Raw genomic sequence first — 256,936 nt, forward strand, 5'->3', positions numbered from 1 at the left:
CAGATAGTCCTAATGAACTGTACAGCCTCTGCGATCAGCCAACTCCCTGTCGCACCTCTGCTCATCGGGCTCCCTCACTGCACTGGCTGTTGACATAAGAACTTTATTTCTGCTTTTTTTTTGTTGAGCTTTATGATTTTACGACTCGCCGGTTTGTTCCAGTAAAGAGTGATTTGTTTACTAACGATAAATTTTAAATTGAATTTTCAAGTACGTGTTAGTAGATTCTGGTGCGACAAATTCCGAAGCTCTGAGACCAGCGATCTGATACGTGTTATTAAAGTTTCGGGGTAAAGGACAATGACACTTAAAATTTGACCTCCGAGGTAATTTATACTGTACAGGTTTGATGAATTAAATTTTAACAAAAACTTACTAATCCCAATTTTTTTCAAAATTTATGGCCGTTGTCACAATTTAAAATAATGTGAAAATTGCAACACACAAAATTAATTCGCAAAATTAGAGTTTTTATCCGATTGCCATCAAATATTTAGGTATTAAATGAAACAATTAAGCTTAGTCTTTGAATCTTAATTTTATTTTATTTCGCCTTCGTATCCGAATGCCAGTATTTTGGCTTTAACCCCACCTATGAAGTTTTGCACAGCCTCAAAATCGTTTTGTTTTTGCATATTCACCTTTCTTCATTTATTCAACTGTTTTGACTAAATACTTTAGGACGTTTCAGAACATTCTGTTTCATAAAAGCCCAGTATTTTTCGATTGGTCGAAGCTACACAATATTTGGGGGGTTAACATCTTTCGGCACGAAATCGACATTTAAAGCCTGGCTAAAAGTAAATTTGGACTCATAGAATTATCTATAACTCGGGACTGCAAAATCGCATAAAACCCCATAAATGACTGGATTGCAGTATTTTCATGCAGCTTTAAGTTTCACAGTGTTACAATATTGCATTTTTCTGGTTCTAATAAAATCTCGAACTTTTTTCTTAAAAGTCCAAGAGATTTGCGATCCTGTCCAAAAACGTGTATTTTGAGTGCTTCGATAATTGCCTAGGACATTGTATTCTTGTAAATTCCAACTAAGAAAAGCTAAGTATGAAAAACCACTTTTTAAAGAAGTTTTTAAGAATATGCCCTATAGTTCAACACTCGATAAAGATAGAAGTTTTATTTTTTCAGCAAAGTTGCTTGTTTTTACACTATTTACAACTTTGCCGAAGAAACTATGTCTATATTGCCTAACACAAAAAAGTTTTTTTTTTATTTTCACTATAGTAAGCGATGACTAACTTTTGACAGATTTAGATTAAGGGGGATATTTATACGAAGAAAAGTGCTGAAGAACATAAATGATAAAATGAAAGCAAAAGACACTAGGAAAAAAGTTTCGCTTTTCGTCCCTTTACAAGGGGGCTAACTCTAGAGGGCGCCAAAAACGGCTTGAACCTCGAATCATGTACAACTACTTGTCTACTTATAATAAACTTCGAAGGAACACTGATTTAAGAAACGAGGGTGCGCCAAATCTGGCCTTTGTCAGGGTCACGACATTGTTACGCTACGGCTCTAGAACCGGGTTTAGAATCTGGTTTATAATCTGACCCAGTTTGAGTATCTGGTCTAAATTTTATCCAAAAATCTGTACCAAAATCAAATAACAATGTGGTTCAGGCCCAAAATTCGATTTTGTTCCAGAATTTGGTTCAAAGTCTGGTCCCACATCTGATAAAAAATGTAGTACAATAATATCCAAAACCTGTTCTAAAATTGATAAAAATGTGGTCCAACGTCTGGTTCAGCTCCAGAATCCGATCCAAAATACGGCCGAAATTTAATCAAAAATGTTCAAAATCTGATCCAGAATCTTGTTGAAATCTGTACCAAAATTTATCGCAAAATATAGACCAGTTTAATTGAAAAATGTGGTTCGCGATCTAGTCCCGGTCCAAAATATGGTCCAGGTCCAGAATCTGATTCAAAACCAAATCCAAAATCTGTTTGGTGGTTTAAAATGTGATCAAAAATGTGGCCCAAAATCTGGTTTATATTCTAATCCAGTTCTAGAATCTGGACTCAAGTTTTGTTTCAAAATTCGGTCTAAAATCTGATAAAAATAAATGAGACCCAGAATCAGAGCAAGGTGCACAATCTGGTACAGGAACAGAATCTGGTCCGAAATTTGATCAAAAACATGGTCCAAAGTATCTAAAATTTGGTCCAAAGCTGATAAAAATATGGTCCAAAATCTGCTTTAAAATTTGATGCAGCTTCAAGATCTGGTTCAGATCCAGAATGTGGTCCAGGTCCAGAATCTGATCAAATGTGATGTTCAATGTGCTAAAAAATGTGGCTTAGAGTGTTATTCAAAAGCTGATCCAATCCTGATAAAAATGTGGTCCTAAATCTGGTCCAGAGTCTGATGCAAATCCAGAATGTGGTCCAGACCAGGTTGAGAATCTGGGTCGAAAATCTAATCCAAAATCCGATCTAAAATCTGGTCAAAAATCTGATCAAAAATATGGCCCAGAATCTGATGGAAGTCCATCTGGTTCAGGTCCAAAATACGGCCAAAATCTAATCGAAAATGTAGTCCATAAACTTTTTTATAATCTGGTCCAAAATTCGACCCAAAATCTGTACTAAAATTTGATAAAAAAATATGGTCTAGCCCCAAAATGATTTTGGCCCAGAATGTTGTTCAAAATCTGGTTCCACATCGGATCCAAAATCTGATCAAAAATGTGATCCAAAATATTATCCAAAACCTGGTCCAAAATTGATAAAAATGTGGTCCAACGTCTGGTTCAGGTCCAGAGTCCAATCCAAAATATGGCCGAAATTTAATCAAAAATGTAGTTCAAAATCTGGTCCAGAATCTAGTTGAAATCTAGAATCTGGACCCAAGTTTGTTCCAAAATTCGGTCTAAAATCTGATAAAAAAATGAGACCCAGAATCAGAGCAAGGTGCACAATCTGGTACAGGAACAGAATCTGGTCCGAAATTTGATCAAAAACATGGTCCAAATTATCTAAAATCTGGTCCAAAGCTGATAAAAATCTGGTCCAAAATCTGCTTTAGAATTTGATGCAGCTCCAAGATTTGGTTCAGATCCAGAATGTGGTACAGGTCCAGAATCTGATCAAAAATCTGATCAAATATGAGGTTCAAAATGTGCTAAAAAATGTGGCTTAAAGTCTTATCTAAAAGCTGATCCAATCCTGTAAAAATGTGGTCCTAAATCTGGTCCAGAATCTGGGTCGAAAATCTAATCCAAAATCTGGTCAAAAATCTGATCAAAAATATGGTTTAAAATTTGGTCCAGTCCAGAATTTAGTCCACATCTGTTTAGAAAACTAAAACGAAAGTTGATAAGAAATGTGGTCCACGATGTAGTCCAGATCTGCCATCTGGTTTCACACCTGATCTCAAATCTGGTTGGTGGTTTAAAAACTGGTAAAGAACTGTGTGTGATTCAAAATCTGCTGCCATAATCTGACCCAAAAAATCTGATCAAAAATGTGGTCCAAAATCTGGTTTATAACCTGGTCCAGTTCCAGAATCGGATCCAAAATTTAATGCAAAATCTAGTCCGAAATCTGATGAAAGAAAATGTGGACCAAAATGTGGTCCAGCTTAAGAAATGGGTCCGGGCAATCTTCCCAAGCAGGGGATGTTGCCCTTGATTCATGCACCTCCGCTACTCTTCGCTTTCAGCTTGTAGGGTAAGGTGATGCAGAATGCACCGCTTAAGCAAAACATCATTTTGCAGAGCAACGGCGTGTTTGTTCCACGTTTTTCAACTTCTAGAAGACTTTGGGATCTTTTTTACAGTTACTCCTGGTGAAATTTCCTAACAAAAACCAGTATTTTTTGTTATTTTTGACGATTTTTGGCAAGAGTCAAAATCATGATGTGAGGCAGAACGCCAAAGCCCGTGGACAAAACGCACCAAGTTTGCCCAGCTAGGCGTTAAACGCAACCAAAAAATTTACCATTCAATCACGTGTTGTATAAACTCCTAAAACTAGGCTGCCGCAATGGCGGAAGCGTTCGTTATAGCGTTTGTTACATACGCTTGTTTGCTGGGATACAATGGGTTCATATCTCAACATAATTGGCAATAAAATTTAATCATCTACTTTTCTCCAACTGATGTGTGATGAAATATTGTAAGTTAAACAATGTACAATTAGGTTTAAGGCAAATTCTAAGTCCTATACAATACATAATATTGCTACATTTTTAATAAATAATCCGAAACAAAAATATTTTATAACTATTCGATCCCGCTGTGATGCATTCTACCCCTGTTTTGTATTTTGAAATTTTTTGCAATATATGTACAAAATATTACTAGTTAATGCCGTTTTTGTGATGAATCATCGAGTATGACAGTATATCAATTAGATAGACTGTATTTTGTATGATTTCTCACATGTGGAATGAGATTGCGGATAATCGCTTGATTTTATTGGATGTGGCTATGTTTGATGCTTTTACATTCTACACAATTATAAATTAGCCTGTTTTACACCAAAATAAAATGCGCATTCATAATTTTACCAAATAGTTTCCGCATTTTTAAGCAATTAATAGCCCCCCCCTCCCCCCCCTGTGCGTTCTGGACAGTCTTACCCTACTTCGTCAAATGTCATTCGCAAAGGCGCGTAAGTCCTCCGTGAGCATGGCCTATCTAATAGGGGGTTTGTACATTGTCAGGTTCCTAAGGTGGCTTATGCCGCTTAATCGCAGTCCTGCTGGAATATGCCGCTGGATTTTGTGTTGTTGTCCGCGGCTACCAGCGATCCCATACACGATTTCATCTACCACTTCTGGTTCGTCGCCGTTAACGATTACCGTCCGCGAAAAAAGCACGTTCGTCTTATTTGGTCCGCGTTAAATCAGACCAGACCAAATCGCAAAATTTAAAAGAATGAGTTGCAGCAAACGATCAAGAATTTTTAAGCTATATTTTACTCTAATTAGACTACATAAATGTTGCAAACTGCCGGTGTTATGAGATGATTTCGAACAATTGATAGCTACAAACTATACCGAGAAGCAAATTTTGAACGCGTGTTTTTCGAAATAAGGTTTTTGTCACTTGGCTCGGTCTGACTTAACAGCGACCATTTGAGCTATTATCATTCCTGTATTTGGTCTTCGACGCGTTGATTTAAAGCCCAATCCTGTTAGGATCCAACCTTCAGTCTAGCACAGATGGCGTTCGTCGTGACAAAGTTTCTGTCACCTGCTTAGCCAACAAGTTTGCTACATTTACTGAGAATCAAACCTCTCTTTTTGAAATCTGATTGTCGGAACACCTTAAGAGCGATGATGAGAATCATACAGGAGAAGTTGTTCTTCAGCACCCTCGCTGCGTCTCGAAGAGACTCAGTTGTATGGACGTTAACAGCCTCTCCCAGCCGAGATTCGAACATACAACGTACCTCAATGCCGGCTGGGAAGCCATAACTTTAACTCTGTTATTTCCAAAATCTGATCAAATATGAGGTTCAATATGTGCTAAAAAATGTGGCTTAAAGTCTTATCCAAAAGCTGATCCAATCCTGATAAAAATGTGGTCCTAAATCTGGTCCAGAATCTGGGTCGAAAATCGTCTAGCCGAGATTCGAACATGCGACGACTGGCTTGTTAGACCAGCATCGTGCCACGAAACCAACTAAGCGGCATTTGTCTTATGAAGAACACTCAATTTCAACCAAAATAGTTTTTAACTGAAAATAATTCTTCATTTCCTGGATAAGCTGCTTACGGTTAGGCTATGTCAGTTTTGTTGTTGTAAACTTAATGTCATTGTTGAGGAAGTGATGAAAGGCTCAGTCTTCAGTCCACAGCTACATATTCAATGCCAGATCATGGCCTTTTTTGCGAATTTATCAGCTTCGGGTTTGCCTGGCACATCGCCACGTCCAGTTGAAATGTAAAATTTTTGACCGCGAAGTTACATGAAATTTGTTTTCACGTAGGTTTCGACGTCCATCAAAATACATTCGTTGAATTTCGTTAAAACCTGCTCGTGCAAACGCCTAGCACGCTTCTTGGCTACCAAATGTTGCTTCGAGTCCCGATTCGGATGTTTACTGGCACTGTAAGACCTATAGCCTTCTCGAGCGAGGATATTCCGCGTGGTTTAATAGCTGGCATCGTACCTTCTAGTCACATCCCGGATGGATATGCCAGGATATAACACACCACAATATCTTCCCCCTCAGTTTTTTTTAAAGCTCTTTGCCGCCTTTCCACACCTAGGTTCTACTTATAACCTTTTGGAAAATTACACACTGTTGATTTAGGCATTTTTAGCACTTTCGTCAGCTTTGATCCAAACCACTCTGGATATTCCAGGTGCAAAATTTTTTTTACATCGTTCGAGTTCCATTCTGCACTGCTCCGAAACGTGGTGGAATATTTTAACGAAACTTGCACCAGCTGTTCTTCATAAAAAGGCAATCAAAGTTATGTCAAATGGTTCATGAGGCGTGCCGGTGATGAATAAGGAGTGTCTTAATTTACTTTTAGCCATGCTTAGGAAGATCGTAGGGCAGCTGTAAGACTTTAGAAGAGGAAGAAGCCGTTTTTGGAGACACTCTTTCAAATACATCTGTCCATTCATGATATCTGTGCTCACGAAAGGTGTATTCCGCTTTTTGAATGAACAAATTGCGTCCTAAAATAGCTCCGTTCGTTCGGTAATTAAATGAGACGGGTCCGGGTTACGGCGAAATGTAATAAACACATATTTGGCAATGCTTATTGTGAGCTTGTTTCTGTTTTACCAGCCAGTAAATGTGTCCATCATTGCTTGCAATCGGTGGCATTTGGTGATAGATTTCACAACGAGATAGATCTATAGATCGTCGGCATTTTTTATTTGTTTGATTATAGTGACTTAAACAGCTTAGGTCATTCGTGACTCCTGCGGGGTTGAGATTTAAACCCGGGTTCTCGGCATGAATGCTAACTACTACGCCAGGATTGACCCTACCAGAGTACGCAATGACAATGTCCTTAAAGTACAAGGTGAATAGCAAAGGCCCCAGGTTACTGCCTTGTGGAACATCAGAGGTACCTGAAATTAAAGAAAAGCGCATTCAGGAAGGCAGTAAACGAGATCCAGTGCTCGTCCGAGGTAATTACGCAGCGGATTCACTTGTTTCAAGTTCAGGAACTCAAATTCATCGACCATAGTAACACTAGCAGCAAGAAGTGGGTGAGAATTGTTGTACCGTACTTCATCCTCTCCATTAAACCAAGAAATTATTGGTTGGTTATAATTTACTGCAAAGGAGCATTCTTTCGTCTGAAGACCCTTTGTCACGTAATACACGAATTGAGAGGATGTTCGTCGATAAACTTGACAACCTCTTACTTCTGTCAGGTGGGATGTAAACTGCAGCAAGCAAAAACTTCATTCCTTTGATGATAGCAGAAACACAGACTTGTTCGAGATAATTTTCTTGTCTTGAATTGACCAGCGAACTAGGGAACTGTTATGCAATAACAACAATCAATACGCCATCAAAACTACTTTTGTTACTATTCTTCGAGCTACGATCACAACGAAACACGTTGAACGCGGTTTCAGTTAACATGATTAGATCATAGTTGTAATCATTAGATGCAACGAATAGGTCGTCTACTTTAGTCCTTAAACCACGCACATTCTGATAGTATGCACAAATACCATTCGCAAATTCATTGGCGTGTGCAGAAAGTTCCGAAACAAAATTTCCTGCACGTGGAGTTCTCAAGCTGAAAGCGGAAAATCATCAGCGGAAGGAACGTTCGGTTTGCAATTACACTCTCAGGCCCAACTGGGTTGGAAGACCCTGTCACCACACTAGCACACAGGGCAGGACGACTTTGAGCTTCGAATTCTTGAAAAGTTTTAGAAACAGCGGAAATTTTGTACTCTGGATGTGTGATTTACATCTAGTTGCTCAGCAAGCGGTAGTTTATTATGGAACAGAATCTTCTGAAACGTCCTAGAGCAACACATGGTTAAATATGCAAAAACATGACAATTTTGAGGTTGTGCAAAACTTTATGGGTGGGATTAAGTTCAAAGTACGGCCATTCGAACTCGACAAACACCAATTTTTAAACAAAGCTTCATCGAAACGATTTAAATCTGCTCCGGTATTTACTTTTGATACTAATCGAACTGCAACGATCTCATCCAAAAGGATGTAGTGTCAGCATATTAATTAATGACTTTCAACGTGTTCTGAGATTCTCAACTTATTATTATTTAACGAAGAAATAATCGCTGAGATCACCCAAATCGGACCATAAGTGAGCGCAGTCTTCCAGACTCAACTGAGATAGGGTACTGTGTGGCTTACAGATTAAAGGACGGAAATCCGATTGGAACTCGAATGTGATGATTGCAAAATATTTCCTCCCGGCATCAAATTGTTTATAAACCTTATTCCAACGATGCCTGCTGGGAAAAGGTCAAGTTCAAGCTGTAAGCTTGTAAATGACATAAAACAATCATTTATATATGGATTAATAAATAAATATGGCCTAGATGGTTTCAATCCTTTTGCGCCGGGGAAGTCCGTGTGCGGTTTGCTTCCCTTATTTATGCAAATTCCGTGCAGTGTTTTTTTTCTCGCACAGCAGCAATGCATTGGGCGGGCGTTTCGTGTAATCGATTTTCTAGATTTAGCTTAGCATCACTCGATGCCCGGTGGCAGAATTGTGACCGGGCGTGTTACGATTGACTAATAGACTCAATTATTTTTCCAAGGGGAAACTGAAACATATCACAACCGACATAGTCGGCACTGACCACCACTGATTCGATGCGTGCTGTCACCTGTGTGAGCTTTAGTTTTGTTTTTCAGTGCCAAACAACGCAACGTTGGTTTGCGATCTGATAAGCGGTTTCTGGTAACCTTCCACCATGGCACCGCTGCTGCTGCTGCTGCTGCTGGCAGGCGGCGGCGGCGGCGCAGCACCAGGTTGCGATCATCATAGTAGGCAAACAGCCGAAGGTAAAAAACATTGTGCCGATTCGTCACGGTAAGCCATTAAACAACCGGAGGAACTTGGAGACGGTTGCTATATTGGAAATTAGTCTTTTTTTTATTTGTTGCCCGAAGGTAATAATTATTAGATCATTTAAAGGGATGTGGTGCTCACTGGAGATACATTAATAAGTTATTAGTATTTTCTGAATTGTTCTTTTTGCTGCTGAACAATTGTATTGTACAATACTGCGGTGTACTGATTTTATGACAAGTTCAGCGAATAGGTGGTGATCGAAGACGTATATTTATACAATTACATGGCAAATCCAATTTATGATAATTTGCAAATGAATGCCTACACATTCCACCCTTATTCTCAGAGATAATAAAATACTGCCAGTGAGGCGTAGGCATGTAATCTTGAGTCACAGACCGGCGGTATAAATCTTCGAATTTTTTTTTTAAAGTTCAATTATACTTCGCTTTTATATCTTGCTAATCAACTGTTAATGTATGTTTCTAATTAATTTGATATCTACTATTCCCAGATGTATAACGTAACGTAGGCGATAAAGTGATGCCGTGTCTGCGGGTAATTCCGCGCACCCATTATGAAAAACTGTTTTTATCCAGTAAATTTTACTGAAACAGCGCTAATATCTGTACAATCATAGTATGCCATGAACATATGAACTCCTTTTAGACTATATATCATCAAATGATATAGATATATGCAATAAAGGGGAAGAGCCAACTTTTGTAAACGCAATAAGGCAAGAAGTACTTGACTTAACACTATGCAGTCCAACGATGACTGATAAAATAAAAAATTGGCACGTATCGGATGAAGAACCTTTGTCCGATCACAAGCAAATCATGTTTGATTACGAAGCTAATCAGCAACTTAAGGAAATTATAAGAGATCCCAGGAAAACAAACTGGGATCAGTATAATTTGAAACTGAAGGTTGGAGTCAAGAACTTGAAAGGCTGCTCAAGGACATGTAAAGAACTTGAGGACAACTCAAAACAACTTTCAAACCTGATCCAACAAGCTTATCACGAAAGCTGTCCTGCAAAGGAGCGCTCTACGAATAGAGATGTACCTTGGTGGAACAAAACTTTGGAGAAATTTAGAAAGAAAACTCGGAAATTATTTAACCGGGCAAAAAGAACACAACAGTGGGAGGAGTATAAACAAACTCTCACTGCCTATAATAGGGAAATACGAAGATCAAAGAGGATTCACTGGAGGCACACATGTGAAAACATTGAAAATACTCCAGCAACTGCTAGATTGCAGAAAATCCTCGCTAAAGATCATTCTAATGGGTTAGGTACTTTGAAAAAAGAGGATGGCTCTTTTACTAACTCAACTAAGGAAACATTAGAGTTAATGATGAGAACACATTTTCCCTGTTCAATCATTAATACATGCGGAGACCAAAGTGCACCGGCATTGAGAACTGTAAATCTTGAAACCAGGACAGACATTCTCGAAATAGCGAGTGAAATGACTGGGTTAGATAGAAACAGGAATGATGCTTGTACTTTGGCCAAAAAAATTTTTACAAGAAGCAAGGTTGAATGGGCGATTGACACTTTTGAACCCTTCAAATCGCCGGGTAGGGATGGAATTTTTCCTGTACTACTACAGAAGGGCAAGGCGTTTTTAACACCTATTCTAACAAACCTTTTTCAATCAAGCCTGATACTAGGTCATATACCAGCAGTATGGCGACAAGTACGGGTCACGTTCATTCCGAAGGCTAATAAGAAGGATAAGACTTCACCAAAATCCTTCAGGCCGATAAGCTTATCGTCCGTTGTGTTAAAAACAATGGAAAAAATAATTGATGAGCATATAAAATCATCATATTTACCCTAAGATTATTTGAGCGAATATCAATTCGCATATCAAGAAGGCAAATCTTCAATAACAGCAGTACAAACTGTTGTAAAAAAACTAGAAAAATCTTTTGAAGCGAAAGAAATTTCACTAGGTGCCTTCCTTGACATAGAAGGCGCATTTGATAATTCATCTCATAATTCAATGATTACGGCTATGACGAAACGTGGTTTCGATATATCCATTATCGACTGGATTAGCGAAATGTTATCAAAAAGGGAGATATCAGCAAGCCTTGGAAGCTCATCTATAAGCATTAGAGCAGTAAAAGGTTGCCCACAAGGAGGCGTAATATCACCTCTACTGTGGTCTTTAATAGTTGATGATCTTCTTCAAAAGTTGACGGTGCTAGGCTTTGAAATAATTGGCTTCGCAGATGATATAGTCATAATTGTTCGAGGAAAATTTGATTCTATTATCGCTGACCGAATGCAAATGGCTTTAAATTTGATTTCATCATGGTGTGATAGGCAGGGTCTCAGCATAAATGCCAATAAAACTACTATCATACCATTTACGAGAAGGAAAAAATTTACATTAAATAACATCAGATTGAAAGGAACACTTTTAAAACTTTCAGACACTGTTAAATATCTTGGAGTATTTCTTGACAGAAAACTCAATTGGAACACACATCTAGAGCAAGCAGTAAACAAAGCAACAAATGCCCTATGGATATGTAAAAGAACGTTTGGTAAGCAATGGGGACTGAAACCGAAGATGATCCATTGGATCTATTCGGCCATTGTCAGACCCAGGATTACCTATGCTTCGTTGGTCTGGTGGCCAAAAACGAAAGAGAAAACTACCCAAACAAAGCTGGAAAAACTTCAAAGGCTAGCCACTCTCTCAATAACAGGTGCAATGAGAAGTACACCTTCGAAGGCATTGGATGCTTTACTCTATATACTTCCATTGCATCAGTTTATACAATTAGAAGCTGAAAAAAGTGCTCTGAGGATCAAAAGATCAAAGAACCTTTTTGAAGGGGACTTAACAGGTCATCTCAGTATTCTAAAAACTATTAGTATAAATCCTCTTGTAACCAGTAATGAAGATTGGATGGAGAAAAAATACAACTTCAACCGAATATTTCGTGTATTTGAGCCTAGACGTGATTCCTGGGAAGATGGTGGTCCCGATATTCGTCCAGGCTCGACAGTTTTCTATACAGATGGTTCAAAAATGGACAATCAAGTGGGAGCAGGAGTCACTGGCCCAGGAATAGACATGTCAATTTCTATGGGCAGATGGCCAACTGTATTCCAAGCTGAAATACAAGCAATTCTAGAATGTACGACTGTGTGCTTGCGCAGGAACTATAAACATTCAAATATATGCATCATGTCCGACAGCCAAGCAGCTCTAAACGCTCTAAAGTCGGCGACATGCACATCAAAACTTGTCTGGGAATGTATTTAATCACTCCAAAAATTGTCTCGTCGTAACCAAGTCAACTTGTACTGGGTCCCAGGTCATTGTGGAATTGATGGAAATGAGAGAGCTGATGCACTAGCAAGACTCGGATCATCTCATCAATTTGTAGGACCTGAGCCCTTCTGTTGCTTATCTGCTTCTGCTTTAAAAATGGAGCTAAAAGCATGGGAATGTACGAAAGTGGAATCAAATTGGAATAACACTTTCAATGCTAGGCAGTCGAAACGTTTCATCTCTCCAAACGTTTCAATTACTCGCAAAATACTGGAGCTTTCGAAGAAAGATCTAAGCATTTATACTGGTCTTATAACAGGACATTGTCCGAGCCGCTATCATCTGAAGCTAATGGGAAAACTTCATGATGATATATGTCGCTTCTGCGGCATAGAAAAAGAAGACTCGGAACACCTGTTATGCCGATGTCCGGCAATTCTCAATAAAAGATTAAGGTTCTTCGAAAGAGGGCTGTTAGAACCCTCTGATATTTGGAGAACAACTCCCAGCGCAGTAGTGCACTTCATCCGAAGTGCATCACCGGGCTGGACAAATGCTATTAGTCAAACAATGACAATCACTTCTGCTAGTGGTGCGTCATCTTGACAACATAGCTATAATAAAACGGGGAATATATCACAATAGATCAAACAAATGGTCGCAGTGATAAAAATACCCAACATGGAAAAAAAAATGCCATGAACATTCAACACTACTGTCAAAAACTATCAGCTTTCGATTCGTAAAATAGCTTAAAATAAAAGTTTTTCAATTGTGCGCAGCTTAAAATGGCATTTTTGAGTGTTTGCTAAACAACTGTGCTAAGCGGAAGTCCCAAATTCGTTAAGTGCAATTAGTATAAATTTGAAAGATTTTACGAATGTTTCATTCGTTTGGTTGATCTTCCTCAGGTTTCGCTTGAGCGGAATTAAGAGCGAAAAAGTGAGTGGCGTCTATAATTCCGCTTAGAATCATGTCAGGAAAAAACGGGAGAAAAATATGAACTACTCTCCAGATTCCAGATGCTTTGTTGCGTGCTTTGGAGAAAGCTGGACAAGGTATTTCGATCCGAAAAGCGGCGAAAATGTTCGGAATTCTGGCAAGTACCTTGCGGGATGCAAAGCATCAAAGGTACGCCAGGATGGTAAATGGTTGAATAATGCGCTCCAGAACTACCACGAAGTTCCACAGCCTCTTATTTAGCAACTCCTATCTCTACCTCCTCGTGGTACCATCCGGGATACGCTCCTTAGTGGAAATCGGATAACTGATGCGAAGGCTGAGTGTAAACTCTCCGCCTGCAAATGACGGATCTCGGTAGAAGCATGTTCGATGAACCTGAAAATACCGAGAACCTGAGCAGAGGGTCCAAAGCCCCCAAAGGAGTATGGTTTTAATAGTTATTATCCATGGCTAAAAGTAAAAACATGAATGGATAAACCCCTAATCCAAGGTGTCATGCGACCCGTGCCGAGGGATGAATGGTGGGGGGGATTCTATAAATACTCCGCCTCAAACGGAGCCTGTGGAGTACCAGAGCGCCCTCCACAGTAATCAGCCCTTACCGCATCATGAGGGGCTCTGATGTGGCGGACTTTTCTTTCCCCTCAACTCGTGGGATTCTTATGGAAAACAAAATCAAAAATGCAACAAGTGTAGATACGGTGGAAAACCCGTTCGCTAGAGGAGGCATCCAGCGTTCTCCACCAAGGGTGGAGAAGGATGCAACTAGGAGCGCTAGTGTGGGTGGCAAAGGCAGCGGTATGCCTACCACGCCGGACACAGCGATGAACGGCCCAGCGCTTATCAGGGCGATGGAGAAAAATAGAGACGCTGTACCTAAAGTGGTAGCAGCGTCACAGCAGCTCGATGTAATAATCGAGTTTACGTCAGGTCGCGGCAATTTCTCCAAGGACCTGAAGCAGAGCTTGCTCTTGCTTCGGAGAACCTTGAATGCAGCGACCAAAACGAGGCTACGGAATGCGCTACCAGCGGCGGTAAGGCATCCGCCAAGCGCCCGAGACAGTCCCCGGGGGATAGCACCCCTGGCGGACCGAAACGCCTGATCGGTAAAAGCCCTCAGGCTAGCGGGTTGGCAGAGCTAACCGACGAACCAGCGGGAAGCTCCAAGACAGGTGGCCCGTGGACCGAGGTTAGGGCCAAGAGAAAAGGCGGAGGAGGCTCTAGCAAAAAAACTGCTCCACCTAAACCGGCAAGAAAGCGAGCGAAGAAGGGCGACGCTCTTATCCTGAAAACCGACGGGTCGAACTACTCGGAGGTTCTGAAGGCCATGAGAGGAGACGCCCTACTCAAGGATCTGGGCGCGGACGTACGGAGCATCCGCCGCTCACGCACGGGCGATATGATCCTCGAGTTAAAGAAGGACGCCACAAAGAAGAGTTCCGCATACAAGTACTTAGCGGAAGGAGTGCTCGGGTACGGAGTGCAGGTACGTGCTCTCACACCAGAAGTGACTCTCCAGCTTAAGAACCTGGACGAGATCACCGAAGTGCGTGAGGTCGTACAAGCTCTCAAAGAGCAAAGTGGAGTGGTGGTGGCAACCGAGGCGGTTCGCCTACGCAAGGGTCCGGCCGGGACCCAGGTAGCCACCATACGACATCCGTTGACTGACGGAAACAAAGCCCTGAAAGCTGCTAGGCTAAAAGTGGGGTGGTCGGTATGCCCACTGAGCGTGTCCAAGCAGTCGGAAGCTTGCTTCCGGTGTTTCGAGCACGGACATAAAGCCTGGAACTGCAAGGGGCCAGATAGGCATAGGAGCCAGTTGTGCAGGAGATGTGGCAGTGCTGGCCATAAAGCAAAGGACTGCGCGGAGCCTCCCAAGTGCCTGATCTGTACCGGTAAACGGGACGCAAAGCACGTAACGGGAGGTCCAAGGTGCCCGGCCGGTGTGCCGGCGACTAAGTCACGTTCATAGTGCAAGTGACACAACTCAACCTGAACCACTGCAGCACGGCTCAGCAGCTGTTACACCAAGCAGTTTCTGAGTCAGCAATAGACATTGCCATAGTCTCGGATCCATATCGCGTCCCTGCCGGAAACGGCAACTGGGTCTCGGATAGGTCTGCGACGGCGGCTATATGGACGACAAGCAGGTTCCCGGTTCAGGAGGTTGTGTCAACTGCAGATGAGGGATTTGCGGTTGCCAAAGTGGGTGGAGTGTTCTACTGCAGTTGTTATGCTCCGCCGAGTTGGTCTATCGAGCAGTTTACGCGGATGGTAGACCGAGTATCAGTTGTGCTGACTGGTTTAAGGCCGGTGGTTGTGGCGGGCGACTTTAACGCTTGGGCGGTAGAGTGGCGAAGTCGTCGCACGAACCATAGGGGTCGGATTCTGCTTGAAGCTCTGGCAAAGCTTAACGTAGATCTGGCCAACGTCGGCAACACAAGTACCTTCAGTAGGAACGGTGCGGAGTCTATCATCGACGTGACTTTCGGCAGTCCTGGTCTGATAGGAGACTGGAGGGTAGATAATGGCTACTCTCACAGTGACCATCAGGCGGTCCGCTAAGGTGTCGGTCAGATAACGAGGCTGCAGGCGGCGAGTAGGGCCAACACTCCAACCACCCGTGGATGGAAGACATCATACTTCGATCCCGAAGTATTTGTGGAAGCGATCCGAAGAGAGTGCGGTGATCGTGGTATGCCCGATCCGAACGCTGATCATTTGGTACTGTCGCGAGCATGTGACGCTACCATGCCTAGGAAAGGTCGACATAGGTATGACAGGTCACCGGCTTACTGGTGGACAGATGAAATTGCGGAACTCCGCGGAGCGTGCTTTCGTGCGAGGAGAATTATGCAAAGAGCTCGTTCGGATGAAGGCAGGGCTGAATGTCGAGTAGCACTTGTTGCTGCACGCGCAGCGCTTAAGAGCGGAATAAAAGCTAGTGAACGAGACTGCTTTGAAAGGTTATGTGCTAGTGCCAATACGAACCCGTGGGGTGATGCCTACAGAGTCGTAATGGCAAAGACCAAGGGTGTGATGGCGCCCGCTGAGCAATCGCCAGAGATGCTGGAGCGGATCATCGAGGGCCTCTTTCCGTGCCACGAGCCAAGGCCCTGGCCCCAGGCCGCTGAGTCGTCCCACGGCCGACGTTCCAGTATCTCAGACCATAGCGTAGGATGGTCGGCCTCCCAGCCGAACATCCAAAGTAACGTGGGCAACGGCGGTTTGGAGGTCGGGGAGGAAGTGACTGTTACGAACGAGGAACTCATTGATATCGCTAAATCCCTAAAGGTGAGCAAGGCACCGGGGCCAGACGGTATCCCGAATATGGCCATTAAAGCGGCTATTTTAGAGGCTCCCGAATTATTCGGGGCAGTAATGAATAGATGCCTGGAAGCTGGCCACTTCCCGGACAGATGGAAGCGACAGAACCTGGTCCTATTGCCGAAGCCGGGAAAACCTCCGGGTGTCCCCTCGTCATATAGGCCGATATGTCTACTCGATACTGCCGGCAAGGTGCTGGAGAGGGTTATCCTTAACAGACTCGTACAGTACACTGAGGGTACAAACGGTCTGTCAAGGAACCAATTCGGCTTCCGAAAAGGCAAATCTACGGTGGATGCCATCTTGTCTGTCACTAAGACAGCCGAGGTGGCAATCCAGCCCAAGAGGACGGGTATTCGTTATTGCGCAGTTGTCACGCTCGACGTGAGAAATGCGTTTAATAGCGCTAGCTGGGACTCCATAGCCAGCTCGCTTCGGAACGTCCAAGTGCCGGTGTCGCTGTACAGAATTCTGGAAAATTATTTCCAGAATCGTGTGCTATGCTACAACACGGAGGAGGGTCAGAAATGCGTTCCAATCACCTCAGGGGTTCCGCAAGGTTCCATACTGGGCCCGGTGTTGTGGAACGTCATGTATGACGAGGTGTTGAAGCTAAAGTTTCCGGTAGGGGTGGCGATTGTCGGCTTTGCGGACGATATCACCTTAGAAGTCTACAGTGAATCTATCAGAGAGGTTGAGTTGACGGCTGCCCACTCTATAAGCATTGTTGAAGATTGGACGCGATCCAGGAAACTGGACCTAGCGCATCATAAAACGGAGGTTATTGTGGTTAACAACCGCAAGTCGGTGCAGCAAGCAAATATCAGTGTCGGTGACTGCACTATTTCGTCAATGCGGTTCTTAAAACTCCTTGGAGTCATGGTCGATGACAAGCTCAAGTTCGGGAGCCACGTCGACCGCACAGTTTCACATGACGCAATCTGCGTCTTAGCGGGTATGATGCCTATTGGTATAATCATCAGCGAGGACGTAGAGTGCTTCAACCAACGTGGAACTAGAGGCATACGGAGTACCACAAGATCGGCCTCGATGATCACATGGCAGCGGGCATGGTCTGATTCCACAAAAGGCCGGTGGACACATAGACTTATCCCGGAACTATCCGGATGGGTCAACAGGCGTCATGGCGAAGTCAACTTCCACCTGACACAGATTCTGTCAGGGCATGGTTGTTTTAGACAGTATCTGCACAAATTTGGGCATGCGGAGTCCCCCGAGTGTCCCGAATGCGCGGACGTTGAGGAAACTGCAGAACATGCTTTTTTCATATGCCCTCGTTTCGAGGGCGTGAGAAGCAACATGATGGCAGTTAGCGGACAGGACACTACTCCGGATAACTTAGTCCAAAGGATGTGTTCTAGCTCGGACGTCTGGGGTGCGGTCAATGCGGCTGCTACCCAGATCGTACTTGAGCTACAAAACCGCTGGAAAGCCGATCAACGGCGAATAAACAGCCTAACTACCATAGTCCAGTAGTTATCTAAGAGCGTGCGTTAAGCACAATAGCCCCTCCCTGAAGTAATACCGATAAGGTGGTTCCAGGGGGGATTGAGGCTGGAGACTCGAGTAGGGTTTTAGTGGGTCTGGATCCTCACGCCCCAGTAGGGGGGTCGGATCACTATCTTCACTATCACATCACTATCTTCCATGGGCGCTCCTAGGTTAATTTCCGTTCCGCCTCCTTCTGCGACTTCGCCATTGAGGTGTTCATCGAAGAACTGCTTCCTTCTGTCGACCACCTCGCGCTCGTTTGTAATTAGATTCCCTCCCTCGTCCCTACACATGTCTGGTATCGGTATGTAGCCCTTCCGAGTTTGGTTCACCTTCTCATAAAACTTGCGCGTCATTAGCTCGGAATAGTTGCTCTAATTCTTCACGCTCTCTGTCCTCCTTTTGGCGCTTTTTTCTCCTCAGGATCGTGGTCAACTGGTTCCTAGCTCGTCGGTACTTGGCCAGGTTCTCTCTAGTGGCAATACTTAGAAAATTTTACCAAGCATTTTTTTCTCTTTCAGCGCTTGTTGGCATTCCCCATCAAACCAATCATTTTGTGTACTCCGAGGCTTAATACCTAGTGCCGCGGTAGCGGCCTCCGATGGCCGAGCGTATTCTGCCCCAACCGTCTTCCAGGTTTGGAGCACCTAACTCCTCGGAAGAAGGCAGTGCCTCATTCAGTACTCGCGCGTAGTTCTCGGCAGCTTGTGGGTTGTCTAGCTGCCTGATGTTCAGCCGAGGAGGGCGGCTTTGACGTGTCCAGTATACGGTGGACAGTTTTGAGCGCACATGTACTGCTACTAGGTAGTGGTCAGAATCAATATCCGCACCCGACGGGAGCGTACATTCGTGATGTTAGAGAAGAACCGGCCCTCTATGAGAACGTGGTCAATTTTGTTCATTGTACGTTGGTCAGGTGATCCCCAGGTGGCTTTGTGGATATCCTTGCGCGGGAAAAAGGTGCTTCGGATCACCAGGCCTCGGGAAGCTGCGAGTTTATACATCGTTGGCCGTTATCGTTTGTGTCGGTGTGCAGGCTATGGGGTTCTACCACCGGTCTATACATTTCTTCCCTACCGACCTGGGCGTTCATATCCCCGATGACGATCTTGATGTCCCGTGACGAGCAGCTGCCGTACGTTGCCTCCAGCCTGGCGTAGAACGCTTCTTTCTCATCGTCGGGTCTACCTTCGTGCGGGCAGTGCACGTTAATGATGCTATAATTGAAGAAACGGCCCTTTATCCTCAATATACACATTCTCTCGTTGATCGCCTTCCAATCAATCACGCGATCCTGCATTCCGCCCAGCACTACAAAGCCCGTCTCCAGTTCGTTGGTAGCGCCACCGCTCTGGTAAAACTGGGCCTTTCCGCCACGGATCTTCCATACCTTCTCTCCTTTGCGACAGATTTCCTGCAGAGCTACGATGCCGAGTTTGCGGGGTTCCAACTGTTCAATCAGCACCCGCTCGCAACCTGCGAAATTTAGCGATCTGCAGTTCCAAGTCCCGAGTCTCCATTCGTCGTCCTTATTCCGTCGCCTAGGTCGATGCCGAATATTCCGCTCCGAATATGCTTGAATGTTGTTAGTTTGTTTATTTTAGGTGTGTAGCCGTACTGGGGCAACACTACCGAGTCTCGTGATGGGGCTGCCATCTTTATAGTGCCGAGACTCACTATACCTCCTTCATGGTTAGTATACGACCTTAGTTTCCATCGGGGTTGGTTACCCGATCTCCGCTAAGGTTGCTCGTATTCCGGCTGGTACCACGAGGAGGTTGGGATCGGAGTTGCTGGATAAGATGCTAACGACCACTATGGGGTCTATATTCCGCATTATCCAGCCGTTTACCAAGCCACATCTATACCTATACATCTATACCTATGAAGACAATCTATACCTATAAAAAAGGATTTCTGTCTGTCTGTCCCTATGTTCCTTTTAGAATCGAAAACTACTGAACCGATCGGCGTGAAAATTTGCATATAGGGGTTTTTGGTGCCAGGGAAGGTTCTTATGATGGTTAGAGATTCCTCCCCCCACTAAGAGGGGGGGCTCCCATACAAATGAAACACAAATTTCTGCATAACTCGAGAATTAATCAAGCAAATGGAACAAAATTTTACATGTGGGTGTGTTTGGAGACAAGAATTTTTTCTATGGTGAATTGAGACCCCTTCCCACTTTAGGAGGGGGGGGGGGGTTCCTGTACAAATGAAATACAAATTTTCTCATAACTCGAGAATTAATTAATCAAATGGAACCATATTTGGCATGTGGGGGGTTTTGGAGGCAGGAATTTTTTTAATGATGGTTTGAGACCCCTCACCCCTGTGGTAGGGGGATAAGGACTATCATACAAATAAAACAGAAATTTTTGCGTAACTCAAAAACTAATCGAACTCGAGAAATTTTAGACTCTTTCATAAAACATTAATCAATAACAAGACTACCAAAAACTATCAATAGTAACATTAGATAATTCAGCGCGAGATGGCCTCAGGCCGCGAGTGTTGCCGGCGACCTCCCGTCGGAAGCGCCGGCCACTGCGGGGGGCAGCCCCCCGTAGAGATCACCTCTATCTAGGTTTATTTAATTTCCTAGATCTACTGACCTCTATTACTTTCCTTCACCTCTGCGAAATGGTACTTTCTACGAAAAGATTTTCCGTGAAATGGTACATCCCGCGTAAGGTTTTTCGCGAAATGGTATTCTGCGTTATGGTCAACCGAGAATTGGTGTTCCGCAAAATGGTATTCAGCAAAATGGTTTGTAATGATGGCGAATATTTGAATGCTATCCGCTTTATTTTATCAGGCTGAGCAATGGGGGGAGTTGTTTTCTACTTTACTGTGAGGAAAATTTGTATGATTAAACACCCATGAACTCCCCAGAAACTTGCAAAACTCAAGATTGTGACAAAGGTCATTCGAGATTCACGATTTATGTACAACACAGTTTAATTTGTGGCAATACGAAGTTTGTCGGGTCAGCTAGTATGATATAAATAAAAAAATATATTAAAAGACACATCTATGTTCGTTCACCGTATTTGAAATTACTATACGTTTGATTATTTCCCACTTAGTCTAATATTCAAGACAAATTCTTATATAGGGCTAAAATGTTGAGATGCAGCAACTTATCGGGGTTGACATGCTATACGTTTAATTGAAGTGGTTATTATATTATTATTAACGATAAGGTCCTTCCCTTCCCTTTTTCAGTGTACCAGCAATCTCCCATAGACTCGGGAAACCATAACAAAAAAATAAAATTAATTCAACTAACCTGCTGGCTGTCATAAGATCTTGCAACTCGAAGCACTAAACATTGCATTCTATAGGTTATATTACTTTTTGGGGCATAAATTACACTGAATACTGAGATTTCTGCCCAGTTAAAATTCATCACTATATTTTCACTTTTTCGCCGTCGATTTTTGATTAATTTTTTTTCAGCCGTTCCAGTCGTCACATCACTCGCGAAACTTAATTTGAGACACAGAAAACTTTTATCTACTACCCGAACAGTTATTTGGTAAGATATTATAATGATTTTGCCCAAACTGTTCACTTGAATTGATATGAAAAGCTTTGCTTCGTTTCGATTGCAATTCCGACACCGCGACCGTCGTTGTCGTACGTTACCAATGAAACGGGTGTATATGTGGAGTGATGCCATATTTACGCTAAGCCTGGAATTGACCAATAATTTTTGCTATTAAATTAAGGGTCGTAGAATGTCGATAATATACTTATAAAATTCACCGTATACAACATTTTATGTGATAGAATTACTGTCGGATCTAGTTCAACAGCAAAAATAGATAAGCGATTCTACGTTTCATAATTGTTCATAACAGATTATTACCTACTGCTAGCAATCCTATTCACCTGAAAAAGTGCTTAAACAAAACGATAGTGGCAACAAGTACTGAAATCAGTAAAAAAGCAGCTGGACTCTGACGACCTTCACCTTAAGAATTCTAACTCAAGATGAAGATCTGAGGTGATACATGAGCACTGTATAACGGAAAATTCGTTAAATTGTGGATGTTTCTTTGTATGGATTGTAAACTGTAGGGAGAGACGTCATTATTGCATAGAAGTGGCACTTACGTCAAATGATTTTTCCATTGTTGCCGCAATCTTTTCAAACAAAACATGTTTATGTTTATTTATGTGTATGTTATGTATCGTCTAGTACGGCATGTGTTGCAATGGAAAAGTAGATTTTGGTGAAATTAGTTTTTACGTAAGCTATGCATCCATGGCCTCCCAGTTGGCCTCGAGGTATGATGCTGGTCTAAGCCTGATTTTACGCGATCCAAAAAGCGACGGTAGAACTGTGGAATTTCGGGTCGGATGGAAAGAGAAACGCGAAATACGTTCAAAGTAACAAACAGGACATTGTTTGCTATAATATATTGAGGTGGGTAGGTATTACTCATAAAGTTTATGAGTATAATTTTTTATAAGATTCACAAATGCTATCAAATGTAGATTCCACAAATTATGCATTTTTTTTTAAATTCTACAATAACTTCCTGAAATTTTGTTAGTCTGACGACATCTCCAAACTTGATACCCCTGAAATATTAACTAAAAAATCTACGCTTTCAAAATAAACAATAATTAACCCCTCATCAAGGTCCCATTTTTCTTTTCCTCCGCCCAAAAATTCAATTCCGTTTTCGAGATTTCCTATGATAGCCATTGCCCGAATGCAAGTATGATGGTTGTTTGCCATTTCGGCTAATTTATTAGCGCACACAAAGCTGCAGAGAGAAACCCGATATAAATTGGGTTAGAAGGTTATGTTGAGGCTATTCTACTGCGCAGAATGTGCGGGAATCCTCCGGATGTGGGTCTTTTAAAGTCATTAATTTTATCGCTAGATCCAAGCATGCCACCGCAGGTTCTGCGTTCTGCTGCTGCGTGCTGACATTAGAAGGTGCAAAACAAAACAAAAACTAGCTCGAAATTAGTTAGGACGCTGAAGGACGACAGAATTCTTCTTCGCGGATTCCTGTGCAAAAAAAGAACGTGATTATATTTCCTCCAGAATGTCGCTGTTCTACCACCGGCTGTTTTGCCAGTCATGAACCTTCGTGGCTTCTGTCACGAACGCCACGCTGCTGCTGCTGCTGCCGTAGGGATTGTGATTACGGCAGGGGAGCAAATAGCAAAAAGTAACAGTCAATCGCGTCGCCGCGCCGCACCGTTTGTGCTAGTCGTGCAAAACCTTGAAATATTTCACTATAGACTGGCTGGCTGCGAGTTCTTCTAGACTAGGCGGTCTGTCGGTAGAATGTATTCTCCGGTTTGACTTGGCCGACCCGACCATATGTACCTACCGACGCGACGAGAGTGACTTATCAACCGCCCCGGTCCGTGTGGAGAATCAGTTGAAGGGAAAAAAAATTGGAAAGGAATTAATAACTGATAACAATTTTGTTATTAAGTTTTATTGCAACCTTCGACATGAAATGTTTTCACAGCGTTTCTTTCATTGTGAAACACTCAGCTGGTTGGGACTTGTTCGTGAGTTTATTTGTTATTGATAAAAAAAATGGCCTCGTTTTGTTTTTGTTAAACAAGTGCAGCAGTATGTTATGTTTTATCGTTTTTAAGCAATGATGATCGGGACCCCGGTGCACTTTTCCAGGCTAACTTGATTGATTCTAACAAGCGAATGCCATAAAGGGCACGTTCCGCAACGATAAGGTCTTGTCTTGTCTTATCGGGCCACGGAAACGAACGACGACGACGATTGTTGATTGAATTTTTCGACCGGATTGTTTTTGTGAACCGTATCGTATCTGGCAAATTCCAACCGCTGCAGTTCTGCGCTGTGCTGATAAGCGCGTTGTTTCGTCATTTGGCGGTCCGTTTGGTTTGGAAGAGTCTGAGTAGGCGCCAGTAGTTCGACAGGAACTTCGTTCTGTCACATTGTGTGAGGTTAGGAAAGGTATGTCGAGTATGTAATCTTTTAAATCTAACTGGATTGTGTTAATAGCTGCTTATATTGCATCTGCGTCAACATCCGCTGTAGGTATAATGTAGGTAGATAGCAGTGGTTATCAGTAAGAGGAATTGATTTCAGTTAAACATTGTATTTGTCACAGTCCTTGATTCAGGTTAATATGTACGAATTTTATGTTAGCTTAGATGACAATCAGTTCGAGGTTTTTATGAGTTGCTTCTGGATAAATACTTCTCATGAGGATTTGTCATTGAAGTTATTCGTCAGAATTAAGTCGAATTCCGAATTTGTTTTCCGATAGGCACCCTAACAAGCGAATTGTTTGCAAAGTACAAACATTTCATCCTAATCTTTACCTATAAATATGAACTACTTGGAAAAATTATCTAAGCATTGCCACTAGAGAGAACTTGGCCAAATATCGACGAGATAGGAACCAGTTGACCACGATCCTGAGAAGTAAAAAGCACCGAAAGGAGGACAGAGATCGTAAAGAATTAGAACAACTAAACTAATGGTCTGTTCCACTTACAAAAAGGGTGATCGGTTCGACTGCTGCAACTACCGCGGCTGGTAAAAACCGCCTACTTGGTACTCTCCCAGATCCTGTTTGAAATTGGTCGATACTAGCTATGCCAGATAATGCACGAACACGGTTTCCCTAATAAACTGACGTAACTGATTAGAGCTACATTGGATCGAGGGATGTGTTTCGTGTGCATCTCGGGGACACTGTCGAGTCCCTTTGAGACGCGGCTAGAGTTGAGACAAGGTGATGGATTATCCTGCATGCCGTTCAACATCACTCTTGAGAAGTTGGTCAGCTGAGCGGGTATCGAAATGAGAGGCATAATTTTCGCCAAGGGTAGCCAACTTCTAGGCTTTGCCAATGACTTTGATATCAATGCCGAGTACTTTGTGACGGCGGAGGTAAACTACGACGGACTGAAAGCAGAGTCTAGGAGGATTGGGCTAAAAATGAATGTGTACGACACTAACAATGTACAAACCCCTTGTTAAAGAGGTAGTTCTTTATGGACCTTGAGCTGTGACGCTACTCACGGAGGACATACGCGCTCTTGCCGTGTTCGAGCGGAAGGTATTGTGGACGATATTTGTCGGAGTACAAACTGAAAGCGTAGAGTGGCGGAGGCGTATGAATCACGAGCTGCAGGCACAGGGACAGGGAATGGAAAAGTCCCGTTCAAATGCTGCTGGTCTGCAGTTGCTGTTAGGCTGTATTCACTATTTGCTGCGAAAGGCAAGCTGCTGAAATTTTGGATTTAGCAGGCAACGTGTGAAAGCAGGAAAACCAGAATCATCTGCAACTGACTGCCCGTCTCTACCGGTTTGGAGTTACTATTCCCTAGAGAGGTGTTCCACCAAACAATCAAGCTGCTCTGTTGCCCAAGAAAACAGAAGAATGCTCAAATTTTTAACAGTTTTAAAAATTACTACCTGATTGTCCGATCTTACTCGGGGTCCCTTTGCCTCTCAGGCACTTGTACAGCAGTTATTATAACGAAAATTCTCATAATGCAAGAAACAAGACTATTTTACTTCATTTGAATGTGTCTACCCTTTGTCAGCTTCCCCCTTCTGTTATCCACCAGCACTTGTAAATATGTGTTCTTTTCGGTAATCCCTATAAACTGTCACAGAACCTTTTTTAAGTTTTCGACCCCTCGTTTTTGATCTTTGCAATGGCCACCCTATGCCCTCTTTCAGAAATTTTCAATTGTAGTCCAGCCACTTTTGTAACTGCCATCGTTACAAATGTAAGAGAAACACGCCCCTTTATCCATTCGATCCTTCCTCCCCACTCATTCTGTGATGTTAAAAAACCTGTGTGCCAAGTTTGATGAACCGTCCAGGTGTTTTGGAGTTATGGTAGAACATACATTCATACTCACGTTTCCTAGTAACTCCGTGTTAGTCAGTCAGTCTGAAAATCCCTATAACGGAAGAGAAACAAAGCCTTAAAAGCTTGATAGGGACCACTCCCCCTTTTGCTAGCCCCCCAGTGCTGATTCCCTTACGTCAAGGAACATGTGTGCCAAGTATGGTGCAGAACAGTCAAGGCGTCCGGGAGTTATGGCGGAAATTTTTTTTTCCTGTATGGACTCATCACTGCAGCCAGTATGGTTTGGTCTATTGTGATATCGCCCGGGTGTTTGCTGTAAGACCCGCACTGCATTTATTTTGGCTATAATCGCTATTGAGTGAGCGATACGCTTTTTGAACTTTTATGCGTGCTTGTGTGTAATTGAGTACTCTTTCTTCAATGCTTTTCTCTACTTTGCCCACCTCGTTCCACGTGACAGCGCTGTCCCTAATTATAGCCATCCCTGGCGCAGATAACCAGTGCATTTATTTAACTATAAGGGTCTTATTTTTTGCACTGTCAATAGGCCATATCGGGATAACAAAGAATTCAGCACGAAGGAAGGGTGGTAAGGGGCCTGAGTATAAACTCATGCTAAAGTCACTTTCGAACCCATGACCATTCGCTTGTCAAAACAGACTCAGTAACCATGCGGCTACAGAGCCCCCCATGGCAGAACATACAAACATACGTTCACTTTTATATATAGACTGGAAACCGTCCTTTTAAGGACTCTCTTATATGAAGATATGAAAGATTTTCTTTTCTCCGCTGATCGTAATAAAGTTCATTGGACTAGCAGTTTTTGTTAACCTTTCGTTACTCGCGCCAACATTGATTAAAAGGCACGCTAAAACCTAGCAGAATTCACTCGAGTACTGATGTCATTTGGTGAAAAACTGATGAAACTTTTTCCACCGTTTGAAAGATCTTAGGCTGCGGATCAACTTTGCTAAAAACAGTAATTTTCTTTATTGCTGGAATCCCGAGATATACTGAGATAAAGTTAACGGTTCACAGGCTTTGCACAAAATACAACAGCGCGAGAGTAACGGATGGTTAAAACAAAATATTCGGTGTCCCTAAAACGATTTTATTCGATGTAGTTTAAAAATAAGATATAAGATTTCATTGAATTCTACTATAACTTAGTCATAGCTGAAATAAACGGAGTTTTCTTTTAACTTGTCGTTGATTCGTGAATTGTACTAAGAGACGTACGAAAATAATAAGAGGCTTATGTCTGTACCGAAAACCAGGTCTCTGACAGGACGTCATAAGTGGCTTATCGGTAACTAAAAACAGGTCTCTGACAGGACGCCATGCTTTCGTAGGGTTGTATTCTCAGTCACCTCACTGGTCGACTGCTGGACTGCTCGAATACTCAACTGGTTGACTAGACTGCTCGATTTAATTGCTCGACTGGACTGCTTAACTGAACTGCTCGACTGAACTCTTCGATTCGACTGCTAGACTCAACTGTTTGATTCCACTGCTCGACTGGACTACTCGACTCAACTGCTCAACTCGACTGCCCAACTCGACTGCTCGAATGAACTACCTGACTCAACTACTCGATTGGACTATTCGTATTGGCTGCTCGACTCAACTGCTTAACCCGATTGCTCGACTAGACTACTCGATTTGATTGCTCGACTCAACTAACAGCTTCATTCAACAGCTCCACTAGACTGCTCGACTTAGCCACTGCTCGACTCAACTGTTCGACTTAACTGCTCGACTGAACCATTTGACCCGACTGCTTGACTGAACTGTACGATTCGAGTGCTCGACTGGACTACTCGACTGAACGGCTCGACTGGACTACTCGACTCAACTGCTCGACTGGACTACTCGACTCGACTGCTCGACTCAGCTGCTCATCTGAACCACTTGACTCAATTTCTCGAATAAACTGCTCGACCGGACTGTTTGACTGAACAGCTTGATTTAACTGCTCGACTAGACTGCTCGACTTGACTGTTCGACTCGACTGCTCGACACAACTGCTTGACTCGATTGCTTGATTGCTGCCCTATTCGACTGCTCGAATGAACTGCTCTACTCAACTGCTCGACTTAACCGCTTGATCCGACTGCTTGACTAAACCATTCGATTCGACTGCTCGACTAGACTGCTCGACTATACTGCTCGACTGGACTGCTCAATTTAACTGTTCGTCTTGACTAATGATAACAAACGATTAAGAATTTTCCAACCATTTTACATTTAGTTAGAAGATGATTTCGAATGCAGCAAACTTTGAATGCGTTTTCCTCGAAGTCAGATTTTTGCCACTTGGTTCTGTCTGACTTAACACCGACCATACGAATCGGTTTGCAGCAGACAATAGACGGTTTAGAGCCACTCACACCGCCCGCATATGGAATCAGCACAGTGGAGATGTTTTTATTCAGTTAAATAAAATCGAATACGACCATAAAAACTATTTGTTTCAGTTTCCGGCTATGACTCTTTTATGTACAAGATCTTAGAGCTATATTATGCAATATAAGAACTCAAAGAACTAGAACAAAGAACTAAAAGATTAAACATTTTCGCAAACACTCGCCAATGGAATGTATCCACAGTTTTCTGAATTCTGAACAGACATTTATATTTTCCGGATCGTAAGATTCGGGCTCAACTAGTAATTTTATAATTGGCAACCAACCGTAAAGTGAGGATTTGTAGTTAGACATTCCCAGCTAGCATTTTCATATGTATAAAAAAGATAAAAAGTCAGCATTACGTACAGATATCCATGCTAACAAATCGTATTTGATGCGCAAAATTGGCATATCCGTACTATTTTGGAGGCGATATACGTGATTACGAATAATTTTAAGCGTTACGACTATATAAGTATTTATATACGATAATATCCGATTAAGTGCGACTTGCTCCGTACTGCTATACGATTTTGTGCTGAAAATCGTATGTTTGTCAGTTATTATCATTATATACGATAGAAAATCAACTTGGTCCCACTTTATCTATCTTTAGTTACGATTTCGAATTTGTTAAGAGATATTTACGATAATTTTCGTACATTGATATACGAGTTGGTGCTAGTTGGGATTACTTAATTATTTTCGATTATTAGAAAAATTCGTGTGGAAAGTTAAAATCTAGTGTTTTGCAAAAGATGGTTAGAAAAATTGGTTTGATTGTAGTATCTCTGAAATCTATCGAGGATTGACACTTAGAAGTCAACAGATTGCCAATTTGACAGGTAACCTATGGGAAAACTGTCAGAATAACGCTGACGGACCATTCTGTTTTATCTTTAAGATATGAACGCTCAATCATTTTTAATTTTTTTTTTGAATGACACCCTACCATGCTTTACCTGAACCCTGACGAGAATGGATGATAATTACCGGAAGCATTCGCAGCCCGTCTTTTTCAAACGATTTCTACAGCTGACAAACACCTGCAGTGGCTGTTGCATTTTCTCTCGTTAAATGAACACATAAATGCAAATTATTGTCAAATTTAATACCAGTGCGCTTAACTGAGCACCGTAACCACAAGATACTCAATACGCGAACTTTGCTCTTTCCCTGCGACGAGACGGTTTGACGACGGACAATGCGGAGCTGCAATTGACTTTGACAGACACCGACCGACGGGGCACTACATAGATTATAATAGCCTACTATGTTCAGTTCATCTTCCTGCTTCAAGTGCTCGAGTGCAGGTGGACTCATCATCATCAACAAGCATGAACATCTTCACGCGCCGCGCAAGGCCACCTTTCGACGGTGCACAGCTTTTAACGACGCTTTCAAAGGGCTGTAAACATGTCACTCGGTAAAGTGTCATCCGGTCGGGTTGTCGATTATCGCCTGCGGCCAGCAGAACTGCGGCCGCGAGAGGTCATAAAAAGTGATGTTTACGCTGTTAACAAGCCCACCACCAGCACGAGAGGAGCGTTATGATGGTGAAATCCGACCACCGGACCACGGACGGGTCCGGGCAGGGCAGCGGCGCCGATTGCTGATAATACGTTTAGAAACCTGACTTTGAAGAAATTTCAACAGCCGGCAACAGGGCGGGGTTACACGTGATTAACCAATCGACGTGCCTATCGAGATTGAATCGAAGCTAACAAAAGGAAAGCTCTGCCTGCGGCACTTCTTTGACTCAACAGGCAATATAATAAACAGATAATCAGTTCAATTTTAATAGGTTTTTAATTCTACCGTGTATTAACTACATCGGAGTTTCGAATCTGCGGGGGGAAACGATGTATTAATTAAATGCAAATCACGCGTCTCAAGCGCAGCAAGCTGTGCACAATTGCAGGAAGACCTACTTTGCAAAAATTGCTTCCACCTGATTCGGGGGGAAGCAAAACAATCGTTGTGACTGGTTTCGTTGGTTAATTTATGGCTTCTGTCATAATCGGCTTGCAAATTTTTAAATAATGGAAAATTAAATTTTAAATAGCAGTTGTTAATGATGCCAAAATATGGGAAACTACTAAGAAGAGCGAAGCAAACGACGGTGTTGAAAAAGTTGTTGCTGCTAGTTTTAGGCGATTGCGTCGAATGACGTTCAAAAGATAAGCAACCCTGGCGACTCGGGGGACATATTTTTGGGAATCGTTATTCTATACCGGACACAAGTGAAGGTTAATCCATTACGATTGGTGATAACGTGAATGCTTTTGTCTAGTCTACTATAAAATTATTATTTCAAGTCAGTGTTTTAGTTGACGTCCGCAGGTGACAACAAAGTTTGAATAATTTCCAGCGTTTTTTCACATTAGTTCAAACAATGAAATGAAAGCGTTAAACTGTTGAATAAATTGTGCAGAGAACCTGGTCCATGATTGGTTTGTTTGTTCGAGAAACAAAAAATTTCCATTCTCGATAAACGACTGCCACCAGCATCAGAAGCAGCAGCATTTCGAGGAGAGTCAATTAAATAGTGCTATGCAGAACCAATCATAACCGAAAAAGTAAAGTGTGAAGAACGCCATATTTCACACACATCCGAGCAGAGCATGCGCTTGCTTCGATCGTTTGCGACGACGATGACGACTATGAAAGCACACAGGCGCACCTTAGTACTGGTGCTGCTGCAGCAAAGTTGATGGATTGGTTAATCTCCACTTGCCCGCCCAGTGATCGCTTTTCAGCTTCCTTCTGTCTCCCGTTTTTTCCCAATTTTGATTTCCGAAACATTATACCCACATTCGCAATCCCGAGCTTCTTAATCACTGTAAGCAGCGGAAAGATCTCAATACTGGAAAGAGTCCGGTTTGGCTTTGAAAGAAAATTGAACGAATAAAAAAAAAATATGAACATGCACATTTCGGTGGTTGATGAATGAGTAACATAAAAGCAACGGTTGATACACGAGAAGGATGAAAAGTGACTTCGGTAAGTGCCCGAATGGGGTACTCTAACCCTTTGTAGACCGAATTTGGAATTTGGAAGTTACAAGAAAAAGGTTTATTTTTGGCGAACAGAAACTCTTGGGTTAAACTTAAAATCTATTTCATTTTTGATTAAGCAACAGAAGTTGTTAGTAATTTGCCCATCCCACATCCAGTTTTATTGCTATTGATTGAATGTTCTCCAAAACAGAACAAAAAGCAAAACAAGAATAAGACGATCAATGGAGAGGAACAATCTTCAGCAAGGGTAGCCTACTCCCAGCCTCCGCAGTCGGCCTCCTCAGACGACCTCGACGTCATTATTAGAAATCTTGGGACTAGTGTTCGACATCGGAACGAAAATTGAAGTTCGGGTTCCGGTTAAAAATCGGCACGAACTTCGTTATTCTATCTTTATTCCGGTCCGATTTGGCTCTTTTCTGGTTCCGGAACCTGAACACAGCCAACTCGGACCGGATTATTAGTCTTTATAGTCGGAATAACAAAGTTCGTGCCGACTTTTAACCGGACTGGAACCCGGACTTCAATTTTCGTTCCGATGCCGAACACTACTTGGGGCGGCGAAGGCAATCTACGCCAGACTAAAATCGGCGGCTAGGTGGATTGGGTTACAAGTCAATGCATCGAAAACCAAATATATGGTAGGAAGAGGCCTCAGATAAAGCAACGTTTGCCTCCCACGGACAGTGACTATTGACGGCGATAAACTGGAAGTGGTTGATGACTTCGTATATTTGGGATCTCTGGTCACCGCCGACAATAATACGAGTAAGGAGATCCAACGACGCATTCAAGCTGGAAATCGAGGCTACTTTTCCCTTCGCAAGACGTTTCGATCAAGGAGCATACGTCGCCGCACAAAGCTGACGATGTACAAAACGCTAATCAGAGCGGAAGTCCTCTACGGACTTGAAACGGTAACTTTGTTTACGGAAGACATACGTGCCCTTTTTGCCGTTTTTGAACGAAAAGTGTTGCGGACTATTTTTGGCGGAGTACAAACGGAAACCGGAGAGTGGCGGAGACGTATGAATCACGAGTTACAGGCACTGCTTGGAGAGATTCCCATCGTACACCTGGCGAAAGTTGGGAGACTACGTTGGGCCGGCCTCGTCGCAAGGGTGCCGGACGACTTTGCAGTGAAATCCGTTCTCTCCAAGAATCCCACCGGCACCAGGAATGGAGAGGCCCACCGTGCCAGATGGCTCGACCAGGTTGAAACCGACTTGCGTGTGTCGAGACGCGCAACGAATTGGCGATGAGTAACACAAGAACGAGTACAATGGAGAGGAATTCTTGATACGGCAAGAGCCACCCCGGCTTTCGGCTGCTAAGTAAGTAAGGCTCTTGGAAAATACCCCCCAGACCTGGCCATACACGCACTGTAAGGACACCGGAAGCCACCAAACGAGTAAGAGAGCGAATTGAACGGAAACTAGATCAGTTCTCTAATAGCCGGCTGTGAAGTCTCTTCATAAGGGTCAAGTCTTACACAGGACAATTAAGCCCAAAGCTATTGTTTAGATCAGTCTGGATGTAAGATGGTCAAGAAACTGGGAACTTCACAATCAACCATGAAGAATATTTAGAAGGATAGTCTTCGATTAGTTCCATACAAAACAACGGGTGCATGGTGTGACTGAAAAGCAGAAGGACTCTTAAGTCGAAAGATGTCGGCACCTGCTCAAGCGGCACGGAGATTGTGAAATTCTGTTTTCGAATCTTTCTGATATTCCTCGGGACAAATTGACTGTTCAAAGGTTCCAGAAGTTATCAGGGTGAAGATATGGGGATGTTTCTTCAAAAATTTGAATGTGAACAGCAACATTGAACCTAGTGTTAAAATCAACACTAAATATTAAATCGATGATCGCGAACTAATTGTAAACTAATTTGTTATTATTCTGACATCGATAATGTTTTGGAGAACTATTTGCTTCCCATCGTCAAAAACCACTACAAGAATGCACCACACTGCTCCCAACAACATTCTGCATCGACTCATCATGCGAAAGCTACATTACACAGGTTTAGTGTTAGGGCAATTTTTCGGATTTTATTTCTTCCTATTAGTTTCTAGTGGCCTGCCACTTTGCCTGATTGTAAGCCTCTTGACTTCTATGCCTGAGGTTGCAGGCAAGGCAAACCAGGAAGCATCAAAGAATTGACTGTGGATACTTTCAAGCAACGTTTTGAGAAATTTAGGGATGAAATGCCTCAAGATATCATGCGTGCCAACTGTCACGCTTTATACAATATACATATACAACTTTCCTCCTATTTCTGTAGCAGCATAGAGTTACTCCTCCTGGGCTACCTGCCGCCAATCCGTTGAGCGTCTCGACACAAGCAAATAGGATTCAACCTGGTCTAACTATCTAGCACGTTGGGTCCCTCTATTCCTAATGCCGATGGAGGTATTGAAGAGAATAGGTTACACAGTCGTCAGGCATTCTTGTGACGTGACCGGCCCTCCGTACTCTCCCGACATTCGCCAAATGTACTGTGAGAATCTCTCCAAGTAGTGCCTGCAGTTCATGGTTATACTTATATTTTATGCAACGTAATAATGAAGCAATTTTGATATGATAGGTCGATAAAATCAGTGCGCCACTAAAATTTTGCAATTTTCGAAAACTGGTTGTTTTAACAAATTGAAAATATTCAGTTAGTCAATCTCAATTTCTAGCAAAATCATTTTAGTTGCTTTCTCTGACAGGAAAACCGATTGATAATGACCTACTTTCTGCAAAATACTTTGCTTTTATGAATTGTTGTTTGCGAGCTAAAACAAAATACTAGAATATGGCAATATGGCTTCGCATACAAAAATGATTTTGATGTTGAACTTTGGTATTCTTCATAATAGCAGCAAAAAAACTGTTTGGTTAGGGTATTACCATTTTAATAGCTCTATAAGACTAACAGATTTATTGCGGTTTGACAAGTAACCGCGATAAGATCAATTTTGATTGGTGCGCCATTTTGTGTTGCTACGCCACACTTATGGTAAGTTTATAGGAAGCGTTTATAGGTTTATAGGAAGCGTGGTTAATTGTTACTTGGGAATAATCCACACGTCCTTTCCACGTGAAAAATCACGTAAATTTCTCTACAGGGAGTTCCGTGACTTTCTGTTGAACATTATTGGAAAATACAATAGCATCTATCTGATTTATACGTAAATGCACGAATTCTAATGCAAACTACGTTGAATTCACGTTAATAGTACGGGAAAAGTTGGATGGAAAATATTCACGTAATTTCAACGTGAAAATTATTTTGAGTGTACGCTTTCCATTTGTACTCCGCAAAAAAAATCCGTGTTGCAGTGGTACAAAATTACAGCCTTGATTATTCTGACGAACCCCTATTCGCAACACAACTTAATAGTTAAAAATAGTTAATTTAAAAATTAAAATAACTAAATTAATTAGAAATTTTTTGGGAGAGATTCTCGAATCACTTCAAAATCAGCAATCAGCAGATTCAAGAAGCAGGCAGATGTGACTGCCAAAGTTTATGATTTATCTGAAGCAACAGGGATTCTGAACCGAACTTTTTTGTTTTTGAAAGTTTATCATTCTGATGGGATTCAACAAACCGATAATTACGCAAGAGAAATGGCGATCAACTGTGACTTTGATGCGTCGTTTATTTCGCAGGATTTAATCGTCCTGCGACAAGAAGAAACTTTTTTCATACAGGATGACGAACCGTTTCTACTTTGAAATTTAAAATAGAAGGTTTTAGATACTGCCATCAATTTTGACGTAGCACTACGTCTTTGTTTACTATACTGGGACTGGGTAGCACTTTGTGAAAACGAAAATAGAAGTGTAACGTTTGAATGGAAGATTTCAAATGTTACTAACTACTGAACTACTGAATGAAACTGAACAATTTAGATGTCGTTGGATAGATAAAATGACCAGCAATTTTATGGGGGGGTAAAGAGTGCAATTTTAAGGAGGATGTAAGAGGGAGGGGGGCTCCTATACAAATGAAACACTAATTTCCTCAAAACTCGAGAAGTGGTCAAGCAAATGGAACCAAATTTGGCATGTGGGGGTTTCAGAAGGCAAGAATTTTTTCTATGGTGAATTAGGACTTTTGCCTTCTTTAAGAAGGGGGGATCTCATACAAATGAAATACTAATTTCCTCGTAACTCGAGAACTCATCAAGCAAATGGGACCAAATTTGGCATGTGGGGTTTTTTGGAGGCATGAATTTATTTTGTGATGGTTTGAGACCCCTCACCCCGGTGGTAGGAGGATAAAGACCCTCATACAAATAAAATAGAAATTTTTGCGTATTTGCCATATTTTCTGCTAGGGTCTTTTTCTAATTCCCGTCGTAATAAGGAAAGCCATTCTAATTTTCATCATTTGCTGGATGGATTTAGTGAATACTCCAAAAGTTCTTGTACTGATTTGACTAAAACACACTTACCTTCCGATCCGTGAACTTTGAAATCACTGAAGTGACTATTAAAGCATATTATTGAAATTACGCAACTGACTTTATTGCTAAAATTCGTCGTACCGTTTTAAAATCCGTCCAACAAAATTTTTCATCGTCCGAACTAAAAATCACAACAATGTTTACGAAGCTAACGCGCATGTATTTGTGTAGGACGGCATGACAAATGTTATTCTACAAAATTTCTGCAGGTCAAGCAAGTTTTTCTGGCTATAGAATAACGACAATGCCTTGCGTGAGTTATTTTCATTTATGAATGACGGAAATTAGCACGATTAGTCGACATTGTCTTCTTCGTCGCACGAAAAAACGTAGGAAATTTGGCTGGTAGGACTTCTTTAATGATAAAAAGCATTTAAATAGATCTCAGCTCACTTTGATTGATTGCGTATGATAGACAACTAACTAAAATATTAGGGAATACCTAGTTTTGCATTGTGTGTCATAAAAATGCTGATATTTTTAATAATTTGTGTTGGATAGGACGGGAGTAGGCGATTACGACGATGTAGCAACATACCCTATGTAACAAGCGGTAAGCTGTGAGAGTAAACTAGTAAAACTTTCTCAGAGCAAGAGGCACTGAATCAACGCTGCTAACTTACGTACCTGTTGCCATTCATGTCAAAAGAGAAGGACATTTGAATGGCAAGTCATAATTGCGATGAACGTGCTTTGGCTTTAATGTTACTTGTAACCAATGGTTCTTTTAAAGGCGACAAGCGAATGAAAGTAAGATTATTGAAACATGCTCATGCTTTGCATGCATGCTCATAATCATATTTAATACAATAATCTGTAGGCTGGTCATTCATATCATTACTATTTCAACCTTTATGATGCACACAAATGATTTTTAAAAGAAATCTCTGTCTCAATTCGAAGCCACCAAGCTACGTCGCCCTTTCGTACAACCTTAGGGTTGTATACCTTGTAGTTTTATTGAAACATTTTTTAATTGTAACATTTTTAATATTTTTGTTGGTCTAGTACATCTACTAGAAATTAACTTTTGCATATTGTATGCTTCAAATTTAGATTCGAACAGTTACAAAAGCATCAAAAATGCTTTCAGTTTCCTCTGTGCTAAAGAAGCATAAAAAATACCTCTTTCGTCATAATCTTTAGAATACCTACAGGATATTTAAACATGTTTTGACGAATACCAAGCATTCGACGGATTGCGATACTTTTCCTATTTGTTTTATGACGTGGAATAAAAAGCAAAATTGATTAGATAGGACGCAAAAATTAGTTCTAAAGATGGATATACTACTCACTACTGCATAGAATGCGTTAAATAACCAATTTTACAACTGAATTCTGGGGGCGCCATTTTGGGGATTTGCGTGGAGCGACAAAACTACTCACCCTATATCCAGTTTTCCGCAAGCGGTAATGACGGCTGGTGAGTACAACTTTCTGAAGGGCACAGTTCGGTTTTGACATTCAATGCAGGAGCGGTTACTGCGGTTACTATGGAAGCCACTACGGTTGCTTGCCGGTTGTGTGGAAAAATGTAAATATTGTTTAGTTTTCGCAGACCAGCCGAAAAGGAATTTAGTTATACAAAAGTGCAGTTTAATGGCTACTGTTTGCTGAAATATTATCATATTGACCCAATGCATAGATTATTTCACAGAGAGTAATTCCCGTTGAAACGGGGCCACTACTGACACGAGGTCTTCAAATATTGGATCTTTTGCGCTTAAATGGTTTAAAATGGTTAAAAAATGAGAATTACATTTTTGATACCGCGAAATAGCGGACCCCTCGTGCGCCAAGGGGTCTAACAGGTTCAAAAAAGTTGAATTTTGAGCAAACCTTGAGATCTATATCATGTGATATTTCGTAAATTTGCCATGAAACAACTAACAAATAGCCCGGTGCTGTAAAGAACACTACATTTTTCCACTCAACCGGCAAACAACCGTAGTGGCTTCCATAGTAACCGCAGTGACCGCTCCTGCATTGAATGTCAAAACCGAACTGTGCCCTTCAGAAATTTGTACCCATCAGCCGCCATTATTGCTCGTGGAAAGCTGGATACATCGCTTCCTTGCCGACCAGGCCGTTCATATCTGCGATGACGATCTTGATGTCCCGTGGCTGTCGTGCGTTGCTTTCAGCTGCACATAGAACGCTTCATTCTGTCCGCCGGGTCCATCTGCCATCCTAGCTTTAGTGCCGAGACGACACCTTTCTTAATTCAGTTGCCTGCTCCGGATCAAACGCGGATGTGAACCGCTCCTGACCTAGAGTACAGCCGCTCACTTGGTTAAGGAATCTTCAAGCCTCAGCATTCGTACGAGTGCCTCATTCCCTGTCGACATATGACTTTAGTTTCCACCAAGGTTGGTTTTCCGACCTCCGTTGAAAATGCTCTTATTTTGGCTCCGGTATTCCGAAGAAGTAGGTATAGAAGTTACTAGATAAGAGGCTAAGGACCACTGTGGGGTTTATTTTATACCTGCAGGTACGCGACGCACCACTGTTTCGCATTATCTAGTCTTTTACCAAACGCCATAAAAGGCATGGGACGCTTGTCTAGGCTCTACCAGGAGTTTAATCTAACTGGTTTTTCTAACCGCAACACTGTAACCATACAAGCACTTACTACAAAGTACTGCAGACCAGGTTGAATGGTCAGGTTAGAGTGTTAGCCGCGATTCTCAGCCTGGATTGTCGGGTTAGGCTCCTCCCTTTTTTCGAATATAGTGTTTTATACCCAGCAAATTTCAACCAAACCAAACGGAAGTTTTCTTCGCTATTCCAGTAGAAATAATCTTTCAATCAGCTGATTTGTATCGCCAGCTTAACTGGGAGGCTTCCACTGGGTGGTATGGTGGTTAATAGGGTAGGCCATGGATGCCCCTTCAGTTTGTTTGTAAAAAAAACTGTTAATAATTTGTTGGCTGGTCTGTTGCCAATAATTCAAAGCTCGTTCAAACCCTATTCGGGACGACGAAAGCACAGTATACGATACAATACACTAATGTCAAAATTAAATACAGTGGACCCCCGTTCGTTTGAACGATTCCTCATGCAAACTAACGGGGTTAGTTTTTAATTTGAACAACTGGTAACCCTAAATATGCTGGAACTTGTGTGAACTGGCTGCCCTGCTCTTTATTATTGTTTTGGTGGTTTGATTCAATTGGCAGTTGCAAGCATTCTCCGATCAGATTTCTACCATAATCGTTGGGAAAACGCAATGTGAAACAGATTAAACACGCTAGATCAGCACAAACAAATCGTATTTATGTGCATTGTCTGCATAAGCAAATGAACTGAATTATTTTTAATTTGCACGTCGTGCAAACCAACGGGGTTCAAATTAAAGTGTTCAGATTAAAAACGGTCAAACGAACGGGGGTCCACGGTATCATTATTGGCCACTTGCATAGAGCTTAAGCATATATTTATTGTCATTGTTCAAACGTTTTGGACCGTTCAGTTCTCAGATTATTGGACTGATGAGCAACCAGCATAAAATTCTTTTAGTTTTGCTTTGCAATTTCTGTAAAACTAAGCAAATACTTTCAGACAACAATGAGCTATTATTTGCCATTAATAATGTGTAAATCGGTCATGTAACCTTGAGGTTTTGGAGAAACTTGAAAATAAATCATTCTCAATTTTTCTCAAAAACTGGACCTATATGAGCAGTGCTGTGAATTTCTACACTTGCGGCTGATGCTTTTTCGTAAATTGTACACTCAAATCTCGTCGACCACGACGTTAAAATGAATGGACGTAGAAAGAGATTCTAATGTACTGACATTTGATGAAACTGAGAACAACTAACTTAAGTATTCAGCGGCTCCAACACGCCACATTGTGTTCCAATTATGTTACACTTAATAAATTATTCAGAAACTTCAACAATTTACCGAATAAGTCATTTCAAACCTTAAAAATGTAACAAGACAATTTTTTAAATTCAACCACAAAACCATAGTGGACAACATTCTATGCTCTTACTGTTACCATCCACACAGCCATAGCGTACCCCATTTGGCGGATCGCACAAATCCATTTAAACGATTATCACCACACAATGTGCGTCGCGCTTCGTCTTCTCGCGTTTATTTTGCTTCTCTCTCGCGATTTTCCCCCGCCTTTATCTGCCGGCAGTTCAGTGGGAATAATATCCATCCTAGCCTAGCCAAAGCCGGCTCCCGCTACAACAGAGCTCGGTTCGCTTTCCACCAGCGCGCTGTTCGTCGCTGGACGCCACCACGAAACCACCACCAACAGGACCGGCTTTTTTCGCTTTGGCATTGCCGGCCATTCTTTCACTCACGTGCTTCCATTCCAAGCTCCCAACACCAACACACTGACTCGCAGGCGAAGCTCGCGGCCTACTGCTTGCTGCTGCTAGAGCGCGGGACACATGCGTCCTACTCAACACGATAGCGAGCCTCCAACCAATCACGGCGAGAGGATGACGACATCGCGAACCAATCGCGGCCCGGCTCGATGACAGCATTTCTATTTTTAGCGACGTAAATAAACGAACCGAGCAACCGCGCGTCGAAGCTTTGCGAATTTCGGCTCGCTTCGCGACGCCGACTGGTTAGTTGAATATCGCACACGGATCCGATCGCATGCTCGCGTCGCCGACGGTCGCTTTTGCTTTTGTTTGTTTATATTCCGGTTGTGCGGATCAGGACCACATCACTCCGACTTCCGATGCGGGAGGTACTACAAGGCGCGCGAATCCTACGCATCATCACATTGTTTACTGACAATCGAAAGGATACCCCAACAATCAATCGGCGGTACGCATAGAAGAAATATGTTCTACTCTGCTTCTCAGGGCGAAAACCAAACGTTAGCCGAGTTCTTCATCTTCACACACGCTAATCAGCAGAGAAAACACTTAAGTGACTATTGCTATTGTTCGGTAATTAGACTTAAACTCGTCAGGTAAAGGCTCCGCCCTTCTACACGCGCGTACTCGGCGTACTCCGAGCGTCACACCCAAGTGGATAACACAAAAACAAAAAACAAAATTAAACAACCGGCAAGGAATGGAATAGAAAAAAAGCCGGTCATATAGTGGCGAAAACGAATAAACAAAAGAATACTGTGTGTGCATGCGGTGGCAAAGACCAGTGTGCTATTTATTGTCAAACCTAACGAAGCAATCTGTCAGAATTAATTTGCGACAGTCAACGACAAGAGTTAGTGAAAACATTTTCCGTTCTGCATTTTTATTGTTTTTGTCCTTGGTTCTGTTGTGTTTGTGTTACGAGAAATAAAACAATACAAGTATTTATAGTAGATAGTTATTTTTATTCGTTCGATGGTTGAAAAAGTGTACGGGCAAACGATCCGGCGCCGGCGGGATTGATTTTATCCAAAACAAAAGCACGAAGGCGTTCATAATTCGCTGAAATTGAATTTATTCGCGAGTGGTTGTATTGTGCCTAAACGCCGTGCCTTGGCTGGCAGTAGTTAGAATCGTTTGTGATCTCTGGAGGAGTATCATCACACACGGCCGCCGACGAGACACGCACACGCGTGCAGTGCGCCGTTGACGAACCGAAAACCCGGAGCAGGCGCAGACGCAGCCCCCAGGCTGCTGAGTTGAAACAATCAGCTGGAAAGTGGTCAGCATTCGGTACCGTCATTCATACCGACCAACCGACTGTCATTGCGTACGGCAAGGCAAGCACAGCAACGGATTAGTGGCGAAGAAAACCCGACGGTAGTCTAGTGACGGAATCTTTGCAGCTTGCAGAAGTTACACGGCTGTCGGCAGCGGTCGGTGCACTAACAGGTGGTTATCGCTGCTTTATTCGAATTTTGCTTTTACTCGTTTGGGTGGGTTTTTGAAGATGTGTTAATTGAAATCAAGTGGGTTAGTGAGTCGAGTCGAGAGCTGCCGCTGCTGCTACACACGTGGAGTGGTTTTTTTTGGGTGTACTGTAAACGTTTGACGTCGTCGCTAGCCGCCGTGCCGGGAGGATGGCTATTGTTCTGTCGCGACCGTAAACAGGGAAAATAAATTATCTAATTAAAAATACGGGCCACGGAATACGGGCAGCCCGGTGTGTGGCGCGCGGCGAACATGAACCGGTTGGACAGTGACATATTGTGAGTAGCAATAATCATCGGTATATTACTGCGGCGTCTGTGAAGGTAAAAATCGACCGACGTACGAGGTTTAATTGCAGCGGAGTGTGCTGCTTTTTTGGAAAAGGCAATTTCGGGAAAAAATCTATGAAAAAGTTGAAAATGATTATTCACGTGTTCCCACGAAGCTGACTCTAAGTAAACCTAAGATAAGATTTTTACGAACTGATATCGTCGGCCCATGAACACGCGATGGTGTGGAAAATTTCTGCTTGTACGATTTCGCTGTAGATGTTAACCTTGATATGTGAAGAAACATTTCTTTAATAGGTGTAATGACGTATAAAAGATACCAAAATCTTATCGACGAAGGAAAAAAAATTGGCTCAAATCGATAAATCGTCTATAGGTTCCCTCTGATTGATGGACCGGAAGAACAGCTGATGGCAACGAAACCATTAGGAATTCTCTGTTCATTTCGCTGAAGCCTCACCCAAGTCTGTGCGGCGCTGCACACCGTGGAAGGCAGAAATTAGTTTTATCAGTTTCTTTTATCTGAAGGTTGTTTATCATCAATCACATGTTGTGGGGGTCGTCTTTAGTCAAACCAAAACGACTCTCGACTGACCGCCCGAAGTTTTCCCATTTATTAATAGTGTCTAATTTTCTATTTCCGTTTTCAAATCGATAGTAATCAATTAGCATAATTTTCGAGGTGGGGATTCGACGTTCCGATGGAATCGGACGGTTCGGTGAAACTACTATGAATGAGGATACATTAAGTTTCAATACCTATTCCTTGTTGACAAGGCTAATAATGAAAATGTGAATAAGATGCTCGTTGTATCACTCTCAACGATTCGACAAGCTACCATTGCGTTTGACTCGGGTTTCCACCGAGGAATACGCCAAATTCTTTATCTTGGGACTGTTTTGGCTGTCCACTGTGGGGAGGAAGTTATCTTCAACACTGAAAACATCATTCTTGAAACATAAAAACCATTCCCTACACAATTTATCAGTAGTAGCAATGTCGCCCTTAGCTTTTACAAGCTATCTATGCGCTTCAGCTGCCCCTTTCTTCCAATTAAAGCTAAAAATTAAAACTTCATTCAAAAGTTATTTATTTACTACCAAATTCACAACAGTAAACAATCAGGTTTACCCATAAAAGAAAACGCGGACCCATAACCTCGCTGAAACCATTGAAATCAGCTGTCTTACAAAACATTCATAACAGCCAGAGTTATCTCTTAAAAACCGACTGAACTAGATATTCAGCAAAATACAACAATTCAATGGAACGCTTTGAAACTTTGAGGAAATGCAATTTTTGTTATTTCGATTCCACAAGCAAATGCCCGCAATTTTCTTTCCAAAACTACTCTAAGATTTATTACCAACATTTTTATCTGTCTGTATCCATGTTTTCATCTCCTGATCTGCCTTGACAACCCTAGGATGTTCTAAAATGATCCAGTATTTCTCAAGCGGCAGCAAATCTGGAGTATTCGGAGGATTGAAACCTTTCAGTACGCAATTCACGTTGTTTCGTGAACGGCATAAACCTAAGTAGAGTCAGATAATTGTAGGACCCTTGCGTGACATAGTTATGCATCCCTTTTAAAATAAATTTTGCGAAGATTCGGGATTCCACCCTTTTTCTTCTTCAATTTGCCCTTCACAATCGACCAGCACTCCACTCTTTGGAAACCACAGTGATGCCATTGTCGTTGTACCACTGTTTGATCGAATTTAATAAGTAATCTGCCTGCCAGGTGTGGTCATAAATACAATTAACGTCATACTGCTCCTACCGAAAGGGAGCAAACTTTTATGAAGTTTTTTGACTTGATGCCATGGTTCCAGAGGTTACGAAAGGATCACATTTTAGTCCGCAGCTGTAGATTGCTTTCCGAATGAAAACCGTTATCAGGAACTTTGACCTCTTTTTTTACTACGGGATATTCTGCTGATCGAAAAAATTCTGGAATTTGCCCAAAAACGGCCATATGAACAGCATTCATAACGACGCAATGCGTATGTGCAAATTCTCGCAGAGCTTCTTTGAGCATTTCGTTACTTCCAGATTTGGCTTTGCGTTGCGATACCGATGTGCGATGCGTACCTGCCCTGAAACTTCGCAACCCAGCACTCTTCTTTGCTTTCTAGAATAGAATTGCGAAACTAAATTTTCACGTCTCTCGATGATAACTTTGGGTTCCGTGTGAAGAGAGCCACATCAACTCACTGCTTTTCAGCCATTTGCTGTTGATGATCAGACGTTCTTCAAGCCGTTTCTGGACATCTTACACTTACATCGTGAATTTGAGATATTTCAAATCTTGGTTGAAGTAACGTAGCATTCCTAAGGGACCTGGATGGGATTCTAAGCTCAAGTAGCGATAGCAATCCTAGACAGTCGACCTCGTTGTTTACAAGCTTGGCAACAAAAGTTACCTGTTGAATTTTCCGGCGTCTGGTCAATGTGTCAAGGTTGATAAATTTGCAGCGATCGCGATAAGAAGGAAAGTTCAGAGGGTCACACCATGGCAAATTGCACAGAGCAGCGCAAAGAAACCGTTTGTACTCTCTCTATTCGTATGTCCCATGTTATTTGATGAGGTAGCCATATAAGTGCTGCATTCTCCAAAATGGGACGAACTAAAGAGCAATATAAAGCTTTAAGGCTGTAAGGATCGTTGAAATCTTTCGCTATTTTTATTATGAAGCCTAACTGTCGGTTAGCTTCAAAGATGATAGCTGCTCGATGATTGGCAAAGGAAAGTTTCTTATCCATCAGAACTCCAAGGTCAGTAATCTCCTCGACTCTGTTGAGCTTAATGTCTTCTATGTGGTAGTCGAAAGTAATTGGCTGCGCAATGCGATGAAATGTCATGACGGAACATTTAGGGACGCTGACAATCAGTTTGTTGCGTTGACACCAATCAACAAAAGTATTTAGCAATCCTTGAAAACGATAGCAGTCGTCGATACATCTCACCATACTCTGTGGTTAAAGTTTTAAATCGTCAGCATAAACGAGTTTACAGTCACCATCGAGCAAAGATGCAAATTCTTTGAAAAATTTCGTGAACAGCAAAGGTCCCAGGTTGCTCCCCTGAGGGACTGCACTACTCAAGTTACCAAATGGTGACGTAATACATGTTCCCAATTTCACGCGTAGTGTTCTGTGGCTAAGGTAAGAGCTAGGTCAAATATATCTGAGGATCCCAGATGACGTTGCTTATGCAAAAGTATGCGATGGTCAATTCTATCAAAGGCTGGCTTGAGGTCAGTAAACAACGTCAACCTGCGCTTTAGATTCGATTTGTGTGAAATAACTGAACGTGAAATTCAGTAAATTCGTGGTAACGCATCGGTCAGGTATAAAACCATGTTGATCTGGAGAGATATAGCATTTCACGCCAGAAAGTATACTTTGCAAGACAATTATCTCGAATAATTTCGATGCTACCGAAAGACTAGTAATTTCACGATAATTACGAACATTTCTTCTGTCACCTTTCTTGAATACGGGGAACATGAGCGATTGCTTCCAGATTTTTGGAAATTTACACTGTTCGAAAGAGCTGTTAAATATCAGGCTGAGTGGCTAAACGAGTGCTGTAGCGCAACGACAATAAACGACAGCAGGGATTTCATCAGGACCAGGAGAAAAAGAATTCTTCATTTTGGTTCTTGCAGCCAAGATCGCGGGTTGAGTAATGTCGAATGTGTCCATATAAACGGTGTTAGCAGGAACATCAACAGTAGCTTGTTCAATTTCTTGGTCAAGTTTAAAGACTATTCGAAAAAAATTGAACACAAAAAATAGGTTGTATTTTGTTTAAGTCTGTTCCTCTTCAAACTTTCTGGAAATAACGTTAACATAATTTTGAAACACCTATCTCAACCCAAAAGCGTGTACTTTTACCCTAACCCCGTAAATTAAATTTTGTTACGGGTAGTGAGAGGAAGGGTCGACTTGTGTAGACACTTGTTTCAAGACGATTCAAGTTCATTTCCGATCCTTTTTGGGCTTTTACGAAGACTTGCGGATCGTTTGAAGGGTTATCCTCGCATCTAAGGCGGGCCGGACATTTCGGCCTTGATTTCATTATCCATCACAATGCAGCACGGTTTTAAGAGCCACTTCCTGTACAACTTCCTTGCGTGAGTTTTGGCCACCGTGCTTTGTTTGACATTCTGGTTCGATAGTTGATGTAGTCCAGAACGTGTCAAAACAAGCCGAAGCTTTCGCCTTTTTTGTCACATCACAAATCGAAATGTTGGGATGCGCTTGCAATGGTCCGTCCTGGCCTTCTGCGGATCTACGGTGCCGTGTTTTTACCGCTATCATTCTTTCGCTTGGTAGTCTGATGTTCATTAAATGCTTTGATCACTTTAAATACGGTTGAGTGTGCGATCTCGGGCTGATTTCTGATCCATCGACCCCAATCACTATAACTACTTCTTCGATTAATCGATCTCTAAGTTTTTGATTGATTTTTTTCAATCAATGTAATTCGTAAATATATTTTTGCTCTTTTTCCACGTAGTAGTTTGCTACGAGTATGTGGGGATAAACGGAATACCTAGCCCTGGCCAAGCCCAAGTCCTCGAGCCCTAGCTCAAGTCCAAGCTTAGGAGCCCTAGCTCAAATATAAGTTCACGAGCCCTTGCCCTAGTCCAACTCCATGAGCCATAGCCCAACTTGAAATCAACTTGAACTCTAATTGAAGTTCATTTTCACGAGCGTTAGCTCAAGTTCAAACCAGAAGCCCTAGCCCTAGCTAAGTCCAGCTCCACGAGCCCTAGTCCAAAACAAGTCCACGAACTGTAGTCCAAACCCTAGTCGATAAATCCTAGACCAAGTCCAACTCCACGAGCCTTAGTTCAAGTCAAAGTACACGAGCCCTAGCCAAGTCCAAGTCTACGAGCCATATCCCAAGTGTAAGGCAACAAGGTCTGGTTCAAATTCAAGTCCACAAATCCTAGCTCAAGTCCACAAGCCCAAGCCCAGGGCCAGATCTAACTCTACGAACCCTAGTCCAAGTCCTCGAGTCATAACCCAAGTCCAAGTTCAGGAGTCCTAGCCTTAGTTCCTTAGCCTTAGCCCCATCCCAAGTCCAAGTTCACGAGTCCTAGCCCGAGTTCAAGTCTACAAGCTCTAGCCCAAGCCTAAGTCCACGAGCTCTAACCCAAGTCCAAACGCAGGAGACCTAGCCCTTGCCAAGTCCAATTCCATGAGCCCAAGAACATAGTCTAAGCCTTAGTCGACAAGCCGTACATCAAGTCTTGCTCCACGAGCCCTAACCCAAACCAAGTTCACCAAGCCTTTTCTCAAGTCAAAGTACACGAGCCCTAGCCCTAGTCCAAGTTTTCGTACCCTAGCTCAAGTCCACAAGCCCTAGCTCAAATCTGAGTCCACGAGCCCTAGCCCTAGCCCTAGCCAAGTCCAAGTACGTGACCATAGTTCAAGCCCAATTCCACGAGCTCTAGCTCAAGAACAAGTTCACAAACTGTAACACAATCCCTATTCGACAAGTCCTTGGCCAAGTCCATGTATAAGTCCACGAGCCCCAACCCAAGTCCAAGTCCACAAGCCCTGGCTCAAATCCAAGTCCACGACCCTTAGCCCAAGTCCAAGTGTAAATTCACGAGCCATAACTCAAGTGTAAGTTCACAAGTCCGAGCCCTGGTTCAAGTCCAGAAACCCTAGCACAAGTACACGCTCAGATTCAAGTCCACGCATTCAGGTCCTAGTTGACGCGTTCAGATCCAAGTCTAAGCAACAAATTCAATTTTAAGGTTTACAGTATTTGGTCCTTAAAACCGATCATAAAAATTGTAATTTTACAAAACTATGATAAAACAACCAAAAAAAAATTTTATAAAACTAGGGAGGTTCACATTAAAAAAGTTCCTCAAGAATAAAAATGGGTTCAAGTGGAAATTAAATTGCAATATTGCGCTCTTCGCACTCAATTGGACAGTAATAAAGTGCAACCTTCAAAACTGTGACGAAAAGTGTGCTACTGATAATATCGCTAGTAATCTTATATCGATAATACCATCAAACTTTATCGTCACGGAAGAATATCGAAAATTGGAGGGTTTAAAGTGAAATCTTCTTCTTGGCTTGTTATTATTTTAACATTTTTGTTCTATTTGTTACGTAGTTTTGCTTATACTGTCATATTATCGTTATTAATTATTAACGATAAGAAAACTTTATAGATCGTTATAGATTTTGAACCGCATTTCTCATGATTACAACTCTCCCATCTGAGCTGACATTTGATTTAGCAGTGGTGCTAGTAAAAGTTGCAGGAAAAGCAAATAGTATTTAATTTTTCATTTATTTCATACTAGCTGACCCGACAAACTTCGTATTGCCACAAATTAACCTGTGTTGTACATAAATCATGAATCTCGGATGATCTTTGTCACTTCTCGAGTTTTGCAAGCCCCCCAGTGGGCGGCGCTTCCGACGGCGGGTCACCGGCAACACTCGCGACCGGCTCGTCCTGAATGATCTAGTGTTACTATAGATAGTTTTTGTGGTCTTGTTATCGATTAATGTTTTATGGAAGAGTCTCGAATTTCTCGAGTTGGATTAGTTTTTGAGTTTCGCAAAAATTTCTGTTTTATTTGTATGAGAGTCCATATCCCCCTACCATAGGGGTGAGAGGTCTCTAACTATCATAAAATAAATTCAAGACTCAGAAATCTCCTACATGCCAAATTTGGTTCCATTTGCTTGATTAGTTCTAAAGTTATGAGCAAATTTGTATTTCGTTTGAATGGGAACCCCCCCTCCTAAAAAGGTAAGAAGTCCTAATTCATTATGGGAAAAATGGTTGCCTCCAAAAACACCCACATGCCAAATATGGTTCCATTTGCTTGATTAGTTCTCGAATTATGAGGAAATTTGTATTTCGTTTGTATAGGACCCCCCTCCTAAAGTGGGGAGGGGTCCCAATTCATCATTGAAAAAAAAATTGTCTCCAAAAACACACACATGCCAAATTTGGTTCAATTCGCTTGATTAGTTCTCGAGTTATAAGGAAATTTGTATTTCATTTGTGTAGAAGCCCCCCCTCTTGAAGTGTGGAAGGATCCTAATTCACCGTAGAAAATATTTTTGCCTCCAAAAACCTCCACATGCCGAATTTGGTTCTATTTGCTTGATTAGTTCTCGAGTTATGGGGAAATTTGTATTTCATTTGTATTGGAGCCCCCCCTCCTAATGTGGGAAGAGGTCCTAATTCATCACAGAAAAAATTCTTGCCTCTAAAAACACCTACACGCCAAATTTGGTTCCATTTGCTGGATTAGTTCTCGAGTTATGAGGAAATTTGTATTTCGTTTGTATAGGACCCTCCCTCCTAAAGTGGGGAGGGGTCCCAATTCATCATTGAAAAAAAAATTGTCTCCAAAAACACACACATGCCAAATTTGGTTCAATTCGCTTGATTAGTTCTCGAGTTATGAGGAAATTTGTATTTCATTTGTACAGGAGCCCCTCCTCTTAAAGTGGGGAGGGGTCCTAATTCACCATAGAAAATTTTCTTGCTCTCGAAAACCTTCACATGCCAAATTTGGTTGCATTTGCTTGATTAATTCTCGAGTTATGAGGAAATTTGTATGGAAGTCCCCCCTCTTAAAGGGGAGAGGAGTTATAATTCCTCTTATAAAGAGGGGAGGGGTCTCAATTCACCATAGAATAAATTCTTGTCACCACAAAAAACACCCACATGCCAAATGTTGTTCTATTTGCTTGATTAGTTCTCGAGTTAGGAGGAAATTTGTATTTCATTTGTACAGGAGCCCCCCCTCTTAGAGTGGGGAGGGGTCCTAATTCACCGTAGAAAATTTTCTTGCCCTCGAAAACCTTCACATGCCAAAGTTGGTTCCATTTGCTTGATTAGTTCTCGAGTTATGAGGAAATTTGTATGGAAGCCCCCCCTCTTAAAGGGGAGAGGAGTTGCAATTCCCCTTATAAAGAGGGAGGGGTCTCAATTTACCATAGAATAAATTCTTGTCACCGAAAACACCCACATGCCAAATTTGGTTCTATTTGCTTGATTAGTTCTCGAGTTATGAGGAAATTTGTATTTCATTTGTATAGGAGCCCACCTCCTAAAGTGGGGAGAGGTTCTTATTCATCATAGAAAACATTCTTGCCTCCAAAAACACCTACATGCCAAATTTGGTTCCATTTGCTGGATTAGCTCTCGAGTTATAAGGAAATTTGTATTTCGTTTGTATAGGAGCCCCCCCCTCTTAAAGTGGGGAGGGGTCCCAATTCATCATAGAAAAAAAATTTGTCTTCAAAAACACACACATGCCAAATTTGGTTCCATTTGCTTGATTAGTTCTCGAGTTATGAGGGAATTGGTGTTTCATTTGTACAGGAGCCCCCCCTCTTAAAGTGAGGAGGGGTCCTAATTCAACATAGAAAATTTTCTTGCCCTCGAAAACCTTCACATGCCAAATTTGGTTCCATTTGCTTGATTAGTTCTCGAGTTATGAGGAAATTTGTATGGAAACCCCCCCTCTTAAAGGGGAGAGGAGTTATAATTCCTCTTATAAAGAGGGGAGGGGTCTCAAATTACCCTAGAATAAATTCTTGTCATCGAAAACACCCACATGCCAAATTTGGTTCTATTTGCTTGATTAGTTCTCGAGTTATGCAGAAATTTGTGTTTCATTTGTATGGGAGCCCCCCCTCTTAGTGGGGGGAGGGGTCTCTAACCATCACTAAAACCTTTCCTGGCCCCAAAAACCTCTACATGCAAATTTTCACGCCGATTGGTTCAGTAGTTTTTGATTCTATAAGGAACAGAGGACAGACAGACAGACAGACAGACAGACAGACAGACAGACAGACAGAAATCCTTCTTTATAGGTATAGATATGCTGCATATTTGTTCAAGTTATATGAATTATGCGTGGAATTATGTATTTAGAAACTATTTTTATATTATTCTTAGCGTCGATAACAACTGTACGTAAGCATTAGAATTCAAATAGGAATCAACCAAGATTGGTTTTTCCCACGAAATTTTGGCAACTTTTCTCACCTACAAAATGATGTGACTGAACTGTAGCAATTTATATGTCCACACATTTATTCAAAAAGATAAAATTACTTATAGTATTGCATAACACCATATTTATAAACACCCATGTGCAATTGGCCACAGTTTCAAAAGTAAACAAACCCAGAAAGCGCTATTTAGACTAACATTTCTTGCGCAAGACAAAGTAAATTTATCAAAGAGGGTGATAAGTTAAACTATACTTATTGTATTCTTGAAGACGTCAAGTTGCTCTTTAATATAATTGCCACGGCCTTATACGTGGCAATTATATTGCCACTAACGAAAAATATTTGTTTTGCGTCTATAATGACCTTAATATAATTATATAAATATAAAGAATTGTTTGAATTACTTAAAGACACTACGTTTTTTGCAGGATAACCATTCTAGTGTAATCAAAGCAAACGTCAACGAAGTGTTGATGTAACGTGTTGTTTGTGTTGTGTTGAGATTGATATACTTCTACTGAGCTTAATATTTTTGAAGTCCAGCAGTCATGTTGATAATCAATATAGGGTACGGGAGGGTATTTTCAGCAGGTTTCTAAATTTAGCCTATTTGCCTCTTCTTTCGTCAATAGAAATACTTTGCCGACATACAATTTAATTATTTTATAGATATTTTCTCAAGACTGTAAGTAATCTACTATATTTTATTCAAAGAACGTCAAAACCACTTGTTCTTCCACTAGAACTAGGCCATAGGCCAAAAAAATAGATGCCATCGCTTAATGGGCTGAAAATACCCTCCCGTGCCCTAAATTGATTTTAAAAATGAAAACAGGACTGCACAACAGCTTCATGCGTAAAGTTGAATCTACAGAATTTTTCCTATACTTTATCGTTACTATAGCTTTTAAAAAAATATACTTTAACTGCTTCAAGCTCCTAAAACATTTTCCCAGCAAAGACATCGACCTAATGACCTCTATGATTAGTTTAAAAAACGAACAACTCTAGAGGAAACCCGCCCGCCTCCAGCAAAACATAATCGAACCAAACTTATCTGATTACATACAAATCTACTATTGATGCATCATCACTGGCATCATTGTTCCCCAGCTTACTTGGATCGTCACATCTTTATTGTTTTGTGACTTCGATGATTGTTTAGATGAAATAGTTTTAAAAATATTGGACAGATTTTTGCTTAATTCTCGGTTAAGAGATCCATATTTTTTCAAATTTCTCCGTGTTCAGACGCTCATTTTGACAGATTATTGTTGAGGCTAGAATGTTCTTTCTTAAGAGTATGATTTCTCTTTCAAGAATATACGGTTTTTGGAGAGTTTTATGGCAGTATTGTTAAGATAAACCAATCGTTTTTAAGCAGTAATCAAGTACCCTTCAAAACCGATTATAAGGTGAATTATCACTTATTGATAATGCAGTTTTATGTCTTTCCGGATGAGTCTCGGCGGGTTTTCGCATAAGAATCGTGTGAAGGACTTCTGCAGAAGTTTCGTACAGAATGCCTTACTTATAGAACCGGGATTTTTGAATGAAAATCTAAAATTGGAATCCTCGGGAAATCGCTAAAAGAACCGCCTTTACTATGAAATACGAATTCTTGGGGATTTTGAAAGCAGGAATTCTGCTGGGTTATTAAGGGTTGACACGTTTCTTTTAATGCATTTAAAAAAACTTGAACATGCTCATTTTGTAGATGTGTACGCATCGTATTATGCACTGAAATTGATTATTGGCCCTTCAGTTGTCAAAATGATTCAAATAAGAGGAGCAACACATTAAAATATAGCTCATGCGCCGCAAAAATCCCATCTATTCGTACCTCGAGTCAGAGCCGTAGCATGAGATTGTGGCGCCATTGGCGAAGATTTTTAAACCACCAACCAAATTTTGAACTTCTGCGCTAAATCTGGACCACATTTTTTATCTGGTTTTGTTTCAAATTTTGTATCAAATTTTTAAACAGATTTGGACTAGATTCAGAACCAGATTTGGAAAACATATTTAATCAGATTTAGAGCTAGTGTTTGGATCAGATATTGGACTACATTCTAGAGCAAAACCAGACTTCAGACCAGGACCAAGTATTCCTGGACCTGGACCACATTTTGGTTCATATTCTTTATCAGATTTTTTGGGCCAGAGCAGATTTTGAGCCAAAGATTTTTGATCAGTTGTTAAACTACCAACCAGATTTGGGATCAGGTTTTGAACCAGATTTCGGTCCTGGGCCATAATTTGGACCTGGAATACATCGTGGACCACCTTTTTTAATAAACTTTTATTTCAGATTTTAGATCAGATTTTAAATCACATTTTCAACTGATTTGGACCAGTTGTTGGATAACATTCCACCCCATTTTTTATCACATTTTGGACCTCATGTTTGATCAAAATTTGAATCAGATTCTGGACCTGGACTACAATCTGCACCTGCATTAGATTTTGGAGCTGCATCAGATTTTAGACCAGATTTTCGGCCACATTTTCATCAGATTTGGACCAGATTTTGGAAAAAATGGTGATTGTGAACCACATTCTAGACCAAGATCAGATTTTGGGGCTGGGCCAGATTCTGGATCACATTTTTATCGGATTTTGACCAGATGTTGGATCAAGTTTTGGACCAGATTCGCAAACTGGGCCAGATTTTGGACGTCATTTTTGATCAGATTTTGGATCATATTTTGGACCCAGACGATAGACCTGGTTCCAGAACCGTAGCATGTCATTGTGACGACATTATAGAATTAGACTGTCAGACATAATTCGAACAACTCTCTATAACCAGTACGTCACTATCAGAGGTGGCATAAACCGCAGCGCAGACCAAAAGACACACATTCTTAAACAACGCAACACTCGCCATGCGGTGTGTGTTCGCCCACAAATTCCCTTCAGTGTCTCTTTTGCTAAACACGCTCTTTCGTGTTTTATGCGCACCAAGAAAAGGCAGCCGCAAACGCAGAGTGATAAATTTGCTGCGTGCTTTACCACACCAAGAGCCGCACTCTGCGCGGCTGGATTGTACACCCTGCGCTGCGTCAGTTGAAGTGGTGTGATTGAAAAAAACATTTTTACTGTTGCGGTGCCTGATCCGTACTAACTCAACATAGACCATATTAGTTGTTCAGTGCAGCGTGTATTTTCACTTTTAAAAGGGCAGAAAATTTGTAAATACAAAACAATTTTTTGCGCAATTCCGCACGGAGTGTGGCAAAGGGCAGCACCAAGTGCTGTTTGTCACTCACTGGGCGATTTTCACCGAGTGCTGTCGTTCCCACTCCGCTTTCGCTCGTACGCTGTGTGCATATTAGCTGTAGAGGTGTGTTGGCGAATCGCTCTGTGCGACAAGGCATAATATTGGAACATTGGGCGCATAGTGTGAGCGAATGACAGCCCTGGTGAGTCACTATACTTGAGATTGTCTTACTGAGGTTCAGGCCGTTTTTGGCGCCCCCTTCAGCTAGTGCTCTTGGCGGGAGCCAGCCTAGCCACGCTACAGCGCTACCCCGAGTTACTAAATTCATTCAAAGTGTGATGTGATAGATAGAATTGCTCGGAGAACGTTTTTCCACTGCCAGGGTACCTGCATCGGAGGGAAACCGAAGACTAAAAGGTGCAGCAATGCTTCCTGGGGAGGAGTTTTATACGGTAATCACAAGGGCACGGGTGACAGACATTTTCAAACATATGAAATCTTTGAAGCTAAGAAATATTACGTTTGGCAAGCTATTTGTACTTGTATTACCACAATAGTTCAAAATAATGGGGTAGAAGTACCAAACAGAAGAGGATCTGTATCTGTCTATTTTAACAATTTTCTTCCATTTCGCTTATTCTTATTTCGCCCTTTCAAGCGTTGCCCAGTTGTTGCTAGGATGGTGCACCCTCTTGGAAATAGTTAAGAATTTATTCCACGTACGCTATTTCCGAAAATACTTTCGCCAAACCGAGAGATATATCAAATTTCCTTTTCTCTATCGCAGTGGCAGTTCTTGCCGGTCTCCAATCGGTGAAAACCGGTCGCCACAATCTTCAGGTAACCGGCATCGAGCGTGAATCGAGCGCCACGAGCAACAGTTTTGTCGCAATTAATATGCAAGCAAAACGGCGTCTAATTAGTCGTACCGTCTCCGTCGTTTCGACTTGCTCGAACCAGCGTTCAACGGATCGACGGATCGATCGATCGATCGATCGATCAAGATCCCATCACCTGATAGTTGTGAATTTAAACGCCCTCACTTCCGGCGGCACTGCGACTACCAATTTCGTCTCGGGCTGTGCAAAACAGAAAACACAAGCAAAAGGCGCACACCCGCCAACGCGTCTGGCTGGATGTGAGAGATGGCGGCCAACGACTTGGTGTTGTGGTTGCTAGGCAGAATTTGACACTCTAAGCAACATCAATTCTCTTTCGAGTTAGCACAGACTTTATTGTCTGTTCCGCTGCCGTTTGACAATCCTAGTAGACAATCTAGTTAACGATTTTATCTACGCGCTTCGCAGTGGACGCTGCCAGACACACAGTGGGTCTACGCGTTAGTAGGTTAGGTAAATTAAATAGACATTTATCTTTACAAATTCTATCAGAACTATGGTTTAATTTACTCGCTCTGATAGCAGAAAGAAAAAAATAAGTTCGTCGCTTGTTTCTAGATAGAAACCGCGCAGCGCGCGGTCGTAAACTGCCCCAACAGATGACCTCGCTCGATATCGGAACATCGCTTATGCCATCGTCCTACTAAACAGCAACGAAAAACGATAGAAAAGACACCACCAGTTCGAACGGAGGATGACTTGACAGAGCCGGGGAGGCGGAATAAGTTTCTTTTTATGACAACCGCCGCATACCGGAGCAATTTTCTGACGCGTGAGCTCGTGCTCGACCGCACAGGTTAACCAGATTCAATCTTTTAATTAAACGGCAATTTGTTTCAATGTTGCTTAGAGATGTTACCGCGGAGAAATTGTAGTATGAGCTCTGTCTGAACGTCTGAGCTGAGCTGAACTGAGGTACACCTTCTGGTTTGATTTAGGAGGACGGTTGTTTGTTTATAGTAGGAGTATTTTTATAATACCCGCCCGGAGTAAGGCCACCACTTTCTGTCAATTCAGTTGGTGTGTGATTCAGAGATCAATGTTTGACCGGTGGAACACACGAAATCCTAGCAGGCGACTGATGAAAAGTCAGTCTTTTACGATCGTTTTTTTTTTTTGAAATCGTAATCCAAATATTTATTTATTGGCATTTCGTCCACAAACAATGGTGTGCGATTGGAAATCGACGACTGCGGGGGAACATAAAGTTGTGCGCGGTTTTTCACGGCACCCATAAAGCAAGTAGATAAACATAGACCTATATTCTTTACCTTCGGGTGTGTACACCCGAAGTCACTCTGGTCTGCAAACATTATTCATGTCCCGTGGGGCGAGGGCGAGATTTTTATCGAACCGGGTAGCAACAACCCCAGGAACCGTGATTTCGCATTTATTACACGCAAATCCAACCTAGACCGATTGTGAAGCACGGCGTGGATGACGAAGTTGGAGTCCAAAACTATGAGTAACTGTGTTTTACATTCTTTTAAAATAATAGTATATTTAACGGCAGTGAAAACGCCTTATAAAATAAACGAAAAAAGTAAAACTTTAGCGTAAAAAGTCATCCACTTCTAATTGTTTCAAATTCATTTACGCTGAGTGTCTGATCAAGCATGTTTCTGCTCTGCAATGAAAGGCAGCCAACAACTAATCTGTATCGCATCATCGGCTTCGGCGCTGCATAGTGGGACAAACAACGGTTCGGCATGCCCATAATCGTAGCATTATTTCAAAGTTGTGATTTGATTTAGATTCATGATTTGATTGCAATTCTGTTAAAACGAACCAGTGTTGTCTTACTGAAATGTTTTACATAACTGGCGGGGCAAAAGTACGATTCATGGACGAGGCAGAAATGCATAGGTGGTTTTATGCTGTTTTAGGCACTGTATTACAGATACTAGAAATGAAAGATCTGCAGAAGACTGTGCTTTACAAAAGTAAAACAGTGTCTTTCCGCTGGTGGAACAAAAAAAGGTAAAGTTTCGATCTGACGGAGGCTGCAATACACCAGCGGAAAATGAGAAAGGAGAAGTTTGAGAATATTTCTTTCTGAAACTTATGGCAGATTGTAACTATTACGGTTTTCTTAGCTTTTACTGTGCCAATTTCATGGATTCAAGTTTCGAACTTTTGACCCGCTAGTGATAGTGGGGTAAAAGTGCGATTCGGCACTTGATTGAACGTCGCACTTATGCCCCGCCCTACTTTATTCATAAGAGTCCATCTTGCAAAATGTGAATGCCAAATGAATGCTCCCTAGATGCATAAAATCCAATCCAAATCATAGCGCTTCTGCTCCGAAATTATTATAATATATAGTGTTAGAGAAGCAATCTGTATTCTTACGTAGATCTCGCCGATAACCCATAAAAATTCTGCAGTTGAAAAATCATGCCACGTTGAGCTTGGTCGAATCCAAACATGTTTGCATGTGGTTAGGTTTGTTTGGAACTTGTGGGCTAGATTTTGTTCATTCTAGATCGTATAATAGCGAAGCTGGTGTGCAGAATCTTACGATCTTTCTTATCCTTCCGCTCCACCTTCCCTGACAATTTCGATTTTTTTAAAAATACTTTCTAACCGTTTCAATTCATTAAACTCACGTGCGATTTCTCGAATTGATAAATCATCCTTCTAGAGGCTTCAAGTACTCCCTTTTGTTTCACTGTCAAAATACGTGTTTTCTCAGAAGTCACAAATCGCTTTCGACCTGTGCGAGCCATATTGCGCGTAAGCCTCTTAGTTCCTGGTGCTTCCGCCACTCTCCGCTTTTAGTTTGTATTCCACCAAATATCGTCCGCAATCCCTTCTGCTCGCTCTCAAACACGGCGAGAGCGCATATCTCCGGTCTAATGAAAGTTTTGTACATTGTAGGGCTTCGTACGGAGGCGTATGTTTCTTCGTAGCGTTTTGCGAAGGACAAGGTAGGCCCGATTACCAGCTTGAACGCGCTGCTAGATCTCCTCACTAGTGTTGTTGCCCCCGCGGTCACCGGTGATCCCAAATGCACTAACTCATCTACCGCTTCTAGTTTGTTGCCGTTGCCGTTTCACGTATTTGGTATTTGACGCATTCATTTTTAACCTAATCCTCCTAGATTCCACTTTTAGTCTGACAGAATGCCGGTACCTTGTTTCAATCCTCGCCACGTCTTGAGAGTTTTCCCTCGATCCAATGTAGCTCTATTCAATCGCGTCATTTCGACTGCAAAACCATGCATTCTCTGCCATAACTGTTCTCGATGGATTGTATCGTATGCTGCTTTAAAATCAATAAAGATATGATGTGTAAGCACGTTGTACTATTAACATTTCTGCAAGATCTTTCGCATGATAAAAAGGTACTCCCTGGTGGGGCCAGCCCCTATGAAGCTCACCTGATAATTACCTACGAAACATTGTGCTATCGGAGACAGCCAGTGTAATATGATCCTTTTTTGTAGATGGGACAAACAACTCCTTCCACTCATTGCTCCTTCCAAATCTTGGAAGTAGGCCAGCATAAGCTCTTTTAATAAAGTAGAGGAGTGTTTGGTGGGAAGAACGCTAGACTGGATGAAAATGCGAAACTACGATATGAGGCTAAAAATAGCGTTGCTTAGTTCAATTGGTAAGTGGGACTCTAACCCACACTCTCTCGGTTTGCGCCCAAGTGTTTTGACAATTAAACTATCACCAAACGACAAGTGGTCCTTACCGGAGACTTTATTGATCATCAGCAATTCAATTTCTCGGCTGATTTCTTGGAGATTGGCCGCTGGGACATTACAATCTTCCATGGCCATTCCTACGTTAACTTCCGTTTCTCCTCCATCTGTAACTTTTCGTCGATCGGCTGGAGAAGGGGTCTTCCTGCATTTGTATTCAGGCAAGTACTCGACGTCGTTTGAAGATGTTATACCGTCTGAAACGTCTTCAACTTCCAACGGCTGCTTCTTTTCGCCATCATCTACTGGACAAAATCAACTCATTCAAAGCACATCGAAAGAGAGTTTGTTGGTTTTTTTACCAAAACGGTCGTGAATTGCGGACCAAAATTGTAACTGTTGAGGTGCTCAACGCGGTCTTAACTAGGCTATCGTCCCTATCAAAAGTAAAGCAAAGCCTTGCGCTTAAACGTCTTTCTAAGACGTGGCCTTTCTTTATCGACACACTTCATAGCCGTCTATTTGGGTACAGGACAGTTACGAGGCGCCTAACCGAGATTCGAACATACGACGACTGGCTTGTTAGACAAGAATCGTACCTCGAAACCAGCTAAGCGGCTAAATAGGGATGCACATTTGTAGTTTTGAAGCGTCTCAGATCTGCTGTCCGAAAATATAGCATATTCCGTTGTCCATTTTCAAATCGACATTTATATTGAAATAATTTCAGAGCTTACAATCGACTGTATAAAAGATGAAGTGAAAAATTTGAACTCTTTGTGATTGACTTTAGGAATACTTTAAATACTTTCACAGCATCGAAAATGCAAGTAACGTCCGCTGCTGCTTTGACAAGCGGAGTGGTCCTGCGTTCGAATCTTAGTAGAATCAAGCCATTCGATGTCGTGATTTTAGCATGGGTTTATTCTCAGGCCCCTCCATGCTGAATTCTATATTTACCCTCTGACGCCTCTTGACAGTACAAATGTCCCTCCTCTAGTTAAGATGAGAGTGAAAATGACAGATGAAACCGCCATCCAGACACTCAAATATTCGTTTGAACCTGAATCATGTGTACTAAAGAAATGTATCAAGCTGTTATTCGTCCACTGACAATGTTGTTTGAATGTTATTTTCAGCAGAATACATTTGTGAAAAAAATCAATCATGTCTCCCGTGCCAACAAAAGAAATGTTGAATATTACCATGGCATTACGTCACTTTGTGCTTGCTCAATGGTTCTCGCAACGAGCTTGGTTTCCTTCTCAAGAGATATATTGCCACGACTCTCAAGCAATCCAAGAAGTGTACCAATGAACGTTTTGTTAAGAATACCCGAGATTATAGCCTACAAAATATTTTTGTGTCAGATGGAAAAAAAACAGAATTTCTGCCGTGTTTACGAGATAGACAAGGTCTTACTTGACTGGCCGTAGTTAAGATGTGCACAGAAGAATCGAAATCATTTTGTAATCCGTCGGGAATTCCTCAAAGAAACAACTTAGAGCCTTTGCTTTTCACATTGTTCAACGAGCAAGGAGCTCTCTATACTGCTAGGGTAACCAACCTATTTGGACCCCATCGGCAGCTGTACATAATTTGGGCACTTCCATTTGATTTAGGTGTAAGGGTTCAAATTACGTACAGCTGCTGATGGGGTCCAAAATAGGTTGGTTACCCTACCTCCTATATGTGGCTTTTTATGCTGATGATGTAAAGATACACCTGCGTATAGACTACGGCAAATTACAACACCTAGTTAACCTTTTGAAGCGTGGTTCGCGATACCGACCTCTCCGAAGGCCAAATGCATTCGGCCTCAACTATCTTCGAGGGTTGAAGCACCTAGTTCTTCGGAAGAAGGCACTGCTTTATCAAGTATTCGCACGTAGTTCTTGACAAATTGCGTGTTATCTAGATGCCTAATGTTCAACCGAGTAGGACAGCTTTGACGGGCCTGCTGTATGGTTGAAAGTTTTGAGTGCACATATACCTACTGCTACTAGGTGATGGTCAGGGTCAATAGCGTTGGTAAAGAAGCGCCGTCCAGCTATGATAAGGAGGTCAATCTGGTTCACTGAACGTTGATCAAATGATCTCCAGGTGGCTTTGTGGATATTTTTGCGTGGGAAAAAGGTGCTTCGGATCACCAGTCTTCGGGAAGCTACGAAGTTTATGGTAGGTGCATCGTTGAGTGTTATCGTTCGTGTCTCTGTGTAGGCTATGAGGCTCCACCACCGGTTTATATATTTCTTCCCTGCCAATCTATGGTATTCATATCTCCGATGATACTCTTGATCGATGGCTCGTGGCGAGCAGCTATTGTACGTAGCCTTCAGTCGCACGTAGAATGCTTCCTTCTCATCATCAGGTCTACCTTCGTGCGAGCAGTGCACATTGATTATGTTGACACATCCTCACGTTGAGCGCCTTCAAATCTATCATGTGATCCTGAATTATGCCCTGCCTTTGCCCAGTTCCTTGGTTCCTGGAGCTACCGCTCTGGTAAAACTGAGCCTTTCCGTCGCGGATCTTTCATACCTTCTCCCCTTTGCGACAGGTTTCCTGCAGAGTTACGGTACGAATTTGCAGGGTTCAAGCTGTAAAATCCAGCGATATGCAGTTCAAAGTACCGAGTTTCCATTCGTCATCTTGGTCAATACCGAATATTCCGATTTGCCAGGCTGCCGATGAAAGTCCGATGGAGTAACCATTTGAACTTGAATGCCGGGAAAACACGTGTCTTAATTCAGCCGCTTTATTCGAATTAAAAACGCTGTGATGAGTCGCTCCTAGCCTGAAGTGCAGGTCCTTAGTAAGGTTGACATGGGAAATAAAATTCATAGCTGATAAGGCTATTCCTCATCGCAATGCTATGCATTCGCATACCTACAGGGATGCGAGGCTCTAAAGTAACGCATTATCTGGTATTCCCGTGAGACGTTCTGCGTCAAAATAAGAAATTCATCAAAAGCAAACTAAAGATTTTGCCCAAATGTTTGTATGGGATTGCTCCACTATGCAGTGCTTGACGTTGCGTACGAGTGTGTGTTTGAATTTGAAGGGTTCACGCAAACTGCAAATCTAGTGTGCCATGGATCTGCTAGACAGCGGAACGGTTGTTGCGGATTTGCTCGGGCGGGCGGTATCGCCGCGTCAATTAGCACTTAGAAGAGCCAGTCTAGCTCAAATCCTCCGCTTCCTGGGGCCGGGCCGGGTGTGCATCACAGTTTCGTTTTTAGTTCGTAAGTAAAATAGCCCTAAATTATGCGTCGAGCTGAGTGGGACCGACCGGGAACGACGACGGCTTCGCCTTCGTGCGGAATTAAAATCATATTACGCTAATGGTTAGAGGGGGGATATAATAATAAAAAATAATAATAACACTGACTGACAGCACGAGTTTTGCATTCTCTCCGTTCCGTTTTGCTTGCTTACTCTCTTTCTGCAGCAATTTAAGTAGAAGCTGTGTGTTTCACGCAAAATGAGCATTAATTCGAAATGTTTACGAGATGGTTTCTGCAGATTCGGTCGCCCCGGAGGAAATGAACGGCAAGCTGCTGAGTGGCGCACCAAGTGCAAATTTCTACCAGCTAGTTTGCCATCGTCATGAGCCGGCCGGGCCGGATCGTTCGATGCTGTTCAGATGCAAATTAAATAAACTAGTTCAGCACTAGAAGTGCTAACTGCTTCACATGATAGAGTTGTCACATATTTCTTGCTTATCTGAACCGGATAGGTAAATCGCATCAAGTGAGGAACCACTCCGGAAAGTCCAAAAGTCGAATGTGATTCCCTATCGAATAGGAGAGCACCGATTGAAAAGATATTAAATGCTAGAAATCGACCTAATTCGTTTTCAATGTTCCAACATTGTCGTGTAATTTACTGTCAAAACATAAAACACTCTCCATCTTGATTTCACGACGTGCCTTAAAATACGTGTAAACAAACAGTATGCAAACAGTTTCGATCGAGTCGACGTTTTCGTTTTGATTGACTGCAACCAAAACGACGACGACGACGACGATTGTCGCCGATCAGATTTCCGAGAGTAAGACACCCCCCGGTCCATTCCCACCCACCCCTCCAGAAAGCAAGCTCAAAACAAACACATTTCGGAAAAACGGAAAGCAAAATAAAAGCAGTCAGTGGCGTAAAAGCATGCCTCTCTGCTGCTGCTGCTGGTGTCGAAAAAAAATCCCACCATCACAGCGGTATTCCTTAGTTACTTTTAGTATCCGTTCCGTCTCCGAAAAAGGCGATTGATTGGCATGTAGGCGTAAAAGGAATGATTCCACACCACACATCCCGGTAGCAGCAGCCAGCGAAATCGAAGGTTGCTTTGCTGGCTGCTCCCTTCACCGTAACCGAATCTTTTGTAAATGAAGCCAAGCATTTGACAGTTCAATTTTGCGTCCGTGCATTGTGCATCCACATCCACCGTCTCCTATACCTATTCAGTCGCATTTCTCACGCCTACTTGTCGGTGGCGTCCCTCCCGTTGGACGTCCAAAGCGGTGTGACATTTCCAATTTATCAGAAAAGACGCCGACAATATTTTCTCAACCAACGGGACCGGTGGGTGTGCTGAGTCGCATCCACCGGTGGTGGATGACAAATGGCGCCCTCATCCTCATTGTGGTCGTGTCCTGTAGTTGTGTACGCACATTAGGATGATGGCAAAATGATACTTTGAATTCCAATGCAAAATTTTACCTCCAACAAATAATATTTAGTGAAAGTGCACTCCGGTCACTCTAACGGATATTGGGCGATCACTTTCATGCATCCACGACGGTGCAACACAGAGAGGACGATTCGGTAAATTTGCATACCAAAACGTCGCGTCGTCGTGGTAAAACGGCATGTGAAGGCGTCTTAATAGCTTCCTCCACCGCACCGGTGCGGTGCGGTGGTGCTGTTGGTCCAGTGAATCGAAATCACATTAGAAAAGAACGTCCGCCAGCCAACTGCAACAACACAGTGGGTACGTAGTAGGTAGGCGACTGTGTTTTGTGTTGGCCCCAAAACGAGACAAAGGTCATTCTTGTTTGTCACTAACTCATCCGGTCAGCTGTATAAGGCAAACCGGGCGAGGGTGGAAGCTGTGGTCGGAATCGAATGAATCTCCACACTCGAGAAGACTAGTTTTATTTTTCTTGCTACCTTCTCAAGACCGTTAGGGTTGCGCAAGAGCAAATTTTTATTTACGAGATATCGGAGTTCCCTCGTTTGATGGTAAACCCACCGAAAAGTCGAACGCATGGTGTGTCCACAAGTTGGCGTAGATTGATTGCTGACTTTGCCGTAATTTGTGAATCGAGCGCAAAACAGCAAGCTGAACTTTTTTTTTCTTCCATTCAGCAAACACGCAGGGGTGCGTAGGAGGCCGTGACGATTTAGAATTCATATGGTTTTATTTTTCTGTTTTGCGTGATCGTATTTCCGTTCAACAGGCGAGCGCGCGTGCTGGTGAAAAGCAGCATGCCGTGCATCATTTGCTACATTTACGCGACGATCAAAGTGATCTAAATTGATGCCGAGGGCGATTAGCCGTGACAGATGAAGTAGCAGCAGCAGCGATGGGATCGCCACAACGTGACGATGCGGTGGGAGTGCCGCTGTTAATTCCTTTACGATCTCTCATTAACCGCCAGTTTCCCTGTTCTACTAGGAGCATCATAATTGGAAACTTTCTAAAACAAAAGTTAGTCTGGGTTGCCAAACCTCCCAGTTGGTCTCGAGGTATGATGCTGGTCTACTATGCCGCTCGTCGTATGTTAGAATCTCGGCTGGGAGAGGTTGTAAGAGTCAATAGGATCATAGCAACTGGCCACGCAATTGTCCTGTACTCTAACAGCTGGCTGCGAAGTCTGTTGTATAACAACAGAAGATCAAGTTTCGATAATGGAATGTAGCACCTAGGCTTTGCTTTGCTTTAGGTTGCCAAATTACAATGGCAGCAGATAAAAATTCGACCAACCCTCGCACGTCTAATGCTCCGAAGACACTATTTTAATTAAATAATGCCTAATATTTTCCAAATGCCCAGAAGTTTGTAACAAAAATTTAGAATTTACTATATGTATTGCACAGGATTCAATCAGAAACGTGCCAAAATTGTTCCCTTCATTTTTCAGGAAAATTATCGTATCTGGTAGGCGTCCTAGGTGACTTTGAAAATGTCGGTCCAACAACTTTAATGACAAATTTTAGCAACCTTCCAGCCTTCATAAAGACTGATCAGGGGGGGATGCGGCGTGCGCCGAGGAGGGACATATCGAAAAACGGTTTTGTTTCTCTTCCGTTATAGGGATGTTCAAACAGTAAACTGATGCATAATTGGCTGCGTGACAGAATGGGAATCTGACTGGGAGGGAGCCAACAGGGGAAGGGGGGATAAGGAACGTGAATGTAAATCATGTAATTCTTGGCAAACTTTGAAAGTTTCTGCTTCCTTAATAACTACGGAACATCAAACTTGTGCTGAGCGGTGAAGAACAGTAGTTCGCCTTGACGTAAGTCTCATCGTCCATGATAAAACAATGAGGCTTCGTCAGCATCTGGGCGTACAGTTAACGGGCCCGTGACTTTTCCACCATATTCTGCAGAAGATCTCGGCGATCGTCATGATTTGAAGACTTCTGCACTTTGTACGTATGCAGTCCCTCCCGGTCCTTGACTCTCTGAATGAAAGACTTGGACAGATTCAACTTTTTGACCACATCCCTGTTCGAAGCATTGGTATTATGCTCAAACGCTTTCACGACACGGTTGTGATCCTAATCACTAATAACACATCCATCCGGTCAGACCGCATTTCTCCTTCCGTTCGATGCTCAGAGCTTCGCAGTAACGTTTAATCATACGACTCACCGTTGACTGCACGATTCTAAGTTGTTTTCCGACGTTCCGATGAGAGAGTCAAGAATTTTCCAGGTGCTTGCGTAAAATCAATTCACGACGTTGCTTTTCGGGTGACGCCGAAAAACTGACAGCGATAAAAATGCAGTGTAAACAATACACTCTAAACTACTCCTACCCAAGGGTAATTTTCTACAGCGTTTTTTCCGTGATGCAATTTGTTTCTTACATACTTTCGTCCACTCTTTATTGAAAACCCGGTCGTTTTTTACGGCCTTCCCTTGTTTCCGGAGCTTGCCCTTCATAATTGCCCAGATTTTTTTTTATTGGGCCGAGTTTGGTGGATTTACCTGCTTCGGCACAAAAACAACATCGTTGGTTAAGTACCGCTCCAACACTGGTTTTGCGTAATGGCACGATACCAGATCCGGGTAAAACAGGTGCTTCAGGAGGCATTTTTCTCTATATATTTGGCTGTCGAACAGATCGCCGGCTACACGAAGCACCTCTTGGCAAATTTTACAACCTTCTTCTTCCGGAACTTCCAGAGGAACATCCAGGCGGGATTTGCCGACGAAAAACTCCAGGCCAGGGATCTGCTTGCCGTCCGATCCTCGATTACGATGCATTTCGGCTACACCAACCACTCGCGGTACAGTTTCCTGGCGCGGTATTTGGCCACCGTATTCTGTTTATCGGTTCGGTTAGGCGCCTTCCTTATCTTGAAGACCTGAAGTTCGGCCCGCTTCATTGTCTGCTGGACGTACCAAACGGAAGAATTGACACGATTGAATGCTCCGATTTCCAACTGTTTCGCAATCCATCTGAAAGGCTGGCCTGGATTTTCCACGACAGCGCTCAGAATTTTATGTCGAAGCACTTCTAGCTTGAAAGCCATCTCGATAACAACTTACCTACAGATTGTGATGAAATTTTGCATTTTGCACACTCTAAACTAGTTTCACCCAAAATTCGATCAACTAGATTAAAAATCAAAGTTGATATTGATTTAGAAATTAGACTTGGAACTGGACTAGAAATTAGAGTTGAAATTGAACTGAGATCAGACTTTACATAGGGCTTTTTCTCTTTCCCAATCCAGTTTTTCAACTTTTTGATCCGTTTTTTCCGCTTTTCTGTGCCATTTTCTTGGTTTTTTCTCACTTTCTATCTATTTTTCTTTTTCCTGTCCCTTGTTTTCTATTCCATTGTTCCGTTTTTCTTCGTTTCCTGTTCCGTTTTTTTTTCAATCCTGTTTTTCCTCATGCTTTTCAGTTTTTTGCCGCTATTTTATTACACATTTTCAGCCTATAAGTAATTCTCGCTGAAACGGGGCCACTACTGACACGAGGTCTTCAAATATTGGAACTTTACACTTTTGATACCTCGAAATAGTGGACCCCTCGTGCGCCAAGGGGCCTAACTGGTTCAAAAAAAGTTGAATTTTGAGCAAACCTTAGATCTATATCATGTGATATTTCATAAATTTGCCATGAAACAACTAACAAATGGCCCGGTTCTGTAAATAAGACGAACAGGGCTTTTAAATGTAGTAAAAAAAGTTTTGGAGGCCATCTTTGATTGCCGTTTTCACCATGAGCCCCCCAACCGATTTTCATTTTAAGCCACCATTGGAAAGCTGAGGAAAAATGGTACAAGAAACATTAATAAAATTAGGTGTTCCTTTCCAATGATGGTGGTCTTAAAATGCAAATCGGTTGGGAGCTCATAGTGAAAACAGCGTTTTTTTGATAAAATCCAATATGGCAACCAAGTCCAAAAATGTTTTTACTCCATTTGAAAGCCCTGTTATTCTTGTTTACAGAACCGGGCTATTTATTAGTTGTTTCATGGCAAAATTATTAAATATCACATAATGTAGATCTCAAGATTTGCACAAGATTCAATTTTTTTTTTGAACCTGTTAGGCCCCTTGGCGAACGAGGGGTCGACAATTTCGTGGTATCAAAAGCGTAATTCTTATTTTTTAACCATTTTCAACCAATTAAGCGTAAAAGTTCCAATATTTGAAGACCTCGTGTCAGCAGTGGCCCCGTTTCAGCGAGAATGACTCCTATTTTGTTCTCTTTTTCCCTCTTTTACATTTTTGGTTTTCGTTCTAACTCTTTTTATCTCCTTTCCTTCTCAATTTCCGTCTTCGTTTGTTCTGGTTTCCTTTTTTGACGACCCGTTTTTGCCTCTTCTGTACAATTTTTTTCATCTCCCGTTTTTCGACCTTTTCTTTTCCGTGACCTTTTTCTTTAGTCCGTTTTTCCTGTTTTTCTTTCCTCTTTTTCTATCCCATTTTCCCGTTTTTTTTTGCTCCATATTTCTCCATTAATAACCCGTGTGACATTTTCCCCGCCTTTCTCGTTTTCTCTAACGGTTTTCTTTTTTCTCTATCGTTATATTTCTTTTTCCTTTTGTTTCTCTTCTGTTCTGTTCCTTGTTTTTTTTTCTTTTTCTGCCCGCTGTTTCCTCTCTCTCTCTCTCGCTTCTTTTCGTCTTCATTTGCTGTTCAGTTTTTCGCCTCCCAATTTTCTCTGTTCCGCTCTGTTTCGACTTTCTTCTTCCAGTTTTCAGGCCCATTTCTCCTCTTTTTCTGTCCGTTCTTCGTCATTTTCTAGCTCGTTTCCACCTTTTTACCGGTCTTCCTCTTATTCTTATTTATTATTATTCTTCCTTTTTATCCCGTGTTTTCTTCTTTGTTGTCCCATTTTATCTCTTTTTTCGTCCCGTTTATCATCATTTCGTTTCTCGTTTTCTTCAGGATTCTCACATTTTTCTTCTTTTCTTTCTTTTTTCTGCTAATCTCTTACGTTCATCATCTTTTTCTGTTCAGTCTTGTCGTTTTTGCAACGTTTTCTCGCTCGTTTTCCTCCCATTCTGTCGTGTATTTTTTCTCTGTTTTATTTCATTTGAGTTTTTATTCTTTCCTCACTCATGTTTAGTTATCCTGTTTTTATAACCTGTTTGTCTCTTTTTTGTCACGGTTTCCTTCGTGCCCTTTTTCGTTTTTTCCTGTCTCCTGCCTCATTTTTTCGTTTTTTTTTGTTTCTTTTTCTAGAGAGCAGATGAAGACGGACAATCTCTAGATTTGATTAAAAATAAAAACAAATAAACACTAAATAATAAAGAATTGCGTATTGCAAATATACAGCAACATTGAAGCATAGGAAGTAGCAACCAATAACAATATTTCTACTAATAATCTAAAAATAAAAAAATAAGAAAACTTATCCAATTTAATTCTCCTATGTGTATTTTATTCACGACAGATTTTTAATTTTAAGTTTCGTATTCTACTAAGACGCTCCAAAACTTCAGTCTACTAATAATGGCACAGCCGTTAGAGTCAATAGGATCGTAGCACTGGTCCCACAATTGTCCTGTATTCCAGCAGCTGATGGCAAAGTCTGTCGTATAAAAAGGTTAAAGTTCGATAATAGAACCCAAGCAGCAATTTGGATTTTATATTACACTCTTATGATGGCTTTTAAAACCAAAATTGGTCATGAAAACCGCAATAGGAGCGCAATAAAACTCACGTTGCTGCTGGGGAATGTAGCACCTAGGCTTTTTTTAGTGGCTTATTAAAAGATTAGACATTAACAAACAAATAAAAACATATTTCAAAAAAGTTCATACATAATTTTCCCATTTTCCCATTATTCTTTGGAATTTTCCATCCTAAACATTACTTAAAATTGAACCTAGAATGGTTATGAAAAGTTAAAGCCTTTTGATAAAAAATCGATCTTGGAATTATACTTGAAAGACTTGAAAGTAGGACTTAAAATCGAAGTTGTAATTAGACATGACCATGAACGTGAAATTAAATTTAAAACTGAACATAAAGTAGGCATGGAAAAAATGGATATAAACTGGATTCAAATTGCAATTGGAATTGTGTTTGAAATTGAATGTGAAACTAGACTTTAAATTGGTCTTGAAATCGGAAGCGGACTTGAAACTGGAACTAGTTTTACGCAATTAATGTACTTATCATCATCTCTGCGTGGCTGTGGCTGAGTAAATTAAAGACTGCGGACTTCTGGGTTACAGAGATTATTTTTACATTAAATTTTACGGATAAGGTATGGCACATGGCCCGATGTGCCCAAGCCTGTATTAAGTATTAAATTTATTCAACCGCCATTATGAAAAAATGAAATCGTGAATTCAAACATCAAATCGCTAACTAGTTTTTCCATATTACGACTCTCATTAAAAACACTTTGCCCCGAAAGAGAATTAGATTGAACCACTTTTGCAGTCCGGCTGCAGGTTGAGGGCGCAGCAACGCGGCACCGGAAGTAGGTCGTTTCTTACGCACTCAAACCACCATCAGTCAATGGCTGGTTATAAATAACTTCCTTTCGTACTTTCCGGTGCATTGTACGTAGTAGGTACCCTTTAGTACCTGCCATGCCATACGAAGACAATGGGCTTCCCATGCACAAAGAAACCAAACCGACCGACGACGACAACAACAAAGAACCGCGATCCTTATCTCTCTCGTCGGACGCGCGCAACCGGGCGAGTTTGGTGAAAAATTGGTTCCACACCAAAAATTTGCATTTCGCACCCCTCGGTCCAATTTGGCTGCGATTGCTTGTCTGCATTCGCTTGTGCGTTTGACGGAAACAAAGGAAACAATCGAGGCTGCAATCTGCTGCTGATCTGATGGTGGTCATCGCAGCAGGCGGGCCTGATTCATTTGAGTGACAGGTCGTTTTAGGTCGTTTTCACTGCAAATTTAAATTGACACTAACACCATTTTCATCGCCTACCGAGCGAGAGCAGGTTGGTGTTCGTGGAAAAAAAGTACACTCAAAAATTTGTTAAGGGTTTTCCTCTCAAATCAAAGGGTGAATTTGGCCCACAACTTATGGGGGACAATTCCTTAAAAAGTGTTCACAGTCGATCGTATGAAAAACCCATTCAGCGTAAGTACAACCACTTGCAGCAAGCAAGCAAATGGAACGACCAACCAACGAAGGAGTACACAATAAAATAAACATTAGCACTTTTCAAAGTATGGAGACTGCGCCGGGGCCGGCCGGTCGGGGCGAACGAGCAAGAAGGGAGTCAAATGAAAGCCCCGAGTGCGTTAATAATAAAAATGTTTGTTTTATTTTTTCCTGTGTCGAACTGCGGCGACATTGCGGGCGTTGGCTGCTGGCTCATGACACTTTAGGCCTGGCCTGGCCTGGCTGGCGGTAAGCATGCACTCCGAATCCGACTCGGATGCAGATGATTCAGAATATGTGTGTGTGTCTGTGTGCGTTTTTTTTTTTAATTTTTCGCAATCTCATTGCAAAATGTCGATGCATTGCGAACGGCGGCCGGCGTGCCATCCTTCTGGGTGGACACACGCGGTCGGAAGGGTTGGTGGCGTCACTGACAGTAGTGCAGAGCCGACACTGGACGCCGGATAGCATAAAAATAAATGAAGTGCAGTAATGAATGAATACAATTGACACACATTTTTGCGGCGATAATAAAAATGTTCAACCACCACATGACACGAGAGTGTGATCGACGATGAGAGTACTTAGTGGGTTGTAGGCGGTGGGATGATGGGTGGGTGTAAAAAATCTTCTTTGCTGACAACCGGATCAGTGCGTTGCATTTTAAGGTGTTAATTTAATCACTTGTCGAAGCACTCAGAACGAAAATATTATCCAACAATATTCTAGCAAACGAGCAACCGGTACTAAACAGAAAAATGACAATCAACGCACCACTGACCTAGATTTTGCAAGAACTTTTTCAACCAAAAAATGCGGTCATATGATAAGAATGACACCAGTTAAAAAGCTTGCTTTCAACATTCAAATTAATCGCTCCTTTTCGGAACTGCCACGGACCGGCTCGAAACCGGTATTCTGTGACGAACGCTGCTTTCGATCCCGAAAATCCCTGCGCCGGCCGTTCGCGATCGTGATCGCTCGCTAGCCAGCCAATTAGCAATGTTGCCGGATGTTGTACGTCCCCATCCATCCCGTCCACATCCATTGATTGGATGGTGAGTGAGAATATACATACCTACTTCAGAGTGCAAACAGAACGTATGTATGACGAGAATCGAAGTTTTCTGCTAATTTGAGCTCTGTGAATGTTGTTTGCTCGAATTTTCGAGACACGCAACGCAGCCTTCACGGTACACAGCAAAGCCGGAGGGAACAATCTAGGTGCTGTCGGTAAATATTTGCGCTGGTCAATTTTGGTAGATGACGACTTGCAACGGCAAGCAACTGACAAATGATTCAGATATCAAGATAAAAAAAAGAAAAAATCAAGCTTCTCTAATAACCCTTTGTTTGTTAATTCAATAAAACAAACAATTTGTATTATATATTTGTTAATTTACAGTAAGTGTTCATTCGTGGACAGGTTAAATATCTAAATTGCTCAAAATTTAGGCTTGGACTTTATACCTCAATTCTTGATTAAGTTCTTCTAAAAAAGTCACGAACATTTTAGGTGAAAGGTATAGAGTAAGGAGGGGTAAAAGTGCGATGCGGATAAAAGTGCGATTCAATGATTTATCAGTGCAGATTCCGAGTAAATTGACTACATTGACATGGATGGGTGACTACATTAACAGCTTGAATCTAACGTAAACTTTGGTTGCTTACGAAGCATAGTTGCTGAGTTATGTGCAAATGTTATTTTAGGGCGGTTTTGATGTAATTTTTTTGTTATACGGCAAATATGGTATCAACAGAAGGATACTACTTGTTGAAAATTTGTAGCAGCGTTTTACATCACTCACATATCTGTTTTGAAAATACGGTAAAAAGAATTTACAAAATATATTTCGCTTTTCCGTAATTTAATCAAACGCCTTCAAGCGCCTAGCGGGGCAAAAATGTATAGCTAATTATATACAGCTTTAGGCACTATATTACAGATACTAGAAATGGAAAATCTGCAGAAAACGGTGTGCTCCTGTGTGATGTTAACCGAAGGAAAACAATTTTTTCCGCTGACGAAACAAAAAACAAACGTTTGGAAAAGTTTCGATCTAACGGAGGCTGCAAGGCACCAGCGCAAAATAGAAAGGTGCAAATTGAGAATATTCCTTACCGAAACATAACGCAGATTGAAGATAACATGGTTTTGTTAGCTATTGTTGTGCTAATTTCATAGATTCGAGCTTTGCACTTTTTCCCCGCGGTATTCGCACTTTTGCCCCGCTAGTGGGGTAAAAGTGCAAATCGGCACTGGATCAGAAGAAACAAGAATTTATTTTGCAAAACACTATTATCGCAGATGATTTATAGTTGAATGTGAAGACATTGAGTTACTGCATCACTATAAGATATATTATGTTGTTGTCCTTCTTTATATCTCACGAAAATTGATGACAACTTCAAACATCGCACTTATGCCCAGCCCTACTCTATTCCTAAGAAAATCCAAAGATGCCAAATTTTTGTGTGCACACGATTGGCACCCACTACCCCCCTGAGGGGGACCTAGCGCATGCCTTCCAAAAAACTTTTCACAATATGTAGGGGTAGTAGGGACATAACTTGATGGCTGAGTTAAGCATTTAAAATGATTGAATATTTTAAGTGTCGTCAATGCAAAACATGAATTTACAATCGATTATTAAAGGCATACTGTTTACAAGTTATAAAATAACTGAATAATCATGAAAATTGTAAGTTAAAGTCATGCTTCCATAACTACAAATCACTCAGTGTGTGTGGCAAAATGAGCACCCCACTACACTATGGGCAAAAACAAGAGAAAAAACGGACGCAATTAAGATACGACCTGCAGGCTTATAAAATATAGGTGATCTTATGTAAAATTTTCCGGAGAATCGCGTGGTGCTAACCCCTTTCGTGTTTGCCATCGGGAAGTGTCCCACTTGGATCATTTTTCCTTATTTTTTATATTTTTCACCTTTGTTGGACTGTTCAAAGCAAGGACTTTGAGAAAACAAAAGTTAAAAATCTAATAATTTTGTGTAAAAAAGTCCGCAGAATCGAATAGGGCTTATCTCATTTATTTTAGAGCACATTAATTTTTTTGGTTGAGTTCCCCTTTGGTATGGTTGGTTTGATAACGGAAGCTCAACCAAAAAAAAGTGCTCTAAACTAAATGAGATAAGCCCTATTCGATTATGTGGACTTTTTTACACAAAATTATTAGGTTTTTAACTTTTGTCTTTGACTTTCTGAAGTCAATGATCATATTCTACTTATCCAACGTTTTAATGTTTTCGTAACATTGGCCGTAGACTCGTCTCGACCCTATCGTTATAGGTGTTAATCTTGTGCCTTTCCCGACTCAACCCTAACAAATGTTTGCTATGGGCTTTTCCCAACTCAATCGTAATCAGGCTTCATTTTGCTCATCTTAGGCATACAGAGACAGAGCAATCTGCTTCTCACAACGATCAAGTTGCTTTTGTTTTCTGTTCAACCGTTTCCTCTCCCTCCGGACGATGCCTGAATACTATTTTCTCTTACGACCACTCATCTTGCGCAAAAGGAGCACAACGACAAGCAAAGCTAATATTTTCCTCGCATACTGGAGATACGAGACTATTCACCCCGTGTCACAAAGAGAACATGTGATAGGCGATTATATGGACTGGAATGATTTGCTACGTGAGAGCATGCATTCGGTAGCACTTCGGCAGAAAAAAACAAAGCGAAACCAAACTGATGCTCACTCACCGGCAGAGCAAAGCAGAAAAGCACTGCAAAAGCAAAACAAAACTCGTCGCGTCGGAGAAGGTAACATCCGACTGAGTGAGAGCAAATCGATTCGTCTTCTGTGATTTGCCAATAAAACGCAGAGAATTGAGATATTTTGCAGAATACGACAGAAGCCTGATCGTAATACGCGTTGGCCATGGCCCTCTTGCCGTCTCAACTTTAATACGAATTGGCCATGGGTTTTTCTCGGCTCAATTTTAATATACGTTGGCAATGCCCCCCTCGCAGGCTCAGCTTAAACACAAATTGGTCATGGACTTTTCCAGGCTCGATCTTAATACTCGATGGCCATGCCCCTCTTGCCGGCTCAACTCGAATACAAATTGGCCATGGGATTTTCCAGGCTCAATCTCAATAGACGTTGGCCATGGCGCTCTCGCAGGCTCAACTTTAATACAAATTGACCATGGGCTTTTCCCGGTTCAATATCAATATATGGTGGTCATGGCTTTCTCGCCGGCTCATCTTTAACACAAATTGGCCGTGAGATTTTCCCGGCTCAATCTTAATATACGTTGGCTATGGCCCCCTCGCGAAGTCAACTTTAACACAAATTGGTCATGAGCTTTTCCAGGCTCAATCTTAATACACGATGGCCATGGCGCTCTCGCCGGCCCAACTGTAACTCTAACACTAAAATATATTCCATATTATTAACCTCAGATTTTACTTCTAAAAACACACCGTAGGTTCAATTTGGCAAAAAGATCGCCAATGTAATGTCGCGCGGTCTATCACCATCTCACAGTGGGACGGCTTCAAAAAAACTATTAAGTTTTTCGCATTAGTGTCTTCGCAAAAGTCTCTTGGTTTTTAATGTATTTTTTTTGTTAGATAAAAAAAATTACATTAAGGGGGTGGGTCAATATATAGAAAAATTAACTTTTTACCTTTGTTATACTATAACAAAGGTTTAAAAATTGGTCGAAAAACACGAAATTGATCCGAGGCCCGGAGGGCCAAGTCACATATACCAATCGATAGGGTTCGACGATTTGAGCAATGTCTGTGTGTGTGTGTGTGTGTGTGTGTATGTATGTAATGATTTTTTCTATCGCCTGTTTCTCAGAGATGGCTGAACCGAATCGTTCGCTATTACTTTTGTTTGAAAGGTATTATTGTCTAGTAGATCACTATTAAGTTGCTTCGTGACACGACGTTTCGTTTAAAAGTTATAAACAAAAATGTGAAAAATACGTGACACGGGTGTCTCTAGAACTACATGACCGATTTCAACGATCTTAGTGTCAAATGAAAGCCCTTATTAAAGCTAAATTATTCAGAAATTTTTAATTGAAAACAAACAAGTAGTTTAAAAGTTATGCTTAAAAAACCTGTTTTGACAAGGTAATAATTATCGCCTGTTTCTTAGAGATGGCCAAACCGATTTATGCGCTATTAGTCTCATTTGAAAGATAATATATGCTAATAGATCACTATTGAATGGTTTTTTGATTGGACGTTTAATTTGAAAGTTATGAGCAACCGTATACACCACACCAAAATTAACAATAATTTATAATGATTTTAACCAAGATAATTTACCTAATTTCAATTATTTTAATATCAAACGAGAGGTTTTGACACTACGAATATATATGCAAAATTTCATAAGAATTGGTTGTACCGGTCAAAAGATATTAACCCTCGAACACTCGCGCCAACTTTTGCAACACAGTTACTCGCGCGCACTATAACCCCAAACCTTCCATCTCTACAGCTAAGATAGAAATATCTTATTTATTGTATATGAATTTGTAAACTCAGTTTTTATATTTTTGCTCTTTTTGTAATTGTTGTATGACTTTTTCTTGTATTACAAAATTGTACAAATGATAAAAATACACAACTTTGCTGAATATAGTATACCTCTATGTTTGCTTGTTTAGGAACTGTAGAACTTTGATTATAAAAAATACCTTAATTTTGACTACGAATTACTCGACTACCAGCAGACGGACACATTTTAAACATTTTACATTGGCTAGTTTTGCTGCATACAGACACCATTTTTCCATATGAAGAAACGAGAGAAAATTCCACTTGGGGTCAATTGCGGTACACCTCGCATGCTGATTGTTTCGTTTCTGTGATGGCGGTTTATGCTGATCTATTTTTCAAACAATTTAAATTATTAATGCATTGAATAATTATGACATTTTGCTCAGAATAAGTTTATTGAAGAATATTCGTTAGTTAAACAACGATTTGTAACTTTATAACAATATGGCGTTGAAAAACCTACACGTGTTGTACAAAATACAACAGCGTGAGTAACCGAAGGTTAATAAAAATTGATTAAAATTATTCAAGAAAACTCTATTGATGTGAATCAAATAGAATGGCATTACAGGAAATTATGCATAGTTCAAAAACCTATAAACTAGACCTTTACTAGGCAATGTATATGTTAAAGAATAAGATTTCCTCTTACAACTTACTTTTATTTGCACTTACTCAAATTAATAACAACTTACTTATCCTTACTCAGCAATTACATGAAAAAAGGATCTATCAAAATTTAAAAGTGTTCCTATTTTGTTCAAAATTTGTAAACTTATTCAATTTTCAAAAATTTTATGTAAACCAACGCATTACGCAACGTTAACCAATAGATGAATTATGTTCCGAAAACGTGTCGATTTCTATCTCAAATACCAAGTAAGACCGTATAACAAAGGTTCCTTTCACCACTAGGTGGATTAAATCGGGTTTTTATTTTAGGACCAAAATAAACAGTCTCTAAGGAAAAGTGGTAGATGACGTTATTTAAAGAGTATTTGGTGAAGGAAGAAAGTTTCTATCTCTTCAGGGAAAAAAGATATTGAGCTGCACAATAGCAAACCCCCTTAATATCAGTTTTCCGAATTTTACTTGCTTATTTTCATTTTTACGTAGTTTTGAAGTTCAGTAAAGTTTAAGATATAGTAGAAATACATCTTTTTGCTGAAGAGAGCGAAGCTCTAACCTTATGGGATTTTGAGCTGTTACAGTTTTCATATAATTTTATAGTAAATTTTAAGGTGATTTATTTCAAAAAGGCAGAAATATAGCATCATTGAACTTTTAAATCATATATTAATAAATTTATTTTTATTTTAAACGGGTTTATACCATTTGTATTGGTCTGTTATGCTATTTTATGTAATTTTTCAGGCGTAAAACGTGATATTTTAGTCGCAGTTTGCTCAAATGTTCCACCGTGACATATACATGAAATGAAAGGCACTACATCACAACACTTAAAGTCGTTGAGGTTGGCTGCGCATACTTGCGCCTTTTTGAAATAAATCACCTTAAAATTGACTATAAAATTATATGAAAATTGTAACAGCTCAAAAACCCATAAGGTTAGAGCTTCGCTCTCTTCAGCAAAAAGATGTATTTCTACTATATCTTAAACTTTACTGAACTTCAAAACTACGTAAAAATGAAAATAAGCAAGTAAAATTCGGAAAACTGATATTAAGGGGGTTTGCTATTGTGCAGCTCAATATCTTTTTTCCCTGAAGAGATAGAAACTTTCTTCCTTCACCAAATACTCTTTAAATAACGTCATCTACCACTTTTCCTTAGAGACTGTTTATTTTGGTCCTAAAATAAAAAAGTTAATTTTTCTATATATTGACCCACCCCCTTAATGTAATTTTTTTTATCTAACAAAAAAAATACATTAAAAACCCAGAAACTTTTGCGAAGACACTAATGCGGAAAACTTAATAGTTTCGCCGCAAAAGCTGATGTCCGCCTATTTTTGAAGCCGTCCCACTGTGCATCTGTCACAAACTGACTATACTCATTCCATTTACGCGGCAGGCTGTCAAACGACTCCGACACTTTCTCTCTGTGCCGATTACACGGTACTTTGGCAACTCTGGTAGTTGCGAAATGTGTCATAAATCACATATCACACATTCCAGGTCAATCCTCTAATATGCTATAAATACCAGGAATACCGCGAAAGTCTAAACTTCAATTTGCGTTTACCATTAGCTGGAAAGTTGAAATTGTATGAGAATAAGCTAGCTCGATTAATAATTTAAAAATATTAGTTTAATAATTCAATATATGACCAGAATCAGTATCAAACATGTTTGTTATATAAGTTTGAGGAATCGTAGAACAAATAGAAATAGTTGTAGCAGGCATTAGCTTGGGTTTGGGCCTGAAATTATACTTTAACTTGAACATGGTTTTGGTTTTGGACATAAACCTGAGATTGAGCCTGTTCAAGCGTCGGCTGGAACTTTCGATTTGCGATGTGGCGAAGAAAATTTTGGGAAAATGGGAAAATTTTGATATGAAGCCAAAACTATATTGGGTCGTTTAATGGCAGGTGGGACTCCAACCCAAGGTTGTTACCCGAGTGTTTTTGCAATTAAACTACCGCCGCACTTTTATATTGCCTTTCGATGCCTCAATCGCTCCTGTTTTATCCGTACAGACGAGAAATGTGCCGTTACTACGCAAAAAGTGGTCTAGTACTGTTAAATCACACGATTTAGACGGCCAATTTGCAGGTTTAAAACGAAATATTAATGGCTCAGCAAACTTATTCTTCTCCATTTTATTTTCATTGTTGTTCATTCTTTCGCGTGCCGTGTGGCAAGTAGCGTTGTCTTTTTGAAACCACGTACCGGTCGGATCCAATGCTTCACCCTTACAGGGTTTCAGGTTGGCGAAACACATTTTCCACTGAACATGAACATGATAATGACTTTGACACATGTCATGAATCATGAGGTGTCAAAAATAAAAGTTTAAAGGCCGAACCTCCTAAAAATCACCATTTACTGGAATTTGGAAGCTGAAAAGATACTGGATATGAAATTCCTCGAAAAATTTATCTACTTATCTGCCCGCAAAATAAAGTAAGAGGTAATGAGAAAATGAAAAGGTGGGATTACATTGTAACTACAACACACGCTCCTTACTAGGCAGTCGAAACGATTCATCACTTCAAACGTTTTAGTGACTCGTAATATTCTGAACCATTCCGAGAAAGATATTGGCATATATTTAGAACTTATAATAGGGTAGGGACACCCTTGTGATTCAGAGCGGTTTGAGGTCTCACTTTAGCTATTTCTGAAACGATTGCCTCATAATTTCGTCCGGAATCACCTCTAATATAATGAGTGTACTTCTGCACAGCTATAAAATCTATAACTTTTATTCCTGTTATTTAATTGCCAAGTGAAAAACCAAATTTATATGATGTTTGAATCCAATTATTAATATCATACGTCACGAAGTTTAAATAGTTCTGCCTTCTAAATTTATTAAATGATTCAAAAATATAGTTTAAACTCGGTAAATCTTTTCTAAACTATTGGAAAATTGTTCATTATTTCTGTTCGAATAAAATTATCCTGTGTCATTGATCTAACTTCTCAAGCAGCACAATCAGTCTATCACTGTTGGCAGTACGTGAGTTTCTATTCGGTAAAATGAGTCATTCGGCGAGAAAACCCGTTTACTATTCAGCTCTGCAGATGTCGACACATTACCGGACACTTCCCATTAAACACCAGTCTGCTGTGTACACCAGTGACAATCGTGGTTTTATCACTCACTAATTACGGTTTTTATCGTCTAAACTAGTAAGAATGCAATAAAGTTCAAATACTGGATTGTTCTAAATAAATGTTCGTTGAGCTGCGGTCTTGCAGTTTCACTTGCACCGCACTCGTGACTTGATTATGCAATAATGGTGACGCATGGTATTTTTTGTCCACTACCAGGCAAAGCAATCCATATTTTAAGTTTTTGCTTTGCCTCCCAGAGTCATATCTATGGACCAAATAGTTTCTTAAGAAAATGCTAGTAAATTTTCTTAGCATAATCACAGTTGGATTGCCAATGGATCTAGAGTTGGTTCGTCTTCTGTTGCTCGCCGGAAAAAGAAACAAAAAACGAAAAATGAGACAAAAGGGGAAAGAAAGAAAAGAAGGAAAAACGACATGGAAGAAAGAGGAGAAATTCGAAAGATAAAAACAACAAAAACTGGCATGAAAACAAGAAAATAAAAAAAAAAAAACGTGACAGAATGGGAGGCAAAACGGGAAGGAACAAGGAGACTCGACAGAAAAACACAAAGAACAGCTGGTAAAAAAAGAAAAAAAATAATAAAATGGAAGTAAGAGCCATAAAGAAAACGAAGAAAACGAGGAAAAATTGGACTGAAAAGAAGGCAGAATGGAACAAAAAAGGAGAAAAAACGGGATAGAAGCGAAAAACAAAAAAAGAAAATATGGGAGCAGGAACATGGAGAAACAAGAGCAGAAAAAACCGGATATGGAAGACAAGAGTAATAAACGGAAAGGAATAACAGAACGTGACAGAAGAGAAGCAGGACGTAAGAGGAAGAACGGAACAGACGAATACAAAAACAGGGATAGAAAAGGAGTCAAAAAACGGAAATAGACGAAAAACGGGGCCGAAAAAAGCCGAAACGGATCAGAAAATTACAAAAAGCGAGACAGGAAAAGTGAAAAAATTAACCTGGAAACGGTGTAAAACAGAAAAAAAGAAAAACGGAACAGAGGAAAATCAGGACACAGTAAGAGGGTAAAAAGCGGAACGGGAAAAGAACAGAAAAGCAAATGAAAGAGGAAACAGCGGAGAGCCAAAAGCGGAAAAACAAGAGTCAAAAAAAAGGAAAACGAGACAAGAAAGGCAAAACGGAACAGAAAACAGAAGGTACCAAAAGAGAAAAGGAAACAAGAAAACCGATATAGGCAACAAGAAAAGCGAGAATAAGAGGTCAAACGGGATTTAAAACAAGAAAGATGGGACAAAAAACGAGAGAAGAAAAAAAGAAAAGCGAGAAAAAGGGATTAAATAGAAAGAAAAAAACGAAAGCCGGGAGATAAAAAGAAAAACCGCCGAAAGAAGGGAAAAAGGGAGCCAAAAACAGAATAAATGAGATAGAAAGAAACAAAAAACGGTTGGTGTCCCGCAAAGACAAGACAAAAACGGAACAGATGAAGACGAACAACGATAAGGAAAGGAGATAAAATGCGATAGAATAAGACAAAACTAGAAATGAAAAAATGTAGAAAGAGAAAAGACAAAAAAATAGGAAAGAAAATAACAAAAAATTAATGAAGAACATGAGGTAAAACAGGACATAAGGAAAACGAGAGGAAAAGGTTAACCGAAGGAAAATGAAAGCAAAAACTAACCAAGTGAAAGCACAAACATTATAAAAGACGAGAAAAAAAGCGGACGAAAGCGGAAAACGGGAGTGGAAAAGCGAAAAAAAAGACAGAAAAGAGGTAAAACGTGTGAGAGAGTATAAGACGGAAAATGTCAATTCTAATTTCAACTAAAACTTCGTGTGTACTTTTTTTTTCGATGTACGATTTGAAGTAAAACTTCAAGTTCAAATTAGTCCCAATTGAAAGTTAATTTAATATCCAATATAATTTGAATTCCAATCTCAAGTCTAATTTAAAATATAGTTTCGAGTCTAATCTTATGTTCAATTCATATTCAATTTAAATCAATTTAACTCCAATTTTAAGTTCAATTTCGTGCTGCATTTCAAGTCGAATTTCAGCTTTGATTTCAAATTCAATTCCAATTTTAAATGAAGTTTCAAGTTCAATTTCAAATAAAAGCTTCAAATTCTATTTTAATTAGTCCTAGTTCAAGTCTAATCTAATGTCCTATGCCGAGTTCGATTTCAATTCCAATTTTAAATCTAATTTCTAATACAGTTCCACGTCTAATTTTTAGTCTAATTCCAACTTTGATTTTAAATCCAATTGCTCCTGAAAATCTGGTATTTTTAACCTGATTGGCCAGTATTTTCAGTAATAAATAATAATACCTAACAAATATTTTTGTTGTATAACAGCTTATTAAGCGTTTGCTACTCGGTAATTAGCTATACAACGATTGAATAAGCTACTATTGAACAAAAATGTTTGTTGGGTAGATTCCCCATCTTCGATTACTCCGTTTGCCAGGCCAAACGTTTGTTTGTTTGTTTTAATGTAATTATAATCACTTTAACAGCTTGAGTCATTCGTGGTTTCTGTGGGACTGGAATTTGAACCCGAGTCCTCGACGGACGTGAGAGATATGATTGCTAACCACTACACTGTGTTGACCTCTCGTTTTTTGTTGTCTTTTAACGTTTGTTGGTCATTTTTCGTTATTTTTAACGTCTGGTATTCTATCATCGACTTTTCGTCTCTTTTCAGTGATTTGTTTGTCATTTTTTTTATAGCTTTTTGTGGTGTTTTTGGTTTGATGTAATCGTTATTAGCGACTTTTTTGACATAGCCTGTCACTGTTTTGCTGACTTTTAACTGTTTCTCAAATACCCTCTCAAATTTACAGTCTTTTCGTTGTTTTGTATGGCTTTTTTGGCAATTGTCGCTGTTTGATAACGTTTTTGGCGTCTTTTAACCGTATTTTTGTCGTTTTTCAACTTTTCGCCTATTTGTCTTCACTTCTTCGTCAAATCTTTTCGCAGGCATTTAATTTATTAATACTGGTCTTCGAAGGTATCGTACAGACAGTTCTAATATATACTAATTCTAAGTTTAAAAGCAGTTCTTGTCACATTATAGTCAAAACAATCAGATACAACATTAAACTCACGACAACACACATCAATAGGATTATTCCTGGCAAACAAAGTACGGTGCATTGAAAGTCTAAAGAAGTCCGCTCGTCGGGTACGCCTTGGCGGGACGTTGAGTCGAAGCTGTCCTAACATCTCCGGGCTATCGACATTGTTTTGCAGGAGGTCAAAGATAAATTGCAACATACTCCTCCTATTTACCAAAGTGGGCAGACGTATTAGGGCGCAACGGTGCTCGTAGGGAGGCAAACGGACTGAGTCCTTCCAAGGCAGCATTCGAAGAGCGTACCGGATGAAATTACGCTGGATTCGTTCGATCTGGTTGATTTGAACTGCATGGTAGGGCGCCCATACAAGCACCCCGTACTCAAGAATACTGCGCACAATCGAACAGTAGAGGGACTTTAGGCAGTAGACATCCTGGAATTGCTGTGTATTCCGTTTGATAAAGCCTAGTACAGCATAAGCTTTAGCAGTAGCAACTGCGACCTGCTGCGCAAAACAAAGTTTGCTATCCAGAAGAATGCCCAAATCTTTCACGGTGTCAACCCGGGTGATACTGGCTGTTTCCATCTTATAGTCGAACGAAGTGATCTGTCTATTTCTGCAGAATGAGATGACATTACATTTCTGCACATTCACCTCCATTCCGTTCAGAATGCACCAATTTAGTAACGAATCAATGTCAGATTGTAAGGCACAGCAATCAACTCTCGAAGATATTACACGGTAGAACTTCAGGTCGTCGGCAAACATACTCTTAGGGGATACAATTGTAGAGCACAAATCGTTCACAAAAAGGATAAATAGCAATGGGCCCAGATGGCTTCCTTGGGGCAAACCTGATTGCATTTCAAATGGAGGGGAACTGGCTCCATTTACACGCACAAACGCATTCCGACCGGTAAGGTATGACGATATCCACCGTGTTAGCCACACAGGAAATCCCATTCTGTCTAGCTTCGTTACTATTAACGGGTGCGGCACCCTATCAAAAGCTTTAGCAAAATCAACATAAATCGCATCGATTTGCTGTCGCTTTTCAAGCGCTCTCGTCAGTGTTGAAACATACGCCATCAAGTTTGTGATCGTCGAACGTTTTTTCACGAATCCATGCTGCCATTCCGAGATAATATGATGAACCTTCGGGTAAAGCGAATCATGGATAAGGCTTTCAAAAACCTTTGGTAAACAACTAAGAATCGAGATACCGCGGTAGTTCGTAACGTCATGGGTACTACCTGCTTTATGGACAGGTGTAATTGCAGCAGACTTCCAAACACTCGGAAAAATTCCCTCCGTCGTAGATTGATTAAAAATAATCGTTGCAGTAATTGCAAGTGTTGCAGAGCAGTTTTTGAAAAGAAGCGGCAGGCTGTCAGGTCCGGCGCCTTTCGATCCATCAATTGATTGTAGCTTCGACGCCACATCGGTGATCGTAAAGTTGAACAGCGGCATGTTTATGTCGAATAGCGGCAAACTGCTCAAATACGCTTCAGACGAAGGTGGTAAGTTATTACTTTGCACAGTTCGAAAGAAGGATGAGAACAGACTTGCTGACTCAGACGGAGACTCGGCTACGGTGTCGAAGTAGTGTACTCGTTGTGGAATTCCGCACTGCAGCTTCCGATTCCTCACGTATGTCCAAAACGATGCGGGGTCACATCTAATGTTAGATTCCACGCGACGAATGTAGCAGCGAAAACAGTGTGCATGTAATGAGTTATATTCGCTCTCAATATCACGCAACATAGCTTTGCTCCTTTCATCTCTTCTGCGAAAAAAACGTTTTCTAGCCTTGCGGAGTCGGTTTCGCAGATGCTGTAACTGATTGTTCCACCACGGCTGCTTACTTCCACGCCGGCAGAATTGTTTCTTCCTGGGGCAAACTTCGCTAAGTATTCCGTAAATGTGGTCATAAAAACGTGCCACAGCTTCATCAGCATTGCAACCAACAAGAACATCCTCCCAGCGAGTCTCGGCAAATCGTCTGTTAACCGACTCGAAATCACATCGGTTGAAGTCAAAATTCAGCGGGTCTACAGTATTAAAAGCATTATCTTTCTCGTCAGCAAGTTCAAACCTTAACACAAAGGGACGATGGTGTTGATCGATTGCAAGTAACGGTAGCGGCGGATCCAGCAGTTCTACATGACTATTATCATTGATGAAAGCTAGATCGAGAAGTCTCCCATTAAAATTCGTTATGTCATTTATTTGATATAGCCCAATTGATAAAACGGATTCGACCAAAGCAATTTCCTGTTCGGATGAGGCATTTAGAGGGAGCATGCTGATATAATGCAGGCTCACTGTTAAGTGGCAAATAGATACAGCAAACAATTAAGTCAAAATTCATCAGTGCAATTCGAACAATAATTTGCTCCAGCTGATCACTGCCTTCAATACAAACAGCATTTCACTGCCTGTTCGTCGATTATTTGCTGTCGTTTCTTCTTTTTTTTCGTCGTCTTTTCGCTATCTTGCATTGCCTGTTTGTCATATTACCGTTGCTACTTCGGAACCATTTATCCGTCTTTTTGTAATCTCCTTATTGCCTTTTCTCCGTATTCGTCATCTCATTGTCCTTTCTCTGTTATATTTTTATCGTCTTTTCATGGTTTTTTGCATCTTTCTATCGTATTTTCATTTTATGGTGTTTTGCCGCCTTTTCTTCGTTGTCTTCAGTCATCTTTTTATCTTCATCTCTCGTCCTGTTTGTTGCCAAGACAACAAAATTGTTGTATTTTTCTTGTCTTTTCGTTCTTCTTTCGGCGTCTTTTTGATGACGTATATTCGCCATCTTTTTGTAGTCTTTATTGTATGTTTTATCGACTGTTTGACAGTTTTTAAATGTCTCTTTCCCATTTTTTGTTGCAGTTTTTTCGTCCGTTTTTTATCGTATTTTTGGCAGCTTTTCATCACAGTTTCATTGACTTCTATTCACATTTTCGTCAACATTCCGCTGTCTTTTGCCGTTGTTTTTGCGGGTTATCTATTCTGTTTATTTTAGTCATCTTTTCATGGCTTTCTGAAGGTCCAAGAGTTTTTATTTGTCGCGTAAAAAAGCATATTGAACATTATTACATAATGAACTAGTCATGAGTAGCCTTGCGGCTGCAGATTCCCTCATGAGCATTATTTAGAAAGATTTTGCTTTAGAAGGATTATTTGTTTAGAAATATTTGTATGATTTCCATTGTTTCCTTTTTTCTTTTATTAAGTATTAAGAAAAAAACGATGAAATTAGGCCTCCTTGCTCTAGAATGGGTCGATACAAAATGTGCCAAACGACTCGGCTCAACTTGTACGCAGATTGTTTACGACCCAAGTAACCAGTGAGCACTTAAAGAAGCAGAAATCTAGCTTTTTATTAGCCTATGGTGCACACCATATCGTGCAGCATAGTTTAATATGCCTATAAAAAGCTGCTAGAAAGCCGGTTTTGGCGAAATATCCGGCTACATTAGTGCTTGGAGATTTACAAATGTCATAAAACGTAACGCCTGTTGCGTAACGGTAAAACGTCAAACATAAAAAAATGCGAAAAATATATTGTACATCCTTTTTTTTATCTTCCCTCTCTGTTATGCTTATTATGGCGTACTTTGTTGACCGTTTCAAGATTGCTTTTTTGTTATATTCTTTTTCGGTTAGAATTGAACCGCCAGCCAGCCAATCTGTCGATTACGTGGCTTGGAGTGGAGGAGTAGGGCAACGCCTTTACCAGTTGATCTGTAAACGGTAGTTGCGAGTCAGCTGCCAATAGCTCTACTTAAATTACCGAAATTCTTAACTCGGATGTTTGATTTGCTTATCGAGGTGGAATGGAGGGAAAGATTTTATTTTTTACATTTCTTCCATAAGTTGCGCTTTGGGAGAATTACCTACCTTTTATTTTCTTTTTATGTGATGGCATACATGCATAGAAATATTTCTTGTAAAATCCGTCTGCATATGCCATATAGATTCGTGTTGATGTTTATTCTATCGGCGGTGCAGAATTGTGCGTAAGCTAAAAAGAGAGGGAAGAAGAGGCGAACCAGCCGCAGGCTGAAAACCTCTCTAATATAGAATTAAAAAAAGAGGGAAGCATTTTTTTCTTTTATCACACGTACGTAAGTGTGAGCAGAGTTCAAAATCTCTTTTGATGCCGGTAACGGCAATAAAGCCTGCTTAGAGCATCTAATCAGCTTTTCATAGTGCTTCAAGTAAATTTTAATTCAACATTGAGAATGCCATTTTAAAGCTGCTATGCATTGACAATGCTGAATTATATCTGGCAGCATGCAACTTGCAAATATAGAGCAGCTTTCAAGCTTAATTCAGTGCTTAGCGGTTACCTGGGGAAGGCTTCGATGAAATGGGCACTTAGCTCCTTTGAACCAATGAAATCTCCAGGCACAGATGGTATTCCACCCATTTTTCTACGAAAAATTGACGACGTTATAATGTCCGAGCTCATCAACCGTTTTCGAGACAATTTTGCTTTGGGAAACATCCCGGAGAATTGGCGGAAATTAAAGGTTCATGTCAGCATGCATAGGGCTTTCAGACCAATAAGTCTGACATCAACGCTTCTTAATTTGTTGGAGAAAATTCCAGATAATTATATTTGCAACGAGTTTCTAAAAAGCTTTCCGTTGTATGGAAATCAACATGCTTATTGCATCTCCGGAAACCCGCACTGCACTGTGTAGTGACATTAATAGAGAAATCACTCAAATATCAGGAAACGGCACTTTGTTCTTTCCACGATATTGAAGGAGCTTTCGATTACATATCCCTTGTTTCAATTTTTACGGCTCTCTTTCAAAATGAAATCACAGCATCATTGGGAGATACGTCGGTCACGATCTCGGTGTTCAAAGGATGTCCACAAGGAGTTCTCTCCCCTTTGATTTGGACGCTGGTGCCATGAGTAGTCCGTAAACTGTGTAGAGCAATCGAAGCCGGCCTCAAAAGATGATCGTTAAGACTGCCACGGTGGTTTTTAGTACAATGCCCTTCTTGTATAATACCCGGGCTTCTTCTAAAATACATTTCATCACCTAGAAAGGTAGAATTTTGAAATGATGAAAGATCACATTTTCTGATTATTTACAGTACTGCTTGGAGCAGTTCGTGAACTGCTTAATTTGGTCAAATGTGTTACATTTGTTCCCTGTCCCTTGAGTCTAAGTTAATCGAAAACAATCAATCGCCTCTTCTCACCGCACTCCGCCTTCCACCACAAAACGGTTCTCATCCGGTCAGTGCATACCACACTGCCTTCAATGACATAACTTGCTAAGAAAAATAATAGATATGAACGAAGGACGGTTCTGAAAATTATCTGCTCAAATTTGTTGTCGTTTTTTACCCTAATTGTTTACACTGACTATAATCCGCTGTGGCCAACGTGTAGACCATTCTAGCGTAAAAAGTCCATCTAAAGCAAACGAAACACTAATCTGTATCTCCTCCGGAACAAGACGTTTCGCCGAATTTTGTGCCAGCAACAGCAACAGCAGCAACATCGGTGCCACCTTGAGTTGCCGTTTACACACAATTAATTTTCGAACTCGTCCGGACCGTGGAAAATGACAAACACTCCACGACCACGATATGACTAATGGCCGGAATGGGTGATCTGCGCTTCACGTAACTGTGCGAACAGAACAGATGCTCTGACGCCAACACGAACCAACCAAAACTAAGCGCAAAGCTTTGTTTCGTTCGTCCGAGAGCCATTAGAGCAATCAAATAACAAAACGTTTTTGGCTAGCATTTCCACGTCAAGAAGTATGCCAAGGTTTGCTTAGATTGCTCTTCCCATCCTGTAGCTCCGCTACAAAGTGGCAAACTGACACCTGAGTGCTAATTTGTTCTGTCATTTGCAATAAAAAGAAAAAAGATTACATCCTCCGAGCAGGGAAACACACAGCCACAGACGCAGACGGCATGCTCGCAGGCACAACAGTCGTGGTCACTGCTAAACGCAACTGCATCGAACAGCAGAATATACTCGCTAAATGTTTACTGTGTCTAATGACTTAATTTCATTCCGCACCCCATTTTGAGGTTATGTAAATTCAATTATCGGCTTACCCATTTATGGTTAGCCTATTGTGTGTACTGTCCGTAGCCCTTCCCGAGTCCTCTCGGAGTTCGTGTGTTTGTTGCCATGGCTTCTGCCTATTGCCATAGCATGCCAAGCCAAGATCTGTAACGTTATAGCTGGGGCGGTAGCCGAAATTGTAATAATTTTCCAAAAAAAAAAAACTCATTCCACACAAACGATTTTCATTCACTACAGGCGAGTTATGTGTGGAATGTTATGAGAAAAGCAACGGGCACAGGAATGACGTTTATTACCTGCCGTTCGTTCTGCCGGAGCCGTGCAAAATTCGCCGATTCGAACACCGAAGCACGTAGCCGAGTGGGGTCGGGCCGGGCCGGGCCTGGTTTTTTTGCCCCCTTTGTGTTGGAACACGGCGCCGCCGAACGCACGACGATGGCGCGGGATGATATGATTTTATGTTGTCTATGGTGTGTACCTACATACTCCCCGAGCGACTATGCTGCTGTGTGCTTCGAGGAACATTACCGTCACGGCCGGTCCACCCGACCACCGCACCGGCAGGAACGCGTAGCGCAGCAATAAAGGTCACACGGCGGCGCCGCCGCCGCCACTGCCGAGCGAAAAGTCGGGTTTTCTTTATGATTAAATCTATAAAATGTACACTATTTTTATGGTTATTTCTATATTAAGAGAATCGCCTCGGGAACGAAAAATTTGTCACGGACAATATAGTAGTGTAGTGTTTTCTCGTTTATTTGCAATCACTGAATTGACCTGCTTGAATCGAACGTAAAACTTTTCGGTGCTGCTCCCTTCGTTCGACATCGTCTTGACACGCGGTCAATTCGGATCAATTCATACGTGGCTTCAATCAACGCAGTTTGAATTCTGACGAAACTAAGCGTGGCGGATTCATTGTATTCCAGCATCAGCATACTGTGCCGGTCGTTCCATTGAATTTATTTAATTGAATTGTTGTGGCATGGAGCGCGGTGGTGTTCGCTCGCTAGGGGCCTCAAGTGACCAACCAACGGAGCCGATATCGAGCCAGAGAGCTGTCCGGACCGGAAAAACTTGCTTTCGTGAAAGATTACTTTTCCACCGCAATTAGTGTTCAACGTGGGTAAATTTGTTTAACCGCAGCAGTACTGATAAAACCGCGAACAACGCGAAACAACCGCCCCAGGGTGCATGCTTCCGATGTGTATGTGCATATTGTACCGGTCGAGGTACACACCTCTTTCTCCGGTCGAGGCACTAATGAAAAAGGGTGTTGACAATTATCGACAACCGCTTCACGTGTAATCTTTAGCCGCAAAAAAACCTACACAACTTCTGCCATCCATCCTAGAGCGTTACGTTGAATCGCTTCTTGGAACACTTGATTATTTTATTGCAGCTCTGGGACACATCTACGAGGCAACTCCGGCTTTATCGGCTTTCAGTTTGTAAAGTCCCTTCCAACATCTGCGACGGGGAAATACTTTTGGTGAATTCCTTAGTGCGAATGTGACTCAAGCGGACTCGGCCGAGAATGCACGCCGAATCCGCAATTACTCAACTTTCTCGGTGACAATCAATCCGAAGGATCTTGTGTTACCCCTACCTTTTCCCATTAAAATAGAAGGCTGTGAAAATTTGATGTCTAAATTGCTTGACGAAACAAACGGTTGACGGACGGACCGCCCCAAACGATGTCATCGGTAAATTACGACTGTTATTTCACCGCACCGGCGGTGCGGTGGTGCTTAGCAACCGCCAACTCACGTGCAAGAAGGTGCGTACAGTGCTGCCAACGATGTAGATTGATTGTGTTTCTTGAGAAGTTGGAGAAGTTTAGAAAAGATTTGCTGAGTTTTAAACTGAATTTTTGAATTATTCAATAAATTTAACAGGAACAGCTCATCAATCTCGGTGACGTGTGCGCTTGTAATTTGAGTAACACATCATAAAAGTTTTGTTCAGTCGAATAAAAGCTATAAATTTTATAGTTGCGCAGAAGTACACTCATTATAGTGGCGGAGATTTCAGACAAAATTATGAGGCAATCGTTTCGAAAATAGCTAAAGTGAGATTTCAAACCACTCTGAATCACAAGGGTTTCCCTATTATAAGTTCTGAATATATGCCAATATTTTTCTCGGAAACGTTTGAAGTGATGGATTCAGCTACCTATAGTAGTTAACACCCCTACCTCTTAATCGCAAAGTTTTGCGAAGGGCTATGGGCTCTAACAGCCTCTCACAGCCGAGATTCGAACACGTATCTCAATGCTAACTGGGAGGCTAAAATTTGAATATTTGTCATTTGTAGCTTTTAACTAAAAATAATTCCCCATTCCCCCCCTCCCATTCCAAGGAACCTTCCAAGGAGCTTCACATTCAAAATCTTTTCATCTTCCAAACTCCTAAATGGTGATTTTTAAGAGTTTCGTCTTTTAAACTGTTATTTTTGACAACTCATGATTAGTGACACGTATCAAAGCATTACCATTTTCTGATGAAAAAACCTGCACTAACGCTTACGAAGCATTTAATTTTATTGCTACAATTCTAAATGCTTTGTGAAAAACTTGTTTCGCAAACCTACACTCGGTAGGGGCATGCACTGCATCTGGCCGATACGTGGTTTCCAAAAGACGACGCTACTCGCGACGCGGCACGTGAAAAAATGACCCAGTTGAGAAGCGAGTTTGGTGAGCAATTAATATCTTTGGACTTTGGTTTGGGACCCGTAAATTGGCCATCCACTAGAAGTTCAATTTGAAGTCGAATTTCATGTCCAATTTTAACTTTTATTTTAGTAAGTCCGAATTCATATTTAATTTCATAATTTCATATCATATTTCATATATACCTTTCATATTTAACTTCAAGTCCGATTGCAAATCCAGTTTCACGTCCCATTAAAAACCAATTGATATTCATTTACAATTTAAGTCCAATTTTAGGTAAAGTAATGGTGGAAAACTTGAAATTTTTTTTAAATTTCTTTCTTAAATGAATAAAATAAATCGTTTCATAAATAAATGACGAAATTTTCATGATAATTCAACGAATAATAAAATGAGAACGAAAAAAAGGAGGATAAACGGGATAGAAAGGAGAAAACGAAAATACGGGAGCAGGAAAATTGAAAAACAAGAACAAAAACCGAGGCAAATAGAGGAAAAATGCAAATAAAAACGGAGCATGACAGACAGGATGAACAGCAGCACAAAAGAAGAGGAATGAAGAGAGGAAAATGGGGAGAAAAGAGTGAAAACGGAAAAAGAAATGGGATAAAAAGGCAAATAAAACCAAAACAAGGCAAAAAGTAGGAATAGCAGGACATACATAATAAAAGGAATAACGGAATATACGAAAATGACAAAATAAAAACGATTTAACGTACAGAAAATAAAAAACGAGACAGAAAATGAAGAAAAAGAGGAAACACCAGGCAAAAAACAAAAAAAATAAGGGAGAAAAGGAGAAAAAACGACGAAGAGAGCGAAGACAGAACAGAAAAAGGAAAAAACGTGACAGAAAAGGTGGGTAAATGGGAAAGAAAAATAGAGAAAACGTGACAAGGCAAGCAACAAAAAAAAATCAGAAAGAAACAGGAGAACGAGAGAGAGAAACCGAAACCAACAGAAAAACCAAGAAAAACGTCAAAAACAGTTAACTAATGTTTATTTGAGCGTCTTAGTAGAATCATGTCAAAAGTGTTTAGTGTTTATCGTGTCAAAAAAAGGTCAAACGAGGCATCAAATGGGATGTGATGAGACAAAATGGGAATCGGAATGGAAATAAGTTAGAAAAATGAGTCAGAAAAAGAAGAAATGCTAAATTGGAAAAACGGACAAAGAGAAGATAAAACGGGAGGGAAAAAACGGAAAAATGGGACATAAAAAAGAAAAACTGGAGGGCAAACGGAATAAAAGGAGCCAAAAATAAGATAAACGTGACAGAAAAGAATGGCTAAAAAACTTGGTTTTTCTGAATATTTATCTAATTTAACAATTCATATTTCGTGAAGTGAAAGAGGAATGAGAAAAACGGAAAAGAACACGAACAAACGGGACAAAAACTGGATATACAACATAGAAAAGAGGAAAAATGCGAGAGAGAGCAAGAGAATGGAAGGGAAAACAGAAGCCAAAAATTGAAAAAAGTGGTAAAAAATGAGAGAAAAAGAAGGAAAACGAAGCAAAAAACAAGAAGACTGGACAGAGAGAAACCAGGAGAACGGAATAGTAGAGAAGAAAAACCACAAAAAACGAAGAAAATAGGAAAAACTGAAAAAAGGAAAAAAACTAGCATAAAAAATGAGAAAAACGGAATAGAAAAGGAGGAAAAGAAAAGGGGAATGTACGGGAACACGAAAATAGAGAAATGAAAACAGAAAGAGGGTAAATTAGACTGAAAAAGCAAAAAAAATGGAGGGAAAACGGAAGACAAAACGGGATAGAACGGGGAAAAGAAAAACAACGTGACACAAAAGTACGAAAAGCAGGAGATAATAAGACAGAAACTGATCGGACAAAAACGAAAAATAGGATAGAAAAATAGCTGGGATTTGGAAAAAAGCGACAAAAGACTACATCGGGATCGAAAACAAGAAAACGGGTAAATGGGTGAGTGAAAATAAACAAAAACTGAGCCATGAAAAGAGGAATAATGGACCTGAAAGCGGTAAAAAACGAAAGAAACAGGACAGGCATCGTAAACGAACAGAGAACGAGGAGTGAAAAGAAAAAAGAAAAAATGAGCTCGAAAAAGAGAGAAAACGAAATTATGGGAAAAAGAGAATCCAAACGAGGAAAGTGGAATAAGGAAGAAATAAAAGAGAATAAATAGAAGGAATAGAGAAAAACTGAGCAAATGAGGAAAACTGGAAAACGAGGTCAAACAGGATAAAAAGGAGAAGGATGGGACAAAAAAAGGAAAATGGGACAGAAAAAGAAGAAAAAGAAAAATGGAAAACAGTACAACTGAAGCGAAAAATCCGAAAAACTGAAGATAAAAAAGTAAAATCGGAGAGGAACGGGAAAAAAAGAAGTCAAAAAGAGAATAAACGTGACAGAAACCACGGTAAAATCGGGTATCAGAACGAGGAAAAACGGAACAGAGGAAGATGAAAAACGAAAAGAAAAGAAGATAAAAGGGAATTGCAAAACGACGTAAATTGGAAATGGGGAAAAGAGAAGAGAAAAGACGAAAAACGGGAAAGAAAGCAACATAAAAACGACTTAAAACATGATAAAAACCAGAACTGATAAGAAAAATTGGGACAGAAAACGAAAAAAAGCGGAACAATGAAACAGGAAATAAGGAAAACGAGAGAAAATAGGAAGAAAAGAGAGTGCAAAATCAAGAAAACAGTAATGAAAGGTAGAAAAACCGGAACAAAAAGTAGAAAAACGGAACTGGAAAAGAGAAAGAAACGAAACAGAAAAGAGGTAAAACGTGCGAGAGAATAAGACGAAAAATGTCAATACTGATTTCAAGTAAAACTTCGTGTCTATTTTCGTGTCCATGTTTGGTTTAAAGTCTAAATTTTGGAACTAATTCAAGCCTAATTTAATGTTCTATGTCCGATTTCGAGTCCAATATTAACTTTAGTTCCTAGCCTAGTTTCTAGTTCCAACTATGATTTGCACTCATAACTCCAGAGTTTCCGACCCAATCGGCCGGTATTTTTGTGATAAATAATTTAATAATAGCTGGATGGCGATCCAACGATTACTCCGTTTTTCCAGATCAAAATAATATTCGGGAAGGTCAGGTGCCCCTTCTTTTGTATATATCTGGGCACGCTAGTAAATATAGCTTCAATACTTACTTTACTTACTTTACTTTTCTGGCGACAATCCGCTTATCGAATCCATACCAAATTCTCTCCTCATTACTCGGTTTTGGGATGCCACTCTCCAGTCGGCCCTAGCAGCCGCTGTTCTTGCATCCTCGTCAACAGCGCTCATCCAACGGAAACGGGGTCTGCCTCGAAGTCGTCGGCCTCTGTCAGGTTCTCTGCTAAATATTGTTTTCGCTGGTTTCTCATCCGGCATCCGGCATGAGATTTCGTGATGATGGTACCGCTTCTCTGCATGCCTTCCGATGTTGAACGGCAAATTCGATAGTCCGTCACCTTGCTTCAAAACATCTAACGTCACAAACGAGTCCGACGTCTCACTCGCTATCCTAACGCTTGATTTTGAACCATCAGGGGTAGCACGTATCAGCCTAATCAGTTTTGTTGTAAAACCATGTTCAAGCCGAATCTGCAATAGCTTGTTTCGTTTAACTGAATCGTACGCCGCCTTGAAGTCTATAAACAAATGGTTAATTCCCGGAATTTATCAAGGATCAAGGTGAACATTTGGTCCGTCGTGGAGCGTCCCTCTCGAAAACAGCACTGGCATTCGCCAACAAAGGTTTCCTGCAACGGCTTCAGTCTGAGAAACAGGATGCGGGAGAGAATTTTGTATGCAGAGATGAGGAGAGTAATGCCTCGATAATTGCTGCATTCAAGTCGATGGCCCTTTTTGGCATATGAAACCTTCCAACAGGTCCGCAGGTAATTCCTCATCAGTCCATACCTTTAGTATAACCTGATGCAGAGAAAATAACGAAAAAATGGGAGATAAAGGAAAACTGGAGAGCAAAGGGAAATGGAGCCATAAATAGAATAAACGAGACAAAAAGAATGACCAAAAACTTAGTTTTCTAGAATATTTAGCTAATTCAACAATTCATATCTCATGAAGTAAAAGAGGAAAAATGAGAAAAAATGGAAAACAACACCAAAGAAAACGTAACAAGAACTGGACAAACGACAAAAAAATGCGAGAAAAAGAATAAAAATTATCATGAAAAACGATGGAAAAAACGTGAGAAAATGGACATTAAAAGAGAAATAAGTGATAAAGAAAAAAATGAGAGAGAAACAGAAGGAAAACGAGGAGACTGGACAGAGAAAAACGAGGAGAACGGAATAGAAGAGAGGAATAAAACTATAAAGAAGGAACAGAAAAGAAAACGAAGCAAAATAGGACACAAACAAAATAGTAAAATAGGAGAAGCAAAAGAAAATGAGAAAATAGTGGAGCAGGAAAATAGAGAAATGAAAACAGAGAAAGATGGTAAATTGGATAAAATTTGAAAAAAATATGAAGAGAAAAAACGAAAACGCAAGATAAACCCATTAAACGAAAAGTAAGGGCATAATACGACATAAACGGATTAGACGAAAACGAAAAATGGTATAGAAAAAGAGTTAAAAAACCGGAACCGGGACCAAAAACAGGGGAACAGGACAGAAAATTACGAAAAACGAGCCAGGAAAAGAAGAAAAACGGGTTTGAAAACGTAAAAAATGGAAGAAGCTGTAGTATATCTAGTGTAGTTTATAGTATAGCAGTAAACTGTGAGATTTAGCTATAAGTTTTATATCTGTCAGGTTGGCCAACTAGAGAAGACTTCCGCTCGATATCTTTTCCATGCGACCGTCGAACAGTGCAGACGCACTTATTGTACTCTCTATTATAAGTATTGCAGTAATGTTCCGATTTTGTCAGCTCCCGATTTTGTCTACCCCCGATTTTATCACTTTTTTATCCCGATTTTGACAGCCTATAAATTTTTGTGCTTTTAAGCATGATTCATAATACTTTTCAGCCTGCTTGAAAGTATTCTGATTTTCTGAGGAAAGTTTTTGAATAAAATGATGCCTTCCTGCGAGTAATTCAGGGTCAAAATTAGGGTATTTTTGTAGTAAAAGTTCTATAGTTCCTAAACAAGCAAAGATAGAGGTATACTATGTTCAGCAATGTTGTGTATTTTTACTATTTGTACAACTTAGTGAAACATGCAAAAGTCATACGACAACTACAAAAACATCTAAAATAGAAAAACTGATCTTAACCATTTTTCATTTATGAGAAATACGATTTATCTATCTTTGGTGAACAGATAGAAGGTTACTGTCTTCAGCAAAATTTCTTGTAATAAAATACTGTAAAACTTTGCAGAACACATCAATGTGTTATATTGAAATTGAAGAAAAATAAATTTTTTATTGCACTTTTAGGGGGATTGATCAAAATTTGAATTCCGGTGGACGATAGAACTTTTAATTTTAAGAAACTCTTCCAAACGTTCCATAAACCTAAAACCAAGTTTTACCGTTCAAAGCTAATGCGCACCAAAAAAGGTTCTGGGCCAGAGTGCTGTGCCCGGTTTATTGAGCTTTCGGTTGACCAATTGAGGGTGTAATTTTAATTTTTAGTAGAAGTCTACGATATTGCAAGGTCTTAAGTATTGAATTTCGAAAAAAAATCGAAATTTTTTTTCCCGATTTTGTCAGTTTCCCCATTTTGTCAGCCCAAAATTCAACATGGGGCTGACAAAATCGGAACATTACTGTATTAAAAATAAGTTTTGTTAAATAGTTATTTCAGAAGCAAGATAGGAATAGAAAAGAAATAGAAAAAGAGAAAGCAGCGAGAAGAAAAAAAGAAAAACGAGAGCGAAAAACGAGAACGAGGCCAAAAGAGCAACAGAATCCAAAAGGAAAAAGAGGAAAAAGGAAGAAATAGAAGAGATTAGAAGGAATAGAGAACAAACTGATCAAGCGAAAACACGGTAGAAAGAGGTGAAACAGAATATAAAAGGGAAAACAGGACTGACAATAAGAAAAATTGGGACAGAAAACGGAGAAAAACGAAAGAAAAAGAGGAAAATCCGAAGGAGAGAGAGCAAAAATCTAGAAAATAGTACAGAAAAGTTAAAAAACGGGATTGGAAAAGAGAAAACACGTAAAAAGGGGGTAAAACGTGGGAGTGAATAAGATGAAAAGTGTTAATTTTGATTTCACGTAAAACTTTGTGTCTATTTTCGTGTCCATATCCGGTTTGAAGTTATAACCTGTTAAGCTAGTTCCAATTCAAGTCTAATTTCATATTCTATGTCAACTTTACTATCTCTAAATCTAATCTCTAATTTCTAGTTAAGTTCCTAGTCTGGTTTCTAGTCCAATTTCAACTTTGATTTCAAATCCATCTGGTCCCGTAAGTCCGGAGATTTTCACTCTGCTTCTCCGCAAATTTGTATTGAAAAAACACAATATTTATAAGCCAAAAAGAAACGTCAAAAAAGAAAATCTACAAAGAAAAAAATTGAACGTGATAAGGGAACAAATAGGGAAGCAGTCCTGGCATCACTGATATAATCCGTTTTGATTTAAGCAACCCAGTGGTAAACGTTCTGAATTCAAACCATTTTCAACGGATCGTTTGCTGACTTGAATCATTTTCGATGGTTTTCGATTGGAATCAAAACAGTTTTCTACGCCAATTTTACACCAACCGAGGCAGAAATACGGGAAAATGCTACAAAGTTACCCGCAAACTCGAGCATAATTCACTCGGTCGGTGCTAGTGTGCATCTTAATAGCTTACAAGCGAAGTAAATTTTTTCGAGACCATATTATGAGTAATTCCTTTTCCAGCGAGCGCAACGGCGCTCGGCTTGGCGCGTTTAAGTAAAGATACGGACCGGCCCAGCCCGTTCGTATCTGTGGATGGGCCACAGAAGTGGAATCTCGTGTGGCAACAAATCGACGACCATCGTCGACGACGACTCTGCATACATAAAAGTTCTTTCCCGTTCCATAAATAGCAGCGGCGAAAACGCTCTATGTGCTACTGGAACGAGAAGAGAAAATAGTCAAGCACTTGCACTTGTGCCAAGTCATTGAGAATTCCGCAGCACCGCCGTGCCCTTGCTGTCAATCTTCGTTCTTCTCCACCACCACGTGGGACTCCCTTCCTGCCCCGCTCTACCAAACGCAGCGCGACGATAGAGACTTCTTTCACGTGTGTAAATACTACACATCTATGAAATGTACACAGTTTGCGAAATTTCCCTGCACCGGCATCCACTTGGGATGGCATTTTCCTCCTGGCCTGGCCACGGCCAGCCAGCTTTTGCCAGCTAACTCAATTTCCTCTATCGCGCGGTATTTATCTCAATCGAATTTCTTCTCCGGTCCTCCTCTCCTCCGTATAGTGGCGGCACTCTTCGGGACGGGGGCCTTCGGGTTCTCGGTTTAATGCTTGTCCGAGGGTTGAAGTTGTAATTTTGGTTTCCAATCCTGTCAGCCAGTGAATTATGGTTTAATTAGTTTTATAGGTCGTTTGCATATGCTAGTTGAAAGAACGCGACGCTTTTTGACGTTCAACATTAAACCATGTTCTATTGGGAACAATCATTCGTTTGATCGTTCTGAATGTTTGTTTTGCGTAAACAAATTAAAACCATAAAATCGTAAAATCTTTAAATAATTGCAGTTTGACCAAGTTTTGCTGTCGTTAAGATCAACTGATGTAATCACATCTGAAATTGAGTGGCAGCAGAAGGAGAACAACTTTGTAATTCAGTCAAAAATGTAGCAAACAACATTGTAACTTTAAGATAAATGATTCCATACATTGTGCTTCTTCCTTTTTCGTAAAACGAGACGACTGAAACCGGTTGAAAACATACCTTCAGAGCTTCAGAGACTTCTAGTTCAAGGCAACAATTTCGGCGTTTACCTTCAATTCACAGCAGCACTCTGTTGCGCTTCGTTTGGCTAACATTTCAAGATGTTCTCCGACTCCGCAGTCCGCATCCGCACTAGCCCTAGCGAGGCACAGAGGGTTGGCCAAAAACGTGCCAAAAGTGTGAATTGCAACCATATTTTTTTCCCTTGCCCAAAAGCTTACTGCGTTCGCCGTTTGTTACCTGCAATTTAGTAGCGAGCCATCGACAATTAGCAGGCGGCGTCATTTATCACCGCTCAACGTCACCACCGACTGACTCGGCCGGTACACAACTCTATAGACACTCGGCAACAAACAGACGAACCCGTCTGTTGGTGGCCGGCTCGGTAAAAGTTTGCATACATACTCAATGTTACACACATTTATAGCATTGGATTCTTTTTTTCTTCCCTCATACCTATATACTTACATTAGTGTATAGTATACATACCTCTTGGGTGCCGGAGCAGAAAACGAGCAGCAGAACTAGGTACCAAGCAGTGGCGGTGACAGAAGTGTTCAGACAACCTGGCGTCTCCGTTACGATTGAGTTCGAGATATGTACGGGTCGGCTACGGTTATAGCGGCGGCGGCCGGCGGTCGGTAGGCATTTAATACAGTCGGAGAATTTGAATTGTGTTCCTTGGTCGGGTCGGTCTTTGTTGTCCTCCTTTGTCCTGGACTGGATTTCAGCGATGCATATCAGCTGGTCATAGTTGGGTGGAACTTATTTTCTTTTCCTGGCTTTGTCCGACACGAAATACCGAAAATCAACTTTTATTTTTTGTGTGTGCTCCGCTACGTCTATTAAGCCGTCTTATGTAAGAACTTTTTCACTGTTTGATGATACTGAAAAAAAAACCACAAACCGAACATGTCTACGTGCTGACTTTTAAATAAGTTGAAGGCTAGTATAATTTTCTTCTTTCAAATGGGCTTAACGCTAGGGCTAGGGCTTATTTATTTTTTTCTCGTAATCGACCCAAACAAGATAATTAATTACCATCGTGATACGGTTCCAAGCTTATCGTTATGTTTTCTCCGACATTGTGAAGTCGGATAGAAAATTTGCTTACGAAAACTTACTCGCTAATACCGGCCGATTAAGCCGAAAAGTTTATACTTACTGGTGCAATTGGATTTATCAGTAGGCCATTGCAAATTTTTTGTCACCCCCCCCTTGGAAATCGAGGGGCAAAACCATAATTTTTATAATACACGTCAAATTATTTTTAAAAAATCAATTGTCTGTGTGGTTTACAGCCTGAAAAACTCGAAAAAGGAGTGTACGAGTTGAGTTAACGCTTCTATCTCGAAATAGAAATGGAAATTCAAACAGCGGAATTTCCGAAAATCGGGCAAATAAAATTTTCTTTCGTTTTTGTCCTTTTTTGTAGATTTTTGCATGGAAAATAATAACGTATGGGTCATTCCACGTCAAGTGATCGAGAAAAAGTACAAACTTGTAATCGACCTTCTCGGATTTTCACCAAGCTGGGCCAGATTGTTCGTTTTGTGTCAAGAAGTAAAAATCCCAAGTTTGGTGCCGATTGCCCCCCCCCCCCCCCTTTTACTAGAAAAAGCATGATTTTCGTCAAATTCGCTTATTTTCTTTTGCTTATATCTTCGTAAATATTCAATTTAGAAAAAAAACTCTCTTCTACATTTTCATGGGAAATCATCTGAGGAATCCGAAAAAACTATTAGTTTTTTGCGGCAGCGCTGCCAAATAATTTTATTTTCGATTTGAAAACTAAATTTGTAGTTTTCTCTCAATGAGTACAATATGATCTCGAAAATTTCAACACCATCGTGTTCCTCACACTTTTTTACATAAGAATTACTCAAAACCGCGAGTTGTTCCGTCCCGTTCTCGAGATATAGCGTTTTGAAACAATTCCCAATTTTTCAAGTAAAATCATAAACAAAATAAAATTTCCTAGCAAAAAGCAAATAACAAAACAAAGCAAAATTATTCTGGTATAATCTAAAGCAACATTGCGCTGTTGTGAAAGTACATAAACAGTATATAATACAACTAAAGTTTGTTTTTGAGCGTCTTAGTAGAATACGAAAATTGAGTGAACGAAAAGTCAAACAAACAATTCCTAGATTCTCATGCCTTCAACCATGAGAGATGGCTAGCAGCAGAGGTGACACAATGTCAACTGTGAAACAATACCATTCACTTGCGCAAAGCAAAATGCAAAAAAAATTATCAATTCCCAATTGATTTATCGCATTTGTATTCCAAGATAGTGTACAATCAGTACACTATAGTAATAGTCAGGCTACGATTCATACGTTTGCGGCATATACAGTACAAGAACGAGTTGTTGGGCCGCTTGTTGGGCCGAATTGTGTCATAATTTCAAACACTTTAGAGCACAACACAAATACTTTCCACGTTTTCCAGCGACACTTCATTGAATTATTGAAGAGCTGGGTTACAAATTTGATGAAGATTATCTATTTTTCCGACGGGGCAGTATCCCAGTATAAAAACAGATTCAACATCATCAACTTGCTTAATCATAAAAACCCGATTTAATCCACCCAGTGGTGAAAGGAACCTTTGTTATACGGTCTTACTTGCTATTTGAGATAGAAATCGACACGTCTTCGGAACATAATTCATCTATTGGTTATCGTTGCGTAGTGCGTTGGTTTACATAAAATTTTTGAAAATTGATTAAGTTAACAATATTTGAACAAAATAGGAACACTTTTAAACTTTGATACATCCTTTTTTCATGCAATTGCTGAGTAAGGATAAGTAAGTTGTTATTAATCTGAGTTATTAGTTTATAGGTTTTTGAACTATGCATAGTTTCCTGTAATGCCATTCTATTTAAATCACATGAATAGAGTTTTCTTGAATAATTTTCATCAATTTTTATTAACTCAAGCTGTTGTATTTTATACAACACGTGTAGGTTTTTCAACGCCATATTGTTATAAAGTTACAAATCGTTGTTTAACTAACGTATATTCTTCAACAAACTTATTGTGAGCAAAATATCATAATTATTCAATGCATTAATAATTTAAATTGTTGGGAAAATTTATGCAGCAAAACTATCAGCAAATTTAAAATGTTTAAAATGTATCCGTCTGCTGGTAGTCGAGTGATTCGGAGTCAAAATTAGGGTATTCTTTATAATCAAAGTTCTACGGTTCCTAAACAAGCAAACATACAGGTATACTATTTTCAGCAAAGTTGTGTATTTTTACTATTTGTACAAATTTGTAGTACATGAAAAAGTCATACAACAATTACAAAAAGAGGAAAAATAGAAAAACTGGTTTTACAAATTCATATACAATAAATAAGATATTTCTATCTTCTCTGCAGAGATAGAAGGGTACTATCTTTACTAAAATTTCTTGTAATAATATGCTCTATAACTTTGCAGAACACATCAATGTGTTATATTGACACTGAAGAAAAATATTTTTTATATTTCATTTTTAGGGGGATTAATCAAAATTTAAATTCCACCAGACGATAGAGCTTTCAATTTCAAGAAACTCTTCCAAAGGTTCGATGAACCAAAACCAAGTTTTCCCAGTCAAAACTCTAGTGCACACGTTTTCTTTGGTTTGGGGCTATTGTGCGCGCGAGTAACTGTGTTACAAAAGTTGGCGCGAGTGTTCGAGGGTTAATATCTTTTAACCGGTAAAACCAATTCTTATGAAATTTTGCATATATATTCGTGGTGTCAAAACCTCTCGTTTGATATTAAAATAATTGTAATTAGGTAAATTATGTAGGTTAAAATCATTATAAATTATTGTTAATTTTGGTGTGGTGTATACGGTTGCTCATAACTTTCGAATTAAACGTCCAATCAAAAAACCATTCAATAGTGATCTATTAGGATATATTATCTTTCAAATGAGACTAATAGCTTATAAATCGGTTTGGCCATCTCTAAGAAACAGGCGATAATTATTACCTTGTCAAAACAGGTTTTTTAAGCATAACTTTTAAACTACTTGTTTGTATTCAATTGAAAATTCCTGAACAATTTAGCTTTAATAAGGGCTTTCATTTGATACTAAGATCGTTGAAATCGGTCATGTATTTCCGAAGAAACCAGTGTCACGTATTTTTCACATTTTTGCTTATAACTTTTAAACGAAATGTCGTATCACGAAGCAACTCAATAGTGATCAACTAGACAATAACACCTTTCAAACAAAAGTATTAGCGAACCGTTCGGTTCAGCCATCTCTGAGAAACAGGCGATAGAAAAAATCATTACATACATACACACACACACACACACACACACACAGACATTGCTCAAATCATCGAACCCTATCGATTGGTATATGTGACTTGGCCCTCCGGGCCTCGGATCAATTTCGTGTTTTTCGACCAATTTTTAAACCTTTGTTATAGTATAACAAAGGTAAAAAGATTTTGGTGTTCCTGCTGAGTGGCACTACTTCGCTACAGCACATGGAAAAGGACCGACCGATGGATTAGGAGGAACTATCAAAAGATTAGCAACACGAGCAAGTCTGGGTCTGGGTCGTTGGGTATAACCATACAGACGCCCAAACAACTTCATGAGTGGGCGCTAAATAATTGTAACCTAAATGTAAAACTCGTATCGACTGCAGAATGTTGCGAAGAAAAATTTGAAAGATCGCTTCCTGTCAGCAGCATCTATTCCTGGTATCTGATCTATGCATGCCGCAATTCCCGTTAGTGCCAACTCTGTTATAATGAAAACGATTTTCGAATCAAATTCAGGGACTACATATAAAGTATCAAAAAAATAAGCAGAAAAGGCACAAGAAAAAATTATTTGGAGAAATAAAAATATATTAATACTGTTAATACTGATATAAAATATTGATATGGATTTATAATGGTCCAATACTAGTGAAAACTGTAAAGTTGGTATCACTGTTAGGAAAAACTATATTATATTCTTGAATGCAAGAAAAATCGAAACTACAAAACAGTTCGAAAACAGACATTTATGAAGCCTTCAAGTAGAAGGTGAAAAGCGTATCTATTGAATTAAAACTATTATTGGAATTTTATTGTGAATTTTATTTGACTTTTCTTTCACTCAACTTTCGTATTCTGCTAAGACGCTCAAAAACAAACTTTTGTTATATTATATACTGTTTATGTGCTTTCACAACAGCGCAATGTTGCTTTAGATTAAACCAGATTAATTTTGCTTTTTTTGTTGTTTGCTTATTGCTAGGAAGTTTCATTTTGTTTACAGTTTTACAGGAGAAATTGGGAATTGTTTGTTTCAAAACGCTATATCTCGAGAACGGGACGGAACACCTCGTGGTTTTGAGTGATTCTTATGTAAAAAAAGTCTGAGGAACACGGTGGTGTTGAAATTTTTGAAATCAAATTATACACATTGAGAGAAAACTACAAATTTAGTTTTCAGATCAAAAATAAAAGTATTTGGCAGCGCTGCCGCAAAATATTTTAAAAGCAACAATAGATTTGGCTTTCACGTTTAAACTTTAAGTAAAAATGCCTAAAATCCACATTTTTTATTGCTCGATTAAAAAGTTCTCTTTGTTTTTTTTTTCGCCCCCCCCCCCCCTCCTTCAGTGGCCCAACACCGGAAGGACAAAAACTTTTTTAAATATTTGTAATGGCCTAATCAAAGTTGAAATTGGACTAGCAAACAGATTCAGAACTGGACTAGAAAATGGAGTAGAAATTGGATATAAAATCTGATTTGAAATTGGACCTAAGTTGAGAGTAAATCGGACTGGAAGTTTTACTTAGAATTAGAAATAAAATCGGACCTAGAAAGTATTTGAAATTTTCAAATTGGATTCGTTATTTTACAATTGGAATGACATTAGACTTTTAAGGCCATTGCAAATTATTTTCAAAGTTTTGGGGGGGGGGGCTTGAAAAATCGGGGGGCAAAAAAAATAATTTGTATAATATACGTCAAATTATTTTTACAAAATCAATTGCCGGTGGGCTCTGCAGCCTTCAAAACTCGAAAAATGAGTACACGAGTGGAGTTAACGCTTCTAATACGGAATAAAATTGAAAATGCGAACAATGGAATTTCCGAAAATCGGCAGAATATTTTTTCTATCATTTTTGTCTTCCTTTTTGTAGGATTTCGCATGGAAAATAATAACGTGTATGTGAAAAAAAGAATTGATTTGGTTTTCACATTTAAACCTTAAGCAAACATGCTTAAAACGCAACTTTGAACCTTTTTGTTCGTTTTTCCTGTTGTTCTTTTCTTCGTTTTCTGTCCCATTTTTATTTATTTTTTATTTATTTATTTATTCATCTGGCCATACAGGCCTTCAAGAATTGGATTGGATGGGGAAAAGCGTCCTTGAGATGATCATATATCGACCGCTCTCAAGCAGGCGTAAAAACCCCATCATCTTTAAATATCAATAGTACATATTTACAGGGCTTACAATACATTTTAGATCACACACAATTTAACTTACGACTACTTTAAATAATTAATAGAAATCTTACGTACTAGGGTAATCACTTTAAATTATTTTTAAACACATCAATGGACATAGAAAACTCACAATGCACGTCGTATTTATTGAACACGTCACACATTGCCCTTATGGGCTCGTCTTTGCCGTAATCAGTGCGCTGATATTGCAGTCTTAAAAAATCCCATGACCTAAAGTTTCTGGATGGAGTGTTGCTGTCGATTTTGGAAAGGATAAGAGGAGAGTCAATTTCGCAGCTTTGCCACAAAAACTGCTCTACATATATCTCTTCTTTTAGCCAAGGTATTCATGTCAAGCAGGTGGCAGCGCTCAACGTATGGAGGTAATTCCAGAGGGTTTCCCCCGCTTGAATAACTTCGATCCTGTTAGACCAAACTGCTGTGTATGGGCTCCAAATGGCAGCTGAGGCTTCTAATACGGAACGAACAAGGGAATAGTATAATGCTCGTAAACAGTACGGATCAGTGAATTCTTTGGCGAGTCTAATAATAAACCCCAAATTTCTATTCGCCTTTGAAACGACATGATAATAGTGATTTCTGAAGGACATTTGATCATCCAGAAGAACACCTAGATCTTTGACTACCGTTAATCTACTGACTGGTTCTCCAGATATGGAAGAAATCTAGTGAATTGGGTTCTTTTTGCGTGAGAACACAATGTGGACACACTTAGGGTAAGCAAATTTCGAGCACACCAATCGCTAAAGTCGTCCAGATGTCGCTGAAGTTCGAAGCAATCAGTTGTCGAGCGTACAACTAGGTAAAGCTTTAGATCGTCAGCATAAATTAAATATCGACCTGATGGAATTATCTTACAGCCGTCGTTAAAAAATAATAAAAAAAGAAATCGGCCTAGCTTACTTCCTTGGGGTACGCCCGACAAGTTTGTGAAGCATTGTGATTCGTGATTGCCTATTTTTGCAGATAGAGTGCGGCCAATTAGGTATGATTTCAGCCATTCAATTATGTTGGAAGAGACTCCAAAGCGCCCGATTTTCGCCAATAGGATGAGGTGGTCTACGCGATCAAATGCTGCTTTTATATCTGTATACACGGCATCTACTTGAGCTCCGCTTTCCATAGCCTTAATGCAGTGCGAAGTAAACTGTGCTAAATTTGTCGTAGTTGATCTGCCTGGAAAAAATCCATGTTGGTCTGTTGAGATGTATGCTTTAGCTTCTCGGAATAGCACTCGACCAATTAAAATTTCAAACAGCTTTGAGCCCACACAAAAAGACGTAATTCCTCGATAATTTGCTATGTTTTGTTTATCGCCTTTTTTAAATATTGGAAACATAATCGATTTTTTCCAGCACGTTGGAAATATCGCCTGCGCCAGTGACGGATTAAAAAGTATTTTCAACGGAGCACATAGGGCGTTCGCACAGTTTATTAACACTATCGACGGGATTCCATCAGGCCCTGCTGATGTTGAAGACTTCAATTTCTTCAGTGCAGCAAAGATATCTTCGTCTGAGAAGCGGATGCTTCTAAGGTTTTTCCCATTTGTGTCCCAACTTTCTCCTTCTATATCCGCGTTTCCACCGTTGGTTTTCCTTGTTATTTTTCGCTATCCTTCACTTTTTCCTTTAGGTTTCTCTTGTTATCTTTTCCGTCTTTCCTTTCTTTTCGAGATTTATCCCTTTCCTCTAGTTTTCCCTTTTTTCTTACCGTTGTTTCCTTTTCCTCTGTTCCTTTTCTCTTCTTTCCCGTTCCGTTTCTTACCCTTTTGCAAAGTCCTATGTTTTATTTCCGTTTTTTGCCTTTTTTTCTTCCATTTTTTTTCGTTTCCATGTCTATTTTTCTTCTTCCTCTGTCTCATTTCTTTTGTCATTTTCTGTCCCGTTTAGACAGTCTAGATTTTCGTCTTTTTTCGATTTTCCGTTTTTGTCTGTTCCGTTTTTCCCTTCATTAGCTCCTGCCTTCCCTTCTTTTCTGTCATGCTGTTCTTGTTTTCTGATGGTCTTATATCTTCCATTTTTTCTTTGTTTTCTTCCGATTTTCCTCTTTTTCGCTTCTCGTTTCTTCGTTTTCCTACTGCCTTATTTTTTCCTTTTTTATCTCATTTTTCTCTTTTTTCCCTCTTTTCTGTTCTGTTTATCCTATTTTTCTTCATTCTTTTTATCGTTTTTCTTACTTTTCTTTCGTGTTTTGTTCTTTTCTCCTCCATTTTCCATGTTTTTCAGTCCGTTTTTATATCCTGCTTGTCACATTTTCGCCCCATGTAGTTTTCCGTTGTCTATTATCCCAGCTTTTTTGCTTCGTTTAGTCTTTTTAACCATCCCGTTCTCACTATGTCCTGGCTTTTATTTCCGGTTTGACTTTTTTCTCTTATTCCTTTACCGACTGTTTTCTCTCTGATTATTTTTTTTCTGGAGAAAATCTTTTGGTTTCTCTTCTTTTTTTTTTGTTCCGTTTTATTTTTCTTGCATTTGATTTCTATTTTTTCCCGGTTCCCCCTTTCAGTCACGATTTTTTCCGTTTCTGGCACGCCCTCCCTGTCTTATTTTCTGTACTTTTCTTTCTCTTTTTCCTTTTTTCTGCTTTCTATTTCTTCTTTCACTTTTTGTCCTGTCCCGTTTATTCCCTTTTTAGCCAGCATTTGGCTTTTCTTTTTTCGGTTCCATTTTTCGTCGTTTGCTTTCGTTTCTTCCTTTCTAACCTCTGTTTGTTTTCTGTTCCATTCACATTTTTTTAGTTTTCATCTGTTTTCATTCTTGCTCTTATCTTATGCTCCTTTTCTGTCACATTATGTTTTTCGTTTTATCTTGTTTGTATACCGTTTTCTTTTTTTCTTCATTTTTCTCTTTAATTATTCTTGTTTCTCAATTTACCTGCTCCCGAATTTCCTTCTTTTCTGTTCCTTCTTTTCTATCCCGTTTTTTCTCCTTACTTGTTCCATTTTTTCTGTCCAATTTGTACTTATTTCCTATACCATTATCTTAATTTTCTCTATTATTTTCCCTTTTGTTCGCTTTTTTCATCTTTTCTCTTCCGTTTTTATTCCGTTTTCCGTTTTATTCACTTTTTACGTCGCTATGATTCTGTTACGATTTTTCTTATTTTTCTCTCCCGCTGTTTCTTCACAATTTCCCCTCCGAAGCTAGACTCTAAATTGGCCTTGGAATCAGTGTTGGAACAGTTCTTTTCAACAACCTCACTGGCACCAGGTAGAAGAGGCTCAACATGCAAGATGGTTCAACCAGGTCGAAAGTGATTTGCGATTTCTGACCAGGGCCGGCATCGTCGAAACAATTAAATGAAGCTGACTTTCTCTTACTTTCGCTTCATCATGAAGCGACGTGCTCCATTTGTTGCACAGAACGTTTCAAGCAAGCTTCAATTGAAGTTAGTGGCAGTTGCAATGGACGACGACTGAAAGTCAGGCACGATTTGTCGATATTGAACGGGTTAATTATAGTATGCGTGGCATTATAGGAAATGTTACTCACATTCAATTCATTTGCATTCAAAATTGTTGGCCTGCTTCTGAATATTTGATACAAAAGTACAAATGAAAAGTTAAAACCGATAGTCTTGATGAAGTGAAACCCGTTTGACTGACGCTGACTGAAGCCAGTCTGAAAGCGAAGCGGTGCTGCTTCAGTTAAAACCGAAGCTTCACTGCTTCATTATTGTGTGACGCTATGCAATTGAAGGTAACGTTGTCGGGCTCTGCTTCTGAGACGACTGGGAAATTGACGAGCCTCTCCGGCTCTAGGCTGCAGACGACGACGATCACGAAATTGGGCATGCAATTAGAATTCAACTTGGATTTGAATTTGAGCATAAATTGGGCTTGAGATTAAACTTAAAATTTAATTTATAACCACATATGGAAATGGAACTATTTTTACGCAACTGCAACTATTTTTATATCAATTTCAATGCAAAAATAGTTACGGATCAAATTAAAACCTTCAAACCTCTGGATAACAGACCTTTTTATATTAAAATTGAAAAAGAAGGACTCGTTCCCCAGTATGGCACGGCCTGGTGACGCCAGTACCTTTGTGACCTCAGAGAATGAACGAATCTCTGGGATAGATTCACTAAAAATTGGCGTCTGAAAATTTTTTTCCACTAAATAGGGTGCGGGAGGGTATTTCCCTCCCGCAAGCTTGTCGTTTGGAAGCTTTCCTGCTTCATGCCGTTCTAACGTGTTTTGTTCAGTTTGTTCATTACTACTGAACTGCAGCTGTATGGTAATGAAAGGTACGAAAGTTGCTTCACAATGAAGCCAGTCCATGTGTGAATGCATCGCCTGTTTGCAGTACAAGGCAACGCAAGTGCCATAAGTTTCTTCTATTTTTTCTTGAAAAGCAGCAGCAACTGCGTGCTTGGTATATGTAACAGTCGTCCGTGCCTGTGAAGCAAGGCTATCACACGGTAAATGTATGGGAAAATTTGACCTCAAAAGTTGAGTTTCAACCTTCATGTACCTTTTTCTCGGTAACTATAATCAATGTAATCATCATAATCTGGGACTTATTTGTACCACAACAAATAAATGCCCTTGATGTGGAGAAGTAGTGGTTTCAACAAGACGGTGCAGCATGCATGAATAATTTTATGAATTGGACTCTTTTATGTTCGACCTTGTGAAGTCTCCGGTCTACGCCGATAAGCCATCGATAATTGAAGTCTTGGAAGACAACATTTGCCACGTTATCAATGATATATGGCTTCCGTTGCTATACAAAGGTATCGAAAATTAGACTTTCCCCGAGCCAGACAAGTTATCCATATATCGTAACTCATAAAACAAGGTAAAGGAACTTGACCTGCTGTTTTTATTTAACAGAGTTCGTAGCCAGCTTTTAAAGTACATGGCAATTTTGGAGCTAGTACTACAATCCTATCGGCAGTTACAGTCTTTCCTAGTCGAAATTCGAACCTACGACTACTGGCTTGTTAGACTAGTATCGTACTTCGAGGCCAGCTGAGAGGCTTGCACAGGATGCACTGAATTTTGGAATAATATTAATATTCAAATACACAATGGCAAAGAATTATCTTAATTCGTAAAATGAGATTCAAGGTAATTAATAAAATTTATCTATCTTTTTGATCAATTTAAAATTCTCTGACTAAATAAGAAAACAACACATATATTATATAGATAATAGAATAAACATAGATCAGCGAAGCGAAGATGAATCCTTTGTATCCAAACGAACTGTCAAACGCTTGAGAATTTTACAGTGTTGCTGAGATATCTTTGTAGTTTTTTTCGCAGCCATTTCTGCAAGAACATGCATTCGCTGATCTATGTTTACTCTACTATCTATGACGTCGATTTTGAGATCCAAGCTGGCGTTTGTTTGCGGGTGTTTGCGTCTGTTTCGTTTTTGACTGTTGTAAAGTTTTGAGTTGGAAATTTTCTCTCAAACCACCATATGATCTGGTATTAGCGTTGGATTGAAATCAGAGTTTGGATGCAAACCGATGCACCTCATCGGAAATTCAATTGCTATTCGAACGAACTTTCTCCCAGCGGCTGGTGTTCCCATCGTAAAACGACTCGACGTAGAATATGACTAAGCACCTGGGAACGTGGCTATTAGACGAGGATTAGTCCTCCCGCTTGCATTCACTGTTGAGATCCCGCGAGATTTACATTGATTCACGTTAGCTTTAGACACACATAGATATCACGTGAAGTGTCTGTTCGTGGGAAACGGCAATTTAGATAAGACAATTCATTATCATAATTGGCTTCTGCGCTGCGCCTATTCATGATGAAACCTTACGCGGTCAGGTACTCGAATAATTTGATTAAATGGATTCATTTAAATACGCAATAACTTAAGTCGTTTCTAAATAGGAGCAGGGGGCTTCCTTGTGGAGCTTTAAATTTGTCTAAGCAATGTAATTTTTCAATTTCAATTTGTTCGTGTAATTATAAAATGCAAATCACGAGCACAGTAACTCTCAGCATGGCACGCAATGCTCAAATGTTAATCATGTGGAACGCATGCAACATCTGTCAGAATACAGAGAAAAAAAACCAGCGGCAGACCCTCTTATGTGCGCAATGGAGGCGTGTACCTCAACAAAAAAGTATGCGTTATTTTCCATTTGTCTCGCGAGATACGAATCTCGCGTTTCGTGCTCCTGCTATATAAAGCTGCCACGGGCAGTGGCAGGGTAAGGGCGGCTGGCATCAACATTGACCCTAATACGTGCGATATAAATCAAATTCCATAAATAGTAGCAGCAGAACGTTCCCTTTCCCGATCGGCGCGTCCACTCTTCAGACGAGCGAGCGAGAGCGCGGTGCGATACGTGCGCGTTTGGGTGGATAAATTAAATTAAAGAAAAAATGCGAACCTATCGCTCAAGCCCCACTCTAATTGGCTATGTTTGATTTGAACGCATTGTAATGCTAATACATATTATTAGCGATATTTTCCCACACACAAAAACGGATTTAATTTTACGTTTACATCCAATTACCAGGGTTAGATCGTAGACGTACCTATTCGAACAAGAATCAAAGCAATCGAACCGCTTTGCAGAGAACAATGCTGCCGGACGCTGCTAACGAACAGCCCAACAAGGCGTCGCTTGAATGTGAATCCAGCAGATCAGAACATCCGGTTTGCCACCTCACCGATGAGAAGTAAACAAACCACCGATGGAGAACCATTCATTATAACTATCATCATCATCATCATCATCATCATCATCATTAAATAAACGTTATAGTTTATAACTGCGGCACTACAGGTACCGGCTTGCATGGGGGCAGCAATGCACACAAACCACACCAAGATACTAATTATCTGTGACATTGAAAAATCCAGCCTTCCGCTGGTTGCCTGTCTCACACGTCTGTTGTAATGTTGGTGACACAGTGATCCAGAGAGATGGGAATCTCTGTAGCAACGACGCAGCAGTCAGTGGCAACAGCGACGGCGGCAGCGGCTACTTGGATTTTCTACTCATACAACCCCGAGCGAATACACACGTGCACGTGACAGACATGCCAACGGGCGGCTGCGGCTCAGATCGGATCGGTTCTCGCGGAAGATTCCCGCGTCCCGCGAGTGTGATCCTATCCTGCGGTAGCCGCCGCCGACGACGACGATCGTTTCGGTCGTTTTCCACCTCGTTGGATGCCCGATCAGGTATCCACCGAACCGACCCGACCGACCGGGTGCACTGTCTCATGACATGATGCACCGCACTACCGCCGCACCGCGGCACGAAATGCAGAAGAAAAGGAAAATTTCTCGCGTGCCTGCACGACCGCTTGCGCGTGAGGATTTTTTTCGCTGCCATCCGCCGCACCGACCATCGGAGTACGTACCTAGGCTGTGAACCATTTCGCGAAATTTTTAACTTTTTGGTTAAAATTTGACAGTTCGATGGTTTGTCGAAAATAACCCTGCTCGGGAGCATGGTTAGTTTTGACCAAGGTTTTGACAGTTCGATGGTTCGCTTCAGAGCCAATGAGATATGCACAGGTGAGGAAGAGAGCTTCGACGTGTTTCACTGATTTTTCGTTGGATTTTTTTTACATTGGTATGGATGCTTATCGCATAATAAATTTGTTCAAACAATTTGGGTTGAAATGAGATGAATTTTAGCTATCAAATAAAAGCAAATGAACATCAAAAATTCATCCAATTCTAACTCGGACAGAATAAACAATATTTTCATCCTCACCTTATATGCTCTCATTGAGCAAAAATAACTATCAATCCGTCAAACATGAAATGGTTCGCATTCTGAACTGATTTTAACGATTTTAACCACTCAAGGAGAAATAACCATCGAACTGTCAAATTTTAACCAAAAAGTTAAAAATTTCGCGAAATGGTTCACAGCCCTAGTAGCTAATTGCAACGCGTTTGTCCGGTTCGGCGTGCGGTTGGGTGTTGCACATCAGGCAGACGGTATGAAAATCGGTTTCTTTTTAACTTTTCGCCGCCTCCGTCGGCAAGATCGGGAGACGAATTTGTAATGAAATTATTAGTCAGATTTTTTGACACTTTGTTGTAGGAGAACTATTTACGTTGGTTTAACTCAGATCCTCCGATCACTATCTGAATTATTCCTATCTTTTTAAAGATGTTGCACCATCTGTTGAAACCCCAGGACATTACCGGCATTCAATTGCGGTACAAAACTGGTAACCCTAAGCGGTCACCATTAACCAAAAGACGCACCAGGCAGTGACACTATCAGTCAAGGGTGTTCCGACAATGACGGACAAGAGTGACTATTCAGGCACTATTTTCAACGACCTTCATGTTATCTTGGATTTCAAAATGACCTCTAAGAGATATTTTGATTTTATGCAAGGCGAAAAACCGTTGTGCTACAGGAAAAACTCCTTTTTCAATCGACCTTAGCTCAGGAGTATTGGCCGGATTATACTCCTTGGAAATCACCGTAACCCAATTGACGATGTACCATTGTTTAGTCGAATTGAATTGAATTAGTGACAACTTGCCAAGTAGCGTCAGAAAGATTGCCTTTTCATCATGCTGTTCCAGAAAAGGTGGCAACCTCTTCTGAAGGTACCCATTTTGATCAACTTTCCTGGTTTAAATTCTTGTCCAGGAATTTCTCTGTAAACTGCCATGGGCCATATTTTGGCAGCAAATTCTCGTAGAGTTTCTCTTTCCAACACACCAGGTTTCCTACTATCAGATCCCCGAGGATTCCTATTCTTTACCGAGCTTTAGCTGTCCCGGATAATTCAACGTTGCATTCTCATACAAGAATCCTAGTTTTACTAGGATGTGTATGAATCTTCTGCTGAATTACCCCACATAATTGCTGTGCAAGGAACCCTAGACTCTGCACGAATCTTTTTTGTTCGTTGGGATTCCTTGAGGGCTTCTTCGCTTCATTCAGATTTCGGTTCGCATTACGATCCGGCTCTCGGGCACGTGCCCCGTCTTCTCTAAAAGATTTAAAGCCAAAAAAGCCGCAGGTCCGGTGAATTTTTGCGGAGTTTTTGCGGCAAACAAATGAATTATGCAAAAATAGGTCTAATTTTGATTTTAAATGCAATTTCGTGTCCAATTTCAAGTCCGGTTTTATGTAGAATTTTTAGAATCAATTGAATCGGTGTTAGGTCAGATTGGACCAAGTCGCAAAATTAAAAAAAAAGTGTTCATGACAGCAAACGATCAAGAACTTCCTAAACTACATTTTACTCTAATCAGATTACATAAATGTTACAGATAGCCAGAGATATGAAACGATTTCTACCGGTTGAAAACCTTAAACAACACAGAGTATCAAACATTGCTTTCGTTTTTCTCGAAATCAGATTTTTGTCACTTGGTTCGGTCTGACTTAACACCAGGCTTCTGCCGTGCTTACTAGCAAACCCTGCGGTTTCGAATTGACAAATCGATTTGCTCTCTCTCTCAGTCGGATGTTACCTTCTCCGACGCGACGAGATTTGTTTGGCTTTTGCAGTGCTTTGCTGCTTTGCTCTGCCGGTGAGTGAGCATCAGTTTCTGTTTTATCTTTCTTCTTCTGCCGGAGCGCTACCAAATGCATGCTCTCAAGGTCACGGAGCAAATCGTGCCAGTCCATATAATTGCCTATCGCATATTCTCGAAGAAAATATTAGCTCTACTTGTCGTTGTGCTGCTTCTGCGCAAGATGAGTGGTCGTAAGAGAAAACAGTATTAAGGCACATCGTTCGGAGGGAGAAGAAACGGTTGAACAGAAAACGAAAGCACTTGTTTGTTGTGAGAAGCAGATTGCTCTGCCTCTGTATGCATAAGATGAGCAAAATGAAGGCTGCTTTTAACACCGACCAATTTTAAGTTCATTTTGAACTGCGATTGCATGTACAATTTCAACACAAATTTAAGTTCAATTCTAAGTCCAGTTTCAAGCAAAATTTAAAATTTTATTTTAGGTCTCATTTTATGTTTAATTTCAGGTTAAATTTCAAGTGTAGGTTTGGTTTGATTCGAATTTCAAGTGAAGTGTATGTTCAATTCAATTCAAACTTCGGTTTCAAGTCGAATTCAAGTACAATTTAAGCTCAATTTTATATCTAACTAGCTGATCGTCCGATCTAACTTGGGGCCCCTTTGTCTGCAAGCCACTTGTACATCTGTTACTGCAACGAAAATCTCATAAAGCAAGTAACAAAACTCTTTTTCTTCATTTGAATGAGTCTACTCACTTCGGCAGCTCCCCTTCTGTTGTCCCCAGCCACTTATAAATCTGTCTCGGTAATGCTTATAAAGCAATACAAAGCCTTTGTTACGTTTATGAACCTTCCCCTTGTTAATGGCCACCATATTCCTCCCTTTCAGAAATACCCTCTTGTCGTCCAGCCACTTGTACAACTGCTATCGTTCCAAATGCTAGAGAAACCTTCCTTCCTTCTTGTAAGAGACCGTCTCTACCTTTTGTTACCCACTCAGCGCTGATTTTTTCATGTCAAAAAACATGTGTGACAAGTTTGATGAAGAACCGGCCAGGCCTTCCGGAGTTATGGAGGAACATACATTCATACTCACGTTCCACGTCCCCCCTGTTGGCTTCTTCCAAGTCAGCTCCCCCTTTTGTCACGTATCCAATTATGTACCCATTTGCTCTCTGAAATCCATATAGCGAAATAGTTTTTTCCCACCGAGGTCCCCCCTCTCTAATTCACTACTTGTCTCTTTCAAGTCCGGTTTGAAGTTCAACTTAATCTGATTTTCCAATTCCAACTTTTCAGTAAAATTTTTTATCAGCATCCGAAAAAAATTTGGAACTTCTTCAACTTCAAAAGGAAATGCAGCTCTGTCCCTTCCAATGTTGTGGACTCTTTGTGAGGGTTTTTCGCCGTCTTTTTGTCATCTCTCACCCTCAATAGTATTTTTGACGGCTTCTGATCGTCTTTTGTCGTCCTAATATCGTTTTTTGTTCTTACATCACTTTTATCGTCGTCCTGTTTGTTGTCAAGACAACAAAAATGTTGTTTTTTTGCTGTTCTTTCAACGTTCTTTTGTCGTCTTTCTGTCGTATATCCAGCTCGCCACGAGTGATAATGGCGGCTGATAGGTACAACTTTCTGAAGGGCACGGTTCGGTTCGGACATTCAATGCAGGGAGCAGTCACTGCGGTTACTATGGAAGCCACTACGGTTGTTTGCTGGTCCTGGTTGAGTGGAAAAATGTAAACATTGTTTAGTTTTCGCAGACTAGCGTGAAATATAACTTTTTCATGATATGATATCGTATTCCTTAGTTGCAATCGAGATATACAAACCAAATTGTTTGCTGGGCTTTCACTCAATCAATTGTGGTATGCATAGTGCTGCATGTTGCACCGTCTTGTTGAAACCGCAGCACTTCCACATTAAGGACACTCGAGTTGGGGTACGAAATTGATGACCTGAAGCGGTCACTATTGACTGTTTACATTCTGGCTAAGTGGCTAGTGTCAGCCCTCTCATTACCCGGTATTGAGCAATGAGAAGGGACTCAGGCAAAGGTTACCTTGAATTTCTTATCCGTTAAAGCACTCAAAGCTCCCGTATTTTCCCCAGGAATACTGAGAAGGGTTGATATCTTGAGCCATAAGTCTAGATATAAGGTCATAAATCTAGACTGAAATTCAAGTTCGACCAGCCTTTCGAAATTACCAACTACTAATGGGTTCATAATCTCACATCGAATGAGTAGAAGATAGGACAATTCCCAAAAAGCGATTCTTCAACGGTAGAATCCCCGCCAGCACTTCAAGACTCATCGTATGGGTTGATTGCACGCAGACAACGATATTGTATTTTTTGTAGCTTGATAATATGCGTGTTAGTGGTGGATCGGAAGCAGAAACACCCATATTCAAGTACAGATAGTATCGTGGTTTGGTACAGCCTTGTAAGGTCTCCTGGGTGAGTTCCGGCAATTGTACGAAGAAAGGTTATCCTTTGTTGGCATTTTTGAATCAGATACCTAAAGTGGCATACCCAAGTGCATTTGGAATCGAACCAGATACCGAGATATTTGTAAACTAGTACCTGAGCGATCGTTTTACCCATAAGTTGGATGTGATCCGATTTTCCCGGGGAGAATTCGATTGGACAAATTGTCCAAAGTATCTTGCAAAGGTCCTTGCAAACCGTTAGCCGTGGATCCTGTAATGGAAATATTGCTATCTTCTGCAAGTTGCTTTAACGTGCATGACTCTTCAATACAACTATCAATATCGTTAACATAAAAGTTATACAGAAGTGGACTTAGACATGAGCCTTGGGAAAGACCATTCGAGATGTTGTCAAATCATTATGTTTAAAACTCATGCGTTTTTCCGACAACAGATTGAGCAAAAAATTATTCATAACCGGTGAGAGTCCATGCACAAGTGAAGTTTCTCGGTCGAAACTTCTACGGAGACAGAATCAAAGACCCCTTCAATTGTTCCTTTGCCCCGGCGGAAGCCAAATTGGGTATTTGAAAGTAAGCCATTCTCTTCGACCCATTTGTCTAGGCAAAGGAGGATCACTTTCTCCATTAACTTCCGGATACAGGAAAGCATCGCAATCGGCCTATAAGAATTATGATCGGAGGCTGGTTTCCCGGGGGTTTCTGAATGGCGATGACGCTCACCTGCCTCCAGTCCTGCGGAACAATATTCAGCTCGAGAAACTTATTGAACAGGTTCAACAAGCGTCTTTTGGCAGGGTCAGGCAGATTCTTCAACAAGCGTGAATTTGATTCTGTCTAATCCTGGAGCAGTATTGTCTGGACAGACCTTCTTGGCCAATTTGAGGATCCATCGGTTAGAGTATTCCGTGTTTCGTTTGTAACGTTACGGTTCCACAAGCGTCGAGCGGTGCTCCCAAGAGTGCTCATCGCTCACGAACCGGCGCCAATATCCGCGTTTTTTCGCTTTCATCAAGCTCTTCATCTGTCTCTCAAGTACCTCGTACTTCCTAAGCGGATCTATCGAACCGTGTTTTCGAAAGTCCTTAGACGCCAAAGACTTTTGCGCGTCCACTTCCGAGCACTCTTTGTCCCACCAGATTCCACCGCCGGTGAAACGTTTTCCCGGGTATTGGTTTCATCTGAGCTTGAGTCAGGTTATTAATTAGGGAGCATCGGTTGTCATCATATAGCGACCCCCATTAAGTGCAATTGGAATTGAAATCTCCCAGAATTAGCATGGGTGCGGGAAGTAATTCTGCAATATCAGAACCCAAGCAACAATTTGGGTTTTATTACACTCTTATGATGACATTTAAGACCAAAATTAGTCTTGAAGACAACCATAAGAGTACAATAAAACTCACATTGCTGCTTGGGAAAGTTGCTTCTGCTCAATCCGCACCGAAGGAGGGATATATATCGAAGCGATACAAAGGTCTTTTCCTTTTATTCTAGCATGAATGGTAACGACTTCAACACTCGAGAACGAGGGGAGGTCTATTCGGAAGAACGTGTAGCACTTCTTGATCCCTATAAGTACTCCTCCACGACGTGATCCTCGATCACGTCGGATGACGTTAATATCGTGGAAGTTGAGATCGTTGAGAAATGTTTCACAGAGCGCGAATACGTCACAGTTGGAAATATTTAATAATTGTTTGAAAAGGTCGAATTTGGGGATGATACTTCTGCAGTTCCACTGTAACACAGCGATAGAGTTTACAGCATTGTTCGACGTCTTAATCATCGAACGATGCGATAGCTGAAAAGAGGGGCCATTGTGCTGTTAGTTGCTTCAAAAATGTTTTAACAGTGGGAAGAAAGGCAAGTAGAAAGCTTTTGAATGGATCCAAGATGTTTAAAGTTTCAAATAACCAGAACTTCAAAAATTCCTTTCCCGATTTGATCTTTGAATGTAAATTGGGTGCGTCAGGGTTTTTGGTGCACCAGAAAGCAGCGGTGGGTACTCCTGGTTTGATTTCAAATTTTGCAACCCTGGAGGTACCTGCTTCGGATTTTTTTCACCGCTTTTCTTAAAGTTTGATGTATTTTCTGTTCCGTTCGAGGATATCTTAAGTCCTTTGTGAGTAAGTCGAGGAGAGTTAATCGTTTTTCTCTTCCTACAGCTTTCTTGCATGGCATAAGAACATCCTTTTGGCATGCCAGAAAGCTCTAGGAAAAGATCCTTTGGAAAATATGGCAAATGGAGTATTAAATGACAGGATTTTTCAACACGAGTTCTGATAGCAAAGTAAAAGTTCGACTGATCAGGTTGAACGACAATTATATTGTGAACTAACTATAACATAGTACAAGTCAACGCTTACTATTCTATCATCCCCCCTTAAGCGTTAAACTAGGATACCCCAAGTATCTTTCTGTCTTCATTTTGCTTCGGACCAGGTAAAGATTTGGTAAGGATATCCGCCGCTTGGAGATTTGATGCAACATACTCTAGTTTAATCAATTTCCTTTCGATTTGTTCACGGACGTAATGATGTCTAATATCGATGTGTTTGCTTCGTGCCGAGTAGCCTACATCACGCTCCGCCAAACTAATTGCACTTTTGTTATCACATTTGATTACTACTGCTTGATTAGTCCCATGAAGCTCGAAAAGAAATCCTCTCTACCACATTGCTTCCTGTGTCGCTGTCGATAAAGCCATGTACTCAGCTTCGGTAGTAGAAAGTGCAACAGTGGGTTGCCTTTTCGAATTCCAACTGACTGCTCCACCATTCTGCAGGAAAACATATCCACTGACAGACCGTCGTGTGTCTGGATCATTTCCCCAGTCTGCATCGCTGTAGCCATAGAAATTGCTATCTTTGTTTTGTGAATACTTCAGCTTTTCGTGTTTTGTACCCTTCAAATACCGAAGAATTCTTTTAGCTGCAATCCAATGGGCTGGTCCAGGGTTGCTGCAGTAGCTGCTGACCAAGCTGACCGCATGACTAATATCCGGTCTTGTACATTGCGCAATAAATTGAAGTCCACCAACAAGCTCTTTGTACGGAATGTTCCTCATCTTTTCCCGTTCGTCTTCATTCGCTGGACACATTTCCTTAGTTAGACGCTGGTTCACATCCAGTGGAGTCTGCGCAACGTTACAATCGGTCAAATGAAATTTAGATAACAATTCATCGATGTATTGTTCTTGATCAATCGTGATATCCCCATTTGATCTGCTAACTCTTAGTCCGAGTACCTGCTTGGCTGGTCCCAAGTCTTTCATTTTGAAATCCACGCACAACTGCTGTTTAATCCGATTTACCAACTGCTGATCATCAGAAATAATCAAGAAATCGTCGACGTAAATTGCGACGATGACTAGCTTTCCTTCGACAACTTGGTGATAGACGCATGTATCATATTGTGATCTCTTGAATTTCATGCTCTTAAGTTTCGTATCCAATTTTTGATTCCAGACTCTGCTGGCCTGCTTAAAACCGTAAAGCGCTTTCTGCAACTTGCACACTTTCGTCGGTGCTTGGTCATCACAGAATCCTTCTGGTTGCTCCATGAAGATCTCTTCCTCACCGAGATCGCCCTGCAGGAATGCAGTTACGGCATCCATCTGATGCACAACCAGATCGAGCTTGGCCGCTAATGCCAGAAGATAACGTACGGTTGCGTAACGAATGACAGGCGAATAGGTTTCTTGAAAGTCCACACCTTTCACTTGCGAATAACCCTTAATCACAAGCCGAGCCTTGTATCGTTCAACAGAACCATCTAGATTTGTTTTCACCTTAAACACCCACTTATTCCTCAAAGCTTTCCGTCCTGCGGGTAGGTCGACTAGACGCCACGTTTTGTTATCCATCAGCGCATGGAATTCATTCTCCATGGCTTCGATCCACTCACTGCGATCGGGTCGCTCTAGCACTTCTTGAACGGTTTCTGGTACAGTCTGATTCTCTGAAAAATATGACTGCGACAGATTGTTATCGCTTAGGTGTGCTGATTCAAACTTGCCTCTGACTGAGCGCCCCCAGTCACTGTGCCCAGAAATTTGTTGCAGTTCAACCTATTCTTCATTGAAGTGTGACGGGAGCGCAGCGCTCGTAGTAACCTGATGACATCGCCGCACTGGACTGCAACTATCCTGCGAAGAGACAAGATTCTGAGGGCGGACACTGTATGTGACCTTAAAATCAGAATACTTGCCTTTGAAACGGCGCTCCCTCTCGCTGCGCCTCGTTGTAGGTTGCAAACTTTCTCGAGTTAGATGCGAAGGGAGTGCAGACGGTTGAGATGAACACGGATCCTCTTGAGTAACACATTCTTCCGGTTGAATCTCATCGTTGACCTCTACACTTTCATTGTTTCTAGGTTTATCTTCTTCAGTACTGTTTGAACACATACCATCATCCACGATGTATGGTACATTTTCGGTTTCCGAACATTGATTTAAATCCTCTTCACTTACCACTATGACATCTCGGCTGACGAAGACTTCTCCTTTTGACGAATTGAACACTCTGTAGCCTTTGGAGTTTTCCGCATATCCAACCAGAATGCACGGAATTGACTTCATGTCCCACTTCTTCCTTTTTGCCTTGGGTACGTAAGCCATTACCTTAGACCCAAACACTCGAAGATGAGATAAATTTGGTTTCTTGCCATAAAATAATTCCAAAGGTGTAGTAGAACGTCCCTTGCTCGGAATCCGGTTAATCAAATAAACTGCTGTAGATGCCGCCTCTGCCCAAAAACGCTTATCGAGTCCCGCATCGTACAGTAAACATCGTGCCTTCTCCTCAATTGTACGGTTCATCCTTTCCGATGTACCGTTCTGCTCTGGGTTATACGGTACTGTCCTCTCGTGTCGTATTCCGCTTTTCTTCAGAAAATCCTGGAATTGTTTCGAGTCGTATTCCGTCCCATTGTCTGTCCTTAGACATTTTATCCTTCTTCCCGTTTGGTTTTCAACATAAGCCTTAAACTCTTGAAAAACACTGAACGCAGCCGTCTTGGATTTGAGGAAATATGCAAACGTCATATTTGTTGCATCATCGATGAAGGTGATCCAATATCTGCTGCCACCCAATGATGACTTTTCCATAGGCCCACACAGGTCCGAATGGATTAATTCCAAGGCATCCTTTGCTCGAAATCCGCTTGACCTGAATGGAAGTTTTCGATGTTTGCCTGCTGCACAAGACTCACAGCTAGGCATAGAAAATTTATCAATTTTGACACCAGTTACCATCGTAGTCAACCGTTTGATGCTATCAATGTTGAGGTGCCCTAATCGCCGATGCCATAGCTGAATATCACTGCTTGATTTGGTAGCACACACCACGTTTCGTGAACTGAGGTCCAATTTGTACAGTCCATCCTCTACTTGTCCAACGGCGATTATATCTCCTGTGGATTCATTCACCACCTCACACGATTTGTCAGTAAACGTAATCCGGTAACCTTTCCTGCATATTTCACTGACAGACAGAAGATTGATAGCAAGCTCAGGAACACATAAAACATTGGAAATGTTTAAATCGGTAAACGCTCCTTCAACGTTGGCGACCAGTTTCACGTTTCCAACAGCTTTCACCGGGATTTCCACTGCATTGGCTACGTATATCGATTCGGATGTTGACTCTGCTTCTTCTAATACTCCTCTAGATCGACACATGTGACGTCCAGCTCCTGAGTCCAGAATCCAGTCTTCCATTCGATGAGCTGCATCATGCCATGCCAGCAAAGCCGCCTGCTTGTGCCGACCAGAATTTCCGTTCACCTTAGATTTCTGTCGACACTCCGATGCATAATGACCAAGTTTGTCGCACTTGAAGCATTTTACGTTCGATTTGTCCTTCTTCTTCGATTGGCTCTTGTTATTGCCTGTTAGTAACGCCCCAGATGAATTTCCAGAAGCACCACCACTGCGTTCTAGCGTCACGTCCTGCAATATTTTTGACTTGACTATATCTGCCGTCAAATTAACTCCTGATGCGTCCATGCCCATGATCATGGGTTCATATAGTTCTGGTAGACCCATTAACAAAATCAATGAGAGCCATTCGTCATCTAACTTGAATCCGATTTCGTCGAGTTTATGACTAGTAGACATTATTTCATCCACGTACTCCTCCACTGACGAGCAATCTTCGAGTTCCAAACGAGTCAGCTTCCGTAGCAAATTGATCTTGCGATACCTGCCGCACTCCTGGAATGCCGTCTTCAAGCTGTTCCATGCTTCCGTAGCCGTTTTCGCCGATCCACGGCACGCCACGTACCCTCACGAATCATGACCATTCGCATAGCAAATGCCCACGATACATAATTTTCACGGCCTTTCAATTTATCCATCTGTAGCAGGGACGAACCACCACCTGGAAGTCGCGTTACGCCATCCGCATGCCCGCTTCCGGATCGATTGCCGCTACTGGATTCGGATTGAATACTGCCATTTAATGTTCTTCCGCCACCATTTCCGCCGGTCCTAGCTGAATTTCCGTCTTCATTGCCGCCGGTAGAATGCCTGGTTCGATTTCTTACTTCCCGGAACATTTCTTTTCTTGAAGTGAAAAAATTTTCTTCGACTTGAAAAATTTTCTTCGACTTGTTGATCAGCCGTTACTATAGAAATTTACTTATGCTGGGCCGATAACCTGATAGCAAAGTAAAAGTGCGACTGATCAGGTTGAACGACAATTATATTGTGAACTAACTATAACATAGTACAAGTCAACGCTTACTATTCTATCAAGTTCTTTAGTGAACATTTGAATGTATTAGAGGCCAATCTAATGTGGTTCTTTTAAGACTAGTTGCATAAAAATCGATTGAAAATCAGTGGAGATAGAACCAAAAGTGTAACTGAAAGTACCTTCATTTGTGATGTCGGGGACGTAAAGGTTAAAGCACAAACTATACAGACAACACGCGAACGATTTTTCCAGGTACCAGAAGGGACGTGAGCAATTCACTCACCGTCCCTTCACGAGTATTCATTTAGTTCACTTTTCGCTGGAGCTGTTTAGTTCGTCGATCATTATAAATAGCAACGAAAAACAAATGTTTTTTGTAACCATGTGAAAAATAACAAACTGCAGGATACATCATGAGCGTAAAATATTTTTTATTATGTCGGATGTAATTGAAAAACTTTTAGCCCTTTATGACGCGTACAAGAACTAAAGGTGTCCATTACTAAATATTTTTGTTATCGGCATATAGAGAACCTTTGATTAATGTAGCTTATAATATTTGTGTGTAACAAGTGTCTCGCTAGTGCTTTCGGTTTTTACCTTTCTTTTGATTTTTGATCGCAAAGATTCCCTTCTACATAACTGCACATGGTCAGAATTGGTTTCGAAATCAAATAGCGCGGGACCCCTGCCTAGGCGCGAACAGACAGCCAAACGGCCAATGAAATCATTAATTAATTATTGTATATTTCGTATATTTCGGCATGGTTAACAAATACGCTTAATACTAAGATAGTTACAGGTATTTTAAAATTAACTATCGGTTGTCTCGGATCTCGTTCGAGCGGCATTCCGCATTGCTTTATGCAGGTTGTTGAAAAACTGGCTTCCGTAACGCCATTACAGTTAGGTCCATGAGTTAGGTCCATGAACTTCCAAATAGCCTTTACACTCATTGGCAACACCTCGTGAAATTCCCGCTGAAGCTCCACGACCTAACAAACATTTCTGTAGAGCAGCTTAGCCAGCAAAAAAAAGGATACAGCACAGCAATTATTTGATAAATATTTGGTAGACGTTACCATCTCCAGCATTCAAATCGTGGACCGAACTAGATTTTCATTCAGGTGGGGAACGTTGTCTTTGCCACCGTGGGGCTGTGGGAGTCATTTGACAAATTGGTCTCGACTTCCGCGATTCCATCATCCTCGTACATTATTTTCATACGTTACTTGGCGCACCCGCGCCATTTCTGTGGCTGTTCGTCGACCGGGAAAATCATTCTTCGGCCACCGATGCGTTTCCGTTTAATTCCTAACCAGGGCATTTTGATAGTAACCTAAAGGAAGTCTTATGATGAAAACAACTAATTTTATATTATTTACTTACTTCGTCGTTCCATACACGGTTGTTTTCATAAGCTTTGAACAAGAGAACTGTCAAGAAAATTTAATGGATTGTTGGATTGCTGAGATTGATACGCGATTATTTTGATGAGCTCCGCGTGATTTCGTGAGATATGCAAGGGACGAAATTCACTCACTTGAAATGAATCTGGTACCTTAGATTTTGAGCTTTTTGTTCTACGCGTGGTGTCTGTATAGTTTGTGGTTAAAGCCCTTTTGTCTCCTAATTTTTCCTGTAATTTCCGTCGTAATATTGTCGCCTCTCGTCGATTTTTCGTCAACTTTTCATTCCATTTTCGGCTGCTTTGTTCTACTCTCTCATCACCTTTTCGTTACATTTTTATCGTCTTTACGTTATCTTTTTGCCGTCTCGTTGTCTTTTGTTTTGTTGTTGGGAGAACAAGTGAACTCCGCCATACGTTAAATGATATTTACCAGATGGTTCCTGAAGACCCATCGATTAGATGACGAATAATTTGATGACTTAAACCATATTCAAATCAGTTAATGAACTGTCAATCATGGCCGTCGTCATATTGTCAATTGATGCTTCATGAATGGGACATTTATTTTCGTGGTCGTGGGATTTGAATGGTTATTTTGATAACGTAGAAATTATACGTCAGATTTTTAAATACGTCCCAAAACGTAATTTTTACGATTGCTTCTTATCTCAGTAAACGAGTAAAAAGGTCAGTCGTCGGTGGTGCTTTTTTCTGGGAAATTGACTGAATCAATTCGTATGTGTGTTTACTAAATAGGTGTGCATGTGTGTAACACTAATTAAACGGCGTAAAAACGATAAGCAAAAGACAAAACGCTCGTAGTTTGATCGCTCGGATCGTACCGATTCCCAGTTGATTGATTGACCGGTTGATTGATTAGTAAAAGTAACGCTGTGAGACAAACAAGTGAGACAATAATCAGGTGAGACAACAGTAGGCTATGTGATATAGGTTTTGCACGAAACGTCAGTCTTTACTCGTGGGATTGCAATCTTTCTAAAACGGCCAAAGTGTAAACAAAGTGTTCAAAGTTAGATCCTTCGGAACAGGTGCTATTAAAATGCTGACATAATCACCTATTAATTAAGTTTGTTATCAGTGCACAGATATGAATATAACTTGATAATCAGTATTGCTCTTTATCAAAATAGTGCGAAGGGGAAATACCTATTGGATGTGGCCATCAAGGACGCTACCGAAAATTCCGAAAACAACAAAAACGGTTCGTTTACACCGCAAACTTGTCGAACAAACAACAGCCAATCTTTTCGTATGCATTTCCCGTTCGTACACGTCGTTTCTAACCACATATGTTAATTTAAAACACGGAAGCCAATGAATGGCAGATAGTTCACAAACCAATTTAATTTCGGACCCGAACAAAGGATCGTGTCCAATTAACGCCCATCCCCTCATACCTGGCAATCATGACAATCTTTTCCCCCATTTGCAACGCCGCCGAGACCCAGCATTGTGCACCGAACAGACATACTCATTCACTTTAATCAGTGTGTAATAATCTCCTGTCAAAGCGGACGACCAGGTCGTAAAATAGTTTACGATGCACCATATTCTCTCAGCCTTTATAGTCATTCCCATTGAGAGTCGAGATGTTGCACATTTTAACCTGCATGCATGCGTACAACTTTGCCGAGGCAAAGACAATCGAACGACCATAAATCGCCACAAAAGGGATAAAACCGAACGAACAATAGACGTCACGTTTTAAAGCTGTCAACGTTGACAATTTGGATGCGCATCACCTGTTCACGTCACCAAAGCAGCAGTCACAGAAAAAAAAACCGTGAGAAACCAAAACAAAGTAAACTGGACAGTGCCAATTTTCGATGCCAAAGCTTTTCGATAAAAATCAATGTCTGTCCGACTCCGGCGTCACGCAACGCCAATAGGCGTTGAATATTTTGCACGAAAAGAGTGTTCGCGCACACTCATTGAAATGCGGTTTTTTATTTAATTATAAAAACGAAGAAGCGTTAACAAATGAATCGTGCAAATCGCCAAACACGACGACTAGCAAGAAACTGTGCATTCGCCATTGCTGCTACTATTCCACACACCCTTTTTTCGCCACCTTCTCGCAACACAACTAAGCAGGCGCTGGTGGTGTCCCGCGGGGTGTGCGAGCTAAAAATGAGGTTGGAAATTAATAACTGTCAAACAAAAAAAAAGCCGAAACTGTCGACACTCCGGCTGCTGCTGCTGCTTCTCCGTGTCGACTGTGTCGTCAATTTTTCATCGTCAGCATCATTCACGCACATGCTGTTGTTCGGAGTTCGGAGAACTGTCTCCCTAATCCGCACGGAATTTCCGAAATTTTATTCCGTGTCGCTTTCGAATGAAAACAACAACAGCGACAGAGAAAAAACATTCTCACGCAGACAAAGCGTAGCCACGCAGTGCGTGGAAACAGATTCTCCACCCGGGGATTGAAAGAACAACACCCCGAACGCGCAATACCCGTGGTGTTCCGCATGCGACGTGAAAAATGAGCCGTTCGTCAAACATGCCCAGCAAGCAAGCGAATGCAGCGCCACCCGCCGCGCCGGCGTCACCGGCTCTCAGCTCAGCCCCATTTCGATTCGGTTTCCCAATTTCCGTTTGCCCTGTGCGACCGACATTCGACGGATGCTTTGACAGGTTAGGCGCGTTTTTTTTTCTTGCTTGCCTACTTTGTTGCTCTCACTAATGGCAGCGTATTGATCCGCAGCCGCGCCCGGCCGCAGCGCGGCATTGGGAGGACATATGTTTGCAATAAATTCCGAGCGCCAACTACCGTAGCAGGAATCACACTTTACAAGTAAAGGGGGGAAATACGTAGCAGTTTTCACAGACGATTTCCAAGGATGGTTTAGATTTCTCAACTAGGTTATAAGCTTGTACTAGCGGGGTAGAACTGTTCTTGCGTCAAAAACATTTACATATTCACAAACACAGATAATCTCGAAACTAATGTGAAACATTTTCTGTTTTGTTTTTGCATTCCAGGTCAGTAGAAGTCCTTCAGTCTGAGCATCTTGACAGAAAATCGCAAACAACAATCGAAATTAACCTGCTAATAAACCACGTAAGTTCAAGTCAGCAGTACCATTAATCACATCGACTTTGCTGACACTAACAAAACGGATGCATCACTCTCTTTGCCGCCCTGTGTCTGTATTCCTAGCGGGGAAGAGAAAATAAAACACGCCTGCTAAAACGTCTGTCATAAATATAAATGAAAATAATCTTTCGTTAAAACTTTTGACAGTTCCCAGTCTCGTTGCCAGCAAAGCGACTGACTGGTTGAAGTTGTTGTTGTTCATTAGCCAGATCCGATTCGTTCGAGGTTATGTTTCCTTTTCCCCAATAAGTCGTCGTCGTCGTCGTCATTCCAAATTTTAGCGGGCGCGAGTGTTAATTATTATGATTGAGTTTTTCCTCCCGGGTTTTTTCTTTTTTACTCCATCACACGGGCGGTGATGGCCAAAAACTGACACTGATGACGACGGCTGTTGCAGTATGGATCATAAAAGTGGTTTATTGTATGGATTCTGGAGAACGATAAACCGTGCAACGATCAAAGAACATCACCAGAGAAGATAACCTCACTATTTTACTATTTAATGTCACACTTCATCTGCATGCTTAACGGAACGCACGATGCGTTCCCACGTGCCACCCACATGGGAAGTCGATGCTTCAGCTAATTCTCAATTCCTCCGGCATCCGATGGGTATGGTTACCAGTGGTTTCGATCTTGCTGACCCAGTGGTAAGCAAACAGCTAATTAGGTCCATCAATTCTTTTAATTTTACTTTAATTAACCTAATTATCTTTACAATGATACTTGTGATCTTATTAGAGAGCTCCGAATCTTAACCGGCATAAACCCGATTCTTTGCACTTATCCTATTAATTTTTGTCAACCGAAACTTTTACGACGGCAGTGGCCGGGTTGGTACACCTACGCTACGCTACGGTCCCATTCCTCGGCGGAAATAACCTACAACCTGCACTTTCTTTGTGCTGCTTTGATGCCCGGTTGTCTAGGGCGATTCTCCTTTGATTAGATGCCGCATCGGCAGCTTTACGCAACGATAAAAGTCGTCTTTATTGCGACAATAATTTTTAGGTTAAGGTAACCATCGTCAGTTAGCAGCAGCAGCACGGTATGCTTCACTTGGTTTACGCCTCTACCTTTGGCACACGTTCCACCGTTAGTTTGTCAGTCAGACTATTCGGTGATCGACGCGATCGCTGCATACACAAAGGCCGAACAAGATGCACAAAACCGTATGCTAATGAATAATAAGGGAATGAAAAATATTTGAAATATTTTTACCCGCTCAAGTGCGAAACATCAAAGAGGGCACTGCCGCGCAAGTGTTATGACGACAGCAACAACAACAGCAACGACATAACGACCAACAAGTGAGCGTATAGTAAGCGTAAAGCTTGGCAAGTCTGTCTTACCGCTGAAGGTTTCGGTAAACAAAATAAGTACACCGCCAGAGCTAAGTACGATCGCATCCGATATTTGCTAGCTAATGTAGCCATCACCATCATCAGTGCAGTCAGTCAGTACGGGAGAAGAACCGCAAAAAACCGATTCGCTGTCAACGTATTTACGCGGTTGAACGAAACAGACACGGTGTCTACCACCGTTCGACCAACCAACCGACCGGTGTGGCCACTTTTCAACGGATCGTGTTTTTGCTCCGGTCGATGCATCGCAATGTTTAATTTCAACAATAAGACAAAAATGGTCGTCTCGGGGCTAGTTAGCCGTCTTATCACTCAGCTGCTGCTGGGATTGAAAGCGACGCATGGCGAAGCGGGAAACTAGGCATCGTTACCCCTGAGCAAACATCAAAGCAACCCGATCGCGACACCGCGTCGCTCAATGGGAAAATAATCGACAGGAAAGCAGTAAAACTGAGTCGGATTGCCTGTTTTTTTTTTTCGTTGCCGAGCCGGGTGTAGGACTGTAATTAAACGCTCGAAAGATCCATTAGTAGAACAACAACAAGTGATTGTTTGATATTAAAATTTAATCAGTTGCTGGAAGTTTTTGCGGTTCTATTCTGAGGAAAAAATTAGTGGGATTGTGTACAATGCACGACCACATCATTGGCGTAGGACAACGTTAATCTCGGCGGTAAAATTAAAATGATAGCATTTTACGGTGGGTCAACCTACCATACGAGAAAGAAAATGAGGACAAACTGGGCAATAAAGGATCAAAAATTGGACCAAAAGAGGAAAAAAACAGGTTCGAAACCTTGTTTTTAAAGGAAAAAATAGGAAAGTAGGAAAATTGAGCAACGAGCACAGCAAAAAGGGGAAAATGAACATAAAAATGAAAACGGAAGATAGTAATCCCTTTTAAAACGAAAAATGAAATGTGAAAAAAAGGAGACAAAGCAATAGCAGGAAAAAACTGGCTATATATAGAGAAAAATGAGACAAAATAGGAATGGGAAAGCCCAGTGAACTTCGACGGACGATGCTAGTCTAATAAGCCAGTCGGCGTATGTCCGAATCCCGGCTAGGCGGTGCTGCTAAGTAGAGTCAGTAGGATTGTTGCACTAGCCCCGTAGTTGTCCTGTACTCTACCAGTCAGCTGTGAATAATCTGTTCTTTATCTGTCGATAAAGAAGGGTCAAGTGTTAAGAAAACGTTTAAGCCCAAGGAAAAAAAGGAATGAAAATAGCACAGAAAAAGAAGAAAAGAATAACAGGAAAAGCGGATTCATTCGGGAGTAAATTAATTATAGCTTGGTTCGATCCGCGGTATCGAGTTTGGGTAAAGAGCAACGTTATACAAACTTAATAAGTGTTGCTTCAATGACCCTCTCTTACCTAATTTTCCTCTTCGCGGCTTGTCTCCCCTGAGATGCTGTCAACACCTTTGTTTCATTACTTTCTTTTACCATTCCTTGCATCGATTTAAACAGTACCGTTATAAAAAAAATATTTGTATGCCTGACATAATTATAAACAACAACAACACGAGGTTGGTCTATTCATGTCCTTGTCCAAATTCATATCTAATTTAATGTCGATTGTCAAGTTCAATTTTAAGTCTAATAGCATGTCGGATTTTCAGCCCAATTTCCAGTCTAACTTCCAATTTTAAACCAAATTTAACGGTCAAATCAAAAAGGTTGAATAACTGTTTTTTTATTCATCGAATGAATTTTTGTATCTAAAAGGTGTCCCCTGTGATTCTTCGATTAAAGTATGTTTAACAATCCTGACAAGGATTGATTTACCGTGAAATGCTTACTGTGTAAGTATTACTATGACGCTATTTTGCGCGGAAAAACGACATTTCAACATGTCCAGTCGTAGCACAGGAGGCTAATTTAAGGGAAAGACAAATAGTAACAAGTTCAATGCCTACCCACACGCGAAAAAGTATGAGAAAAATAGCATTCAACACTTACGTCACACACGCAGGCGTAAAAAAAACAACCGCCGGTGCTGTGTGAGATATTTTGTTACCCACACACTCGCGCACGCTCGACCTTAAATCGTCTTCCTGCATGGCTTATTTCCGAGGCAAAAAAACTCATAGGGAATCAAATTTTGCATTACTTTTTCATCTTCACCCTTGATTCTGCTCACGGGCGGGAGCGCGAGCCTTCGCGTGTAATCGGCATCAGCAGATCGGGCTGCCATAACGAACGTCGAGCGACAACTGTAGCTGTTAGCAAAAGACATACGCGCAAAAACTCGTTGCACTGCCTGATGAAATAAAAGCGGGAGTTTTAAAGGGATGCTCATGCCGGCGTGTTTGTCGGCATGAGTACGCGTGTGGGAGAAAATTGGACCACACGAGTGCGGGCATCGCAACACTGGTTCAATGTTCATAGCATAAATGCATTATTAATAACAATGGCACGAAATGACAACTTGGTTGATATTGTAACTTGATCACGTTAACAATAAAACTCGAGGAATATTTTTACCACTTCACAACTTCAGAAATTGATATGAATTGTTTGGTGAGAAACTCTAAATGTACCTTCAGCTAGCCAGTTACTGGCTCTAAAAAGGTCCGATTGTTTAATAATTATAAGCCGCGTCACTATCCAACGCAGCCATCATTTCCTTTTTGCCATGCTCAGACCCCAACTAACAATTCTAAAGCCACTTAGTTTTACTTGAATTTTATAAAGGTTTTATTGCGGTATTAATCATTACCTCTGGGTTTATTGTGGTATTGCGCAATACCAAAAGGATACGAGTCCAAACACACTTATAGCTAGCTAGAAAACCAACTGTTAATAAAGCGAATTTATTGTGCTTGATTATATTACCACGTAAAAACTTGTTGGCTGCACCACGTCTCTTATAAACTTACCATAAGTGTGGCGTAGCAATACAAAATGGCGCACCAATCAAAATTGATCTTATCGCGGTTACTTGTCCAACCGCAATAAATCTGCTAGTTTTATAGAGCTATTAAAACGGTAACACCCTGACCAAAGTTCAACACTAAAATCATTTTTTATGCGAAGCCATATTGCCATATTGTAGTATTTTGTTTAGCTCGCAAACAAAAATTCATCACAGCAGAGTTTTGCAAAAAGAAAGTTTTTATCAATCGGTTTTCCTGTCAGAGGAAGCAACTAGAATGATTTTGCTAGAAATTGAGATTGACTAACTGAATATTTTCAATTTGTTAAAACAACCAGTTTTCGAAAATTGCAATATTTCAGTGGCGCACTGATTTTATCGGCCTATCATATCAATATGCACGGTGAAATTAAATGCGCACGTGCCGTAAACCAACGAAATTGCTTAAAATTTAATAAATATACTTTTGGATATTTTATTCTGATCGCTGGAAACCAAATCGTTTAGAATGGTCTGTCAGTAAATTTTAAACTTTTCTGCTCACGGATATATTTTCAAGTTGACAAAGCTAGCGAACTTATCTGGCGTTTGCTAGAAAAGTGAAAAGCAAAAAGCGAAAAGCTATTTTAAATTATGGCGATGGCTGTCAAACAGTGAAAGCTTAATCGGTTTTATTGCTGCTTTTAGCAGAGCGTGATACGACAACATGAGTTTATAACCTGATTCTTATAGCGATTGTGAAAACATTCTGAGGAGTGGGCCACATGGTCAAAAAGCAGTTTTTTAGCGGTCATTAGAAAGTTCTGGTGGAGCTCATAGTTTTATTAGCGGTTTTATGAAATTGGTCATGAAAACCGCTATACGAACGTAATAAAACTTGGAATTGCTGTTGCTGAGGAGCAAGTCAACGCAAATTTTTGAAATGGTACCGAAAACCAGTGGAAACCAACTCAAAAAAAAAGAAGAAAGCACGCCGTCCCGGTTGACTCGTTACAATAAACTCCAAGCCGTGCCGTGCTCCAGTTTCTGGAAGGTCACAGCAAAAAGAAAATTACGCTGAACGCGTTGGTGCAAGGTTTACCACCTGTTTACCTAGTCATAGAGCATCTGAAAGTGATAAAGCATTTAAATTCAGACAGCTGCATTAGAATCATCCTAAGTCATTGGTAGTTGGCCTTCCGTAACGACTAACAGTTGAACGAACTTCTTAATGGGTTTGCCACTGCCGAAGGTGGTATATTACCGAATATTCAAACTGTTTGCCATTTAAACAACTTTTCCGAGTGTCAACTATTCTGCCGCTACTCGTCCATTTATATAGGAAACAGCAATCGAACCTAAATATGAAGCACAGCAAAGCACGAAGATAGATTACAGTTCAGTCGAGCTGCAGAGAGCTGATCGAGTATTGTCAAAGCAAATGAGCTTCAGCACTTCAGCATTATCTGGGAATTGAGAGTTGTGGGTTCAAGTCTCACCTGGGTAGTCAATTATTTTTCAATGTTCGTTCTTCACAAAAACACACTTACTCCCTAGTAAGAATTACGCATTATTTGGGAAACTGGGACATTTCTGGTGTAGTTCATATCCGTGTTGTTTCCTACATTCATTCATTCGTTCTCTACAATAGTGAATGAAATCAACTGTGCTTAGCTTAGCTTAGCTTAGCTTAGACTGATTGCATATGTCAATGGTTGCACTCAGTGATTGACCCGAACCAGTGAAATTGCACAATGAATCAAGTGAATGAGGTTGGGAGTGACCGATCATCCTCACTGTGCAAAATTCAGTGACTCGATATATAAAGGGTCAATAACTGCGCCGGCCACGTCCTTGCAATCAGATGGGATTAGGGAAAGAGTGTTAATGTAATCTTTGCTGTTTTTGGGACCGTGTTAACCTCTGCATCCCTGCAAAGATTACAGGAAGGAGTTGCGACTTGTTAGTAAGGCAGGTTTCGTTGGATCGGGATTCACCTTGATAAGTGATGTGATCGTTATTCTTTAAATTTATTTATTTTTTAAAACGATTAGAATTATTACATATTTAAGTATTTTTAAGTCGACAGTCCAGATAAGCCTGTTCAAGATATTTTAGTTTTGCGAACAGATTTATACAAGAGAATTTTTTTTAGCTTTGCTTGGAAATAGTTTAAACAACAGGCAGAGAATTGTTGGATCGAGGTACCGAGTAAAATGTGTTATCATTATTGGTAGCAAAATAAATTCCAAACCGCTGGTCGTAGGGAGTTTTGCTATAGGTATCCGCGATATTGATTTGTTTCTGTAAATAGCAGTTTTCTGAGGAAATCGCGCATATGAGTTATGGTGTATACATTAATCGTTGGATCTGCGTGTTTTAATAGTATATAGTCAATATGTATGAAAAAGATTGACTATCTGGCATCTTAAACTTCAACCAGCACAAAAGGAAAAGAATGTTGGTTATCAATTACTTTGCTAATCAGTTCACTCCAAATACTCTACGAATAAATGAGTATACTCAATGACTTGACCACGTATCACTTGATCTACTTGAAAATTGAGCATCACTATTTCCAGCCCAACCGCTGCTTATATCGAAGACTGTGAATGAAATCAACTGTGAATCACTAATTCAATTTGAACTGCGGACCACGGCAAATGAAACTACAATAAACGTAAACATTGCTCCGAAGGGTTAATAAGTTCTTGCAACCAGGTTTTGGTTGATTTTAAAATGCAGGTAGTTTAAAAACCTAAAATTTGACACCTAAAATATCAGTCAAGAGCAAGAAAATTGACTGACAGGTTGGACGAGCAATCATTCAGCACTGCAATTCAGGAATGAATTGTATTGAAAGGGGGAAGTAAGAGAAAGATAAACACTGTCAGCAGCTCAGTAGTTACATCCATGGGCTGACAGATAAAAGAATACAGTTGGATTTCGAATTTGGCATGGTTCGTTTTTGGCATGCCTCGATTTTGACAACAAAAGTATCCGTTTTTGGCAACAAAAGATATTTCTTTTCCAAAAATATGCTTAAATATCAATCAGTTTCCGCATACATGCTTTAAATGACGAAAAAATGATGCCCTGAGTGTGTTTATGAAAAAAAGTTATGTGGTTTCGAACAATAATATTTTTATTGCCGTAGGACTACGTCTTACCGCAGGGTGTCAATAACTTATTTGCACCGGACGGATAGCTCTTGTCGGACTTTTTAAAAATAAAATGGTTGCAATCGGTGATTAATGATATTTAGTCAACTTCTAAAGCATTTACATTAAATTTTTTCATATCGAAAAAGGGTCTCGATTTTGGCACGGTTTCGATTTTGGCAACATAGGCAACACGCATTTGTTGCCAAAATCGAAATCCAACTGTACTACCAAGGTTGAAATAAAAGAATATGCCAAGGTAAGTGGAACCTCCAGCAGAGGTCCGCACAAAAGCCTACCGTTCCCTACCATCTATGTCCCTTAAGCTGGAAGTACAAATTTCGGTAACTTAGATGCGAATTTTCCATGAAAAATCGAAAGAAAAATAAAATGTACTGTTAGCTTAAGCACAATTTTCAGTCTATGTTATAATGATTTGAAGAATTATGGTGCATTAACGTAACGATATACAAAAAAAAATCATCAAATCTGCTTTTCATTCCTCAAAAGCCAAGATGATGTCCAAAATACATGTTTATTTTTTCTTCAAAATATGTTTTGGAAAACACACCCTTTTAAACTTTAAATGATTTTTAAGGGTTAGTAACGAACACAAGCGTGAAGTTAACTAATGTGGATAGAATAAGACAAAAAGTTTTGTGCGCGATTCTTCTTGATCCACGTTGAAAAGTAACAGCAAGCGGCAAGTTTTGGTTTCGAAAAATGATCAACAATTGCAAAATAATTCGCCTTAAAAAGTTATATAAACTTGAGACCTGTAGTTGTCCTAGTCGTTTTGGATAATTAGACCAGGAGTTCATATGTTAAATACCGAGTAATAATTGGTAATAGAAGAAATAGAAGCGGAAAAGGAGATAAACTTAAAGGAAAGAAAGATAGCAACGAGTTCAATGCAGCGTACAAGTTCAGTTATCCTTTTGACTCTGAAAGGGGCCTATTGTTTAATAATTATAAGCAGTATCTTGCTCACAAATTGTTGTAATGATTCTGATCCTCTTGTTGTCACGTGCGGAACAACCTGCCAGTTCCAACAAACTTAAATATTCTATCACGGATGCTAAATAGACGAGTGAAGCTGAACAAACGCGTTCAGCGTAATTTCCCTTTCGCAGTAAATGATGAATACGGCCTACCCGGAACTTCAGACTTTGTCATTCTCGCTAGATAGCAGGCCTGTAACTGATGAAAATGTTCGGCTACGAAAGTAATCAATTGGCAAATTGGACCTTGAAAAAATGGGACGGACTAAAATTGAACCTAAAATGTGTTGGAATAAAACGTGGGCTACTTCTTCCCAGTACAATCACTTGCTGCGGAGCAAATCAATGCAAAACTTTGAAATGACATCAAAAACCAGTGGAAACAAACTGAAAAAAGAGAAAGAAGAAGAAAGCACGCCATCCCGGTTAGCCTGTTACAATAAACTACGAGTCGAGCTGTTCTTCAGTTTCCGGCAGGTGGTCGCTGCGAAAGGGAAATTACGCTGAACGCGTTGGTGCAAGGTGCACCCGTTTACGTGGCGATAGAGTAAATTGTAGAAAGTGATAGGGGAATGTCCTCTATGGCCGGACAGCCTCTATGTCAGGACACTACGTTTTCTCAAAAACAAAGCCTGATAAAAATATTCGGATAGAAGTGAATAGTGAATAGTAAATTGCAAAAGTCACCGCTAATGGACCAATGCAAGATGTTGCAGCTAGCCAATTACTAAGCAATCATACGGACCAGCTCAGTTGTTGGTCGGAACACTTTGAACAACTTTTACGTCTCAGTCTCAGCCTCAGTTATCGCAGACAAACAAACTCAATACGAGGTGATGCCTACAATTCATCGTATCAACCACGTCAACCCTAAGGCGTCGCCGTTAGTTACTTAATTAAAGCAATAATTGAATCTATGAAGCCCAGTATAGCACGAAGATAGATTAAATTTTTTAGTCGAGCTGCACTGTATTGTCAACGCAAATGTACATCGACTCTTCAGCATTATTTTGGACACTGGGACATTTCCAGTGAAGCAGAGGCAGGGAATCTTCTTAGAAGTACCTTCCCTACCATATGGGACCAGAATCAAGAAGACCGTACGCCTACGAAAAGTGGTGCGTATCGGCGAAGATAAAGCGCAAACTGCAAATCTTCGTAAATCACTGCCACCGTTACATCCATCATTCGGGTTTAGTGACTTTACACTTTGATGTCCAATTCAGTACTCCATTCCAACTCCAACAGAACAGAAAATCGGGAGCATAGATGAAAATAGGAGGAGAGGAGCAAACAAAATGGATTGAGTTATCTTGTGACAGCCGGAATGTCGGAAGTATAACATGCCCACGCATCACGTTGATTTCAAAGCAGCATACGATACAATCGACTGAGACCAGCTACGGCAGATAACAGCAGAAGCACGGCTCTCCGGACAAACTGCCGCGACTGCTCAGAGCTACATTGGATCGTCATGTGGTGTGGTTCGCGGTTCGCGAGTCCCCTCGAGAGGCGGTGAGTGTTGAGACAAGACGACGACTTCCCCACGAATAGTCCTACGATTTAGATGAAAGTCGAATTCAGCTGACACTTAGCTGAAAACTCGTTGTAGTCCGACGATGGGCCCGTTTGCTGCATATTTTGTCCGACGAAACGATACCAGAAGGAACATTCTGCTACGAAGAGGTCGTGGTTGAACTCGTAGACTAATATGGTTGAGAAGCCATGGACAATCGGCCCTTGCCATCAGGATATCAGCTGCAAGGATTGCTCGGGACCGATTTCTACTTTTTTGATCTCGAGATAGATCTTAAGATCATTAGCAACGTAAAGTCAGGGTCGTCGCGGCGAAGCCGCTAAGTCCCATCATGTCGAGTTTGGCAATCGCAATTTCATGATTTAACTTATCAAAAGCAGTAGAGAGGTACCGGAAACATAAGCACCGTTTTCCATAGCGTAGGATAAATGTCGGTAGACAGAGACAAATTGCAAAGATGATGAAGAGGAACAAGTAAACCTTTTTCAACCGTATTACAACTCCACTAGAGGTTGACGTTCCCTGTCATCTCGTCCCTTGAATATTTCTGTAATTCTGCCACGAATCCGCTCGTTCCTCACCGCTCCGCCAACTACCAATATCAAGTCACCTATCTTCATGTCCCGTGAATTCTCGGACCACAGGTCCTGGTAATCCCTAGCAAAAAGAGGTTAGGCGTAAGGGTTTAGTGATCTGCCGATTTCAGACAAATATATGTAAGCGCACGACGGTTATAATCTCTGCATCGGCTTCTATCATAATCATTTCTAGGGTTTCATCGTCTGGTTTACGCGGTGCGTCAAGAATTGATCCAATAGCCAGCTTTACAGATTTGACTAGCCTCTCCCACTCCCCACCCATGTGTGGAGTGGTGAGTGGAACAAATTTCCAGCTGGTATGAGAAGCGGTGAAGATTAATGCGAGTGAAGCGGCGATGGTACCAGTCTGTAATTAAGAAAGTAGTCAAACGTTATCTGGGCAGGACTACCGGGTATTTAGCTTCGAGCGGTTTTACGCATCAAAAGAACTTCACGTATGCCGATAAACGGTCATACCATGCATATGACACCTGGTTTCTTTACAGTTGGATACCTAGCGTCGGGATCTGCTTGAGTTTTCTTGAGCTTCTGGGAAGCATTCTTTTTGAGCCAGCCGCCAAAGACTTTCCTCTGCGTGCCATAGTTGGTGGTGGTGAGTATTTCCAGCTCGAGCTAAAGCACACAGAGAAAATACTCTGGAAATTGGCTACTCCTGCGCTTTGCAGTTGATTTTGATATCATAGCCAGGAGCTACGCGATGGCAGAAGCAATCTACGCCGGACTGAAAGTGGAGTCTACGGGAATTGGGTGAGAAATAAATACGCCGAAGACCAAATACATGAAAGGAACAAGCTCAAAGGAGATAAACGCGTACCTCCCACGAACACTAATCGTTGACGTTGACGAACTAAAAGTGGTAGATGAGTTCGTGTATTTGGAATCGCTGCACAGTGGTCCAAAAGGGCGAAAAGCTTTCATTTTATTGGTTATGGTCTTTAGCACTTTTGTTCGTATGAATATCTCCCTTAATCTAAAACTGTCAAAAGTTCGTCACTGCTTACTGTAATGAAAATAAAACAATAATTTTTTTGTGTTAGGAAATATAGACATAGTTTCTTCGGCAAAGTTGTAAATATTGTAAAAACAAGCAACTTTGCTGAAGAAATAAAATTTCTATCTTTATCGAGTGCTGAACTATAGGGCATATTTTTTACAACTTCTTAAAAAATTGATTTTTTATACTTAGCTTTTGTTAGTTGCATTTTACAAGAATACAATGTTCTAGGCAATTATCGAAGCTCTCAAAATACACGTTTTCGCAGAAGACCGTGAATCTCTTGGATCTGTACTTGCTGAGTAATCGCATATTCAAGCTTTAAATTTTCGTAGTTTCACGAGCCCGCGAGGTAAATGGGCCAAGCGGATTTATGAAATCAGCGCTTCATCTTAAAGCTTAAGTCGAGTAACGAGTACTATGAACTTGTACGGATTCCGCTTGTACCCAACCACCCAAATGAGAGTATGGCAAGCATACGTTTTATGTGCTTCGTGTTCGCGAAAGGCTCGATACACGTCCATTTTTTTTTGCGTTCGTAGATAGACACATGGTTTCTTCGGCAAAGTTGTAGAAAATATAAAGATAAACAATTTTGCTAAGGAAATTACATTTCTATCTCTATCGAGTGCAGATCTGTAGAGTATTTTCTTTGTAAATTCTTTAAAAATCAGTTTTTCATATTCAGCGTACGTTGGTTGCATTTTACAAGAGTATATGGTTCTAGGCGATTATTGAAGGACTTAAAATACACGTTTGGGTTTTGGCTTGTGAAGTTAAGGAAAAAGGAAACTTAAATAAGCGATAATTTTGTAAGGAAAGGTCCCAGAGATTTGCAATCTTCTGCAAAAACATGTGTTTTGAGTCTTTCAATAATCGTCTAGAACCATATACTCTTGTAAAATGTCATTTCTTTAGCAAAATTGTGTGCATTTTTGCCGAAGAAACTATGTCTATATTTCCTAACAAAAAAAATTATTTTTTTTATTTTCATTATAGTAAGCGATAACTAACTTTTGACAGTTTTAGATTAAGGGGGATATTCATACGAACAAAAGTGCTCAAGACCATGAATGATAAAATGAAAACAAGAGACACGACAGATTTTTTCTAGCCAAAGCCTGTCGTAAGACGTAGTCCTACGTCAAAAGTAACTTTTTAGAATGGGGAGTATATCCGGGTTACGTTATCTTTCAAGTAGAAGATATGGTTGGAAAACGTATCTGATTTATCTGAGGACAATCGCGATAATGTAACATCACTAGAGAGTCTCTAGTAGAGACCTTCACCTATCTTTATGTTGGTAACAAAACAATTAACGAACGTCACGTTAATGCTGCCCAATAAACTTTGTGGCTTTACTCTAGAGTAAACAGGTTATTTCTGGAAAATAACATAGAACCGGTTTCTCTATCTTTCACAAAATAAAGATATCGCCAAGTAACTTAACCAACTTATGTAAGAAGTACCGTCATAAGTGATAGTCTAACTCGAATAAAAGCCATCACCTGTCATTCAGCTAGCACCAAATTGCACTTCATAAAAACAACTCAAACTGTCACCATCGAACGGTGTATACGATTTTTATTCATTGATTGAATGAAACCTTTTTCTCTAATCTCCAAAACCCCTCCTGGATGGAAAGAGCCACTCAGTGGAGTAGAACAAACCATCGCACGGCGTGGCGGCGGCGGCGGCTTCCATCCACTGCTGCACTCTGTGAACACCTGTCACATGACAGGCGGCATGAAACAGCCCGGCTCAGTTCGGTTCGGCTCGGCCGAACGCTTGTGTATGCAATTTATGCAGATTAGAATCATTGATCGGTGCTTTTTGTTCAGCCGGAGCACCTCCTGTGGCATTGCCATCCCCAAGGGGTGGCTTCTAATCACCACTAAATACTAGCTTGTCGGTCGAGTGTGTACAAACAACAACCGATCTATGCACTTCCGCGGCGAACCGTCCCGGCCTCCATCGGCCGCGCCGTCAGTTTTTCTACGGGGTAATGCAACACAATCGCTCTGTGCTTTATTTGTTTTTACACTCAACTTTTCATTGATTGAACTGCCGCCGCCGAAGCCGCGCAATCAAAGCCTACTGCTGTTGCTGCTGCTGCTGCTGCGGCTGCCTGTGAGCTGTGGTCTCGGTGACATTGACTTTTCGCCTTTCCATGCGAGTTGCGAACAGGGCGGCACGTCTCCGGCACGACCACCCCGCGACCAACAACCAAGCAAACCCGGCTTACCCTTACCGGGTTGAATCCCTATAATCAAGGGAAACGGTTTTGGCCTAAACGTGCTGCAGAAAATTAATTCATCATCCCTTTTACGCTCTAATCGATTTTCGCTGTTTCGTTCGTATCCGCAGGCTCCGCACTGTAGCCGCTGTGATATGAACGGAACGCCATATCTCGTGAGAAGGATAAGGTGGATCGAGCGGCAGCCGGCAAGCTTTGAGGAATTCTGCGAAATGTTCTGTTGTTCGGTTCTGCTGCAGCAGTGTGATCAAATGCACTTATTGTGTTGTCGAAACGGGCCAAGATCAACAGGTGAATTGCTTCCTCTTCCCCGTTGAAGATGATGATGACGATGATGATATGGTTGTTGGCCGTGAACACCGGAACAGTCAAAACGCAGGAAAGGAATTTCGTGCAGCATGCACAACATTGCGAAACAATCGACCGATTGTTTTAATCACTCAATTGATGGTAGAATTTGCTGGGCAAATATTTCTCACTGAACAATTTAAAGTGAAAAATTCATTCCGGTGAAATAGAATGTTTGATATGCATAATTTAATAACGCATGGCATCCTTTGCACCAGTTTATGCACCAATAAAAGGGATTTTTATCAAACGTACCAGAAATTTCAACAACGTACAGTTGTCAATATGAGCTCTGCTCAACGAGCGAGCAATGTTTGCCCCCTCCCAGCCAGTAGCAGCCGGTCTGACACAAATGACAGTAAAATTACATTAGAATTTCAAATACAACATCCCATCCCTTGGGAACTTTTCAATCATACAAGTCAATGTCATCATAGTTGCCAGCATGTTGGGAAGGATTCAAGAAGGTAGACCATTGAGGTAGAGGATGATTGTGTGCTCCACCAAGTGTGCGATGAGATTCCTCGTTGGAGTGGAGCTGCTCTGCTGTCAAGCCTAGCAAGCGCGAGGCTTGCTTGCCTGCTTGGATGGATGGCTGACGGAATGATGATGGATTGACATATGCGAGAATTTGTCAGGCCGTGATCTACCGAACCGCACGAACACGACCCGGAGCGACGTGCCCGGTTGTCTGTGTGTGTGTGTGCGGTGGCCAAGAATTTTTAATATTATCATTACTATGCAAACTACGCACAGCATTGCGCCTCGGAGACTGGGTCGTAACATTTTGCCTGCATTGTTTGTCGGTCGGTTGGCTTTTTTTTCCTGGCGTACATTTTTTTTGCGCATGCAAAAACTCCTTGAGAGTGCTGCGTGTCGGCAATAGAGGTGTCGTTTCGGCATGTTTGATGGTAATTTTTCGGCCGTGTACGTTCAAGTGGCACGCACGCTGTATCGCCTAAGAGCCAAGTGATAAACGATGCTAATAGGTCTGCTGATATGTTATACAATATGTTGCTTTTAAGCGAACATTTTATTACATTTTTTTGCAAAAGAGCCTTGTCACTTGCCTTGCCAAACTTCAATGTTTCCTTGTCTAATTTTTCCCCAAAACCAGAATTACTGGCAACATTGCCTCTTTTGACATCTAGCAAAGGATTTCAACTAGAAACAAAACAAGTTTTGCTCTGCTCCAGAGATGTGAAGAGCTTTGAACATATCGATTTTGATGCCTGAAAAGTATGATTTGCGATCAGCAAATGGACAATACCAAATATAATTCGAATCGATTTACCCGACACGGAAACGCTCTGCGGCAGCGATACCAGACTTTGCTGAGTTAATTTTAATTTTAATAAAAATCCAACCAACATTTGCACTTCATTTGCTGGTTTGCTAGTATTTTTTGTACTTTTTTAAATTAACTCATTTTACCAAAATTCACTTTTACCGAATTGAGATTCGACTTATATTAACTGAGGACGCTAACTCTCGGCGTTTGTTACTGATCTTTTATCATTCGCCTATCTATGCTTTTCATCTTTTATTTTTCTTCGAGGGGTTTCTCGCTTCGGTGGTTCGCGTCTTTTGACATCTACCTTTTTGACTGAAATCGTAGGCGAAATACGCATCTGTCGATAAATATAGATAGTAGAATTTAATTGGAATAGTTATCGTCTTTTTGTTTCTTTTCAGCGATTTGTTGTTCTTTTTTAGAGTCTGTTCTCATTTGAGTCTGTTTTGGTATTTCTTGTCGCTGTTTTGCTGTCGTCTAATCATCTCCTCATCGTCTTTTTACATGTTTCTCAACATGTTTGACACTTTTCTGGCATTTTTTCGGTGTCTTTTCGTCATATTTTTATCGTCCATTGTCTTTTATTTTCACCGGGTTTCCGCCTTGTCATCACTTTTTCATCACCTTTCCGTTCATCATCTTTTCCCTGTCTTTTCGTCGTCTTTTTGTCGTCTATTTGCTGTCTTTTCGTCATTCTTATGTCGTTTATTCGTTATCTTTTTGTAATTTTTTCAACGCGTTTTTGGCGATCCTGTGGTCATTTCTCTGTCGTATATTTATCGTCTTTTCATGTTCTACTTGCCAGCTATACATCACAATTTCTACGTCTGTTCGTCATTTTTTGACCTCCGTATTTGCATTTTTCGTCTCCTTTTTCAACGGCTTTTTAACGTTTTTGTCGTCTTTTTTGTTCTTGTTTTGACATTTTTATTTTTGCATCGTTATTTTGTTTATTTTTTGTCATCTTGTCATCTTTTATCGAAAAGATAACAATTTTCATCACTTTTTTGGGACCTTTTCTCGTCGTCCTGTTTTTTCAAAGCAACTAAAACTGCCACAAAAGATGATCTTTAAGACTATCGCATTGGCCTTTTACCCCAATGCTATGGCCCTTCTGGCATGTTGTTTTTGACTTTTTGCCATTTGTCGCTGTTTTGACGTCTTTTCGTCGCCTTCATCGTATTTTCATGCTATTTCCGTCATCTGTTCGTCATTTTTCACACGTGTCATGTTTTTTTTATCTTATTTTCCCGCCTTTTTGTCTTCCGTTTGTTGTTTTTTCTTCGTATTCGTCAGTTTTTTGTCGTGTTTGTCATTTTTTATCGCGCATTTTGTTCTTTTTGTTGTTGTTCTGGCGTATTTTCATTGTATTTTAGCCATCTTTACATCGTATCTTTGTGTGTGTTTCCGCGACTTGTTGTCATATATTTTTGTCATTAATGTCGTTTTTGCTTAATCGTTTTCCTGGCGTTCTTTCGGCCAATTTTCATCATACTTTTGTGCTCTTCCACATTTTTTCAATGAGCTTTTTGACTATTCGGCATTCCCGTTTTGTCATCTTTTTGCTACTTTGCTACTTTTTGTTGTTCTTTCTTCGTCTTTTTGTCGCCTGTTGTCGTTTTGTCGTTCTTTCATCGGTTTCTTGACAATTCTTTGTTGTCTTATCTTAATATTCATCGTCTCATCGTCATTTCTTTGGCATATTTTTGTTGTGATTTTGTCGTATTTTCGTCATCTGGTCGTCTTCTTTTGTTGTTTGTTTTCGACGTTTGTGTCATTGTTTTTTTTTTTTGTTACTGTTGTAGCGTCTTTTCTTCGTTTATTATCATCTTTTCATTATCTTCTGTAGTCGTTTTGCCATTTTTTATTGTGTTATTGTGTTTTATTATAATTTCGTCATTTTTTTTATGTATTGTTTGTTGTCAGTTGTATTTTTACTGCCTCTGTGTTGTTCTTCCGTCGTATATTTCATCGTCTTTTTAACGTATAAACACGTTAAAAACACGTCGCCTTTTTGAGATATAAAATAACGACTTTTTGTCATTTGCAAGAACATCTCAGTATCTTTTCATCGTCTTTCATCAACTTTTCATTGTGTTTTGCCATCTTTCGCCATCATTCCATGGCATGGCATTTTTTGTTGTGTATTTTGTTTTTTTTTTGTTTTTTGACGCATTTTCATTGTATTATCGCCATCTTCACATCGTACTTTTGTCTGTTTTCCGCGACTTGTTGTCATACATTATTGTCTCTAATGCCGTTTTTGGTTAATCGCTTTTTTGGCGTATTATCAGCGAATTTTCATCATATTTTTGTTCTCTTCCATATTTTTGCAATGAGTTCTCTTTCATATTTGATTGCAATGAATTTTTGACTATTCGCCATTGCCATGTTGTCATCTTTTTGCTGGCTTTTTTTTCGATCTTTCGTCGTCGTTTTGTCGCCCTGCTGTCGTTCTTTCATCGGTTTTTTGTCAACTCTTTGTTGTCCTTCTTTATACTCATCGTCTTATCGTCGTTTCTTTGACGTGTTTTTGTTGTGATGTTGTCGTCTTTTCGTCATCTGGTCGTCTTTTTTTGTTGTTTTTACGACGGCTTTTGCCGTTTGTGTCGTTGTTTTTTTTATTACTGCTGTGGCGTCTTTTCTTCCTCTTTTCATGGTCTTCTGTCGTCGTTTTGCTATTTTTTATTGTGTTATTGTCTTTTATTGTGTTTTATTATAATTTTGTCACTTTTTGCCGTATTGTTTGTTGTCAGTTGTTTTTTTACTGGCTCTGTGTTATTCTTCCGTCATATATTTCGTTCGTCGTCTTTTTAGCGTGTATTGTCGCCTTTTTGACACATTTTAAACGATTTTTTGTCATTTTTATTACTCTTATACAGCTATTTTTTATTGTCTTTCGTCAACTTTTCATTGTATGTTTGCCATTTCTTCATAATTTTTTCATCATCATTTCATGGCATTTCCGTCTTCGTTACATCGTCTTTCGTCGCCTGCTGCTCTTTCGTTATTCTTTGGTCATCACATTGTTGTCCTATCGACGCCTTTTAGTCATTTTTATATTTTCTTTACCTCGAGTTATCTTTTTATCATCTCTCCGTCGTATAGTATTTTCGTATATTTTTGTGGTCTTTTCACCATTTTTTCATCGATTTTTGACGCCTGCTTTTGACATTTTTATCGCTTTTTTCGACGAATTTTATAGTCTGTGCTACTGTTTTAACTTATTTTCGCCGTCTTTTTTAGTCCCCTTCTGGTCGTCTTTTGTCATTGTTTCGTCAATTTTTTTCCTTCCTTCACGGTTTTCCCATTTTTCGTCGGTCTATTTGTCGTTAATACAACAATTGTTCTCTGACAACTGCCTTTTCATTGCACGACCTTGCTGCTAGGCACCGCACGGGTCGCAGGTTGCGGATAGCGAACGACCACCGCACCGGTGCGTTTGTTCCCCAGGAGGAGCGACCCAAACAACATCTGTACTCCAGAGGAGCGGCTGAGTTTCGAAATGCTGTCTCTCGCCAGCTACACCTTAGATGTCAGATCCATTTGCGAGGCTAGGTGGCGCAGTCCTGGTAAGGCGGCCTACTGAACAGCCAACAAACAGCCCAGAAAAATGAAGCTAGGAAGTCGGGATTGGTCAATCGGCATAAGACACGGCAATGTTTAATGGACTATAATTGGAAACTCGGTACTTGGAACGTCAGAACCTTGTTGGAACCTGCACGAGCTGGTCTGCTTACTCGAGAGCTGCACAAAGTCAACGTTGAGCGAACGTTGACCAGGAATTATGGGCAGTTGGTCCAACAGCTGAAGCTTCATTCAAGTACCAGCGTTGGGGTACTGGGCAAGCAGAAGAAACGAGTCCTTCGATGGAAGCCGGCGAGTGACCGTATCTGCCTGTTGAGGATCAAGGGCAAGTTTTTTAACTACAGCTTGATCAGTCCACGCGCTCCAACGAACGACAAACCCGATGATGTGAAGAAATTGTTTTAGGAATCCCTCGATAAAACATGTGGAGAGTGCCCAAAACATGACATCAAAATCACCATCGGGGATACGAATGTACAGGTCGGAAAGAAAGAGTTTTTCCGCCCAATCATTGGAAAAGTGAGATTCACTCGACGATCAATGATAGCGTCATAGATGTCAGGTGCATCAGAGGGCCCAATATCGATTCTGATCATTACCTAGTGGTGTGTAGTCAAGATTCGCGCTAGGCTGTCAAGCGTAACAAGTTCCAGAAGACAGAGAACTATGCGGCTGAACATCCAGCGACTATCGGCTCAGGGCGTGGCCACAGAACATGCCCAGAAGCTTGCCCAGTGGTCCAAAAGGGTGAACAGCGGAACTTTTTTCCTAGTGCCTGGTGCTTTTATTTTATCATTTATGATCTTCAGCATCTATATTCGTATGAATATCTCCCTTAATCTAAAACTGTCAAAAGTTGGTTATTGCTTACTATAATGAAAATAAAAAAATAACTTTTTTGTGTTAGGAAATATAGACATTATTTCTTCGGCAAAGTTGTGAATAATGTAAAAACAAGCAACTTTGCCGAAGAAATAAAATTTCTATCTTTATCGAGTGCTGAACTAAAGGGCACATTCTTTGACATCTCTTTTAAAATTAGTTTTTCATTCTTAGCTTTTGTTAGTTGCATTTTACAAGAACACATTGTTCTAGGGAATTATCGAAGCACTCAAGACACATGTTTTGCAGAAGACCGCAAATCTCTGAGACTTGTACTTTCTAAGTTATCTTATATTCAAGTTTTAAATTTCCATAGCTTCACGAACCTATGGGGTAAAATGGGGCAAGTGAATTTATGAAATCAGTACTTCATATTAAAGCTTGAGTCGAGTACTATAAGCTTGTATGGGTCCCGCTTATCCCAAACTACCTAAAGGAGTGTACGGCAATCATACGTTTTATGTGTTTCGCGTTCGCTAAAGACTCGATACACGTCCTATTTTTTGTGTAAATAAACACACGGTTTCTACGGCGAAGTTATTTGGAAAATATAAAGGCAAACAACTTTGCTAAAGACATGACATTTTTCTCTCTATCGAGTGCAGAGCTATAGAGAATTTTCCTTGGAAATTCTTAAAAAATTAGTTTTTCGTACTTAGCTTATGTTGGTTGCATTTTACAAGAATATATGGTTCCAGGCGATTATTGAAGAACTCAAAATACACGTTTCTGCGGAAGACTGCAAATCTCTAGCACCTTTCTTTACAAAGTTATTGCTTTTGGCTCGTGAAATTAAATCAAAATAAAGCTTAAATAAGCAATAACTTTGTAAGGAACGGTCTTAGAGATATGTAATCTTCGGCAAAACATGTGTTTTGAGTGCTTCAATAATCGCCCAGAACCATACACTCTTGTAAAATGTAACTAAGAAAAGCTAAGTATGAAAAACCAATTTTTAAAGAAGTTTTAATGAACATGCCCTGTAGTTCAGTAGTAGTAGATTCTGCTAAGACGCTCAAAGTAATGACTTTTAATTACCTAACATTAGTTTGCTTTTCTTACTAGTCTCTTGCGATGCAAGCAGAGCAAAGCCTTGGGTATAACCGTCTTGAGGACATTGCCCTTGTTTATCGGCAGGCTTCGCAGCCGGTTATTAGTGTACAGGACAATTACAGGGCTAGTGTAAGGATCCTATTAAACTCTAGCAGTACCACACAGCCGAGATTAGTACATACGACGACTGGCTTGTTAGATTAGCATCGTACCTTGCTGTTAACAGGGCGATGGGATATAGTAAACATTATTATATATATGTCTCTAAAAGACTGAGTAACACTTTTTGGAAATGCAAATTAAAGGATGAAGATACTTAAAGAGACAAATGACTTAGCATGTTTTAAGATCAGTTTTGAATGTACTTTCACTTTAATTATATCTCGGTCGCCAGTTTTTCCAAGTTTTTATTGTGTAGCAGTACGAAATATGGCTAATTTTTACCTAAATCGTTCAGTGACTCGCTCTGTATAGAAGATACGTGTTCACTTTCTTCTGCAAAAGTATGTGATTTTAATAGATGCAAATGTTTGTAGAACACTATTTTTCCCTAAATCGCATAGTTTTGAAGCTACAGTGAAAACCCCGATTTGTGGGGGTCCGTCATGAAAGACGCTTAATATCTCGAAAACTGTGATACTTAGAGGAATAATGTTTTCAGCTAAAAGCTTCATAATATGATTATCTAAAACTTTCTAGAACATACTATAGCTCTAAATCATCAAATTAGAAAGTTAAATTTTGCAGCGCCACCTGTGTTTGAGTTCCGAACTAATACTAACCACCAGTTGTTGCGTCTGTTGATATACAGAAATTCTTCCGAAGACGCCATATTAAAAAAAAACACTAAAAAGAGTTATCAAAAAAGTTCACGAAAGTGAGCAATCGAACCACTGTGCAGTGTAACAGCTGCGGAAATAGTCTGAAGTTGGATACATCTCGTGTGCCTGAGAGAGAGAGGAGCCAGCTGCGATGGCTTTTGTGCATCGAGCTGTCGGGTGAAACCGGGTAAGAACTGTCACTGTGAACCGGGCTAACTTGATTGAATAAAACAGGGGCAGTATTTATTTGCGATGAAATTTCAAACTCCTCGTAAACGCGAACATGCTAACTTGATTAAAATGGTGCTATTTGAATTTTCTGCCTCAAACGAAAACAATCAGGTTTTACCATTTATCGATGGTATAAATAAAACAGTGTTTAAAAATGTAAAGAAGAAATAATAATCAGTTCATCCTGCACCTCCAATTGCAAATTGAAAGTATGCAGCCACTGTCATTCCACCTTTTGGAAGCACCTTTCTTATGAGTCTAATAGCTTGTAAATTGAGTTAGTCAGCTTTCAACTATTTTTTGAATGACTTTTTCGATATGCTTAAACATTGCTTCTTGTCGTGCCGTTTAGGAGGGCAAACAAATCAATTTGCATGAACTCGTGCCACAGCAAGTTCCAAAACTAGCGAAAACTTATCAACGGGGAAAATCTTCGGAGAATTTCGAAAAACCTTTTACGACCGTTGGATGTTAACGTTCATCATCCTACGAAAAGAGTCCCACAGCCGAAAGATATTTCCCACGCTGCGGTCCCTCCGATAGCCAGTCACAACAGTCACAAACAGTAAACCGGCTAAAAGCCAACGTCAACACGCGCGCGCATCAACCGTCACTCAGTATCTTCGCCTCGCCGTCGTGGTCGTCGTCGGTTTGATGGATTCCGGGTATTAAAAAGCAATCGGAAAGAGTGAGTTATGGACCGACGGCCTCGTTCCGCGTTCAACCATCATAGATTCTACCGTACACTCGTGAGACAGCCTACCGCGCCGCGGGCCGTCGGACGCATCAACAACAAATTTATGCGTCCTGTCTGTACGCGCTTGGGTTTTGTTTTTTGTCTCTTTCTGTCTCGAACGAAAAAAAAAAACGCACACTCGGATTTCGTCGACGTCGGATCAAGGCAACCTCAAAATCTATATAGACAAATCTAAATAACATCGAGGACATCACTAAGCAAGCACAGGAAGCATCGCCAGATGTTGTGCGCTGCGTGCAGCCATTGTGTGGGGTTTTAAAATTAAACGGTCCATTTTTAGAATCCGTTGATACTTTCGACCTTGACTAGTGCGCATATCTTCAATAGTTATGCGGAAAAATGAGCTTCCCGCATACCGGCGGTAACGCGAACGTAATTTATCCGGCAAAGCGAACGCGGGTAGGTCCAGCGCAGTTCGAGGTGGTATTTTCAAGAGCATCCGAAACGTCTATTCTTCTTCAAACGCATGTCAAGTGGGATGTTGTTTGCTTGTGTTGCCAGTCGCTAAAACTTCTCCTGGGGTCAGATCGGATGACCCAAAAGTGCGCGGGACTACCGTAAAGTGTATCTCCTCTCTTGTGTGACCATGACTCACCCACTCAGCCGCGGTACTGTAGGGTCCCGAACGGGGCAGCAGAGCGATCCGTCGTGAATCATCATCCAAGCAGGCACGGGAGATATTACCGATAAATCACCATGATCTCTGTTGCCACGGTAAAAGGTGGTAACACGCGATTCTTTTCGACCAAAAGTATGAACAACAATGGGCACCAACCGTCCGTCCGTAGACGAGTGGCTCGCGCAGAATAATCGAGAGGATCTTTCAATCACCCGGAGAGCGTACTTATGCAAATTTTCCATTGGGTGGGTTTTTTCGGCTTATTTATGGAGTGTCTTTTTCGTTGCGGGCTCTAATCCATTTACCGACATCATGGGTTGGCCCGACGACCAAATTCTTTTCGATTTTTGACGTTTGGTTTTTCGATTGGTTACGATGCTAATCTAAAATCGTTTGGTGAATTTGGGAAATGTCACTATAAGAAAAATATCAGGAATTAAAAATTGATCGAAACATTCGCATTCATGCTGTGCAGCTGGATGTGTTGATGACAAAAACCGGCACTGGAAGCTAGTTCTCATTTAGAAGGCAGCAATTAATTTCGGTGTCCATATCAGATGCCTCTCGCCCCTCGCGAATCGAAAGGCATGTCCCGAGCAATGAATGCTATTGAGGTTAAGTCGATTGTAATCTCCGCCGGTTTATAGTCGGACCAACACACGGCCACAACATTCTGGAAGGTCAAAAGCGGCCCATTCCACTGCGGCGGAAAAAAATCTGTTTATGGTTGTAAATTAAATTCCGAAAAAAAAACATGAAAGCAAACTGCACAGCCGTTGAGCTTAAGCCTGCAACTGTAGGGGTCGCCCCAGAGAGATGGCATTAATGTGCAAATTTTGAACGCACGCTGCTTTGAATGAGCGTACAATGGTGGCGTAGCCATTCTTAGAAAGCTCCGAAACCCGCGTGCTGGCGTAGGACAAGTAACGGCGGCAGTGACTGGCTGGCTTTACCTGGTTAGGTGCACGGCACCCACTCGCACACCGTCCCGATTTCCCATTTCGGGACAGTCACGTCCGGACTTCTTTTGAGGACGCTGGCCGATTGTTACACCACACCAGAGTTTCAAAAATGGCCACGCGAAATAAGTAGTTTAATGTCATCCCGTAAGTTAATTGCTCTGCGGAGGAGATCGGCTTACTGCGATTGCACTTTTAATTTACTTACAGCCGCCGTGGTAGGACTGAGGTTACTCGGAACATTACCACCATTACCGTCCACCCCCACAGCCACAGATGGTCACGTTTTGATTCTCGTTGTGCCTTCTGGTGCTGGTCAAACGGAGGTGGAGGCGAGAAAACAGCAATTACAAAGGCGCCTTCAATCCTGTCGGCCAGCTAGCCGGCCAACCAGCAGCAGCAGCAGTTGCCCGATTGAGTACCTATTGTGGAGCACATCAAACTGGTTTCAAAAAAGACGACTGTTTGATAATTAATCATCGTCAACAATTGTGACCGGAGAAGACCGTTAACGCGAACGATCGCGAATGTGACAGTGCACTATTGTTTTCGCCATAATTTATGGTTGCCTCCGATCCGATCACCTTACCGCTCGCCTACTTTGCACTGCTTCGTACGGACCGGACCGTGTGGGTGTGTGCACTGACTGGAAGGAAATGATGCGTTGGACGCCGAGGTTCGACACGAACGGAGGTGGATGGAGGAGTGAGTTGGTGGTCTATTAGCTTATTATCTTGTTTTATTGCCATCAGCCGGTCAGACCAGCAGGCCCCTCGGCTGTACGGCGCAGGCTAGCGCCTCTAGCGTTTGTCACTTTGCACTTCAAAGTGCGTCCGGTGCATGCGTCCGGTTGAATTTTCCCCTACCACCAACAACACCTCACACAACAACAAAGTATGCCGTGCGTGGGAGGACGACGAGCAGAAGGCATCAGAAGCGTGCGATTCGACGACTGTTGCAAAACAGATTCGAATCATGTTCCAACCGGACCGTGGGCAGCTTTGGAACCGTGTTTCGTTCCGTAATTTACGACGGCGGTGATGTTTTGCAACGGTGAACATCGAATTAAATAACCCTAAGGGGGTTAGGACATGCTTTCGTTCCAAAAGTGTAAGAAACAACTTATTAAACTCAATGATAAGTTGGCTAGATGGATTGGAACAAGTATTACAGCTGGGACTGACTATAATATGGGCGAGAAGCTATAAAACTATTTTTTTTTTCAAGTGTGGAAATCGACTTACAGAACAACGCATTGTGTTTTGGTTTTTATCAAGATCGAATCAGTTTCAGTATAGAGTGTATAGAATGCTACGTCAGCACCAATTTGACGTTTAACCCAAGGGAAAACTGTGTCAGAATATCGCATACGGACGCGTTGACACCGCAATCTGTTTGGTCCTTGACGAATACAAGCGCCTACTATCTTAGTAATTGTGCGCCTCGAGAGGAAATTTCCACCATTTTGTTTGTACATACACATTATTTAACTGGTATTTTTCCGAATTGATGAACGGATTTGTTAGAAATTTTATGACATGGTAATAGCAATAATTTTACGGCATGAATGTAACATTTTTATGGCAAGTTAATTGCAATACTCAGTATGAGATGCGTAATGGATTTTTGTTTGATTCATTGATTTTGTATTTGAATGCCGTTCGTGCTGTGTCGAATATCTCACTAAGTTTACGTTATTGCTCACCAATTATTATTGCTTGTGATTTGCTCAGAGAGTTCCTGAAGGCCTATCTCCTTGTTTCACAATCGTGCACACGCTGATCAAACTCAATTGAAGTAATATTTTACGAGTTTTTGTTCGATTTGTTATACCAGCTGTTGTTGAAGTGATTCTAAGTGCGGCATCACCAGTGGTTCCGTGAATTTGCACGCTAAACGAACTTTATTCGTTTAGCGCGTTTACTTTGTCTGACTGACTGATTGTAAAGCGTCAGCGTCAGAAAACTCTACTATCTATAGAGAAAATTTTAAACACTGTATAAAATAATATTATAAATTTACAGGGTAAGTAGTAATAAGTGTTAGTGTTTTGGGGTGTGTTTTTTTGACGTGTTTCTGCATATTTTTCGTGTGAAGTGTATTAAAATGTCAACACAGCTTGCAAGTTTGTCTTGAATTTTCATTCGTTTAAGGGTCGTGGTAATTATGGACGCAAAAAGGGAATTTGTGATAAGTCTGTTTTTGAATAATTTTCGACCGAGTGATATTTTGAAGAAGCTGAAGCCACCCGGAATAAACGAAAGATTCAGCTTTCGTGCCATCAAGCGATACATAGAAACCGGTTCTTAACCGGTGTAAGAACACCGGGCGCAATCAAACAAGTAAAGGTGCGTTTAGATTGCCAACATGTGGCATGCAATTTAACTTAACTAAACTGTTGCCCGATGTTTCCATGCAACTTTGGTAATCTATCACAAGTGTTCAGGTGGCGACAAAAGCAACAACATTAAGCAACAACCAGCAACATTTCGCATTCCATGTTGTTTTTGCATGTTGCAAAAAATAACCCAGTCTAAACGTACCTTAAGAGAGCGAACTCGACGAAACCAGATCAGTGTGGACATAAGATGGCGCTATGGGGCTGCTACCCCGTTGGTAGCAAAAAGAGCGCTCATTTGGCTAAGAACGGGGTAGCAATCGCGACGGTTTTTAACTTAAAAACAGTTACATCTTATTAATGAATGCAGAAAAAGCAAAACAGTCTTCAGCAAAAATATTCCTCTTTTATGTGCAAAATGTTGTCTAGAACATCACATTGAGCTGTCTGTTGAAATAAACATGTTACAAGAAAAAATGTGATTTGAGGGGTCGTTTATAATCAAAGGTCTATTGCTGAAAATGGGTAAAAGGTAGAAGTTTGATATCTTCAGGAAAAACACTTGAAATTGGTTTATCTTTAATATTTTAAAACCAAAAAGGTGAAAAAAATTTACTCAAAAAGTTATTACTTAAATTGTTGTTAAAGTAACACCTAAGTATTGGACGACCCCTTCAAAAGATGCATCATTTTTTCATTCAAAAAGTTGCCGAGGACCACATTGAGCTGAGACATGCCGTTTAACCGCAAATATATGTGTTCCTGTACTTTGCGTCTGAGACGGAGGGGTCGCTCACACGGGAGAGCTCGCTCTGGTATAGCGAAACGGACTTGAGCAAGTTGTCAACTGGGTGAGCGACATCGCTCCAAGTCTCTCCCATTGCGTCCTGGACGAAGGGGTCGCTCACATAGGCAAGCTTGCTGGAGAATCTGTTGGTAAAAGGGTTGAGGTGTCAACCGGATGAGTGATATCCCTCCACGTGTGATGCTTAGCGCCTGGGTGATGCCCTACGCCAGCGTACGGAATCGGGCTTTCCTTCAACCATGTCCTGACTTGAGGATTCGCTGCAAGGTCAGTGCAATGTGTCTTCAACGAGAGCTTGACACCTTTATGGATTGATTTAACTTGAACTGTACGCTCGTGAATCCACACGCATCCGTTCGACTCTCGAACTCGGTTCCATTGTCTGGCATCCGTGTTACCAAAACGGTATGGCCATGGATTCAGGTGCGAAGGAACGTCACTTTGTTTGCTACTGATATGTAACGAAACTCCTACCATTTACATCATTTTGAAAAGTATCACCAGTGAAATGTATTCGAACATGAGACTTAGCTTTTCTGCCCCTTCCTGTTTTCCTACACATTGTCAGACGTTCTCCAACGTCCGGGTTCACGTTCAGTCAATATACAGACGAAGATCTCCATTTTTGGTGTCTTCGAAGTTGTGCAGTTTCCCTAGGAGTTTTGCCAACGCTCGTTGAACGCTGCAAGCTGTAAAACTAGCGCGTCGTTTTTCCTCTAAATTCGATGGAGACACATTATTTTTCTGCGGAACTAATGGAGACGCCTTGTTCCTTCATTGTTTACATGAGTCATGAAGCGCTCTGTTCGTTACGGCTGGCTAATGATGATCATTCAGTTTAATAATTACTAAACTTGTTAAAAAAAAATATTGCTTACAGATTGGAAACAGCTCTGAATTCAGCGTAGCAATCGTAGTAAACATAGCGTTTGATTCGATTCCCGTAACTATGATAAACAAAGCGTCTTCATTGATTCCGAATAAAGAGGACGCATGGTGGCTGAATTCTCCTGGGTGAAACGCGCAACTCAGAGCGTCTCATAAGTAATGATAAGTTGTTCATTGTCTAATGGAGCGGAAAAATCGAAAAGATTCAGAAGAATTGTGGGCTCAGCCAAGGGATATTGGAAATTGAATTCCAGTCATATTCTTATGAACCGATGGAGACGCCTTACACCGTTAGCCTTGGAATCGATGGAGGCGCATTGCTTATGAGTCCATAAGAAATGAACTTGTTTGATAATAATTTTATAAAAAATCAAACTTAATTTAATACCAAATGGATACAGTCGACCATCCTCACATCGCTAAAGCCGAATAATGCATGAATATCCTGTTACACTCGATGAGTCATTGCCATTGGAGGCACTAAACTCAGAAACCTAAAGCTGAAACCATCGACTCTCGTCTGTGAACATGAGTAAAATAAATCGTGAACCGAATTTCATATCATTTATTTGATAAATTGTACCATAATATCGGCTAGCTTGTTAATCTTTTCTAATGGCCCCATTTAACAAACTTGGATCATGCAAATTTGTCTGCCCGACTCTAGAAATTCCAAACGGTAATATAAATCTACCATTGGAAACCACACCAAAAAGTCGACAGTTGCCAGCCACTGGACTGTCTGCACTCCGGGACCGGGATTTGCAAGTAAACCCCGATGGAAAACGCGACAAATCGCAAATCTAGCGGGGTTTGCGTGACAAGATCCATCACTTGATCACAATAATGATCAAGCAACTGATACCGGCAAAGACCACACCCGCCCATTTTGCAATACAGCGCGTCAGGTGGGCGGGGGAGTCACTTAGCTTTAAGAGGGGTGAAAGTAGGGGAGGTCAATAAATTCAAAACAAATCGGCATTCTCTAACGCAGCAAACGCAACGCGCAACAAGCAAGCGTGGTTCAGTATCGACCGCGGATGATGATCGCGGGCGGAGGGTGTCGATTGGATAATTTCCTCACGTTCGGTCAGAGTCGTAAAACTCTACACTCGGCACTTCGTAGCAGCAGCAGCACCAGAGAATAGCGATCGCCATTAACGAACGCATATGTGCGGTGTCATGACCTGCTTTGCCGGCTTGCAGCGCGAATCGCAATCAACCCGTGTCAGCACGCAGCCAGCCACCACAGACAGCCACAGCAGTGCACCGTGGATGGCGTCGTCGTGGTTGTGAGTTAAATTTATCGTCAAAATTAATAATAACAATAATTGTGTTATGGGCGTCTCTCTCTCTCGCTCACTTTTCTGCATTTACATACAATCATGATCGCCGTGCACTTTGGCTTGACCGGTAATCAAAGCGACGGAGCGAAGGTAAAAATGCGCTTGAATTTGGCTGTGAAAAATGATTTTTTTTTTCGTATGCGGATTTTGTATTTATTTTTATTTGAAAGATGGCGGCGCCGCCAGGCTGCCGCACTTGAGAGCTGCATGTTTATTTACCACCATCTGTGATCCGCAATGAGGCTGTCCTCGTGTGATTTTTCAATGGACACGGACTAACTAAAGTGAACGGACTGACGGACTGGGGTCTAAGAAGAGGCCATGCTTTGCATAATTTTTTCGGCGCATGACCTACTTCCCTCAAGGAATAGCGACGACGAGCCGGCAAGTTCGTATATCATGAGATGATATTCATCACGTGACATCACGGCCACGCTCGGTAACGTCCAGCCGGAGTGATCTTTGATTTGCGATAATGATGACGGCTGCACGGTTAAGGGGGATGGGATAAGTTGTGCGAAAAAAAAAATCCACGCCGAAGGAATCGTACGCTCTGGTGATATGATGTTTATGGGCGCACTAAAAAGTGATATATTGGCTTCGCCAACCACATGCTCTTGACTTTTTAGCGATGCCGTTCTGATTAATATCTACTTCGGCACCTTGGGCTGGAAGCGCTAATGACGCGGAAAGGGGGTTAATTTTCCAGCCGAGGATTAAGTTTTATGCCTTTGCCGACAGATTTTTTATGTCGCTTTCGGAACCACTCAGCAGCTCAATTATAATCGCTCTTAAGTGTTTACAGTAGACAATGAAAGCAGTTAAGTTTGGATTATATTTCCAAATACATTTTAAGCGATTATTAATTTACAAACATACATAAATTTGTCTTGAAAATTTTGGTCCGTCCGCCATAAAGCTCACGATTTAACAATCAAAACTGATTTTAACAGATAAACATAAAAGGTCACGGTTTGCGCGACCTGCGCTGCAATACAAGTGGAGGACAAGTTGTTCAATTAACACCAGACGTAGATTATCACCTTTCGGCGGCGGGTCAGATTTGCAGCTGCACTTGGCCAACCCGTCAGCAATCCCAGGTATGAAGTACGTTCAAGGTGAAGTCTCCAATTAAGAAGCGCTAACCAATTGCATTGTTACACACGAACCAGTCGTGAACCAAACGATTCGTCAAAAAAAAAGAACACTAAAATCGTGACCTGCGACATTCATTTCCATTAGTCAAACCTGTGCACACACTTGGCACTGCGGATGTGTGTACCCGTTCAAGGCCATCGAACCGGCAGTTGACACAAAAGTCGACTGTCATCTTGCCATTCAACCGCTTCGGATTCTTCCACCAACCTGTTTGCCGGGTTTCAATTGTTTGTTCTGATGCGAAAACGGAATTCGTGATCCAAACCAAACAAGGGATCTCTCGAGTGCAAACTACTCGGAACACTACTTGTGAAAAGAGGCAGTTTAACGCGAAAAAAAAACTTAAATCCATGTTTAACCATCAGACTTGGTGAAGTCGTAAACTCCGAGTGAAAGTGCTGGAGAGTGCTTTTCGGTGTCATCGTGCAAACCGCACGCGCCTACTACGAATTGTGCAGCCAGTTATATGTCAAAATAAAATCAATTATCAACTTTGACAGCTAAACAACCGTACAAAATCGAACCGTGAAGTACTGTGTCAAGTGTTTTGTTCCACCCGATTGCAGTTCGAAAATCCCGCAAAAAGGCCCCATAGGGTCCGACATCTGTCAACACACTTGTTGTATTTGCGCTCAATCGTTGCCAAATTAAAAGAAAGAAAGAAAGAAAAAAAAACTGGTCTTACATGTTTCGCGTTTGAACTTACTGCTGTGTGTAGTGCTGGTGTGCCTCACCCATCATCATCGTCAGGGTGTTTGCGCGGTCGCGTCGCCGTCCGTCGGTACGTGGGAGGTAACAAAAGCGACGCGTTATATGCAGATTTTTTTTTCTCTCGCAACTTTCCGTTGTTGTACCGAAATTCCCGATCCGTACTCGCGCATCAAAGCAGGTTTTACCTCCGGGTAACAGCCACTCTGATCAACTCGCGATCGCCACTCAAAGAGTCGTTGAACTTTTGCGAAAAAAGGTGGAACATATGGGGAAATAGTTTTTTTTTGTCTCACATGCACCGTGGAGAAACGTGGTGCTTTACTGTAAGGAAACTTTGAAAGTTATTGGATTTTGTAAAGTTTCCCCGAATCAGTATTCCCTTAGAGGATTTCAACTGAAAACTAATCAATCAACCAGCTTTTAATGTAATGTAATGGAATGGAATACAACAATAAATCAGTCGACGGAACCTTGCAAAAAAAAAATACGAATTAAAACCAAAAAACCCATCACCATTCATTAAAAACTGTAGTTTTTTCCTACAGAAGAATTCTTTAAACCCGTGGTACTGCAACTTGGAATACGACCATGCACGCTCTTTCTTTGGAATCAATGGAGGCGCCTTGCTCTTTATGGTTACATGAGTCGCAGGAAACGCTATGTTCACTACTGTTACACGGCGACGCAGATTGTGTGAACCGTCTGCAAATTACGAAATTGTTCAATAAGCTTGTTAACTATTACACTAAATGAACAATTAACTTTCTGACTCACACAGTCCTTAATTCATCTCGGCAACCATAGTGAACGTAGTGCTTTCTGTGATTCTTATAACCGTAATGTACAAAGCGTCTCCATTCTTAGCAAGGAGAGGGGGCACGTGGTCGTTTTGAAACTAACAGTGATTAACAGGGTGTCTCCATTGATTCCAAAGAAAAACAATGCGTCTTCGTCGAATTTTCGGGGGAAAAATGACATGTTAAAACGATTTGGAGAACACCTGATCATCGACCGACAAACCCAGAAGTGGCAGGAGAGCAAAAATAGTTTATCCTAACCTTCTCTTCGGAACGGAACCCGAAATGATCATCGAGAAACGCGTCAAAAATGGCAGGAGTTTTGCAGTCCTATGTTCAGAATACAAAGACCCGGGGCTGATTTGAGAAATTTCTAGGCACCGATTACGATGGCGACATCATAGAGAATGAAACGTATTTCAAGCCCGACTGCAGACTGCATTCAGTCATAGCAACTTCTTTATGCCTATTTCTGGTCAATAATAGGTTGCAGTAACTGGAACAGACGGATCAAGAGTTTTGTACTTCGTTCGATCTGTAGAAGATTACAAAATAAAAAAAATATTTCTGATAGGGTTTGACAAGCAATAAACCGCTGGGGACGGACAGAGCGACGTTTTCCTACATTCTAGACCCATGAATGAGGGAATTTATCAAAAGAAGTGCCTAGTTTTCTGCTAGGAAACAGCCTTCAGTTGATCTTTATCGAATCATTGCTCAAAAAGATCATAGCATGCATTGAATTTGCACATTTAAATCACGCCGTTTTGAGCCATGATAAAGATATTTAAACCAAACCACGAGAAAACATCATAGTTGCTCTGGAGAAAATGTGCATTTAGAAACAGTTTAACAAAATCAAGCGCAAAACTACTGCGATTCTGCTATTTCTTACAGAAATCGAAAATTGTTTTTATTACCAACCCTTCCCCCACGTTGGAGACACAACTTCGAGCCCTTTTTATCAATAGCATCAATCCTTGTCACAACACAATACATTCTCTTTTCACAACTCTTCAAATAAAATGGCAAGCGTGCGCATACATATAGAATCAACTGGTCTAACGCCGCCTACAAGGCGCTCTTCCATATTTTGTTACGTCGTCTATCTCCAATTGCAAGAGAATTCGTAGGACAGTTTATGGGGGCCCGTGGCCGTAGATCAAATTTTTTACTCTTCGACAATCCGTCAGAAATGTTGGGAGTACAACGTGCCCACGCACTATATTCTCGTAGATTTCAGGGCAGCGTGCGATACAGTCGAGCGCGAACAGCTATGGCAGATAATGCACGAGTATGGTTTTCCGAACAAACTGACATGGCTGATCAAAGCTACTCTGAAGCGAGTGATGTGCTACGTGCCCGTTTCGGGGACACTCTCGAGTCCTTTCGAATGGCGCAGACGGTTGCGGACAGGGGATGGACTGCCCTGTAGGTTATTCAATATCGCTATTGAAGGTGTGATCCAGTGATCCAGGGTATCGAAACTAGAGGAATGATCTTCAGTAAGAGTAGCCAACTTTTAGCCTTCGCAGACGAGCTCGTTATTAGAAACTTTGAGACGACGGAGGCAATCTACGCCAGACTAAAAACGAAGGCTAGGAGGATTGGGTTACTAATCAATGTGTCGAAAACCAAATATAAGAAAGGAAGAGGCTCAAAGGAAACAAAGGCGCGCCTCTCACGGAAGGTAACCGTTGATACGAACTGGAAGTGGTAGAGGAGTTCGTGTATTTGGGATCGCTGGTGACCGCGGACAACAACACTAGTAAGGAGATCCAGCGGCGCATCCAAGCGGGAAATCGGGCCTACTTTGCCCTTCGTAAAACGCTACGATCAGGAAGCGTGTGCCGCCGCACGAAGCTAACAATGTACAAAACTCTTATTAGACCGGTAGTTCTTTATGGACTTGAAGCCGTGACGCTGCTCACGGAGGACATACGCGCCCTTGCCGTGTTTGAGCGGAAAGTGCTGCGGACGATATTTGGCGGAGCACAAACTGAAAGCGGAGAGTGGCGGAGGTGTATGAATCACGAGCTACAGGCACTGCTTGGGGAGACTCCCATCGTACATCTAGCGAAAGTTAGCAGGCTACGGTGGGCCGGACACGTCGTAAGGATGCCGGACGACAGTGTGACGAAAATAGTACTCTTCAACAACCCCACCGGCACCAGGAACAGAGGGGCCCAACGTGCATGATGGCTCGACCAGGTCGAAAGCGATTTGCGACTTCTGAGACGACTAGGAAATTGGCGACGAGTGGCCCAAGACCGAGTTGAATGGAGACGAGTGCTTGAAACAGCACGAGCTACCCCGGCTCTATGCTGCTGAAGAAGAAGAAGAAGGTTAATGGACCGCCGATATATCGCGATGCACTTACAGCACTACCCATCGCGTAATTCGGGGGATTCCTGTAATCGAAAAATGAACCAGTCATCCCTACATTAGCATGGTTTATGAGACTACCGAATAAACACGAACGATAAAAAGGATATTAAGCAAATTTTACTGTCGTAATCGCGTTGTTTTGTCTAAACATAGCTGTATATATGTGTAAATGTACGATTTACGTTTAGAATCTTCACCTATGTGGTAAAACTGATAATTTAAATTTCCTCATATACGGAAGCTTGACAGTCTTTGAATGTGTTGTATTTCACTATGTGAGAACAAACCGATCTCTTGCAATCTCATGCAACTGCCTTATGGAGCGTTTGGGCGAAGTATTGTCTGTCTTTTGCACTCGTTTATAAATCTCCATTCTGCTTCATAGAAATAACAAACCTTCGCAGGTGGCACAACCCATTCGCACCCAATCATCAAGCCCCCAGACCCAGACGAGTCCTGAGTCATGGACCAAAATGGTTTTCAATGAGGTGGAATTTGGTTGAAGCTTGTGTTAGAATTCCTTGTTTCTTAGTTCTCGAATTCGCTCTTTCAGTAGTTTCGATGACGGGTTGTCGTGCGTGTAGTGCGGTGTTTGGTCGACAACGCCTTTGCTGGACAGCCGAAAGCGTGGTCCTCGACGCGCCAGATCGGCCTCCAGCTATATTGTCAAGCCCTCGATAGTGGTGAAGAGTGGGGAGACGCGCTCCTTTTCAGGAGCGGTATCCCCGCTACCGTTGTCTTCCGGGAAGACCAAAAATTGATTGCTCTTTAGGAACCGGTCTATTGTTGCATCCGCAATAGCAGCGAACTGCATACGGACCTTCTTCGGAGGGAAGGCCTGAAGATGGTGGATTGGATCGATCATAATCCATGGCTTGCTTTTTGGCGAGCCGCAAGAGAATAAATAAACACACGTCTATTTACCTTATTTTCAATGGCTTTACCCATAACTGATGCTTGATCAGTATCTGTCTTAGAACCTCCGACCCTGGATCCATGCGACGATGAGAACGTATCACTTTTTTTACTTTTGCAGTTTTACTACAGAATACATATCGTAAGGTGAAGGTATCGAAGAAATTCAACAAAGCAAGAGACTTTTCAAAAGGACCTAAGTTACATTGAGAGACTCTCTTTGGCGTCCCTCTCTTCCGTTTATTACGGCGGAAGAAATGCATTTTAACGAAAATTTTCTCAACGTTTAGCTAAATAGTGACACTAGCAACCGATTCATGCAAAGCTGATGTTTTAACGTGCACTTTCATTGTTACTTAGGTTCTACTCAAGAGTTACGTGAGAGATGATTGAGAATTTGCATTTACCACTACCCAGAGACTTACGGGGCAAACAGAATTCTGCATCAACGCGTCCATCAGCGTTATTCTGACAGTTTTCCCATGGGTCTACTGTCAAATTGACGCTGACGGATGCGTTAACGCAGCATTCTGTTTGGCCCTTGAACCTAGAAATCCAATGCTTGCTACGATTTTTTACGAGTAGAGATTAAAAAACTTCTCTAAATGCTGATTACCGATTTTGGCTGCGTTCCAGAAATTTTACAGAAACCCCATAGAAGAACTGTTAATCTTTCGTAACGGAACTCGAACCGTAAACACTGTGTTGGAACCATTACTCTGAATCAGAGAGCAAGGTATTGAAAGTTCTACACTAGGGCTTGATGTCCTGTCGTGGTTTGGGTGGTTATGTTTTTCTTTTCTTGGCGAAAAGTAAAGAAGAGTAATAATCTACTCATCCATTAACACAAACATAGCGCATCCAACAACGACGAACTGGCAGACAACAGTAATCCCTACGGTTCGATGGAAACGCACGGTGCATGGCACGGTCTAAGTTAACTTTTCTAACCTCCATCTAACGTAACGCACGTGTACTGCGCTCGACTAATTACAACCGCGTCGCCCGCTTGCCGGGCCGACACGTTGTTTAGTTTTAATTCGCGGCATTACACGGCTAATGTATGTGGCGTACTCTGTCCCAGCCCGGTCGCGACACGATCTCCCATCTGATTTGACTGACATACATACATTGTTGCCGGTTCGAATTCATATTGTAGGTACCCCGCCTGCTGTGTGACTGGAAAGACTCCCACCGTCAAACAGTTGTTCGACAGTTTCTGTGTGCGTACCAATAATATGCAAAAGTTTGCTCTTATCGTCAATTTATGATCAGCGATGTTGGAATAGATTGGTAGCGCACATTTGTGCTATAGTCCGAGAATCTACCGACCGACCGACGGTCGGGCGTGGGAGATGACACGGCTTTGAAATCCATGGTAGACGTGCCTTGGAACGTAAACACGTACCCGTCCGTTCGTCCGTCCGTCACGATTGCCACTGTTGTGGCACAGTGGCTTTCCGGGCAAGACACTGCGAACTGGGGTGTATGACACTCACGTTTTCGCTGATAAGTTGAGAGAAAAAAGTGGCACACAATTGATTTTTATCGTAATTTTTAATATGAAACTATTTCAAATATTCTACTGAATTTAACTAAATCTCATCCAAGGAGCACGGAAACTGATATTCGAACAAACACATTTAGTATCAATCATCCGCTTGTTCACATTTCGAAATACCAATAATCTCAAACGCATTCCAATCTTGTATTCTTTCTTTCATTGCAGACCAGACCGAGATCTCCGTGGATCCGTCCAGAGCCGAACCAACCAAACAGCTGATTTACAATTCGTCTTTTAATCTACTCCGCCCGACCAGGCAACCAGTGGAGTCAGTGTATAGTTCGCGTCTAGAAGCAAACAAAAAGAAAAACACAACAACAAACGCATAAATTATTCCCCAATCAACGGAGAAGACGGCCGGTGCGGGAACACACTGTGCAGGAAAGAATCAAGGCCATAGATTGCGATCCGAGCGTCGGGGACCGAGGGGTCCAACCGAATCAGCGCAGCTGTCAACGGCTTCGCACCTCGGCGGCAGCAGCAGTGCACACGCCTATTGAACTTTGCCCTTGTGCGCGGCAAAAGCCCGGGCTAAAGAACTTCAACCATATTGTGATTTTTACTACAAGAGTATAATAAGAAGTAATTTTTAATTTTTCGTGTTTGAGAGCTGATTTTTTATTATTGTATGCTATCAAAACGACTCGTGTTCCTGCGAAAAGGAAAAAAATTTACAAGACGTGCTCTTCGACAGTTCAGAAAGCGCAAAGGTCACGAAAGTGAATAATAAGTGCAAAGAAAAAATCGAAGAAAAAGAATCCGATCTGTGATTATATTTTGTTAATTTGTAAATAACGCTTTTAATCAACGTGAAAGTTGCCGTGTCGCATACCGCCTTTCTGCCTTTCCTTTCCTTTCCTTCCGGGCGCGTTTGTTTCGATCGAGTGCGAGAAGCCACCAGCCGGAGAAGTGCCACCAGCCGGAGAAACGCAAAAAACGAGCGAGAAGAGAAAAACCAACTACCAAGTTTATTACCTGTTGTTTATTATTACTGAAAAATCGCGAACCCAGCGGCCAAAAAATGTTCAACACCAACCTCAGCCTGACCGTTCCGCCCCTGCTGGGCATCGACGGCGGGGTGTGTACCACACCCAGGACACCGGAAATCCTCAACTCGCTGATGGCCATGACAAACCCCCTCGAGTACTCGTACCCGGTGGTTGCCAGCAACCCCAACGGCAGCAATAATACCTCCCCAGTCAGCGCCGCAGCCGTCGCCGCCATCAACAATAATACTGTGTCACTGGTAAGTAAGCCGAACCTCCACTGACAGTGTCGATTAAACGAACCTCATTTTAATCAAATTAGAACCCACTAATAGTTTCGCCTACTGCCATAACACCACTATCATTGCATTGAATTCGTTCCAAGAACGCGCAAGAAAGCATATCCGTTGTCGCCTGGCCTGGCCGGGCCAGTTGCACACAGCACAGCACAAAGCAAGCCACGATTCGTTCGAACAAATTCTCCACTTTTATTGAAAGTCGTTAAATAATAAAGTTTTATTTTCGCCAAACCATTTTTACGAGCAAGATACGACGGACGGAACCGGGACGAAACGAAGCTATTGCAGTAAAAGTTTTTTGTCCTCTCCGAACCGAACGTGTTGCTATGGTTAATGTTACGTTTTTTCTTTCGGTAAATCATCCCGTGAACGTGTCAAGTGACTCTCTTTCGCTGATAAGCCAATTTGCATCCTACGTTAAGCAAATAAAAACAAATCGAACCCTTCACTCCACCGATTGAGGACGGTACCTAGCAGTATTGTCATCATCGACGTGTTCGTTCGGTAAGCATAATAACTGGCGGCTCGAGTATCGCCAGTTACATCCTCCTCCGGGAGGACAGAAAGGGGATACGTTCTCCGTCCACTGGGCGTCACACACACACTCATCCGAACAGAATTGGACCATAAACAACGGGGCGCAATGTTCAAGGTTTCTTCTTCGAAAATCAAACGAAGGAATTCGAGACCGCGCGAGCGAGCACACAGCCATGGATGCGATGAAATATTAAACAGACCACGGGACAAGACCACGTTCTCCACATATGTTATGTGTTGTGCTGCATCTGCTGCTGGCAAATTGGCGCTAGCTAAGCTAACAGCTAACAAACAGTTCAGTATCAACTGTCAAGTGGTGGTGGTCCTTGCGCTTCAACAGGCACTAGCTAGCCCGGGCAAGTGGCAGTGACAGTGGGCTGTGTGTCAGTACGGAGTGGGTTTTGTTTATTTTTGCGGTTGTTGACTTTTTCAGAGCGATCATCATTTGAACCTGGGCGTCAATTAAACTTCCATCGAATTCAATTCTATTATGGAAACAAATATAGAGTGCAATTCATGCTCCACCATGACAAAATTCTGAATAAAAAGCTAAAACCGTTTGCCGTTTGTGACTCTCGAAGGCACAATAACAAATTGCCCGGTGCCATCCGTGCACCGTGATGGTAAAACGTCGTTTTGGGAACTTTCCAAACTTATCGTATACCAACTGGACCTAAATTTTATGAAATTTCGTACAGGTGCAAAGTTTATAAACATATGAACTAAAGATTGTACTCGAAAAACATGCAACACTTTCTTTTATATACAATTTTTTATTCCATGGGTGAAAATTGATGAAATTTTGGATAAAATTAGTTTAGAGTGTAATGTTTACATGTGCAAAATTTCGTCGCAATCTGTCAAGTGGTTATCGAGATGGCTTTCAAGGCAGAAGTGCTCCGACAAAAAATTATGGGCGGGTTCGTGGAAAATCCAGGTCAGTCCCACAGGTGACTCGCGAAACAGTTGGGAATCGACCATTCGACCGTGGGATTACTTCAAGCACAATCCGAACCTTTCGATTCAGGATGTGCCCAAGAAGGTCAACTTTTCCATCTGGCTCGTCCAGCAGACCTTGAAGCGGACCGGACTTCATGTCTTCAAGGTATAAATAGGATAAAAAGGATAAACATAATACAGTGGCCAAATCCCGTGCCAAGAAGCTGTACCGCGAGTGATTGGTGCAGCCGAAATGCACCGTAATGGACGGCGAGGCGTACATTAAAACTGACGCCAAGCAAATCCCCGGCCTAGAATTTTTCGTCGGCCAGTCCCGCCTGGATGTTCCGGAGAAGTTCTGGAAGAAAAAGGTCGACAAATTTGCCAAGAAGTGCTTGGTTTGGCAGGGATCTGTGAGTGCGGCAAATTCAGCAAGCCATTGATAACTACCGGCACCATTAAACGTTCAAATCTATAAAAAAGAATGCCTCCAGAAGCACCGGCTGCCCTTCCCTGCCGGTCCCATGAAGGTGACAGGTCTGTTTTGGCCGGATCTGGCGAAACCGGTGATGGAGCGGTACCAAACCAACAAATGCTAGAACTTCGCCCAATAGAAAAATTCTGGGCGATTAAGGGCAAGCTCAAAAAACAGGGCAGGAGAGGCAGTTTATTTAATTTAATTAATTTAAATTAAATTAAGTTAATTATTTGATTCCAAATCTTTTTAAAGCATTTGAAAGATTGATGACTTACGTATGTGTTTGCTAAAGACAGCATATATTTTTTGCTTGACACAAAAAAGTTATAGCGAAATTGTGAGACATAGAATTTTTTAACCAAAAACAAAGTGTCCCCGGCTGTGAAACACTTCGAAAAATCCATAAAAGAAAATAAAAATAAAAAAGAAAATAAAGAAATATGAAATGAAAATAAAATATTACATTCATTTATTAACGGAAAACACCTTCAATGCAAAGTAATTTATCAGTTTCTTAATTTAATCATCTAAATCTAAATTGTAATCAATGTATGTAAAAACAAGAAGTTTGAGATCTCAAATAGGTATACGGATTTGGCTCTCATGTGACTGAAAAGTGTGTTGAAAATGTTTATGGTCATTAAAGTATTGAATAATCGTTTATCTGAATTTTTCATAACCGGAAAACTTCATTGTTTCACAACCGGGGCGAACGACGAGTTTGTAAAAATTTATGTAATATTTTTTGAGTTGTCTGTGTAGTTGAGTTTGAGTTTGTCTGTGTAACGAAATAGAGGGCCAAAACTAAGGTTATATGCATTTTACTGCTTTTTTCTATTTTATTTGATAGACAAAAAAATCAATCCCAAAATACTCTAAAAAACTTTTTCGGGCATGTTTTTCGAACATATTTCCTACAAAACGTATTTTGATTGTTATTTGCTCAAAAGGTAGTGTACAATTAGACGAGCCGTTGGCAGGGTTGCCACATGCACAGATTATTCTATGTTTAACAGATATTTGAAAGATATCGCCTGTACAGAATCTGTATGCATAGAATACAGATTTTCGCCAAATTACACAGATTAAATAGATTTTTGAGCTTTTACATGAGAGTGAAAGAGACGGAAATAGCGAAATGACTCTCTATCTCTTTCACTCTCATTGGTTTGCATTGGACAGATTTTTGCACAGCTATTTTTCCTCGCCGTACAGATTGTCAGATTTTTCTAGCAAAAAACACAGAATTATATTTGGCCTCCCTGCCGTTGGTAGTAATTTGGTAGTGCTAGTTTAATAAACACGTTAAAAACGATGAGTGTTTCACAACCGGAGCCGTTTCACAACAAGGGACAATCTCCTACATGTGTATTTGACAAAATTTTAATATAGAAGATAAATCATTAATATATAACGAAAATAGTAATGGACCAAGTATGGAGCCCTGCGGTACTCCAGATGGTATATTAATTGAATTAGAGTTATTTCCATTGATTGAAACACTCTGAGATCGGTTGAACAAATATGACTGAACAAGACGAAATAAATTACTAGAAAAGTAGAACTGTTCCGATAATTTTCATAATAGTTTGCTTTGAGAAAAGCAGTTGTCGAACTGTGACCGGAGCGAAAACCCGATTGAAATTCACTTAGAAGGTCGAAGGTATTATTAAATTCTTAAAGTTGATTTTTAAGAAACTTTTCAAAAGCTTTAGAATTAAAGAATTAGAAATAAGGTCCAGGTCCGTCACTAATAACAGTGTAACTAGTAAAGGTCCCATGTTACTTCCTTGCGGGTAAGCAGGTCTATTTGGTGATAAATCAGAACAATAAACTCTAGCATATTTCATGTTTTTTTATGTTTCAGGAATGTTACTGTTAATGCAAAGCAAAGCCTAAATCCTGCATTTCAATTTCAAAGCTTGATCTTCTGTTTTTATTCTGTCGATTTTGTAGCTAGCCGGCTTCATACTTTGTTAGAGTACAGGACAATTGCTGGGCAAGTGATAGGATTCCTATTAGCTTCTCTCAGTCAAGATTCGAACGAGCAACGATTGGCTTGCTAGCCGAGAGCCGTACCTCGAGGCTAGTTGTGAGGCCTAGTATTATGAATATGAATATGAATATATGGTACTACCACCTGCATTAGCAGAACATCCGTTCATAGCAATGAGCCTATCATGTCAAAAAGAGTTGAACATATTCAACGATTGGTCATGCTTCCCAACTCTTGTATGAAGGGCCAAAAGGGAATTGGTCGATAAGCAACATCACTTACACGTACCAGGGATTAAGAGAATCTCCTTCCAAGGGCTAAGTCACCTGAGTCAATCGTTGAATAAACCGTCATAATGCAGAATGACTCCAGCAGGTGGGGAGAAGAGCCCGCTCATTATTCACCATGTGTTGTTAATCGGGCCAAGATTAACTCTAGAAAGTTGACTGTTTCACTCTTCCTAGGCCCACCGCTTCAAACATGTGCTCTGATGGTCCCTCCCTCTTCCCGATTCTAGTTTATTTATGAAATATGGTATATATGGGTAAAAATAGAACAATCTCACCAGCAGTCCTTCGAATGGAATAGAGTTGCGTCCTTTTAGTTTCCATAAATGCTTCTAATAATTAATTTAATTTTTCTTCTGGTATCCAATATCCATGTGCAGTATTAACACTCGTATTGGCCAAAGTTTTCACTATAAAGCAGTAAATGCTTCATAAGCTAAAACGACAAAAATAATTAAAATAACTTATATTATGCTTACCAGATCGTGTGGCTCCACCGTATGCCCAAAACCTCGATTATGAGAACAGGCAGCCGGGAACCACACAGTATCGCACCTCCTAGCTTACCATTACCGGGTATGGCCACGTGGAGGCGCTAGGTAGGGGCTTGGGATAGCTAGAGCTATATTGGACGCTCCTCATTTGCCTTCCCCATTTCATACCCTTGTGAGGCCTAGTATTATGGTAATAAAAACTAAAAAATCAGGGGCGTTGTGCAACAGACACAACCGCATGACTGACGTACTACTACGTTTAAACAGTTCAAACTTGGAGCATGGAATATTGAATCTTGGGACTTGGAATAGGTCTAGGGCTTGGGCTAGGGCTATGGCTATGGCTAGGGCTAGGGCTAGAGCTAGGGTTAGGGCCAGGGCTATGTCATATGTTCCACTTCCATGTTTCCAGATGACATTTGAGCACGGTATTTACAATCGATTTTGAAAAATTGAGTTTTGGCGGTCATTTCTCCTAATCACAAAGGGCTTTTCAATCGAATTTTTCCACGTTTTTGGCGTTTATTGTTCGATTTTTTAAGACTAAGACTAAGTTAACTTTAAGTTCGATTTTTTAAGAATCCTTCTAGATCAAAACAGGATCCTAATGCTGGAAGGCCGGAATGCGCACAAGTGCCTCTGCTTGAGGGTCCGCCCAATCCCTTTTGGCCCTTTTGTAACGGCATTTGTGTAAAATTCATTCGATAATCAAATTTGGATCTACTGTAATTCTACCTACATACACTCACTGGCAAGTCCTTGAAGTGATGGAGGCTTTCCCCCTAGGGGAAGGGCGGTAAAGACACTCACCTTAAGGTAAAGACCCAATATCTACTCAAATATAACTGTATTGATCGCAATTTTCGTACAAACCGAACCTTTGAGTCTCTGTTACAACGTGGGCTGGAAAATTTCTTCCAAAATTTATGCTTTTTTTAATATTATAAACATCATGTATAAATCAGAGTTTCTGCGCATGGGTGGGAAAGACGGACACTTGATATGGAAAAGACGGACACTCGCAAAAAAGTGTCACGCGTCGTCGAATTATCAGTATTAAGAAAGATTAACATATTTCATCATGTATTTAGGAATGAATTGGTTTGGAAAAACCCCCTTCCCGATCCACCCTTTAAGCGAGAAAATAGAATGGTTCCCTTCAATATTTTAATTGGTGCCGAATTAAAAATTAATGACTTCTGGTTACTTTTACATATATAATATGTAAGTATTTGCAATGTTAAATCGTTGTTGGGCAAAATGGGTTCAAAATCTGTGTGTCCGTCTTTCCCTACCGTTGGGTGTCCGTCTTTCCCGACTTGGATACCATTTTTTCAAACTTTAATAACTTTTTACTGAATATTCGAAAATTCACTAGGTTTCCAATGGATATTCAGTGAAAGATCAAACTAACGCAATATCGTCGGTTTAGTATGAATATGTTGTTTTTTAACGATTTGCCAGCTATTTTCTTCACACACAAAATTACATCGGTTGGGTTTTTCTTTGTTTTGCTTATAAATTTGACAGCTGCGCTGCTAAAATCTTCAGTTTAGTCCAAAAGTGTTAATTTAGTCTATAGAAACATTTCCCATAATTGATTTGCTTCAAACAATTAGGCCATTACAAATATTTTATAAAGTTTTTGTCCTTCCGGTGTTCGGCCACTGAAGGGAGGGAGGGGCGAAAAAAAAACAAAGTAAATTTTTTCATCGAGCAAAAAAACATGGATTTTAAGAATTTTTATTTAAGGTTTAAACGTGAAAACCGAATCTATTCTTGCTTATAACGTTATTATTTTCTATGCAAAAATATACGAAAAAACCCGATTTAATCCACCTAGTGGTGAAAGGAACCTTTGTTATACGGTCTTACTTGGTATTTGAGATAGAAATCGACACGTTTTCGGAACATAATTCATCTATTGGTTAACATTGCGTAATGCGTTGGTTTACATAAAATTTTTGAAAATTGAGTAAGTTTACAAATTTTGAACAAAATAGGAACACTTTTAAATTTTGATAGATCCTTTTTTCATGAAATTGCTGAGTAAGGATAAGTAAGTTGTTATTAATTTGAGTAAGTGCAAATAAAAGTAAGTTGTAAGAGGAAATCTTATTCTTTAACATATACATTGCCTACTAAAGGTCTAGTTTATAGGTTTTTGAACTATGCATAATTTCCTGTAATGCCATTCTATTTGATTCACATCAATAGAGTTTTCTTGAATAGTTTAGGTTTTTCAACGCCATATTGTTATAAAGTTACAAATCGTTGTTTAACTAACGAATATTCTTCAATAAACTTATTCTGAGCAAAATGTCATAATTATTCAATGCATTAATAATTTAAATTGTTGGAAAAATAGATCACCATAAACCGCCATCACAGAAACGAAACAATCAGCATGCGAGGTGTACTGCAATTTACCCCAAGTGGAATTTTCTCTCGTTTCTTCATATGGAAAAATGGTGTCTGTATGCAGCAAAACTAGCCAATGTAAAATGTTTAAAATGTATCCGTCTGCTGGTAGTCGAGTAATTCGTAGTCAAAATTAAGGTATTTTTTATAATCAAAGTTCTACAGTTCCTAAACAAGCAAACATAGAGGTATACTATATTCAGCAAAGCTGTGTATTTTTATCATTTGTACAATTTTGTAATACAAGAAAAAGTCATACAACAATTACAAAAAGAGCAAAAATATAAAAACTGAGTTTACAAATGCATATACAATAAATAAGATTTCTCTAACTTCGCTGAAGAGATAGAAGGTTACTGTCTCTAGCAAAATTTCTTGTAATAATATGCTCTATAACCACAAACTATACAGACAGCACGCGAACGATTTTTCCAGGTACCAGAAGGGACGTGAGAAGTTCACTCACCGTCCCTTCACTAACATTCATTTTGTTCACTCTTCGTTGGAGATGTTGGTTTATCAAATAGCTATAGCAACACAAAACAAATGTTTGTTGTAACTATGCAAAATAGAAAATTAGTTACAAATTTTGTAATCAAATATCAGAGCGAAACATTCTTACTTCCTTTTTAGATTAAAAGCCAGGCAGCTGTATAACTACGGTGTACCCAAGGTGGGTGAGTTAACCTTGGGTGTACCCAGTTCAACAGTAGAAAAAGAAGGTTTCGCACCAACTTTTAATCATATTTATTATCTAAATAACGGCGGAAAAAACGATGATAACAGAATAGTGGAGCCAGTCCAGTAAATGTGCTAATTGTAAATTAAACTTCATTTGTTGTTTTAACACAGAATGAAAAATAAAATTATTTATTTTAGTTCCAACGGTTCTTTAAATGTGATGTCAAAGGAAAATAGCAAATTCAACTGCAGAGACAATTTCAATTTGCCTAATGCTTAGCTTAGATATACGATAGAATGTATGCAGCAAAAGACTTAAAAATACAACGTTTATTGTTATTACTAGCTGACCCGACAAACTTCGTATTGCCACAAATTAACCTGTGTTGTACATAAATCATGAATCTCGGATGATCTTTGTCACTTCTCGAGTTTTGCAAGCCCCCCAGTGGGCGGCGCTTCCGACGGCGGGTCACCGGCAACACTCGCGACCGGCTCGTCCTGAATGATCTAGTGTTACTATAGATAGTTTTTGTGGTCTTGTTATTGATTAATGTTTTATGGAAGAGTCTCGAATTTCTCGAGTTGGATTAGTTTTTGAGTTTCGCAAAAATTTCTGTTTTATTTGTATGAGAGTCCATATCCCCCTACCACAGGGGTGAGAGGTCTCTAACTATCATAAAATAAATTCAAGACTCAGAAATCTCCTACATGCCAAATTTGGTTCCATTTGCTTGATTAGTTCTAAAGTTATGAGCAAATTTGTATTTCGTTTGAATGGGAGCCCCCCCTCCTAAAAAGGTAAGAAGTCCTAATTCATTATGGGAAAAATGGTTGCCTCCAAAAACACCCACATGCCAAATATGGTTCCATTTGCTTGATTAGTTCTCGAATTATGAGGAAATTTGTAATTCGTTTGTATAGGACCCCCCTCCTAAAGTGGGGAGGGGTCCCAATTCATCATTGAAAAAAAAATTGTCTTCAAAAACACACATGCCAAATTTGGTTCAATTCGCTTGATTAGTTCTCGAGTTATGAGGAAATTTGTATTTCATTTGTGTAGAAGCCCCCCCTCTTGAAGTGTGGAAGGATCCTAATTCACCGTAGAAAATATTTTTGCCTCCAAAAACCTCCACATGCCGAATTTGGTTCTATTTGCTTGATTAGTTCTCGAGTTATGGGGAAATTTGTATTTCATTTGTATTGGAGCCCCCCCTCCTAATGTGGGAAGAGGTCCTAATTCATCACAGAAAAAATTCTTGCCTCTAAAAACACCTACACGCCAAATTTGGTTCCATTTGCTGGATTAGTTCTCGAGTTATGAGGAAATTTGTATTTCATTTGTACAGGAGCCCCTCCTCTTAAAGTGGGGAGGGGTCCTAATTCACCATAGAAAATTTTCTTGCTCTCGAAAACCTTCACATGCCAAATTTGGTTGCATTTGCTTGATTAGTTCTCGAGTTATAAGGAAATTTGTATGGAAGTCCCCCCTCTTAAAGGGGAGAGGAGTTATAATTCCTCTTATAAAGAGGGGAGGGGTCTCAATTCACCATAGAATAAATTCTTGTCACCACAAAAAACACCCACATGCCAAATGTTGTTCTATTTGCTTGATTAGTTCTCGAGTTAGGAGGAAATTTGTATTTCATTTGTACAGGAGCCCCCCCTCTTAGAGTGGGGAGGGGTCCTAATTCACCGTAGAAAATTTTCTTGCCCTCGAAAACCTTCACATGCCAAAGTTGGTTCCATTTGCTTGATTAGTTCTCGAGTTATGAGGAAATTTGTATGGAAGCCCCCCCTCATAAAGGGGAGAGGAGTTGCAATTCCCCTTATAAAGAGGGAGGGGTCTCAATTTACCATAGAATAAATTCTTGTCACCGAAAACACCCACATGCCAAATTTGGTTCTATTTGCTTGATTAGTTCTCGAGTTATGAGGAAATTTGTATTTCATTTGTATAGGAGCCCCCCTCCTAAAGTAGGGAGAGGTTCTTATTCATCATAGAAAACATTCTTGCCTCCAAAAACACCTACATGCCAAATTTGGTTCCATTTGCTGGATTAGCTCTCGAGTTATAAGGAAATTTGTATTTCGTTTGTATAGGAGCCCCCCCCTCTTAAAGTGGGGAGGGGTCCCAATTCATCATAGAAAAAAATTTTGTCTTCAAAAACACCCACATGCCAAATTTGGTTCCATTTGCTTGATTAGTTCTCGAGTTATGAGGAAATTGGTATTTCATTTGTACAGGAGCCCCCCCTCTTAAAGTGAGGAGGGGTCCTAATTCAACATAGAAAATTTTCTTGCCCTCGAAAACCTTCACATGCCAAATGTGGTTCCATTTGCTGGATTAGTTCTCGAGTTATGAGGAAATTTGTAAGGAAACCCCCCATCTTAAAGGGGAGAGGAGTTATAATTCCTCTTATAAAGAGGGGAGGGGTCTCAAATTACCCTAGAATAAATTCTTGTCATCGAAAACACCCACATGCCAAATTTGGTTCTATTTGCTTGATTAGTTCTCGAGTTATGCAGAAATTTGTGTTTCATTTGTATGGGAGCCCCCCCTCTTAGTGGGGGGAGGGGTCTCTAACCATCACTAAAACCTTTCCTGGCCCCAAAAACCTCTACATGCAAATTTTCACGCCGATTGGTTCAGTAGTTTTTGATTCTATAAGGAACAGAGGACAGACAGACAGACAGACAGACAGACAGACAGACAGACAGACAGACAGACAGAAATCCTTCTTTATAGGTATAGATTATATCCACTTGATCTATCAGATATGTTGAAATAAATAGAAAATATTTAGCTTTAATCGATTTTAATTTTTCATGTCTGTTTATAAGATCATTCACAACTTTTTTTACACCGTTCCATATATGAAGTTCATCTGACTTGACGACCGTGGTATTTCAGAACCTACGAGTTTCGCAGCTCAAATTTATCAGTAGGAATTAAATTCTCGTTATACATCGAGCTGGTCTGCGCGATGTCTGACGGACAGTCGTTAGCACGTTATCGTAGCCAAAATTCGGTTGTCTCGGGGCCTTTTGATTTGTTTCGAAAGTGGAAACGCCAGAGTACAAATCGGAAGCCGTCTATCAATTATGGCATAATGTTTCTCTATGTTAGCCCAATCCATCAGAGCCCTTTTTGAGAGAAATATCTAGCACGTGCTTAGCTGCATTTCCTTGTGGTTCCTTCCATTAATTTTTAGTCTTGGTTTGAAGTATTGAGTCGATCTTAAGATAAAGTGTTTATTACTTTATACGGTTTATAGTCAATTTTATATTATTTATACTTAGGCTTTGTTGTTTCAAATATAGCCGCAAACCTTTACACAACTGAACTGTCAGGAAAACACAAGGCTGCTGAGATTGATGCGTACTCATATCCGCATGAATTCATGAGATGTGCAAGGGACGAGATTCACTCACTTCAAATGAATCTGGTCCCTGAAATTTTGTGCTTTTTGTTCTACGCGTGGTGTCTGTATAGTTTGTGCTATAACTTTGCAGAACACATCAATGTGTTATATTGACACTGAAGAAAAATAATTTTTTTTATTTCACTTTTAGGGGGATTAATCAAAATTTAGATTCCACCAGACGATTCAAGAAACTACTCTAAAGGTTCGATAAACCTAAAACCAAGTTTTCCCAGTCAAACCTCTAGTGCGCACGTTTTCTTTGGTTTGGGGTTAGAGTGCGCGCGAGTAACTGTGTTGCAAAAGTTGGCGCGAGTGTTCGAGGGTTAATATCTTTTGACCGGTACAACCAATTCTTATGAAATTTTGCATATATATTCGTAGTGTCAAAACCTCTCGTTTGATATTAAAATAATTGAAATTAGGTAAATTATCTTGATTAAAATCATTATAAATTATTGTTAATTTTGGTGTGGTGTATACGGTTGCTCATAACTTTCAAATTAAACATCCAATCAAAAAATCATTCAATAGTAATCTATAAGGATATATTATCTTTCAAATGAGACTAATAGCGCATAAATCGGTTTGGCCATCTCTAAGAAACAGGCGATAATTATTACCTTGTCAAAACAGGTTTTTTAAGCATAACTTTTAAACTACTTGTTTGTTTTCAATTAAAAATTTCTGAATAATTTAGCTTTAATAAGGGCTTTCATTTGATACTAAGATCGTTGAAATCGGTCATGTAGTTCTAGAGAAACCCGTGTCACATTTTTTTCACATTTTTGCTTATAACTTTTAAACGAAACGTCGTGTCACGAAGCAACTCAATAGTGATCTACTAGACAATAATACCTTTCAAACAAAAGTAATAGCGAACGATTCGGTTCAGCCATCTTTGAGAAACAGGCGATAGAAAAAATCATTACATACATACAAACCCTATCGATTGGTATATGTGACTTGGCCCTCCGGGCCTCGGATCAATTTCGTGTTTTTCGACCAATTTTTAAACCTTTGTTATAGTATAACAAAGGTAAAAAACAAAAACGAAAGAAAATTTTTTTGGACCATTTTCGGAAATTCCATTGTTCGAATTTCCATTTCTGTTTCGTGCTAGAAGCGTTAATTCAACTCGGAGACTCATTTTTCGAGTTTTTCAGACTGTAGAGACCACAGGCAATTGTTTTTATAAAAAGAAATTTGACTCATATCCTACAAATTATTTTTTGTCCCCCGATTTTTCAAGCCATTTTCCAAGGGGGGGGGGGGGGGAGTGACAAAAACTTTAAATATGATTTGCAATGGCCTTATTGTTTATGAAATATAACAAGTGTCCGTCTTTCTCGCAGTGTCCGTCTTTACCGCCCTTCCCCTACTACTACTACTAACAATTCTTCCAGATCAAAACGCTGTCATTAGTTTTTTGCGGCCAAATTCTAACTGGAACAGACTTCATATTTTCTTCGGATTCTGAATTTTTCATTTTGCTGAAATGTCACCATGTTAAAATTTTTCATCCTTGTCAACGTTTACTGCGACTGCGATTGAAGACTATCAAGGAAATCTTGATGGAAAAGGGATGGAGAGTTTAAGGTGCGTTTAAACTGAGTAATTTTTGTGGTATGCAACATGTTGCTAGCTGTTGCTCGATGTTGCCACCTGAACATTTGTGAAACGTTGCCATTGTTGCTTGAAACATTTTCTTGCTTATTTTCATTTTTCATCAATCGAAATACGACTTTTTCTCTTGTTAATCTTGACGAATCTTGTTGATCCGTTAAGAAACGATCAAAACCAGACCACTTTGCCACTCTTTAGGGTTTGATTTTACACTCTTATACCTTCCAGTAAGAGGTAGTCCTATGTCAGCTGTTATCTGTGATGCAGTTGTTAAATATAAACACTTTGTAAGTATCCCCGTGATGCAAACATGTCTTTTAAAATAAAACTGGAAAAAATTGAAATGAAAAGTTTTAACGTTGCTGCCATGGGTTGCTTCGATCAACTTTTGTTTTTTAACTACAAACCGCGGACCATGCATGATTTGGAGCTGTATGCTTTCCGGTAGAAGTGCTTCAGGGAGTCTTGGGAAATGATAGTTGTGGCCATATATTCTACGTTTTATTATGAGCAGTAACGGTCAGAAAGCGTTAGGTTTATTTTCACGATATAAACCAGTAACCATTAAATGCGTGCATATTAAAATACTAAAGAATTTTTAATGTTAAAACCAATATTCAGTAAAGTTCATTGATTTTCTGTAGTATCTTTTCACAGCCAGTGTATCACGTTACAATTAATAAATTACCCTAATCTACAGCCTACACTCAAGCAGGTTTATTATTTAATTAGCACCGTCATGAATGCGAGAAATATTGTTGAACTAAATTTCACCTCGAGCAAATTTTTTTTATCAAAACCTTTCAAATTGCCACTCAGTTATAAATAACATGCGGGGATGGCACGTGATTGCCGCTGTTATTTGATACAGATTGACGACAAAAGAAGACGTGAGCTTCACTCTGACCGCTTAATGAAGACATTACACAAATGCTGTTCACACACAGCTCGCAGGCTGTAATATTGATTGTGCTTTATTTGCTTACCCTACTCGAGGATTGTGTATTTTTTCCGCTAAACAATCGTTGAGTTGGATAGCGAAATCCACGCAAGATAGCCTCAGTTCTATCCTCAGGGACACTGCAGTGCTGTAGCGCTTTGTGCAATAAAACAGGCGCCTAATGATAGAAGCCCCCGGATCGGGGTAAAGCTCACTCAAATCCGGCACTGGACGGGACGCAAACAGCAGCGTCGAGCAGGCAGGCAGGCAGGCAGGCAGCCCGGCAGTCGTTTCAGATCATTATAAATTATGGCGACCATCAAAATCGCGTGCTGCAGCAATCAACCCACAGCCAGCCGAGCCGCGCAGAGCGGCGACGTGATTTATACCTTGAATCCATTTGAAAACAATGATCAACAAAATCCACCGGAACCCACCGCTTCCGGAATCGAGCGGTTCGTTTGTGAAACCACCTTTAAGGTTGGCTACCTTCACCTTATCTGGCACCCACACAAAAATGGAGAAGTTATATTATACCTTCTGAAAACCACTCGCGGCTCGGCACCTGTAGCGAGCTTAAAAAAGGCCACCATGTTTTACAGCGTAATTTAACCGGCTCTAGGCGACCGAATGCATGCATCTGTCTTCTTCTTTTCAACCCCGTGCAGAACGATAAAAAAACAGCCAGTCGTTAAAGCCGTGCACATACTGGCAAAATAATCAGAGGCAACAATGTTTGTATACAATTTATATGCATTAATTTTATTGCCCGAACACGGCGAACGCGGAGCTGCTATCAACGGAGCTTGCTTGCAAGCCATTGCGTATAGGTTAGGTAGCTTAGCCGTGTGCTTTGATGGCTGCAAAACCCGAATAAATCACCAACCGACCCGACCCGATTGAAAGAACGTCCTCACACAGTGCACACTGCAGCACACCCCCGCAGCTCAGCTCAGATCGACATGAGAACGACGCCACCACAGAGCGGCGGACCTAACCCGTAGCTCCGGGTGGAAACGGCACATGCGAATGCGCCGAGAAGCTGCGATACCAATCGTCCCATGCTCTATGCATGTAAACACGTTTCCGCACAAATTGCATTTCAGCGACGATAGCATCGCATCGGTCGGATTCGGATCGGAAGAACACCGCGCGCCACCCGCACCCGCACGGTAATCCAAACAAAAGTCTCTAATATACGACCACTAACTAACTGAAGCCAGTGTCGGTCGGTTGGTTGGCTGGCGCACCGAATACAGGTGGCAAAGGTAAAGGCAAATCAATGAAATTTGCCACAAGGTACCTCTACGAACCATACCATACCATACATAACAAAGCAAAAAAAAAGGGGAAGAGAAGCAGGCGGCGGCGTGTTTTAATTCAATTTAGCCAGATAATAAATTAACCCACCGCGGCGGCACACGACGCGACGGTGCGGCTGGTGCGAGGAAGCTTCCACATTCAGCAAGTTTTGGTTGAATTCGTGGTAGCTCGAATGGTGCTTTAGGGGTTTCGTCGATTCAATCGATAGTTCAGCCAGCCCAGCAGCTTCGATCTCCGGTTAACGTGAAAGAAGAACGCGCCGAGAGAGGCTTGAAGGAGCTAATTAAATGAACGATGCTTTAATGATAGGTACAAGCGTGCTAGGAATGATTATGCCGTAAATGTTTATTTACGATTTAATTGTAAATCATATGCATAGAAATTCAAGTTCATGGTGTCGTTCGTTGAGTTTTTTTCGGTTATGACAATTTAATAGAATACTAATTGAGCATAATTATTTGTACTTTGCATTGAAAGTAGTGTTAATGCTGTAATAACGTGCTGCTCGAGCCACAAATGCTGATACTGTTGTAAAAACAGGTTTTAGCAGCCTTGCCTGTTCGTTAGTGTCAATTCAAGATGTTTATTTTCAATTTTATCTCCAGTTATTGAGCTGTTATTGGTAACAACGCGAGCGAAAGTCAAATGCTTCCATTAGTTGTCCATTTCCGTTAGTAAACGTTGTGTTATAAATTTTTGGACCTTTTCAACAATTTTCCTGAATTGCTGATAAAATGGGAATGGTTCTTTGTAAGATATCAAGAAGGGCGAAAGCTTTGGAGGCAATTATCCTTGTAGAGTTATCCGCTGACGGTCCCCCATGTGATAAATGGTTGGCTCATTTTGTCACATCCACAGATCACTTGCCAGACAAGGATTTTTTTTACTGAGCATCGACAGCCAGCTTTTCCTTCCACACATTCTCGGGAATTGGGAGCTTATTCCTGTCCCGGTATTTATCTTGTGACGGCCTCGATGTAGGTTCAATTATCATCATAATGCAGAACGATTTGTGAGCCACTTCCTGTACAGCTTCCTTGTGCAAGTTTCCTACAACTCATCCTTGGACATAGCTTTTAAGTAATTGATAGTTTTCGCAATACGATCTTTCAAACATAGCTCCCATTAAAAAATAAGCACTTTTTACAAATGAGTCTTGAGTCAAATTGGTACCACTATCTATGGAACACGTAGGTAAAGTTTAAACTAAATTAGAAAGGTTCAAATTTTGTTATTCATCTATTTCGCATGGAACTGCTCTGAGTAGAGTCAACAATGAAAAATTGTAACCTAAATTCAAATCGAAAAAGTCGGGTCATTCTGGACACAAAATGCGCGAAAGGCAAGGCAGAAAACAGAAAAGATCGAGAAGTTACTCGAGCTTAGTAAGTCTTGCTCTGCCATCGACAACCACTTCCGCTACAATTGTTGTTCGATTCCTCGCTCCAGAAGAATGTACTTCCGACATCGTGAGAAAAATCCATCAAGAAGATAACAGAAACGTGGTATCACGTATCATTTTGTGCCGGCTCGAAGATGTTGAAAATTATGACGAACTTTTTACTTGTAGTTCACAATATCTATCCATCCGATAGGCATGTATTTTTCCCTAGAAGATGCCAATAATCTTGCGCAGTTGGTTTCTTTCTGTTTAGTCTGGAAAAAAGTAGTACAAGTTGTGGAAACTTGCTTACTGGCCGCAGTTTTTGTATCAAAATCGGTCCAGAAGAATCGGAGCTGTTTTGCAATCTGTCAGGGGTTCCTCGAGGAACCAACTTAGGCCCTTTTAGCAGTATTACCACGGTACCCGATTACTTCTAAGTACTCCTGTTTGAGTCATGCACTGCTAAGGGTTAATCAGATTTGTGATCCAGGAGTGCATCTTGTGAAATTGTTACTAGATTCCGCTTTCAGTCTGACGTAGCTTACCGCTATTCTTTACCGTCATTCGAATGAGCTTAGTCAGTTCCGTTGGAAAACCATGCTAAAGCATTATTTACTACAGCTCATTTAGTTTTACTGAATTAAACGGTGCTTCAAAATTCACAAACAAATGTTGAGTTTGCAGACTGCACTCTCGGAACTTATCTAGGGAGGGACTACTTAGCCAAACTGAACTCTTTGCATGAGTTCAGTTTATACGGCTATAAAAGTGCTATGTCTAAATCAGCCATAGCGTGCATCACTCAATTAAAGAACTAGAGTAGTTGCTCCAATAGTTGTTGTAGCACATAATATTCATTAATAAAGTGTATTTTCGTCTTCGAAGCATAACACTCTTGGGAGTATCGGTAGTTAAGCTGCACGATTTAAAATTAAATCTTTATTTGCTAAAATAACGATTTCCCAAAATCTATAACAACACCTTAGGCACAGCTGGAAGATCCTTGTCTCTATAATTGCGCTACCACGCTTATTCAGCTAGCAAAATATATAAAATTCCACCTTCAACTTTGCGCTCCCGGTTAAGAGGAAAAAGCATCGAAAGGGTCCAAGTCCCAACTGCTCTGTCAATGGATAAAGAAACCAACATTTTTTATTAACCCAAAGAAATGGAACGAAAAGGATTTCTATAGCACAATTGTAGAAACAACATGATCAGCTAAAGGAACATTAGCGCAACTATTGGTACAATCTAATTGATTTTTCCTATTATTATAAAGTATCACAAAATTCTTAATTGCCTTACCTAGTGACACGAACCTTGTGTTAGATGAATTAATATCCCACAAACACCAATTGAAGCATAACTCCCAGTTGAATAAGAAAAGCACCATTCTTGGAACGTCTATCAAAAGTATCCTCAATACTCTTACTTTAGTGTTACAAATAAGTACGTAAATAAGCAAAAGAGGGAACCTGGGCTAGCTTAAGCGATGCAGTATTATACGCAGACGGATTGACGCATACAGGAAATTTTCCAGATGTTTAAAGACATGGTCGTCAGAATCCATTTATGGCAGTCAGTATGGCACCGAATATCACCCTTCCCTTCCCTTCTTCAGTTTATCAACATGCTCCCAGAGACTCGGGAAACCATCACAAAAAAATAAAATTAGTTCAACTTACCTGCTAGCCGTAATTAGATCTTGCAACTCGAAGCACTAAACTATTACTTTTTAGGGCATAACTTACACTAAATACTGAGATTTCTGCCCAATTAAAATTCATCACTATATTTTCACTTTTTCGCCGTCGATTTTTCTTTAATTTTTTTCGGCCGTTCCACATAGGAGTATTTGAGCCGAAAAGTTGGCCAAAAGTATTGTTATTCATTTTTATTAGAGTAAACAAGCGGTGATGAGTGCAAAATAGTATGATTAGTTCTATGAAGTAATTTTTTATGGAATTATGTTCGTATCTACCTAGTAGTGCAGCACAACTTTTCTGCAATTGCTTTTACTGTAATTGAAGAATGGAAACCTTTATAAAAATTGTGTGAGTAAAGAGAGAGAGATAAGATAGAGAGAGGTGAGAGAGGGACAGAGAGATGAAAGAGAAAGGCGAGAGGGAGAGAGGTGTGAGAGAAGTGTGTGCAAGAGAGACAGGTGTGTGGAGAAAGAGAGAGAGAGAAAGAGTGAGAGAGTTAGATGCAGAGAGAAGAGAGAACGAGTGAGAGAGAAGAGAGAACGAGTGAGAGAGAAGAGAGAACGAGTGAGAGAGAAGAGAGAACGAGTGAGAGAGAAGAGAGAAAGAGTGAGAGAGAGGAGCGATCTTATCGACGCTTATCGAATGAATTGCGTAATGAAGAGACTAAAAGCATGCGCAAATTTGATAAAAAGTAAAGGAATTTGGCGAATTTTTCTTAAAATAACTGAAATTTCTTGTTCAATTAGTTTATAGAGCATTTCTCTAGTGTCTCACAAGTATAATGACATAAAATTTATCTTTCAAATGCTTGAAATTTCATGGTAGTATAATTGATCATAAGAAAAATACTGCGAAATTGAATATTTTATCATTTAGTAAAAAGTTTTTATTTCATAAAACTGCAAAAATTTCACTCACAACCCTCTTCCAGGGATTCTAAGCTATGAAATGGCATCAAAGATTGTGATGAGAAATGATGAGAACATAAACAAATATCACTTTAAAGTAGCAACATATTTATGCTATTTTGTTATGATAAATACTGCTCGCTTGTCATCATTATATTCATTGAAATCTAAAGTCTGTACCAACAAATAATTGTAAAATCTTTGAGTTTAAAAAGCCTTTTTACAGCTGGTCGATAGGATATATATAGCCTTAGAAATGTGAAAGACAACATCCTTACCTATATGAGCGAAAATATATGACCCATTTTTACTCGAAGTTTGACAGCTCTATGCAAGATGTAAACAAAACAAATGGTTTCAAAATTAACGTTACATTGAGTGATAGGTATCTTGAAAGACAGCGAGGTTTAATTGGAGGGGATTGAACGAGTTTTAATTTTCCTCATTTTGGCCAGCTTTTTGGTCCAAATACTCCTCTGTGCGTTCCATTCATCATATCACTAGCGAAACTTAACTTGAAACACTGAAAACTGTAATTTACCACCCGAACAGTTATCTGGTAAGATATTATAATGATTTTGCCCAAACTGTTCACTTGCATTGATATGAAAAACTTTACTTCGTTACGATTGCAATTGCAAAACCGAATCAGCGACCGTCGTTGTTGATATGTTACCAAGGACACGGGAGTGATGCCATATTTTCGTTGAGTGTGAAATTGGCCAATAATTTTCACTATTAAATTAACGGTCGTAAAGTATCGAAAATATACTTATAGAATTCTCTGATAATAAAATTCACCGTAAACAACATTTTATGTGATTAGTGAATTACTGTCCGATCTAGTTCAACAGTAAAAATAGATACGCGATTCTACGTTCCATAATTGTTCATAACAGATTATTACCTACTACTAGCAACTTAGCATAAACAAAACGATAGCGGAAACAAATACTGAAATCAGTAAAAAAGCAGCTGGCCTCTGACGACCTTCACCTTAAGCGAACAGTTTGCCAGCCTTTTTTCCAGCGAGACTTTGCCAATGTCTGATGTATTTTTACTTGCAGTACTTAACGTTCCTACATCAAGTTAGTTTCTGGATTGTATTGATAGCAACGAATGCATGATAGAATTAGCTATCAACCGAATGAAAACGTTGACTTTTGTGGAAGCAGTCCTTCTAAAACAATGTTTAGCTGCCTTAGTAGCTCCTTCTTTGAAACAAATGTTTGGCATGTCGCTCGCATCCGGCTTTTTTCTAACTCTAACTCTAACTCTCTGGAAATCTTCTTTTATGGTCCCAGTTTCCAAAAAAAGTAAATCGATAACCCACCATGGGATCACGTACTTGTGTGCCGTTGTCAAGCTTATTGAAATGGTCATATTGAAACCAATCTTGAATCACAGCAAGCTGCGTGTCGACGAAAGCCAGCATGGATTATTACGAAAACATTCTACGGTTACGATCCTCTTGTCAATTATAACATATGCTACCGAAGTAATATTCAACGGCGCTCAGGCTGACGTAATTTACAAGGACTTGCCTTTGACCAAGATAAACCATGCCATCATGATAGCAGAGCTGGATAGATTGGTTTTTGGATTAAAAGTTTCCGAAATTCCACAGGGCAGCCATCTTGGACCCCTGATATTCCTACTTTATTTAGACGGTGTAAATTTCTCCCTTAAATGCCCGCGGTTATCTTTAACCGAAGACCTCAAAATGCTCAGTGTAATTCAGACAACCGTCGATGCTCTCTTTTTTAATGTCAATTGACCGTTTTTGCTGAGTGCTGTAAAATTAATCGTATGAGGTTTCAATGATTGCTCTGTCATCACTTTTACGGGAAGAAACATATCAATTTGATTTGCAGGTAACGCAATCAGCAGGGAAACCTGTCAAGGATCTCGGTATAAACCTCGATGAACAATTAACTAGTAAACACCATATTTCCTATGCAGTAGCCAAAGCATCTCGTTGCTTAGGATTCATAATGAGAGAGTGTCCCACATCAAATTGTACCACGGAAGAAACGCTGTAGAAAATTACCTAATTGACCGATCCTTTTCAAACTTTCAGGCAACAAAATATAACCCATTAGTAAGCTTTTGGCATATTTGTTTCATTTAACTTCAATACCATAACCGTATGCTCGCCCCTTACGCATAACTCCACTCAAAAAGATTTGTACAACCTAGCATGTCCTTGGGTACGAAAGTGACTCCGATGGCTTCGTACCACTCCAATACATCCTTTGAATATTGGCACGAAGATAGATCCGGCCAGAAGATCGTAGGGCCCTCGAGTCGCTTCGACAGAGAAGGCAGATGCCTCTGTAAACACTCCTTGAGGTTGATCTGCCCGTTTACAGTCCAGGTAGTCACGAAGTGAAGTACAGTAGTCCCGGAAGCTGCCGGAAGTCCGCCCTGACGTAAGTCTCATCATATATGATGACAGAGAATTAAGATTTTTCCAGGTGTTTGGGCAAAATAAATTCGCGACGTTGCTTTTCGGGTGACGCCATTTTTTCCAATTTTCGTAAAACTGATCGCGATAAAAATTGAGTATAAACAATACTCTTTAAATTACTTCTACTCAAATTTTCAAGAGGTAATTTTCTACAGCGTTTCTTTCATGGTGCAATTTGATGTGGGCCACCATTTAGGAGTTTTAAGGATATTTACTGTCTGAAATCACTCTACTGTTCACTTGCTCGTTCAGGTCTTGTGTATTACTCCGTAGTTTGGAACCCTCATTACCTCAATAGTGTACTCAGGATCGAAGCGGTCCAACCAGGATTTGTTCGATATGCTCTTCGGCGGTTACTCTGGAATAATTCAGACAAGCTTCCAAGTTTCGAAAAACGATTAACAGCCCATTGAACTTGACTCGGTACAAATGAGGTTTTAGCGTTCCGCGGATGCTGGACGAGTGAAACCACAAAACTAGAATGATCACTAACCAATTGTGCATCGTTTGTATAATAAAATTGATAAACTGGATATGACTAGTAGAGAGGTCTTTCCAGGCAATATTCACCGCATCGACTGGTTTTCCCAAACATGGCTTTTCCAATGTTCCAAGTGGGAATTGAGTCATCATCAGTCTACAATCTATAAAATATTCAAATCGTGCTCGATTCGAAATAACGCAGGGAAAAGAGATAAGCTGCATTTGCTAGCTAGGATCACTCAAATGAACAGGCGATATTAAGTGAAGTTCAAATGAAGGTAGCGATAATCTGTTAAATAAGCATCATCAACGGGCACAGCCCCCACCTCAGGAGTACCGATGACGACAAGGCAGAATTCTACGCGCAGTAAGAGAGTGAATACGACCACTGCCCAAAACATGATATCAAGATCGTCAACCAGGAGAAGGAACACCAACCAGTGATTGGAGGGTTTAGCGCACACCTCCAAGAACATGGCCGTACATAGTACCTTCTTCCAGCATATAGACTCCTACACAAGCACACCTGGAGGTCATAAAACCAAACTACCGGCACTTCTCAGACATTATCGTCGCGTCGTCAGATCGTATCAAAGCGCCAACGTTGAATCGGACCACTGGTGATGCGCACAAAACTTTCCGCTGACAGTAAAAACGAGGAGAACAAAGACAGAAAAAGAAGAAAAGAAATACAGGAATAACGGCTCAAAGAAGAAGATAAACCTGGGGAAAAAAGACGAAAAGCAAGCGCTGGAAAGGAAAACTGGAGAGTAAAGGGAAAAAAGACCCAAAACAGAGTAAACATGGCAGGAAAGAAAAAGCGGGGTATCTAAAAAGGGAAAAATGGAACAGAGAGGCCGAAAAACGAGAAAGAAAGAGAGTATGAGTCAAAAAGAAGAGAAAACACAGGACTAAGAATGAAAAAAAACTGGGACATAAAACGGAGAAAAACAATATTTAATTAATTTTGTGACATTTTCGTGTTGTTTTTATGTATATTTCATACAGTTTGTTATTCCCGCATTATTGTGGTGAAAAGTTGTGTTATTTCTAACTCATTTTAGTACCATTTACCACCATAATGGTCGAGAATTTTGTGAGAAATGTTTTCTAAATTATATAAACTTTATAAAAACTGAGTGCATCCATACTTTCTGGGACAGTCTATACATTACTTTCTCGAATGTTGCTTGGCTCACGCGGTATAGTCAAAAGTGCAGAATCGAAGCAAGAAGAGTGTTTTTTTAGATATTTCGAATTAACATATGTACCACCAAAACTGCAATGTTTAGTAATAAATTGTGCATTGGTTGTATAACAAAAATGATAAATGATGCTTCTAAAACTGGATAAGACCAGAATGAGGTTTTTTCAGACAACATTCGCTCAAACCTGGATCAACTGGGTTTTCCCAAAATTTGTTTTTCCAATATTTTAAGTCGGAATTGAGAGTCATCACTGGTCTATATAGCAGTCTAAAAAATATTCATATGACACATGCAGGCTTGTTTCGAAAATTTTTCAAACCCTTGCCTTGTTTGTTTATTGGTTACCATGTGCAACGGATGCTAACTGGGCGAATGAAAATATTACGACCCAAACATTTGACTTTCGTTTTATCTGATCTTTTGCATTCATTGACTTGAAGAACAAGCAAACTTTTTAAACATTTTTTAATGATTATTATGTTTTACTTTTCGCAGGCATCACACGATAGTCATTCCAACAGTTCCGATTCACCGCTGGACTCGCCCGCCGGTCATGGCAGGACTCCGAGCGTACAACAGGTAATTATAGTATATTTTTAACTTTCATATAGAAAGTGTACGTCCGACAAACAAAACCTGAAATCAAGTTAAACGTAACTTATGACACACGAGATAGCTAATACAAGGAAGAATGTTATCAATTCAACAGTACCATGACTGATAACATTAACTTTACGCTTATCAGTGACACAATCAAATCAAAGGTAAGGATCATCTTTGATTGTGTCTTCGAAATAAAAATCAAACATCTGCACTCGAAAAAAAAACAGGTTTCGTTTCGTCGAAAAGTAAACTGCCGGGTAAAGCATTAACCAGGGAGAGAAGCAAAAAAAGAAAAGAAAAACTGAAACCGCACACCACAACCGACGAAACTAAATGGCAGCAGACGATGGTGCAAACACGCCAGGAAGGAGCGAGAAGAAAAAAAAAGAACAGGAACGACCTCGCGAGTAATTTATTTAACATGCGCTATACGTGCCAAATTTTTGTCGAATTCAATAAAAACCCCGCAAAATGGTTTTGGGGCCGGGGAAGCGAGCACGCGGTGGTGGAGCACTTTTTTTCTCCCGCCTCTCCCACCGTCGACAAAACCAACCACACTCCAAAGCTTAATGTGAAAAGGAGCGACAGATAAATTGACTTGCCCATCAGAAAAGTCAAGTGTAGGAGAGAGCGAATGAATGCGAACCGAACGAAGAGGAACAGGGAAGCAGGAGGAAAAGTTGACGAGTATTGACTGCGCCCACACTTCGACCGGCTGACCATGTGGCCACAGGCCACATGCACGCACACAGCAACCTGATGAACAGTATGCGCGTCAACGGTCGTCAATCGTCCTATAACTGATTCGCGCTTCCGATTGGCTTCAAGGTGCCTTTCTCCGGCCGTGGTAGCGTGGCACGCGCATCGCAGATGGTACAAAGTAGCGCAACGTAATGGTCCGTATCGCGTTTCTTCGTGTCTATTTCAGGTACCGATGCACGCACGCTATCGGGTTGTTGTTTTGCCGAACGAACCATATTTTATCATTCCTGCAAGCGCTGCTCAAAGTCCAGCCTGCTGTTGCCACGCCAGAGCCTACTCTGCCAGTCCATCAGTGACCACTGAGGTCAAGCTGACCGGCGTTTAAATAACCAATAACAAAAGCATGAACTTTACTCTGTCAAAAAGCAACGAAAATTAAAAAAAAAGACACGCTGCAACGGAGGGACGCAATCATTCAAGATTAAAAATAAAATTATGCATTGCAATGAAGCAGCAAAAATCGGAGAGAAGAACTGGCCCTCCTAAAATGCAATACCCCAACAACGGCGAAGAGACAAGCTATTCAGTTTTATTTGTATTCATTAATAACAATTCCTCGCCTCCTGCGGTGGCACCGGGCGAAGAGTGAAGTGTCAGACCTGCTGCGGCGCGAGAGACGACGCACGGCAAAAGTTATGTGTTATGCAAATTTCGTCGATCGTTTCTTTCAATTTACATCAAGCTCGGTTTGCACGCCCCTTCGGCGTCGCAGCACAGCGGTGTGATATGATATGCCGACGAAAAAATACGAAAACCTCCTCAGGATTATTTTGTCTAAGACGTCTAAACAGTACATTCTTGACTCTAGCAGTCAAGGTTAGGCCACTGCATTGCTAACCCAGATTTTCGTTTGTTCGGTTTCCCTTCTTTTTTTTCGCAGACCCGCTCGCAACTGATCAAGGCCGGTGTGAAGCTGCTGATACAGAGCAAACGCAAGCACAGTGGATGCGATTCCAGCGATGGAAACGAATCGTCCAGTGGTGGTGGCGGAGGCCATGAAAGAGGAGGAGGAGGAGCTAAACGGAATGGTGGTGGTCCGCAGCCGAAAATGCGCCGCGATACGGACCTGCAGACGAGCGAAGACGATGTTGATAATCATCGGACCACCAGTGGGTGCTCCTCGGCAGGCGGTACCGGCCGAACGGGCAGTCCTCGCACCGGGGTAAGTTCGCAATTTATCGTTGCTTTAAAGTGGATCATGATTGACGATGTTCTTTTACAGCTAACTCCGGAGGATGAGGATCGTCGACGACGGCGTCGGGAACGAAACAAGATCGCTGCCACCAAGTGCCGGATGAAGAAGCGCGAACGTACGGTAAATTTGGTAAATGAATCCGAAACGTTGGATGCCCAGAACAAGGAACTGAAATCGCAGGTTAGCGAGCTGGAAAATCAACGACGAAAACTGATGGAGGTCCTGCAGGCACACAGTTCGACGTGTGTCCACCAGAAAGGCTACCAACCGCTTCCCAGCTTGTCTACCATCACCAACAACTGCAAGTTTCTGAACGATCTAAGCTTTATGGACAACTCAAACGAGATCAAATATTCCGAATGTCTCAAGTCTGGCAGTGAAATGAGCGATTTTTCCAAGCAAGATAACACGTTACCCCCCGGCTACTGTAAGCTTTCGCCAACGGAGGTCAACTACGCAACACCTACCGACGTAATAGACGTAAACAACTTCGGGAACCAATCGTTGAAATCCGAATACATTCCAAACGGTCAAGATACACGGCCCCGGTCGAAACCAGGCCCCAAACCACGGCAAAGGTCATCAGCTGCCGTCAAACGAACCGTTACCGTTACCAGTACAACAACCGTCACGGAATCGTTACCACCCGTTGTGGTACCCGCGGTTTCCCTACCCAGTGCGGAGTTCATCCTCAAAAATGAACTCATCGATACCAGCAGTCCCTACACCACGGTACAATCGGCCGATCGCTTCCTGTTCGAAAACTCTATGGATCTGTACAACAACAATAACATCGACAGCAGTGCGCTGGACGGCCACCACACCAGTGACAGTGACAAGCTAGCTTCGCTAGCCGTCAAAGACAACACATCGAACGCTTTGCTGGAGTTCAGCGCCAACTTCGATACCGCCATCATCAAACCATCGGAGTACGCCATGCTGACCACCCACCAAACGCAGCAACCACAACACCAGCAAACACACCCACAGCAGCAGCAGCAACAACAACAACAGTGTCACCTACAGCAAAATCTCGGCCTGCTTCTTCCTCACCAGCAGCAGCAGCAGCAGCAGCAGCAACAGCAGCAAACTCTACACAATCCGCACCAATTCCTGTCCCACTCGTCGCTGGCCGGTATCGTGAGCAACGATTTCCTGATCCTGCCCGAGCACGACGGCAGCGAGTTCACCGATCTGGACAGTGGCATCACGTCCTACAGCAACATCAACGGAAGCTGCCTGGCGTGACCTCCCTGCTGCTGTTCGTCGTCCACTTCGCCATCGACGCCGCCGCCGCCGCTGCTGCCGCCATTGCTGATGCTGTTGTAGTTGCTTTTTTCCGTTTTTCGTTTCGTTTTTTTTTCCGAGTCCCAAATGTGCGTCGCCATTTTGGAATGGTTCCATATTTCGTGTTTTTTTTTGTTTAAATCTCATTTTTTGGGTTTTCTCATGTACACACACAAAAACGCGCACGCACACAGTCACCTATTTCTAATCGCATGCAGTTACCACCAGAGATAGTCGTTTGTTTGTTTCTTTTAGGATTCGTTGTTCGTGTGCTGTTTCTGCGCCCCCGGGCAGTATGTGCTCCACTCAGTCCCTGCTGCCTGGCGCACAGTGGGACGAAACGAAGGAAAACAGGTGAAAATCACAGTTCGTGTGGAGAAACATTCTCATTAGTGGCATCGCAGAAATCTAATAGTTTTTAAAGTTTTTTTTGTTATACCAAAAGGATGACGTTAAGAGGGGAGATTATTTAAAATCTAAAATCAACAGTGCCTAAGAAGGAATGATCCATAAAACTTTTCTAAGAGTTTTTGACGAAGAAAAAATATTTATCAAAGTTATTAAGCTACAAAGTAATACGGGGTATTGATCAAATGTTCAAAATCAAGTTTTCTTATATCCCTTAATTTATTTTAGAGATTTCAGATTTTTTCTACTTCTTAAATATTTATTTAAATAATTTTTAACCTATCAAGCATCGGCTGTAGGTTTAAAATTCTCTAGAAACTCGAATTTTTCTTGACTTCTAAACTCGATAAAATAGAGAAACTGAGTCATAACTGGCTTCTTAAAATGCCAAATAACGACCATTTTTCTTGTCAAAACGTCCGTCATTTGAGTAAACAGACTGCAAGCTGCCGGGGCTCTTTTGTAGTCTCTTCAGTTGCTTCGCGTGAAGTGAATGGGAAAGCCGGCCCTTCTACTGCTCTTGTTACAACCGTCTGTCAAGTCAACCGTTATGTTGAAGGAACGAACTGTAAACTGCAAGGGCTCTTTTGATATTTCCCGTGAGCCAATTCCAGAGATAAGGAGAGCAAGCTTTGCTGTTGTTAGTGCTTAATGAATAGCAGACAAATATGTCGTCTGTGTTTAAGGATCTGTAAAATAGTACAGAAAATGTTTGCAGAATTTATACCTTCTAACACTTAAATTTCGTTATTTATCAACTGCGATCTTGTTTTCCATGTGATTAGAAGAATTTCTGATCGATTGATGCAAAAAAAATTAATCCGTCAAAAACTGAAAGAGTTAGTAGCACCCAAAGCCTAATCACTTTTCATGATATTCGCATTTTTAGATCTGTTGGAATGACATTAAAACACTAAAAACTACGCTAAAATGTAACAAATTGGATGTTTTGGAACAACCGATGCTTTAGATGTTTGACACCATTTGATTGTTGGAAGTGCAAAATGGGTGTTTGACGCCATTTTAAAATCGAAAATGACGGATGATTAGTAAGTTTTCCTACAACGTGAACTTTGTTAGGAAGGGAGTAACCGATGGAGGTCGAATATCGATATTTGACTCCATAATGAGATCCAAGCTGGCCGCATCGGTCTACAGTTTTCACGTGAAAACCCCTTTGTCACACTAAACTTACAATATTTGAAAGCGAGTAATCGCTATATGTCGCAAGTCAGTGTTCGACACCATTTTGCAATTCAAATATTTTGCTTAACTTACAATGAGGACTTTTTTAGAAAGAGAAAGTCTATACGAAGTCAAGAATCGATGTTTAATGCCTTTTTAAAATTTCACATGTTACCAGATTTTGTGGTCTTTTTACAGTTTTACAGTTGGACAATCTGACAATTCTTAAAGTACAGCCACGACTCACAAGGAAACATCACTATCGGTCCCAGGCTTAGAGCTTAACCATATACACCATAGTATAGTCCTGTCGATCTAGAACTTGACTGCACTGCTCGTATAGGTGCAGCCTATGGAACTTTTTTGAGAAAACTTAACTTTTTTGAGAAAACTTAACTTGAAATTTATATGGGCATTTGACTCAATGGAGGCGCATGGTACATTGTGAATATCCGGAACGCTTAGGTAACAGATCAAAAAGAAAATGATAGCATGTCTAAAATTGCCCCTTATATGGCCGATTAATGTATATATCTGCCGTTTACAGAACCGAGGATGAGTCAGGCGGAAGTAAAATGATTTTCAATTTTTTCTGAGCGATTTGCGGCTACTCTATCATTTGCTTATAACCGGACCACGTAATAATTTTTAAAGCTCCTTCAACTGTTCAACTATGTCCAATAACACCTCCTTCATCCTTTACTTACTTGACTTTTTTGACGACAATCCGCGAATCCATGCCGAATTCAGGAGCCATCTCCACATTTCTCGGTCTTGGGCTGCCGCTCTCCTGTAGCCCCTAACACCCGCTGCTCCAGCAGCTATGTCAACAGTGCTCATCCAACGGGTTTAGTCGCTTCACAATATTCGCATCTTGGTTTACTTGGTAGATTTCATGATTCATGCGCCTGCGCCACACTCTTTTGTCTGATATGCCGCCAAGAAGTGATCGCGAAAATGATCAAAAACGACAAGAGCTCGTCGGCCACTTTCTTTCAATTTCCACGGTTTGTGACCGTAGAGTAGCACCGGGAGAATTAGCGTCTTATAGGGCGCGAGTTTTGTACGGAGTTGCAGGCTACGGGACTTCAGCTATCTACGTAATCCGTAAAAGGCCCTGTTGCCATTAGAGTACCAAGGTAAACAAATTCGTCGACCACTTCAAAAGTATCTCCAACTATCATGACCGCACCCCACTCGCACTACAACACCCACGGGCCAACATATACTTTGTTTTCGAAGAATTTATGAAAAGCCTCATTCGCGCAGCTTCCACCGATGATACCGATGTCGTCCGCAAACGCTAGAAGCATATGAGATTTCGTGATGATGCTTCTCTACACGCCTGTTCTTCGAATAGCACCTTCCAATACAATGTTGAAAAGCAATTTCGATAGCCCGTCATCTTGCTTCAAACCATCTAAAGTCACAAATGAGTCCGATGTTTCACCCGCTATCCTAATGCTTGATTGGAACCATTAACAATAGAACGTTTCAGCCTTATCAGTTGTGTTGGAAAACCAGGTTCGAGCATAATTTGCCACAGCTCATTGCGTTTAACTGAACCGTACGCCGCCTTAAAGTCTATAAACAAATGGTGAGTCTGCAAGTTGAATTCCCGGAATTTATCGAGGATTTGTCGCAAGGTGAACATTTGGTCCGTCTTTGAGCGTCTCTCTTGAATACCGCACAGGTATTCGCCAACAAAGATTTCCTGCAACGGCATCAGTCTGAGAAGCAGCATACGGGAGAGAAGTTTGTATGCATAATTGAGGAAATTAATGCCTCGGTGATTGTTGCATTCGAGTCAATGGCCTTTTTTGTAAATAGGGAACATGAGACCTTCTAACCAGTCCGTAGGAATTTCCTCCTCAGTCTATACCTTTTAGAATAACCTGATGGATAGCTCCCGTTCTTTCAAAAGTTCGCTTCCGACTTTCAAAAGTTCAGCAGGGATGTCATATTTTCCAGCTGGTTTGCCATTTTTCAGCTTTCCTTTCGCTGCTTTTATAACCTCGTCCAAAGTTAGTGGATCCACAGCTTGTCAATCATCTTCAGTCGTTGTCCTATTCCTATTCAACAATGTATCGAAACGTTGTTCCCAACGCCCAGCAACCTACTTCATCCATTGCTTGGCAATTTCGCTGCCCATCAAACCGGATTTGCTGGAGTATATTTGCAAATTTCCAATTGCTGTTTTATTCAACATGATACGTAACAAAGAAAAGGTAAAGAATGCTTTTTTCGGTTGTCCAGCAGCAAAACTATTGTAAACATCTCTGAACGTTTGCCTCAATAGTGCCACCATATTTCGTTAAATAGAGAGAAAATACCGTCCTGTATCGTAAACGAATCACTTGAACCGCAATTAACGTATTACCAGTATGAGAAAAGTTTAATAACACTTCCAGGTGGACAAAAAAGGATTTTAGAAATGCTTGTTGCGTAATCGAATCATCCTTTTCCAAACCATATCATTATCTTTCTGAACTGTTACTTAAACGTTCCGGATATTCACAATGTACCATGCGCCTCCAGTAAATCAAATTCCCATACAAATTTCAAGTTAAGTTTTCTCAAAAAAGTTCCATAGGCTACGCCTATACGAGCAGTGCAGTGAAGTTCTAGATCGACAGGACTACACTATGGTGTACATGGTTAAGCTCTAAGCCTGTAACCGATCGTGATGTTTCCTTGTCAGAGCACAGGATCCACTTAATCGAACATTTAGAGTGAAACCACTGCAGAAATTGGTTCGGTTTATGTAAATAAGTTCCCTGTACTGCCGTAGCCATCAAGAAATGGAATCAAACCTTGACTTACGACAACTCTACTAGCATAGTTGATATAAACTAGTTGTGGTAACAGAAATGACAAAAGTGTGCTACTTGGGAACTTACAATTCCATATTGTAAGGTTCTAATTGTAGCTGACAGAAGTTTTTACGAGATAAGCTGGAACCACACGGACCATCAGCGAACATCAACGGCAACGTATCGTAACGGAACGTCAGTGATGGTCGCATGCATTTTCAATGAGCGCATTCACACGAGTGCCTTGACGTTCCGTGATGTGACGTTCCGGACGCGTGTGAATGCGCACATGTGCCGATGATGTTCGCTGATGGTTCGTGTGATTCCAGCTTTAATGGGATTGTCGATGGGATCAAAAGAATGTCATATTTGGCCTTAACTACAACAGCTTGCTAAAAAGCCTGTCGAATAAAAATTCGAAACAAGACTTTGCATAGGTAACATCGATTCTGTTTTTGTAATCGATCAACTTTACAAAGTTTGATTGGAAAACGTTTTTTTCTTAAAATTCTGGCGCTTACAAAAATAATCATAAAGGTTAAATTAATAATTTTATGGATATTGTTTATGCTGTTATAAAATTGTTCGAGATCATCCCGTTTTCCAATGCAAAAAATATGGTTTAGTTCAACCATAAGGAAATTGTCATAAAATTTTTATTGTTTAGTTCATTTTCTATAGTTACTATTGATAGCTTACATAGTAAAGACAAAAAAGGATTTCCCATAGGTACTCTCTTGATCTGCTTATAAAAGTTGCCCCGAAAAGAAAAATAATACTGGTCCATGCAGGGTTGTGTTAACTAAACTGTGTTTTTGTCCAGAATACTCGAATAGAATACGAAAATTGAATGAAAGAATTAAATTCCACTATTAATTTTATTTCGACTGAAACGCAGTTCGTCTACGACTTGCAGGTTTCTTCAGCAGTTCGAAAACAGACACTGATAATACTAACCAGCAAGTCGTAAGTGAAATGCATTATTTTTTTCTTTTAGGGCAACTATTATAAGCAGACCAAGGGAGTACCTAAGGGAAATCATTTTACGCCGTTTCTATGTGAGCTAGCAACGGCAAATAATGATAATAAACTAAAGGATAAAAACTTCTTGCACCTTCCCTGATGATTCATGACCATGACATCATTAAAACTTTTCACTAACTACACTAGTTAACAAAATAAAACAAAAAGCGTGAACTCAGTAAGCTGAAGGTGATTTTTCATGTAAAATTGGCCGCTGAATTTCAACCAATTGTTTTCATTAACCCCATGATTTCTTTGTTTTTACCGGCCTTTAAGACCTATATAAAATGAAATTTTTGAAATGCGTTAATTATGTCTAAAACCTTTGATAAAGTTGAAATTATTCCAAAAAATGCGTTCTTTTTTGTTTTGTTGTGAACAAATTCTCAAATAACTACAGTACTATTATTCTTACAGAAAAATTAAGTTCAACTAATCGATAGCAAGTTTTCTCCTCTTTAATATGGAAAAAAGATATTCGTAATTGGGGCACCGCAGCCAAAGAAATTTGTATTTATGTGCATGTACTTCTTCCTTTAAGCAAAATTTCAACTTTAATGCATATCTCAAAAACTATCCTACTGTAAATTTTTCTTACCACATTTTCGGATTCAGCGGCCAATTTTACATGAAAAATCACCTTCAACTTACTGAGTTCATAAATGCTGTTAACTAGTGCTATCCTATGCAAGCGAAATATTTCTTTGCCGTCTGAATACTTTTATCTAATTTTCCGCTATTTTCCGTCCACGTTTTGTTCCGCCTTATAGAACTGTAAAACACCTCTGTGTCATTACTTTCTTTTGCCCTCGTATTCGTCTATCGGAAAGATGGAATAATAAATTAAATATGAATCATTATAACCACTGGCGTGCCCAGACGTAATCAGAGGTTTGGACACAGACGTTTCAAAAACATGTTTTGGTTCGGAAAAGTCAAACAAATGTAAGATGGCGAATTTATTTTTACACAATCAACTTTCTTATCGTAAAAATGCTGACTAAACAGATTAAAATATTTTGTACTTTCGAGTTCAAAAGGCAGAAAAAGTGCACCAGCCTGGGCCCACCTTCGGTTGGTTTGAAATTCGATTTGTGACTTCAAGTTTCGGGCTTCAACTTGAAGTTTGATTTGAAATTGAGTTTTAAATTGGATTCAAAATTGGAATTGTTGCAAAGCAACATAAGAAACACTTTCCGTGGTTTTAATCGATTTTATTATGGAACAGATTAAAATTTTCCTGCGGGGAAATTTTAGTTTATGGTTTACGCACTATGTAATAATAGAGAACTAACTTACGTTTATAGGTTTCAAGCGTTTCAATACCCGGATCGAGTTCTATTAGTATCAGGATTGTTTATTAATTCCTAAATTGGAGATTCGGTTAATATTTTGGAGGTGCGCTCACTGACGAGGGATGTTCGCAACAGGAATTAAGTTAGAATTGTAGTTGGGCCCAATATGGGTCATGAAATTGGACTTCAATGGAATTTGAAATCGTACTTGATATTAGACTTGAAATCGGTTTATAAATTGGAATTAAATTAAACGCTTGAATTGGACATGGAATGGTATATAAATTGAATTTGTAATCGTAGATGTAATTTTCATTAAATTGGACTTAAAATAGGACTTGAAATCGGACTTAAATTTGAATTAAATTAGACTTGAAATTGGAACTAAACTAGACTTGTAAAATAACATGAAATCCGAGATGAAATCGGACTTGAATTGGAATTGAATAAAACTTGAAATTGGATATAAAATAGGACATGTAATTGACACTTTTTTGTTAAATTATATTTTATAATTGGACTTAAAATGGGGCATGAAATTGAACATAAAATTGGACTTTAAAATAATCTTGAAATAGGACCAAAATTATTTTGCAATTATACTCAAAATGGGACATGAAAGTGAACTTGAAACTGCACTTTAAATTAATCTGTAAATAGGGCTTGAATAGAGGACATGGACATGAAATTTTACTTGGAATTGGACGCAAATTTGACGCAAATTTACTTGATTTTACTTTAAACCAAAAATTGTAATTGTGATTGAACATAAAATTAAACCAAAACTTAAAATTGAATTTGAACTTGAAATCTTAGTTGAAATGGTCCTAAATGGGACTTAAAATTGGACATGAGACTGACTGGATTTACTTTTACACAATTAATTTACTTATATCCCAAAATTACCGTCTATTGAAATAACTGCGGAGATGCGGGTTCACCTTGAGGAATTATTTTGTTCCTTGGTTTTTCTGTTTTTAGAGCAGGAAGGACACGTGCCCCAGTTAGGGCACGCCAGTGCTTATAACTCAAGTTTGCAATTATTATTATAAACTAACTTTGGAATATCTTAATTTTTAGCTCAATAACTTATCAGTGTTGCGAAGCCTACACTCGTGTGGTCTAATTTTCTCAAACACGCGTACTCATTCTAACGAACACACCGGCATAAGCATCTCTTTAAAACTCTCGCTCTTATTTCTTCATGTACTGCAACGAAGAAGAAAAATTAATGCAACATTTGTATCCCAGTGCGTCACCAGCCTCAGACGGGCGGCTGATTCCCCACGAGTTTTTTGACTCGGAAATAAGCTATGCAGGAAGACGAAGTGAGCATATGCATGCGCGAGTGTGTGGGTAGCAGAATGTCTGCACACAGCACCGGCGGCTGTTTCTTTTACGCCTGCGTGTGCGGCGTAAGCGTTGAATGCTATGTTTCTCATACTCTTTCGCGTGTGAGTAGGCCTGGTTGACTTCGCGCTTGATTCGCTGTTCCTTATAAGAGGACCTGGGTTCAAATGAGCAGTCTTTAACTTTTCATCGAAAAGCCCAATTTTGAAAGCAGTTTTTGGGCCCAAAATAGGGGTATTTAGAAATGTATGCACTGCATTCCTCTTTCTAATCTGAACACAGTAACTAAATTTTCATGAACGGGATTTTTAGTTTCAAACAAAACAATTGCTTTTGAAATTTATAGAATCAATGACGACCCATTTCTCCTTAAGTCGATTTTTGGATAGGTATAACAAAAAAAACTTTAAAAACTGAGTCTTTTGCAGGAAACACTAATGCGGAAAACCTAATAATTTCTCCTCCAAATTTGATGTTCGTGCTTTTTTATGTAATTTGTCCCACTGTGTGCGCGGCCGGCCGGTGTGGCGAAACTCCGCCAGGAGTAGCGCAGCAAAGCAAAAGTAGAAGCAAAAATTGCTAAAAGGCAATTTAATTCAGCTTAGCTGATTGATGGTTTGCCGTTCGCTGATGGCTATCGTGCTTCACTTTTGGGGGTTTATAAACGCGAAAAAAAGAAGTTGATTTTTGCAAGGAATATGTAGATTTTTGACGAACCCTCTGGCAGTAGGCTGTACTTGGCCAACGAACAGCGCCAAATGTCAACCTGTTTGTTTGTTTGTTTACCTAGTAGGTATGGGAAAGTTAACGTAAGATAGTTATCTCCTTCTGAAGGAATGTTATGTTTTTCACTGATTTATACGTTCGTACGCCGACTTACTGGCTGTTTGTGGCACGCAGGTATCTCTCTCTCTCGCACTCTCGTTTTTTTTTCTGTGTCTCTCTGTCGGATTGTTGAATGTGTGAAAAGTGCACCGCCCCGTCGCGTCGCGTCGCGCCGCCGGGGAAGATGCATTATAAAAGGAGAAAGGAACGTTTTCGCTGCTGGTAATTTATTTTTTAATTTATTCGTATACCCAACCCATGACAGATAAGTGGTTGAAACGTCAATCCGAAGGGGCTATTTCCACTTGTCCAAATGGCACCATACACACTATCATCTGTCCACGGTATAGCGATACATTGCTACAGAACGTGTAAAAAAGAAAGCAGAAAAACATTTCTTTACTGTTAAAATGGAAATGCATTCCTTATTCGATAGTAAGTTGATGATTGTACCTCATTTCTCCCGCTTCTTCGCCATTTCTTTGCATTTCTCTTAATCGAAAAAAAAGCCACAGCGTAATGTGATATTCACAACCTACTTCGCAGATGGACTCAGCAGGCCGAGCCGAAATGTGTTGGAACATCTCTAAAATTTGTCTGCTCCCTGTCAATCAGTTCCGTCTTTGACTGTCAGTCAGTTAAAAAAAAAACAAATTGAAGATGAAGCCAACATCAGAAAACGCTTCGTCTCGTCATTTAATTTCTAACGAATAGAGAATCATCGTCATCACGTTTCCTTCAAAAATTCTTAACCGTTAATTTTTTTTCTGTGTAGATATAGTTTGCAGAGGAAACCGACAAAACTGAATAGTTTGTAATCAATCAAAAGTGCTAATCCTCTTCGGTCTAAACTGTTCACTAAAAGTAAGTTATAATGATGATAATTATGACTAATTAAAAAACGCTTAACCACATTTACTCGTACTCGCCTCCGCTGGCGTTTTCGCTGAGCGCAAAACCCCCCGAACGCATCGAAAGCGGAGGAACACAAAAATGTATATTATTATCTGATCTAAGAATAATATATGTTGAATGGATGTATTTTTTATAAAAAAAAAACATTAAAAATGTTTAGAGTAAGGCATTTCCTAGAGTAGCGTTCTGCCGAACGGAAAAGAGCAAGCGGTTTCAAACAAATATTTATTATTTTGCCTAAAAAATCAGTATAGTCGGATTGTTTGTGATAGCAAAACTCGTGGTTGAAAAACAAAAAAATAACGCACACATTCTGGATTGTTCACAACCTTTACCGGCTTGCCTTCACAGTCGGTCTTTTCCGTTCGGCGAGATCCGAGTAATATATTTATAAGCACCTAACGCAAAGTCTTCGACAAATCAAAATGCAATCAAGTTGAACTCTTTTGACATCCGCAAAGAAAAGATTAGGATAGCATCGAGAGAAGAATGCTGTACTGCGCTTTATGTATACAGAGACAAAAATAGACTATTTACAATTGTAGCAACAATAATCACAACAGAACAGGAAGAAGAGACCACACACAAATGTGAAAAAATACGACAAAAAAAAAGAAAAAGAATATTAAGCATATGCGCCAAACAAAAAAGCATGGTGGGCGATAATCCGCTTCAGCAAAATAAGTCGCTGCTGCTGCTGCTGGTGCTGTTGGATCGATCTTTAAGCCGCAAAATACGAAAGCAATCAATTACCTATATCCTTGTTGAGATCAACGCACTCATTGAACTAAAATAAAAAGTAGGCTTTGAGTGCTGTAACTGTAAGTGACAGTTCAGCAGCAGCAGCAGTGCTTTCTGTGACAATCTATTATCGCCCAATCTCACCGCTGGATGTCGCTCTCGCCTTATCGCTAGCTTGTTCCAGTATGTACTTCATTCACGATGCAATCGTCTAACGTTTCTACGGTAACACACGCGATGTTTGCTTACACTAGGCCAACTCGTAAAGGGAGTACAGAAAGAACTTCTAAACACATGTGCATAGTTACAGTTAGAGCAGATTCAAATCAAAAAAACAAAACATAAATGCCTTCCTATTTTCAGTAATAGGTTATAATGCATGTTAAAAAAAAATCTTGTAAACATATATATATACACGTATACTATACTTGAGAAGAAAAAAAGCAACTTACTGTTTGATCGAAATCGAAGCCTTTAAGATTAGATTGTTGTAAAGCCTGACCAAATTTTTGAAACGAATCGATAAGCGTTAAATACTAGAAGAAAAAAAACTTAATTGTATAACAAACAACCACAGCAAAGTTACCAACAAAACGCGGACCAGCGCGCAACCCGGATCGCCCCCCGTCGCAAATATTAGTTCCGCTTTACCCCACGTCAAAACGGATATTCGTTAGTATTTGCCCCGACACCGTGCATACCGAGTTCCGAGTCCCGTTCGTTCCGTTCGTTCGTTAACACGTGAAACCCATTCAAACTGTGCCATTCATCATATCCATCACTGCGTGATGAGCCTTTGCCGGCCTATAAGGCGGCTACTCATCCGAATTTGATTAGATTTGCCGAACTACTACAACATACACTACCTTGTACCTGTGTCAGCACCGTCGTCCTCTTCTTCCACCATCTGCTTCTGCCTGCTAATAGATTAGCCCCTATACTCTAAAACTGACCAGCATTTTTGACCCCAAACCCGTTGTGTTTCTGAAAGATGACCCAGCAAGCCCTCGTAAAAACTGTCTCGCCGATTTGCGGTCCCATCAAACCAAGAAAAGGATCAATTTTCAATTAACATTCTGTCCTAGTTTACTACATTATACTTATAGAATTGATTGCCTGTGCTAGGACGAGGATGAAAGTTTCAAATTAATAACAACTCTCGAGAAGATGATGATAGGATGAAAACTATAAGATACCTAAATACCTACTAAAGGCGTATATTTAAAACAAAAGAAGAAGAAGAAAAGTGCAACGCGTAACAGTGCTATATTTACTACAACTACTACTTTAAACATTGTCGTTGCCAGGAATTCAAATTCAAACTACGTGATCATTAGAAGCGACAAGCATAACAAAAAGCAAAAAGCTGAGAACTACCTACATGAAAGCAGGAAAACAAATATGTTGCAAAATGTTATCAACAAAATCGATACCGAAAATAAAACAGAAAAACCAACTAAAAAATTGTGAATGTCACGTAAATCAACAGTAAATATATCCGAAACTGCCAATAGAATAATAGAATTTCTATGAATAAAACTGCTGCCAAATTCTTCCTACGATTAACCCAGAAGCGTTCTCTTTCGCCATTAGCCATAGAAAACTTCACCCATTTCGACTAACTTGCTATAGCCAAAAGGCCCACCGGTGCCCATCGGTGGCACTTGACAAGCCAGAAAAACGAAAAACTATAGAGATTCTCTCAGCCGGACATCAGAAAAGTCGCTTATAATTCCGATCAGCTTCTAGCTTCAGTCACTCAAACGAAATACATGATTTTCCGAAAATATTGGGTAGGTACTTATGTTTTAATTTTTAAATTATCTTCTAAATTTCAATGCATTCCGTTAAGAGTATAGTCTGATCCCTAAACTCTATCAGAAATGAGACTCTTTTAAGTATGGGGTCAATCCCGGTGTAGTGGTTAACAATCACGTCTCTCACGCCGAGGACCCAGCCCGCAGAAGTCACGAATGACCCAAGCTGTTAGTGACTATAATCAAACAAAAAAAAAAGACTTTTCAAACGGAACCCGTAATTTTTATCTAGAAACGCAACGGAGACCCTATATTACAATCTAATTTCTAGAATCCAAGAAAGTGGATTAGTTTCAAAAGCTCAAAGAAACTTCGCGAGAGTTTGATGGACAAAAATTGTCGATTTTTCTTGGGTTTACCTTCACACGCATTGACGAAACTACCCATGCAGCATCAACCATAGTAACCCAGAAGTCAGCAGAAAAAAATTGACAGCTCTATCAGTCGAAATCACTCCATCGGCAGACAACCATGTTTTCGCCGCCAACATCTCGTATGTGCGAAAATGAAATAGCACTTCACCACTGCGTTTCACTCAACTGCCAGCAGTCTGATTTGGGCCCGCTGTCAAATTTTGAGCCCGGGATATCCTGACGCTGTCACTCTTGACGTTGTCACACTCACTGTTGGGATGAAGCTACTCCGTTCATAAGTGTACGCGTTCAAAGAACGGTATCCTGCCGCGTCGAAAACGGACATCGTGCGGCACTTTGTAGACGCCGGATACGCCCGTTCTGGCATCTTCAACATCTTGGCACTATTAGACAACAATCAGGGCATCGAAAGAAAGCCTGGTTCCGGACGGCCTATGGCCCAAAGCCACAATAAGCTCCAAAGGATGCTGAAGAGGAAGACCGAAGGAAAAGTGGCTACACCGTTGCGTGCGCTTGGCCGGGATCCCAGTGCAACCGGCCAAACAGTGAAAAAGTACCTGGCGAACATGGACATACACGGAATTGCGACGTGACGTGGTGATGGACGACGAGACCTATCTCGCCCTGGATGGCAACGACTGGCAAGGCACTTCGTATTTCAATTCCCCCACGAAGAAAGTGAGCTTCGAGATGAAGTTCATTTTACACACCAATTTCCCCAAAAAGGTGTTGCTGTGGCTGACAATCAGCGAGAAGAGGATGTCAAAGCCAGTCTTCTTTCGTTCCGGACTGTGCGTGAACGGGAAATTTGTAGTGCGAAGTGCCTGCCGGAAGTTGTATCGTTCATCTAGATATACCATAAGGGCGAAGACGTGGTGTTCTGACCGGATCTGGCGTCGGTCCACTACTCGAAGAGATCGTTGGAGGATATGGTGCGGCTGGTATCCAAGTCGGCGAACCCGCCTACCGTCCCCCAGTTGCGACCCATCAAAAATTTATGGACAAATCTGCAGTTTAAGATCTACTCCAACAATTTTGTCGCAAAAGCTGAGGAGGAATTGATAAATAAAACGAAGAGAGAACTCAAATAGTTTCATCCGCCATGGCGTATGTTCCGGTTAACGGACGGAAGGCCACTCGCAAGGGCGTAGAATTTTTTTGCAAGTAAACTAATATAATAACCTTCCATGGGAAATTAATCACACTTAATTAGCAGTCTAAGTTTTTAATCACCATCCGAAAAAAGTCCATTTTTTTAATGCAAACGTTGCACTATGGGCCAGAAATTAAAATTTCGGGACAAAAATATTTGCGGTTAAACAGCATGTCTTAGCTCAATGTGGTCTTTGGCAACTTTTTGAATAAAAAATTGATGCATATTTTGAAGGGGTCGTGCAATATTATGCGTTAGTTAAACAACAATTTAAGTAATAACTTTTTAAGTAAACTTTTTTTTACCTTTTTGGTTTCAAAATATTAAAGATAAACCAATTTCAAGTAATTTTTGTGAAGATATCAAACTTTTACCTTCTACCCATTTTCAGCAATAGCCCTTTGTTTATAAACGACCCCTCAAATCACATTTCTTCTTGTAACATGTTTATTTCAACAGACAGTTCAATGTGATGTTCTAAAAAATATTTTGCACATAAAAGAGGAATAGTTGTGCTAAAGACTGCTTTGCATTATATGCATTAATTAATAAGATATAACTGTTTTTTACGTTAAAAACCGTTTGATGAAAAATCCGAATATCTTAGCCATCTGCAAGTATCTGCAATTAGTTTGCATACCAATTTGTAGGGAATTATTAAAGCTATCTGCCCAAATGTGTATTTCAGAGAATACCTGGGAACACCATGGCTGGGAATACCTGGGAATAGTGCGGATTTTTTTTCATGCATTTTATAACTTAATAAATATGCGTCCCGGCGTCAAATAGGCTTCACAGAAAATATGTATTTCAACATACTAAATAACTTTGTAGAACATTTGTAAGCAATAAAATAATCGTGTGCAAAGTTATTGAGTGTAATTGATTTTTAAATGCTCTTTTTTAACACATCATTATATTTCGTAACCGGTAAGAGATAGATAGTTACTTTATTCAGCAAAGTTGCTTATTTTAGTATTTTCTGCAACTTTTGGAGAAAAAACCTTTTCTTTTAAATTATTTAATAAAACAAAAGTTTGTATCACCCTAATAGGTGAATTCATGGTCACCCTAATAGTGCAGGAAGATGCGCTATATTTTATTATTTTACTTCTCCGTAGACACCACCCTTGAAAAAATACACATTTTTCATCAAACGGTTTTTAGCCTAAAAAACAGTTATATCTTATTAATTAATGCAGAAAAAGCGAAACAGTCTCCAGCAAAAATATTCCTCTTTAATGTGCAAAATGTTGTCTAGAACATCACATTGAGCTGTCTGTTGAAATAAACATGTTACAAGAAGAAATGTGATTTGAGGGGTCGTTTATAAACAAAGGTCTATTGCTGAAAATGGGTAAAAGGTAGAAGTTTGATATCTTCAGGAAAAATACTTGAAATTGGTTTATCTTTAATATTTTGAAACCAAACAGGTGAAAAAAAATTTACTCAAAAAGTTATTACTTAAATTGTTGTTAAAGTAACACGTAAATATTAGACGACCCCTTCAAAAGATGCATCATTTTTTCATTCAAAAAGTTGACGAAGACCACATTGAGCTGAGACACGCCGTTTAACCGCACATATATTTGTCCCGAAATTACAATTTCTGGCCCATAGTGCGTTGCTCAGAACCTGAACATGTCAACATCATTAACGAAAATCGAGAATAATTTGCTTCATGAATTATTACAACAAAATTACATTGATCATTGAGAAACAATTTCAAATTCTTGGCGATTTTTATAAAGACGTAGATAATCACACATTGCTAATTGGCTCACAATACCTTCGCTAGTAGCACAGTTGTTACAAACAGTTTGTGGCAACAGATTAGTGACTAATTTTAGTCATAAATGAGTTGCTGCAACTACAAGTGCATAATACGTGCTGTTTGAGTAACAGCATAAACCAGCAACCGTGAAACCGATTAAGTATTTCTTGAAGCATATAGTCTAAGTTGATAAGCATTTCCTCTTACCAACGCCAATATGTAGTTATATCGCACCCTGCACGCCCTAGATAATTTCAAATATTTGGGAAGAGGAGAAACTACCGGGAGGAATGGATGAAAGGTGTGGTTCGTTCCATCTACAAAAAGAGCGATCGGCTAGATTGCTGTAATTACCGCAGCATTACGCTGATCAACGCCGCCAACAAGGTGGCTCTCCCATATTTTGTTGCGTCGTCTATCCCCAATAGCAAGAGAATTCGTAGGAGTACAAAACGGGCTTTATCGTGGTCTGTGCTACTACTGATGCGGCTGATCTAAGCTACCCTGGAGCGAGTGATGTGCTACGTACGTGTTTCGAGGGCACTCTCACTCAAGTCCCTTCGAATCGCGCAGAGGTTTTCGGCTAGATAATAGACTGTCCTGTATGGGTGCGCGACGTTAGGCATACGTACGATAGGCATAATGGATGATACGCATAATAGACGATATGCATAATGGATGATAGGCATAATGTACTACAGGCATAATTTAAAACAAATCGCTTTCCTATGAATATGCACTTGAGTCAATCATCACAATACAACACAATAGTGCGTCACAATATAATAAGAACCGGAGCCACCCATTCAGGATAGTCATTTAGCATAAAGCTGTTTGGCGTTACGTTCACTATTAAAACATCCATGGGACCCTTTGGCAGAAAAACATATGGCATAACGACTTTTTGGTATAATTCCGTGAAAAATGTTTTACGACTTTTCTAAGACGATTCAAATGAGATGGGCGCAAGGGTTACCGGCGAACCACCATCGAAAGTAACGGCCACTGCGGGGACAGGCTGCTTACGGAGGACATACGCGCCCTTGCTGTGTTCGAGGGAAAAGTGCTACAGACGATATTTATACAAACCGAACGCGGAGAGTTGTGGAGGCGCATGAATAACGAGCTGAAGGTGCTGCTTACACATCTAATGAAAGTCGGTAGGCTACTGTGGTCCAGACGCGTCTAAGAATGCCGGACGACAATGCGACGAAAATAGTTGTCCTTCATCGGCACCAGGAACAAGGGGGCTCCACATGCAGGATGGCTCGACCAGGTAGAAAGTGATTTGCTACTTCTGCGACGACTGCTTGAAACATCACGAGCCACTCCGGCTCTATGCTGCTGATGACAATGACGACGATGGCGCTGAAATTTTTTATAAGGCACCCCTCAGGCCTCTCCCAGGGAAATTTCGTAGCTACGCAAATGGTAGGGAGGTAATGTATCGAGGCCGGTTATCGGATCCTTGGCTTGCACACCAGACGACCGATACTTTAGAGCTTCCCGAGGCCTGCTGGTCTGAATACTTTTTTGGAAAGTAATCTACAAGGCCACCTGCGGACCACCTGACTAACGAACATTGAACAAAATTTATCAAAATTTATCAGAAGCCGGTGCTTCTGAAATATCAACATACGTTTCTTACGGGTTGCGGATATTGGCCTGTATCATTACCTAGCTCCAGTACATGTGCGCTCAAAATTACCGACGGTCCTCCTCGAATAAACAGTTGAACAACCCGCAAGATGCGCGCGTCTGCTAGACGGGGCTCTAACTTCCTCTGTGGAGCTAGATGAATCAACACTCGAAGGTGGATGGGACGGAATACGAATAACCGTCGATGAAGCATCAACGGCGGTGCTATAGAAGATAAAACCTCAAGTGCACAGAATGGTTGGTTTAACGAGGAACGCCAGCATTCGTTGGAGAGGAAAAAAGATCTTAGCTTAGCTTAGCTAGGATCAGGATACACCTTGATAAGTGATGTAATCGTACAAGCGATGAAGAGGAAAGAGCTAAGAAAAACTAGGGAAAATTTGGCAAAGTATCAACGATTGCGAAGTTAGTTGACCATGGTTATCCGGGCAAACTAAATAACGGCTGATCTTAGCTACCCTGAAGCGAGTGATGTTCTACGCGCGTGTTTCGGTAGCACTCTCGAGTTTTATCGAAACGGTCGATTGACGGTCCCGTAGGATCAAAGCAACCGTGGCCGTAAATGGACGTCTAAAATGTTCACGTCCGATTTTTCTAGTTTGTTTTTCGAGAAAAATGGAATTCATCTTAAGTAGCATAGTTTCCGCGTTCGAAAGTTGTATTGTATAGTGTAAGTATAAATTGTGAAAGAAATTCAATGTTTGTCGCTGCTGAAGACAAACGAACGGAGCAGCACGGTCTCCAGGGAAAAATATGTTTTAATGAGAGGTTTTCGGATAAAAAGGTGTTCTAGCAGCAACTAGTGATGACTGACTAGTGATGTCTGGATTGAGAACTGGAACCTGTAGAGGAATGTGAAAGGACGTTTATGCATGGATTTACTTCGAAGGCCGTTGCTTAGGCAGCAACTCCAGCCTGCGGTTACCCATTAAGAGATGCCGTATGGATCAAGAAGGACATAATACAGTTCTGTGTGCCACAATATTGACGATCTTTGGCCAAAATAGCTGCTTGCCAAATTAATGAAACAAAAACGCTCCTTAAAAAGCTGAGAAGTGAGGAAAATTCGGTGAGAAAGTTCCATATGCCTTATATAATCTCAAGTTTCATACACAAATTTGTTGGATTATTATACATATCTATTTTCGATAGCTTATAATTATCTATTCTCGGGTAGCAAGTGTGTTTTATCTCTTTTCAGAGAGCGAAATAAGGCGCTATAACCTTGGCCAATTGCAGCCGGGCTTTTGGTCTAAATGCCATAAGTTCATCCCCGAGGGTCCGGAGTATCACTTAACCTTTATTAGCAAAGATACTCCCAACGAAACAAATTTACAGTTAATCAGAAACGGTTGGTACGAGACGTCCCCGTTTCTTCTTCCCCTGTTGATTTTGAAATGCATCTATGTATGAATAACTTATTCACACAAGATTTATTTCTTATAATCGTCTTTGCGGCAATACTTCACAGTTGGCCTGGCCGATTAAACATTTGCAATATAACTCTGATATTTTGCAAATGTTAATACAGACAAGAAAATAATTTGAGATATTTCTGTGATTAGAAATAATCAAAATTATTTCCAGGAATCCTTTATTGTGGCTGTGTTGGTATTAATAAAATAAGATAAAATAACGGTCGATTGACGGTCCCGTATTCTATTTCACATCGCTATTGAAGGTGTGAGCGGGCGTCAAAACAAGAGGAACGATATTTAACAAAAGTAACCAACTCCTAGCATAGGACCATGGCACCATTACTAAAAACCTTGGGACGGCGGAGGCAATCTACGCCGATCTAAAAACGGAGCATCGTACCTCTGGTGAAACTCGGGAGGCTACGGTGGACCAGTCATGTCGCAAGGATGTACCATCGATATCAGGATTAGAGACCCTACGTACTGGATAGCTCAACCAGCTCGAAGCTGACTTGCGAGTGTCGGGATGCTCAACGAATTAGTGACGAGTAGCCTAGATCGACTGGTGGTAAATGGTTGGATAATGCGTAAAACAGACCCCATTGTGGTCCCTAGCCTCTTATCTAGCAACTCCTACCCCTACCTCCACGTGGTACCAGCTGGAATACAAGCAACCTTAGCGGAGATCGGGTAACCAACCCCGGTGGAAACTAAGGTCGTATACCAACAGGGGAGCAGGCACAGTGTGTCTCGACACTGCAAGATGGCAGCCCCATCACGAGACTCGGTAGCGTAAGCCCTAGTACGGCTACCTATCTAAACCAAAAAACAACTTACAACAAGAGTCAAGAAATATCTTCTCGGAATATTCGGCATGGACCAAGGCGACGAAATAAGGACATGGAATTGAGACTTGGTACCTGGAACTGCAGATCGCTAAATTTCGTTGGCAGCGACAGGGTGCTGCTCGATCAGCTAGCACCCCGAAAGTTTGACATCGTGGCACTGCAGGAGATCTGTCGCAAGGGCGAGAAGGTGTGGAGGATCCGTGGCGGCAGAGCACGATTTTTCCAGAGTGGTGGAGCTACCAACGAGCTGGGAACGGGCTTCGTGCGTGTTGAGGATAAAAGGCCGTTTCTTCAACTACACCATCATATACGTGCTTTACCCACACGAAGGTAGACCCGACGACGAGAAGGAAGGGTTCTATGCGCAGCTGGAGGCAACGTACGACAGCTGCTCACCACGGGACATCAAGATCGTCATCGGGGATATGAACGCCCAAAGCGGCAGGGAAGTAGTGTATAGACCGGTGATCGGGCCCCATAGCCTGCACACCGACACGAACGATAACGGCCAGCGATACATCAATTTTGCGGCTTCCCGAGGCTTGGCGATCAAAAGCACCTTCTTTCCTCACAAAGATATCCACAAGGCCACCTGGAGATCACCTGACAAACGAACCTCGAACCAAATCGACCATATTCTCATCGAGGGTCGGTTTTTCTCGAACATCACCAACGTACGCTCCCTACGGAGTGCGGATATTGACTCGGACCACTACCTAGTAGCAGTACGTGTGCGCTTAAAACTATTGACGGTCTATACCTCGCGACAAAGTCGCCCTCCTCGACTAAACATTCGGCAAGTAGACAACCCGCGAAGGAAGCTCTGCCTTCCTCTGTGGAGCTAGATGCTTCGAACCTCGAAAACGGATGGAGTAGTATGCTCGGTCGTCAACGAGGCCGCAACCGCGGTGCAAGGTGTGGAAACCTCGAGTGCACGACATGATTGGTTTGACGGGAAATGCTAAGAAGCGACAGAGAGGAAAAAAGAGCTTGGGAAAACTATCTGAGCATATCCACGAGAGAATTTGGCCAAGTATCGACGAGCGAAGAATGAGATGACCACGATCCTGAGAAGGAAAAAGCGCCAGAAGGAGGACCGAGATCGTGAGGAGCTTGAACAACTATTCCGGGCTAATGATACCCGCAAGTTTTACGAGAAGGTGAACCAAACTCGCAAGGCCCACACACCAAATCCTGACATGTGTAGGGACGAGATCTAATCACAAACCAGCGCGAGGTGGTCGACAGGTGGAAGCAGTTCTTCGATGAACACTTCAACGGCGATATAGCAGCAGGAGACGCAATGGAAGTTAACCTCGGAGTATCTACAAACGACAACAGCGTACCGGCTCCCGATCTCGAAGAGATCCGACGAGAAATCGGTCTGCTGAAGAATAATAGAGCCGCCGGGAAGGACCGACTCCCGGCAGAACTCTTCAAAAGCGGCCAAGACCCGCTAGTAACGGCACTTCACTAGCTGATTTCAAGGATTTGGGAAGAAGAGAAACTACCGGAGGAGTAGATGGAAGGCGCAGCCTGTCCCATCTACAAAAGAGGTGACCGACTAGACTGCTGTAACTACCGCGGCATTACGTTGGTCAACGCCGCCTACAAGGCGCTCTCCCAGATTTTGTTGCGTCGTCTATCCCCAATAGCAAGAGAATTCGTAGGGCAGTATCAGGCGGGCTTTATGGGGGCCCGTGCTACTACGGATCAAATTTTTACTCTCCGACAAATCCTTCAGAAATCTCCAGAGTACAACGTGCCCACGCATCATATTTTCGTGGATTTCAGAGCAGCATACGATACCATTGAACGCGAACAGCTATGGCAGATAATGCACGAGTACGGCTTTTCGGACAAACTGACGCGGCTGATCAAAGCTACTGTGGAACGAGTGATGCCCGGCGAGCGGGCATCGAAACGAGAGGAACTATCCTCAGCAAGAGTAGCCAACTCCTAGCCTTCGCAGACGACCTGGACATCATTACTAGACCTTGGGACGGCGGAGGCAATCTACGCCAGACTAAAAACGGAGGCTAGGAGGATAGGGTTACAAATTAGTGCGTTGAAAACCAAATATATGGCAGGAAGAGGGTCCCGAGAAAGTAACATTTGCCTCCCACGGACAGTGACTATTGACGGCGATGAACTAGAAGTGGTTGATGAATTCGTATATTTGGAATCTCTGGTCACCGCCGACATTAATGCGAGTAAGGAGATCCAACGACGCATTCAAGCTGGAAATCGAGCTTACTTTTCCCTCCGCAACACGCTTCGATCAAGGAGCATACGCCGCCGCACAAAGCTGATGATGGACAAAACGCTAATCAGCCGGTACGGTGGGAGACTACAGTTGGTCGGCCACGTCGCAACGATGCCGGATGTCTGTGCTGTAAAATCTGTTCTCTTCAAAAACCCCACCCCAGTTAGAAGCAAGAAGCAAGCTACTATTTGGTATGATTGGAATGGTCTTTTTATTATATGCAGTTGATATAAGTACTTAATCAATACATCTCAATTGGATAAATATGTCTTCAAAACAATTATGCTTTCGTTAAATAGAAATTGTTACAGTGTTATTCAGGTTTACTTACCGATAGTTGCTAATCCCTTGTCCAATAACTGCATTACCAGCTGCTTTGATATCTTGCATTGACAAGATTACTTCCCGACGCAGCAACCATTGCTAATTTGTTCGAATAAGTTGTAACATTTTCGTATTCAACGTTTTTAAACTGAAAATTAAGACGAGAAGGGATTTTCAATTAATTCAAGAGAAATATACTATACTTGTTATGAAAATATTGCGAATCGTTATACGAACAAGCGTATCTCTCACCTCAATAATCTTTATTGCCCATTATTTCCCCTTGAAAAACTTTACCAGGCTTCCATGAGCTTGGCCGTACCTTTCTACACACTGCAAACCCTCGGAAATCCACAGTGGAAGCTTCTTTCGAATCTTCTCACTGTTACAATACCTTACATCTAGCAGTACAACACTAGCATAATCTCGAATATGCCTAACCGCACGTCCTATGCACTGATTAACGGCTTTCATGCATAGATTCTCGTAGTACTCATTCCCAGCCGAAGAATGCAGCGTTCGGTCCAAATAGCGCATTCGTTCCACCAGCTCCGGGCTGGTCCGGTTCGGATAGGGCAAACCGACCACCACCACGCACCGACCCAGTTCGTCGGAGAAATTCAACCCTTCGCTAAGCTTGCCACCAACCACGCTAAGCATCAGGGCACCGGTTTGCTTCCCGACCGGGAGCCGTGCGGCGTTTGAATAATCGGCCAACACCTTATCGATGTTTCCGCTACCTCGTGGTTCACGAAAGACCCGCTTTCGTTCTTCCAAACGGGCGAGACCACCACTATTCTGCAGGTTCGCGTAGAACTGCTCCAGGTAGTCGTACGAGCTGAAAAAGCAGACGACGCCGTTCGGAACAACTTGGCAGATGTTACTTAGCGTCGATGCCAGCTCATTTAACTGTAAAAAAGTCACTTTTCTATACAAATTTAACCTATAAAGTAGAAGTGATCCTACCAAATCCTTCGACTGACGATTTCCATAATTGAACAGAAATTCCTTTCCTGAAGGACCCTTCGAAATGGCAATCGGAAGGATGGCATCGGCAGGCACTACATGCCGGTAGCTTCGCAGTTGCACTCTTTCGGGACAAGCTTTAAACAACTGTTCGGTCAACTCCTCAACCGGTTGCATTGTTCCGCCCGCAAGAATAACCTAAAAATTTGTTTCAACTAAAACTTAACCTAAAAATAATTAATTCAACCCACCGAGCGACAGTTGGTCAAAATTTCCTCAAACCTTGCCCCGGGATTAAGCAGCAGGTACTTCATGCTAGCCCGTTGATTTTCTTTACTATTGTAGGTCAGCAAAACGCGACCATCGTCGAAGCTCTCCACCAAACACTCCAGAAAAGCCAGTAACGGACGAATCGCGTTACTAATCGGTTTCCGAACTTCATTCGAATCTTTCCCTGAATCCGGAACTGGTTGCTGTGTGGATTTTTTATCATTTCCATTCTCCAAACGCTTCAGATATTCCTTCAGGGCGCTGGTTCCTTTTTTCTCGGCGGGACGACTTTGCGCCGGACTCTGCAGCATCAGCGGCGAAGGCGTACTTTGAGCGAAGCCGTGGATTTTCTGAGCGATCCGGGCTTTCTCTGCAAACTGCAAAATTTCACCCAATTTTAGGTTAAAAAATTCACCTTCCGTCATCAGTTCGTGGGTGTGAATCATTCGAGAATTGGAATGGTTTGGCGGTGCAGTTTCTAGCAATTTGCACAGACGAGTAGCAACGAACAGCAGCTGATTAATTTTTAGCAAATTTTTAGCGGAAAAACGTGTGAAATATTGTGTTTTATATGCATTTATGTGTAGCCGAGCTTGCCGAAGTTGCTCCAGCGTTACTTCTTGGCTGTGAATGTTAGAAATAGTATCCAGAAGATTGTGTGCTTCGTCTATTATGATAACAGCATTCTTAATGTCGATCCCGGTTTGCTCCCGAGTTTTTCGATGAAGTAAATTCTGGTACGGAACCATGAGCAGTTGAGAATCTGGAACGGCTGCACGGGTGGCGTAGTACGGACAGGCTTTCTCCTGCTGGGCAAAAGATACCAGCTCTTCAATGTCTTGAACCTCGAAGAGAGTATCGTTTTTCAAATCATCAATCATCTGACGATTGTAGAAAGGACATTTGTCATTGAGCTGTAGAATATAAAGATAATAAACTTCGTGAAACATTTATCATTTATCAAATTTACTTACCTTTCGTTTCTTTTTCACATTTTCATCGCCATCTACTGCCGTCGCTTTACCGGATTTTTTCTGCAATTCCAGACACCTCTCATTGATAAGTGCATTCGAATTGAGCTTTCGCACATCAGAATTAATACAAAAGTTTTGTCTCGAAGCAAGAGCAGTCAGTCTAATTTGTTTCCCAAAATCCGTTCGACGGATTTCGCGAATCACCTGCCCTAGCTGAGAATGAGTTCTAGAGCAAAAGATGACTTGAACCGGTTTATATTTCAACCGGTCCACATCGTCTTCCAATTCATCATGGCAATCGTCTTCATCTGAATCCTCTACCAGATAGTCATCGTCCCCTGTCGATTTCAGATTCTCGTCAAATTCCGCTTCCAGCGGCTTTTCTTTTAAAACTTGTTTCAACCGGCGAGCCGTTTCCTTGCGCCTTTTAACTTCGGTCGACTTCGTCCTCAATTCCGCCAACCGTTTATAGTACTCATCCCTTAGCGTCTGAATTCCTTTCAACTCACCAATTTGCTTTTTGACACCAATCGTAGCAAACTGACCGGAAATCCAATCCACCGCTCCCGCATTCTCCAGTTCCAGTCGTGCTATGTCGGCTGTCAGTTTCGATATGCCATCGGCCAGCCCGCGCTCTAGCGCAGCTTCATGATCACGCAACCAGCTCAGTACACCACAGGTTAACGTAAGACTTTTGCCCGTTCCGGTAGGACTCTCGAAGATACCGACCTGTTTCGATTCCACCACTTGGTACAGCGTTCGCATTAAATCCAGCTGTATGTCGTAAGGTGGATCGAACGGGAACTGATACTCACCGCCCGAACCGGGGGCGCACAAACTGCCTTCCGGTTCAAACATTTTACGATTTTTACGACAGTATTTATTTATTTAAAAAACTTTTTAGTCCGTACGTTCTAATCGCTCTGCCTTGTGCCGGTTCCCGGTTGATCAACACACAGAACAAAGCGCGCTTTGGCTGCCGCAAAGAAAAAAAACACACAAGTGTTTCGAAAACTTCGAACTTTAGTTCGAAAGACGACAGCTTAAAAATGTTCTAGATTCTAGAGTGACTATATACAGAGTGGCGCCAAGTCATCCCAAATGTATGCAATGCGGTTTATCCTAGGTTTTTCTTTCTCTTTCCTGCATACGCGTTGGATAGGTTGTCTGCTCGATTGGAATGACACTGACAGATAATTATCATTCCAATTTTGACATTGTCGCCACTCTGTATATAGTCACTCTACTAGATTCGTAAACATTGGAAGCAGTGCTGTCAGAATTTGAGTTTATTATGGTTTGAAGAAAGTTGTGAAGTTGGCGTGGAAGTTGGGTAATATTTTTTCTTAAGGAAAATTTTTTTTAATTTTATAAGATTGCTGTCGTTTTCAGACTGGCCAATCTAAAATTTTTCGTGCTTTCACCAGATCCCTGTCACGACAGCTGTTAGCTGTAATTTTGAAACAAAATTTATACGAGACAACGCATGTGTTTAATGCTGCGCAGTATGACAAATGCAGCGTGTTGTTTCCCCTCTTTCATTTATCGTAAAAAATAAGACTATCAAAAGTAAGAATTTTTCCTTTCTTATGTTGTCGATAACAGAAAAAACAAACATGTTTCATTATCTACATCCCATATGCAACAAATTTTCTGAAGCATAAAACCATATGATTGCGTAATTCTCAAATTTGACGTAAAATCGAGCCAGCAAGCCTGGCTCGAACGGCTTCAAGAAAAATGTATAAGAATGACGTTTGTGCCAGGGCTGTGGCTTTACTGGACATGAAAAATGAGTTCGTACTGTAAAAATTGTTATGTATCCAGCTTATTACGAGCATATATGGCCGGTGTTAAGTTAGACCGAACAAAGTGACAAAAATCTGATTTCGAGAAAAACTAAGTCAAAGTTTGCTGCTGCTGAGTAGTTCAAAGCTATCAATCGTTCGAAATTATTTCATATCTCTGGCTGTTTGCAACATTTATGAATTCTGATTACCAAATTACCTTAGCAAATTCTTAATCGTTTGCTGTCATTAATTTTTTTTTGTCAAATTTTGCGACTTGGTCCGGTCTGATTTAACACCGACCATATGTGCAAGGGAATTTGCGGAAAGAAAACGTCCCAGGTAACCAATAAGCATTTCCAATGCAATTTAAATGCAAGCCAATAAGGATTTAAGTTGCCCTCAATGCTACTTAAATGCCATTTTGGCAAAATATGCGGCTACTTTACTGCTAGCTCTCTTATAGTTCTGACAATGCTTATTTGCAGCTAGTTACTGACAAGAAGAATTTAAATAGAATTGTGCATGCCAATTTACAACAGTTATGCAGTCAAAAGACTGATAAACAGGTTATTAGTTACCTGGGGTGCGATGCATGCCAAAAACTTACTTACTTAGGGTACCGCCAGAGTGCAAGCGACATGCGACGCGACGCGACATTTCTTGCTGCAGTTATACGCGCAGCGCTTTTTCGCCCGAAGCAGGACTGTGCATTTAGCAACATGAGAGCGAAGTCGTCTCGCGTTTACTCTGTACGGGGCCTTAGGTGGCTTGCTGTCCTAAGACAAAACCTGTTGAACAAGGTTTCTCCAATTAGCTCGGTTGTGGGCTACCGCTCTCTAATTCCTCGGACACCGAGTCAAATCAAATCTCACTCCACCTGGTTTAACAATCTTGCTCACTACGCTCCTAATCATCTTGTTCCTGCCGGATTTGAGGCAAACACCGTCTCTGCAGGATAGTTGTCCGGCACTCTTGCAACATGCCCTGCCCAAGGTATCCGTCCAGCAACCTATTGGTTACTGGGTTCGCCATCAAGCTGTGCGAATTTATAGCTCATCTTCCGCCTTCATGCTCCGTTTTTCTGTACGTCGTCGAAAATCTTCCTTAGTAGTACCGTGTACCCCCGTTGGTATGACCTTCTTTAATCTGTACATTTTTAATCTGTACCCCGGTGGTATGAATGCGTTCACATTAAAAACCGATCAAGCGTCACACATAATTGACGTTAAAGTTGACCGGTAAATTAAAAAAAAGGAAAAAATCTTAATGCGTTTCCTCTTGCTCAGGAGCTTTGGCAATATAGCTCATATGCAACTTACCTCTCTTCAGCACTCAAAATAGACCATTTTAGTCGAAACTGCCGAGCCAATTTCGTCTTATACAAACCGAACCTTTAGAATTCGCGCATGTTTGAAATGTTTTCAAAACGTTTGTTTTCGTCAAATCAAAACAACAAGTTCATAGGGTGCGCGTCTTGCGCGTGTGTGAAAATGGATAGAGTTACCAAATATTCAGATTAAAAATGAACTCGCCCAATCTGAACGAGCTGTTTTTCATATTAGCGGGGGTTGAGTGTACGCGTCTTTCGAAAACTACAAGCACTCGCAGGTCCTCCTCGAGTATTGTCCATGTTTCATGCCCGTAGAGAACAGCCGGTCTAACAAGCGTATTGTACAGGGTGCACTATGCACGGGGACATAGTATGCATAACTTCCGCTAATAATACGCCTCCGAATCTCGCGGCTGATATCATTGTCCGCCGTTAGCAGTGAGCCAAGGTAGACAAATTCGTCGACTACCTCAAACTCATTGTCGTGGATCAATATACTACTGCCCAGGCGGCGTCGGACACCCTCGGTTCCGCAGGCTGGCATGTATTTTGTTTTAGACGTATTTACCTTGCCCCCAAACTTTTCTACTTCGCATTTTAGTCTGGTGTACTGTTCAGCCACCGGCACAGATGTTCTGACGATTATATCATGCCCCGCGTATTAATATCCGCTCGGTTCATAACATCTTGTAGTGCTATGTTGAACAGCAGGCATGAGAGACCATCACGTTGACGAAGCCCTCTGTGTGATTCAAGTGAACTTGACAATTCACCCGAAATCCGAACACAGCACTGTGCACCATCCATCGTCGATTGAACCAGTTTGATGAGCTTCCAGGGGAATCTGTTCTCGTCCAGGATTTTTCGTAGTTGTTTCCGGTCCATGGTATCATAGGCGATGGTATCATCGGTACCGAATGTTGTTCACAACGGAGAGTCTTGGGCGCATTTTAACCATCACTAGGTAACGGTCAGAGTCAACATTAGCGCTTCGATAGGATCTGACGTCGATAATGTCTGAGAAGTGCCAACCGAAATGTCGATCAGAACGTGATCGATCTGGAATTCTGTCTGATGGTCAGGTATACTTCTGTAGTATTCTATGTTGGAAGAAAAGTCTTAGGCCCATTTCATAGATCAGCTGGTGTGCACTGAACCCTCCAATTAACAAATTGTATCCTCCTCCTGGCCGAATTGAGCATTAAAATCCCCGGTAACGATTTGAAATCATGTTTTGGGCAGCGGTCGTATTCGCACTCCAACTGTCCGTAGAATTCATGCTTCTCATCATCGGTACTTCTGAGGTGAGGACTGTGCACGTTGATGAAGCGGCCCTTGATTCTCAACCTGCACATTCGTGGATTGATTGGGTACCACCCAATCACCCGTTTCCGCTTCTCGCCCATCACTATGAAAGATGTACCCAGCGCGTGTGTGTTGCCGCAGCTCTGGTAGATGGTTTGTCCATCTCTGAACGAACGTACCATTGAGTTTTTCCAGCACATTTCCTGCAGCGCTACTACGTTCTTCAATGGCAGTTCCACGTTCCGAGTTTCTAACCATAGTCCTTTTTCGTTGCGTGGGTCTATTCCGATTGTTTCAGTCTGAATTTCCTTGTTCTTCATTCCGCGCTTTAGTTTTTTCGTGGTGGGGCTTGCAAGGCCTACTACATCAACTCTCGGTTTCGCCGGAGGGCCAACGAAGCTCGAGAGAAGTCTCCTTTCCTGTCGGCATCCGACCTTCCCAGATAACACAAAATCGTAATAGAAAGTTCACATTAAATCGTTTTCATGTCAATTTCACATTGGAATTGTATAATGATTAGAGTATGTCAAATCGAAGTGAATATTAAGTTGTTTTGCAGTTGTGCGTGTCCTCATATACAATTCATGACTGTGAATTATAAAGCGGTATAGACAATTGCAATATTTGATTATATCTTAATCATATATTCAGGAGTATTTAGTTGCGTGTTATAAAAACTACGCAAAATAGAATTACAAATAGTTGTCAAAATTTTCGCACGTATATCGCCTCCACTTTGGTACATATATGTTCTTATATGGCGTGAAATGTAACTTTTTCGTTCAGATATGATTTCGTACATCTCAGTTGCAATCGAGATATACAAACCAAATGGTTTACTGGGTTGGCTTCCACCGGGATTGGTTACCCAATCTCCACCAAGGTTACTCGTATCACGCTTGGTACCACGAGGAGATAGGGATAGATGTCGGTGAGTAAGAGGTTGTGAACCACTGTAGGGTCTATCTCTACTGATTTTCTCGCAAATTCAAGATAACGATATCGAGGAGGTCATCAAAATCACGCATTCTAATTCGTTTACGAACCGTTGTATTAAAAAATTTACTGCTTCGAGAATGTACCGTTTCATGACAGAAATCATGCAAGTAACGTATATGGGCGCCCGACCGCGGTGATACGGAACTCATATATTAGGCTCACCACCTGAGACAAACATTAATTTAAATTATCACCTTCCGTTAATTTACATGCTCAATAATACAAACTTTTATTCAAAACTGCTGGCTCGAATTTACACCTGCGTAATTATCACGGTTTCCGAAAACGTTGTTGTCAAAGTTTTTGCAGCGAACGGGGCACGAAAGCAAGCGATGCTAATCGCTCACAATAAAATACTCAGAATCTGAACACCTCAGAACCACTAACGAAGACTGAGAATAATTTGCTTAATGAACGATTAGAACAAAATTAAACTAAGGATCATTGACCACCTGGGCGATTTTTTAGAAGATGGCAAAAGCCAGGAAGCATATAGTACCAAATAAGTAAAAATATAGCGCCCTACACGCTCTACCCAGCGAACGAAAACAAGCGCTTGAAAAGCTAATGTACAACAGCAACATTCGCAATAGGTTGAAAATAAACTTCTTTCATTGGATGCTTAATTCAAAAGCTTTCAACAGCTCACACCAAATACGCTTTCGGTGAACTTTAGACCTAATTTTCCAAAATGTTATTCAGTTCCTCATAGGGAACCACGCAGCCACGCGATGAAGTGCAATAGAGTGCAATGTGAATCATCAGTTTTTTTGATACTGCAATCTATCGGGTCATAATTAAAAAGTATCTTAAATGTAGGGTGACCAAAGTTCCTGTTTTAGTAATGACACTGCCACAAAGAACATCATGACAGAATTGTTAGGCAGGTTATTTTTGGTTACGAACAAGTACCAGTTAAAAACTTAGACTACTAAAATGATATTTCATATCAGTTATTTCTCAATGATGTAGGAATTAGTAAATCTGTAAATATGGTCCCCCTAATGAAACCATATCAGACAATCATTTGATACTCTATCGCTTTTAGCTTAAAGATAACATTAGCCAAAAAATAGCTCTGGCATATTTAGATAATAGGTATAAGGAACTGTCTCCATCCGTCGAATAATATATGCTCAAACAGAATAAAAATATCTATGCCCTGAGAGGATTATTCACAATCATTCAAATCACTTATCAGATCGGTCGCGTAATTGGTATTGGATTGGAAACAGCACAAGATAAGCGGACTCAGTTTATCGAAATGTCTGGCCTAAAACGGCAGTTGGGTGCAATTTCGGGTGGTTTGTATTACTCAGAAGTAATCTCTCAGTGTTCACCACACTGTACATTGGCCTATCATTCATTCGATTTATTCACAGGGCTGTTGCTTACGTTTTGCGGAGGAATACATATAGGATGGAGTATATTACACTACAATATGGCCGGGAATGCGTGGGCTGTCGGAATAACGATACCGGAATACAGATTTGCCACATTATCTTTTTTCACCGGAGTTTGTGCTGTGTTGGTGTTGTTGGGACAGATAAAAAATTTCCTATCGAACCGAGTGTGGTTGGTAAGTGAGTTTGAACCAGTTAGGTACTAATCACAAAGCACTACAAATACACTAATTTTATTGAATAATACTTTGGTATGCATAATTAAATTTCATGAAATTTTTCAGATGATGTCCGCATTCTTTTTCCTGATAAATGGACTGTTTTTCATTCTAATGCCAATAGATTATGTGGCTACAGTGGCTACAAATATTATCGCAGGTAATGTGCTAACAACAAGTTATTTTAAAAACTATAAAGATGATACAAGCAGCTTAAAACTGGTTAAGAACTCTCAATGAGGAGAAGGATTCGAAGAATGATTTAACTTTTACAACTCAAAACCCATACAGTAAGACATTTGATAATCACTCTTTCATAGGTTTTGGTCACGGAATCGCTCATGTGATTATGATCATTTATATCGGAGAAATCTCCCACAAAGAATTTAGAGCAAAATCCATCGCTTTACTAACCGCATCCATCGTTGCCGGGATAGCCGGTAAGAATTAAAAGTTTAAATCTTCACGACGATGCTTCATCCTCAATTCTTTCTCTAGTTTTTTCGCTACTCTCGATGCTTACAACGCGTCCCGTCTACATTATGGAACCAAACATGCACCCTAATCGAGCATTCGGTCTGATCATCATGCCATTTAGTTGTATCGCATGTGTCCTGACGTTCTTTCTCATGGTTGAATCTCCCATGCACGTACTGTGGAGACAAGAGAACGAAGCAGTTGCACGTCAAAATTTACGAATTCTCCGAAACGGAAAGACGGCAGAAGCCATTGACAAAGAGTTCAATGACATCGAACTATTAGTAGGTTCCACGGACAGTGGTCTAATGGAAAGTATGTTTTTTACGAAAGGAAATCGAAAAGTGTTTGGTTTCTGTGCAGCACTGAAACTAGCGAACTGGCTTGTTTTTAATTATACCATCAATATGGCAAAAATTTTCCACATGTCAGCTGTGTTTACACCATCAGAGCCGGGGTACTATAATTGGGCTCCGTCAATTTTGATGCTCAGTAAGCTCGTTGCTGCCTGCTTTACGGTTTTAAGCATAGACGTTCTCTCACGGCGGATCCAGTATACGATTTCAACTTTTGTTACGGGCGCATGTCTTGTAACGGTTGGAATTCTATTGGCAATAGATGATTATATAGAACCCTGGATAGTGCCATTTCTGTACATTACGGCTGAAGTTTTCAATGCCATGGGCATGTTGCCGATATCGGAAATTCTAACGGCAGAAGTATTTCCTCTCCACAAAAAGGCTATGTCAGTTGTTGGCGTGCTTATGTTCGAATACCTTGGACAAATAGTACTTTATATTGTCGATTTCAGTATACCAAGCACTACGGATGGAACGGCAGAAACAATTCTGTTAGGTGGTGTTGCCTTATTGGAATGTTTATATAGTTATTTTAAAATACCCGATACGAGAGGCACAACACTCGATGAGGCTATTTTTAAATTTGTAGTGTTTGGATCGGAACAGTAAATGCAATTATCAAATAGTGATGTCAATAGAGCCGTGATATCGTTTTGTAAAATAAGAGGAAAAATTGTTAATACTCATTACTTTTACTAATTAAGTATCTTTCGAAATAAAAGAAGTGTGTCTTTTCAATTGGCCTGGCAAAGGGTGAACATGTGCATTCCATACATAACCTCTCGTCCCCAACTCCTATCCCTACTTCCACGTGGTGCCGGCTGGGGTGCGCAACCTGGGTTATCGTGTGCTAACAGGGAAGGGCGCAGAGTGGCTCCCGTCCACCTTAAGATGGCAACTCCGTCAGCGGGATAAGGACCATAGTTTAACAGCCTACTGTACCGAAAAACAAAAAGTTAATGAAAATGGAAGAAGAAATCTATCTGGAGTATTGACAACGACCTCTAGCACGAAAACACGGACGCGAATCGGAACATAGAATAAAATGACACTTGACAAATCTACAGCTGTGGGCATTGCAGTTTAGTGTTTCGTATTCTGATTTTTTCTTGGAAAATTAGGATAAATTGTTACAGTCATATGGGCGTTACTCCCCCTTCTCGTCAGCAACCTCCGGTCATCAGGTCCTCCTTTTGTCCTACCGTCACTTATGGAAGAACCATCCAAACAGTTCGGTCCCCCTCTTAAGTCAAGGAACATGTGTGCCAAGTTTGATGAAGAACGGTCAAGGCGTTTCGGAGTTAAGGGAACCCCCCCCCCCCTCTTTTGTCAACCCCCCCCCCCGTGCTGATTCTCTTATATCAAGGAACATATGTGCCAAGTTTGGTGGAGATCGGTCAAGGCGTTCTGAAGTTATAGTGGAACATACCAGCATACAAGCTGCTTGCCGATGTGTCGCCAACCAAAGCCGCTGACCGAATGACGATGCGCACCGAATGGCAAACCATATCGTTCGCTGGCGGATGAGTCGATGCATTCTTCGGTTTGTTGGCGTCTCGGTTGATGAATTTGGATGTCTTCGTTGTCTTATCCGGGGAAGCAGCAACAGCTGAAGCTCAACAATTTCCGATCGGATTCTATAGGGCGTAAATTAAATACAATCTTAAGGGAGCTTAACTTAACCCCTAGCTCATCTAGTATATATTTCTGTCATCCGTGCTAGGAAAGCAGTGACGTGGAAAGGTAAAAAAAATGAAAATAATGAATATTTGTCTAATACTTTCTCAATTAATAAACGTCTGTTAGGAAAACATGTACTGTATTGTAATGTTTTTTTTTTGGAAAATTCCCTTTCGATGGATAGTAAAATCACAGAGAACAGGCTCGAAGGAAATAATCGATTTTTTGTGTGTGAAATCTGTCGGTAGCGCCCTCCAGAAATAGTTTGCCAAACACTTTAAAAAATATCCATGTACTTTTATCAATATTTCTTTGTTCTGGAGTTACATAGCAGCGATGGCAGCGACGTCAAGATTTAGTTTGCCACTTACTGCTCGAGGGGTGCTCTATTGAAGGATTACTCGTAGATTACATAAAAACCTTTTACACACTTTTTGTCAACTACCTGGTAGTCTGTTCTCTGTGCTAATATCTCTATAATCTATAGATCATTTTGCGATGACGTCATTTTGCCGTCAAATGACACCACTTGGTGGTTTGTTTACATGTTTTTTGTCACATCCAGCAGTTTCGATTTGAAATTTCGTGAAGGATTACTGCATCAATTTCTGTAAAACGCATGTAAGGCACTTTCTCCAATAAAAACTATAAATTTCTATCATTATCTGCCGGACAAAGATAGAAAACTCAATTCAAAATTTAACACCACGTAAACAAACCGCCAAGTGCTGTCAAAAAAGTGTGGTTAGGAGCTCCCGTGTAATGATCTATTGACGGATATAACTCAGTCATAAACGTGCAAACTATAACCACTTTTCGTTACATGTTCCTTTTCCGTTTTTCTAAAGTGCCCCCTTTAGTTTTTCTAAACCCCCATATAGATATACTACTGTTTTACCTGACTCACTGCGAATATACAGTAGAATCAATATATATAGTTGAAGCCATAGTTGAAATTTTAAACTGGCTGTCAAAGTTTGACAGTGAGATTCCCCTTTTGATGAATCTCAGGCACACACACATTTGCATATATAATGTAAATACATTATCCGAACGTGTGTGATGTTTACCACGTGCACTGCAGCGACACTGGCATTCTATATATATATTGATTATACTGTATCTATCATACTTTCCCTTTCGGAACTCCTGTGAACCTGTGAACTTTCGATTGTTTAAGCTAACCATATACCAAATTTTATGACTTAAACTGTATGTCTTAAGAAAACAGGTGTTCCGTGCACAGGACGTGAGTTTATGTAATTGGTTACAACTTTAAAAGACGCTCCTTTTTACGACTTTAAATGATGCTCCTTGGCGTCTTTGTTCTCGCGTCAGTAAGTTAATTCTTGAGGCCACGAATTGACGAATGCGTTCGTAACACGTAGCTTCCGCTACATTATTCTCAACGTATTGAATGATTTTTTTTTTTGAGAGACTGCCTATTTGGCATTCGCCTCGGATTGAATGATTAAACTCGGCTAAGTCTACGGCTATGCAAATCCACTTTAATACATCAGTATACTCAGGTCTTTTTGAAAAAGTAGCTTTTGTATACGGCAGGCTTCGCAGCTAGAGTACAGAACTATTGCAGTGCTTCTTAGTGCAATTCCAAGCAACAATGTGAGTTTTATTGTACTCTTATGGCGGTTTTCATGACCAATTTTGGTCTCAAATGCCATCATAAGTGTGTAATAAAACCCAAATTGTTACTTGGGATCCTTATTTAGATATCTGGCGTAGCAATATATTCAACTCAATAATATATATGTATATTGACGTCCAGTTTACACCTGTTTTCAAAACAAACATCTCATTTTATGCTTCAAACAAACAAAAATCCGATATTCGCTCAATATCGATTCTATGTTTTACAAAATTGTAACACCAACAAAAAACGATGCATGCACCCCTCATGAAATCTTTCCTTTCTGTCAGTTGGCCCAACTAACGAATCATTTTCACTAGTTGGGCCGAGGTGGTGGCCCAACCAGCGAAAAACGACTGTACTTATATGGAGATTTGCACATTTTTTTAAATTTTGCCTAAAAGCAAAAAAAAATTATTTTCGATTTCCTATATGTTGAAACTTTATGTTAAGCGATGTTACAGTTATCCACATAAAAAACAAGTGTTTTTTATACAAAAATCACAGATATCCCTATTGCTTAAATTGTTTGTACGCTTATGAACTTAGCAAGGACGGTTCTTGGCAGGGCGGTAGCAACAATTCTGACGATTTATTCCCAAATATTAAAAGATTCTCCATTAAAACTTTAGATTTCAAGAACGTTTGCAGTTTTGATGGTAGAAATTGCTAGAAGAAAACAAAATGTAGTGTTCATAGAACGAATCGCAAGAATTATTATTTACCGTTTTAAACTCATTTACGCCGCAGAAATACCTTCTTAATATGTGTTAAATCCACGGCGCAAAATGTCTGAAACAAATGAACATATTTTTCATGTCCATATTGGACGCTTTATTCATAAACCTTTTCAGATAAATTGTAGGACGAAAGCATTTCGTAGGAAGCTGTGGAATAATGTAGTATTAGTTTTGTAATTTCTGCCTTCCTTGTCGTCAATTTGCACAATCTTCAATAGCGCAACGTACCATTCTGCAGATAACACATAAAACTAAAGATCAAAATCATTTTTAAATATATAATAGATACCCTTATTAAGCTGTACGCAGGTGAGATGTTGCTAAAAATTGAACAGAGAATCACGTAAAAATATATCGGAAACACAAATATCCGTAAACAATGACAAAATAACAAAAATAACAAATTCACAGTGCAATCGTATGGCTTTTTGTACTTTCATACGTCACGCACAAAATTCAATATGGCTGTTTAGTACCCGCAAGGGGTTTCCAGCAAGGCGTATTAGTGCATAGTAACCAGAGATTACTTTTGTAATCATTTACGAATTAATTAGGTAATCAAAGGTAATCAGTAAAGTAATCAATGATAATCTTAAGTAATCATTGGTAATCATGATTCATTTTTAGTAATCACAAGAGATTGATTAGTGGTAATCAGAGGTAATCAGTAAAGTAATCAAAAGTAACTTTTTTCTATGGTGCGTAGTAATCACTGCTGTTGGAAACCCCTTGAGTACCCGTGTATAAATATTTCTTGGGACAACGGGATTCATTTTGATCGAAATTGCGCAAGCGGGAATAATCGTGTATAGAACAACTGTAGTACTAGATTACTATTATTTGACAGCTAATGCCAAACATCATCCAGCACCAGCAACTCAAACTCAACCCACTCAACCATGGCTGCTGGGCCGATTGCCGAACGTAATCAAGGTAATTTTATAGAAATAATCTGTGTAATTTTTGCAGAAATTGAGCTAAACAGCCTAAAATGTGGATAAATTATTATGATCTTCTAATTTATTTAAAAGATATCCGTCTAAAATGAGTTTTCCTCGTTTCCAGATGCCACCATCTACGTCGGTGGTTTGGACGACAAAGTGTCCGAAACGCTGCTGTGGGAAATGTTTGTCCAGGCCGGTCCGGTGGTTAACGTCCACATGCCGAAGGATCGTGTAACGCAGATGCACCAGGGTTACGGTTTTGTCGAGTTTCTAGGTGAAGAGGACGCTGATTATGCGATTAAAATTATGAACATGATCAAACTGTACGGAAAGCCCATCCGGGTAAACAAAGCTTCGGCTCACCAGAAGAATTTGGATGTTGGAGCTAATATTTTCATTGGAAACTTGGACCCGGAGGTGGACGAGAAGTTGCTTTATGATACTTTCTCAGCGTTCGGAGTGATTCTGCAGACGCCAAAAATTATGCGAGATCCGGAGACGGGTAATTCGAAGGGATTTGCGTTTATCAATTTTGCTAGCTTTGAAGCTTCGGATGCAGCGATGGATGCCATGAACGGTCAGTATCTTTGTAACCGTCCTATTTCGGTATCGTATGCTTTCAAAAAGGATTCCAAGGGGGAACGGCACGGTTCTGCGGCGGAACGTTTGTTGGCGGCACAGAATCCACTGTCTCATGCCGATCGTCCCCATCAGCTGTTTGCCGATGCTCCGGTTCCTCCTCCGATCATTCCTATGATGCCAACCCATCCAATGATGCCACCACCTTTGATGGCACCTCCGCCTCCCCCGACGCCTGCAGTCGTACCTCCTCCCCCACAGGCACCATCGGCTCCACATTTCACGGCCGGTGCTATTCCCCCTCCCCCGTTGCCTCCGCCTATCGGTCAACCTCCGCTGCCACCGTCAGCTCCCATGGGAATTCCGGCTCCGCCGCGGATGATTCCGCCACCACCCTGGCAGCAGCCGGCTCCGCCACCACCAACACCGCCCACGGGTGGTCCCCCACGACCGCCGCCACCAAGCTGGCGTCCTCCGCAGCCACCACTTCCGCCGCAAATGCCACCCGGTGCGTTCCCCGGGCAGCCTAGGCTGCCACCTCCTCCTCCGGCCAATTTTAGTGCCGATACTTTTAATTTCTAGATGAGAAATTTGCGTGAAATAAATTCCTAACCGAAAATGCGATTATTTGTTTATTCCGAATTGTTCTCGCGCAGGCGGTTTTGTGATATGATTTAGGATTGAAACGCAACCGATCGTAAGTTGTTGGCAAATTTTTGTATTACCTAGATTAATACAATCTTAATCGGAATTTATGCATTGATGCAGACGTAAAGGTCTTAAATCTTAAACGCTAGGAGTAGCTTCACGCGAAAGTCTGGTAAGCCGGTTCAAAGAAGAACACACTCCCGTGATAGGTAGAGTCGTTTCGTTTCAAACCTGCTTCGAAATAATTCGAAAAGAAGAACACATATTTCTCTAACACAAAGCACAGCCCCCCCTGCAGTTCGTTTAGCTATAGCTGACACCATTCGCGTGCTGCCGCGTTTGCAACAATCGTATTCAGTATAGAATTTTACCCAAAAGCTTGTCAGCCGGTCAGAAGTAGTAGTAGTAGTTCGTACAGGAAACGATCATTGACACAATGAATTTTATTCGTGTACTTACATTACCACTTGGATCGCTTGGACCAATCCTTTGGCGTCCAGTGGAGACACTTCGAATCGATCCGGATCTTGTGCTTCTCCATCGCCTTCCGATGCTGGTCGATTGTCTCCTTATTGATGCAGATAATGTACTGACCCTTGTAGTAGTTGATTAGGTTTAGTATCTGAAGTGTTGAGATGACGTCCTCCTTTTTTATGCTGGTCAGCTCGCAGATTTCACTGGAAAATCAATTGTTTATTGGATCGAACAAAGGGAAAAAAGTATCGAAAATACGTACTTGATGGTAATCTGTGGCTTTTCGTTGTCCCCCGTTGGTTTCGCTAAGATCAAAATTTCCAATATCGTTTGAGCCCAATAGCTCCGATACGAGAGTAATCCCAAATCCGAGAGAGGCTTCTCTGGGGAACCCGTTTTACCCTCGAATTTAGATAGTTCGTAGCCTAAAAACAATAAAAGCGAAGTTTTTAGTTACGATTACTCGAGTGTTAATCCGAGACTCACTGAATTCAATCAGCAGCTTGCCATAGCCTTTCCGCTGGTAGGGTGGCATCGTCAGGATACACGCAACGTTGTAATCCTCCGTGCTTTCCTTCTCCTTGGAGAAATATCCGACGATGTGGAAGCCCCGTGAATCGAACTCGGTCATAACGTAAAACAAAAACGGATCCGTATCGTAGTAAAGCGTCTTGTGGTCCAGGAACAGTTTGGCAAGCAAACACAGATTCTGTGCGTAGCTCTTGTTTTTACGTCCGTCTATTTCGAAAAAACTAATCGTATTCTTCCGATAGATCTCGTTCCCCGGCGGATGCCGCAGGTTGCACTTCTTTATATGGCGCTCCAAACACTTTCGACTTTTGCGATACTTCAGACAGAATTCGCAAATGTAAATGCAGGGCATGGTACAAAGTTCTTGCGGGTACGGGGCAAAGTACCACGGTTTGATGCGATGCCGTCCGAGCTCTATCAGCTGGACGTTCTTCATCCGTGTCACAACATCGTCGTGGTGCGTAACCATACTGCCCGATTGTCGCGGTGTTGGCGTCGAAGGAACTTCCTGGGAGTCTTCATTTTCGGTCGAAACCGCTTTTCGCTTTCGGTTGATCTTTTTCTGCAGTGCCGCCGCCAGTACGGCACTGCCGTTGAGGATATCCGGCGACTGAATAGGACTAGCAGGTCGCGATCGTTCGCCAATCAGTGGAAGTCGCTTCGGCGTGGTAACTCCCGTGTTCTGCCCCGTCGCGAGACCATCCTTCCGTGGAAATTGCACTTTCCGCGTGTCTAAGTATTCCTCAGTGACCCATTCATCCAAGCGTTTATTAACTGGAAAACAAAAACTTACTCATTAGACACTGAAGAATGCTAACGAAACAAGACGTACAATCCACATAATGCACGTAGTACCAAACCGTCTTTTCCTGCGCTAGCGCTTCCTTGATACTGATTATTTCCGCAAGCGGCCAATCATTGGTACCGGTCATCCGCACCGGTAATCGGCATCCTTCTGTGAGTGATGACTGCAAAAATAAACACTCCGCTGAAATCTTCCACTGAACAAGAACAAAACAAAAACACCGTCCGAGACGGGAAGCTTCGACGAAAGGTGCCTTAAGAGAATTGCTTTTTCTGGCGAAACTGAGCGCCAGCGGCGCCCTAACCGCATTGATAACTGTACAGTAAACCTACCGTAGAGTCGCAAATAGATTGCACGGCCTCTTCCACGTCCATTTGCGTGAAATTTTACCGAAAATGTTCCACAGCGAAGTGAAGGTGCTAATTTTTCTCTTCTGGCTTGTTTTGAAACTTGACGTTTGCGCTGACAGCTGCTTCGCTGCTGCACGCGTGTGCAGTGCTGCCATCAATCAATTGATGAGTGTTGCCACCGGGAGCACCGGGAGGAATATTCCGAATATTAGTAAAAGTTTGATTTTGCAAAACCTTTTGCACCTATAAACGTTCAGCGAAGGAAAAAATTAATGGCTTGTAAGGCTACTGAATTTTAATCAATGACTGTCCATCTTACCTGTGATGAGAGGAGAGGTGAGTTCGGTATGTTCGGGATCAGTTTAATCAAAAACACGGTAATCCTGGTAACCCTGCAGACAGTAGAGGCTCGAAAATCGAGGAAAACAAGTCAAAAATACAAAAACGGCTCAAGTACTAAGACTGGGAACCAGAACCTTTTCGCAAAATTCTTAACTTTTAACCCTTTATAAGGCAGTGGCAACTATATTGCCACCAACAACAATTTTTTATTTTGCTTCCATAATTATATTGATGTCATTATAGAAGCAAACAAATATTTTTCGGTGGTGGCAATATAATTGCCACGGCCTTATAAAGGGTTAAATAAATTTGAAAGTCAAAAAATTTCGCGAAAGGGTTTTCAACATAAATGTACATCAATGATTTAAGATCAACAATCAAGCCAACCGCAGCTGCATTGCTAGAGATGGTTTGAAACGTTCAAAGCTGAATAAAATAAGCACTAAAATTCTCTGTGGTAGGGGCTTAAGATGGCTGAAGCTATGTTGGACGCTTCCTCATTTGCAGAGGAGGGCACTGCTAACCGAAGTTTCGCAAACAGCTAAACCTAGGCTGACCAGACGTCCCGGACTATGCGGGACTGTCCCGGATTTGGATGGCTTGTCCCGGATTACTAAACGTCCCGGAAAGTGTCCCGCATTGAATAACTTTTTAATCGAAACAGTTTATAAGGATGAAACATAGGAAATTATGTTACATTGCGTGATAAAACCTTCTGCTGACACCGCTCGTCAGCCGGTGCACACCCTGCCTAGTCACGGCCCCGGCCAGAGGGTACCTCGAACTCCTCATCTGACCAATGTCGTTGGTGACTGTTCTCTTCATCTTCAGCTTTGGCTTCATTATCCCCTAGTATTTCAATACTGGTCGATCCTGGGGACAATTTGCTGTCCATCGTCTATTCCCAAGTAACATTTTTGTTGTATAATAGCTTATCAAGCAGTTGTTCCACGGGAATTGGCTGTAAAATAGTTTAATAAGCTATTATACAACATAAATGCTACTTGGGTTGTAGCATGCATGCTGAAACTGCGTCAGGCTATCATGGAACTCAATGAAGGGCAAAATCCGCCTGGTGAGGCACTTACCCCTGTGTATCTTCGATTTTTTACCAGTCACAAAGCACTGGTTTTCACACGGATGCCAATGAAACAGATCCCTTGCCAAGCCATGATCTTTTATTACGAACCCATCCCCAAAACCAATCTCGAATCTGTTGCAAACCCTACCGCGAGCCAGAGCATGAAAAAATTAACCCCCGGGTTTGGCTGATATCGGCCTTCTCTGAAGCTTATTCATCATCGAGTCAGACACATGCATCGCGTTTCGTCTCCACCCGGCCGCACAGCCCACGAGACCGGATTCTAGCCTTTGTCAGTTGTTTGAGGCTTCTGCTGGGTTCCCCACTTGCTCGGTAACACTTGTAGCCATTCCGAGATGGATTCACCGTACAGTACAGCGGTCAGTATTCAGTTTTTTCGCCAAAGCAGGATCCGTGAAGCTGAGATCAGCCTTGACTTTTCGAATGACCCTCAACCGCAGTTGACGATCAAAAGTTTAACTCTAATGTCTGACCTGCGCCTTATGGACAGCCCTGAGAGTTTCCTTGCACCCTTCAATTACTCACACCACAGGTCTTTTAGGGTAATCCGTCAGTCCCGCCTGCTCCCGAGGCGACGCTGATGGATTCTGCAGGTGACTGCACACAATTACTTTGGTTTCTCCTCCTGCGTGATGAACATCTCGAAACCATGTTACCTTTAAACTGCGAAAAAAAGATATACCTAGCAGAACTGTTTACAAATAACACAACGCTAGCAAAAACTAGCATCCACGGCCACTGGGAGCGCCGCTATCGCCAAAATGAAGTGCCCAATTTCTAAATGATCCCATCTTTACTACCGAACCGATTTAGCAAATAAGCCATTCAACATGTGCCGCATTCATTCAAAAAACATCTAGTCACTTTAGCTAAACCGCTAATTCAAAACGTTAGCTTCGATAACCGCTAACCGCAAAATCAACCAAAAATGTAGCCGAAGCTAACGCTAACCGCTAAATTTATTAGCAGCGCAAGTTTAGCAATACTTTTTTAAACACCAATTTTGGAAAAAAGAAAATCTGCGTTGCAAAGGTCTAAGAAAAAATATATATTGGCAAAACATGAAATAATTTCGTAAAACAATTGCAGACATTCACAAAAAAACGTTTTGAAGCACATTACCAGATTTAGCATGAGTGAAATGGAATTATTTCCATGAGGCAGGACATAGGGTATGTTGCTGCTTCGTCGTAATTACCTATTCCCGTCCTACCCAACACAAATTATTAAAAATATCGGCATTTTTATGACACACAATGCAAAACTAGTTATTCCCTAATATTTTAGTTTGTTGTCTCTCATACGCGATCAATCAAAGTGAGCTGAGATCTATTTAAATGCTTTTTATCATTAAAGAAGTCCTACCAGCCAAATTTTCTACGTTTTTTCGTGCGACGAAAAAGAAAATGTCGACTAATCGTTTTAATTTCCGTCATTCATAAATGAAAATAACTCACGCAGGGCATTGTCGTCTGACCTGCAGAAATTTTGCAGAATAACATTTGTCATGCCGTCCTGCACAAATACATGCGCGCTAGCTTCGTAAACATTGTGATTTTTAGTTCGGACGTTGAAAAATTTTGATGGACGGATTTTAAAACGGTACGACGAATTTAAGAAATAAAGTCAGTTGCGTAATTTCAACAATATGCTTTAATAATCGCTCTTCAGTGATTTCAAAGTTCACTGATCGGAAGGTAAGCGTGTTTTAGTCAAATCAACACAAGAACTTTTGGAGTATTCATTAAATCCATCCAACACATGATGAAAGTTAGAATGGCTTCACTAACTACGACTGGAATTAGAAATAAACCATAGTTTTTTCGATTTTTGTTTGGAGTTTTCCATTACTGGGAAAATTTTGTAAAGGTTTTTTCCAAATAAATTTTTATTCTGGATTGCCAAAAAAATTTACTTGCATTTCCATTTAAAAATATTTGCTCTACTACACACTTGGTTCCTGAGATATAAATTGTCAAAGTGCTACAGGAATTCTCCGAATACGGCCTTGGGTGATGCTGTACGCCCATCAGCTATCTATCGATCAACAAAACTCCTTTTTGTTATATTGTTAGAGGCCTTTATAAGCTTGTTAACTACGAAAAACCAAATAAATTGGCTAAAGGGTAACTAAAAAATGCAGCAGCGGGCGTGTAGCACCACTCACCGCCATATTCGGAAGAATGCTGTTTATGAATATTTTAGGAATTTGACTTTTTTGGTCATCACTCAGAAATAAAAATTAACACTGTTGTAAAATTTTCACCCCCAACAGGCACATATTGGTCAGTTTATGAAACAAGAAACATTTTGGATTGTTGAAAAAAGTTTGTTAGATTTTTATAATATTTTTTCAATGATGCTTGGTTCAAGACTTATGAATTTTTAAAATAATGTATGTGATGTAAAAGAAGTGAATAAATCGAAAAATTTCTCTTGATGTTTTCTTAAATATAGGTGATCTCGAGTTTTTTAAATATTGATTTATATCGCGAGTCCAAACTGTGCGTGCGTACAAAAGTTTATGAAGTTTTGGGATCTTTCGATCCATATCTATACGATAAGATTGATTGATAATAGCTAAATATAATTCAATTAAAAGAAAATTTTCATATTTCTCAGCAATTTTTCTCTTGCTAAAAAAAATTAGCGGTTTATTCAGCGGCACATAAATTTAGCGGAAGCTAACGGTTTGAAAAATTAGCGAAAACGCTAACTGCTTACCAAAATGTTAGCTGCGCTAATTAACTGTTAGCGGATTAGCGGAATTGTGCCCACCTCTGCTCATTTGCCTGTCCATTTCATACCCACAAGCCAATAAGCATTTAAGTCGCCTTAAATGTTACTTAAAAAATATTTTAGCAAAATATGCGGTTATTTTACTGCTAAACCTCTAATACTGATGATGTTTATTTGCAGTTGGTTACTGACAAGAAGAATTTAAGGGGAAATGAGCAGTCATTAACTTTTCGTCGGAAAGCCCAATATCGGAAGCAGACTTTTGAGCCCAAAAGGGGGGTTCTGGTTTTAAAATTGTATTCACTGCATTCTTTTTGCCAATCTGAACACTTCTTCTTCTTCTTCGTGAGCATAGAGTCGGGATGGCTCGTGCTGTTTCAAGCACTCGTCTCCATTCAACTCGGTCTTGGGCCACTCGTCGCCAATTTCCTAGTCGTCTCAGAAGTCGCAAATCGGTTTCGACCTGGCCGAGTCATCGTGCACGTTGGGCCCCCCTGTTCCTGGTGCCGGTGGGGTAGTGGAAGAGGACTATTTTCATCGCACAGTCGTCCGGGATCCTTACGACGTGTCCGGCCCCCCGTATCCTGCTAACTTTCGCTAGATGTAGGATGGGAGTCTCCCCAAGCAGTGCCTGTAGCTCGTGATTCATACGCCTCCGCCACTCTCCGCTTTCAGTTTGTACTCCGCCAAATATCGTCCGCAGCACTTTCCGCTCAAACACGGCAAGGGCGCGTATGTCCTCCGTAAGCAGCGTCACGGCTTCAAGTCCGTCAAGAACTACTGGTCTAATAAGAGTTTTGTACATTATTAGCTTCGTGCGACGGCGTATGCTTCCTAATAGTAGCGTTTTGCGAAGGACAAAGTAGGCCCGATTTCCCGCCTGGATGCGCCGCTGGATCTCCTTACTAGTGTTGTTGTTCGCGGTCACCAGCGATCCCAAATACACGAACTCCTCTACCACTTCTAGCTCGTCGCCGTCAACGGTTACCGTCCGTGTGAGACGCATGCTAGTTTCCTTTGAGCCTCTTCCTGTCGTCTATTTGGTCCGCTTTCAGTCTGGCGTAGATTGCCTCCGCCGTCGCAAAGTTCCTGGCTATGATATCGAAGTCATCTGCAAAGCCTAGAAGTTGCCTACCCTTGGTAAAAATCGTGCCTCTCGTTTCGATGGCCGCTCGTCGGATCACCCCCTCAAGAGCAATGTTGAACAGCATGCAGGATAAACCGTCACCTTGTCTCAACCCTCGCCGCGTCTCGAAGGGACTCGAGAGTGTCCCAGAGATGCGTACGAAACACATCACTCGATCCAATGTAGCTCTGATCAGTCGCGTCAGTTTGTCCGGAAAACCGTGCTCGTGCATTATCTGCCATAGCTTGTCTCGATCGACTGTATCGTATGCTGTTTTGAAATCAATAAAGATGTGATGCGTGGTCACGTTGTACTTCCGACATTTCTGCAAGATCTGTCGGATAGTAAAAATTTGGTCCGTAGTTGCGCGAGCCCCCATGAAACCCGCCTGATAATTCCCTACGAAACCTTGTGCTATCGGTGACAACCGGCGTAATAGGATCTGAGAGAGTACCTTGTAGGCATTTACCAGCGTAATACCACGATAGTTGCAGTAGTCTAGCCGATCACCCTTTTTGTAGATGGGACAAACCACTCCTTCCATCCATTCCTCCGGTAGCTTTTCCTCCTCCCAAATCCTCGAAATAACCCAGTGTAGAGGCTTTGCTAGCGTTTCTCCGCCCTGTTGATAAAGCTCTGCCGGTAGGCGGTCTTTCGCAGCGGCTTTATTGGTCTTCAGCAGCCCGATTTCTTGTTTGACTTCTTGGAGATCAGGTGCTAGGGCATTGCTATCTTCAATGGGCGCTCCTAGTTTATTTTCAGTTCCGCCTCCTTCTGCGACTTCGCCATAGAGGTGTTCATCGATGAACTGCTTCCATCTGTCGACCACCTCGCGCTCGTTTGTGATTAGATTTCGTCCCTCGTCCCTACACATGTCAGGTTTCGGTGTGTAGCCCTTCCGAGTTTGGTTCACCTTCTCATAAAACTTGCACATGTCATTAGCTCGGAATAGTTGTTCTAATTCTTTACGATCTCTGTCGTCCTTTGTTCTCCTAGCTCGTCGGTATTTGGCCAGGTTCTTTCTAGTGGCAATACCTAGATAATTTTTCCAAGCAGATTTTTCCCCTCCACCGCTTGTTGGCATTCCCTATCAAACCAGTCATTTTGTGTACTAGGAAGCACACGCACAATACCTAGTGCAGTAGCGGCCTCTCCGATGGCCGAGCGTATTCTGCCCCAACCGTCTTCGAGGTTTGAAGCACCTAACTCCTCGGAAGAAGGCAGTGCCTCATTCAGCATTCGCGCATAGTTCTCGGCAACTTGCGGGTTATCTAGCTGCCGGTGGACAGCTTTGAGCGCACATGTAGTGCTACTAGGTAATGGTCAGAATCAATATCCGCACTCCGTCGGGAGCGTACGTTCGTGATGTTAGAGAAAAACCGGTCCTCTATGAGAACGTGGTCAATTTGGTTCATTGTACGTTGGTCAGGTGATCTCCAGGTGGCTTTGTGGATATCCTTGCGCGGGAAAAAGGTGCTTCGGATCACCAGGCCTCGGGAAGCTGCGAAGTTCATACATCGTTGGCAGTTATCGTTCGTGTCGGTGTGCAGGCTATACATTTCTTCCCTACCGACCTGGGCGTTCATATCCCCGAAGATGATCTTAATGTCCCGTGAAGAGCAGCTGTCGTACATTGCCTCTGGTAAAACTGGGCCTTTCCGCCACGGATCTTCCATACCTTCTCTCCTTTGCGACAGATTTCCTGCAGAGCTACGATGCCGAGTTTGCGGGGTTCAAGCTGTTCAATCAGCACCCGCTCGCAACCTGCGACATTTAGCGATCTGCAGTTCCAAATACCGAGTCTCCATTCGTCGTCCTTGTTCCATCGCCTAGGTCGATGCCGAATATTCCGCTCCGAATTTGCTTGAATTTTGTAAGTTATTTATCTGAACACAGATAATATATTTTCACGAACAGAATTTTTGTTACAAACAAAAAAAACTTTGAAATTTACAAAATCAATGACGATTTATTTCTCCTTAAATAGAATTGAAAACCAAAAAATTACTACAGTTTAGCAGCTTAGTAAGCAATGACCATTTCTGCAAAACAGTTTGAACAAATATAAAATTTTAACGGACAATTGGTTGGTGTTAAGTCAGACCAAACCAGGTGACAAAATTCTGATTTCGAAACAAAAACGTGTTCAAAGTTTGCTGCTCTGTATGGTTTACAGCTATCAATCGTTCGAAATCATCGCATAACTGCGGCTGTTTGCAACATTTATGTAGTTTGATATAGAGTAAAACGCAACTTAAAAAATTCTTGATCGTTTGCTGTCATTAACTATTTCTTTTTAAATTTTGCGACTTGGTCCCGTCTGATTTAACACCGATCAATTGGTATTCAGAATAAGCAATAACAATGGCCCCTAGGAACAGAAATAGTTTGCTTTGCTTTTCTCATGTTAACCTTATGGAGAAGGCAAAGTAAAATATTTTATTTATACAGCCTATTGTCTCTATCTAAGACAATTTAATGAAAATGTTATACCTATGTACCTGCCTTCCATCGGAAAAGAAAAATTCATTATTATTTATCATTATAGGTATTATGATAAGACAACCCCTAATGTTTGGATTTCGACAGCAGCTGCAAAGCCTCACGAGGTGTCGTGTTTCTGGTGTCGGGAATTTTGAAAAAAGCAAGCGAACTTTTCAGTAGCATTACACTACCCATCACAATTGTCTCTATGTACACACCTTCGGTACTGCTTGGCACATTGAAGTGGATGATAAATACAACAATGTGTCCAACATATTCACATATGAGCACCCCTACAACCGACATAGCCTTCTTGATCGGAGGAAATGCTTCCGATAGTAGAACTTCCGATATCGGTAACATGCCCAGAGTGGTGAAGACGGCCGCCGTAAGGTACAGAAATGGCGCTATCCAGGGTTCCAGGTGGTCTTGTGTTGCCAAAACAATTCCGAAAGTTACCAGCAATGCACCTGTGACCGTGGCTGAAATTGTATACTGGACCCGTCGTGGCAAAATGTCTATGCAAAAAATTGCAACAATGGCAGCAGTAAGCTTGCTGAGCATCAATATGGGCGGAGCCCAATTATGGCTCGTAGGTGTTGAATCGATTGCTACAGACATGTAGATTATCTTCGCCTTATTCATCGAGTAGTTGAAAATAAGAAGGTTAGCTAGTTTCAGTGTTAGACAAAACCAAAACGCTTTCATATTTCCCTCGTTGAAAAACATCCTCGCCATTAAGCCTTTTTTAGGGGAATCAGCCAGTAATTTCATGTCGTCAAACTCTTCTTCTGCAGTAGGCTTTGCTTGCGTTGATTCGTCACGCAGAATTGCTAGATTTTTAGCAGCAGCTTCAGGCTCTCCTCTGGAGAGTAGATCAATGGGCGACTCCACCATTAGGAAGTATACCAGAACGGATGCAGTGCAAGTTAACGGCATAATAATTATACCTAGGGCTCGATTGGTTTGCATGGCTGGTTCGGCAGCACTTGTTGTGGCTAACGAAATCAACGAAAAAACTGGAAAACAAGAAAGTAATTGACTAATCTCAAGATTTTAGTCTTGACCTTGGAATGAGGTCATACATATATTAATATTTTTTTGAAACGATGGTTCTACAATTGATGAAGGGACGGTAGGGGAAAGAAATGAAAATTTTTGGTGAAGGAGGGGGAAGAGCGGAAAGGAAGGGGGGGGGGGGGTATTGGTAGCTATGCTTGACAAGTAGTCATTTTGACTCCTACCTTTTGTCCAATGCTGGACAGCTTGGTTCGACTCATGCACCTTCCAGCATTGGACAAAAGGTAGGAGTCAAAATGACTACTTGTCAAGCATAGCTACCAATACCCCCCCCCCTTCCTTTCCGCTCTTCCCCCTCCTTCACCAAAAATTTTCATTTCTTTCCCCCAGCGTCCCTTCATCAATTGTAGAACCATCGTTTCAAAAAAAGAAAGTAATTTCCGTGTGAATAAAACGATGAAATAATAAACCATAGAAACTTACCGGTAATCCCTGCAATAATAGATGCAGTCAGTAATGCAATGAATTTAGCACGAAACTGTTTGGAAGCTATTTCTCCGATGTAGATAGTCATAATAACGTGGGCGATTCCGTGCCCGAATCCTGGAAGAAAAGCGTTTTATTATCGAAATTTATCCCAATAGAGACTTATTTTTAATTCAATGTAAAATTAAAGCAAGTGTTGAGTTGTGAACATTTTCGAAAACTAACAATAGAATAAAGAAAAAGATAATTTGATTCAAGCAGATATGGCCGTCGAGAAATTTTGAAAAAATCGGCTAAATGCTAAATTTTGATTAGCGAGCTATAGCGTTCTCGGTAAATTTTGTGTAATTGTTTTGTTTGTTGAATTGAGTCTGGAAAGACAAAGTTCATGTAATTAAGCTAATAGTGATAGTTTCACTAGTAGCTGTATCGCATTTTCAAGCTATTAAAGAATGGTTAATCATTAATTAACCGCAACAATTGGATACAGCTATATTCAACTACATTGCTTTACACTACTGCATTACTGCGTAATTGTTCACTCATTGTGTTTTATATTTTTATAATGTCGCTCGTTGTGCTTTAATAGTAGTCTGATTTTGTAACGGCATTTTTAAACGAACAATTAGTAGAAACATTGTCCTTGGTTACTTTTTTCAATGCATTGAATGCAATGCAACAGGTGTACATTTACAAAGAGAATTCTCTGTTATTTTATACTTTTCGATGAAATTTGAATATAGGGCCCATTTGCTCCGTTCAATAATGCAAGTGGGACCTATCGCCATGATTTTGAATAATCTCCTTAGATTCATTTCATGTGAATGCAATGCAACTATGCAATTTTTAGGACCCACTTGCCCCGGGTTGACATAATATCATTTTTATCATGAGCTTTTATAACAATCGTATAATTCACGAAACTTTTATTAGAATACAATGATTCGAACGAATACGCCCCCGTTTTAATGTACCAAACATTCAGCATTGATTTTACGAATCTAGTTCGTTGTAGAAAATAACAAAAGAATTCGTAAAACGAATGTTCGTTTTCATACTATGGATCCTGTTTTATTCTTAGTGAATGGTTTGCTGTTTGTTCGCAGCACCTATTTGTTTCTTGTAATTTTGTCCAAATGAAGATTATTTTACCCTAATTTTCTCGACTATTATCAACATAATCAAGCAACCTGAAATTGCATGGATTTCACATCAAAAAATAACTTTTTTAAGACGAAAGATTAATTTTATCTCTTTGGACTCCAGAGATATTGACTTTTACATTTCTATATTCCTTTATTTTTTTATTTATTTATTGTAGAGAAAATTAAAGTAAAATGCGCTTCTTTTGGCTCAAAACCGCTCGAATAAGCTTCGCCGTAAACTAGTAGGGTATGTTGCTGCTTCGTCGTAATTGCCTGTTCCCGTCCTATCCAACACAAATTATTCAAAATATCAGCATTTTTATGACACACAATGCAAAACTACTTAGTTATTCCCTAATATTTTACCGAGTCTGCTTTGACAAGCGAGTGGTCATGGTCGAATCTTAGTAGAATCAAGCCATTCGATGTCAAGTGACTTTAACATGGGTTTATTCTCAGGCCCCCCTCGTTTACCTCGTCAGAGGAACGAATGAGTCCTCGCCAGGGACGGCTATATTATGGGATAGTTCTGGCAGTGAGAAATAGGCGGGTAAGGTAAATCAAGTTTGGAAGGAAGGGTAAACCCCAATACACACAATCACGCATAAAGTTTAATAAGTATATCGCTCATTCAATAGCGATTATAGCAAAAAGAAATGCAGTGCAGGCCATACAGCAAATACCCGGGCGATATCACAATAGATCAACTTTATCAGAGATTCAGAGATCAGTGATTTCAAAGTTCACGTATCGGAAGGTAAGTGTGTTTTAGTCAAATCAGCGCAAGAACTTTTGGAGTATTCATTAAATCCATCCAACAAATGATGAAAATTGGAATGGCTTTACTTACTACGAAAAAACTTACTTATCTAAAGGCGGTAAACATAATTTACTTTGGTGATTTTTTTCACTATGTTGTTTTAAAGCAACATTGCGCATTTAAGAATTAATTTATTCCTTATTCCTAATTTATTCTTCCTATTTATTTAATTTATTCCTTAGTTAGCCATACGGACTTTAGGCATACGGAGATTATGCATAATGGACTTTAGCTATAATGGATGATAGGCATAATACACGAATAGGCATAACGGACGATATGCATGATGGACGTAATTTACAAAACTTCGCGTTTCTACACACTTAAAAAACTCAGCAAAATTTGCCGAGATTTGGACAGCCGAGCGTTCGGTGAAAATTTCATTTTTTCAAATCGACGTTTACGGATCTTTACTAACGTCTGGCATCAAGAAAAATTTTACCGAACGCTCGGCTGTCCAAATCTCGGCAAAATTTTGCTGACTTCGGCACTTTTTTTAAGTGTGTAGGAACACGTATTTGAGCAAATCATCGCTGTTCGGATAGTTTTCGATGCGGTACACAGATTAACATAATGTGGTCACACATTTAACATAAATCCATTTTGCATAATGCGATATTAGCATGACGTTGTTTGCCATAGAACTTACTTACTTATATATCCATGATAGGCCGGCAGAACAAAGGGATGTAATCAGAGATCCCCATTGCTGACGGTCACCCGCCATTGCATTCACCTGCAGTCAGGTCTCGCCAAGAAATCACATAGCTTTATTCGGTTTCCTAGGTTTACCGACTCTTGTTAGTTTTCCCTAGTTCTTACATCTACTCACCGGACTCGGACTGATACCGAATGACCGAATAACAAATAGCCGAAATACAAATAACCGAATTTCAACAACTGTCATAGAAGGCCGGAATTGTATTTAACCGAATCAAGAAAGGGCGTACCGTTCTGATTCAAACTTAGAACAGTCTCAAACTTCGAACACTTCAGAATAAAATGCTCGTTAGTATCGCTAATATTATAAAATATTATGTTTATTGTACACCACCGTGTTCGTTAGAATGTCCTGTCCGGTCCGGTGAGGTATGACATTGAACTGTAGGGCTCTATGTAAGAAATCAGCAGGCGCTGGAAAAAAGGGAGAACACAGATTTTAGTTTCGTTCGCAAACTCTTAAGGCCCAAACACAATGCATACGGATTTTACTATGTTGCGGATATTTGACAGAAAACCCATGGAAAAACTGTCAAATTGCCGCAACGTAGTAAAATCCGTATGCATTGTGTCTGGGCCTTTAGCGTTTCGTGCAAAAGTAGTTGTTTTTTCGTTTGCATTATTTTACCAATTTTAAAACATTTACCTTCCCACTGCGCGGTTATTAGGTAAGTGCAAGATATATATGTACTAAAGCATGGTTAAAATACAATATTTCATGCATTATTTCAAAGATATTAGATAAATAAAAAGTGTTCGAAGTTTGAATCACGTTTTAAGGTGTGATTCGAACACCCACGAATAATATCCGGGGTTTCCGGTTTTTCCTTCGGGAAAATTATTTGTCTGCATTGGTAAAGCTGTAGAAAGTAAACTTCCTTTAGATGTGGTTTATGGAGTTCGTAAATATTAGCAATTGACTTCAGAAATAAGGATTGAAACTGATTATTGCGTGAAAAATTTAAATCACACTGCTAGGTAGATTTAAAAGGACAGTGTTTAGAAAAAGAATGTAATTTCACTTATTTAAGTTAAATGACACTAAAAACATTAATACTTTTCGAAGTAATACAAGTTTTCGATGTCTGAGAATGAAATATTCGAGCTTTGAATGTCGACCATGAAAGTGTTCGAAGTTTGAATCAAAACCGAACAGCAGTTTTTTAGTGTTTTTCATTATAAAATAACATTTTATCCTCATTTTTAAAATTTTCCCATGAAAATAAATAAATTGTCATGCTATTGAACCATTCATGGGGGTAGAACAAAGCTGTTTTCGAACATTTTACTTTGAAGAAAGTTTCAGCATGGCTTAAGAGTCGGAAGTTTGAATCAGAACGATACACCTATTTGGCCGAATCACGAAAGGCCACATCTTGGTTAAAGCTCGCCGAAAATTATTTTCTCGAATAAGACTGATAAAAAAATAATGTTTTTAAGGTCAATGATAAGCTATCATCAAACTAATTAAAAGAAATTTTCGTTGTAGAAAAATATTAAATAATGAAAGGAAAAAAGCATTTCGTGAAATTTTGGCACCTTAGTCTCAGAAAAACAAGACACACACTCTGCAAATTCTACTTTATACGCCGGGGTGGCTCTTGCCGTATCAAGAATTCCTCTCCATTGTACTCGGTTCTGGGCTACTCTTCACCAATTCGTTGCGAGTCTCGACACACGCAAGTCGACTTCAACCTGGTCGAACCATGTAGTATGTTGAGCTCCTCGGGGCTACCCTATATGGCATAAAGACATTTGGCATAATGCTATTTGGCATAACGCCACTTGGCATAAATCCATTTGGCATAACGGTCATTTGGCATAATGGTCATTTGGCATAATGGTTATTTGGCATAACGACTTTTTGGCATAATTTATAATCTAGCCAGGTTTTGTTGTTTGGTGCTTAATCTTTATGTGTGCAGCAATTTACTGAGTACCTTTTCAGTTTTAAATTGTTATAACTCAGTCAATTTGGAAGATACGTTACGGAAATTTTGTGACATCGTAAAATTTGTTGATTTCAGGCAATTGAATCTGTTCCTTTGGAATCATTGATAGTCAATTGGGTACACAAGGCAAAATTAGAATTGGTTTCACTGATCCTTTTTGACATTTCGAAAGGACATGGTCACAGTAGTACTGATTGATCATATCGGAGCTGATTCTAAACGAATAATCGATGGTTTTAGTGCTAAGCATTTTTTCGAATCCTAAACTATAATCTGTGATCCTGTAGAAGCCAGTTTCGCAATGACCATTCAAAACAAAAATTACTACCTACTCTAGAATGTTCAACCTGATTCATCGCATTATATGAAGAAGTTCTTTAAATGAATTTCTAGAGTTTTGACACCCACATCATGACAGTTATTCTTGTAATCCAACCAGTTCTCTACTTCATAACTGACACTCCATCGTAATTCCAGATTTTCTGGCACTGTCTTTAAAAGGCCAAATAGTCCTGTGTGTCTAAGCTAGATAAATTTACGAACCAAATGAACCTGTTGCGTCAAAATCAATTTAAATTTGTTATGACAATTGTTAAAGATGTTTTTGTAGTTGGTAAACGCCGACAAACAGTCACAAACTTTATGACATTAAACTCGATTCTTATAACACCAGTGAAAAAGCCAGTGACAATTAGTAATTGATAATTAATCTTTGCGTACCGATTTCCTGTTCCATAGTATGCTAGAATGTCTTTGACTTTTGTGCTTTTCAAAATTTCTGGTAATTGATTATCTGCCGTCAACCTCAAGAATTTTTTTGTTGCTTCTTGCCGTAGAAAGAAATCTTGCATAACCTTTCGAAAAGAACTAAGAGTATCACTTAAAAACGTACCGGTGCGTTACATATACCTATAGTCTGAATTCGTTGAAACGATAGAATTTTGAAATACAAGTGCATTTTAGTTAGAGCAGGGCCCAACTAGAGAACATCCAATTAACGAACAGCCCAATAAACGAGATTTTTTACGAGCGAGTCATTGCTGTATTTGAAAGTGTTATTTACACTTCATATAGCACACAGTAACCATCTACTATACACTAAATACAAAGTCAAGTTTTTAGTATATGTCCAGCCAGCAAACAAAGACAAAACTTTTAGTCATAATAAAAAAATTGTTTTTTTGTTATTTTTCAACGAAACCTTGACAACAGATATCCCAAATTATCACTTGTAAGAAAAAATAAAAGCTTTCTAAATATATCAAAATTTATTCACAGTTATGTCTATGTCTTACTGATAATATTTTTGGAAAGAAGTTCTTGATTTAGAATAAACGTTATTTATGAATATTTCTGTGCAGGTAACCATTATTCAAAATCGTTTTCCGCTGCTTGTTAATGAGGACCACTCGTTAGTGATGGTAGCTGCGTGGGTACTATTTTGCGGAAAACCAATTCGCAATTGACCAAAAGGCAGATTATAGTGTTTCGCGAAAAGTATTGTTTGGTGGAAACTCATTTTGCGGAATGTACCATTTTGCGAGGAAAATTTTCGCGAAATGTACTATTTGGCGGAAAACTATTATACAGAAAATTTCTTTTTTCGGAAACTATATTTCGCAGTTATCCACCTGATTAAGCCCATGGACTTCGATCGCCTCACAAAGAAAGTGTGATCCGTCCTTACTCGCTGTCGCTCGTTTGGACCCAACTGAAGGAAAGAACTAGATGTCAGTAAACCTAGGAAAACAAATAAACCTAGACAGATGTGGTTTCTGCGGGGGGCTGCCCCCCCGCAGTGGCCGGCGCTTCCGACGGCGGGTCACCGGCGAACACTCGCCGTTGCCTACGGCCGGCTCGCCCTGAATCATCTAGGAAAGTGACCATTAGGTCATAAAATAATGTTTGAGGAATTATGCCAAATGGCGTTATGCCAAATGGCATTATGCCAAATAGCCCCTTATGATTATGCCAAATGGGTTATGCCAATTGGCGTTATGCCAAATAGCATTATGCCAAATGACTTTATGCCAAATGGGTGCCCCCCGAGCTCCTCTATTCCTGTCGCCGGTGGGGTTCTTGAAGAAAACGGATTTCACTGCAAAGTCGTCCGGCAATCATGCTACGTGGCCGGTCCAACGTAGTCTCCCAACTTTCGCCAGGAGTACGATGGGAATCTCTCTAAGCAGTGCCTGTAGCTCGTGATTCATACGCCTCCGCCACTCTCCGCTCTCCGTTTGTACTCCACCAAAAATAGCCCGCAACACCTTTCGTTCAAATATTGTAAATACGCCAAATTCATTCATACGCCTCCGCCACTCTCCGCTCTCCGTTTGTACTCCACCAAAAATAGCCCGCAACACCTTTCGTTCAAATATTGTAAATATGTATGTATATGTATGTCCTCCTTAAGCAAAGTTACTGTCTCAAGTCTGTAGATGACTATCGGTCTGATTAGCGTTGTGTACATCGTCAGCTTTGTACGGCGACATATGCCCCTTGATCGAAGCGTCTTGCGGAGGGAAAAGTAGGCTCGATTTCCAGCTTGAATACGTCGTTGGATCTCCTTACCACAGATCCCAAATATACAAACTCATCAACCACTTCCAGTTCATCGCCGTCAATAGTCACAGTCCGTGGGAGGCAAACGTTGCTTTCTCTGGGGCCTCTTCCTGCCATATAGGGTACGGGTGGGTATTTCCAGCTCATTAAGCGGTAGCCTGAACAATATTCAGGAAGTACGTTGAAACTATATTTATTCGAGACAAGATTTTTATACCAGTTGATAGAATAATATTTACTGAATATCGGCGTGTATTTTGGTCTTAATAAAACGCTACTGAATTTGAGTTATAGTCGCGAGAAATGATGAAGTCGCTGCGGCTAAATTGAGCCCATTTTCTATAGTGGTGTCTGTGTTTTTTAAATCCGACAGGCCGAAATAGCTAGCACAGCGATTAAATGCTTTTCAAAAACAGATCAAAAGAGACAAGAAAAGAGAGACCGATGGATAACATTCCGGGCTCAATGGATATAATTAGTTTTGCAGTGACAACAGCTTGCTCCTGGCGCTAGTGTATGATTGAATCGTTCATATACACTAGCGCCAGTTGTCACTCAAATACCAGATATGTCAGCACATATATTGGTAGTAGTGTAAATAACGCACCATATGCTGGAATTAAAAACAAAATGCTGCTAATGGCTAGTGAATAAAAATTGATTTATATTTTCATATCAGAGGGGAATTTTTGTGTTCTTCCGTGATAAAAAGAAGTAGAATTGTTCTGTGATAGCATATACACAGCTGTTTAGTTTCTAGAATAAGTAAACGTGATCATAATTGTGTGTTTTCCAAACCATCATCAAGAGCAGATACGCGTAAGCGATTGCGGCTGATTTTTTCAGCCTGGTTACGTGCTAGTGGAAAAACAGTAGTTTTGATGTTTATTGAATAAAATTAAGCAAACTACTTACATTTTTATGAAAATAGTTATAGCCTATGAGTGCTACATTCGTTTCAGTATTGTTATATACCGGCAAAGGATATTTGGGAAAATGTAGCCAAAGAAGGTAATGTATGCCAAAATTAGTAGCGTGATGGGAATACCCTCCCGTACCCTGTTTGGTTTTCGACGCATTGATTTGTAACCCTATCCTCCTAGCCTCCGTTTTTAGATTGGCGTAGATTGCCACCACCGTCCCAAGGTTTCTAGTAATGATATCGAGGTCGTCTGCGAAGGCTAGGAGTTGACTACTCCTCAGCTAGCACCAACTCGTATATCAATGTACGAAAATTATCGTGAATATCTCTAAACAAATTCGAAATCGTAACTTAAACTTGATAAAGTGGGTCCAAGTTGATTTTCTATCGTATCTATTGATAATATCTACATACGATTTTCAGCACAAAATTGTATAGCATTACAAAGCGAGTCGCGCTTAATCGGTTATTATCGTATATAAGTACTTATGTAATCCTAACGCTTATACCTATTCCTAAACACGTATATCGCCTCCAAAATAGTACGGACGTGCCAATTTTGCGCATCAAACATGATTTATTAGCATGTATATCTGTACGTAATGCTGATTTTTATCTTTTATATACATATGAAAATGCTAGCTGCAATGCCCGCTCGTCAGATCACACCTTCAATAGCGATTTTGAACAACATACAGGACAGTCCATCCCCTTGCAGCAAACCTCCGCGCAATTTGAGACGACTCGAGAGTGTCCCCGAAAAGCGCACAAAACACGTTACTCGCTCCAGGGTAGCTTTGAGCAGCCGCGTCAGTTTGTCCGGAAAACCGTACTCGTGCATTATCTGCCACGGCTGTTTGCGTTCAACGGTATCGTATGCTGCTCTAAAATCCTCGAAAATATGATGTGTGGACACGTTGTACTCTCGACATTTCTTGAGAATTTGTCGGAGAGAAAAAATTTGATCCGTTGTAGCACAGGTCCCCATTAAGCCCGCCTGATACTACCCTAAGAATTCTTTTGCTATGGGGAATGGACGACACAACAAAATCTGGCAGAGCACCTTGTAGGCGGAGTTGAAAAACGTGACGCCGCGGTAATTATAGTGATCTAGCCGGTCGCCCATTTTGTCGATGAGACAGACTACACCTTCCCTTCACTCCTAGGAATTATCCAATGAAGTGCCATTGCTAGCGGTTCTTGGCCATTTTTGTAGAGTTCTGCCGGGAGTCGCTCCTTTCCGGTGGCTCTATTATTCTTCACCTGACAAATTTCTCACCAGATATCTTTAATGAGTCAAAGGGACTGCATTAATTAAACTTGAATTAAAATTAAGCAAGTTGAGTAGATAGTAGATAGTAGATAGATAGTTGTAATCCTCTGGCCCAACTCTGTACTATATCGTTGATAAAACTTATGATCTTTTTGGGATTTAGACTCCATACTTGATATAGAGTAAGAAGTAATCTTCCCAAAAAGTTATACCTATATAATGTTCAGAGTAACAAAAGCGGAGATTTCGGATGATACCTTGCCGAAATTCTTTAACTGATAATAAGAAGTCTCCTGATTCACTACGAGTTAAGCAGAGTAGCACTTTAAGTGGCAGGTTTGGGTAGATAAACTGTTTGGCGTGTCTACAATCCTGTGTTTGATTCCGAAGGGATACCAGTTATTTCTAATTTTTCCCATATCAGTAATTCGCAGTTATACGGCGACCATTTCGTTCCAAGATACAGAAGTCAAGGCCTTACCCGCTAACTATCGTGGGACTTTCAACTTTTTCTCTTTACAGGTATCAAATCTTTACGATTCAGCTTTCTGCAAGATTAATTTGCGACCAAACATAATAATTTTCTGAGCTTTAAAAATATTTTCGGGCATACGTTTACGCCGCGTCTTAGATGATTTTCTCCTTTTTGTCTCTAGCGAACGCACAAATACGATAAAAAGGTTAAATTAGGTTGGAATATTTTCTGTTCAACAGAAGGTTTCTGCTTATGAAACTACTAACAAAGAAAAGTTTTAAAATTAAAATAAAATACTTTGTTAATAGCTAGTCACTGGGAATTATTTAAGTGATAGTTTCCAACCTTTCTTGGTTCGCGAATCCCCTGAGGGAATTCCGTATACTATTTTGTTTAGAGCTAAATTCTTGGGATGGGGAAACGCTGCTATAGTGCATTAAAACTACCTGCAATAATCCGCGTCGCAACGGTGGCCGTGTAATTTGTCGGCATTGCCGTGAAAAATATTCCATTTATTAGCAGAAAATGTGCGGACATTATCTGCAAGATTTCAATTAACATCACAGCCTTTTTGTTTATTTAATTTTAGTTAGACTTACCAACCAGACACGATTTGAGAGAAAATCTTTTATTTGTCCCAGAATTCCCAGCATAGCGCCTATCCCGGTGAAAAACGACACTATGGCAAATCTATACTCATGCACATTGATACCGACAGCCCACCCGCTCGAGGCCATGTTCGGATGCAGTACGCTCCATCCTATCTGTATTCCTCCACAGAATGTCAGCAGCAAACCTGCAAGTCCGAGACGGTTTTAATCGGTGGGCCGGTTGGTGATTCGATTGGGAATCACAGCACTGCACAGAGCTCTAATCAAATACAAACCACCCGAAATTGCGCTCAACTGCCGCTCCAAGCCAGACATTTCGATGAACTGGACTGTGGAAGGTTTGTACAAACCCGCCTTTATCTGCTACTTCTCGCTCGATAATGTTTGATGTATTTGATAATTGTTTTTGGGAGTTCGTTCGACCTCTTATCTTCATTGTTAAAAAAAACTAAAGATTATCGTGATTACCGTGAGCGAAACCCGATTGCCAATGGGAATTTAGTGATTCACTACACCACATAGTGGGATAGATAAGTTTACTATTAAGTACCCTGAAATTACCGAATCAGCTTTGTAGTGATAACAACCAGCTGATCAGCTTTTTTTATCATCACCTACTCGACCCCAAATGAAGTTCAGGACTACTTAATTGAGAGATTGCAATTTTGATAAGTGTAATCTGTTTCGGATTTGAGCATTGTTGAAAAACGTAAACTTTACAGTAGGAGAAATGGTATAAAATAAAGCGACCGTCGAAACGATTTGAATCAAAATCACTCTTTATTTTCGTATAGGAATTTCTTTTGCTTCTCAAAACAAAATTATTGTAATCATAATAAAAAATATAATCGAACTAAAATTGCAGAACCGTTTGCTCGACCTGTTTTTTGCTTTTGTGGATTTCGCAAATTGATTGCAGATATTTTTAAGTTGAAATTTGAGCTGTCGTCGAACGAAAACACATTTTCGCTTGAAGCAATTCGTTTGCAACTTGTTGTTTTTTTTTCTTTAATGTAAACTGAACCTAAATAGATGATTCTGACATTAATTTAACTGAATTGTGCGGTTGTAAAACGGCTGTAGAATCGAGCAAAAAAAAAATTATGTATCTATCAACAAATGTTTTATGAATAATGATCTAGCTCTCGTGAATTTATTCAGCGCAAAAAAAATAATTCTAATAAAAATATTTCACGCTACCAGCATCCGACTCGTGGTAGCTCGCTCATACTGAACAGAGGAGTTTCAGGAGTGTACAAAATTATTTATTTTCCGTCCTTGTATCATTTTTCCGCTCGAGCCGGCACAAAACTTTGTTTCATCTCGGTGTCACATTCTCTCTCTCTCTCTATATAGCACATTTTCCCCGGGGCGGATAGGCTTACGTAAGAGTTTATTAATTTAACTGATCAATTCAGAAATAAGAGGTGCATCAGCAAATAAACAAATGAAGACATGTCTCATTTCCTTAGCAATCGACACGGAGAAAACGAATGAAGGTGACCAGTGCATTATATATATAGTTTATAGTGCCTGGCTGGTAGCAATGCTCGTACGTCGGCAAGACCGT

The 256,936-nt window shown here is 40.8% G+C and overlaps 5 protein-coding genes across 7 annotated transcripts; 2 read left to right on the forward strand and 3 right to left on the reverse strand.

The window, feature by feature from the left end:
- The first annotated feature begins 40,487 nt into the window (after positions 1 to 40,487).
- Positions 40,488 to 195,506, forward strand: LOC128742642 (activating transcription factor 3). 3 transcript variants are annotated; one of them, XM_053839064.1, is made up of 5 exons: positions 40,488 to 41,669; positions 166,637 to 167,717; positions 191,558 to 191,641; positions 193,308 to 193,589; positions 193,650 to 195,506. In XM_053839064.1, the coding sequence occupies exons 2-5, from the start codon at positions 167,493 to 167,495 to the stop codon at positions 194,868 to 194,870; spliced, it is 1,812 nt and encodes a 603-aa protein (XP_053695039.1). In that variant the 5' UTR covers positions 40,488 to 41,669; positions 166,637 to 167,492; the 3' UTR covers positions 194,871 to 195,506. The 3 variants fall into 3 exon arrangements, with proteins under 3 accessions (XP_053695039.1, XP_053695041.1, XP_053695040.1); XM_053839066.1 differs by having other exon boundaries at positions 166,642 to 167,717; XM_053839065.1 differs by lacking the exon at positions 40,488 to 41,669 and adding an exon at positions 129,169 to 129,202.
- A 21,864-nt stretch (positions 195,507 to 217,370) lies between these two features.
- LOC128743434 (ATP-dependent DNA helicase DDX11) lies at positions 217,371 to 220,165 on the reverse strand. The gene is made up of 4 exons (XM_053840007.1): positions 219,308 to 220,165; positions 218,315 to 219,247; positions 218,064 to 218,261; positions 217,371 to 218,006 (listed from the first exon to the last, which is right to left on the reverse strand). The coding sequence occupies exons 1-4, from the start codon at positions 220,163 to 220,165 to the stop codon at positions 217,371 to 217,373; spliced, it is 2,625 nt and encodes an 874-aa protein (XP_053695982.1).
- An 11,961-nt stretch (positions 220,166 to 232,126) lies between these two features.
- On the forward strand, positions 232,127 to 233,384 carry LOC128743772 (splicing factor 3B subunit 4). Its single transcript, XM_053840434.1, has 2 exons — positions 232,127 to 232,189; positions 232,322 to 233,384. Exons 1-2 carry the CDS (start codon positions 232,156 to 232,158, stop codon positions 233,359 to 233,361), a joined length of 1,074 nt encoding a protein of 357 aa, XP_053696409.1. The 5' UTR covers positions 232,127 to 232,155; the 3' UTR covers positions 233,362 to 233,384.
- A 108-nt stretch (positions 233,385 to 233,492) lies between these two features.
- LOC128743771 (histone acetyltransferase Tip60) lies at positions 233,493 to 235,684 on the reverse strand. The gene is made up of 5 exons (XM_053840433.1): positions 235,570 to 235,684; positions 235,265 to 235,400; positions 234,388 to 235,206; positions 234,164 to 234,326; positions 233,493 to 234,104 (listed from the first exon to the last, which is right to left on the reverse strand). The coding sequence occupies exons 1-5, from the start codon at positions 235,609 to 235,611 to the stop codon at positions 233,888 to 233,890; spliced, it is 1,377 nt and encodes a 458-aa protein (XP_053696408.1). The 5' UTR covers positions 235,612 to 235,684; the 3' UTR covers positions 233,493 to 233,887.
- Positions 235,685 to 243,464: 7,780 nt separating this feature from the next.
- On the reverse strand, positions 243,465 to 255,681 carry LOC128739318 (uncharacterized). The gene is made up of 5 exons (XM_053834795.1): positions 255,642 to 255,681; positions 255,355 to 255,551; positions 255,202 to 255,295; positions 244,884 to 245,003; positions 243,465 to 244,399 (listed from the first exon to the last, which is right to left on the reverse strand). Exons 1-5 carry the CDS (start codon positions 255,679 to 255,681, stop codon positions 243,465 to 243,467), a joined length of 1,386 nt encoding a protein of 461 aa, XP_053690770.1.
- Between the last annotated feature and the right edge of the window lie 1,255 nt (positions 255,682 to 256,936).

This window comes from Sabethes cyaneus, chromosome 3 (assembly GCF_943734655.1).
Source record: "Sabethes cyaneus chromosome 3, idSabCyanKW18_F2, whole genome shotgun sequence".
In the NCBI taxonomy this organism is placed as follows: Eukaryota; Metazoa; Arthropoda; class Insecta; order Diptera; family Culicidae; genus Sabethes; species Sabethes cyaneus.

What these genes read in the sequence shown, in the direction of transcription:
- LOC128739318 (XM_053834795.1), bottom strand. Translation starts at nt 255,681, where the DNA reads ATGTCTGGCTTGGAGCGGCAGTTGAGCGCAATTTCGGGTG. An exon ending in GTTGAGCGCAATTTCGGGTG is followed by an intron (nt 255,552 to 255,641) that starts GTTTGTATTTGA and finishes TCGGACTTGCAG; the next exon opens with GTTTGCTGCTGACATTCTGT. An exon ending in TGCGACGCGGATTATTGCAG is followed by an intron (nt 245,004 to 255,201) that starts GTAGTTTTAATG and finishes CTTTTCTTCCAG; the next exon opens with GATTCGGGCACGGAATCGCC.
- LOC128743434 (XM_053840007.1), bottom strand. Translation starts at nt 220,165, where the DNA reads ATGTTTGAACCGGAAGGCAGTTTGTGCGCCCCCGGTTCGGGCGGTGAG. An exon ending in ATGTGAAAAAGAAACGAAAG is followed by an intron (nt 219,248 to 219,307) that starts GTAAGTAAATTT and finishes TATATTCTACAG; the next exon opens with CTCAATGACAAATGTCCTTT. An exon ending in ATCGTCAGTCGAAGGATTTG is followed by an intron (nt 218,007 to 218,063) that starts GTAGGATCACTT and finishes ACTTTTTTACAG; the next exon opens with TTAAATGAGCTGGCATCGAC.
- LOC128743772 (XM_053840434.1), top strand. Translation starts at nt 232,156, where the DNA reads ATGGCTGCTGGGCCGATTGCCGAACGTAATCAAG. An exon ending in GATTGCCGAACGTAATCAAG is followed by an intron (nt 232,190 to 232,321) that starts GTAATTTTATAG and finishes CCTCGTTTCCAG; the next exon opens with ATGCCACCATCTACGTCGGT.
- LOC128743771 (XM_053840433.1), bottom strand. Translation starts at nt 235,611, where the DNA reads ATGGACGTGGAAGAGGCCGTGCAATCTATTTGCGACTCTACG. An exon ending in AATCTATTTGCGACTCTACG is followed by an intron (nt 235,401 to 235,569) that starts GTAGGTTTACTG and finishes TTATTTTTGCAG; the next exon opens with TCATCACTCACAGAAGGATG. An exon ending in CTACGTGCATTATGTGGATT is followed by an intron (nt 235,207 to 235,264) that starts GTACGTCTTGTT and finishes TTTGTTTTCCAG; the next exon opens with TTAATAAACGCTTGGATGAA.
- LOC128742642 (XM_053839064.1), top strand. Translation starts at nt 167,493, where the DNA reads ATGTTCAACACCAACCTCAGCCTGACCGTTCCGCCCCTGCTGGGCATC. An exon ending in ACAATAATACTGTGTCACTG is followed by an intron (nt 167,718 to 191,557) that starts GTAAGTAAGCCG and finishes TACTTTTCGCAG; the next exon opens with GCATCACACGATAGTCATTC. An exon ending in CGGGCAGTCCTCGCACCGGG is followed by an intron (nt 193,590 to 193,649) that starts GTAAGTTCGCAA and finishes GTTCTTTTACAG; the next exon opens with CTAACTCCGGAGGATGAGGA.